This window comes from Ananas comosus, linkage group 23 (assembly GCF_001540865.1).
Source record: "Ananas comosus cultivar F153 linkage group 23, ASM154086v1, whole genome shotgun sequence".
Classification (NCBI taxonomy): domain Eukaryota; kingdom Viridiplantae; phylum Streptophyta; class Magnoliopsida; order Poales; family Bromeliaceae; genus Ananas; species Ananas comosus.
Window position 1 is genome coordinate 3,242,049 of NC_033643.1, and position 279,839 is coordinate 3,521,887.

At 35.9% G+C, this 279,839-nt stretch overlaps 32 protein-coding genes, 1 non-coding gene and 1 pseudogene across 62 annotated transcripts in view; 20 read left to right on the forward strand and 14 right to left on the reverse strand.

The window, feature by feature from the left end:
• On the forward strand, positions 6,884-11,038 carry LOC109727773 (peroxidase 3-like). Its single transcript, XM_020257949.1, has 4 exons — positions 6,884-7,253; positions 7,345-7,536; positions 7,671-7,836; positions 10,278-11,038. Exons 1-4 carry the CDS (start codon positions 7,038-7,040, stop codon positions 10,682-10,684), a joined length of 981 nt encoding a protein of 326 aa, XP_020113538.1. The 5' UTR covers positions 6,884-7,037; the 3' UTR covers positions 10,685-11,038.
• On the reverse strand, positions 13,607-18,029 carry LOC109728278 (NPL4-like protein). The gene is made up of 2 exons (XM_020258649.1): positions 16,700-18,029; positions 13,607-14,118 (listed from the first exon to the last, which is right to left on the reverse strand). The coding sequence occupies exons 1-2, from the start codon at positions 17,717-17,719 to the stop codon at positions 13,864-13,866; spliced, it is 1,275 nt and encodes a 424-aa protein (XP_020114238.1). The 5' UTR covers positions 17,720-18,029; the 3' UTR covers positions 13,607-13,863.
• Positions 20,475-27,619, forward strand: LOC109728136 (cyclin-L1-1). 4 transcript variants are annotated; one of them, XM_020258473.1, is made up of 9 exons: positions 20,475-20,727; positions 21,515-21,667; positions 21,754-21,869; positions 21,982-22,122; positions 22,367-22,536; positions 25,620-25,884; positions 26,462-26,846; positions 27,227-27,262; positions 27,364-27,619. In XM_020258473.1, exons 2-9 carry the CDS (start codon positions 21,586-21,588, stop codon positions 27,432-27,434), a joined length of 1,266 nt encoding a protein of 421 aa, XP_020114062.1. In that variant the 5' UTR covers positions 20,475-20,727; positions 21,515-21,585; the 3' UTR covers positions 27,435-27,619. The 4 variants fall into 4 exon arrangements, with proteins under 4 accessions (XP_020114062.1, XP_020114060.1, XP_020114061.1 ...); XM_020258471.1 differs by having other exon boundaries at positions 21,788-21,869; XM_020258472.1 differs by having other exon boundaries at positions 21,515-21,627.
• Positions 28,907-33,697, forward strand: LOC109728239 (probable sucrose-phosphatase 1). The gene is made up of 9 exons (XM_020258605.1): positions 28,907-29,114; positions 29,757-29,838; positions 30,473-30,772; positions 30,864-30,965; positions 31,074-31,268; positions 31,372-31,650; positions 31,902-32,088; positions 33,263-33,309; positions 33,391-33,697. Exons 2-9 carry the CDS (start codon positions 29,779-29,781, stop codon positions 33,481-33,483), a joined length of 1,263 nt encoding a protein of 420 aa, XP_020114194.1. The 5' UTR covers positions 28,907-29,114; positions 29,757-29,778; the 3' UTR covers positions 33,484-33,697.
• On the forward strand, positions 34,951-46,354 carry LOC109728078 (sister-chromatid cohesion protein 3). Its single transcript, XM_020258376.1, has 22 exons — positions 34,951-35,227; positions 35,335-35,518; positions 36,451-36,563; positions 36,654-36,746; positions 36,868-37,031; positions 37,152-37,388; positions 37,839-37,983; positions 38,064-38,242; positions 38,340-38,485; positions 38,575-38,702; positions 38,828-39,001; positions 40,456-40,617; positions 40,929-41,129; positions 41,197-41,334; positions 41,437-41,637; positions 41,854-41,998; positions 42,111-42,217; positions 43,430-43,570; positions 44,646-44,911; positions 44,998-45,122; positions 45,421-45,666; positions 46,069-46,354. Exons 1-22 carry the CDS (start codon positions 35,174-35,176, stop codon positions 46,080-46,082), a joined length of 3,363 nt encoding a protein of 1,120 aa, XP_020113965.1. The 5' UTR covers positions 34,951-35,173; the 3' UTR covers positions 46,083-46,354.
• Positions 50,998-55,189, forward strand: LOC109728236. Its single transcript, XM_020258600.1, has 7 exons — positions 50,998-51,271; positions 52,662-52,719; positions 52,798-53,106; positions 53,483-53,528; positions 53,663-53,757; positions 53,897-54,018; positions 54,748-55,189. Exons 1-7 carry the CDS (start codon positions 51,111-51,113, stop codon positions 54,803-54,805), a joined length of 849 nt encoding a protein of 282 aa, XP_020114189.1. The 5' UTR covers positions 50,998-51,110; the 3' UTR covers positions 54,806-55,189.
• On the forward strand, positions 55,908-63,406 carry LOC109728301 (DNA repair helicase XPD). Of its 4 annotated transcripts, none has more exons than XR_002220953.1 (11): positions 55,908-56,864; positions 57,172-57,254; positions 57,353-57,756; positions 57,846-58,039; positions 58,520-58,700; positions 59,296-59,420; positions 60,223-60,312; positions 60,757-60,835; positions 61,368-61,479; positions 61,790-61,955; positions 62,351-62,459. XR_002220953.1 is itself a non-coding variant. In XM_020258680.1 (11 exons), exons 1-11 carry the CDS (start codon positions 56,059-56,061, stop codon positions 62,932-62,934), a joined length of 2,262 nt encoding a protein of 753 aa, XP_020114269.1. In that variant the 5' UTR covers positions 55,916-56,058; the 3' UTR covers positions 62,935-63,406. The 4 variants fall into 4 exon arrangements, 2 of the variants coding, with proteins under 2 accessions (XP_020114270.1, XP_020114269.1); XR_002220952.1 differs by having other exon boundaries at positions 55,909-56,864; positions 61,403-61,479; XM_020258680.1 differs by lacking the exon at positions 61,790-61,955 and adding an exon at positions 62,821-63,406 and having other exon boundaries at positions 55,916-56,864; positions 61,403-61,479.
• TRNAN-GUU lies at positions 64,195-64,268 on the reverse strand. The gene has a single exon. It is a non-coding gene; the product is annotated as a tRNA-Asn (tRNA).
• LOC109727813 lies at positions 65,344-68,218 on the reverse strand. Its single transcript, XM_020257996.1, has 5 exons — positions 68,070-68,218; positions 67,206-67,319; positions 66,104-66,183; positions 65,884-66,008; positions 65,344-65,740 (listed from the first exon to the last, which is right to left on the reverse strand). The coding sequence occupies exons 1-5, from the start codon at positions 68,120-68,122 to the stop codon at positions 65,669-65,671; spliced, it is 444 nt and encodes a 147-aa protein (XP_020113585.1). The 5' UTR covers positions 68,123-68,218; the 3' UTR covers positions 65,344-65,668.
• Positions 68,667-80,734, forward strand: LOC109728058 (probable ATP-dependent DNA helicase CHR12). Its single transcript, XM_020258340.1, has 12 exons — positions 68,667-69,108; positions 70,196-70,349; positions 73,545-73,609; positions 74,047-74,241; positions 74,642-74,791; positions 75,296-75,691; positions 76,744-77,003; positions 77,092-77,310; positions 77,992-78,193; positions 78,299-78,452; positions 78,906-79,505; positions 79,786-80,734. The coding sequence occupies exons 1-12, from the start codon at positions 68,857-68,859 to the stop codon at positions 80,427-80,429; spliced, it is 3,291 nt and encodes a 1,096-aa protein (XP_020113929.1). The 5' UTR covers positions 68,667-68,856; the 3' UTR covers positions 80,430-80,734.
• Positions 81,791-82,962, forward strand: LOC109728068 (histone H2AX). The gene is made up of 2 exons (XM_020258352.1): positions 81,791-82,165; positions 82,537-82,962. The coding sequence occupies exons 1-2, from the start codon at positions 81,968-81,970 to the stop codon at positions 82,756-82,758; spliced, it is 420 nt and encodes a 139-aa protein (XP_020113941.1). The 5' UTR covers positions 81,791-81,967; the 3' UTR covers positions 82,759-82,962.
• Positions 83,148-87,124, forward strand: LOC109728067 (annotated as a pseudogene).
• On the forward strand, positions 87,970-89,291 carry LOC109728077 (histone H2AX). Its single transcript, XM_020258375.1, has 3 exons — positions 87,970-88,079; positions 88,170-88,404; positions 88,873-89,291. The coding sequence occupies exons 2-3, from the start codon at positions 88,207-88,209 to the stop codon at positions 89,092-89,094; spliced, it is 420 nt and encodes a 139-aa protein (XP_020113964.1). The 5' UTR covers positions 87,970-88,079; positions 88,170-88,206; the 3' UTR covers positions 89,095-89,291.
• LOC109728076 lies at positions 89,484-94,390 on the forward strand. Of its 3 annotated transcripts, XM_020258374.1 has the most exons (8): positions 89,880-89,951; positions 90,427-90,490; positions 90,642-90,860; positions 91,090-91,176; positions 91,582-91,728; positions 93,129-93,155; positions 93,262-93,357; positions 93,677-94,390. In XM_020258374.1, exons 2-8 carry the CDS (start codon positions 90,452-90,454, stop codon positions 93,896-93,898), a joined length of 837 nt encoding a protein of 278 aa, XP_020113963.1. In that variant the 5' UTR covers positions 89,880-89,951; positions 90,427-90,451; the 3' UTR covers positions 93,899-94,390. The 3 variants fall into 3 exon arrangements, with proteins under 3 accessions (XP_020113960.1, XP_020113961.1, XP_020113963.1); XM_020258371.1 differs by lacking the exon at positions 90,427-90,490 and having other exon boundaries at positions 89,484-89,951; positions 93,677-94,387; XM_020258372.1 differs by lacking the exon at positions 90,427-90,490 and having other exon boundaries at positions 89,484-89,951; positions 93,262-93,352; positions 93,677-93,870.
• On the reverse strand, positions 105,737-111,650 carry LOC109728415 (uncharacterized protein At2g40430). Its single transcript, XM_020258812.1, has 12 exons — positions 111,369-111,650; positions 110,411-110,583; positions 110,251-110,296; positions 110,126-110,151; positions 109,351-109,428; positions 108,750-108,860; positions 108,391-108,476; positions 107,885-108,004; positions 107,673-107,795; positions 106,369-106,435; positions 106,203-106,282; positions 105,737-106,096 (listed from the first exon to the last, which is right to left on the reverse strand). The coding sequence occupies exons 1-12, from the start codon at positions 111,535-111,537 to the stop codon at positions 106,087-106,089; spliced, it is 1,089 nt and encodes a 362-aa protein (XP_020114401.1). The 5' UTR covers positions 111,538-111,650; the 3' UTR covers positions 105,737-106,086.
• On the forward strand, positions 115,458-119,222 carry LOC109728194 (LEC14B homolog). The gene is made up of 9 exons (XM_020258549.1): positions 115,458-115,960; positions 116,052-116,171; positions 116,647-116,724; positions 116,816-116,992; positions 117,593-117,670; positions 117,784-117,956; positions 118,189-118,344; positions 118,473-118,533; positions 118,844-119,222. The coding sequence occupies exons 1-9, from the start codon at positions 115,583-115,585 to the stop codon at positions 118,991-118,993; spliced, it is 1,371 nt and encodes a 456-aa protein (XP_020114138.1). The 5' UTR covers positions 115,458-115,582; the 3' UTR covers positions 118,994-119,222.
• Positions 125,698-126,613, forward strand: LOC109727870. The gene has a single exon (XM_020258065.1). It carries the CDS (start codon positions 125,802-125,804, stop codon positions 126,189-126,191), a length of 390 nt encoding a protein of 129 aa, XP_020113654.1. The 5' UTR covers positions 125,698-125,801; the 3' UTR covers positions 126,192-126,613.
• Positions 128,942-132,910, forward strand: LOC109727804 (DNA replication complex GINS protein SLD5). 3 transcript variants are annotated; one of them, XR_002220834.1, is made up of 8 exons: positions 128,942-129,183; positions 130,350-130,472; positions 130,555-130,634; positions 130,922-131,031; positions 131,471-131,546; positions 131,627-131,777; positions 132,045-132,107; positions 132,322-132,910. XR_002220834.1 is itself a non-coding variant. In XM_020257987.1 (7 exons), exons 1-6 carry the CDS (start codon positions 129,016-129,018, stop codon positions 131,724-131,726), a joined length of 657 nt encoding a protein of 218 aa, XP_020113576.1. In that variant the 5' UTR covers positions 128,942-129,015; the 3' UTR covers positions 131,727-131,774; positions 132,322-132,910. The 3 variants fall into 3 exon arrangements, 1 of the variants encoding a protein (XP_020113576.1); XR_002220833.1 differs by lacking the exon at positions 132,045-132,107; XM_020257987.1 differs by lacking the exon at positions 132,045-132,107 and having other exon boundaries at positions 131,627-131,774.
• On the reverse strand, positions 134,921-136,309 carry LOC109728201. Its single transcript, XM_020258563.1, has 2 exons — positions 135,865-136,309; positions 134,921-135,781 (listed from the first exon to the last, which is right to left on the reverse strand). The coding sequence occupies exons 1-2, from the start codon at positions 136,303-136,305 to the stop codon at positions 135,284-135,286; spliced, it is 939 nt and encodes a 312-aa protein (XP_020114152.1). The 5' UTR covers positions 136,306-136,309; the 3' UTR covers positions 134,921-135,283.
• On the reverse strand, positions 148,479-149,220 carry LOC109728361. The gene has a single exon (XM_020258750.1). It carries the CDS (start codon positions 149,117-149,119, stop codon positions 148,610-148,612), a length of 510 nt encoding a protein of 169 aa, XP_020114339.1. The 5' UTR covers positions 149,120-149,220; the 3' UTR covers positions 148,479-148,609.
• LOC109728449 (putative TrmH family tRNA/rRNA methyltransferase) lies at positions 150,181-153,081 on the reverse strand. The gene is made up of 4 exons (XM_020258863.1): positions 152,734-153,081; positions 152,543-152,647; positions 151,826-151,952; positions 150,181-150,871 (listed from the first exon to the last, which is right to left on the reverse strand). The coding sequence occupies exons 1-4, from the start codon at positions 153,001-153,003 to the stop codon at positions 150,651-150,653; spliced, it is 723 nt and encodes a 240-aa protein (XP_020114452.1). The 5' UTR covers positions 153,004-153,081; the 3' UTR covers positions 150,181-150,650.
• Positions 154,368-159,399, reverse strand: LOC109727954 (putative E3 ubiquitin-protein ligase RF298). 2 transcript variants are annotated; one of them, XM_020258190.1, is made up of 4 exons: positions 159,291-159,399; positions 159,010-159,049; positions 156,863-158,891; positions 154,368-155,162 (listed from the first exon to the last, which is right to left on the reverse strand). In XM_020258190.1, exons 3-4 carry the CDS (start codon positions 158,843-158,845, stop codon positions 154,641-154,643), a joined length of 2,505 nt encoding a protein of 834 aa, XP_020113779.1. In that variant the 5' UTR covers positions 158,846-158,891; positions 159,010-159,049; positions 159,291-159,399; the 3' UTR covers positions 154,368-154,640. The 2 variants fall into 2 exon arrangements, with proteins under 2 accessions (XP_020113779.1, XP_020113780.1); XM_020258191.1 differs by having other exon boundaries at positions 156,863-159,049.
• LOC109728112 (phosphoglycerate mutase-like protein AT74H) lies at positions 167,599-177,918 on the forward strand. Of its 10 annotated transcripts, XR_002220919.1 has the most exons (5): positions 167,599-167,734; positions 170,339-170,412; positions 175,642-176,130; positions 176,226-176,737; positions 177,854-177,918. XR_002220919.1 is itself a non-coding variant. In XM_020258426.1 (4 exons), exons 1-4 carry the CDS (start codon positions 167,616-167,618, stop codon positions 176,636-176,638), a joined length of 1,095 nt encoding a protein of 364 aa, XP_020114015.1. In that variant the 5' UTR covers positions 167,599-167,615; the 3' UTR covers positions 176,639-176,772. The 10 variants fall into 10 exon arrangements, 9 of the variants coding, with proteins under 9 accessions (XP_020114015.1, XP_020114024.1, XP_020114023.1 ...); XM_020258426.1 differs by lacking the exon at positions 177,854-177,918 and having other exon boundaries at positions 176,226-176,772; XM_020258435.1 differs by lacking the exon at positions 177,854-177,918 and having other exon boundaries at positions 167,647-167,734; positions 170,373-170,412; positions 175,447-176,130; positions 176,226-176,772.
• On the forward strand, positions 180,861-194,856 carry LOC109727868 (mediator of RNA polymerase II transcription subunit 14; the record flags this gene model as incomplete). The annotated part of the gene is given in 8 exon segments (XM_020258063.1): positions 180,861-180,977; positions 183,963-185,024; positions 185,807-185,904; positions 187,176-187,350; positions 189,005-189,920; positions 190,043-191,040; positions 191,507-192,558; positions 192,943-194,856. Coding segments are annotated over 8 exon segments (5,232 nt in total), but the record flags the coding sequence as incomplete, so codon positions are not given.
• On the reverse strand, positions 200,645-228,012 carry LOC109727832 (F-box/LRR-repeat protein 4). The gene is made up of 9 exons (XM_020258027.1): positions 227,997-228,012; positions 211,805-212,150; positions 208,777-209,004; positions 206,364-206,770; positions 205,852-206,037; positions 204,519-204,711; positions 203,667-203,743; positions 201,380-201,530; positions 200,645-200,952 (listed from the first exon to the last, which is right to left on the reverse strand). Exons 2-9 carry the CDS (start codon positions 212,087-212,089, stop codon positions 200,656-200,658), a joined length of 1,824 nt encoding a protein of 607 aa, XP_020113616.1. The 5' UTR covers positions 212,090-212,150; positions 227,997-228,012; the 3' UTR covers positions 200,645-200,655.
• Positions 213,213-221,115, forward strand: LOC109727833 (putative uncharacterized protein DDB_G0277003). 5 transcript variants are annotated; one of them, XM_020258031.1, is made up of 12 exons: positions 213,263-213,368; positions 213,739-213,798; positions 214,160-214,250; positions 214,360-214,429; positions 214,987-215,124; positions 215,941-216,004; positions 216,093-216,174; positions 216,771-216,855; positions 217,129-217,185; positions 217,896-217,982; positions 218,513-218,586; positions 220,709-221,115. In XM_020258031.1, the coding sequence occupies exons 3-12, from the start codon at positions 214,195-214,197 to the stop codon at positions 221,028-221,030; spliced, it is 1,035 nt and encodes a 344-aa protein (XP_020113620.1). In that variant the 5' UTR covers positions 213,263-213,368; positions 213,739-213,798; positions 214,160-214,194; the 3' UTR covers positions 221,031-221,115. The 5 variants fall into 5 exon arrangements, with proteins under 5 accessions (XP_020113617.1, XP_020113620.1, XP_020113621.1 ...); XM_020258032.1 differs by lacking the exon at positions 214,160-214,250; XM_020258030.1 differs by lacking the exon at positions 213,739-213,798 and having other exon boundaries at positions 213,280-213,368.
• On the reverse strand, positions 222,359-226,967 carry LOC109727834 (ribonucleoside-diphosphate reductase small chain A). The gene is made up of 9 exons (XM_020258033.1): positions 226,604-226,967; positions 225,595-225,755; positions 225,054-225,102; positions 224,853-224,979; positions 224,056-224,121; positions 223,869-223,985; positions 223,084-223,246; positions 222,930-223,000; positions 222,359-222,774 (listed from the first exon to the last, which is right to left on the reverse strand). The coding sequence occupies exons 1-9, from the start codon at positions 226,767-226,769 to the stop codon at positions 222,660-222,662; spliced, it is 1,035 nt and encodes a 344-aa protein (XP_020113622.1). The 5' UTR covers positions 226,770-226,967; the 3' UTR covers positions 222,359-222,659.
• LOC109728185 lies at positions 235,050-241,699 on the forward strand. Of its 4 annotated transcripts, XM_020258535.1 has the most exons (8): positions 235,050-235,214; positions 235,923-235,998; positions 237,245-237,396; positions 237,616-237,749; positions 237,874-238,217; positions 238,311-238,517; positions 238,627-238,707; positions 241,224-241,699. In XM_020258535.1, the coding sequence occupies exons 2-8, from the start codon at positions 235,955-235,957 to the stop codon at positions 241,492-241,494; spliced, it is 1,233 nt and encodes a 410-aa protein (XP_020114124.1). In that variant the 5' UTR covers positions 235,050-235,214; positions 235,923-235,954; the 3' UTR covers positions 241,495-241,699. The 4 variants fall into 4 exon arrangements, with proteins under 4 accessions (XP_020114124.1, XP_020114125.1, XP_020114126.1 ...); XM_020258536.1 differs by lacking the exon at positions 235,923-235,998 and having other exon boundaries at positions 241,224-241,691; XM_020258537.1 differs by lacking the exon at positions 235,050-235,214 and having other exon boundaries at positions 235,269-235,998; positions 237,886-238,217; positions 241,224-241,603.
• LOC109728184 (pentatricopeptide repeat-containing protein At5g19020, mitochondrial) lies at positions 241,609-244,097 on the reverse strand. The gene has a single exon (XM_020258533.1). The coding sequence runs from the start codon at positions 243,911-243,913 to the stop codon at positions 242,213-242,215; it is 1,701 nt and encodes a 566-aa protein (XP_020114122.1). The 5' UTR covers positions 243,914-244,097; the 3' UTR covers positions 241,609-242,212.
• On the forward strand, positions 244,943-245,889 carry LOC109728369 (serine/threonine-protein kinase-like protein At3g51990). Its single transcript, XM_020258762.1, has 2 exons — positions 244,943-245,446; positions 245,488-245,889. The coding sequence occupies exons 1-2, from the start codon at positions 244,943-244,945 to the stop codon at positions 245,887-245,889; spliced, it is 906 nt and encodes a 301-aa protein (XP_020114351.1).
• On the reverse strand, positions 248,737-259,143 carry LOC109728004 (protein translocase subunit SECA1, chloroplastic). The gene is made up of 20 exons (XM_020258262.1): positions 258,566-259,143; positions 258,212-258,284; positions 257,207-257,413; positions 256,539-256,642; positions 256,204-256,383; positions 255,798-256,016; positions 255,309-255,422; positions 254,604-254,717; positions 253,956-254,123; positions 253,598-253,773; positions 252,915-252,981; positions 252,670-252,816; positions 251,377-251,472; positions 251,221-251,289; positions 250,838-250,939; positions 250,463-250,714; positions 250,267-250,334; positions 250,027-250,144; positions 249,258-249,497; positions 248,737-249,105 (listed from the first exon to the last, which is right to left on the reverse strand). Exons 1-20 carry the CDS (start codon positions 258,968-258,970, stop codon positions 248,989-248,991), a joined length of 3,036 nt encoding a protein of 1,011 aa, XP_020113851.1. The 5' UTR covers positions 258,971-259,143; the 3' UTR covers positions 248,737-248,988.
• On the reverse strand, positions 259,991-266,034 carry LOC109728214 (protein transport protein SEC23). Of its 3 annotated transcripts, XM_020258578.1 has the most exons (7): positions 265,876-266,027; positions 265,647-265,725; positions 264,342-264,844; positions 262,057-263,877; positions 261,207-261,323; positions 260,666-260,737; positions 259,991-260,515 (listed from the first exon to the last, which is right to left on the reverse strand). In XM_020258578.1, the coding sequence occupies exons 3-7, from the start codon at positions 264,804-264,806 to the stop codon at positions 260,378-260,380; spliced, it is 2,613 nt and encodes an 870-aa protein (XP_020114167.1). In that variant the 5' UTR covers positions 264,807-264,844; positions 265,647-265,725; positions 265,876-266,027; the 3' UTR covers positions 259,991-260,377. The 3 variants fall into 3 exon arrangements, 2 of the variants coding, with proteins under 2 accessions (XP_020114167.1, XP_020114166.1); XM_020258577.1 differs by lacking the exon at positions 265,647-265,725 and having other exon boundaries at positions 265,876-266,034; XR_002220935.1 differs by lacking the exons at positions 259,991-260,515; positions 265,647-265,725 and having other exon boundaries at positions 262,061-263,877; positions 265,876-266,034.
• On the forward strand, positions 268,255-272,601 carry LOC109728217 (protein FAM192A). Its single transcript, XM_020258580.1, has 7 exons — positions 268,255-268,339; positions 268,432-268,506; positions 269,207-269,264; positions 269,957-270,012; positions 270,663-270,725; positions 271,032-271,100; positions 272,040-272,601. Exons 1-7 carry the CDS (start codon positions 268,274-268,276, stop codon positions 272,361-272,363), a joined length of 711 nt encoding a protein of 236 aa, XP_020114169.1. The 5' UTR covers positions 268,255-268,273; the 3' UTR covers positions 272,364-272,601.
• LOC109728216 (suppressor of mec-8 and unc-52 protein homolog 1) overlaps positions 272,763-279,839 on the reverse strand; it is a 10,195-nt gene continuing 3,118 nt past the window's right edge. The window contains exons 4-16 of the mRNA XM_020258579.1: positions 279,645-279,693; positions 278,643-278,726; positions 278,433-278,536; positions 277,793-277,879; positions 277,645-277,698; positions 276,365-276,460; positions 276,016-276,143; positions 275,068-275,194; positions 274,909-274,968; positions 274,691-274,798; positions 274,190-274,290; positions 273,375-273,426; positions 272,763-273,126 (exon numbers count right to left, since the gene is read on the reverse strand). Coding sequence (XP_020114168.1) covers positions 273,028-273,126; positions 273,375-273,426; positions 274,190-274,290; positions 274,691-274,798; positions 274,909-274,968; positions 275,068-275,194; positions 276,016-276,143; positions 276,365-276,460; positions 277,645-277,698; positions 277,793-277,879; positions 278,433-278,536; positions 278,643-278,726; positions 279,645-279,693 — 1,149 coding nt within the window. The 3' untranslated portion in view covers positions 272,763-273,027. The remainder of the gene's footprint in view (positions 273,127-273,374; positions 273,427-274,189; positions 274,291-274,690; positions 274,799-274,908; positions 274,969-275,067; positions 275,195-276,015; positions 276,144-276,364; positions 276,461-277,644; positions 277,699-277,792; positions 277,880-278,432; positions 278,537-278,642; positions 278,727-279,644; positions 279,694-279,839) is intronic.

The following is a 279,839-nucleotide window of genomic DNA, read 5'->3' on the forward strand; positions in this document are numbered from 1 at the left end:
GGTAAATGTATAAAATGTTAACATAATTAAATGTTATGTATCTTAGTCTCAAAAAGTTTCATAAATTAATTAACATACAAAATTAAAGTAGTATGCTATTGATAGTTCTCACCCCTTCACATTATGAAGTTTATGCGTCAAAATTGGTCGACAATTACTGCACATTCATGCTACCTGTTTCGTATATTTCTTTTAGAAATAAACTTAGCTGGAAATATGAATCAACTAGGATTCAAACTTGGAACCTCGGATACCAACTATTAAACTCTTTGCCATTTGTACTAGGAACGATGGGTTATAGTACTATTTGTTAGCTTAAAGAGGCTAGTATCCTGCTGCCCTGTGGTGGGAGATCGGGTTGGACCAAATCATATTCGAAGTGGCAAGAGACTAGTTGGACCGAATCGCAACCGAGACCCGTGGGCTCTGTGCCTGTAAGTTTTAAATAAATTGGTTGTATCTTGCTAACAGCTAAAATTCGGTACGGGTATAATTTGGATAAAATTTGTCTTCTAATTTTTAAATTCGTTGAAGAATACGGCAAATAAATTGGTTTTGTCCAACCAATTTATTTGAGCGACCGCGCGAGCGCCCTTTTTTTGGGCAAATTATTCGCGAATCACAAATTATTCGCGAATAATTATTTAATTTTGACCAAAAAAACACGATTTTTTTCAAAATTTTCGGAATAATAGGAATTCGACTATACGTTTTTTCAAAAATTTACAAATAATTCACGAATTAATTAAAATAGGTACTGCCTAACATTTATACATTTTACATTTTACAAAGACCCAATCATTTCAAAACAAATATTTTTATATATTTATTTATTTATTTGGGTCTTGGGACATATGAATCATGACAAAAAAGTAGGGAATTAGTCATCTTACTCCTAAAGGAGACATTGAAAAGATTTTGAATAGATATCCAAATGGTACAAGCTACATACTTAATGGGGGACAGTTGGGCTTGGGCATATATTCTTTTAGCAATATTATTTAAAACTATTCTACATTTTGAGGTCATTTATGACACTTTTTGTAGATTGTTAGATAACAAGATAGCTTGATTTGGTTTGACATAGTAGAAGATTAAATTATATTTTTTTTATAGGCTAAATTATAAAAAAAAATTTGTAAATATTTATTTTTTTAAAATTTTTTTTTATTTTTAAAAATTTATATTTTATCTTCTTAAAATTTTAAAAATGTTTACAGAAAGGTATGACGTTAATGGAGAGGACAAAATAATCAAATTATCCTTACTTCTTCAATAAAAAATAATTTTTTATATATCTCTGTCGTTTTGAAAGAATTTTCAGTATAAATCTATTACTATATATAAAAGTAGAACCCTTAATGAACCCTATGTGAGAAGCTGACACGTGGCTTTCCCTATGTGAGAAGCTGACACGTGGCTTTCTATATGCTTGCCACGTGTCAAACTCAAATATGGATAACTGACACGTGGCTTTCTATATGCTTGCCACGTGTCAAACTCAAATATGGATATTTGGTTACATATTATTTGAAATTATTGGTTTAATTAATTATTTAAAACTATTGGTTGCGAAATACGTAATAATCTGTTACGAATTATTTTTTCGCAATGGAAATAATCTGTTGCAAACTCAAATTTCGTATTAGCAGATAATTAATTATTTAAAATTATTGATTGCGAAATAAGCAATAATCTGTTGTGAATTATTTGAAATGGTTAGTTGCGAAAAAAATGGTCAAACTCAAATTTCGTAATGGCACTTGGTTATGATTCAATATGTGACATCACTCCTCTTGGAGACAAATGGAAGATCAAAGTTAGAGTGATTTGTCTGTATACTATGCCTCAGCGGCTTCTACAGGACCACTAATCATCCTTACAAAATCAATTTTCAATATTCTACGATTGTACGTGAGAAAGAAAATGTTTTGATCGTGTCAAAGTATGGATTTATATTTACCCCTTTTGATGAAATACTTGGTAATGTCGCTGATGAAAATAATCTGTTGCAAATTCAAATTTCGTATTGGCAGATAATTAATTATTTAAAATTATTGGTTGCGAAATAAGCAATAATCTGTTGTGAATTATTTGAAATGGTTAGTTGCGAAAAAAATGGTCAAACTCAAATTTCGTATTGGCAGATAATTAATTATTTAGAAAATATGACTACTTTAGAAAAAATAAAATTAAAATTTTTAAGGAAATAGTATCTTTTACAATATTATTAAAAATCACCTATAATGAATGAAGGTGATTTTATTTCAAATCACATATAATTATGTTGAGATATTTGAGAAATTCATGCGAAAGAATTGGCAGGTGCGAATATTACTGTTTTAGGAAAAATAATCTACGTGTCAAGTTCAAATATAGATATTTTATTTTAAAAAAGATAGAAAATAGGATATAAATGCGAGGGTAATATTGTCACAAAAATTAACAGATATTTTTATTTTCAATCATTAGCTAAGATGAAGGAGAAATTATTTCAAAGTCACCTATAATTATGTTGAGATATTTAAAAAATTCACGGATATTATGTGACAAAAAAATTGACCGGTGCAGATATTATGCGTGAGAAGAAAAATATTTATCTTTATTTGGGAATAAATTACTACTTAGTTAATTATTTGAAATGATTGGTTGAAAATTTCTGGACATAAAAATATTAGTAAAAAAGGATAGAGACATTTTTGGAAAGAGAAAAAATTCAAAACTCACGTTTTTATAAAAAATTAATATCTTTTACTATATTATTAAAAATCACATATAATGAAGGAAATTTTATTTCAAAGTCACCTATAATTATGTTGAGATATTTGAGAAATTTATGGATATTATGTTGCGAAAGAATTGGCGGTGCGGATATTACGCGTGAGAAGAAAAATATTTATCTTTATTTGGGAATAAATTATTACTTAGTTAATTATTTAAAATGATTGGTTGAAAATTTCTGGACATAAAAATATTAGTAAAAAAGGATAGAGGCATTTTTGGAAAGAGAAAAAAATTTAAAACTCACATCACTCCTGTAATTTTCTTCGCTCTTAAATATTGATGCTTTAAAATAGAACATATTATTTCCCTACTGTCACTTCTGTAATTTTCATTTCGTAATTTTTTTCCCTTCTGTCACTCATGTAACTTTTCATCTTCATGCAACAAAATTTTTTTTCTTTATATTTTCTTGAAAACCAACATCTATATATTTTTGAATCTTAAAAGCGACAGTAGGAACATAATATATGTGTGCTTACTCTAATTTGTGTCAAATATGAAAGTTTAGTTGATCTCATTATATGCTTAAATATTAATGTCATTTGTAATTTTTCATATCAATTTTAGTTATCATTTTATTTCGCACATCAATATGTAAATGTAAATTATTTTGCATACCAATTCATAGATAATAGAGCAGGATTGAATTTTGCATTTTAGTTGAATATTTATTTTGGTCCAAATTTTTTTTTCTCTAGCTTGTGTATTTTAATATGTACTATAATTAAGATTGATAGTATATTTTTTTATTTGTTAAAAAATATAAAATTAATTAAAAAAATTTTTGTTATCATCACATAATAATTTTTATTATTCTATATTATTATATTAGCCGTGCATCGCACGGGTGAAAATCTAGTTATAAGAAATAGACAGAATAGTAATAGATTCTTGTCGGAAGGGGACTAATACAACAACTTGAAATGTTAAGAGAGTAAAATATATATTTTTAAAACTTATGAAAAAAAAATAAAAAAAAAATGAATATTTACGGGAGATTTTCTATAATTTAGTCTTTTCTATTTTATACACGGTTGGTTTTCGTAATTGATAGAAGTTGACTTATAGTTTTATTTAACCAAATGAGTTAAGATAAACTAGGTGATTAATAACTTAGCTAATATTTATATATTTCAAGAGTGGCCATGGCTCTCCTCAACTTTTGAAAATTTACTTTAAGATTCTTAAAGTTACAGTAAGGGTCAGTTTGAAACTCTTTGAATTTTTATATTTTTTATATTTAACACTGTTTCTTATGTCTGGATTCAAAATTTTTTCATAGGCTCATAACCTAGGCTAATAACAATGGAGAAAATAAATTATACTAAAAACCTGGCGTGACTTGAACTGAAGACCTCCCCCTCTGATATCATATGAAATTTTGTGAAATAACTGTTGTTTTCCAAAAGTGTATCCTTTAAATTTCCAAAATTTGTAGGTAAAGAGGGTTTCAAGTTCTTTCTTTCTTTCTTTCTTTCTTTTTAAGAATCGGAAGCTTCGCTCTTTATGCCTCTACTTCAAAGTATCCTTTACTAAGACTCCAATCTAAAATCTTTTAAAATTGGGTATATTACACTTTTGATCCTCAAATTGTGAGGTCTGCAACACTTTAGTTCTCGAACTTTAATTCATTACAATTTCTAACTCGGACTATAAGGTTCATGACATTTTAGTCCTCAAATTAAATTAGTTATAATTTCTAGCTCGAACTACGAGGTATATGATGTTTTAGTTCTCGAATTTTTCAAATTATTACAATTAAGTCCCGCAATCTTATTTTTTTAATAAATATTGATGAATTACTAACATCAAAGTAACGTTGTACTTTAATAATTTAATTAATTGATGAGTCATCAAGTAGAATATTGTTATAATTCAGAAATCAGAAAGTTCGAGAACTTAATTATCCATGAAAGAAACCAATATGTCATCTTGAGAAATGTTATATGTATACTTATAATATATATAATTTTCTAAAAATTCAAATTTATTTATTTATTTATTTATTTATTAAATACTGGTTTTTTAAAATATTAAAATTTTGAATCATGAGAAGTAAAATGTACATCATATAATAGAGTGTACCAATAGTATTTTTCTAACCTGGTCTCAATTCCGTACGTTGGATTTAATAGAGCCGGACGTCAATTTGAATATCCAATCACCGAAAATGGTATGGCATTGAATATTTTTGGTTCCTTTCGGAACTATTCTACTTTATCTCTAAAGTAAAATAGTGAATTTTCTTTGGAAAAAAAGGTTGAAAAAACGTTGAAATAGAGAAAATCTCTCATAAATATTTGCTTTTTCAATTTTCTTTTCTGACCTATAGAATCCTGTGTTTTGCCCCATAAAATTTAAAAAATATTTTCAGAGAGTTACGACATTCATGAAGATGGAAAATAACCAAATTGCTCTTATTTATTCTATAGAAAAGATATTTTTAATAAATTTATGTTATTTTTATGACTATTTTCAGTATAAATTATAAAAAATGGTTGAAATAGTGACGGAATATATCCTGACAGAGGAGGCTAAATACATCAACTTAAAATTTTGAAACTATAAAATATAGATATTTGAAAGTTAGGTGAAAAAAAAAATGTATTTACATAATAATGTTTTGCATTTTAGCAAAAAAAAAAAGAAAAAAAAGAAGAACAGTAGTGGATCATAGAGACCATGTCCAACCCCATCCACAGGTTCCATTTGTCTACTACTACATGCACCTTCTAGTTCTCTCTCTCTCTCTCATCGAATCTTATCTACTCTCATAACTCAATCGTCTTCTCTATCTCTCAGATCTCCTCTCTCTCTCTCAATCATACTTTTTTTTCGCTTTTTTTTTGTTATAATAACTCTCTTTCTTCTCACGGACCATCCCTAAAGCAAGTGGGCAAAGGCACTTGATGTTTGGTGTAACGCCACACCGGCACAAGTTCAGCAGATCGAGTAGTTGATTTCACGATTTCTATGCCAAATTTATTTCTAAATGAAATTAAAACGAAGTGGGTAGTCGTGCGCTATCCTTTTATTCTCTCTCCTCTCTCAAAAAAAAAAAAAAAAAAAAAAAAAAAAACTCTCCCTCTCTTTATACCTAACTACACAGTGCTCCAATTCCAATTTAACCCTTATATTTATATATCCTCCATATTTTATAATCTAGAGGACATTGGTCAATGCATGGGATCTCTCTCTCTCTCTCTCTCTCTCTCTCTCTCTCTCTCTGAGGGGGTTTAGCTTTGCAAAAAATATTCTAGAAAATAGTTTTTTTTTAATAAACAAAATATTTTTTATCTGTTAAATTCGTTAAAACAATGTTTTTTTTTTTCTTAAAAAAAAATTCTTAAAATTTTATGAAAATACAGTATTTATATTTTCTGAATTTTTCATGCTTTTCGAAGAAACCAAATACACCCTAAGGGACTCTCTAATCTTATGCAACTTCTCCTATTATAGTTAATTATCTCCATCATTTCGCTCTCTCTATATATTTATTCTATTGCTAAATATAAAACAAAAAATAATATTTCTCAGCAATTTAATTATACTTTAAAAGATTAATACTTATTTCACATACTATCAAAGCCAAGGCCACAATTTTGGATCTCTAATTAAGGAATTTTAAACGCAGTTAATGCGAGACAAAACATTAAACTTAAAATATTAAAGCGCTACTTTTGGTTAGTTTAAACTTTTAGAAATAAACAATATTTATTGTTGCAACGAAAAAATTAGAAATTAATTAGCCGGCCCCTCCATATATCTTAATTTTCTATTCATTAGTTTTAAATTTTAATTAATATGGTTTTACAGCTCAATAATTATATAATTAAATGCAAGTTGACCATGCAAATTAGGCCCGTAATTTACGCAAAAGGTTCCACGTACACATTTTAATTACACTACATGGGTACGTACGTAGTGTGACAAAAATATTAATATTAATTAATCAAAAACCACAAGCTTCATTACCATATACCATATTAATGATGCACAATTATATGTACATTGTACATATAGTAATCATGTGGGGCAGGGTACGTACTACTCCATTTTGTGCCTATAAAAAGGGGAGCATTTTGTGCTCATTGTGGCCACAAACCTCTCTCACTTACCTTAGTTACTTATTGTACGTAGGAATATATATATATACATATATATATTAACAACACAAACGCACAAATTAACACATAGTTTACACTACTTTGGGGTTTGGGTTTTGAGTTGGGTAATATTTGGGTTTAGTAGAGATGAGCTCTTCTTATGTATTGCTACTAATCTTGCTTTATACTTTCACTACGAGCTCCGTCGGCGCGCAGGCCGCCGGCGTCGAGAAGGGCTTCTACAAGAAGAGCTGCCCGCAGGCCGAGCAGACGGTCCAGAGCATCGTGTGGGATCGCGTCGCGAGCAACGGAGCGCTGCCCGCGAAGTTCCTGCGGATGTTCTTTCACGACTGCTTCGTCAGGGTACGTTGTATTTACATGTCAGGAATTGAACTCGTGACCTTTCAGAGATAGGGGGGATCATGCACGATTTTACATATGTTTGCAATTCTAGGGTTGCGACGGTTCCGTCCTGATCGACTCGACCGCGAACAACACCGCGGAGAAGGACGCGACCCCTAACAAGTCGCTCGCGGGGTTCGACGTGATCGACGACGTGAAAACGGCGCTGGAGAAAGCGTGCCCTCAAACTGTCTCCTGTGCAGATATTGTAGCACTAGCTGCAAGGGACTCAGTTTCCTTCCAGGTAACATATTCATGTATGTATATATATGTGCACAAACCAATTGAATTAAAACCACATTGATTAAACTTAAACACTAATTAATTAGTTACTGTTTAAGTGTAATATTATGAGAGAGCTTCTTGATTAATTTGTAGTTTAAGAAGCCAATTTGGGAGGTTCAGACAGGGAGGAGGGACGGCACGACATCGCAGGCGTCAGAGGCGAACGCGAACATCCCTTCGCCCTCCTCCGACTTCACGACTCTCGTCAACGATTTCGCGAACAAGGGCCTCGATGTCAAAGATCTAGTAGTATTATCAGGTACTTAATCTCGACCCTCCAAGCATTACAAGTCGAGTTAGCTATGATCATCTCTACTTAACAATATGGTATCAGAGTTAAGCTTCTAAACTGTCGTGCTCCTTGGTCTTATGAAAAAGAAACCGCATAATTGTTGATATATCAAAAAATTAATGTTGTCAAAATCTTAGCCAAATGTAATGTATTTAATTTGGTGATATCAATTTCTGATATGCCGAGACGCTGATGTGTCACATATAAATTAACCTATAAAATACAAACCAATACCCATAAAGGCAGTTAATTAAAGATATCATTAGTCATTTAACTATACATCAATACATCATTTAGATTGGAAACTAGCTAATTATGCTTAAAATTTATAAATAGCATATATAATAATTGTGATCTTGTAGTAATAAATACCAAACACGAGACCGTGCTCAGTTATGTGCATGAAAAGCATAGCTCAACTAACAAAAATAATTAATGTCGGTAACGAATAAGGTGACAAAAAAAAAATAAAAATAAAAACTAAAAAAAGGACAGAGTAAGGTGGGCTACAAACTCAGTATCACTTCTTCTTCTTCTTTTTTATACCAAAGTACAGACATTCAGAGCAGAGTTCAAAAAAAATTACATCTTTATCAGAAAATACATATGTGTCAGTGAGAAAGTAAAAAAAGGCCCTATATCCTTATCTAACATGCGAGAAATTTAGTATCACTTTTAGCTTACACTACTGTGCCTTTTATTTTTTTTGCACGTGGCCCCTGTAAATTTTTATTTATAAGAATGGTCCTTATTTTGCTGTGCGAGCACCAAGAGGGACAAGCAAGTCGAACATTATAATTCATTTATCATATTTGAACATGATAAATAATTACTTGTCATCTTTGTAAACATAAATTTATATGAGCTATTTGCGAAAACAAAAAATTTAAAAAGAGGCCAAATGAAAAAGAAAAAAAAAAAAAAAAAAAAACCCTACATTAGTAGCTAAGGTGAGAAGCATATTTATAGGGTACCTCAATTGAGGCAAAGGACAAAACTGTACCAGATAATGCTTTAAGAACAATGATTGATCCCAACCCAAACTTTATCCTGTATAGTTTAATAATAGAATAGAATAGTTCAATGATTGAAGCAATTGAAAACTTTCTACCAAGTTAGCAATCAAAGATCTGCTTTGTTTTACTTTACAGTGCAGTACTATTTGATAAAGTAATATCTAAATAATACTTTTAAGACTTTCAACAACAAATGTAGAAGTAGAGAATTAAAATTTCTACTTTTATAGCCTCAAAATCTTAAAAGCAATGCTAGAAACAACTGCAGTTGAAAATAAAAGCAAAAGTTTCTCAAAAAGTGGTGAAATTTTATATATAGTCCTACGAAACCAGCTCGATAGGAATGGAGCCAATTTTCAACAAAAAGAAAGGGGAGAGCAAGAAATGAGTTGTGTTTATAAAGAATGGATGTCAACTAATATTTGACATTATGAATTACATATAAGATTAAAACAAGCAAATTAAGATATTCACAACAGTGAATTGAAATAGATATGGTTGTGATCAGTTTTAAGAGCAAAGAGATAAGCACATATGTTTGCTTGAAGAACCTTCTTTGAGGTTCCTTCTTAGACTTCTCCGCTTGAAACAAGTTCTTTTTTTTGTTTTTTCCCCCCCTCTTTAACTTGATTATCTAGTTTGGTGGCTCAGGTTTGGGTCCACACAACATTTAAAAGATAAGCTCAACCTTCATATTTCTTACTCAATAAATGTCGTGATCGACCGACACAAGTCGATTCGACTCGATCGAATCGTGTTAAAACTAATGAGTGAATTAATGTACTCATAAGAGTTTTATAAGATATTACTAGTACTTCCATATATAGTTTTTTCTAGGGACATTACTTGTGGAGGAAAAGCAATAATAGGTGGGTGATATATATGATATTGATGGTTGCTTGTTCTACAAATTAAGATAATTTGATGCAAATTAAGGCACTTAGGATAGACAAAGAAAGGGAAAAAGATGTGCATGATGTTGCTATAGTAAAGAAGAGGCAACAAGAGAAAACATATGTAGATCATGTGATGTTGTTGCTAAGTTGGTGATGATGTCAATTGATAATGAAAGTGGTGGTTGTGATTTGATTGATTTGATCAATCCTTTTCTAGTGTGGTTGGGAAAAGCATATGTGCAAAAAAATGAGGAAAATGACACAAATCAATTACCTCAAATGAGGGGACCTCAAAAATTCACAGGCATGGATGGATACCTCTCAAAAAAAAAAAAAAAAAAAAAAAAAAAAAAAAAGCCTCAAACTAGTTCACCCATTTAATTTTAATATTAAAACATACTCAAAAAGAAGTGGGTGGGCCTATTTATATGTTGCATCTTTTAAATTTTATTTTATGTAATTTTAAATTTAGGATATATATTTGTATATACTACAGGTGCCCACACAATTGGAGTGGGGCACTGCAACGCATTCAGCAAAAGGCTCTACAACTTCACCGGAAAAGGGGACGCCGATCCGTCGCTGAACGCGACGTATGCGGCGTTCCTGAGGACCCAGTGCAAGAGCCTGTCGGACAACACGACGACCGTCCCGATGGACCCCGGGAGCAGCACCGACTTCGACAACCACTACTTCGCAAACCTCAAGCTCGGGCAGGGCCTCTTCCAGTCGGACGCTGCCCTCCTGACCGACGGGCGGTCGACGAAGGTCGTCAACAAGCTGCTCGACGCGGGCGACTTCCTCGACGCGTTCAAGAACTCGATCCGGAATATGGGGGAGGTCGGCGTGCTCACCGGATCGAGCGGCGAGATCCGAAAGAACTGCAGGGTGGTGAACTCATGAGAGTGTTTGATCATGCACCTCTTCTTTGTTACTGTGTTGTATTTGTTTGGTTCATTTGAGTTGGCTTGTGGAGGGAAATAATGCCATTGGTGGAAAAAGTAAAAAAGAAACAAAGTAAAAGTGTTTTTTTTTTTTTTTTTTTTTTTTTTTCAGTTTGCTAAATGGGCCAACTCCTTGCTAAGTAAAGAGGGCCCATTTGGGTCTGTGTTTGTTGTATTTCTATGATTCTGTGTCTTTGTTATTTTGTTATTGTTTGTTGTTTTGTTTAATTAATTGTGTTTACTTGTTTGTACTTGAAATGTAAACAAACAAGCATGATCTACACATAAAGCCTCTAAAAAGTTATTTATTTGAGTTTCTGTGGTTTGAAAAAATTTTGAATTATAAAGATGACATGATAAACGAATCAGCTGATAAAATCCACTATCCTGTCACATATTGGCCATGACATGATAACTGATGCTGATCATCTTTTGTGAGGAGTATTATGACTTGGAAATTAAAATTGAAGTTCAGTGCATCAGCATTAAAATTTGATGACCTAAATAAATATTTTTCTGACAACTCTTATTTATGACTTTACATGGCTATGGAGTCTCTCTGTTCCTTAACAAAGTGAATGATACACCCAAATTGACAATATATCACCCAACTGGGACCTAACAATGCTTGTAGCACATGATATCTAGTATTTTTTGAGACAAAGATAGTATGTTATCCGCTTCATTTATTTTTTTAGAAATAAATTTAGCTGAAAATGTGAATCATTATTATCTATAATTTAATAGGATAACATATTTTACCTACAAAGTAATTAACTTATTTAAAAAAAAACGACTTGAAGACCAAATATGATATTCATTTTATATATTTGATCACACTCCTAATCAACTATATTTCTCCAGTTAGCTAAAAAAAAAATATACCGAACAAAATATTCATACATTCAAACAGAACCTTAGTATAAACTTTGGTAAAAGTTGTGGAACTGATGCCACTAAACTTGTAATCTATTAAGCAAACTTAAATGTTTGTCGATGCAAATTTGTGATCATCAATATGTAAAACCCTTCATTCTCAAGAATATGAATTAACATTTTTCTTAACTTACAATTTCGAAGTAATTGAGCAGCAAAAACTATCCTCCTCAATTTAACCTCCTAAGATATTATGCCCAATTCATACTCTTACCTCAAAAGTGGGAAATAATACTAAATACTTTGGAACACTAAAACATAAATGTAATATGTTGTTCCACTATACTTTTTACTTCTCTGTATTCAAGTACATCAATGGAACATACTCACAGGAGTTCCTTTAAGGTGCTTCCTACGGAATTTTTTTTGGTAGTAGAGTCTCTCTATTACAAAGAATTAATTGATACAGGCCAATTCAGGAGATTACCAGCCATATAATTGTTCTCATTGATATGTTTAGGACATTGAGTCATTGTTTAGGACTAATCAATGGAATCTGTTGACTCTAAACATTCCACCAACCACTCCAAGAGCATATGCTTCACCTTCATATGTGGTCCAAGCAACAAAGATCAAGTGGGCAATAAAATAAAAGTAAGAAAGATAGAGAACTTATCTGAACTATAGACCATTTTGAATTTACTAACTTACCTTTCAAAAATTTGATTTTACTGGCCTAACATTTCAATTTGTTTGATTTGAGTCGGTCAATATTATTTTGACTTCAAAATTTTAGCTGATTTCTTACTTTAATAAATTTATAGTTTTGAGAATTACATAAAGTATACTAACTAAACCTACAAATTCAAATTTTAAAGTCAAACTGACATTGACTAACTCAAATTAAACAAATTAAAAGGTTGGGTACTAAAATTAAAATTTTAAAAGGTTAGACAATCGACTCAAAATTGTCCACAATTCAGATAAGTTCTTCACATTTTTACTAAAAATAAAAGACACGGAATTATGTAATTTTTTAATATTATTTACTTATTAATCAAGTGATCTCAAAATTAATAACTTTCGACAACAAATATATGGCATATTTGAGACCACTTGATCACTAGGTATGTCAAAGAATCACGAACTTTGGTTCTTAAGAATTTTAAATACCATAAATCATGTTTAACAACATCGATGATCGATTCAGGTGCGGCATGGAAATATCTAGGACTTGGTGCTTCAAGTATTCTCCCTCAGTTCCTATTTCCAGTATCACTTAAAACTCTGAAGCCTATTTCATGATTGGGTATGTTTTCATGCTTCGTAAACTGATCACATCATATTTTGTCCCAAGAAAATAAATATTAAATTTTCAAGCTGAAACCTCCGATATAGAAAGATGCAGTACTTGCAAGATGGTCAAGAAATTGTACGACTCCAAAACAAGTAATGTTATATGCACAACCATTGACATGCGTGCCAATTGCCAAATAAGAAACTGAGGTCTTGTTTAGATGTTAGAATACGTTATTCGATAATAACTTATTGGATATGAGGATATTCTTATGCGATCAAAAGGTAGGAGTTTCATTTTGGCTCCTTAAAAGACCTTGCTAGCCATGATTTGACAGAATAACACATTTCCCCTACGAGGCGATTTATCTTATTTTGAAAAAAATAACTTGAATACCAAATATACTCCATCTAGACATTTGACCACGCTCCTAACTTCCAATCACAATAGAAAATCCTCATAAAGAATAGGATATTACTAACTAACTTATTCTGGCATTCAAATGGGGCCTAATGCAATTCAAGGATAGTTTAGGCTCATGGACCATGGTGGAATCAACAAGTTTGACATTACTCTAATCAAAGTAATAAGTAAATATAAGCTACATATAAATGTATTGTACTGTCCGAGGAACTCCGACATCCAAGCTCATCACAAAAGAATAATAAGTGAAGATTCATCCCCAATTTGTTGCAAGTATATCCCAGATTCAGGAGGAAATAGAAAAAATCTTCATTTCATATGCCTACTCCTCAAGATTATGGGAAAGAGAAGCGGATCAAACCCTTTATGCCAAGATTGATAAATTAAATTTATTGAAATCTAAGCAAGATAACTATATCTTAAACAGTCGCATGCGAACAGCAAACTATAGTTTAATATTAATAAAGTTAACAGCATTAACAGGAACTTTGTACCGTCTTTTGCCGCATGGCATCATCATTATCATCATCAATGTTGCTTACTCATGAAGAAGCAGCCAAAGATTCGATCAGAAGTTGGTAGCCTTCAGATACAGGACCTTGCTTCTGTACACACTCCGCCAGTGCGGGGACGTCGGCATTCACGTCTAAGAACCTAGAAAGTAAGAGAAGCAAGTGAAAGTCGGATATCCGCTTCACAAATGGCAGGTGCTTTGTCCGGTCCAGGTGGGTCTTCAGCGCCCTCAGTGTTACCATTGTCATTCGATTCTCTATGGGAAAGCTTGATGATAATGGACCCTGCATACATGAACATGTCATTATTAAGCCCTTTTAATTGTTAAGCAAAAGTAAAGTTTTTTTTTGTCCTATTTGGCTAGAAGCTGCTAGAAATCTTGATAGCACTACCAGCATCAGTCTAAGAACTTTTAAGCAGTTTGGATGTTAGAACAAGTTGTGCAGTGATAAATTGTGCGCGGTATATAGATTTTCCTTTCGTGGTTGTAGGAGTTTGATTTTACTCCCTAACAGGGTATTCACAAATGCAATCCACCAACAAGGAGATTTATCATATCCTGGGAAATAAGGTCTGAAGGTCTTGTCTATTATGAGATTTTAGAAATCATTTTATACTCCCCACCAACCAGTCATCATAAGCTCCATAAGGAAATGAAAGTTCTAAGACTAAATATAACTTTCTTGTGTTACCATGATCATTACAAAGAGACTATGACACTTCATATAAGCTATAAATTAAGGGCTCGTTTGGCATCGTAGCCCTTTTTCTTTTTTCTTTTTTTAAAAGCTAATTCTACATAATTTAATATTATAGAGGAAAGACTTCCGTCTTGTTGCATCCTAGCCAAGTGATGGATGGCAATTTATTTAAAAAGGTTTTGGAACCAAAATATTCGAAGTTAATATTTTTTTGTCGCCAAATAAACACATTGAATGTAAGGATTGCAAACAATCCACCATTCCCTACTATATTATTTCATGTAGAAATCCTATTTAAAAAAGGGCAACAATATCAACAAGGCCCAACAATCCTGATACTAAATTCTGAAAACCTTCAAGAAAACAAGATTGGATATTTGATTCTATCGAGATTAAATAAGTTCTACCAAATCAAGAGTCTAAATCAGTTGACAACTTTTCCACCTATAACCACAAGTTCCATAAAGAGTACCCATTCTACAGTATCGGCACTATACTATTGATGCTATAGTGCCACATCAAAACTACACAGTATGAAATCATTGTCATACCGCATGGTGCCGGTACAGTTTTATAGAGGATTTCTTGCTTTGGAATCAACCAAATCCCTTGAAGATTAGTTAGAAGTTAGTTCTTATTGATATCTCAATGCAAGAGAAGAAGCTTAATTAAGCTATTTACATATCAACGATGAACAAGTTGCTATCGTCCACGGTATTGCAGAAGATAAAAATCGATTAGTTCATGGACACACTCAAGGACTAGGTGACGATGATGCACTATATTAGAGTACCAAACATAAGGACTGCAAAGAGGACAATGGCATAATCATTAATGATATAAAAATACAAGTATGAGGAGCTACGCAAATTCTTGCATATGCTCGAGAACAAACTGATAGCAATTAAATAATGAAAATTGACAAAAAAAAGTTTGGGAATTATAGAAGAAACTTCAAAAGACCATGAAATCTTTGCTCAACTAATAGTATATTTAGCAAAATTTGAAGAACTTTGTTCCAACCAAAAGTTTGTTTCTGAGTTTGCAAGAGTGATCAAGAAAAGAAAACATACAAGCAGCAAAATTCAAAACATTTGTCACATAGGTTTTTGTTGAATTATTCATCTCCCATGACAGCATAAATGTGACTCTCACTTGAATATTGGAAGATGTTTATCTGCATGCTTACTCTTCAAAGCACAACAAGTTCACAATTCTTCCAGATGATAAACAGAATCATTGTCCCAAGCACATTAAATGACCGGAAAAAAAAAAAAAAGATAAACCAAGCATAATTGCAATATTGATATATTACATTCCTCAATTTAGATTGAAATTGCTAGCTTCCAACAGTTGTTTCTACTTAAGGTCTCAGCAACAGTATTCACTCTTAAGTAATATAAACAAGTGTTTTCCATGTACAAAGCACTATCAAAGAAAGCATTTCTTTCAAATACGAGAAATTAATTGAGGCATATAAAATTAGGAGGTTTTCCTAAAATTTGTGAAAGGAAAACCCTAAATATATACCACAAGAACTGCTGTGAACATTTACTTTTACTATTAATAAAATTACACATGACAACAATGAAGTGTCTCAATGTAAACTAATCGAACTAATCTCATACTGTATTTTGATCCGCACCTCTTTATTTTTTAGACTTAAGCCAGATTAATGGCCTTCAACCAACATGTTAAGTTTTCTCACTCGAGATTTCTGAACTTCTATTAGGTGAAAATTGTTCATTTCTTTCTGGATAGAGAGAGAGGACAAAGAAAGTGAGGATAGTGATAAGCCACACGAAGAATTTGGGTTGGGATATTTTGATCGGAGCAGCAATCATCATGTACTAAGTCTTACGTCTCAAGAAACACTTTGTCTATCCTCTTCAACTTTTGATGAGCTCTTTTAGCTGAATTATCAAAATCTACGCATGTGCAGAGCCTCTTAATTCAACTCGATTCCTTATTCCTATTTCTTCCTCAGCATGAAAGTTCGAAATATAGGATAATGCAGAAGCAACCTCTAAAATAGAGTATTTTCAACCAAACCAAAACACCGTAATGTTGATTCATAACAATGGTGATCCAAAGGTAAGAAGCATCTCATAGTGCGAGCACTAAGCAAAAGATGAAATTCCAACATTAGAGAGCTGAAACTGACCTGGTGATCCGCGATCTTGACGGGCACCAAGAAGAAGTCGTTGTCGACCTCCCGCGTGTCCTTGCCCCCGACCACGACATCCTTCGTCATCCTCGACAGCCGCGGGTCGTCGTCCTCCCCGAACTCCGTAACAAAGAGACCGTCCTTGAACAGCTTCACGCAGTTGTCGCTCATCTGGAAGGCCTCGAAGTGCACGTCGGCGGAGGCCGCGGCGCCGCCGTCCTCCGCGACGACCTCGAGCTTGACGACGGCGGTGACCCACTCGGGGATCCCGCCCTCGGCCTGCAGCTCGGCGGCCTGCAGCACCTCGCGGCCGGAGAGGGTGTACTCGCCGGTGGGGCTGGCGCGGCGCCCGACGGCCTGCGTGAACACGAAGCCGACGCGGCGCATGCCGAGGCCCGCGGCGATGGCCTCGACGAGGGCCTCCTCGTCGGGGTCGCGCATGAGCAGGAGCGCGTCGGCGGCGCCCTGCTGGGGCGGCTCGTAGATGAAGTCGACGGCGACGGCGCCGGCGGGGCCGACGCGGCCGTAGAGGAAGCCGCCGCGCTTGGCGGCGAAGGCGAGCGCGTCGGCGACGTAGAGCTGGAACGCGTGCGCGGCGTCGCGGTCGAAGGACGCGGCGGAGCAGTGGGGCTGCTCCTGCCGCGCGACGCGGATCTGGCGCGCGACGAGGTCATCGATGGTCATCCTGCGGCGCCCGAAGGAGCCCGCGGGGGAGAAGGAGCGTGGGGGAGGCGGAGGGGCCGCGGCGCGCGGGGCGGAGTAGGAGAGGTAGAGGATGGAGCCATGGGCGAGGCCGAGGGAGGAGAGCGAGGCGGCGGGATCGGAGAGGACGAAGACGGGCTTAGGGTTAGGGTTAGGGTTAGGGTTAGGGTTAGGGTTTTGGAGGAGGAGGAGGTTGGGGTCGGGGGAGAGCGTCTGGGACGCGGCGGGGACGCCGAGCTGGGACTCGATGAGGGAGCGGAGCGTGGCGACGGTGACGCGCTCGAGCCCGTCGCGGGTGCGGATGCGGATGATCATCGTATGCTGCGCCGCTGCTCCTACGCGTACCCCGCAAAATGTACCCAAAAGATTGGCGCAGATCGTGAACTCGGGTTTGCGCTCCAGTTGCTTTTGGTTTCTGGAGGAGGAAGATGAATAAATAGATATAAATAAATAGATAGATAGTAAATTGGGTTGATCTGGGAGAAGAAGATGAGAAGGAAAAGAATAGATTCTTTGTAGTATGGTAGCAGTAAAAAGGAGAAAAGTAAAGAATGTGGTCGGTGGGTTTGGAATAGAATGTTTTTGCGAGTAGGATTTAAAGTTGGGACTTACAGATGAGGAGTTCTCCAGACCAAAACCTGAAAAATCTGATAAGAATCTATCTCCAAAACTTAAAGTCTTATCCAAAGCATCTGCTTTTAGAAAAAAAAATAAAAATAAAAATAAAAAAAATCTAGAATACAACAATTATTATATTGCTAATATATAGGGCGTGTTTGGTTCGCTTCTTTTTTACCATGGAATCGGAATGGGAATGAGTGAATCCATTTGTTGGTGTTTGGTACGTGAAAGTCCCATTCCAATTCCGATTCCTAAGTGGAATAGGAATCGCTCAATCACCCCTTTTTTCAATTCGGCCTAGAAAGCCGGATTGGAAGTTGAATCCGGACGGAATGGATATTTATTCGGATTAAATTTATTTTTTCAATTTTTTTAATTAAAATATGAGTTAAAATTTAAAAATTAAATATATAATTTTAAATTTTAATTTGAACTTAAATTAAAAATTAAAATTTAATCAAGTATTTCGAGTCTAACTTATGAATTTGGATTTAAATTAAATTTTAATTTATATAAAATTTACTCAAATTTTATTTCAAACTTAAATTAAATTTATGAATTCAAATTCAAATTTAAATTATAATTTTAAGTTTGAATTTGAATAAATCAAAATTTAGTTTCATATTTTGAATTATCCACTCAACTTCAAAGTTTAATTTTTTTAAAAAAAATAGATTTAAAATTTTGACATTATTTCAAAATTTTGATGTAAATTTTTAATATTTAATATTTAATTTGAATTAAATTAATATATTATAAAGATAATGTTAGTATATTATTTTAATTACGTTTTTGTATCCATCTGAACCAAACACCAACAATAGGAATGATTTATTCCGATTTCGATTCAGGTGATGAACCAAACAGAATTAGATAATGAGTCATTTCGATTCTGATTCCAGCTTATTTTGATTCCGATTCCGATTCCGACTCCGACTTCGAACCAAACACGCCCATAGTATTTTCAACCAATCAAATAACTTTTTAAATTTATTCATTCTATCATAATTTTTTTAAAAATATTTTTATTTATTCTATATTTTTCTCTCAAATGAAAAGAAAAAAAGGAGTGGTTTACTGGTTTAGAACAAAAGTGGGGATAATCTATCAATGAATCCTTTTTAAAAGGCATTTTTTAATGTGAGGATCATTTAAGCTTTTGCCTTTTATAAATAATTATTTAAAATTTAAATTTTTTTATTTTTTTATTCATGTTTAATATTTTGTAATTGTATAGCACATGCTATGCACATTATAATTATTTTGTCATTCTTTAGTAAGCAAAAGAATAAACATGAATTTTTTGTGGTAAGAAAAAGAGGGTATGATTTTTTTTCTTTTTACTATGACTTATTCAGTACAAAAAAAGGTGAAAGTATGAATATAATTTTGTGGTAGAAGAATAATTTTAAATTTTGTTGTGGATGTGGATTCTATTTATCCATCAACTAAAATTTAAAATATATGTTTTTATATATAAATATAGACAGATAAATAATTGTCTAAATTTTTAATCTGTCATCAATTTACAATAATAATTAATATTAGTCAGCTATTCCAAAAATAAAAAAAAAACCACACTTGTGAGAAAAGTGTTTTGTCTTCAAAATTCAATATTGCAGTAAAAAAAGATTAATTCTTAAGCACATGTGTTAATTACCTGAGTTTTTACTTGAATTTTTATTTTAGTCGAATTATAGTTTAATTTATGAAAATTTTATTTTTTAACATTTTTTTGTTATTTTAATAAATTCAGTATTCTAGTTAAATTAAAGCATTTAAAAAGTCAGCAAATTCATCAAATAAAATAATAAAAATTTGTTGAATATAATACCAAAGTCAAGCTCTGAAGAGTAAAGACATAGAAAAACAAAAAATGCTTATATAATCACTTTATCTTTTATCTTTTTTAAATAACAAAAAAATAAAAAATTAGAAACGAAAACGGGTAGAATATGAATCGGATAGTACCAATTCATATCCATATTCATATTTTTATGTCAAATTCGCATACGGATTTAGATATTGATATCAGATACTAAAATTTAAATTCATATCCGGTAAAAACAAATTCGGATATGAGTCAGATATTAAACGAATACATATATGAATTAAATATTTAACAAATATATATAGTTATAAACAAGAAAAATCAATATACATGTAAATTTTTTAATTTATAGAAAAGTTAGAAAACTGTAAAAAAAAAAAAAAAAAAACGTGTTTCAGATTCGGATTATTTTTGAATCTGATTTCGAATCGGAGGAACTTTAGCGAACCCGAATCCGAAAAATATTCTAGATCGAGACCCAAATCCGGATTCGAGTCCGACAGTAAAATCCCAACCCATATCCAAAAGATATCGGATTCGGAGTCGGATCGGATATTTGCCGACCCGTTTTCGGTTTGATTAATCCTGGCTCGGTCGAGTCGGGTATAATCGAAACGAAACCTTCTCCGTCTCCTTTCTTCGCGAAGCTACGGAAACCCTTTCTCCTCTTTTCTCCTTCTCGTTCCCCGCGCCGCCGCCACCGCCAACGCCGGCGACGGCGCCCGCGCCGGTGAAGTTGACCCCTCTATCACTCCTGCGTGTGCGCGATCGAAACCCTAACCCTGTTTCTTTGCTTCCGATCTCTTTCGCATTGGGAGGCGGCGGCTAGGGTTTCTGGGACCCTGGGTCACAAAAAGAGGAGATTCGCAAGGTGAGCTCTCGTTTCTCGCTACGACGGACCCTGTGTTGTCTTGCTTTGCTAGATGCTCGAACTAATTTGTCCGAAAATTGGTTTGTTGTTGATCTTTTGCATTAAAGATGCACGTTGGTTTAAGCATGAGCGTGTGTTTGTGTTGATGTTTCATTGAGAGGGAATGGATTAAAGAGATCTAACAGGATCTTTGTGAGAAGAAAAGGTGGACCGGTTTGTTTACTACCTTTAATTTCTTACGATTAATATGATTGTTTAAAGTAACTGGAATTAGTAGTAGACGATGTCTCTAAGCCAATATATAAAAAACCGGCGGTATTCGTGAGTCTAATATGCAGTGAAGGGCGAATTTGAAGTTTGCCTCATAAATTTGTAAGATTTCACTTGATTGGCCTTGTTAAACAGTTCATATCTGAATGGGAAGTGAAATTTCCAATTTTGTATGGACTCGTTTGTAGATACTCAGGAATACAGCATGAATTGTCAGCTTCTAACTCTCATTTGGTTGATTTTGGGATGAATCAGACAGCAAATCCTATCTTCCGCACCAAATGGGGCCTTAGAGTTTAATTTTGCTTCTCTTTTCGTGCTCGCACATTGTGATGGAAGATACCGATTCCGATGTCATTATGTGCTATTCGAGCAGCTCATAATCTTTTTGATGCAAAACTTATTTTTTGTATTCCCTGATCTTCCGCTTCTCTTCGTTTGTCAATATGATTGCCTCCCACAATTCTCCAGTCCACAAAAAGTTTTATCTTCACATATTCTCTTGTTTCGTGGACAGGATGATATACACTGCCATTGACACCTTCTACCTCACCGATGAGCAGCTAAAGAATTCCCCCTCAAGAAAGGATGGGATTGATGAAGAAACAGAGACCACGCTTAGGATCTACGGTTGTGACCTTATACAGGAGAGCGGCATTCTGCTTCGGCTGTATGCTCTTCTCTACATTTCAAACTTAATATTCTGAAGATATTCTGTTTGTTGATATTCTATTTCTTGGTGTTAGGTTCTTTCAGTTCTTTATTTGGTGCATTCTTTTAACTGCCACAGGCCTCAAGCTGTGATGGCCACAGGGCAGGTTCTTTTCCATCGGTTTTACTGCAAGAAGTCTTTTGCTCGATTTAGTGTGAAAGTAAGGATCCAAATATTCTTTGTGTTGCTACGTCGATTCTCCTTTTTGTTTTCTTTGTAATGGAAATTATGATGGTGGGAACTAAGATTTGTGTGTGGGTGTGTGACTTCAGAGGGTTGCTGCAAGCTGTGTTTGGCTGGCTTCGAAGCTGGAGGAGAGTCCAAGAAAAGCAAAGCATGTCATTATTGTCTTTCATCGAATGGAATGCAGACGGGAGAACCTGCCAATAGACCACTTGGATGTCTTTTCAAAGGTAGATTTCTTTTCTTCTATTTTCTATGTTATTCTGCAGAAATACTAAAGTTTGCAGCTCTTTTTATGTTTGGTAGTTTCCAATATAACATTTTGCTGATTCATAAATTTACATATAGACCTCCATAATCTAGCCTTTTGTTTAGTCGTTTTCTGTTTGTGCCGTTTTATATTGCCAAAGCAATGTGTGCTTCTTTCGTACTATGTCACATTCTGAATTTCTGGTTTTTTCATCCTTCTTGTAGAAATATTCAGACCTAAAGAACGATCTGATTAGGACCGAGAGACACTTGCTGAAAGAAATGGGTTTCATTTGCCATGTCGAGCATCCACATAAGTTTATATCAAACTACCTTGCAACACTTGGAACACCTCTGGAGTTGAGGCAGGAAGCTTGGAATCTAGCAAATGACAGGTATTTCTTCTCAGATACTTCACTAATGTGCCAGTTAGACTATTAGATGGTACCTTTAGATTATTCTGTCAGATGCTTATGTGGACAGACTTTCTTACATTTCTGATTCCGTTGTTTAGTGAAAAGGTCTATCTGATGTCAATTGTCCATACAAATATGTATTTCATCTCATCGCAAGTGCTAACGCTTTAAAACTGATTTATTGTAGAGACTCCATGACTATGTTGCTCAATATTGGAGGGCACAACATTTACCCTTAGACTTGAGTTGTCGGTCACGGGTATGAAACCCACTTTGATGTGCCTGTCACCATGGGTATCCTATGTGCCATGGTTGTAACTAGTAAAACCATATATTCTTAACTCTTATTCTTACATTCCCGATGCTATCGTGTACGTATGAAGTTTTGCATGGTTAGAGAAGTATGTATTTTCACTTTCCAGCATGTTAATCTGCTTGTCTACGTCTTAGAATTATCACGGTAATGATGGAGAAATACTTGCTCTTGCAAACAGTTTCATATCAAGCTTGTTAGAAATCTTCTTGTCTTATTAAATTTTATTTTTATGTTCTGTTCTATTTGTTTGAAGCATGATATGCATGTCAGTTTTGATATGTTTGAAGTGCATTTGTATTACAATAATGCATTACAATATAGATCAGCAAACCTGGATATTTCTTTGATATGGATAAATGTGTAAAGTTGGCTAGCATGGTCATTCAAATTTAAGTTGCAAGTCTTGTCAAGGAGCAGGTTACTGAAAAATCTTCCCAAATATAGTTCTTCATGTGATGCCCGGTTACTTGCCCTAGGGATAGTGTGAATTAGTTGCGTAAGGACCTATCCATTGGGATCATGCAATTCCACCATACCCTTGGGTTTATATTTCTGGGATACACTTGTTATTTCTTATCTACTTCATGGAATAATTGATCATGCATTGTGTTTTAGGTGATAGGGCCTAATACCTGACTGAACACTGCCTAAAGTAATTAAGATTCTGGATATATTATAGTGTATGTATATTTGCATGTCCTATATTTTTTAAGCTAAAGATTCAGCTAGATGTTTTTCAGTTTGGTGGTCTTCATTTTTGTATTACATTGGTTATTTATCACCACTAATTTGTCTAGGGCACACAATCTTGTTTGTTTGGCAAAACACAATACGAATTTGAAGCTTGACACAACCCATTAGGAATGGTAATTGGGGGGATCTGAAGAAACTACATCTGAACCTTTACATTATTGGAACTAATTTAACTAGCGGCTTGTGCTTAGATTCCAATTATGCCCAATTAGTTTCGTGTTGAGTATATGTAATGGTTCGACGTAACTTAGACTCAACTATGTCGCAACTTAAAGGGGGATTCAAAGAGAATATAGGTAGCTCTAGGGGTACATTCTTTGTAGTGGAGTGTGCAGGAATTTTCTGCTCACTGCTGACATGGCAGTGATTCAACGGTTGTATGAAAGGTAGAATATCATTGAAATCTCTGTTTTTACCCAAAAAAGAGTCTAATTAATTGTCTAGATTTTGTAGATGAACTCAACCCATTCAACTGTTGGATCGCTGCCACGTCAACGGTGAGCAGAGAATTTATGCACATTGGGCTACAAAGAATCTGCCCCAAAGTAGGTGGTTAGATGTTATTGGGTCCGACGAGGAATAGAAGTCCCAGATAATTAGGTCATGGTTGCAACATTGTTTGTTACATAATTTTGAATAGCTTAACATCGTACTTCGTGATAGTTTGATTTGTATGCATGATGAATAGTTTGATGAAGCACGTACTTCTGCAATGGAGTTGTGTTTCAAAACTAAGACATCATTATGGCGGCCGTGAGTTTCCAACTTTTATCTAATGGTCTGTAGCCACCATGAGGTCGAAAAGAAAGTGAGGATACAATATGGTTGAAGGAGTGGCAAATGCTTAGAAAAAAATGGTTATTCCTTATGGACTTTAAAGGCCATAGCTTGAATTTGGTGCTTGTTTCATATTGGATCAGAGCTGGTCTTGTCCATTTGCATATAATGATTGTGAAAAGAAAGCACATATGAATTGAATGAAATTGATCAATAGTAAGAACTTAATTTTTGCTGTCAACTTTTGCACGAGAAAGGCATAACCTACCTAATGTAGTGTCTAAATATTTGACAGGGAAAAGAAGAATTGGAAGAAAGGTAGACAAAGCATGTAATATAGTAGATTTTGGTGTTCAAAATCTGATCTATGTTGTAGTACAAGGAATGGTGATTGACAAATTCTAGCTGTGGAATGCACCTAGAAACTTCTGAATATGAAGGAAAATAGGGGGGGCAAAAAGGAGGTCAACATGGCCTCTTTTGAGTCATATGTAGGTGAATCTATTAGGTTGCACAACTTTGTTTAGATATAAGGCTTAATCTACCAAAGAACTCTTCTTTAGTGAGCCATATGTTGTCATCACATTATTATGTTAGCTTGAATGTTTTCTTCTAGATGTTCTAGATTTTGGCAGTTGATTGCAAAAAAGAGTTGAATGCTCAGAATAGTTAAAATATTGGACTCTTCTGTTATTCTGATCATTATTTTCTGGTTGCCTACAACAAAATCAGATAGTAGAGGAGACGAGTGCCTCTTTTAATCCCTTCCTACATTGGGTAATTTTAGTTGGCTTCCCATTGAGCAATAACCTTGTTTTAGATATCGACAAAATCTTGGCAATTACAATTTCTTCGCCCCAAAGCATATTATTTGAAAGAAGGGGGAAGACATTTTTTAATCTTAAAAACGCTGTAATCCTTTTATATATATTGTGAATGGATGACAGTATGAATTGAAGTTTCCAATTTGAAAATGATGCTAAGAACTTTTCGATAATCTTTTAGATAAGATTTATAAAGAGCTCTGTGGACTTGTTTGAAGAGCTTCCTGAAGCAGCACGTACTGCAGCTGTTTTAAGAACACAGAATGTTTCACATCTACTCAAAGAATTAATTCGGTCGATCCTTTCTCAATCCTATTCTGCTATCCTTTACAATTTGGTCGTTTGTTTGTTGGATGGTATAAATTTTATGTGAATTGCCTTTTGTTTTGTAGCTTGCGGACAACACTATGTGTGCGATTTAAGAGTGAAGTAGTAGCGTGTGGAGTCGTATATGCGGCAGCTCGGAGATTCCAGGTTCCCCTGCCTGAGGACCCACCTTGGTGGACCGTTTTTGATGCAGATGAGGTGGGAATTCAGGAAGTCTGTAGAGTTCTAGCTCAACTATACAGCCTCCCCAAGGCACAGTATATCCCAGTTTGTAAAGATAATGATTCGTTTACTATGTTGAACAAGACACCTGATACCCAGGCTCCGAAGGTAAAACTGGAAATACCTTGCTAACTATTTTATTTGTGCATTGCATGAGGGAAAGATATGGCAGGATCCTCATGTAGTCATTGGAGATGACTGCTCTACTTTTGGAGAGGCATAATTTTAAAAAAAAAAAAAAAAAAAGACCAGATGACCTATTTCTTTGTTTTAATCAACAAAACAGGTTTGTGGGGGCAAAAAAAGAAAAAAAGAAAAAAAAAACTTCAACCTGTGACTGTGAAATTCTGTAACTCCCATCGACACGTGATTGTTGTATGACCTTAAAACTATATGTTTTTCCCCCCTTTTGAAATGCCTAGATGAGTTTGGGGTTGTTCGAGTCATTTGGCTTTCATTTGAGACCTTAGCTAAGGGTAAACTAATGGAAATTGGGCTTGGTGGTTCATTGAAATAGGCATATTGTTCGGACATAAATTTTTGAACTTTTCAAGCTTTGGGTGGTTATCTGCAATTGCACAACTTGTTCAGGGGTGTCTGGCATAGTTTTTTCCCATCGCATTCTTTTCCAACTCTTTTGGCGTTTGGTTGCAGTGCTTACGGATTTTCTTTTGCCTCTACTTAGGAAAGTCCAAATAACGGGACCACTAATGATTCGAGCACTCCCAAGGATACTGGATCAACAAAGGATGCGTTGATTAAAGCAGCCTTGGACAAATTAAAGGAGTCAAAGAAAAGCGAAGATGATGGCAAAAATGTGCCTGCTGAGCTTGATGGCAAGGAAGATTTGACAGTGAAGTCTAAGAGTGACTACAAGTTAGATGCCAGCATTGAAAGGGGACGGGAGAGAGAAAAGGAGAGATCTAGGGGTAGAGATCGCGATAGCAGAGGTAGAGAATCTGACCGTGATAGTAGAGGTAGAGACTCTGATAGGGAAAGGGAGCGTGAGAGAGAGATAGATAGAGACAGAGAGAAAGAACGAAGGCACCGTTCAAAGGACAAAGGCTCAGGTATACCATTGTATTTTTCTCTTTAAATTTTCTACTCATCTTGTTAGTGTGGTACTCAATTTGCTAAAGTGCAGAAAAGCTCCTATGTATATCTTTATTTTCTCACTGCCATCATATGAAAATTTAAAACCTACATTTCACCTTATTGACTTGTGAGGAAATTAATAAATATCACCAAATAGTAAGTGACGGAGTAGGTGGCATAATGAAATTTTGTGGTTTTAGCGTATAATATATAGGTCTCAAAAAAGTCGTGATTTTTACGGGATTCTTTACAATTCGGCCTATGATTACAATATGAGGAAGATTTATTTCTTTTTAACTCAGACAAATTCAATGGTCAGTAGTTTCACATCTGAAAATTCTCTCATTTTTTGCAGGCCATTCAGATAAGCTGAGGCATCATTCATCACGAGGTATATTAATTTTAATAACGACTTTTGATTTTATTAGAATCAAGATCCTTGTTTCTCATGCTGCTGTTCTTTTCCGTGTTTCTTTTTTCTCTCTTTCTCAGATCGCAGCGAGTACCACAGCGCACACTCGTCCCGTGACAAAGATAGGCACAGACACCACCCATATTCATAACGACCATCTATATGCTCCAGATTTGATTGCAATGAGGCTCCCTTTGTATCATTGTACTACGTGAAGTTATCACTGATGCTCGTATGTCGATGAATTAGCTAAATCTTTGTGATGAAAATATATGTAACTTATATCGGATGGCATTGAAGGTCCAAGAGTAACATGCAAACTTGTGCTTTGGTTGATGTATGGTGTATTTAGACTAAAAATTAGCCGACGGCGTATTAAATTGTTCTTGTAGTTCTTATAGCTGAAGATTTTCTGATCAGTTTTTTTGTCTCGTACTGAAAATGTTAATTATTTTTTTTGATTGTATGATTATGCAATCTGTTTGTGCAGGCATTTTAGAGGCTCTTTGGTTATTAGTAGTTGTAATTTCATGGCAGTTGAAACTACATGCAAATTAAAATTTAATATTTATTTTGATACATTTGAATTTAATTGTTATAGTTGCAACAGCATAAGAAGTTTAGGGTTTAGGTTTTAGGGTTTACAGCAGCTAGAATTGGGTTCAAATTGATGGCAGTTTGAACTGCAGTATTTGGATAGAGTAACTTTATTTTAGTAATTTTAAATAAAGGTAAGTAAGTAATATAAACTTTTTATCTATTTATGAGGTGATCTCAACTAAATTAATCAAAATGAACTTCTCAACTGCATATAATAAAAAAAATTATTTATAACCCCAGCGTTTTCTATTAAAGGCAATGCTGTTGGTGGGACTTAACATTTTACACTTTTTATCCAAAGTTTATTATTTGTCATTTCAGAGAGTAACTTATGTTTACAATTTTTACCAAAACATTTATTTGGATTTTTCTAAAATTTAGTATGGAGGGTGTAATTTGTAAGATCTACGCACTCTTTTGTACTCCAAATATAGTCTATCCCAAAACAAAATGGGGAGTATGAATAGTATGAATTTTTTTTATAACTAATCTTATCGATTTTTATAATTATAAAAATAATTTTTTTAAAAGAATAATTATAAAAATAGACCTTTAAATGCGGTGAATGATTCACCGCATTCATAATTTCTGTTTAGAAGTAGAAAAATAATAAAAGCGGTAAACCATTCACCGCTTTTACCATCGTAGAATTATAAAAAATAAAGTAAGAAAAAAAAAAAAAACAGTGAATGGTTCACCGTTTTTAAAAATGGTGAACCATTTACCACTTTTATAGAACTATATCTACGAATAAAAATTTAACAGGTTTATTTTTAAAATAAAATTTTAGAAGAGGACTATTGCACTAAAAACCCCGAATGGTATTGCTCAGTGCCAACACGCTCCTCCCCCAAAACGCGATTTTCCCACCGCACGCGCGCCCGCGCTCGTCCCAAAAGCATCTTCCCCCGCGATGCGATTCCCAAATTCCCCCCGTCGCGATTCGCCGTCCAAAAGAGCGCGTTGCGTCGCGCACTTTTCGAGTCCAAAGCGGTAGTTAGATGCCCATCATACATCTCCAGCGGTGCCCTCTCCTCCCCCTCTCCCTCTCCCTCTCCCTCTCCCCATCATCGTCTCCCTCTCCTCCTCCTCCTCCTCCTCCTCCTCTTCTTCCTCCGCTAGCCCAAAAGCGCTTCCTGAGCCAGCCAAAAGCTATACGCGCCGCTGCTTCTGCGTCTGCTTCTGCTTCGCCCCGCCGATCTGAACCTCGAACCCTAACCCTAGCTGCTCTGTAAGCCCCCCTCTCTCCCTTTTCGCATTCCGATTTCCACTATCGATTGCACTCTCTGGTAAAAGTTTTTTTGTTATTAGTTGTTTCGGATTGTATCTGATTGGATCGGTTTTGATGAGTGTGTGTGAATTGTTGTTGTTTCGACCATCTTATGAGCGTGTAATAGAAAAAAGAATTTGATTTTTCAGGACGAGGTTCTTTTGTTTCTCCTGATATTTCACACCTATTTCATCATATCTTTTATAGGTGAAAGTGTATGGGGACCCCCTAATTCCAATCAATCGAATTGGGGGATTTTGATAATTACTCGGTGATTATGTTAAAAAAATGTCGTGTGTCTAAGTACTGTTCAGCTAGAAAAAGTGCGGATTTTGGTAATAATCAATGACCAGTAGCTTCATTAGTTACTGATTTAACAAAATTCCCAATTTAATTGATTGAAGAAACTTAAAACCAAAAAAAAAGGGAAAGTTGAGGGGTGTCAGTGAAAAGATGTATTCAGAATGGCTTATTATTCAGTGAGAGGGTATCAAAATTTATACGGCATTCTCGTCGAATGTAACAAGCGTCAGTTCATCAGAAATTGTTCTGTTTTTCCGTTGATGTACTGAAAATTCTAACTTCTGGATCTTCATTTTGCAGGAACTGCACCAGTTGCACCAAAATGAATCGGCTGGATGGCCCCGCTCGCCTCATGATCGTTTCGGATCTTGATCATACGATGGTGTGGTTTGAATTAAAGATATATTACAAACCAGCCCTGCGCTTACGCCTTGCATTTGTCTTGAATAAGTTCAACCTTTTTTGCAATATATATATATATATATATATATATATATATATATATATATANATATATATATATATATATATATATATATATATATATATATATATATATATATATATATTGTTTAATTCATGGAGAGCAACAAATATGTGGTTGGAAGATGGTGTAGTTTTTATACCAAAACCTATCTAAGTTGAAGTTTCAGTAATAGATGTATAGTTACAATGACACTTTGTTCTTATTCATGAGAGTCCTGCAAAACTATTGCTTTATCGGACACTTTGTTCTTAGTCTGCTTACGTGATTTTAATCTTACAAACAGAATCTTAATTTGATTTAAGTAATTATATAAGCTTGCTGTCTTCCTTATACTTGCTGCTCACTTTCCTGTGAATTCAAAATTATCTGAAAAAGTCCGTCTTATTGAGATGAAAGCGATAAAAATATATGGGGTAATTAGAGTGATAAAGTGCAATTGTGGATCTTGGTATTTAGTCTAGAATTTTTATTTTTATTTTTAAATAAGACAGTTCCTGCAGTGTTCACTTCGTTAGCTTTCACCTTGCAGGTCGATCACCATGATCCTGAGAACCTCTCCCTGCTTCGCTTTAACGCATTATGGGAGGCTCTTTACCGCCAAAATTCCCTGTTGGTTTTTTCGACTGGAAGATCGCCCACACTTTATAAACAACTGAGGAAAGAGAAACCCATGTTAACGCCAGATATCACCATCATGTCTGTCGGTACAGAGATAACCTATGGCGAAGCTATGGTGCCTGATGATGGCTGGGAAGAAGTTCTAAATCAGAAATGGGACAGGAACATTGTTCTTGAGGAAACTGCCAAATTTCCTCAGCTATCACCCCAGGTGAAATTTCCGGCCTTAGTGAATACTTTTCTTTTTTCCAGCAATTTAATGAAAAGGTTTAACGAGATGTCTTCGATGCGTATAAATACAGTCTGAGACAGAACAGAGACCGCACAAGATTAGCTTTTACATTGACAAGGCGAATGCTCAAGAAGTAGTAAAGTCTCTTTCAGAGCTCCTGGAAAAACGTGGGGTAAGATAACTGGAGTGTAAGAATATTAATCTTGGTTTAGCAGGAAATATTTATCCAACTTCGTGGCTATAGTTTGCTGACTATTTTCTGTTTATTATTTTTGACCAGTTAGATGTGAAAATAATTTATAGTGGTGGAATGGATCTTGATATATTACCACAAGGTGCTGGCAAAGGGCAAGCTCTTGCATATTTGCTGAAGAAGTTCGAGTCGTGTGGGAAACGTCCCAAAAATACTCTTGTTTGCGGGGACTCTGGCAATGACGCAGAATTATTCAGCATTCCTGGTGTCTACGGTGTCATGGTAAGTTGAAAAGAAGGCCATATAGGCATTTAGTGGGTGAAATTCTTCTGCATGATTATGATTACTTCTATATAAAGTTGGTTAAATTCAATTATATTTTCAGGTCAGCAATGCCCAAGAGGAATTACTGCAGTGGCATGCACAAAATGCAAAGGACAACCCTAAGATTATTCACGCAACTGAAAGGTGTGCTGCTGGGATTATTCAAGCTATTGGCCACTTCAGACTAGGTCCAAATATTTCCCCAAGAGATAGTGATTTAAAGGAAGACAACATCGGGCCTGCTTATGAATTTGTTAAGTTTTATATGCTTTGTGAAAAGTTTCGCCGAGCTGAAGTCGAGATGTCTGACTCGCCTATCTCGAATCTGAAAAGTCTTTGCGTGAGTATACTGATTTCTCTTCTCTTCTTTTTGTCTTATTATGAATTTGGCTTTTCCATGATTTATGTTAGCTAACAACCTATGGATTTGCCATCTTGAAATGAAGATTAAACTATTGCTATTTTCATTGTTGAAACATCGCGGCGTGCTTATGAACTTCATCAGAAGCATAGATCAAAGTTTCATTCTGAGTGCGCCCTGGGTTTTTCTGAATTTTGTAAAGCTGATTAGTTGTTATGCGGGTTTGGTAGGATCCAACTGCAATCATTATTCACCCGTCTGGTGTTGAGCACACACTTCATGAATCCATTGATGCATTTGGACCATGCTATGGTGATAAAAAGGGTCAGAAATTCCGCATTTGGCTGGATAGAATGCTTACTTCACAGATTGCTTCTGATGCCTGGTTGGTGAAGTTTGACAAATGGGAGTTGGATGGTAAGTTTTATTGGTTTTTACTGCAAACGAATTTCTTATCTTTATATTTCCTGTATGATTGCAGTCTTTTATATATTGTTGGCTATTTCTTGTTTGGTGTGCTTTTTCACTAATTTATTATCCGTTGGATTACTTTGTTTATAAGTCTTTGTCTGATTTTAAGTTTATACCCTGATCCTCGATCAAATTTCTGAGATTGTGGGTAATGAGAAAATGAAACACTTTATTATGCTTGGAAGGATCTCATGGGCTGCTAATATGTAGACTATATTTTTAATCTTCCACATCCTTTCTTTACTTCTCTATGTATACCATATTTTTAATCTTTCACATCATTCATTAACCTGTTCATTTTTAAGTTTCTGCTTCAAAGTTTGTTACCCGTGATTTATATGTATTAAATGGTCATCTTATTATTAATATGTGGTGAGAGAATATCAACCTGAAGACTAGTCAGTGTGATAAGAAATGATAGATGCCTTTTTCATGAAAGTTAAAAACACGCAATAATGAACTTGATACATGTAAAATACTCTATTAGATAGCGATTTATATAATAATGGTGAATTAAAGGATCAAAGTAGTTTAGAATTTGCGTAGGTACATTATGTTGTAATTGCCTCAATGATCAGCCATAGCTGAAAATTTGATCCATGCATTTGGTTTCCAACTTGTAATTATCTCAGTTATATCTATTTGGGTTTGTCAGCGGTACTAGAGGATATCGAATTCCGTTTAAACAAACCACTAATTCTCACTATATGAGCGTCTCATAAACTCTTAATAATGAGATGTAGTAATTAATGGTAAAATAGAGGTAATACGGTAGGCTTCTTTTGTTCTCAGTTCGTTGAAATGTTGTCAGTACTACTCAGTGGCCATAAAAGTGGAAATTGCTTCTGCTCGACCTAAGATTATTTCGTACGTAATTGGCCAAAATATTTTTATTGACTGTAATTCATGATCGTTTCTTACTTAATAGATAAAAATGGCCAACTAGAGTAGGTTGTCATATATAAACAATTTTATTTGCTTATCTTTAATGTCATCATCTCATTTTTACTGGCGCACCTTCAGTGTCGTTTCATCAACTTCTTGCCATGTTTTCGCTTAATTTTTGTTTCCTCTCAACTTGCAAAACAATCCTCTAACGTTGAACGGACTCTTATTGCAGGCGAAGAGCGGCATTGCTGTCTCACTAGTGTCATTCTGAAATCGAAGGTAAATCTTCGACAAGAATCCTATCTCTTTGTTCCGTTATATCACCTTAACCTAAAATTCCTATTCATGTCGTAATTTCAGCCTGAGAACCCAGGTTCCTTTTCATCGTTGCACGTCCATCAGACATGGCTCGAAGGATACGCCGCGAAGGATCAACATTCCTGGATATTGTAGGCCACCCATCTCCCGCCGAATAATTTTCACCTTTCCGAGCGGAATAAGTATTATCCCTAATAATTTTGATCCTGGAGATCATATTTTTCCAGTTTCTGTACCGGAAACACTGTCCGGAGCTAATTTTAAACTCTGACACTCTTGTTAACTTGGATGTAAACACTTGATGTCTTGTAATAAGAGAATTAAAGGCACAAATCTACATTTTTTTTTCTGATTTTCCTGAAAACATTTTGGATGCTGTGTTCAGTTAACAAGGTGCCAAATGTTTCAGCGAAAAGTGAAAATAAAAACATGTTACCAATTTCTCAGAAAAAAAAAAAGAAAAAAAGAAAAAGAAAAAAAAGAACTTGGTATCAAAAAGGTAACTGAAAACTTGGCATAAAAAAATGTACAGAGAGTGCCCACTACTGGTACTGTGGATAAAGTGAGATTTTTCAGAAAAAAAATGGCTTTTTCTGTTTCTCTACGTTTTTGTTTTTAGACTAAAATGTTATGATACTTACATATCGAGTGTATTTGGTTGAATTAGAAATAATTTTCTCTTTTAAGTGAGTGAGTTTTATTAACCAGGACCAGGGCATTATGCAAATGAAACATGGGAATCTCTTTTCATCTTCTCTTTTTCAGTATAAGGGGGTATTAGGTTCGGGCCAGTGTAAAACCAACTGAAAGATTGTTTTTGGTATAAAAAATATTTTTTCGTTTGTTTGGTTTGACGTAAAATATTTTTTTCGTAAAAGTATTTATGCAAATTTGAAAAAAAATTGAAGTTTTCATTTTTTTTGTTGGTTTCCGGCAGAAAACAAACATTCAAGCAAGCTGCGTAAAAGTTTTTAATTTATTTTTTCTACTAAACCAAACAAGTATGAATTTTTTTCAATCAATTTTTTTCCCTACAAATTAAATATTACAAAATATAAACTCTTTTTCTGTCGAAAATTATTTTTATGATTTTATGTTGAAACAAACGGACCCTAATAAGATCATAGAAATGGTATATTTGTTAACTTAAACCAATCTATATGCTGTGTAATCAACTACTGAATGAAAACTTCTTTTATTTTTCTTATTTTTCTTCACATTTTCTGGTTATAAGACAATCTGCTATGCTCATAACACTAAAACGCTCGAGATAAAATTTTATACAAAAAAAATTTCTACATCCGTTGTTGTACTATGTAAATTGTAACGCTCAAATTTGATGTATCCATTGTTACACTATGATATACAATAATTTCGCCCAATCTTCGATTTGAAGCTTCTTTCAAAATATAGAATCGTGCAGAATTTAAAAATTAAATTTCTAAAAGGCGCATTTAGAATTTAAATTCTCAATCTCCTAAATAGCATGTGAGATACAAAAAAAATAAGTATAAAATTAGAAATCCTACCTCGTATTTGGCTTCTCCTTCCTTGAGAAGATTCATAAATTTGACCAAAGTAAAAAAAATGAAAGAGCTGTTTAAACCCATTAAGAAATGTAAAACCTCACCTCTCTCACTCTCTCTTTTTCTCCATTTCTCCCTCTCTTTTAATTTCCCTCCAAAATCGCTAGGGTTTCATTTTACTTCACCCCCAATTCCCCAAATCTCGCTCCTCTACTCCTCGATCCAACCCCACCGAAACCCTAATTCCCCTCTTCTCATCCTCCTCCTCGTCGTCCTCCTTCTCCTCCCAATTCCCAACCATGGAGGTCGCGGTGGCCTCGGAGACCTCCGTTCGCCGTCGCCCCGGTCGCCCCGTGAGTATCCCCTACTCTCGCCCTCCCCCTTTTCCTTGTGGTGATTGATTCGAGACCCGTAACGCTAAAATTCTCTGAATTTTTTTGGAGCTGAATTCATGGCGCAGAGGAAGAGTAGGGTTTTGGAGTCGGCCGATGGCGGGCCGAGCAAATCGACCGACGCGGGGAGCCCCGGCGGCGCGGAGCAGGGGTCGGACGACGAGTCGTTCGACGAGCTCGCCCCGAGGGCGAAGAGGAAGCGCGGGGCCGCCGCACGGGCCGCCGGGTGGAAGGACGACCAGAGATTGATTGGTTCGTGGATTGGTTTCTCTTCTTCTTGCTATTAACATGTTATAATTACCACTTATCGTTCTGTATGGAAAATTTTAGAAACTGACCCTCTTTAAGGTGAATCATGATGCTACTACTTCTTCGAAATGCTCGGCAATGTAGGTTTGGTACATTTAGCTGCAAATTTAGGTGTTTTACTCTGTAAAGTGGACCATTTTTGGTTCAGGAAAGGTAAAAATGTATGGAATCTCCCTCATCCGTAGGCCATTTTGTAATAGGCCCCTTAACTTTGCTTTTTTCGATTGTCATTCCCTTAGCTTTTTTTTTATTTTTTTATTTGAGTTGTTTTGGCTAGTTAATTTATAAATTTTCTAAGTTCAATAGCTCCATTGGCTGTTAGCGGTTTATTGCTTTGGTTTTTATATGTTAAGCCATTACATGTAATGAAATCATCAATGAATTTGATAAAATCCTCAATTTATTTGACTAAAATAATTCATTCCATAGATAAAATGATGGAGGGATGTCAATCAAAAGAAGTAAAGATGAGGGGGCCGTTTCAAAATTACTTATAGTTGAGGGGGTCTCCATACATTTTTACCTTCGGGAAGTGCTCTTATTTGAATCTATTGTTAAATACTGTTACATGCTACTGCACGAGTAGCTTGGTTGTTGTTTATGTTCTGTGGATAGCGTAAAGATGGACGGTTGCTCGTTCTTGATAGTTATAACTGTCAAACTTTCGATTACTTAGTAATTACTTAGATAGTAGATCACACTTATGCTCTAAATTATACCTTTTTCGAACTAATTTTACCACGACATTAATTGCTGGAATGACTATTTATGGCCAGAACCTGCTAAACTTTTCTAAGTAATATTCAGAAATCAGTTTTGCTTCTTTGATAACATTTCGTCAATGCAAAGTTCGTTTTTCTCAACGCTCTTCACAGATGTTGTAAAGTTCAATGGGAAGGTTATTGACCATGCGGTAAAACGATGGGTGGAGCGGTACGAGGCAGATTCCAAATCAGCTATGGTTGATCTTCTAATGATGCTTTTTGAGGTAATCTTCTGCAGTTACTGCATTCAAACTAGCTTGTTGCTTCTCTTTAGTTTGTTCATCAACTGCCTACCATTTTGCTGCAAATTATAGGCCTGCGGTGCCAAATATCAACTTGATGCGGAATCTCTTGATGAGACAGATGTAGATGATGTAGTGGTCGCTCTTGTACAGCTAGCAAGAAATGTATGCTTGTTGCCCTGTTCTTTTTTCATTCTCTGTTTTTATTGCTCAAATGGATATTTTGTTTATCTTGTATAAATGTTCTTTCAATTCCACCTATCTTTTAACTTTCTATGAAATTTAGGGTGAGGTAGAAGACTATTACGGTGCAAAGCAGAAAGAGCTAAAAAACTTCAAGGAAAATCTCGCATCATTCTGGAACTCTCTGGTACTTGAGTGTCAAAATGGCCCATTATTTGATAAAGTCTTGTTTGAGAAATGTGCGGATTATGTCATAGCTTTGTCATGGTATGATGCTTTCAGTTACCACATTCCCGTTCGCTCTCTATCATGCATGTATTTATATATACCAGTCTTTTATTATCTTTAATGTATTATTCTTGTTATGCTAATGTTACCGTATTTCAGTACTCCTCCAAGGGTCTATCGTCTAGTTGCATCACTGGTGGGTCTCCAGCTTGTCACATCTTTTATTGCTGTTGCTAAAATACTTAGTGCACAACGTGAAACTACTCAAAGGCAGTTGAATGCTGAAAAAAAGAAAAAGAATGATGGACCTCGTGTGGAGTCTCTCAGCAAAAGGCTGTCACAGACTCATGAAAAGATAACTGCTATGGAGGAGTTAATGCGGAAGATATTTACAGGGTAAGATGTCCCCAAATGAAGAACTTGTATACAAGTATTTAAGTGCCCATCGGCACGGGCTGTATCTACCGTACCGTATCGTGCTAACAAGATATGGCACGATACAGCTCCTGTGCCGATGACACAGTTCAAAACCTTCTATTTTTTAAATTAGTAAGTAATTTTCTCAATATAATTCAAAAAATTTGATAAAAAAAATATAATAATCAGTTAGAACATTTTGTTGCTAAAGAAAATAAATATTTCATGCTATTATGTGTCAGCACATATGAATTTTTTGGTGACCGGCACGCATCGGCACGGCCGGGCACACACCGTGCCGTACCATGCCAGCAAGTTTTCGGCACGGCCCCGTGCCACGGCACTTAAATCCTTGCTTGTATATTTTCCTCTTTGTGCAGAATGAAGTTATTTCTATAGGTTTATTTAACCTCTCTTGGCATTTTGCAGGTTATTTATGCACAGGTATCGTGATGTTGATGCAGAAATTAGGATGTCGTGTATCAGATCACTTGGTACCTGGATTGCCTCTTATCCAGCACTTTTTTTGCAAGATTTGTATTTAAAGTATCTTGGCTGGACTCTGAATGACAAGGTAACATATGTGCTTATTCATATGACATCCTCAGTTGCTTCTAATCAAGCTAATTTGTTGGCTTGTAATTTCTTTTGAAGAGTTCTGCTGTGAGAAAAGCCTCTGTTCTTGCTTTACAAAACCTTTATGAGGTGGATGAAAATGTACCATCTCTTGGCCTTTTTACTGAGAGATTTTGCAACAGAATGATTGAGCTTGCTGATGACGTTGATATATCAGTGGCTGTATCAGCAATAGGACTGTTGAAACAACTGCTAAGGTGACAAATTTCTTGTGTCATCTCAAATAGATGAACTGGCGAGATCCTCTAAACAAAATATCCTCTAAAAAATATATCCATTTTTTTTTTTGTGCAGACATCAGCTTTTGACAGATGATGAATTGGGGCCATTGTATGATCTGCTTATCGATGAACCTCCTATGATTAGGCGTGCGATTGGAGAGTTGGTATATGACCACTTGATCGCGCAGAATGTTAAAAACTCTGAATCAGGATCGTCTGGTAAATTTGTCTGGTCATCAACGTTATTTTGTGCAGATACTTGTTTGCTTTATTCTTCTGAAGGTCACTCTTGGAGAATATTATGTTAGGTGGAGATGGTGAATCCTCGGAGGTTCATCTTGGACGACTGTTGCAAATCCTGAGAGAGTTTCCTGATGATCCAATCCTGGGTGCATATGTGATTGATGATATTTGGGATGACATGAAGGCCTTGAAAGTATGTTTGAGAATATAACATTTTTACCCTTTTTTAAGAAAGGATTAAATATCTTTTGCTTAAGCAATGAATGCTACTACTAATACCAATGTATGATGATCCCTTTTTGTTTATCGGTTGTGCAGGATTGGAAATGTATAATCTCTATGCTCCTTGACGAGAATCCTATGATTGAACTCACTGATGTGGATGCAACCAATCTGGTTCGGTTGTTTCATGCCTCCACCAAAAAGGCTGTGGGAGAAAGGATTGTTCCTGCTACTGACAATCGAAAGCAATATTATACTAAAGCTCAAAAGGTATGGGTGCCTAGCATTGTTAATAGTGACCATGTAAAAGCTTTATCTTTGTTTCCTGAAATTCTGGGCAGAAAATGTCACCTTTGAACTTTAGATCACACGGATGTAGGTGCCTGAACTTTTCTCTTTGTTTCATTGAGCCCCTTGAAGTAATCTCTAATCAGTTGTTTGATTTCATAAATTTGTCAGGTTTGGCAGATGTGTGTCCATATGATTTCCTTTAGTGCTTAGGATAATACAAATTCTTTTGCTGTTGTGTAATTAGAAGTACTATTTTCTATGAATTAGGCTACGAAATTATGGTTTGAATGTATTGTTCTTTTTCACACTTTCAATATGTGATGCTTTATTGTAATCAATTTGCTCATTTGAAGTTTTCACATATATTTGGTTTTTGTGTTTTCCGTACCTCTACTGAAGTGAAGTAGTGTATAAAAGACTGTGATCCTGATTGGATCTTGAAGCTTAAGATAAGTTTCATGGTGGTAACTTGTGCCATATAGGGATTTTCTTTAATGGTCACATTGTAGGTGTTTGATTTTTAGCTAGGGTGAGGCCTTAGTAATTCTGACTTTATGGGATAATAGGTTCCGCCTACGAGATGACTACGGGATTTTCACGCCTTTCTTTTAACCGAACTGCTTATTTGGAAGTGTCAAATGGAACATTATTAATTACGATTCTTGTTGAATAAAGTCAGATGTGCCGATCATTGTCTATGTCCTTGTTCATCTGGTTGTCTGGCTTGTCTAACTGCTGGAGTTAGCTGAATTTTTTAAAGTAAAAATTATTTGCTCTAACTAATCAGTTTCCATGCGATAGGAAATCTGCCTATGCTCTACCTAATTATATTCTCTTTAAGGTGGACAAAATTTCGTTCTCTTATTATAAGTGATATTCTTACCTGGATGTTCCACCTTGTTTCCATCTATGAGGAACCTTTTTCCTGACTATCTTAAATGAAGGGTTGTTGTTGTTCTGTGGCATGCTCTTTTCCAGTTTTGTTGTCCAGTTAGTATTGATTCTGCTTCTCCTTTCTTGGAGCTTGTCTTATTCATCTTGACCTCAGTTATTTTGTGTGTATATTTTTTTTTGGTGGGCACTTTATACATTTATTTATATTTTGCTTACTAAGCTGTCCTCCTCATTTTGCCGTTTTGGGCCATAATATTTTCTATGATGTGCCTGCCAGCATGCTATGCTGAAAGGTGTCTCTTATATGGCACTTAAGCTAAGTCAACAAGTGCCGCATGAAATTATGATTTATTTGAAAAAAAAAATATTTCAATGAATTTGACCTTTTTAAGTTCTATGTTTTTTCTACCTTATTTAACTAATCTTTTATAGTCTCTGTCACCACATATTCCTTTCTGGTTAAAAATATGAACTTTTCCATGCAAGCATTTTAGACTTTTTTTTTGTTGATGTTATGATTGAGGCAATGAATTTTGCAGGAAGCACTGGAAAATAGTAAGCGAGAAATAACAGCTGCCCTTATGAAGAGCTACCCACAACTTTTACGCAAATATATAGCTGACAAAGTGAAGATATCTCCTTTAGTCGAGATAGTTTTACTTTTAAAACTTGAGATGTACTCTTTGAAGAGGCAGGAGCAGGTAATGAACTTCTTTTGTGTTGTATATATCTTCACAATATTTACAAGCATATTAATATTAAATCAATTTGAGATCACCTCCCTGAACTTTTGAACGTGACCAAAAACCATCTGAACAAACTGATTTGTTTCACGTAACCCCCTCTGGAGGTGGTTTTTGGCTACTATAAATGGACGCGCACACACACACAGTCATTTTGAAGTTTGAGAGGTCATCTCAAATTGAACTAAAATTCAGGATGAGCTGGGGCTTTTCCCCCTATTTACAGTAATTGGCCTCAAAGGGTAATTGGTGCTAATTCATTCTTGCAGAATTTTAAGGTCATTCTTCAACTCATTGCTGATGCCTTCTTCAAACATGGAGAGAAGGATGCATTGAGGTCTTGCATCAAGTCTATCACCTTTTGTTCTACTGAGAGTCAAGCGGATCTTCAAGATTATTCACAGACTAAGCTAAAGGATCTGGAAAATGAGCTGATAGCAAAGCTAAAATCTGCCATTAAAGATGTAGTGGTATGTGTCATTTATCTTTGCTTTTAGTAAAATTGTCTCGGGAAATATAACATGAAGAACCTTTCAGGCAGGTGATGATGAATACTCTCTTCTTGTTAATTTGAAGAGGCTTTATGAGTTGCAGCTGATAAAATCAGTTCCCGGTGATGGCTTATTTGAAGATATGCTTAACATTCTCAGGGATCTAAAAGATCTTGATAATGAGGTATGTAATTCGTAGGATAGTCATATGGGTAACTGGATTTTGTACTTTATTAGGATGGTTCTGTTTATTCCTATTGATGTCTTCTTCTTCTTATTCCTCCAGGTAAAGAGCTTTCTTTTTCTCAACATGTACCTGCATGTGGCCTGGTGTCTGCAGTCGATTGATAGTGAAAATCCCGCTGAAACATCTATTCGTGAGTTATCATCCAAACAAAGTGTGCTGTTTGAGCAATTATATCACTTCCTTGATACCCTGCCTAAAGTTTCAAGTGAAGGAAGAAATAGGAGCGTACTTTCCTACAGAGTAAGTTTTATTTAAGCTTATTACTTGGCAAAGAGATACATGTAGTAATGAGTAAGTTTTATTTAAGCTTATTACTTGGCAAAGAGATAAAGTAATAATGTAGCGAAGTGATACATGCTTTTCAATGCAACAACTTGTGCTATAACAGATAACTTCCTTATCTGATTGCTTAAGGATTTATTGGTGAGTAATTGGATTGTTTTCTTGGGTTTATAGGTCTGCATCATAATTGCTGAAATGTGGTGCTTATTCAGAAAATCGAAGTATTCTTCTACGAAACTGGAAAGTTTAGGATACTCCCCAGATATATCTGTTCTCGAGAAATTTTGGAAGCTTTGTGAACAACTGCTCAATGTGTCAGGTTCTCGGTAGCGTTGATGTTTAATTGTCTCTGACAATTCCGTTGCTAATTTCGTATATCCGATCTTCTGTTTCTTTGTCAAGCATCTGACTTAGCAGTATATAATGCTCAGATGACACTGAAGATGAAGATGCAAATGAAGAATACATTGAAGACGCTAATCGAGATGCAGTTATGATTGCTGCTGCAAAGTTAATAGCTACTGATACTGTTTCTAAGGTACACAGAACACTAAAGTAAACTTTTTTTTGTTTTATTTATTTATTTATTTGTTTTTTTGTGATATGATATAAACCTATCCCAAAATAATAATTCTTGTCTTTCTCATCAGAATTTGTGGTTCATATTGATTTAGCATGCCCGTGTGTGGTATAAGTTTGTAGTAAAGTTCACCTTTAGTTCTGTTCCATGTGGGTGATACTAGTAATATTAATAATATAACTCTTACTTTTTTTTTCTTATTTGCGTTGATTATATAATTGCTGCTACATTTTTGTGCATTTGACTCTTTCATTTGGTAAGTAAACGATTGTAACAGTGCCTCAGTTTATCTTAATAATGCTGTTTACCTACCAAAAAAAAAAAATGAAAGAAAAATAAAAGAAGGGTCCGGTAATCTTTTGGTTTTATCATATTATTGAGTCTACCTACTAGCAAAATGTGGCCCATTTAAGCTCGACACATATACAACTAAATATGGGAAGGACTTGGCATATAATAAAGCCCTATTCTCTACGTCCAAAAGAGGTATCTGTATCCTCGGAGGAGGAAGACATACATGTGCAGACCACAGTTAACAATTAGCCCACGAGAAACCTCATCAAAATAGTCCAGGACCATTTGTACCAAGCCCAATCTACAAACAGTCCCAAATAACGACTAACTGAGACCACATGGGAAAACTTTACCTGAAAAACTTGGACCACTATGTGAAGTTGGTGCTCCTGTGAAGACATATTGCAGAGAAACCCATAGTATGACTCTGCATATCTGCATTTATTTGTGCTTATATGTGATAGTATATACACCTGCCTATGGCAAGTTGGTTATTAACTAGAATCCTTTAACTTCCTCTTATTGCTGAATTTAGTTTTACAATTTTTATGGATAGGCAGATAGCTAAAAATAACATCGAAATTGATTTTTCCCGCTTAAACAAATGCGTTGGGCAGAGTCACTGAAGATTTTCCCACTTAAACAAATGTGTTCGGCGGAGTCACCCAAAATTGTCATACTATGAAATTGGAACCCAACTCAATAGTAAATAACTGAACTATTCTCTCAAAATTTTCTCTTAAGATTGATTTATTCTCTTGATTAACTAAACAGCTAAATAATTCTCTGATATTCTTTTCACAATATCCACTCTATGTCCTGCAATGCTATTGTTAGATCATATATGTTTTGTCATGTAATCTGTTGTTATTGCAGGATTATCTTGCTCCAGAGATTATTTCGCATTTTGGTATTCATGGGGCCAGCACTTCAGAGATAATCAAACATTTAATTACAGCTTTAAAGAAAGATGCACTTCATGAACTGCCTACTATTTTTCTGGAGGCGCTAAAACGGGTATTATTTCCTTTTTGTTGCTTTCCGCAATGTACACACCAGAAGAAATTTGGAGAGTTGTTGTACTGACTGGATTCTAGTTAAAATGGAGAATTTGCAAATAGGCTTAGGCCTAGTTCAGTTTGTAGCCCGAAAACACCCCATTTGAATAAGAAGCCCAAAAAAAACTACAACAGCGGTTTGGAGCTTTGCTCCAATGTTATGAAATAGCGGTGTGTACAACGGGAGAAGCATCCTTAATTCTATATGCAAAAATTATAAATTTTCTAGGACATAGAGAAAAAACCCTCAAATTCTGTTCATAGTAGTATTTATCTTTTCGGAAAGTAGATTTGTTGACCATGGCTTCACAGATGGTCTTGAACAACTGATTCTTAAAGGTAGTTACTACTGTGAAATATGGTTTCATTTGTGCAATGAAATGAGAAAGGATATTTTCGGAGAAGCTATAACCAGATGGAAACCAGACAAGTTCTAATACGCAAGTTAACCAAAGTGATTATTTACAGAAGTACCACAAAAGATGCTTTAACTAGGGAAAAAAAATGTCCTATGTATGACTTTTAATACTGACACATGAGAATCGCTTAATATTACTTTTGAGAAAGAAGGGAAAAGATATATATGGATTGGATCACTGCTGGAAAAAAAAAAATATTGAGATAAAATCAATTGAGGAAACCTAGATCTTTATCAGTATTTCCATTTTAGCTATATTTTAATGAGACTATAAGAAGGGTTTCAGAGAGCTTGATCTTTAATCTATGAGGAAGGCAAGGGTGTTTGACTACCTTGTTAATCTGTTTGGAGAGACAGCAGTAAGCAATAGACAACACAGTAGGATCTTTTTTTTACATATTGGTTCTTTATGCCGATACTAGAACCTTCCTTATATAAGCATGCAAGGAAACTAAGAACTCTGCTGCCTCCTTAGAGAGTCATTGTAGGAAAGTAAATCAAAACCATAAAACCTCTGACCAAAAGAAATCGCAATATAACCAAGTTGACTCTGTTTAGTATGAGCAAGATTTATTATTTTAGGCATTAATTCTGGTTATAAATTCTCTCCAATTAGGCATATCAGCGGCACTTGGTTGATGCTTCCAAGGGCAATAATGATAACTCGATAAGCAAGTCCTATTCAGATTGCAAGGACTTGGCTACTCGGCTTTCTGGAACGTTCATAGGTGCTGCTCGAAATAAGCACAAGTCAGAGATCCTAAAAATCGTCCGTGCTGGTGTCTCATTTGCCTTTACAGATGCGCCGAAGCATTTGTACTTTCTGGAGGCAGCTGTTTTACCATTTGTATCCAAACTTCCAACCTCGGATATCTTAGACATGTAGGTCATTATTGGTTTTGTGCTTTTTTATTTCTCAAGGCACTTTTTTGAAGCTAAGTTGTGATATCTTGTTTGCTTGATCTCAGTTTGAAGGATGTTGAGAAGAGAGCAGAGAATGTTAACACTGATGAAGATCCTAGTGGCTGGCGTCCCTATTACACATTTGTTGAACACTTGCATGAGAAATATGCTAAGAATGATGGATTGCAAGGTACTTTCAGTTTCTGTGTGTGTGTGTGTGTGTTTCTTTGTTATTCCAGATAAGTAATGACAATAATGTGGAAGTCAAGCAAAGCCCATATAAAAATAACTATTTAGTCCAAAGAGTTTGTACACAGAAGCTTGAATAAAGAAAAACAAGGGAAGCACCTTAAGTTTGATCATATTTTGACTTTGTTGATATTCTCGTATTAGATTAGTTCTTTTCTTTCTTCTTGCTGTCTTTTTCATTTGAACTATATTTATTGTTTAGAATTCTTTGCGCCCCTGATGCTGTAACATTTATTCAGATGAAAAGGAGGGGAATCCTGTCAGGCGTAGAGGCCGTCCCCGAAAAGCAAGCAATCTACAGGGGAAGAAGCTTTTTGACCGGCATGATTCCAGTGAAGAAGAAGATTCTATTAGCGGATCGGAACAAAATGCCGAAGAGGAAGAAGAAGACGATGAAGATGAGGGACAGCCCTTGATACACACTTTCAGGTCTTCAATGTCCAAGCTGAGATCCATGAAACTTCCTCAGGAGGAAAGGAACAAAGGTATATAGATAGAATATAATCTGACCTTTCTTTATATATAACTTTTCTGTTTTTGACTTCAGTGCGCACAACATTAGATATTTATCAGTCTATGCATAACTTAAAATGTGCTACTTAAAAAGTAGAAGCCCTCAGCGGACATGAAAATGCAATATGGCCCACAAAACCCTTTTTTCAGTTAGATTGTATTTGTGGTAATCTTTTCGATAAAAAATCTGTACTTTACACAACCTGTTTCCCTTCATGGAAAGAATATAATGCTGCTTTCCTCTTTTTTAATCTGCCGGTTGAGATTAATCGGCCTGTTTGCATACATTGTTGAGTAACTTTGAATGTACGATCAACAATTTAAGTGAAAGTTCTATATGGAAAACCATGTCACATTATTTTTTCTTCTTTCAGGAAGGAATGCCTGATCAAAGATACTGCATTTGCGGCGCACGAGAATTACAATGTTGTCGTTCATAGTGCAGCCGCACTATGGTTTTTGCACCCTACATCTGTGTCGCGAGTTTTACGCTGTATTTTGGGTCTCATGGTGTTGTATATTTCCACTATTTGGGTTCTCTATTCGCTCTTATGTATGTATATATATTACTATGGTTGGTAGACTTAGTTCTCGTCTGTATTAAATCTGCGAGTTTCAGCGCAACACATAAGAAGCTTAGAAAAGCTATTTTTGCAGGAACTGGGTGGGCTACTTATTAGATTAGTGTATTAGTTGTGTGATAAGTGTTAAATATAAAAATATATAAATATCTTTCTCTAACAGCTTCTTTTGAATATAACGGTTGTTTCATATAGTATTAGAGCAGAAAGTTCTGAGTTCGAGTCCCGTCAGGCTCTTAGCATTATTAATTTTTCTTCCATTTAATTCGAGTTCACGTTATGAGTCTTGTAAAAAGTTTCGAGCTCAGGCGTGAGGGGGAGTGTTAAATATAAAAATATATAAATGTGAGTCTTGTAAAAAGTTTCGAGCTCAGGCGTGAGGGAGAGTGTTAAATATAAAAATATATAAATACTATTTTCTAACCGCTTAAGTTTTTAGAATATAGCAGTTGTTTTACATGGTATTAGAGAAGGAGTTTCTAAGTTCGAGCCATTTAATTTGAGTTAATTAAAGTCCAAACCCCTCCCCCCGCCCTTTTTTTTGTGCTGTTGCTTTTTTGGTTTCGAGTCGTCTTAGTACGCCTTTTTAAGCATTGTGAAGAGATATAGATCAAGCACTCATAAGATTGTCACAAATGACAATAAAAAAGAAAAGTCGTCTTAGTACACCTTTTTAAGCATTGTGAAGAGATAAAGATCAAGCACTCATTAGATTGTTACAAATGACCAAAAAAAAAAAAAAAGACGGCAGCAACAACAGCAGCAGTAACAAACACTAGCAGCAGCAGCAGCTGACACCAACAACAATAACAACAACAACAGCAGCAGCAGCAACAACGAGGCACAAGCAACTTATTACAGGCATGAACAGCAGAGGCACAAAAGCAACTTATTAGAAGTATGGTGCATGTGCATTCCAAATCAGGGAGGGAGCAGCATAGAGAACAGCAGGAAGCCACACCCCACCATCCACATCACATATGCCAGCAGCATCTTCGCCCTCGCGGCCGCCGCGACCGGCTCGCCCGCACTGCCGCCGTAAATTACTCCGGCAGCTCCGACCGTCATCAGCAGGTACCCTTGCCCGGCGAGGATGCGCCGGAGCCGCTCCGCGCCGTCGCCGCGGGGTGCGATCCTAGCCGTCCACGTACCACCCACCGGAGCATCCATGGGCTTCTTATGTTCTCGTGATGGTGTAATATTAAGGTGGTAACTTGGACGGGCTTTTTATATATACTGCTCGAAGGGATTTTAAGGGATTGAGTGGATACGTGGGGGTTCCACGAAATTTCGTCGCCTATACATAACAAAGTCAAGGAAGTGTGTTCGAGCGGGCTTTTTCCACTACTATGTTTTCAGGAAAACTTCAATTAACCCCTTGTGATTTGGTGTATTTTCAATTTACTATCCAGTAGCTTCAAATATTTCACCTAGTTAGCTTTGTGCGTAGGATAGTAAAATAATACGTTTTACAAACAACAAGGTGCATGGCTAGGTGAAAAATATAGCGCAATAATAAATGGTACAGTACTTTTGCAATATACGATTCGTAAAATGCGTAGCCTTATTATTTTAAATTGACGGCAAATCTCTATGCCGATAGAAGAAGAAAACCACGTGATAATAATGTAAAACTGTTTAAACTATATGGTATTGAATGAAAATGTCCTAAACCTTAGAGGGGCAAATTGAAAATTTTCCTTATTCCTTTTTTATATCATTATTATCTGCACAAACCATGGCACAATCGAACCTACCATGAAAGGAGAGTTCCTTTTTGTATGTTAATTCACCTTTTCTCTCTCCCCTTTTCAAACATAAGAAATTATTGCCTGCACCAGGTCTATTAATACATCACATGAACTGAACCAACTTTTCAATGATAAATATAGTAAATTCAAAACTAATCTTATTGATGCAGTTTACTTCATATAAAAAGTCTTATATATAAAAACAAACTTAGTTTGAATTGTAATAATGAGGATTAGAAATACAGTGTATACCATATAGTTATACACCCGGTACACGAAATAATCAACTTACGTGGAAGGAGAGTTCCTTTTTGTATGTGTGGACATGTCGCTCTCTTTTATTCACCTGTTCTCTCTCTGCCCTTTTCAAATATAAGAAATTATTCCCTGCACCAGGTCTATTAATGCATCACATGAACTGAACCAACTTTTTAATGCTAAATATAGTAAATTCAAAACTAATCGTATAGGTGCAGTTTACTTCATATAAAAGGTCTATATATAAAAATTTACTTAGTTTGAATTTTAATAATGAAGATTAGAAATACAGTGTATACCATATGGTTATACACCCGGTACACGAAATAATTACTTATTTACTATCCTACGGGCTCATTGAATTTTGGGAAAACTTCAAAACGCCCCCTGTGGTTTAGATTTTTCTCACTTTAGTACCATGTGGTTTAAAGTGTATCAATTTGCCCCCCTATTGTTTCGTTTTTCTCTTTTTTTTTTATCAATTTTATTTTTTTTTTTAAATCAGTGACAAAATTAAAATTAAAGGGTACTAAAGTAAATATGCGGTAAATTTAGATGGATATTTGATGTTTTTTTGTATATAATTTAACGAAATATTAAGAGAAAAGCTATAGAAAAGATAAAAACAAAACTACAGGGAGGCAAATTGATACACTTTAAACCACAGAGTACTAAAGTGAGAAACATGAAAACCACGGGGGGTTTTTGAAGTTTTTCCTTGAATTTTTATAACTTCTTTCTCTCATTAATCTTTTCCACAACTTCTTTCTCTCATTAATCTTTTCCACAATTGACTTCATAAAATAATTTTAGGTACTGATCATAGGAAATTAATTTTAACTACTAATAGTTCTTATATTTCTCTTATACCCTTGTCTTCTTTTATTTATTTAGCCAACTTTATTTATGTTTCTTTATATATATATATATATATATAGTAAGACTACTGTGCTATTAAGAGCACAGCAGTCCTTGTGCTCCTAACTTCCTAACCATTCATCAATTTTGACGGACGATTAGGATGAGAGGGAGAAGAGAAATTGTGGAAAAATTCAAAGAAAAAAAAAAATCGAGACACCCAATTTCTCTTCTCTTTCTCATCCTAACCATCTAGCAAAATTGATGAATGGTTAATTAGGAATTAAGTTGGGAGTATAAGGACTGCTGCTGTACTCCTAATAGCAGCGTAGTCATGCTCTCTTTCTTTCTCTTTCTATATATTAATTTCATAAAATTATCAAACTAATAATGAGTTCTTACAAATCTTTTCTTGGTACAAATATTGTGATAAAAATGCTTAATTAAATATATTATTAATATATTTCATATTGTATTTTAATAAATTTTAATAATTTAATACTCATATTACTAGCCATTTAATTATACATAAATCATTATTAATTAGTTACTCTTATAAAAATTTATTTCAGACGTGGACAAATATAAATTATTTTTAATTAAATTAAATTAAATTTATTTAATTTATTTTAATAAAAATTTGAGTAATTAATTATATAAAAATATATAAAAATGAGTAAAATATTTTTTTTTATAAAATTTTTTATATCTGCAGCATCGGGCGCGTTTTTAACTAGTGTACCGCAGAGAAAGAGTCCTCCCAAGCTCATGGAATCTGGGATAAAATTACAACTTTTGAAGTTCAATGTGATTATTAATTAAAAATCTTTACTTATCATGAGATTAATACTGTTTGGCAACGAAGATAAATAAACTTTAATAAAATTAGGATAAGAAAAATTCAATTGAATTTATTTAGAAATAAAATTTTTTATTTAAATTAAATCGGAGTTTAAGCAAATACTATTATATTTTGTTGTATTCCTAAGGATTAGAAATCATTTCAATATGATTATTACTTTTCCCTATTCTATCCTCATTTAAATAATAAAAATATATATTATAACTAATTCAATAAGTGGTATTTTGGTATTATTGATAAAATATAACTAGTAGTAAATGAAGCCTCACCAAATTTGATTTCAAAATTTCAAAATTGAATGAGAATCATTTATTTTATAAACATACCACTAAACTTTAATACATCTCTGGTCGACCAAAATGCTCTTATTGATTTTCAAAAATCTCTTCAAATGTCTCCAAAACTCTATAAGATTTATTAATGAGATTTGAGATTTAGAAGTGTATTTTGATAATTTGAGGATAAATTTGAAAATTTTGAATTGTATTCATATGTAAGTAAAATATTTTTTTTTTCCCTTTGGTAGAATTAGCGACGTTTTACTAAAAATACTAAAAATAAAAATAGAAAAAACTTCAAATACCAACCATATGGTTTCGCANTACTGATTAAACAAAAGAATTAGCGACGTTTTACTAAAAATACTAAAAATAAAAATAGAAAAAACTTCAAATACCAACCATATGGTTTCGCACTTTTTTATTTTAGTATTCTGTGATTTAAAGTATATCAATTTAGTACCCCGTGATTTTATTTTTCTCTTTTCGTTATCCCCTCCACTAATTCTTTTGTTTAATCAGTAACAAAGTTAAAATTAGAATATTCAATAAATCTAGGTGGGATATTTGAAGTTTTTTGTATATAATTTAACGAAATATTAACGAAGGAGCTCACGAAAATAGAAAAATAAAATCAAAGATACTAAATTGATACACTTTAAATAATAAAGTATTAAAGTGAAAAACTGTGAAACTACATGGGTGATATTCGAAGTTTACCCATGAAAATAAAAAGTTGGAAAGGCACGTGCGTAGCACGTGAGATCGTCGTCGAGAGGAGCGGTTTCCCTCGGCCCACTCCATTCAAATCACGAGCGCTTTGCAGCGATGGAATCGACCGACGAAGGCGGAGGCGGAGGTGAATTAGGGTTAGGGTTAGGGTTCGCGGAGATCGGTGCGGTCGCGGAGGGGCTGGGGAGGTCGGAGGTTTTCCACATCGTCAAGGAGGTTATCGGCTTCGTCCTCTACATGCACCATCAGATCCCCTCGTAAGATCCCTCTGCCCCCAAAACCCTAATCTGATCTCTTTTTTTTTTTACCTTTTTCTCATTTCTCGTAGTTTTGTGCTCGATTTGTGAGCCTAGAATGGTTTCAATTGATTCCAGGTGGAAGGAATGGAGAGGATCTACTTTTGTTTAGCTTAGATTTCTTGCCGCTTTTTTTTAGATTTAGTAGTGTAATTGTTTTGTGGTTTATTAGGCCTTGAGTTTATTTAGATTCACATGAAAAATGAATGGCCTTTGTGTTTTTAGAAAGAAATTTGAATAGATACTAGTACTAATTCAAAATATAGCACTCTGCGAATCTGCGGTTTCTGCTTAAACTTGTTGTAAGAATCCACCATTTAAAATAATGCGGCAAAGTACTATACTTTATTAAGTACAATGTGGTGAAGTGCTGTAATTTACTATAATATAGTTTACATTATGTAGCATTTGCTACTTTTCTTTTTTTTCGCGGCGCAGATTCTTACAGCAAAGTAAAACAGAAATCACAAGGTGGAACAGTGCTTGCTCGTTGGTCGCAATATCGGTATAGCGTAATATTACTACATTGATAAATCAAATATTTAAAGTAAATTTATCATGCGCTCAGCAAGGGGCATACATGGAGACATTCACATCTATACATGTGCACAAGAAAATATAATTATAGAAACATTGAGAATTGAGATAGAGCTGTACACAAAATGCTCGCTGTGCACATATACACTCTATGCATGCAGTGTCAGATCGTTGGCGCTAATCATTAATCCCAAAAGCTTGAGCTATTAGAAATACGCAATCAATTCACTTAAAGCGTACAGATACAACGCCCACGGGTGTGACTCGGCCCAACCAGTCTCACACCATTTCGAACATGACTCGGCCCACCCAGCCTCACGCCACTTCGAACATGACTGGACCTACCCAGCCTCACGTCATTTCGAACATAACTTGGCCAATATGGCCTCCCGCCACGGGGTAGGATGATGGCCCATTTAAGCCAACATGCAGCATATAAACAATATTTTCATCTACTTGTGTCAAACATAACCTATAATACTATTTACAAATTACAATAACGACATGCCTAGAGTATTCTCGCATATGTTCCTCATATACTAGGCCTTTATTGTTACATACAACGGTGACTTCTCTCCAAGTTATTTGGGGCCAGCTATATTGTTCAAATTCTACGACTCGCCCATGTTGTGTGCAAGATTCCTTGTCAAACCAAGTTTTGTTGTTCTCTTGCTAACTGCAAACATGAAGTTTCTGTTCTTCCTCGTAGCTCTTGACTTTTGACTTTTGAGAGTTTTCCGCTGCCTTTTACACAATAGAAGATGATTATTAAGTATGACTTGAAACTTTTTCCTTTTCTGATTTCACTATCCAGGGTTTTGCAGAGCCTTGAAAATGAATTTGTAGCTCTCAAGGAAGAGTTCAAAAATTTGGTACATCTTCATATTACAACTTTTGCATTGGTTTTTTTTTAGAAGAACCTTTTTTTCATTGGTAGTTTTTATATTTAGGTGGATTCTGGCACAATGCCTGCAGAAACAAAAGCTTCTGATCAGAGGAAGCACAATATGAGAAAAAGAGAAGTGAAGCAGGGGATTAAGAGGCAGGAAAAATTGATGAATGGAATTTCCAGTTTACTTTCTGCTCTTCAAGATGCACTTGATGAACTTCCTAGCATTCAAGGAGTCACATTAGTCTTAGGAGGAAGCCTCGCACGACCTTTACATGTTTGTGACATGTTATTTTCTAATGGAAGATTCGATTCTGGAAGCGCAAAAGAGTGCACCAAAAGTAAAGTTGCTCAAACTCTTTCCAGAAAGGTTTGCTTTCCTGGGATTCTTGAAGAAATTTCTGCGTTTGGAGCAGAATCTGCCTGTTTTCTCAGTTTTTCAATTTTGATCCACTACTCCTTTTTACAACTTTGGTTAAAATCCTATTCTCATGTAGTGGAATGCCCCGCGCAGACATTGCGATAAATTTATGCACTACATACCTCAGTTAGGGGCATTTGGGTCATTGAGAAGATAATTTGGTCCAAAGATGCAAAACTGAAAGTAAGTGGATAACAATCGCAAAATCAGAAAGCGGTGGACTATTTTGCAAAATGGTGGAAACATTTGCGTGTATTATAAATTGACAACTTACTCCCTTTCGTGTGGAAACCGCATATTCTTCTAAACTTGGCTATATTGTCAGGCTATTCGTGCTCTAATATCGAGTGGCGCAGGAAGCACTTCCACTGGTAGTGGCTGGTCATTCTTCTCTTTTCTTTTACTTTATGCACTTTTACTGTTAATGGCTGATTATTCTCTTTTCTTTTACTTTACTGAAGAGGACAATTAACTTAAACGGTTTTTGTTTTCCACGACTTTTCAGGCCCTTGCAAGTTGTTTCTTCTGATGAAATGTCCTTGCACTTTCAACTTACCTCTTCACTTCTCGCCAAAACGTGAGTTTCATTACACCAAGAAGGTATTGTTGACATCTGGACATCAATTTTCACCTCATATCTGTTACGCATGTCTACTTGTTTATATTTTTATTTTTAAATTTTAAATTTTTTCGACATAAATGTCAACAAAATTAAGACATCATCATTTTGATGCTGCAGGTAGTACCATTCAGGCTGCATATAAAATGTAAAGCCAAAGACAAAGCCATGAATGATCAGCACAGTAATACTATTTCCAGTTCGTGTTGCATGTCCGAATCCGCTCAAACTGAGGATATCTGGTATGTGACTTCTAATACATTTTTTTAGCACAATTGTTTTTTTTCCTAGCCATATAAAAGCTTATGTCTTATGGGTTATGTATCATTGAGGCAGAAAAGATTTAGGCTTCTACTAGTGGCAATCACTAATCACTGTGATTTTTTTTTTCCTTGTACAAGTGGTGAAAATGAATTTGTTTTAATCATCAGGAAGAGTTGCCTTGAACAAAAGGCTGAAGAACTGATATGCCCAAACATTGTGTAGAATTTCTTCTTAATATGTATGAAACTCTTTATTCCGAAGTCATGTGACTTTTCTATCTTATATTAAGGGGTCTGACTTTTAGCAAATATTACATGATAGCATTTTTACGCCAAAAGGTGTTTGTTATTACTTATTAGCCGTATCTGTTCCCATGTAAGGCAATTGGATTTATTGTGTTATTCACGAGTTAGAATTCAGGTACTTGACCCTTATACAAGACAACCTGAATTTTTTAGAAACTAATTAAAGAAGATATGTTGCTGGAAACACCTATGTGGAGTAAATGATCCTTCAGTTTTGATCAAGAATCAGAAATAATCCTGTAAACTCCCAAATCTCCAATCTGCAGCTCTTATTTTACTAGGTGTTCAAGTAATTTCCAACTGTAATGCATAATTACTCGCTGTAACTTGGATTAGTAACACCACTGCTTCGCAACAATATAGGCTTCTATCGCAGAAACATTTAATCCCTTCTTCTTCTAGGTTTCAATGCAGGCACACAGTTAAAGGTTTAGCTTGTAAGGCGCCAACAGAATGCTAAGAGGCTGGAATTGTTATGTGGAGCCAAGTTATGACACTATTGTTGTTTCTAACTGTAACCACTTATCTACGAGGAGAAACTAGAAATCCTCCTAAGTTTCTTGTATCAGCTCAGAATCGAAAGATAGGATTGCGCTTCCATTTATGTTCTTCTGGGTGGAGAGAAATGCTCGCTGACATATGTTCAATTCGATCCTCTGATCTTCAATACAAAGTTGTGCAAGATGTGAGCTTCCCTTTCTTTTTTTTTTTATTCCTTTGCTGTTGTATATAAAAGTGTTTGCGCGCATATGCGGCATTGATTGAAGCATCATTCGCAGTGATAGTGATCAGTTCAAGAGTTCATCCTGGATAACCGATACACGATATTGACCGCAATATTGCATGATGTCGTTTAGATTCCTACATTTGCTTACTTGGTGTTGATGAGAATGAGCTAAAAGGTTTTTCCCTCAGAAATTTTTTTTCCGCAAATAGTTCCGTAAAATTTATATTTACAAGATTGGATGTATTTTCACCACGCGAGCGCTATGTGAGCGCCACGTGGGTGTAGCGATAAGTTAAGTTGAACACGTTGAATCATTCATCGTATTTGGATATGGTGAATGATTTTATTGTGTGCTTTTTAAGCTCGAAACTCTAAATATTATGTAATACTATGATAGAAAAATAATAGAATACGGTGCAGCATTATGAGTGTCCAACTTAACCAATCAATCTTGCAAATATAAGTTTTGTAGTGCTATTTGTAGATTTTTATTTTATTTTTTTGAGGAGGCTAAATGTAAAAAAGGCTAAAAAAAAAAAAAAAGAAGAGAAGAGGGAGGCTTGCCTCTTTGCCAATGACCTAGAGATCTAATCAAAAGCAAAAAAAAAAATAAAAAAAATAAAAAACAACGATTTAGATGAAATCAATATCTAAACTAGGTCAAATTTGAGGGTCAAATTAACATTAAAATTTAGAATTTAACTGTAGGGGCAATGCATCCTGATTTTCAATACTGATCCGATAAGCACTAATCCGTTCCGGTTCGGATTCAGATTCGGATCTCCACTTCTGAAAATCTCGCATCATCGGACCCGATCTTCATTCGATCCGCTTCCCACTTCTCCTCGCCCTTTCTCCTCCCCTCCTCCCCAAACCCCCACCAATATATATTTATTATAAACCCTCTCTTCTCCATTTCATCAAACAAGTGGTGTGCGAACCACAACCCTAGAAGACGAGGACGAGGACGAAGACGAATCAGAGCCATGAAGTTCCAGATCGAGGAGGTGACGGTGTACTTCCCCTACGAGCACATCTACCCGGAGCAGTACGGCTACATGGTGGAGCTGAAGCGCGCCCTCGACGCCCGCGGCCACGCCCTGCTCGAGATGCCCACGGGCACCGGCAAAACCTCGGCCCTCCTCTCCCTCATCCTATCCTACTCCCTCCACCACCCGCCTCTCAAGCTCCTCTACTGCACCCGCACCGTCCACGAGATGGAGAAGACCCTCTCCGAGCTCCGCCTCCTCCTCCCCTACCTCCCCCCCAACCGCATCCTCGCCCTCGGCCTCTCCTCCCGCAAGAACCTCTGCGTCAACCCCCTCGCCCTCTCCGCCGCCTCCCGCGACTCCGTCGACTCCGCCTGCCGCCGCCTCACCGCCACCTGGGTCCGCTCCGCCACCGCCGCTGACCCCTCCGTCCCCACCTGCTCCTTCTTCGAGTCCTTCGACCGCGCCGCCGACGCCGGCCCCGACAACGTCCTCCTCCCCCCCGGCGTCTACACCCTCCAGGACCTCCGCGCCGTCGGCCGCGACCGCGGCTGGTGCCCCTACTTCCTCGCCCGCCGCTTGATCCCCTTCGCCAGCGTCGTCGTCTACAGCTACCAGTACCTCCTCGACCCCAAGGTCGCCACCATCATCTCCCGGGAGATGCAGCGCGAGTGCGTCGTCGTCTTCGACGAGGCCCACAACATCGACAACGTGTGCATCGAGGCGCTCAGCGTCAGCGTCCGCAAGCAGACGCTCGACGGGGCCACGCGCAACCTCAGCCGGATGGCGCAGGAGATCGACAGGTAGTCGCCCCTTTTGCTCATCGCTGGATCGCCGATTGTAGAAAGTTGTCGCCTTTATTAGGGTTTACCTTGTTTTCACTCTCTTTTAAGATCTTATCAAGCTATTAACTAGGAGATGGAGAAGAATGAGGTAAGAAAGCAGAAAAAGATTGGATATTGGGATGGAAGGAAACCATACTTTGGATGATTCTATCATATTTGGACTGTTTTAGTTACCTTCTTTATGCTTTATGATAGTGCACATCAAAGTGGTTGCTGTAACTTGCGAATGATCTCTTGCTTTGATGATGCTTAATTTGGTAGGAAGGTTGAAGGCCACCGATGCGAACAGACTTCGTGCTGAATACAACCGGCTTGTAGATGGCTTGGCCCAAAGAGGAAATCTTCCGAGTTAGCGCTCTCTCTTGTTATAAATTTAGATGTTCTTCTTGATTCTTCATGCGCTTTATACAGTCAGTTTCTGATACTATCTATTTCTTGTGGTAAAGTGACGGATGCGTGGTTCTCAAATCCCACCTTGCCTGATGATATTTTGAAGGAGGCAGTACCTGGAAATATCCGGCGAGCTGAGCACTTCCTTTCGGTATTGCGAAGATTGGTGCAGTATCTAAAAGGGCGTTTGGAAACGGAGAATGTTGAGACTGAAGGGCCTGTGGCATTTGTTTCTTCTGTGAATTCTCAGGCTGGAATTGATCAGAAAATGCTTAGATTCTGCTATGATCGCTTGCACTCTCTCATGCTTACGCTAGAGATAACCGATACAGACGAATTCTTACACATTCAAACTGTTTGTGACTTTGCAACACTTGTCGGAACATACACACGGGGTTTTTCTATTATAATTGAGCCGTTTGATGAGAGAATGCCTCATATTCCTGACCCTGTACTGCAGGTGTGATGTTAATTTCTTTATTGTTATATATCTGCCCATTTTCTGTTACACTGTTCTGAGTAATTTGTAAATTATGCCCTTAACTGCAGCTTAGCTGTCATGATGCTTCGCTTGCAATAAAGCCCGTCTTTGATCGCTTCCAGTCTGTTATCATAACCTCAGGAACTCTGAGCCCAATTGACCTCTATCCTCGTCTCCTGAATTTTAATCCTGTCATAAGTCGGAGTTTTACAATGTCCTTGACAAGGGATTGCATATGCCCCATGGTTCTGACTCGTGGAAGGTAAATATGAAAGCGATTTATATATACCAGCCATTGATTATTGGGCTTGAGCATTTTTAATTTTTTTTTCGTCTGCTAATTTCTAAGAATGCACCGAAACTAAGGGTCCTTCGCTAAAATTAGTCCTTTGCTGAAATTTATGTATTGCCTGTTTGAACTAACTTATGAAAAGAAAGATATCTATTCTATGGTGGTAACCTAAAATGAGTTTTTGAGCCACCAAAGTAGAAGTTGCAATAAGAAGCTGCTATTTTTGTTGCAGTGGAAAATTGTTTTGGAGATTTAAGTAAGTGATTTTTTAGTTCTTCTTCGAACAGTGCTATTACGATCGGCACTTTTGCAGAAGCTCTAGCTGGGCTTGGTGAACTGCAGTGGTTTCTCCTTAAATAGATTATTTAGCATGAGAACAGTTTTATATTGCTTGATTACCTTGTATTCTCCTACATTAGGTATTAAGCAAGCTCGTTGTTCTTGTATCAGTGATCAGCTGCCTGTGAGTACAAAGTTTGATATGCGTAGTGATCCTGGTGTTGTACGGAACTATGGAAGACTACTGCTCGAAATGGTTGCTGCTGTCCCAGATGGCATTGTTTGCTTCTTTGTTAGTTACTCTTATATGGATGGCATTGTTAACAGTTGGAATGAAATGGGAATTCTACAGGTGATTTTGCTGTTAAAATTTTGCATTTTATCACGTCATTACCATGAAGCTCTCAGCATCATTGCTCATGTTGTTGCCTTTCTTACACATTGACAAGCATAACGAAATGAAGAACTTCTATTTGCACTCTTCTCACTATTAATGGATATAGGCTGAAAACAGCAAGTCTCATCAATCATCATCCTACAGTTGTGAGTAGTAATAGACAATCCTACAATGATTAGGAGCATCAATTAGGTTTATCTTATGAAGTTTTTATTTGCATGCATTAGCATATTTTCAGAGACCTTTCTACACTTGCCTATCTAGAAAAGCAGGTATCCAATTTAAACCAATTAGGCAATTATTTTCAAGTTAATACTGTGTATGTTAAAGATACTATTCAATCTCTACTTCTGTATTTACCTTTAAGATCCTACTCCTTTATTTTCCCTATAATTCCTTTTTTGTCTTATTATCTATCTAAAGCTTGCCGGGCGCTGGTTTATTCTTTGAACTTATCTACCTAAATATATGTATGAAGCATTCTATTTATCTTCATTGGTTGTAATATACACTATCTTCTTAGTTTTTAAGCTTCTGGATCTCTTTGCAGGATGTGATGCAGCATAAGCTAGTTTTCATTGAAACTCAGGATGTAGTTGAAACTACATTGGCACTTGATAACTATCGTAAGGCATGTGACTGTGGGAGAGGTGCTGTCTTTTTCTCCGTTGCCAGGTTATTTCACCTCTAAACTTCTCTTTCCCTGGGTACTATTTTCAGAATCCTTACCTTAACAGTCTAATATACCGTACTATCTACTGTTCTGGATTGTAGTATTAAGAAAGATAAAATATCATAGACTTTTGGGAGTTGTGGATAGTGGTAGACAGGAAATCTGCCAACCAGTTCCATTGGTTAATGAGGAAAGAGAACTCACTAGTATAGAGGGTTGCTTTTAGAGAGAAAAGGAGATTTGTTTGCAAAATCATTAGACTAAGTAAAAGAAGAAGAAACAGGGTTAGGCACTTGGGCTTCCTATTTCTTGTTGCCATAACCATACCTGTATTTATAAAACTTATTTAGATGCGACACTAGGTTTAATTGCCTAGATGATCAGTTTTAAGTGATCTAAGACAGTATAATAGATTCCAGTATTTGTTCTCTGCATCAGCTTGTAGATAGAAGCCTCTGCAATATGCATAACTGGGTACTGTAGCCATGCTGTTGTAATTTCCTTCTGTAATATGTTTTTACACATTTAACACTAGTTGTTAAAATAAAAGTGAGTAATCGTCTTTACAGAAAATATTCATCCATTATATGTTAAATTCAGGGTTAAGAATAGCTTCTTTTTCCTTCTACATTTGTCTTTTTAGCAATAATTAGCAATAACTGTTTATTGCCTGTATGTCACTAAAAATTTTCCTGCTTCCGTCTATTGCAAGATTGTCACATAGCATAATTTGGTACGAAAATACACAGATGTGCATATTTAGTTTTGCAAGTAATCTAACTAATTTTATTTGCATCAATACAGGGGGAAGGTGGCTGAAGGTATAGATTTTGATCGACATTATGGCAGACTTGTTATAATGTTTGGTGTTCCTTTCCAATACACTCTTAGCAGGTCAGCTTTGATTCTTTCTTCTTCTTTTTTTCCTTAATCATTTGCTGACATTTAGGCTGTTTAATTTCAACTACATGACAAATCCCACCAATTTAGTATTCTATGGAAGTGCTTTCAGAGCCATACATACCTTTCTATAGAACTGGTTTTGTTACGCATGAAAAAAAGAGAGGATATTGGTGAAAGAATAAGGTTCAGTAGTATCTTGTACTTGCTTGTCTTCAATTTCCGAGTCAAGGGCACTTTGCTATGTTTATCTTCTCTTTTAATAAAATTTAACCATTTGTGTCATGGAGCACACTTATATGTGCTTTAGTTGCAAAGAATGCCAATTCTTGTTGATGTAAATTAGTTGAACTTGGAATTCTCCAGTCTTCCATATTTCTTCCATATTTAGTACTGTAATTTTATTTTTGATTTTCAATTATTGTTTCTTTTTTGCAGGATTTTGCTTGCTAGGTTAGAGTACCTGCGTGAGACTTTTCAAATAAAAGAGGGTGATTTCCTTACTTTTGACGCATTGGTATGTGTTCCATCATTGTTGCTTACTGAATGATAAAAGCCAAAGCACGAAAGAAAATAAAATAAAAGTGCGGAGACATCCCAATACTGCTTCACTATACCAATAAACTAGAGAGTGGCTTTCACGGTTAGAGCCAACGCCGCTTCACCGAATCTGAGTTGTCATGAGCTGAACCATGAAAATACCTTTACATTTTGGGGTGGATTGTTAGTATTTAGTCTCTTAATAGACCCTTTCCATGAGGGGCCTCCTTGGATAGATTAAGGTCTAAAAGTAGGAAACTGTGCTTTGACTCCTGAATGCCATTTAAATGAGATTGTTAAGGTCCATTTAGAGATGACGTCCCAGGAGACTTATCTTTCTATTACTGCTCATTTATTGAGAAAATAATATCATAGATTAGCTAAATTATATGCAAGTGGTCGACCAATGTCAACCTTGACAATGGTCCAAGTCTTCCGCGCTGGGTTGCCTTTTTATACAAGTATTAAACCTTAGTTATAGTCTCTTTATTTTAATTTGCGTTTGTCAGAATTGTGAAGTTGTTTACCGTGCATACAATGGCAGAGACAAGCTGCACAATGTGTTGGGCGAGTAATCCGTTCAAAGGCAGATTATGGGATGATGATATTTGCTGACAAGAGGTATACAATTAGCGGTTGCATCTCAAATACCAGTCTTTTCTTTTCTTTTCTTTCTCTCTTTCTTTTTTCTTTGTGCATATATTCGTACTTTTTCATCAAATGGAAGTTGTGGAACAGAATTAAGGCCTTGTTTGGCATTCCTGACTTTTCCATTTATGTTTTTTCTCAAATTCTACTGGTGCTAGGGATAGACTTCTCTATTGCTTATATTCTTGACAAGTTGCAGATTCATCATTTCTTTTAGTAAAAAAAAGGAAAAAGTAAAGCAGCAAAACTTGCTACTAATTTTTCTTCTTTTTTTTTTGACCAGAAAATGGCACATAGATGTAGAGTTCTGAAACAGCTGACATCATGAATGTCTTCAATCTCGTAGGGACTTTTGCAAGTATTAAAAATTAACCGAAATTGAAGATTGATTATTTTTGGATAGGGAGGTTTCATATATTATTTTTTGGATAGGGAGGCTTCTTTAAATGGTAAAGCTTCTTTACATCTTATCTTCTGTGTCATTTTCTATGCTTCACTGAAGTTTGAAATTCGGAGTCCCTGTTACAGTGACAACTCTTATAGCTTTTTGGTCCAATCTTCCTATTTCTTTCAACATTCAAGTAATAAATAAAGTTTTGCACATTCCTTGTGATTCTAAAAATTTTGTATTAGTGACTGTAGAACTTAATTTGGTTGCTTACTATTACGTTTTACAACTGGGAATATCCATCGCGTGTATCAAGAGCATACATATGCCCATAAATTTGTCTGCATGCCACATATAATTCTTGCTTTTGATCATACACTTTCCCCTTTTTGCCCAAATCTTTAAATGGACTCTTTCCATTATGACTCATGTTATGCTCATTTTTCTTACATGCAGATACAGCCGCCATGATAAACGCTCCAAATTACCTGGCTGGATACTATCGCATTTACGAGATGCACACCTAAATCTAAGCACAGACATGGCTTTGCACATTGCACGCGAGGTGTGTATCCGAACTAGGATTTTGACTTGAGTACCGAAGTATTATAGAATAAGAAAATATGCATACAAGTTTATTGGTATAACCTTACATGAGGTGTCTTATGATATTCAAATCACACCGAGTTTAAGCACTTTTATGGGGTCAGCATTGAACTTTCCATGAACTCCACCCCATGCTCGGAAGGAACTGCAAATTTTAAGCAACTGCAACTTTTTAACATTCATGTTTTTACATTTTGCTAAGAATTGAACTCTGCGCCTCCGCTCATTGTTAATACTTTGTGCTTGTACCATGATATCGGTTTTTTTTTTTGTTTTCTTTTTCCCCCTAACCATTTAAATTGATCTTTTTGCTGGCAAAGTTCCTTCGGAGGATGGCCCAACCGTACGATAAGACGGGAGGAGGTGTCAAGAAGACACTGTTATCTCAGGAAGACTTGGAGAGAATGGGGGAGGATGCCATGGAGATGTTTTAACTTAGAAAGCGCGTTAAAAAGTGCGCGGTGCTACATAGAAAGCTAGAAATGATTATTAGGTTGTACTATTTATTACCCTTTTCTCTTTTTCTTTGTTTTTTCTCCCTTTTGATTTGAGGGTTGTTTTTTGGGGTGATAAAGGGTAGCTTTATTTTGCTTGTTTTGTTTTAGAGGGCCTGGGGAAGTAGCATAAATTTATATTTATGTCTTTGTTTCAGCAGTTCTTATGTATGTGTTTTTTCTTCTTCTCGGCGAAAGTGGGGTACTTCTGATGATCTTTGGCTGTAATTTTACTGTGCTATGAAAGGTGGTTTATCATATAACACCTTTCTTTTCTTTTGTTTTTTTTTTTTTTCTTCTTGGATCTGCTTGTATAATACTGCTATGGGAGAGGCTTGGGAAGTGTTGTTCTTTTGAAACACAAGTTTGTAAGTAAAACTAGTTTATAGCACTGGGAGTTTCTTTTGAGATAGCACTGGGAGTTTCTTTTGAGATTTTAATGTGCTTTGAGTAGTTACAAAATAATAATCCCTTCTCTTCTTTGAAAACAAAAAAAATGTAAAAAAGGTTACTGTTTATGTTTTAATTTTCTGTTTGCCTAATAAAATCCAAGTAATATAGAATGCCAAACCTCTTGCCATAGGCAGGTTCATTCAATCTCATAGAATTTTGAGTTTATAAAACACAATTATAATAATGTAGATTGAAGGGGAAGATGGATGAAATACGCATTGGAGTAGTGATTTGCAAAAAGTGTAAAAAGTAAAGGTTCAGAAAATGATAGTCTAAATTTAGTTTGCTGATATAAACCATTCAAGCTGCTAACATTTTAAAAAAAAACGAAAAGAAAAGAAAAAAAGAAAAGATTTCTTATGGTAAAGATTTTTTTATTTAATAATCAACATTTTTTATCCTTCTGTTGGCTACATATAAATATATTATTGCATTTGTGATCTCAAATCAGTCTCTTTTAACCTTTTTGATGTGCCAGCAAACAAGATCGAATTTAGCAAAAAAAAAGTAGATTGAAGTGCTTGGTAGATTATATATACATATTACAGCAGTGATTTTTAGAAGCAGAAGAATAGTTTATATAAAATGTTAATTTAAATTTAATTCCCCTATTTCCAAAAGCTGAAAAACTAATAAGCAATTCAAATTAAGTTTCATTGCTGACACGGGAAAAGACCAATTTAAACATTTAAATTAGAAAGATTGGAAATTTTTTGTGAAAGATTCAAAAAATATTTAAATTTAAAACGCTAGAGGAAGGGCTTGAACCTTCGACCTTGTGGTTAACAGCCACACGCTCTAACCAACTGAGCTACTCCAGCTTTTTATTCTTTGTCAATATTTGTTTTATATAAAGTAATTATTTAATATACTATTTTACTATTTAAAGAAAAAAAAGAAACAGTTGAATTCAGAATTTTATTTGATTTTCCACCTAAACTGTACACTGAACACAAAAATACAAGTGTCAATTATAGTGGTTTAGTTCAGGCTAAGTGATTTCAAGTTTGAATTATTTCGTGTTTCAGTCACTTCCGACTTTAGGTCTCTATTACCAGAATTGTTTCAATTTCAGATTAGTTTTGGTTGTTGGAGATTTTTTGTTGCTCAGATTCAAGTCACATCATGTTACAGTTAATTCGGATTGTTCAGGTCTTATATGGTTTGGAGTTTAGATTACATAGAGTTTTCAAGCATGTTCGTATTTCGGTTTTCGGACTATTTAATTTGTCTTTTAGTTATCTAGTAGTCAGTTCATTTAATCTTTGGATGGCGACAATTTTGGGTCTTTCAAGTTTCGCGTCAAACCCTAGTTGGTCCAGTTGGGTCGGGTTACGTTTTCGAGAGATGGGTTGGGTTGGGTCAGGGTCTGGTTGGGTCAGTTTTCACCACCTTTGTTTACAATGGTTAGCTAAAAACTAGGTCAGAATAAGAGGAAGTTCTTAATTTTGATGAAAGGAAATTTTTGGTGCATTTGGAGCAGGAAGAGGTGATAGAGCACTAGCCTTTGCTGAATTGCATTTCACTATTTTTTATGTCATTTATCACCTTGTTTAAATTATTTAACAATGTCATTACTTCATGTAAACAAAGTCGAAAAATAAGGATAAATTACCCTTCTCTTTTTTAAAAAACATTAAATGAGAAAAAGCCCTTCTATATGCAGTTAAGATTCAAGTAGAGTTCTTAAGATTCAGAAAATTACAAAACAATAAAAACAAGAACTTGTTTTTCTAGTACTCAAAAGCAATTTTAACCAACTACATAACAAGATTTTACCAATTTACATTTAATTGTAGTGAATTTTTGCAGTTAAAGGTTTCTAACAAACCTACTTGAACATCCCCCCCAAATTGAGTCTGCATCTTCCAACATCTTCAATTGTCTCACAAGAACTTTGAGCCAATAAGCATAAATAAAACCCTTCAATCAAAGTAACAGCATACAAAAATTTGTTAAAAGTATACTTATTTTCACATAGAAATGCAAACAGGAAAGTATATTGCCTCCAACCCTCGAAATATTCCATTCCAGCGATTCTACTCACTACCGATGTCTATAAAAGGAACTTGATTTATATATCATTACAGGAGAGTAGAAATATCGATCACTAGTTACAAGATCTTTAAACAAACGCAAAAGGTAAGGAGAAATGCCGATGCCAGGAAACAAGAAATGGCCTAGAAATGCATGAAGACGTAAATTCCAAGGATCCTTGAGATCATGGCTCCACAGGAGGTTTCAACCTTATCAACCTTCGGATTCTGTCCTTCTCAGTGTTTTCCAGCATCCCCTTTATCAACAGGAAAATCATAAGTTAGAAATTCATTGCAGCAAGATGCACACGTCTGTCTTTAAGCAACAAATATTCATCGTTTATTAAGTTTCATAACGAGCTGAATATTGAAAAGAGAACAATTTGTTGCTAGAGAGTACCTTCCAAACAATTTCATCGAGGCATAAGCAAATTCTTCCATATTTGTCGAGGAAGAGGCGTTCGGTTGGAGGTTTCCCGCATACGTCCTTGACTGCTGATGTGATGACAAAAATCACCTCCGACACTAGGTGTAATAAAAAAGAGGAGAAAAAAAAACATGAGATTTTTTTCGGGAAAGAAAACCTACGAGAGCCAAAAGAAAACAAAGAAAACACTCACAAGCAAGCTCGTCATATTCATCCTTTCCAACAACATATATGCAGACATCCCCAAGCATGGTGTAGACAATATACACAGACCTGAAAAGAGTTTGGAGTTGAGTTAATGATGTAAAGAACATGAAGCCACTGGGAGAATGAAGTGCCTTTAAGAAAGTTAAACAAACTAAAACCACATTAACTAAGACTGTGTGGTACCTACTGAGCTTCCAAAATAAAATATAAAGCAGTTTGAGCTTTATATTGAAGAATTATTACCCTGAGAATGTCCAGGGAATTTTTGCCCATTTCCAAGATTTTCTACTATAAGATACTAACCCATTCTTTGCATGCGTTAAGCCCTTCAGTGTGAGAAGAAAACAATGTTCGACGAGCCAAAGTCAATTCTTTACTTTTCCCGGTTCTGTCAGGGCATAGGACTACCCTGATGCCAAGTTGACATGTCATCATTCAATCATGATGATGAGGAAACGTGCACATTTGAATTATCTAGACCTGAACAGCAATAGCTAGAATCTTATTATGGTTGTCAATCCAGCTTGTTCTCCGGCTCGCTCTGTTGTCTTTTTTTAAAAATACATCTACCACTATTATATAGTCTTATTTGCCAAAACAGATCTAGTCTTCTTAATTAAAGGTTAAACTAATTCATGTTTTTAGTTTGTTTCAAGCTAGCAGAATGCAGCGAATAAAATTCTTGTTGATGCTTCCCTTGCTAGATGCAAGCCCGCAGGCACTTCACCAGAAAAAGGAAAGAATTGATATAATAGTTTAGTGCAGAATAACAGTTCGACACATTAAGAACCAAAAAAAAAAAGAAAGAAAAAAGATAGACCTTTAATCCGGTTGTTATATTATGTGGATGATATGACTCCCAACAATTAAACCTAGTTCCTTATCTTTCAATGCAAATTTTCAGAAATTATTGCTGCTGTTCCATAACAACAGATACATCCCTTCAGAACAATATATCCAACAATCTCAGATATAAAATTTCCGACTAATTGATAAAAACGCTACCATGAACAGTAAGGAGACCAAAAGAAGAAATGCATGATATTATAACTCTAATTCACAAACTTGATAACATGAAATTAACATACTTGTGTGAAGCAACTAGAAGCTCCTCATTTCTCGCTCCTCTGAGATTCTCAGCTCCCAACTTCACCAAAAAAGAGCGCCAATGAAGCCGCTCCTCAGCAGGAACTCCATGAAAGCTGCAATAGGATAAATTCAATTTCATGGTCTATAACATCACAAAGGAAACATTCGTAACTGAACATTACAGTCGATTGTATAAATGAACTACCCAAATAATTAGTTCCTCTACCGCATATAAGAACTATAAAAACCTTATGAACTGAGTTACAGGATCATTCCAATAGATATCGACCAAGTATTGGTAATAATATCCAACACAAACTCATCATAGCATCCCAATGACACATAATATAACACCAGAAAACAAGTACAGTAAACAATTTCCTATCACATGAACTCAATTTCAACTGAAACGAATGAATAAATTCGTGAAACTTGTGTTTAGTTCTAGTGATTCCCAGACACATTTTTCATCTCTAATATTTACACTCTATCTCTCATATCATTCTATATGAACTCTAAATTCCAAATCCTTAAAAAGAGTTTTTAAAAAAACCATTTTTTTAAGAGCACAGCGATCATAAAAGTGAACAAATGGACAACATATATAAAATATCGAGCGATGCATTCAAAAATTAAGTCATTTGCAGAGCTAAACGTGATAATCCACTACTTTCTACAGGATACAACAAAGAATCAACTACGGATCGATAAATTAGATCCCCCCACCCCCTTAAAAAAAAAAAAAAGCAGAACGATTCCAACAGCTCCAGATCCCGATCCACCGCGTGACCGTGTTAGATACTAGGGTTCAATTGCGAGTTAGTAAGAGTACAAAATTAGGGTTTTGATTGAGAAACGCGCACCGTTCGACGAGGATGTTGCCATCGGTGTTGGCGAAGAGCACCGCGAGGATCATCTCGTTCGTCTCCTTCCCCCACTCCGCTCGAGATCCAAAAAAATGGCAAAAAAATAAAAGAAAAAGAAAAAGAAAAAACCGGCGCGTATAGGGAAAAATGTACAAAGCCCCCTGAGCTTTTTCTCTTTCGTAAAAAAGGCACTTAGGCCCTGTTTGGTACTTTTGTTTTTTTTCAAACACTAATTCTATATAATTTGATGTACTGGTAGAAATTTTAATTAAGAAATGTATTATAGGAAAAATAAATTTTTTCTGATATTTTAAAACTTTACAAGATTATATACACGGCATGCAAAATAGCTTTAGGCAACTACTTTGCAAAATAGCTAAAGTTAAGGGGCCTCAATACATTTTTCCCAACCAAAATTTATTTAAAAATTCGCGAAATTATATCGGCACCCGGCTCGGTCAAAGTTTGGATCCGAACCCGTTACCCAGCTAACGGGCTCGTCCGGATCCGACACCCGACACGCGGATATTTCCGCTTCTTTTTATTTATTTATTTTTAGGGCGAAAACAAAAGCGAAGGGGTGGGGGTGGCGAGTTCGATACTTCGTTCGCAAGCGCGAGAGAGAGAGAGAGAGAGAGAGAGAGAGAAGAGAGAAGGGGAAAGGAAAAAAAAAAAAAAGAATTAAATAAAAATTAGCAGGAAAAAAAAATTCGAATTAGGAGGAAAATAAAAATCGACCGTTGCCTCCTTTTTATTTGAATCAGGAGGGAATCGAGCGCCATCCATGGCTACTTCGCTCGAGAACCCTCCTCCTCCTCCTCCTCCTCCGACGCCTCTTCCTCCTCCTCCTCCGACTCTACCCGATCGCGTAGTGGATCAGGCGAAGACGCTCATCAGCGCCCTCAATCTCATCTCCCGCAACCTCCCCCTTCCCCCCGACGTACTACGCGCCGTCTCCTCCATCTACCATGGCGGCGACGACGACGCCGCCGCGGAAGAGGAAGGGGGAGGCGCCGCCCCTCTCGAAGAGGATCCGGTACGTGCGCTTCTTTCCTCCTTTTTTTGGCCTTATTCGTTATTTCTTTGAGCGTTTATGTCGGAATCTGTGCGGTTAATGCGTTAGGTTTTGGTCCTGTTGATGAAGATCGCGGCTAGGGTTTTGGGGAATTTGTTTCTCTTGAATTATCTGGTCGATTAATGTTGTCAGAGTAGCTCGGTTGAGTTACATTGAATAATTGCTCCGAAGACTGAAATCCATGGATTCAAATTGAAACTTGTTTATGACATGTTGCAGCAGTCGAAGTTATGTAGAAAGATGATGTTTTTGTGGCAAAGGAACTAACTTCCATGTTGCATGTACTGGCGAACATATTGAATTGGTCATCTGTTGGTCGATATTAGACCAATCAATTAAGAATTAATTAGGGTTTAACTCTTGGCAGAGAATTAAGGTGGCGAGAGTGTGGACATGCGTTCGTTGTTTGAACTTGTACGATATACGATATGGTGTTTAGAAAATTTTTCTTTGCTTTCGCGTGTTGCACGTTTGGAGAATATATGCTTTTAGTTTGTAGCTATGCTTTGCCTTTTGATACCAGATTTTGGGTCTCTATCTTGCTCTGTCAGACTGTTAAGGGAGTGAATTGTTTGGGACAATTATGCTGGTGTATTACACAACTGTCAAGAGTGAGTAACTGGACCATTGTACTTCAGACAATGCTAATAAGCTAGTTCATAACAAGAGTGGTTTTGTGAAACTAATTTGGCACCGAGCTATCATTTGTTAGAGAGTTGATTCAGTTTTTTGATGACACATATTAAATCCCATTCTCTACCCTTGTGGGAACATCCCTTGACTGTGGCAAGGCGGCCTTAGCACTTAAGGGTCGGTCGATGGTTAGGCTAGTTTGATCCATTGATTTTGTGCGAGGAATTTGTTCAAGCACAAGCATTCCTTTGTGGATTTCTTAATGTTGCTATATGTATTTGATGAATTAAAAATTGATTACAGATTCACTATCTTTTGAAACGCATATGTTTATGTTGTGGATATCTTGTGATCTAGATAGTTACGATGTCTCATTTTTCAATTTAGTTTGTTAACATTCATCAGGATTATGCAGATCTATGGGGTTTCAACTAGTGGTACTTTGATAAAAGAGCTTGAAGATGCAATATGTAGGCAACAAGAAAGTCGTATGTCCTGTTCGGCATTGAGAACATCAAAGGAAAGTCGTTTTAATAGCTCCATCCAACATCGCCTTTCCGAGCTTGAAGGTTATACTTTCAATATTCCTCGTATTGTTACATCAAGCATGTTTCGATATATATATATATATATATAGAGAGAGAGAGAGAGAGAGAGAGAGAGAGAGAGAGAGAGTCCGACTATGGTGCTTGTAAAAGCACCAAGCACTTGGTGCTTGCAAATTTTTTACCGTTAGATCTACCTCTTTGATCATTTCCATCTGTTAGATCATACTATTCAACCAACCAACCGCCCACTCAACCCTAGGGGTCGCACATCATCCTAACTACACGTCCCTTAATCCAATGGCCAAAAATTTACAAGTACCAATAACTTCGTACTTTTAAAAGCATAGGAATCTAGCGCTCTCTCTTTCTCTCTCTCTCTCTCTCTCTCTCTATATATATATATATATATATATATATAGAATTAGGCTACTATACTATCTATAGTACCGGAGTTTCGGTACTATAGTCTCGTTTTCGATCTTAGCTATGGTGCTTGTAAATTTTTTACCGTTAGATCTACCTCTTTGATCATTTCCACCTGTTAAATTATACTATTCAACTAACCACCCACCCACTCAACCCTAGGGATCCCACATCATCCTAACCACACATCCCTTAATCCAATGGCCAAAAATCTACAAGTACCAATAACTTGGTACTTTTAAAAGCATAAAAGCTTAGCTCTCTCTCTCTCTTTCTCTCTCTCTCTCTCTATATATATATATAGAGAGAGAGAGAGAGAGAATTAGGCTACTATACTATCTATAGTACCGGATCTTCAGTACTATAGTCTCGTTTTCGATCTTAGGATGTTCAAATCAACGATCCACACCGTTAAATATGATTTATGATATATGAAGTTTTTAGGAATAAATTTTTAAATTTTTTTGACATGGTTTACTTAGTAAGTAAATCATGTCAAAATGAACGATTGAAATTAAACAATCTTTAAAATTTGAGGATAGAACTTTTATATTCAAGATCAAGGATGTTGATCTTGATCTAGATAGTTTAAAGAATTTTTTATCAAAATTTGAATAAATTTAGATTCTTCTACACCGTTAAACTACAAACTCGCCATACTAGCCATTGAAAATTGACAAATTTGAAATGATTTGATCATAAAGTAAACTATGTCGAAAAATTATAAAATTTTATTTCTGAAAACTTCAAATACCCTAGATCAATTTTAACGGTATGGTTCGTTGATTTGAATGTTTTAAGGTTGAAAACAAGACTATAATACCGGAACCCCGGTACTATAGATAGGATAGGAGCCTGTCGCTCTCTCTCTCTCTCTCTCTCTCTCTATATATATATATATATATAGAGCTAGGCTCCTATGCTTTCGAAAGTACGGAGACCTCCGTGTTTGTAAGTTGTTTTCGATGATGGAAAATTCAATTTGGCGATTGGTTCCGTTAAACTTGATCTACGCTATTGGAACTATTTAGAAACCAAATTTCATAATTTTTTGACTTCGTTTGTCTAGTGAACGAGTAGCCTCAAAATGAACGGCTGAAAATAAAAATATCATAAAAAATAGCGATAAAGGACTCTAATTTTAAATCGGAAGTATTGATCTTGCTACTGATGTTAAGTAGAATTTTCTATTAAATTTTTATGTAATTTGGATACTTCTACACCGTTGAACTTAAAAACGTGCCACATCGGCCGTTAAAATGGTCATTTTTGAGACATTTTGATCGCTTGGTAAATGATGTCAAAAAATTATAAAATTTGGTTTCTAGATAGTTCCAATATGGTAGATTATACTTAACGGAGTTGATCGTTGAATCGGATGTCTTATCATCGAAAACAACTTACAAGCACGGATGTCTTCGTACTTTCGAAAGTACAGGAGACTTACTCTCTCTCTCTCTCTCTCTCTCTCTCTCTATATATATATATATATATATATATACTTATGATGCTTAATCTGATTTTGATGTTTCACATGTACTCCATACTGTTGATATCTTGAGCTAATGGAATTGTACTCACCTCCATAATTTACTTCGTGCTTTCAAACTGGGACATATTTCTACGCGATAGATGCATGGGTGTTTCTCAGTGCCGATCTTTGTTTTGTGAAGTGATTTCATGCTCCATCTATTTGAAGCATGTAATTGTAGTAAAATACACCACTGAATACGAGAATTTATCCGTTTTAGCTGCTGTTGAATGGTTAAGAACTTAAGAAATGAGATTAAATTAGATTGTGAACTTGTGATATATGTATGGCCATTAACCAACAGTGTAGGGTAATTCAATTAATGTTCTAAATTAAACGAGGTAAGTGACTGATCAACTATGGGATAAAGCAACAAAAGAGGGAGAAAAAAAAAATCAGCATGTGGTAAGAAATAAAGTAGGGTCCATCTCAAAAAAAACCTTGAAAGACTGAAGGAGACTAATGATTGAAAGTTTTAGCAGAACAATAAAAAGTTTGGGCATAAGTTTTTCTGTTGCTGTCCTTCTGATCACATATTTATGTTGGAGGTTTCAAAAGAGAGACTTCAGGGCTAAATAGAGTTTGAACAGAAATGGCAATATATGAGATAATGAGCTGGCATTGACAAATTTTCAATTTAGCTGTATTTTAAGATAGATTTGTGGGAAAATTTTACTCATATGATTCTGTTTGTAGACCAGTTTACATTTCTGTTAGTCTTACTCATAGCTACCTTTGACAACTCCAGCTACTTTGTCCAGATGTTCTTAGCATACTAATAATTTGTCATCAGTTCGTTAGAGATTTATATTGGGGATCTTTTTGTTTTCTCAAATTAAATCAATGAAATAATGCTTGTTTTGTCGTTTAGCATCTGTTTCATATGCTTTTATTGTTTCTGTGCTCTAATCCTAAGAAGGTAGGAAAATATAGTTTTGCCCAAAGTTTATGTTAAATATAAAAATATTTAAACACCGTTCTCTATTCAGTTTAAGCTTTTAGAGTACAAAGATTGTTTCACATGGTATCAGAGCTGGAGGTCCAGAGTTCGAGTCATGCCAGGCTCCTAATATTATTAATTTTCTCCCATTTAATTCAAATCCACGTCATGGGCTTACAAAAAGTCTCGAGCCCAGACGTGAGGGGGAGTGTTAAATATAGAAATATTTAAACACCATTCTCTATCAGCTTAAGCTTTTAGAGTATAACGGCTATTTCACAGTTTATATCATTTGCTAATATCTGTTTGTCTGGTGCACCAGCTTTACCATCAAATAGGGGCGAAGACTTGCAAATGAAGTGCTTGCTCGAATTATATGGTTTGAAGGTAATTGCTTTAGTGAATGATCTACATCTATGTATTCTCTTTAACAATTGCATAGCATAGATTCTGAAGAACTATTGTTCTTGATAATTTGTGCAAGTTTCAGACAGCTTTGTCTCATTCTTTGTCCACTAATGCTCTTTACAATATATGCAAGTACGTACCACGAATCAATAATTTGTTTCGTAAGTGCCCAAACAGACTATTGGAAATTATAAATCTTTTAATACCCATGCTGCATGGAAAGTTTCAAGGATTTGTCTTAAAGTTTGCTGGCAAACATAAAGGCCATTCTGTACTTTATATCTTGCGGAAATATGGCAAAGATTGATTTTTTTGTTTCTTTTGATTTAAATGAACCTTATTTGTTTTAGACATGTAGAGGATATAGTAGTGACTTATTCTTATACCTGCACTGAAATATTTCTACATGGCTCCAGTTATTAGAACTGCAGAGGAAGGTGCGATCTGATGTGAGTGCGGAGTATTGGTTACACAATATATGTGCATATCCTGATAGGCAATTATTTGACTGGGGGATGATGCGGGTGCAATATCCTTTTAGCATGTATGGGATTGGAGATTCTTTTGCTATTGATGTTGGTGAACGTCATCGAAGGAAGAGATACACAGAGGTTTTGTTTTATCATGATCGTCTGGCAGTATTGTTTATCTACATATACAGTCCTGCAAAATTATTTATTTTATCATGTATCAAGAAAAATCTCAGTTCTCATATTCCCTCCAAAAACTTTATTCGCTTTGTACTTAAAAAAAATACCCCTCTTTGGAAAACCTTTAATCAATGAATTGGATGACTCTTCCAACTCAAGCTATGGATATTTTTGTGATTCAAGATATAGATATTTTTGTAAAATCTGTGCAGTTTCAAGGGTTATATGTGAAAATTGAGGTTTTTCTTGGGGTATATATGTGTATAAATGGCTTTGCAGGGATATATATGTAAATTCCTATTAGTTATATTACTTGAAAGTGGGAACTCATTATATTTGTTATTGAATGGTCAAACTGCAGAGAATGTCAAGACTGGAAGAGGAAGAAAAGAACCAGATTGAGATGAAAAAGAGGAAATTTTTTGCAGAAATTCTCAATGCTGCTCGTGAGTTTCAGCTACAAACAGCAGCTGTGTTGAAACGACGGAAGCAGAGGAATGATGGAGTTCAGGTGTGACTACATGTTTTCAAGCTTGTTTACTTTCTGGTTCTACACGCTGCCATTCATAATTTTTCAATTCTAGCAATTGTTTCAATTCAAAAGAGAGGCTTCTGCCTTTCAATCGCCTTGTTTTCTCTAGAAAACAGACCAGCATCTAAAGTAGAGAAGCTGTTTTGCCCAAAAGCCTCGTTTCTGGAAGCTTCTGCTTTCTAGAGTGGAGAGCCTTTCCAAAGGTCAGGCTTAAGGACAATTAGACAGCTGTGTATAAAATCTCACAATCTACTGCCCAACTGTGCCTCGTGAATGCCCTAATGGTCTGAGATTCCTGCTTTAGTGCTATCTAGAAAATTTTCAAGAATTCGTGATCTTGATTGATATAACATTTAATATGATCTTTCCTTTACTTTGTATAACATTTAATATGATATAACATTCAATAAGATCGTTCCTTCTACTTTTCTAGTGGTTCTTTGGTTGCTTAAAACATTTCTAATGTTCTTGTTTGTAATCTAGGCATGGCATGCAAGGGCAAGACAACGCATTACTCGTGCTGAGAAGTTAAGGTTCCAAGCGCTAAAAGCAGATGACCAAGAAGCATACATGAAAATGGTAGAAGAGAGCAAGAATGAGCGGTTGAAAATGCTTCTTGGAAAAACAAATGATCTTCTTGTTCGCCTTGGAGCAGCTGTGCAGAGGCAAAAGGACGCAGAACATCTTGGTGGGGTCTCGTTAAAAGAATCTGAGTCTGATGATCCTTCGCAAGTCTCTGTCTCCAAGAGTGAAACCCCAGGGGAGCTAGATGATGAGATTGATGTTGTCAATACTGATTCTGCACAAAATGGAAAGGGTAACGATTTGCTTGAAGGCCAACGGCAGTACCATTCCACTGTTCATGCTATTCAGGAGAAGGTATAAAAAGATGTTTCCAAGAGGCTATTCTATATCTCTTCTTTTTTTATAACCAACAGACAAGGTAGATTGGAAATAGTTTTGATGGTATTTAACTATTGAGTTGTTGTAGAACTACCATTTTAACTAACAAAGCATATGTGAAATTCAGCTTTTTAAGTCAATTTTTCTTGCTGCTGAAAAATATTTCTTTTCCTGCAAGGTAGAGTATAAGAATGCACATAACAGATGGATGATCTTAGTTTTAATAGTTCCAGTTTGCGCACTTTTGTGGCACTAGCTGAGGGTTACAATAGGGAACTTTTACTCCTGGTCGTTTTCCAGAAGGCATTATCTATATAGCATTATATAGAAGGAAAACCTGCAACTATGAGAATCCTGTTTATTCAGTCCATTGGATACTCCACTTATCATGGGTATACTTTGTTAGTTTTTTTCAGTTTCCTTGTACGAATAATTTATGCCATACATATGTTGTTTTCCCCTACTTTTATTTAAGTGAAAGCCCCTAGCCTTGAATTGTGCGCAAACTTTCTTTGTATGCGTTTGCTCTATACCATATTGCTAATATTTGAACTTCATTTAAAACACAGAATTATACATTTCTCCCTCTTTTGTTCCCTTAAACTCTTAATAAGCTTTGGTCACTCAATTATTATTGATTGTGAAATTTGCATCAGATTCTACTGATGAAAAGTAGATTACTGTCCAGCTTTGGGTCACCTATTAAATGCCTTGCTATTCCGCACGGACATATCAAAGAAAAGAACGATTTCTTTTCTTTTAGTGGTTTTCTTTTTCCATTATTGGAATATTGTTGTGCTACGAATTATCTTCTAGAGATCCTTTGTCACAAACTGAGCCGCTGGTTCGAAATTTGAAGGATCTTCTTTAATCCTTTTATACCTTTAGTTTATTTGGCACTCATTTTCCCTCCCCTATCATTTTCCCTATCCTATCATACTGGCGTACAACCACTATGATCATAACTTAATCTACTGAATAGACAGTTTAATGCTTTTCTTTTTTTGTTTTTTTAACTATTTTTGCAGGTGACAGAGCAGCCTACTATGCTTCAGGGTGGAGAGTTAAGGCCTTACCAGTTAGAAGGACTTCAATGGATGCTTTCCCTGTTCAACAACAATCTAAATGGCATTCTTGCTGATGAAATGGGTCTCGGAAAGACAATTCAAACCATAGCTTTGATTGCTTACTTGATGGAACACAAGGGTGTCACTGGACCGCACCTGATAATTGCTCCAAAAGCAGTATTACCAAATTGGTTTAGTGAATTTTCAACTTGGGCACCAAGGTTTTTCTTTCAATCTATGAAGCATAATATGTTTACTATCTTTTCATCTTTTAAATAAGGAACGTCCTGATTTGCTTTCATTGTGCAGTATTACTACACTATTATATGATGGGCGCCCAGAAGAGAGGAAGGGAATAAGAGAAGAGTATTTCGGAGAAGGGAAATATAATGTTTTGCTCACACACTATGATCTGATAATGAAAGATAAAAAGTTCCTGAAGAAAATTCACTGGCATTATATGATTGTGGACGAAGGGCATCGGCTTAAAAACCATGAATGTGCTCTTTCACGCACGATAGTTACAGGGTATGTTATTGTTCGCTTATTCATTTTTTCTTGTGTAGATAAACTTTGGTTAAAAAATTCAGTTTTTCTTCTATTTTTTGCTAAATATTTCTTACTTCTGTTTTCCTTTGACTTCTATTTAAAACTCAAAACTCGAAAGTGGTATAAATTTAGAGTAGAAACCATATTAATCTGCCTGCTTGATGACAAAAACGAAGCTTTTGATTAGATATAAGAATGTATGTAGTAAGGCACCATACCCCTATTTTATGAATATAAGACGTAATTTGTCAGTTTATGTTTAGAATATGGTGCCCTCCACTGTCTTTTAGCAACTAAAATTTTGCTTGACCGTTGGTAGCTATTTGACACTTCAAACTATTTAATTGTGCTAATCCTCTTCGAAACGTCACTACTAGCCTTGTTTTTGTGTGTTCTTTCAGCTTGCATGCAGCATCTGTTTTGGCATTTCCTTTTATTTATTTTTTTCTTTTTAACCTATGAATATCTGTTCATATAATCTTAATCCATTCTTTTAATTGAATGGCTTGTAAGAACTCTCTCCATTATCGTTCTCAATAGTTTGGCTCCTAGTTTGGTTAATCTTGTTTTAATCATTGTTGATAATATTCAATTATTTAATAAATGTGTTTTATTTTTTATATTTTCTAAATATTAAATCGTAATTTTGTTTTCTTGCAGCTATCGTATTCGTCGTAGACTTCTGTTGACCGGCACCCCAATACAGAATAGCTTGCAGGAGCTTTGGTCATTGCTCAATTTTCTTCTTCCCCACATCTTCAATTCCGTACAAAATTTTGAGGAATGGTTTAATGCACCATTTGCATGCGATGTATCTCTCAATGATGAGGAAGAGCTACTGATTATTCGCCGTTTGCATCAAGTGAGATTACTAATACTTTCTTCTTTTTTTAACTTTTTCTTTTGGGTGCTTTTGCAAGCCTCTCTTTGTGTCCTTTTTGTGATAATTACAATCTGTTTAACTCAGGTTATACGGCCCTTTCTTCTGAGAAGGAAAAAGGATGAAGTTGAAAAGTATCTTCCTGGGAAAACACAAGTAATACTTAAATGCGACATGTCTGCTTGGCAAAAAGCATATTACCAGCAGGTCACTGACTTGGGGAGGGTTGGACTAGAATCTGGTAAGTTAGACCTGCTTAACTATTCTGCCCGATTTGGATGACTTTCTCAAAGATTAAGTTCAGTTTGTACATTATGCTGGCATTTATTTTGAATTTGTTTGTAGTCTAAATATTCAGTGGCATGTTTACTTATCGTAACACATGTACTCTTGTAAATTATCTATTTGCACTGTATCTCCATGAAATCTGAATTTTCACACATAGTTTGTTATATATACCTCTTTTACTTACAAAAATGCCCCTCTTAAAAAGATCTTTTGGATGTGAATGTATAATTCCCCAACTTACGGGTTGTTTTGTAAGAAACTGCACTTTGGGGGGCTATTTATGAAAATTCAGATTCTTCAGGGGTTTGTAATTTACCTAGAAGTTTTTGCTGCTATATATATATATATATATATGCAAAAATCTCATATTCGTTTCATGCTGAGGGCCACATTTGACTCTTCGCAGGCATAAAATCAAAATCTCTCCAGAATTTGTCAATGCAGCTCAGGAAGTGTTGCAATCATCCCTACCTATTTGTAGGAGAATATAACATGTGGCAGAAGGAACAAATTGTTAGAGCTTCAGGGAAGTTCGAATTGTTGGATCGTTTACTTCCAAAGCTCCAAAGAACCGGTCACAGAATTCTACTTTTCTCCCAAATGACACGTCTTATTGATATCTTAGAAATCTACTTACAACTATATGATTTTAAGTACCTTCGACTTGATGGGTCGACGAAGACCGAAGAGCGAGGGGCATTGCTTAGACAGTTCAATGCGCCAGACTCTCCCTATTTTATGTTTCTATTGAGCACACGAGCTGGTGGTCTCGGATTGAACTTGCAGACTGCAGATACTGTTATTATCTTTGATAGTGACTGGAACCCTCAAATGGACCAACAGGCGGAAGATCGAGCCCATCGAATTGGGCAGAAGAAGGAAGTTAGGGTTTTCGTGTTGGTTAGTGTTGGCTCGATCGAAGAGGAGATATTGGATCGTGCGAAACAGAAGATGGGTATTGATGCAAAGGTCATCCAGGCTGGGCTGTTTAACACTACCTCCACAGGTTGGTGTTCTTATTAAGGCAGACTGAATTGCATCTACAGGCTTTTTCATTATTTATATTGTTGATCGGTTTCAAATTCTCGGTGTAGAGAAACAAAGAAGTTGAGAAAAGCAAATAAAATCCATATTTTTAGAGTTTGCAAACAATCTGCCAACACTTCCAAAAGGAAAAGAGCAAATTCGCAAAATTTTAACCTTGAATTATCTTAATTAATGAAAAGGGGAGAAATAAATTATATAAATCAGTGATCTGAAGTGTTCGTTCTTGTTTCTCTTTGCAGCACAGGACAGGCGAGAGCTGTTGCAAGAGATCATGCGGAGAGGAACGAGCGCTCTGGGAGCTGACGTCCCGAGCGAACGTGAGATTAATCGTCTGGCGGCACGTAATGAAGAGGAGTTCTGGCTGTTTGAGAAGATGGATGAAGAGAGGCGGCAGAGGGAAAGATACAGATCGAGGCTAATGGAGGAAAACGAAGTGCCCGAATGGGTATTCCCAAAAAACACCGAAAATAAAGCAAAAGAAACCCTAAGCCCAGATGCCCAAAGCAATCAAATTAGCGGAAGGAGGCAGCGTAAGGAGGTGGTATATGCTGATTTATTGAGTGATATCCAGTGGATGAAGGCTGTGGAGGAAGGGGAGGACTTGTCGAAGCTGGCTGCTAAGGTGAAGAGGAAAGAGCACCCTTCCGACGCGCATGAATCTGTCGCTAGCGAGGAGAACAGTGAAAACATATCGAGTAAAACTTTGAAAAAGTTACAAGGTGGAGTCGCCGAGAAAGACGACAGTGAAGGCGAAGTAGTAGGCGAGGTTGTTAATAGTAGCTGGCAAAACAATATCGTGACGTGGAAGACTCACAAGAGAAAGCGCTCAAGCCACGGCTACTCCAGTTCATCGTCGGACGTAAAAGGACGGCAGGGTCTATAAAGATAGCCCGATCTCGCATTGAATTTTTTAAGTTAAAGAAAGTCTACTGAAAACTCCTTTTTCTGTATTGTTTGTTCATTATTTTTTCGCTCTGCTCTTACCTGCTTCCTTCTGGAAAGACCATGTTGTATTCCTCTTAAAGTGATAGCTTATGAGATGTAAAACCAATAATTCTTAGAAATATTAGGAAGGTAGGAAATTATTAGCAGTTTCACAGCTGGGGTTCATGCAAGAAGATTATGTAGCCTTTATTTAATTTTCAGTGTCATAAAATTAACAGCTTTAGCTGCTGATGGATTGCTTAATGCTTTTGATTATTGCATATTTAGTGATTAAGTTAGAAGAGAGTGATGATGGAAGAGGAGCAAAGGGTGCCTGTGAGAAAAGGTTTTGAGTAGTTTATTTTGCAATAGACAAATCCAAAATTCAAAATTGAATTGGGTTATAAATAGATTTGGTCATTCTCATTTTCAGAGTGGAATGAAAATTGCAATCTAATTTTTATAAAATAAACCATAATTATCAGAATCAATAAATCTTATTCTGATTTCGAAGTTCAAAACAGGTGAACCAAACAAGTCCTACCTGTTTGGAGAGTGAAATATGTTTCTGGCGTTACTGAAAATGATTCTTGAGCTTAATGTGGAGTTAAACTAGCTCTCTTAGTTTCAATTTGTTTCAATGTAAAATGTGCTAGGAACATTTGTGGCGCGAAAGTGATAACTTGTTATTAGTTTTATCAACTTTTTTTGTCCAAGAAAATGACATAGCATTCGCCCTTCATGCTTTATTTCAAGCTAATCACCAATAACCAAAATAGAAAAGTCTATCCGCCGAATCATTTATTACATCTAATTTGAGTTTGAAATGTAAAAAATTTGGGAGTGGTTCCTATCAAGGACTAGAATCAGTCGTTTGCATACTTGCACCATGGAATGAGAAGTATTTTAGTTTTTTTTATTTTTTTCAAATTTACATTTCTATTATTATTTTATTCATGAAGTATTTTTTAAAAAAGTTCATAGACATATTATTAAAAATCTTTATGGTAACAATTATATCACATAGAATATATTCCAAATAAATTTCATCGTGGCATGTAAGATACTATTTATAATGTTTTATAAATTTTTTTGTTGTTGAAATGTGAAACTTTTTGATTGAACGGTATAACTTCAATTTTAGTGGGCGGTGTATGAAATGTGGGAAGATGCCCGGTGCATCGACCAATTCGTTCTCCGAGTACAGCTGAACCAATAATCTCGCTCCACGTTGGCGATCCGCTACAGCCCATTCCGACCAATCAGAGCGAAGCACCCTTTCAAACTCCTCCCCTCATCACCTCCCTATAAATACTTCCGATCATCTCGTTCCCAAAAACAAAGCCTCTACCCCGCTCTCTCTCTCGTGTTAGGGTTTCCAATCCATTACCCCCTCCACCTCTCCTCTTCCTCTCTAGGGTTGGGGTATCGATCCACTCCCTTCTCCTCCTCCACTCTAGGGTTAGGGTTTCGATCCAAACTACGACCCCGACGACGATGAGCTCCTCGGGATCGACCAAGGGCGGGCGCGGCAAGGCCAAGGCGACGAAATCGGTCTCACGGTCGCAGAAGGCAGGTCTCCAGTTCCCCGTCGGCCGCATCGCCCGCTTCCTCAAGGCCGGGAAGTACGCCGACCGCGTCGGCGCCGGCGCTCCCGTATACCTCTCTGCAGTCCTCGAGTACCTCGCCGCCGAGGTCGGTGATCGATTCTTGCCTTGCCCTAGAAATCACTGTAGATGCATCTTATGTGCTGTGAAAGGATCCGCATTTCTAAAATTCGGGAAAAAAAGGGATAATTTTTGGGACAATTAGGGTGTCAGATCTTGGATAGTTCTTTAGCTGAATCCTTTGGAGGATTCGAAATCAGTATTTGGATTTTTATCTGCTTTCTTTTGAATCAATCAATTGTTTAGGAATATCTGATGCTTAGGTAATAGGTTTTTCATATTGTTTGGATATGTGAGAGGCAGGCAACAAATTTCTTGTCTTGTTCGTAGTGTTAGCTTTTATGTTCTTGCTGTGTTCTTGCTTTGGTTCAATCTGATTTGATGTGGATTTCATTTCAGGTTCTTGAGTTAGCTGGCAATGCTGCAAGGGATAACAAGAAGAATAGGATTGTGCCACGGCATATACAGCTTGCTGTGAGGAATGATGAGGAACTGAGTAAGCTTTTGGGGATGGTGACAATTGCGAATGGTGGGGTTTTGCCCAACATTCATCAGACTTTGTTGCCCAAGAAGGCGGGGAAGGATAAGGGGGAACTTGGATCGGCATCACAGGAGTTTTAGATTTGTTTTAGCTATAAATAATTTGAGGTCGGATGGAAAGGTTTTGTTGTTGGTGTGGTTTCCTTTTTCTGGGTTATGGTTTGTAATGTAAGGAGTGGGTTAGGAATATAGTGCTTTTTGATCTTAATTAACTACAGTTTTTAATGTCTTGAAAGCTAAAACTACTGGTGTGAAAGGATGTGCATCTTAGATGTGTATTTTTCATTTTTATTGCATTGTTGGTGTATATTTTCCTTATCTGCTTGCCTTTCTCATTAAGTGATTTGACTGAGTTTTTGGAATCAGTTGGGACATGGGAAGTTTGGACCTTGAATTCAATTTCATCTTTTAAGATCAACCTTGTTGTGTTTTAAGTTTTAACCTTTAGTTAGTGGAAATATACTTTTAACATCAAGCCTTCATTTTTCTTCTCCTATGCCCTCTTTACATGTGATTCAAATTGAGGGCAAAGTGAGAAATGTTGGTGTGTCAATAATAAACATCCTAAGGCTGATAAATAGCTACAATGTACTATAGTTGAATAGCATTCATTATGTTATTAAACTTATTTATGTGATAGGCCTAGTAGCGCGGCAACTGTATTCATTACAAGCATCATAAAATGTAATTAAGCTTCTGCCGGTCCTTTTCTGAGTGTGTTTTATTTTCAGAACTTTGTGGTAGTAGGATTTTGATGTACATCAGTGTGCAGCTGATCTGTATGCTAGTTGGCACATAAGTGTGATTGCTTGCTGACATGCCTCATTCCACTATGGTCTATCCTTGATTGGGATTTGTGATCCAATTGATTCATAAGCTATTTAATTTTGCTTGTGGTCTTGGAAGAATTGAAACATTTCTTGGCTTTGTTTTTTGTTAAGGAGAGACTATGAGAATTTATCAGTGTTCTTGCACCATATGTAGTGGCGGGCTTGCATTAGATCAGCTTAAGTGGTTGGTGTTGGAAATTGTTTTTCTGAAACCTTATGATCAAATGCTTGCTATTAGAAGATGTTTCTTTTTTTTTTTGTTTTAAATTAATGTTAAAGAACCTCAGTATTGTTTGGTAGCATCTTTAGATGCAAACAATTTTCTTACCCTACTTTTTGCTTATTTTAGATCTCTAATCTAACAACAATGTTATGTCCATTACAGACTGACACTGGAAAAGTATCTGCCAAGGTGAGAATTATCAGTTAAATGTTCTTCATGTTCAGTTATAATGTTTAATTTATCTTATACCTGTAACGCGCGTTTAAGCAGATGCTGAATAGGTTCTCATGTATAGCACTGGCTGGTGTAGCAACATTGTATCTTTTGTATTGGTGCTCTGAAGGAGGGCTCGCTGAACGTTAGTAAGGTAAGCTGAAATTATCAAACATTAAACACGCCTTAAATTGATTCTTGCATTTTTGATATTTACATTTGTCTAGTATTTTATAGATGTCCTCAAAAAAGCTTATCTTATTACAGAAACACACTATTAAAAGACTGTTTGTTGAGAAATGTGTACTCAACTGCTCTCGGCATTTAAGATACTCTCCCTTTAAGACAAGTGTGGTTATTATTACGAAAAACTGCAGCTTTCAACGATGTCTACACCATCTTTTGATTTGAGAGGCAAATGTTGAGTATAAAAGGTTGGTTCTTTTACAAAATTAAGATCCTGTAACTTGCTTTGTTTTGAAATGTGTGTACAGTTGGATGGGTTGCTGAAGAGCTTAGGGTTTACACAGAAAAAGAGCTGATTCACAGGTTAGATGGGCTGGGCTGAACACCATTCTATTACTGCGTCAACATGAAAGCGCTAGATTGCAGCTAGTGGAGGCAATGTCTTCAATTCCGTACAAAATTTTGAGGAACGGTTTAATGCACCATTTGCATGCGATGTATCTCTCAATGATGAGGAATAGCTACTGATTATTCGTCGTTTCCATCAAGTGAGATTACTAATTCTTTCTTTTTTTTTACTTTTTTTTTTGGGTGCTTTTGCAAGCCTTTCTTTGTGTCCTTTTTGTGATAATTGCAATCTGTTTAACTCAGGTTATACGTCCCTTTCTTCTGAGAAGGAAAAAGGATGAAGTTGAAAAGTATCTTCCTGGGAAAACACAAGTAATACTTAAATGCGACATGTCTGCTTGGCAAAAAGCATATTACCAGCAGGTCACTGACTTGGGGAGGGTCGGACTAGAATCTGGTAAGTTAGACCTGCTTAACTATTCTGCCCCATTTGGATGACTTTCTCAAATACTAAAGTTTGGTTTGTACATTATGTTGGCATTTATTTTGAATTTGTTTGTAGTCTAAATATTCTTTGGCATGTTTACTTATCGAAACACGTACTCTTGTAAATTATCTATTTGCACCGTATGTACTCTTGTAAATTATCTATTTGCACTGTATCTTCGTGAAATCTGAATTTCACACATAATTTGTTATATATAGCTCTTTACTTACAAAAATGCCCCTCTTAAAAAGATCTTTTGGATGTGAATGTATAATTCCCCAACTTACGGTTCTTTTGAAAGAAACTGCACTTTGGAGGGTTATTTATGAAAATTCAGATTCTTCAGGGGTTTGTAATTTAACTAGAAGGTTTTGCTGCTATATATATGCAAAAGCCTAATATTCGTTTCATGCAGAGGGCCACATTCGACTCTTCGCAGGCATAAAATCAAAATCTCTCCTGAATTTGTCAATGCAGCTCAGGAAGTGCTGCAATCATCCCTACCTATTCGTAGGAGAATATAACATGTGGCAGAAGGAACAAATTGTTAGAGCTTCAGGGAAGTTCGAATCGTTGGATCGTTTACTTTCAAAGCTTCAAAGAACCAGTCACAGAGTTCTACTTTTCTCCCAAATGACACATCTAATTAATATCTTAGAAATCTACTTGCAACTTTACAATTTTAAGTACCTTCGAATTGATGGGTCGATGAAGACCAAAGAGCGAGGGGCATTGCTTAGACAGTTCAATGCGCCAGATTCTCCCTATTTTTAGGTTTCTATTGAGCACACGACCTGGTGGTCTCGGAGTGAACTTACAGGCTGCAGATACTGTAATTATCTTTGATAGTGACCGGAACCCTCAAATGGACCAACAGGTGGAAGATCAAGCCCATCGAATTGGGCAGAAGGAAGTTTGGGTTTTTGTGTTGGTTAGTGTTGGCTCGATCGAAGAGGAGATATTGGATCGTGCAAAACAGAAGATGGGTATTGATGCAAAGGTCATCCGGGCAACACTACCTCCACAGGTTGGTGTTCTTATTAAGGCAGATTGCGTTGCATCTACATGCTTTTCAATTATTTATATTGTTGATCAGTTTCAAACTCGGTGTAGAGACACGGAAGTTGGAAAAAGCAAACAAAATCCATATTTGTAGAGTTTGCAAACAATCTGCCAACACTTCCAAAGGGAACAGAGCAAATTCTCAAAATTTTAACCTGGAATTATCTTAAGGAAAAGGGGAGAAATAAATTATATCAATCAGTGATCTAAAGTGTTCGTTCTTGTTTCTCTTTGCAGCACAGGTGAGAGCTGTTGCAAGAGATCATGCGGAGAGGAACGAGCACTCTGGGAGCTGACATCCCTGAGCGAACGTGAGATTAGTCGTCTGACGGCACGTAATGAAGAGGAGTTCTGTCTATTTGAGAAGATGGATGAAGAGAGGCGGCACAGGGAAAGATACAGATCGAGGCTAATGGAGGAAAACGAAGTGCTCGAATGGGTATTCCCCAAAAACACCAGAAGTAAAGCAAAGGGAACCCTAATCTCGGACACCCATAACAATCAAGTTAGCAGAAAGAGGCAGCGTAAGGAGGTGGTATGTGCTGATTTATTGAGTGATATCCCGTGGATGAAGGCTGTGGATGAAGGGGAGGACTTGTCGAAGCTGACCGCTAGGGTGAAGAGGAAAGAGCGCCCTTCCAACGTGCATGAATCTGTCGCTTTCAAGGAGAACAGTGAAAACATATCGAGTTAAACTTTGAAAAAGTTACAAGTTGGAGCGGCCAAGAAAGATGACGGTGAAGGTGTAGTAGGCGAGGTTGTTTATAGTAGGTGGCAAAACAATATTGTCACGCGGAAGACTCGCAAGAGAAAATGCTCTAGCCACGGCTACTCCAGTTCATCATCGGATGTGAAAGGACGGCAGGGTCTAGAAAGATAGCCTGAGATCCGTCGCATTGAATTTTATAAGTTAAAAAGAGACTATTGAAAACTGTCTTTTTCTGTATTGTTTGTTCATTATTTTTTCTTGTATTCCTCCTAAAGTGATAGCTTATGGGATTTAAAACTAATAATTCTTAGAAATATTACGAAGGTAGGCAATTATAAGCAGTTTCACAGCTGGGGTTCGTGCAAAAAGATTATGTAGCCTTTATTTAATTTTCAGTCTCGTAAAATTTACAGCTTTAGCTGCTGATGGATTGCTTAATGTTTTTGATGATTGCATATTTAGTGGTACTGTTAAGAAGATTCTAGGAGCATATTTGGTTCATCATTTATGATTAGAATAGAAATAGGAAATGAAAATCAATTGTATTAGAATAAAAAATAAAATGAGAAATTACTTAAAATTAATTGGCTCATTACTGAAATAGAAATTAGAATTGATATTTATAATTTTGAGAGAGAATTTTGATTAAGACGGAGAAAAGTGATGATGAAAGAGAAGTTCATCGTGTCTGTGAGAAAAGACTTTTTAAGTAGTTTATTTTGGAACAGACAGTGAAATTCAGAATTGGATTGGAATATAAATAGATTTGATCATTTTTATTTAAGGATGGAATGAAAGTTAAAATTCGATTTTTATAAAACAAATGATGATTATCGAAATTAATAAATTTTATTTATATTTCGAAGTTTAAAATAGGTGAACCAATTAGGCCGTCATTGTTTTGGAAGTGAAAACTGTACGTGGAGTTACTGAAAATGATTTTTGAGCTTAATGTGTAATTAAATTGGCTCTCTTAGTTTCAGTTTGTTCCAATCTTAAATGTCCGAGGGAAATTTGTAGCGCGAAAGTGAAAAACTTATTATTACTTTTATCAACATTTTTGTTCTAAGAAGATGGCATCGTATACAGTCCTGCTGTAACAGCTGGATGAATCAGCTCCCTCCACGCTGGCGATCTTCCACAAACCATTCCGACCAATCAGAGGGAAGCACCCTTTCAAACTCCTCCCCTCATCACCTCCCTATAAATACTTCCGATCATCTCGTTCCCACAAACAAAGCCTCTCTCTCTCTCTCTCTCCCTCTCTCTCTCTCTCTACCTCTCCCTCTCTCGAGTCTCGTGTTAGGGTTTCCATCCATTCCCCTTGATCTCCTCCGCACTAGGGTAAGGGTTTCGACTTTCGAGAGAATCACCTGTCCTCTTTCTCTTTAGGGTTAGGGTTTCGATCCATTCCGTTCTCCTTCTCCACTCTAGGGTTAGGGTTTCGATCCAAACTGCGACACCGACGACGATGAGCTCCTCGGGATCGACCAAGGGAGGGCGCGGCAAGGCTAAGGCGACGAAATCGGTCTCCCGGTCGCAGAAGGCCGGTCTCCAGTTCCCCGTCGGCCGCATCGCCCGCTTCCTCAAGGCCGGGAAGTACGCCGACCGCGTCGGCGCCGGCGCTCCCGTATACCTCTCTGCAGTCCTCGAGTACCTCGCCGCCGAGGTCGGTGATCGATTCTTGCCTTGCCCTAGATATCACTGTAGATGCATCTTATGTGCTGTGAAAGGATCCACATTTCTAAAATTCGGAAAAAGAAATTAGGATAATTTTTTGGGGACAATTAGGGTATCAGATCTTGGATAGTTCTTTAGCTGAATCGTTTAGTGGCTTTGAAATCAGTATTTGGTGTATTAACTGCGTTCTTTTGAATCAAACAATTGTTTAGGAATATCCGATGCTTAGGTAATTGGTTTTTCATATAGTTCTTTAGATGTTTTTGATATATTTGTTTGATCAGATTTTGGATTAAAGCATTGGTGATCATTAAATTTGTCTGAGTGTGATGTATGATTTGTTTGCATATGTGAGAGGCAGGCAACAATTTTCTTGTCTTGTTCGTAGTGTTAGCTTTTATGTTCTTGCTGTGTTCTTGCTTTGGTTCAGTCTGATTTGATGTGGATTTCATTTCAGGTTCTTGAGTTGGCTGGCAATGCTGCGAGGGATAACAAGAAGAATAGGATTGTGCCACGGCATATACAACTTGCGGTGAGGAATGATGAGGAACTGAGTAAGCTTTTGGGAATGGTGACAATTGCAAATGGTGGGGTTTTACCCAACATTCATCAGACTTTGTTGCCCAAGAAGGCGGGGAAGGATAAGGGGGAACTTGGATCAGCGTCACAGGAGTTTTAGATTTGTGTTAGCTATAAATAATTTGAGTAAGGATGGAAAGGTTTTGTTGTTGGTGTGGTTTCTTTTTTCTGGGTTATGATTTGTAATGTATGGAGTAGGTTAGGAATATAGTGCTTTTTGATCTTAATTAACTGCAGTTTTTAATGTCATAAAAGCTAAAACTACTGGGGTGAAATGATGTGCATCTTTGATGTGTATTTGTCTTTTTTATTGCACTGTTGGTTATATTTTCCTTATCTGCTTGTGTTTCTCATTAAGTTGACTTGACTGAGTTTTTGGAATCAGTTGGGACATGGGAAGTTTGGACCTTGAATTCAATTTCTTCTTTTATGATTTACTTTGTTGTGTTTTAAGTTTTAACCTTTAGTTAGCAGAAATGTACTTTTAATATTAACCCTTTACTTTTCTTCTCCCATATCCTCTTTACATGTGTGATTCAAATGGAGGGCAAAGTGAGAAATGTCACTTTCAGGGCAACTGTGACCTCTAGTTTATTTGGTGGATATGTGGCTGGACCACATTGATTTTTAACTTTTTGAGGGGCAACTGATAAGAAAGGGCTTCCTTTTTGAACAAGCTGCTGTCTTTGCTCTGTTTTTGGGGAAAGGAGGATGAATTTGGTGTTATGTTGTGGTGGCTATTTGCCTAATATAAAGATGAGAGTGCCTATTTGTAGAGCTCTGAAGCCCTCTGATTCAGCTTTGAGTTCTCTTCGTGAGACAGGTGGATCAAGGTTGCAGGTGCTGGAGCAAGTTGACGAGGAGCTGAGGAGGGGAGATGATAGGGCTGCTCTTTCTCTGGTGAAGGGCCTGCAAGGGAAGCCTGAGGGTCTTAGGTGCTTTGGAGCAGCAAGGCAGGTTGTTGTTTCTCGCCATGTTCATGAACAACTGTTCTCTTGAATATTCATTCTCTGGTTTAATTTAAGAGTAAAAAGGGTAACTCCTTGGTTTCCTTTTATGTGGCCTTTAAGGTACTGTTGATGTGTTGGCATTATCTTGGGCATTATTCTTGGATGCGTGCTTAAACCAATAAGTGTTTGTTATGTGTGATTGCCAACACATTAGCTGTATACATGTAGCAGGCTAGCAGCACTGTCATATAGAAAGTTCAAGAGTAATGGTTGTTCTGCTTCACAATTGTTAGATGGACATATTCGTTGGGTTGCTCGTGTTCATGCTGTGTAAATGCTGATTTTAAAACTGATGAGAGGACTGTACCTTCTTTTCTTTCTAATTAAAAAGCTTTCTTTTGTGTATGCCTTCCAAAGTTCATTTTTGAAACTTTAGCATGCAGAGCTTGCTGTAATATGTTATGTGGCATGTCTTGCTTCAGCCGACTATAGGCATGCTGTTGTGCCATGGGAAGGCAAGCCTTGGTTGCACCTATGAAACATGATGTAATGATTTGGTTTGTAATTTGTATTTTATTTATTTTATTGACATCTTTTATAACTTTGCTTATTGGTAGATTTTCTATTGTCTTTTTGTTTTTTTTTCCTGAAATTTGCTGTTGGTAACTATGTCGGCATGGTTAAATTTGTGTTTTAGGTGCCCCAAAGACTTTACAGCTTAGATGAGCTGAAGTTGAATGGAATCGATACATCCTCTTTTCTATCACCTGTTGATTTCACTCTGGGTTCAATCGAGAGAAATCTTCAGTTTGCCGCACTTCTAGGAGGCTTTTCAGCATGGGTTGCATTTGGTTTTTCGCCAGCACAGATTCTGTACATTTCATTAGGTCTACTGTTTCTGTGGTCTGTAGACTTGGTAAGTTATTGATTTCTTCATATTAAAGCTGCAGTATTCTTGGTTTTTGCATAGTAAAGAAAATGGCATTTGGTTTTAGTACTTTGCTATGTTTGTGTTTTTCATAATCATTTTGGTGCTGTTTTCTTTTCTACGCATTTCTAATTTCTTGTTTAGTAAATTCAGTAGCTCTCAACTGGTTTTTTTTATTTTTATTTGTTAAGCTGTCATATGATTATACATTTTTTAGGTCTCTTTTAATGGAGGTCTGAGGAATTTGTTGCTTGATACCATTGGTCATTCATTCAGTCAAAAGTATCACAACAGAGTTGTTCAGGTAAGCTTCAATATCTATCAATATCGTGAATTATTCATTTTCAAGTGTCTGAAAGTGGCCCGTACTACGAGATAGTAAATTTGCATTTTCCTTTATATTTGTGTTGACCCGAGAGACCCTCTTTTTTGAACATTAAATATATATATTCTGCATAAAATTAGCTTTTAATATTCACTCAAGCATCTGTGTCTTCTAAACTAGAATGTGCTCTTAAGGCTTTGAACTCAAGACCTTAAAATTCTGTTCGTTGTGTGTGTATCATTATTGACTTGAGCTCTCTAATAGATCAATTTATTAGCTTCCTTAAACAGATGAAAATGTACAGCTGCATTTTATGGTGTTGATTGTGTAACGGCATACTATACTTTCTCAGGAACTAATGTCCTGAGGATGGATATTGTGCAGCATGAAGCTGGTCACTTCTTAATAGCATACTTGCTTGGTGTACTCCCAAAGGGATATACATTGACTAGCTGGGAAGCTTTGATTAAGGAAGGATCACTTAATGTGCAAGCAGGGACTACTTTTGTGGATTTCGAGTTCCTTGAGGAAGTAAGTTCTATATATCGTGTCAATCTTCTTATTGTTTGTTTCCTTGCTTACTGTGATATGTTGTACTATTTGTTTCATGAATAATGACGCATTTAAAGTCTCTTGATGCCTTGATTGCCTTTTTTGTTCTCTTTCTCAACTTCTATGATATATACTTCTTTTGTTAGAAATTACTTGATATATTTAAATGTGGGAACCAAAAATGTTGGCGTGTCAAGTATAAACATCCTAAGGCTTGTTATGTTGATAAATAGCTACAATATACTATAGTTGAATAGCATTCATTATGTTATTTAACTTGTTTATACGTGATAGGCCTAGTAGCACGATAATTTTATTCATTACAAGCATTGTAAGATGTAATTAAGCTTCTGCTGGTCCTTTTCTGAGTGTGCAGCTATTTTCAGTATTTTCTGATAGTAGGATTTTGATATGCATCAGTGTGCAGCTGACCTATGTGCTAGTTGGCACATAAGTGTAATTGCTTGCTAACATGCCTCGTTCGACGGTGGTCTATCCTTGATTTTGATTTGTGATCCAATTTGTTCATAAGCTATTTAATTTTGCTCGTGGTCTTGGAATAATTGAAACAACTCTTGGCTTCCTTTTTGTGAAGGAGAGGCCTCGTAATCTCTATGAGAATTTATCAATGTTCTTGCACCATATATAGTGGTGGGCTTGCATGAGATTGGCTTATGTGCTTACTGTCAGAAATTGTTCCTGAAACCTTATGATCAAATGCTTGCTATTAGAAGACATCTCCTTTTTCTTCTTTTTTTAAAATAACATTAAATAGGGATGTCAATGGATACGGATACTCGAAATTTTATCCGAGCCTGAATTCGAACATAACGGATTTATCCAATGCTGAATGGATATGGTTTTGGATATGAATATCAAAAACAAAAATTTGATGGATATGAATTTTGTTATGGATTTTGACCGTACCCGATCCAAACCTGAACCTGATCCGAACCCGACTCGAATCTGAATTTATTTTACATTATATATAATATGTATATAAAAATTTGATGTTATATTTGAATTTGTATTTTAAAAATTTAGATTTAATATAATATATTTTGAAATATTGAAAAGAGATAATTGTTTCGGGTTCGAATTTTTGGGTTCAGGTTTGGATTTGGGTTTCCGATTTTTGGCCGTGTTCGGGTTTGGATATGGATTTATAAAATTTGTCGTGTTCGAGTTTGGGTTTCATGTTTGGAGTCGGGTTCGGGTTTGGGTTTTGAAAATCCACTCCAAATTTGACCCCTTTACATCCCTAATGTTAAAAAACCTTTATGTTGTTGGGTAGCATCTTTGGATGCAAACAATAATCTTATCCTACCTTTTACTTATTTTAGATCTCTAATCTAACAACAGTGTTATGTCCATTGCAGATTGACACCGGAAAAGTATCTGCGAAGGTGAGAATTATCAGTTAAAATGTTCTTCATGTACAGTTTTGCAGGTCATTATAAAGTTCTTTATTATGTTTTATATATCTTATCCCTGTGATGCATGTTTAAGCAGATGCTGAATAGGTTCTCATGCATAGCACTGGCTGGTGTAGCAACAGAGTATCTTTTATATGGGTACTCTGAAGGAGGGCTTGCCGACATTGGTAAGGTAAAGCTGAAATTATTAAACATTAAACACACCTTAAATTGATTCATGCATTTTGGATATTTACATTTGTATGCTATTTTATAGATGTCCTCAAAAAAGCTTATCTTATACAGAAACACCCTGTTAAATAACCGGTTGAGAATTTTGTAATCAACTGCTCTCGGCATATGAGATACTCTCCCTTTAAGACAAGTGTGGTTATTATTACCAAACACTGCAGTTTTCAACAATGTATACACCATCTAAGTGTTCTAGTATAGAAAGTTCTTTTACAAAACTAAGATCCTGTTACTTGCTCTGTTTTGAAATGTGTGCACAGTTGGATGGGTTGCTGAAGAGCTTAGGGTTTACACAAAAAAAAGCTGATTCACAGGTTAGATGGGCTGTGCTGAACACCATTCTATTACTGCGCCGACATGAAAGAGCTAGATTACAGCTAGCGGAGGCAATGTCTTCAGGAATGTCTGTTGGTTCTTGCATTGGAGTAATAGAAATGAACATTGACTCTGCCGATGTTGAGATGCAGGTTGGTGGAGAATAGCCACGACCTATCTCAACCAAAAAAAAAAAAAAAAAAAAACGAGATAATGGTGAGGAGCACACTTGCCCGTTACTTGTATTGCATTGGAATGATCTTTTTGATTGTGCTGTAGTGTAGTACAATCTACTTGCTGTGGGAAACCCTGCCAGATTAGTTTCATTTGATGCTTGTTCAACTATAACAAGCCCGAGTAAAAGGGAAGATATATTGCGAAAGAAGGATTGTCAACCCAGCGCTGGAAGTTCGCACACCTGTTTACGGAGAGCATCTTACTACCAGCATATGCTACTACAAGCATAAAGGCTTTTAGATTAGAATTCTGCGGAAATAATTCTTTTCTAAACTGTTGCTGGTTTATACTACACGAATTGTTCTGACCTCGAGTCTTCTTTCTTGATATTGTCCCAGATTTTACTGCGATTATTACGATGCTTCTATCATGCACGCTGGTACGCACTTCATTATAATTTTCTATTGTTTCTTTGTTTCTTCCTTTTTGGGTAGTTGTGTCTTTCTTGCTCCAAGATAAATATTTTGATGGGTTTAGTTCAAACCTCCGGTGGTGTCGGGCGTTATATTATTACGAATATGATTGTCTTTACAGTTATTTTTTTATTATAAAGTATTTAGAGTGATGGCTTACAGACAAAATCATTAAAATTAGATTTCATATATATATATTTTTTGACATTATATATCTTGTCTTGTCATAAAAACACATCTAAAAATGACAATTTTAATGATTGTTATAGGGTGTTTTTTTAATTTGCTATTTAGACTAAAAATTAATAACTTTGATCTTGAATTGGAAATTTTGATCTCTTATTTTAAAATGGCCATTTTATTTTTATTGCTTATTTTATGGGTTTTATTGTGATTTTAAAAAATTTTCAAATTCGGATTGTAGATGTTTTTAATATTAAATATTGGCCAATTTGAATAAAAAATTTATTACTTTTGAGTTTTTGCAAAAAGAGGCCGTTTTTTTGAATTTTGTAGTTTTTTTGAATTTTGTAGATTCAAACCGAATTTTTAGAAAGATGATAAAGCTATCCTTTTTTCGAAATGCATAAAAATTATATGCCATTAAGTGTAAAATTTTTTGAAAATGACAATTGTTAAACCATAATTATATGTATTTTTTTCGTGAGATGAGAATTTTCATTTAAGATAAAATAAAAAAAATAAAATATAATTAATAAGATGAAAAAGTATAATATTTTCTCAAATAGTACAATATGTTTTTCCAAATAGTTTAATATAAATAGTGCAATATATATATTGTTAATACACATTTTGTATGATTTTTATACTAAATTACGTACAGTTTAGTATATTACATAAAAATAATATAATGGATTATAATATATTATAAAAATTATATAATATATAAACAAATGGTGCATATTTTATATTGTTTGTGTATATATTTACATCATTTGTGTAAATGTTGTACTATTATGAAAGAATGTTGCATCATTTAGATGTGTGTTGCACTCTTTTTTTAAAAAAATTAAATTTTATTGTATATTAAATAAAATTTTTTGGAAATAAAAATTGCTAAGTTATAATTATATGTAACTTTTTAATGAAACGAGAAACCTCATTGAAGATAAAATAAAAAAATAAAAAATAAGTAATAAAATAAAAAGTGTAACATTTTCTCAAATAGTGCAATATTTATATAAGTAGTGTAATATATGTATTATTAATACACATTTTGTATGATTTTTATATTAAATTACATACAGTTTAGTATATTATGCATTGTTAATATATATTTTGTTTTATTATTTTCACGTAATATACTAAATTGTACGTAATTTAGTATAAAAATCATACAAAATGTGTGCTAACAAAACATATGTTGCACTACTTATATAGATATTGTACTATTTGAGAGGATGTTACACTCTTTCAGTTTACTAATTATTTTTTATTCTTTTTATTGTATTTTGAATGAGGATTCTCGTTTCACGAGAAAGTTACCTGTAATTATGGTTTAACCGTTGTTATTTTTAAGAAATTTTATTTAATATATAATAAAATTTAATTTTTTTTTAAAAAAGTGCAACACATATCAAAATAGTGCAACATTCTCTTATAATAGTGCAATATTTACACAAATAGTATAAATATTTGTATAAATAATATAAAATATGTATCGTTTGTACATATATTATATAATTTTCTTATATATTGTAATATATATTATATTATTTTTATGTAATATACTAAACTGTATGTAATTTAGTGTAAAAATTATGCAAAATGTGTTTTAATAATACAGATATTGCACTATTTAAGAGGATATTGCATTTTTCATCTTATTAATTATTTTTTATTCTTTTTAGTTTGTCTTGAATGAGTTTTCTCTGTTTTACGAGGAAGATATATGTAATTATAACTTAGTAATTGTTATTTTTCAAAAAATTTGACATATTATTTAATATACAATAAAATTTAATTTTCAAAAACAGAGAGTGCAACACACATCTAAATAGTGCAACATCCTTTTATAATAGTGAAACGTTTACACAAATAATGTAAATATCCGTACAAAGTATAATATATATACCGTTTGTATATATATTATATAATTTTTATAATATGTTGTAATATATTATATTATTTTTACCTAATATACTAAATTACATATAATTTAGTGTAAGAAATCATGCAAAATGTGTATTAACAATACATATGTTACACTATTTATATAGATTTGTACTATTTGGAAGAACATGTTGTACTATTTAAAAAAATGTTGCACTCTTTCATTTTATTAATTATTAATTATGTTTTTATTTTGTTTTGAATGAGATTTCTCGTTTCACAAAAAATAAACATGTAATTATAATTTAGTAATTTTTATTTTTAAGAAATTTGATACTTTATTTAATACGCAATGAAATTTAATTTTTTTTAAAAAAAGAGTGCCAACACATATTTAAATAGTGCAACATCTTTTTATAATAGTGTAATGTTTATATAAATAATTTAAATATCTAGACAAATAGTGTAAAATATATATCGTTTGTACATATATTATATAACTTTTATAATATGTTGTAATATTTTATATTATTTTCGCATAATATATTAAACTATACGTAATTTAGTGCAAAAATTATACAAAATGTGCATTAACAATGCATATGTTGCACTACTTATACAAATATTGTACTATTTGGAAGAACGTGTTGCACTATTTGAGAGAATATTGTACTCTTTTATTTTATTATATTTTATTCTTTTTATCTTGTTTGGTGTGAAGCTTCTTGTTTTATGAAAAATGTACATATAATTATGACTTAGGTTGTCATTTCTAAAAAATTTTACACTTGATAGTTTAGCAGTTGTATTTTTTTAGACATTTAAAAAATATAATTTTTATGCATTTTGAAAGAGGGGTAGTTTGGTTATCCTTTTAAAAATTTAGTCCGAATCTGCAAAATCTAAAAAGATAGTCTACTTTTGCAAAAGCTCAAAATAATAAATTTTTTATGCAAATTGGCCTTAAATATTTTAGAAGTTTCTCCTTTTTCTTTCTTGTAGCAACAGGATCCAATAATCATGTATGTTCTAATTAACTTTTTCCCTTTCTTTTTCCAGCAACTATATATATGTTAATCGTCATTATCTATCTTGTATGCTTACATTATCCTATTTGTTATACCTACTAGTAATGTTAAAAAGTGAAAAAAAATTATTTACATCTAATCTAATCTTGTAAATTCCTTTTTTTAATTAACAATAAATAATTACAATGTAAGTTAAGTTTTTATGTATTATTAAATCATTTGTANGCTTGGTACTATTGATAGTATAATAGCATAATTCTATATAGAGTCCGGCTACTATACTATTGCGCTGAATATGAGCGAGATGACTCGAGCTTATATTTTACTGTTTACAAACGAGCGATTGGATTTCGAACTTATTTTGTGTTGATTTGATTTCGAACTCATTTTGTGTTGAATATAAGGTGGCTCGCAAACATACGCAGCTAAAAAGTTTAGTGTTTCAACTGCTGCTTAAATTGATAGCAGCACTTTTTAAAGGTAAGAATTATCATGCATGTCTTAACAAATATCTGGAGTCATTAAAATTTTTTTATACTCTATGGTGTATACTCTATTTTTCTTCTCAGTAACTATGTGAAAACTTTTAGTTAATATTGTATTTACTCTTTTAGTTAATATTTTATTTACTTGTTATCAAATTTTGTAAATCTACATTTTTCAAACTAATAATAAATAGCCACCGTCAAATTTTAAGGCCAATTTACATTAAAAAATTGACAAATTTTGAGCTTTTATAAAAGTTGGTTGTCTTTTTCTATTTTGCAAATTCGATTCAAAATTTTAGCAAATTGATTAAAATATCCTTATCATTTTTTCCCTCTTCTCTTTTTTTTCTTCTCTTTTTTTTCGCTCGTTCATTTTTTTTCTCTCGCCGAAAAAAGCGCAAAGGAGGCAGAGGCGCCTCGCCTCTTACCCTCGTGCCCTCGCTCTCGCACCCTTCACCCTTCTCCCCTTCGACCTCGTTAAGGCCGTGCCACGACTCTTTTTTTTTATGACACCTCTCTTGATCTCTCGCATTTCCCTGCCTTTCTCGTCCTCTCTCTCCCTCCTCTGCCGCCCTCGACGACGATACATCTTCGCCGACGTCGATGCCACGGAGGTCGCTGCAGCGACGCAGCCTCGAAGCCGGGGGGCTTTAGCGACGGCGCCATGGCCGTTGGCAGAGATGGGTGATCAAAAAAAAATTATAGAAGAAGAAAGAATAAAAAAATAAAAATAAAAAAATTATAAAAAAAGAAAGATGAAGATAAAATTACACCGTTATAATAAAATTGTACCGTTTTAAAAAAATATTGCACTATTATGGACCCACTATTTAAGATATAAACTGTATCCTTTAAAACAAAAATTACACTCGTTAAACGAAAATTGCACTATTTGAGATATATTTATACTGTTTCTTCTCTTAGGGGCTGTTTGGTTGGATGTAGTTGCAGAAACAGTGTAGTTGGAAATACATGCAGTTGCAAATGCTGCAGTTGTAATTACACCTAGTCTGTTTGGTTTTACGCAGTTGCAACTGCCGCAGTTACATTTCTTCTGTTTGGTAATATGAAGCTGATAGTTGTATTTGTGAATTTTGTCACATTTTCAGATAGAATGGTGAGATTACTTTCACTAAACATAAAATAATTGTATAAATTTATTAATCATTTAAATTTACTATTTATAAATAAATAAGTAGATATATATAATATTCTTCAACTTATTAATCGACACATTTAAAATTTTTAATTTATTTAATTTTAATATGTAAATCAAACTTTAAAATTTAAACGATTCTCTCATTTTTTTTATCAAATTTAATAATTATAATTAATTAAAACTTATTAAATTAACATACACGATCACATTCTATAAAATTTTTTTAAAAAAATATATTCTATATTCTTAAATAAAATAAATTTAAAATTTAATTTTTGCCAAAGCTTGTATTGTCATAAAAATTTTAACATTATTATGCTAGTTTATTTACAAATATTTTTTATTTACTATATAGCATATATTTATTATTTATAGGCTATTTATATTATTTAATTATTGTTTAATCTTCTTAAAGTGATCCTATTCCCTCACTAAACATTAACGTTGCAGTTGATACTACCATACCAACTTTGATGTATTCCAACGCAGCTATTTAAACCTTCTTGTCGAATTGAAACCATAGTTAGTTAATTCGGATCGGCAAAAATTCGTACGGATATAATTCGGAATATAAATTCCGTACCCTATTTTTAAAATCGTGAAAAAATCGCTTAAAACGGATTCGCCAAATATATCGGAATACTGATTTATACGGATATTATACGTTACCCAATTAAAGAATTGGGATCAAAAAATTCCGTGATCTATTAAATTAATTTTTTTCCATCAAATTATCAATTGCATAAATATCTTCAATTTTTAAGAATAATAAAGAATAAAAAGCACAAAATAATAAAAAATAATAATAAACAGAGAATGAACACATTCATTAAATGATAGTATAATAAAGGAGATTCTGGTACCACTAAGTTAATCTAAGAATTATTTATTCTCTATGTTTGGTTGCTTTGTGCATAACAAACATAATGGACACATTCAATTTAAGTCAGCCAGGAGCCATTTGTGTATAAAAAACGTATTCATCAAATGGACTAAAAAGCTTCCAACTTTGGCTTTGTAAAAAAAACACCCGATTACTGATCTATCTTGTTGATAGCTGAAGCGGAAGCGGAAGAGGCGACGAGTAGGTTTCGACTTGTTGAATAGTGAAGTAACCCGATCTTCGATCTTCAACTTTCTGAAGACGAGCTTCCATGCCGTTGCGGCGAGCTGCCGGGAAGGGTAAAGAGGGGAGGGAAGGACCGCCGGACAGCCATAGGGTCGCCGTGGCAGGGGCTTCGACGGTTTTTGTGAAAAGTTGAGCGCCGCAAACCGCCGCAGGGTTGAGAAAGTTAGGCAAACCCTTTTTTTTAATAAGAGTGTGGTGGCCGTGAGAATGGTGTGTGGACTCGTTGCGTGAAGGAGGCGTTCGAGAAAGGTTTTTTTTTTTTTTTTTTTATTTTTTTTTTGGCACGACATGCCGATTCAGAAAATGCACTTGTTTTTTTTTTCCCGTTTGGGCCACCGCGAGCCCCGACGTGGCTCGCAGCAACGGGCCGACATTTTTGGCCTAATTATTCGCCGAATACCCGTTAATTCGGCAATAAATTCTTTTTGCCCAAAAACAACGCGAATTATTCCGAATTTTGGAAAAATGCTAACGGCAATTTACAACCAGCGCAATAAGATTGATATGCGTAAAATTTCGAATTTCAAACCAATGGCGCAGAAATAATTCGCCACAAATTTAACTAACATCGATTGAAACTGTCAACTAATAATACCCTCACTACACCTAAAGCTCAATACAAGGAAATTATTGTATGGCTGAAGTCATGCATTGTGAGCTAAAGACTGCAAAAGAAAAACTAGCAGTTTAGTCCAGATCGTCAAAATTGTGCATACCAAACAGCACCTTATTTGTATTTTTGAGATGTAAAGTCCAGCATCCATTAAAATAAAGTATAATCTTTAAACGAAAAATTAAATTATTTGAAAGATATTGATACTAATTTTTAAATTACACTCTTAAGGATATAAAACCGTACAGCGCGATCCTTAAAAAAAGAAAAAATATACCTTTTTTAAACGAAGACATTGTTTTAAAAGAATTATTTATATGTGCTTCCTTCTCTTGTTGCACTATTTGAAATATAAATTACCACACCTTTAAAAAAATATTTAATCTATTTGAAGAGGATAATGTGTAACACCTAAGTTCTCATTCGATCGTTTGGCTTGGCATCTGAATTTTTTGCGATTTGGTCTTTGTGAACATTTTGACACGTGCTGTGATTGAACCAATAAAATAATCATGAGCACCAAGTATTTAACTAGTTTTTTAGGTTTTCGACTTAAAAATGGTATAATTAGATGAAAATGATGCAAAAGGTGTAAATCAACGATGGTAAGAACAAACTCTATAACATCGAGCCTTGTGAGCTGATCTGTGCCAAATGATCAAATCCCAGTAAATGGTGCTATCCTACTGCCCACTCGATTAGCAACGGGAGTCGATAGCCACCAAGGGGCTCCGGTGCTATCGATTTTAAAGCTTCGCGTTAGATTTAAATGCCGGTGTTAGTATTATTTTTAACCTGTGAGAGGATCCATAAACTTAACATATCAACCAATTAGGCCATTTACCACCTCTTTAAAATTGGTTGAAGAAAAAGTTGACGCTCACACTAATTCCAGGGGCCGTTGCTAAGTTATAGTGTCAGTGCGCCAGGCTGACGTGGTCTATGTCGATTAGTCGGTTTTGGTTTTGGTACTTGACTAATGATACGGCCCCACATCATCCACGCTGCATATTTTCTCATCCAAAGCTAAAAGACCAACTAGCAGCACGATAGCTTTTGTGCAAACTGAATAGTATTCTGCACACCTAATTCTATATACAATATATATAATATATATATATATATATATACGAGAGAGAAGAGAAGAGAGAGACGAAGAGAGAGAGAATCCGGTTATAATACTATCGATAGCACTAAGGATTTTGTGCTATTGAGTTTTCTACCATTAAATTTAACCTTTGATTATTTTTACCCGTTAGATTATACTATTCAACCAACCACCCACTCAACCTTAGGACGTCCATATCATCCTAACCGCATATTTCTCAATTCAAGAACTAAAAAACTAATAGCATCAATAGCTTGGTATATACACACACATGCCTAAAAAAAAATACGTATCCATGTTATGGCACTCTGCACAAGAGCTTTTTGAATGTTAAAAAAGAGCTTTGTCAAGTCATGGCACATTTTAAAAATTTTAATTTAATAATATCATTCCCAAACTCATTCTATAATGAAGTCTCATGTAGCTAGTGCTAAAGATATACACGAAATAGTTAAAGATATATTAGACAAAAATAAAAGATAAATTTACCTCCCAAATCACCTTTTAAATAGAATTTTCTTACAAAAACATTGAAAATAATCTCACCAATATTTTTGAAAGATATGTTTCAATTCCATACAACCAAACAAATTATTTCTAGTTATAAGGCTTTTCACTATATTCAGAAAACACGTAAATATAACTCTTGCATTTTTCCAACAAAATAGCCCTTAACTACATCAATATGAGAGAGGTATATATATATGCAAAGAATTCAAAAATTTCTAGTTTCATGGCCCACATTTTTTTCAATGCTGGGCTACTAATTTCTGGACCCTGGCCCAGCAAGGCCCTGCCCGAGCAACTCGGAGCTGAACAGTTCCATGGGCCAACTTAATGTTTTTAAATATTATGATTCTTCGAAATTTTTTAAATGCTTCATGACTCCCGTGTCTTTAAATACTAATTTTATAAAACGATAAACTTCAAAAACTAAGCATATGGTTCCGCACTTTCTCACTTAGTATTTTATGGTTTAAAGTATATTAAGTTAATATTCTATAATTTCATTTTCATCTTTTCGTTAGCTTTTTCGTTAATATTTCGTTAAATTATATACAAAAAACTTCAGATAATTCATCTAAATTTATCGAATATTTATTTTAGTACCCTTTAATTTTAACTTTGTCACTTATTTAACGAAAAGAATTAATAAAATTAACAATAAGAAAATACAAATAAAATTTCAGAACATTAAATTAATATACTTTAAACCATAGGGTACAAAAATGAAAAAGTATGAAACTACTGGAGCGGTATTTAAACTTTTTCCTTTATAAAATGTATAAAATTTTTCATTCCATAAATAAAATTTTGAGAAGTGAAAACTTCAAAAGAAAGTTATTCTACTCGGAATAACTCAAAATATATTTGAAAGAAGGAAAAAAATCGAAACCTGTGCATAGAGGGAGAGCATTGTGAGAGTTTAGTTATTAGTTCGTAAGGATAGGCTTTTAGAAACATGTAAGCTTTAATTTCTTTCGATGGAAAGATAAAAGAGATAAAATAAAAAAAAAAAGAGAAAAAAAAAATACTCCTATGATCTCTTCATTTTTTTTATTTTAATCCAAAGAAAATTTAGATATTTTCTCTCTGAGCTTTTGTTTTTTTCCCCTTTTTTCTCTTCATCCAAAGGAGTGCTAAAGCATGTCAAAATATTATACTACGCTAGTTCTACAATTTCACCACCACAAGAGAGAGAGAGAGAGAGAGAGAGAGAGAGAGAGAGAGAGAGAGTTACCAGGCAAGGAAGAGAGGAAGAAACCCTAGAATTCCTGCAGGGCCAGATCCCACCTCGCCCCTTCCCTAGCCGCCGCCATGGCCGAGGAGGTGCTTCTTGGCGAGGAGGACATGGTGGATATTGGGGAAGAGGACGTGGTGGATGTTGGGGGAGGAGGAGGACGCCGCTGGAGAAGGCGATGGCACCGCACCTGAGATCATCACCAAAACCCTAATTAATAAATTGGAAACCCTAATTAAAGCTAGAAGCCGTAAAAATGAAATCCCATAGAAGGCCTAGAAACCTTAATTCTCGCAGGAGAGAGAGGTTCTCTGGAAATCGCGGAAACCCTAATGGAAACCCTTGAAAACACTAGGATAGGGGAGAGGGGCGGAGAGAGAGAGGGGGGTAGGGAAGGATACCGACCTCGGCGGGAAGGACCTCTAGAAACCCAAGGAACCCTTAATGAAACACTAATTCTTGGAACGCTATAAACCTTAGAAACCCCAAATTTTTGGTACCCTAAAAATATTAGAAACCCTAACTCTCGGAGGAAGAAGGGGGAGGAGCGAGCCCTAACCTCGGCGGCGAGGTACGCGAGGAGCTGAGGCAATCTGCGTCGCCTCCCGAGCTCAGCGTGCGAACGAAGCTCGAGGAAGAAGACGAAGGAGCGCTGAGAGTTTGGGGGAGAAAGGGAGAGGAGCTTTTAGAGAGAGAGAGAGAGAGAGAGAGACGTGGAAACGATGCGAGCGGGTTCTTCTACATATATATATAGGAAGGTCGAGGAATTATTTCGTGCACCCGGTTCATCCGTACACTTGGTGCACCACATTCAATATTTCATTTTTACAGTTTAGTGTTTTAAAATTAAATAAAATGTAATCCAACACAGTAAGTTACAACATCTAAATAACTTAAAAAACAGAAAATAAAATAATATATTTAGAATACATGATATATATAGAGAGAGAGAGAGAGGGAGAGAGAGAGAGTAGCTGCTACTTTTTAGAAGGATGGAGGTCTTCGTCTTTTTAAGTCGTTTTAGATTATAAAAATTTTGACTCGATAATCGAAATAGTTAAAGTTGATCTGTAGTATTGAAAATGTGTAGAAACTAAATTTTATAAATTTTAAAAACTATTCACGTAGTGTTCAAAGGATCATAAAATCGATAGCTTTTTATGATCTATGTGAGCTATTTGCTTATTTAACGATATAGAACAATTCAAGCAGCTTAAATTTTTAATAGAAAATTTTTTATATTATATTTAAATAATATTTTATAACTCTAATCATAAATTAAAAAAATCTAACATTTATTTTTATAAGGTTATTCATTTTTTACTATATATTTTTCGATTTCTTCAATAAACTTGATAACGAATTTTAAAATATATAAAATTTAATTTTTAGACATTATATATACTTTAGATCAATTTTAACAATTCCATCCATCGATTCAGAATCTCTATTATCTAAAAAGGTTCTGAAGGACGAAAGTCTTTATCCTTCTAAAACGATAGTAGCTAAATTCTATACAAAAAATAACCGGATTAAGTAAAAAGCACCATCTGATTAAGTAAATTTAGCATTTAGTACTAACTTATTAAAAATAAATAATATAAAAAATTATCACATGATTTGTAAGTGGCCCGTGGTGCCTTTACTTAATCCGGTGGACAGATAAATATTTTTACAGTAAATGGTTAAAACTCTGAAAAATGGTGATAGAAACCACACCAATATCACTATTTTTGCAAATTTTTGGGTACGTCACGTTCCGGTTCCATTGATTTTTTGCTTCCCAAATTTTATGCTCCCCTCTTTTATTTCATAATTGGGCTGGTTTATTATGCTAAAATTAACTTCTACATGCATCAAAGCACAACAAAAAAGTTGAAACACCACATCAACGACCAAACACAACTTCGTGTTCTCCCATTATTGCATGTCTCAGGATGGGTTTGATTTGTTTCCATAAACAACAAACTCGAGCTAAGCTTTTAATCTTAATGCATAAAAAATCCCCAGCTTCGGTTCATAAAACGTAGCCACGCAATTCGAATATAACCACAATTTGCATCAGTGATCAGTGAGTCCTAAATCAACAGGCTTTAATAGGTAATTGAAATAACCAATTATCGCAAAAACTTCCAAAATTCGCTCGTAATAAACTTACATTTGATGTATAAGGAAGACAAATTATGTCCTGCGTATTTTTAATACCACAGATGAAGAGAAAATAGAAGAAAAGGCAACCTTAATAAGAGAGAAAAAGGAACAGGTTTGTGCTCAACTTGAAGATGTTCCGCATGGCTTGAAGAGGTCCAAGGTATCGCGATAGGTCGGACAAAGTTGTAAGTTCATGGCAAAGTCGCAAGTCGCGTCTACCTCCTCCTGTTAATGTATGATCACATCAGATGTAAATGCCCAGCGGATAACCACTAGAGATGTGTCATTGAGAACCATGAGTCGAAGTGCAAAAGTAAGTGATCGGCCAAACCTGCTTCCTCTTGCTTTTGGCACAAGCAGTCCCCGCTTCTCGAGGCTTTTGAACCGGTCCCGTGCTAGAGTGCAGCAGCCCTTTACCGCGTGAAATAACAACGTTAGTTGCTGCATAATACTTATAGTAGTGAACACATTACAATTATTAAAAAAAAAAAAATCACCTTCAACTTTCGAAGAGACCCTGATATTTCTTCTGTCAAAAGAACCTGACGAGGAGCTGGCTCAAACCTGTTACAAAGCAGAAATGCCAAATTTAGCTCCGTTCTTGGACTGTTTTGTTAGTGAGATATCAAAATACTCAAGAGGACTTGTGATAAGAGAGAATCTCATTAATAGTAGCAAGGAATTTCGACAAATATTGTTTAAGCACACGACAAGCTTGAAAAAGATTTTTTTTTAAAAAAAAATGCAACTGATAACTTAAAATAAAAAAGGAAAGGGCCCTCGGTGCCATTTTCCCTCTGCTCATAATGATTTAGGCTTAATTCAGACGATATCCAACTTATTTGATTGTTAAGTGCAGAATTAACTCTATACGGACCATGGAAATAGAAGTAGGAGGGGGGAAGAAGGAACAAAAGTGCTTTAACTAAAGCAACTGCTGAACAAAAGTGCTTTTATTTCTGTGATATCTAGAAATCTCAAATCTCAGCTACGTTACATTTGGATTAGACAAGCAGAACCTGCACATATGCGTCTAACATGCTGTTTGGTCCAGCGTAGCTGCAGTACGGAGCTTCAGCTACAGCATGGACAACTATAAGTGCTTAGCTGTGCAGAATTGATTAAGCTGCAGCAAACCCCTCAAAATGCAGTGGCTTGCTGATCTTATATCCAACAATCAGATCTACGACTCTTGTACCCTTCAAGAAAGTTACTAGAAAGGAAGATTTACCACTCGCAAATCTATGGGCCTCCTTTGGTGAAGGACAACTCTGTGTGCGTGCGAGAGAGAGAGAGAGAGAGAGAGAGAGAGAGAGAGAGAGATTGCTCTAACTATAATTTCAACCAAGGATTTAAGTGCCGTGACACGGGGTCGTGCCGGAAACTTACCGGCACGGTGCGTGCCGAACCGTGCCAATGCGTACCGGTCAAAAAAATTCTTATGTGCCGACACATAATAGCATGAAATATTTATTTTCTTTAGCAGCAAAATATTCTAACTATTTATTATATCTTTTTATCACATCTTTTGAACTTTATTGAGAAAATTACTTACTAATTTAAAGAATAGAAAGTTTTGAGCTGTGCCATCGGCACAGGATCTGTATCGTGCCGGTATCTTGTTGGCACGGTACGGCACGGTGGATACGGCCCGTGCCGACGGGCACTTAAAACCTTGATTTCAACAGCATATTATCTGCAAAGCACTAGAGTACTAGACGTATAATTTTGACATGCATACTTTAATAAGCAATTAATGAATTTATGAACAGTAACTGTAATGCCAAGTTATGGAAATTACTTGTGTTTCCCCAAACGAGGTGGAACAGATTTTCGTCTTTCTTCCTTAGCTACAACACGTCTCATATGTCTTCTCTCCTTTTCCTCATCCTCTTTAGCTATCTCTTTCATTATATCCGGCAAACTACAACAATTAAGCATAAGATTGTAAGGATAAGCTCTAAAAATCACCATAATACCTCAATTGCATCAGGATGCAACACAAAAAAGTACCTGTCAATTTCCTTGAAAAGGTCCTCCCGCTTTTTTGCTTCTTTTTCTGCTTTCAGCAACTCCTTCCGCCTGGCTCTTCGATTTAATTCTACTCGTGTCACCTTCTTCGTTTTGGAAGTTCTGCACCCGAAAAATTGGAAAACATTGATTATCAAGGTTGGAGGACAAAACTTAAAAAGCATGTAAACAGTAATCACGTAATATCACATGCCGGGCTAGCCGAAAATCTTAGTTTATCGGCATCTTCTAAAAGAGATACAATAGATCCTAAAATATATGATCAGTCAGCTCCATAAGATATTTTTAACTGCACTTACCGGTTAATTGGAGCCAAGTAGAAACTCTAATTAAAAGACGCTTATTACCATACATAAAAAGACACTTCATGTTTTATGTACCAAAGAAGAAATTTCTGGCAGTCGAGTACAAAATATTGCAGTTAAAAAGTAGGAAGAGTGCAAAAATAGCAATAACGGCAACATCAACAAGCTTGCACCAACACTGACCTTTGTGTTGCTAAGTCATCACCAACATGACCTAAGTCGTTTTCTTTATCATCTTCACTTCCATCATCTGCATCTAGAAAATACTTCTGCAAGATAGGAGGTACAAACAAATGAGAATAATTACACAGAAAATAGCCAGTGACAAAGTGCAGTACCCATTGACATCATAGACATAGCACAAAAATCAAGTATTCCAACCGAGCTGATAGATTCCAGAATTCTACATGTGCTTGTTTAAACACTGAATTGACACATCCTCTCAAAAAAAAACTGCATGTACACATGTAATGAACTCTTACAATGGGTGTCCTTTATCACTGATGTCATCAGCATTATAAAAATGAACTGGTAAGACTTGCCTCTTCTTCAGTCACTAGTTCGCCAGTAACCTCAAGTGGCACAGGTTGAGGTCCCAATTCCTTCTTGTAGATTTTTTGCATCTCATCAGCCACAGCTTGAGCTAGTGAATCCTACAATCAAAGCAAGCATCCAAGTTTCCCATTCATTAAAACCAGCTAAATCAGTAAAAGCAGCTCAACTTTTAACCACCCTCAGGTCAGCAACACGCATGGACTGAAAACTGGAGGACTTGTGATCAAGGATTTAAGTGCCGTGGCACGGGGTCATGCTGGAAACTTGTCGGCACGGTACAGTACGGTGCGTGCCGAGCCATGCCGATGTGTGCCGGTCAAAAAAATTCTTGTGTGCCGACACATAATATCATGAAATATTTATCTTCTTTAGCAACAAAATATTCTAACTATTTATTATATCTTTTTATCACATCTTTTGAACTTTATTGAGAAAATTACTTATTAATTTAAAGAATAGAGGGTTTTGAGCTGTGCCATCAGCACGGGATCTGTATCGTGCTGATAACTTGTTGGCACGGTACGGCACGGTAGATACGGCCCGTGCCGACGGACACTTAAAACCTTGCTTGTGATATAAAAGATAAACCTGATGCGCTTCAAATGGAGGATTAAATGAACATCCTGGTGGCTCCACTTCAACAGCAGGAATAATAGTAGTCGTCCTCTGTAAGGTAATGCATTAACTCATGAGACCAATGATTATGGAAATAATTTGCCAAAATCAGTACTTTGACACCTATAGTAATTCTCAGGCCCAAGTTTATAACACATGAATGCCAATTGAACCTCAGACCAACATAGCCAGTGCTAAAATACGCAAAGAAACATGGTTTCTGCGGAAACCTTTCTTAAGCAGAATAGTGGAATGTAATGAGTATCGTCTTGACAAGAAAATGACCTGAATAGCAATATCTACGATCTACCTGTGTCTAGTTTTTCCTTAGTTCCATTTGTTTTGGATCAATAGCACCACCAGGACAGAAATAACTAGATCATGCTTTTCTGCTTCTTCTGAAATCAGAAGAACATGAAGCTGCTCTGAGCAGCAGGACTTTAGCTTAACACAGGTTCTGATATTATCATCGCAAAATATAGCCGCTTATCTTTTTTATCTTAATAATGCATAATTAATTTCACACAATAGGATTCTTATCTTTTTTATCTTGATAATGCATAATTAATTTCACACAATAGGATTCACAAAGACAAAATAGAAGCATACAAAATTCAACAGTCTTGATTGTGAGAAATTACAAGTCTGTTCTGTGGACAACATATATTACCTCATATATAACTTCAATTCAAAATCTCAAATCATATTCAAAATTCGAGTGAAAACTATAGTAGTGCATATGCATCACCTTTTTAGCCTTGGCCCTTGTTTCATCTGCAAGGTTTGGGGAAAGAAAAAAAAGGGGGGTGGATGTTAAATCTACATACAACTATTATTAAGAATTTTGAAAAAATAGCTAAGAGAGGGAAGAACCTTTCTCATCCCATATGTCAAGGGGCATAGAAGCGGAATCATCTAGCTGAAAGCATCACACCAGGTGGTAAAATTTCATAGTAAAGAGTAACTATTTAAAGGAAAGTTCTATCTTAAAATATGAAACTTAAATTTAAATATTTAACTGATGAGCAAATACCTTGGGAACATTTTCAACATCACATTTAGCTTTCAAAGCTTCTTTTCTTTTCTTCTTTGACTTTTTCAAAGTTGATGATGGGATTGGTTGCACATAAGGATTTCTCTGGAATATCCTCTCATAATTAAGAACTTTTTCCCTTTGCTTTTCGATCTTCCGTTTGATGGGAATATCTACATGAGTTACTATAAAGTTAGGAAATATTCAGAATAAATTCCATAAACTAAATTCCACAAACAAACATTTTAAATATCGACAGTACCAAAGGCTTAACCAACTATTTGGGATTTGATTATGTAAATCCTTTTCCATCATTTAGCTCTATCTCAAGCAATTCAATTTAAGGTCTATCAAGCTTTTCTTCACCTACAACTAAACTAGGATAGGCCTACTCTTTAGAGGTATGCAATATATGTCTTGACAAAAACAACAAAATAGCTCAAAGTATATTATGCAACTGCAAATGAGCAATTTCCATATCCATTGTCAGATGCATTCAAACAAAGTGAAGTTTTTGGTCATCTATGATTTTCTTCTACTTCCTCTTTATTTAAAAAGCTCATTTTGCGCATGTAAGTGATAACCTCTTTCTCGGTAACATCTAAGCGAAAAGTTTGCTGCATTGAACTAATTTTGTAGGTTATTACCCAGGTAGCGAGTATCGTGCAATAAACCGTACCACAAGTACTTGTTATGAAACCAGTAACTTCCTGTGTTCCCTCTTTAGCCACAATAGCTCTAAAGATTGCGTTTTTACTACGTTCTTTCCACAAGCATCATGCATGCACCAAGTCAAAGCCACGATTTCGGATCTCAACCACTAAAACAACATCAAAACCCCTCTTTTCACCGCGGTTTCGAACAGTTCGAATTAACACACGATTCGAAATCACGCGCATTAAACAACACCAAAGAAGCGATCCAACTGTGGAAAAAACGGGTTTCACGAGTCGCATACCTTTGGATTTGTCAACGTAGAAGAGGGAGTCGGAGGGGAGCGACGGGAGCGCCGCGGCGGCGCCGCTTAGGGCATCCTTGGTGGCCTTCTCGAAGTAGTCGTCGATGTCCTCCGTGCTTATCTTCGCCCTCCACGCCTTCTTTCCCCTCCGCCTCGACCCCTTCCCCATGCTCACCCCTCTCTCTCTCTCTCTCTCTCTCTCTCTCTCTCTACACGAAGAAGAAGAAGAAGAATAGGGCGATGGGGAGGGGAAGAGAGAGAAAGCGAGCACGCGGAGACGAGGGAGGGATTGACACCGCCCTAGGGTTTTTGGAGGACCGGACCGGGGTGGGACGGGAACTAATTTCGGATCGGTTTTTGTGGGTTCTGGATCCGGTCCAAAAATGGCGGGGGTTCAGTCCTATGAAAAAGAAAATCTCCCCTAAATTTTAAGAACCAGACCTACCTGACCTAGCTCACTTAGTACCCAAAAACCCTAAGTTCGAAAGCGGATTCATATTTTTAGTATTTTTAGTTGAGTTCATTTAACAAAAAATATGAAGGAAACAAGTAATTTGCTATTGTGACACTTCTAAAATTCCGAAATAGTCATATTTTAAAAATATAATAGGATTAAACCTCTTAATTCAACTGCATTTTAGGCGATGGTTAGGAGGGTTAAAAAAATTAAACGTGCTAGAGTTGAAGTAATTTTAGGGCAAACAGTTGGTATCAGAGTTAATTCCCGACTGATTATCATTGTGGGTGGTCATAAGATGGGTTAAGACTAGCGTGAGGCTAGTGAGACGAATCTTATATCATTTGATATTTGTGAATGTACTTGAGTCTGACGAGAATGTACAAACTTAGAGGAAGGAGGAACGTGACACCTCCAGTCCTAAAATGGTGACCTCCAGAAAGTAGTGCATCACAACTATCTTTTGTTGGACAGTGACTTTAACGTTGGTAGTTGTTATCCAAATTACCGTCTTACAGGTCTAATTTAGTTATGAAGATTGTGCAAACTTGATAATTATAAAATATAACGTACATTTTTGCTCTTCATGTAAAATTTATATCAAATCAATTATAACGACCCATGTTAAAATACTTGTACACAAATTTTCCTCTTATATTTTTGTGGAAGTTGGAAAATTCATTAAAAATTAGAGAATATAGTGAAGATAATTAAGCAGTTCATCACCACTGACTAAACTACTTGATCCATATCTTCACTCACCGGGCCTAAGATTTTTTTTTGACTTTTGTGTACCATTTGGTATTGAGTGCTATCTAACACAATTGGCCAATAAAGAGTCGGGGCAAATATTTATCTGTATTTTGTATAATTGAATCTCCATAATATATACTACAGCTTTGTTTTGACACATGAATATATTTAAAGAGAAAGCTTTATAGTATTTAGTAGATAAAGTGGTCAAATATTTAGAATTGAATATCATATTCGACTTTTAAATTATTATTTTATAAAAAAAAATACATAATATATTACATTTTTAGTCCTCAAACTATGAGGCGCATGACATTTTGGTTTTCAAATTTTAATTTATAGTAATTTTTTGCTAAAATTTTTTAAATTATTGCAATTAAGTCTCACAAATCAATTTAGTTGACTAAATATTGATGTATTGATAATGTATAAGTGATGTATCATTTTAATCATTGCTGTGTTATTAATTATAGCACTACCACATCACTTATATATTTGTTGCACGCGAGTATTTAATCAATTAAATTGGGTCACGGGGTTTGTTTATAATAATTTAGAAAGTTTGAGATAAAAATTAATATAAATTAAAATTTAAAGCCTAAAATGTCAAACAACCCAACCAAAAGTATAATTTATCCTAAAATATATCAACTAGGTGAGATATGCCATGTCACCACCAAATCATGCATGGCAAGATATTACAAATAGCAAAACTCAAATTGTACAAAATAATATATATATTTTTGGTCCTTATAGTGCCTATATAATATGTTTAACAAAAGCAAATAAAATAAAGTTTGTAATACATTTTCTTATTAGGATGTTTGACACATTTTGTGGGCCTCCTCAAACTTGACCTGGTGCATTGTTAAAAAGTAATGCTACCCATACTTCTTACACTAATTTCAGTTTTTTGTCCAGTAGCCAACATTTTTTAATCGTCACGTAATATGTTTATTAAAATCTATTTAAATTTTATAAACTCTAGAATGGTAAGATATAAATTGTACATCCCTATAAAAGAAAAATATTAAGAATATGATAGTTGCATTGCTGATGTGGTGTTTCTTACCAAAACATTAGATATTTTTTAAGCTAATTTTTTTTATTTAAGCAAATAAAATAGTTGCAGAAGATATATTGTCCAGTTTAGACAGCTTTTCAGTCTTTAAAAAGAAAGAAAATGTAAAATTTTATTCGCATCTAAGAAAAAAAAGTTAGCATTAGCATCTGCACCCGAAGAAGGGATTATAAGGCGTTCCCTCGTGTATCCTCAAATTGCTCTCATGTGGCTCACCCATTCCATCATGTCTTTTAGAAAAATATTTTTATTATACTTTTCTCTCAGAAAAGGACATGTGGTTGATTAGATATAGGTAATGTGGTGTACCAGTTACTATGAGGAAAAATTCTAGAATGCACCGGGTGCATTGGTGACGTGGCGTCACAAACCAATCAAATATCTTCTTTTAGAGATATATGTCCCATCATGATGGTAAAAAAATAATTTTATTATACTTTTGTTTGAAAAGAAAAGATATGATTGGCTTGTTATTGATGACGTGGTGTAAGTATGACAGTGTAGAATTCCTCTACTATGAGAGATGTACGCATAGCATTTTCCATGGTTAAAAGTGGTCTGCAGCTGACGTGGTGAACTCGGTCCACGCACTCTCTCTCTCTTCATGTCGTAAGATATGATGCACAGGCGTCCACCCATTAGCAGTATCCGACCGAACATACGCACCTCCTAGACACTCCACTATAACTCGACACGTGTCCTACTAACCACCACACGGACACGTGGCTTCTTTCGACGACACCGTCGTAGTATAGAATAATGCGTCTTAGAAATGTCGCCTTGATAAGGTGAAAATGTATGGAGATCCTCTCAACTGCTGCGTATTCTCAATTACAGTCACAAATTTTCATATTTTTTTTAAAATTAAGCAATTTCAGTCAAATAAATTGAAAAAATTATCAAATGTATTATTAAAATAATCAAATTTACTAATTCTTTAGTACAAAAATTAATAAAACAAACTCAAATAAAAAAACTTAAAAAAGTTAAACTTGAGGACCCATTTTAAATAATGCGTAAAGTGGCAGGGCCTCTATGCATTTTTTTACCTTGTTATTATAAACCACTTAGATGACCTTTCCATTTCTCCTTCCCCTCTCTCTCGTCACCGTTTTTCCCAATTCACACACCTCTCCCTCTCTCTATTTGAGGAGCTCATAAATTCAACTAAAAAGCTGTAATTTGAGGCAAGAAATTTGGATTTTTCTATTTTTTTCGCATTTTTCTTACTCCCTTTTGAGGAAAAAATTGTTTTTTTTTCAGAAAAAACTCCTGTTTTTTTGGTGATTTGAAGTAGTAGTTTTGCGTAGAAACCTTGAAAATTTGTGTTATTTCTTGTAAAATTGGCTCTTTTTTTTTTATTTGTGAAGTGAACTCAATCAAATTTTTAGTGTAAATTTTTGACTTGAGATTTATTGTTTAGATTACTTATGTATTTTGCTATGATGTTTGTTCTTATTGCTGTGTTAGATCTGGTAATTTGTATATTTTAGATGATATAGGGATGTTTCGAATTAGGTACTTGAACTTTTCAAAATTTTGATTTTGATTTTATTCAGGTAAAACTGTATGGAGATTAAGTAAAAAAAATTTCTCAAATTTAATGGCTTTATTATTTATTACCTGTTAATTGGTCCAGTTTTATTTGCTAAAAAGTGAGTAAAGTAATTTGATTTGGTAAATTCACCAATGAATTTGAGAAAAATCCCCAAATTGTTTTTGAGTAAAAGCACTCAATTGAAATGAATTAGAACTTTGGTGTACATGTTGTTCATTTTTATCTATTAATTGTTACCAGGTATAATTCACAAATTGGGTATTTTGGAATTTGCGAGTAATTGAAGTTGTGAATCTCGGTGAGCATAGTTGCTGCTGATTTTTCGAACAAGGATGCTGGATAAGTAGTTTTAAGTAAGCAAAATCATGTTTTTCAACCTGCGCCCGCGGCGGGAGACGAGCCGCGGAGGCCCGTCCCGGCGGGAGAATCAGAGATTTGCTCGCGAGGAAGCATTTGTTATCGACGATGAAGTATCTCACCTCACTAGGCTCAGATCAGAACCGAGTGAGAATTACCGGAGAGCCATGCGCGCCGGTCGCAAGATGCCGATCTCAACCTTTAAGATGCTGTCGGGGAGGGAAGATAATTGCTCCCGGACCGGGAGATTCTCTTTAGCTGATCGCGCATATATTCTCGGCCAATACTTGCCCGTCAACGGCCCGCGTTGCGTGGACGATATGGATAGTGAAGCTTATGTTTCACAGTTCTCTGCCGATGGCTCACTATTCGTCGCAGGTTTTCGGGTACGTCGTAGATTGGTTTTGGATGGAAAATTATTTGTCATCATCTTATTCAATGGTGCTAATTTACTCATCTCTTCAATCGATGCTTTAGGGCAGCCGCATCAAAATATACGATGTGGAGAGCGGATGGGAAGTGCTGAAAGATGTTAGCGCCCGGAGTTTGCGATGGACGATCACTGACACTTCTCTCTCGCCCGATCAGCGATTCCTTGTGAGTCTCAAGTGCAGTTCAGCGGCCATAGTTTGAATATGGATGGGAGTTTGCTTTCACATTTAAATATTAGTTGTGAACAATCTATTCGTCTCAATCAACTAACCGGCCCCAACTTTCTTCGATTTCCGTGATTGCCATTAGCATGCGACTTGTCTCGGTTTACACCTAATGCTTAGATGATTTTAGGGGTGGGAGTATTTTATTTTATTTTATTTTCTTTAACTTTTTAGATTTTGGTAAATGACTTGCAATTATGGTGATCTTCGGCGGCTTCTGACTTGTTTTTCAGAAAGAAACAATATTTTAGGCTTTCGTAGGTCCGCATGTCGGCCAAAATGGACTAATTTGGGAAAGACTTTATTTGGGAACTGCTATGTAATGCCAGTTTCATCTAGAGACAGGATTTTCATTTTTGGCGCGTTATTGCTTTCATAATTGTGCACTTAACTAAGTTTGACTGATTCTGTCGCAGGTTTACAGCAGTTTGTCGCCTATTGTTCACATAGTGAATGTGCGGGGTGGTGCGACAGATTCTCGCGCTAATGTTACCGTACGTACAGCTGGCCTTATGGTTTGATGAGGCGCAATTACAACATGCTCTTTGTTTGTCGTCGAGTCATTAATTTTGTTCCATGATGCAGGAGATTCACGAGGCTTTGGACTTCTCCGACCCAGCTGACGATGAAAGCTCCATTGGAATATTTTCTGTACAGTTTTCGACCGATGGACGAGAGCTTGTTGCTGGGAGCAACAATGATTCCATATATGTCTACGATCTCGTAGCAAATAAACTGGCGCTGTGCTTTCCAGCTCACACTGTATGGATACAGCATCCGAATTTATTAAACAGCCGCACTTGTTAGTTTATAGTTGTTCTTGTGATGTTCTTTCTTTATCGTCTACGCGAGTTTCTTTGATTCATTTACGCAGTCCCATTTTTATTTTAGCAACATTGCAATGGAATAATAGATTCTCGGTTTCACCTATCTTGTATTGCATAGCATGCTATTCTCGTCGTTGTTATTCGAAGCCGCCTTAAAGTTACAAAATAACCTTAAATCCTCTCTCTCTCTCTCTCTCTCTCTCTCTCTCTCTCTTGTTTTTTTGTTTTTTTTTGGGGGGGGAAACAACCAATATTCTCTTGACAGGAAATGAATTGAATTGCTGCGGACATCAAAATTACATGGCTTTCCGAAATATTGAGAAACTAAATATAAGTGATAAAGATATTATAGACAAAAAAAAACTTCTCTGCATGTATTGGTATCGAATTCCCCTAATAAATACTTGGATTTTTTAGTTTCTTTCTGAGTGTCATTTGTAAGAAATTTTTGTGCATCCCGCAACATTTTTGCGTTATAATATGAAAATACAATTTTTTTTTTTCTGTATAAAATAATTTTTGTTGCTTCTCCAAGGCCGACATCAATGTAGTCACCTTCGCTGATGAAACTGGACATGTCTTATATTCTGGAAGCGATGATACGCTCTGTAAGGTGAGTTACCCCTCGTTTATCAGTTTAATCAAAAGTGCGTTATGCGGCTAAATTCGAAGGCGTGCGTTTAGAGATAGCGTGCGCTTTTACTTTATTGTTCATGGATCGTTTAGGTTTGGGACAGACGATGCTTTAGAGGAGAAAAACCAGCTGGGGTATTGACAGGTCATACAGACGGGATCACATTCATCGACAGTCGCGGAGATGGTCGCTATTTCATCTCCAACTGCAAGGATCAGACCATCAAACTTTGGGACAACAGGAAAATGTCCTCCACCTGTAAATAGTGAGTGATGCTGTTTTTGTTTTATTCTTGATTTTATTATGCTCGTCGCATGGACTTTTTCTATATGTTCTCAAAAAGATTTATGGTCTTTATGTAACATGTATCCAATTCTAAGAACTGTAATCGCTCTATCGAGAATTCGACTGTATTTTTCATATAGTAGTTAATTACTATGTTGACGTCCTGTGAAACCTACTTTTTGTTGATCCGTATTTGTTGCGATCGAATGCAGTGCAATGCCGAAAAAATACGAGTGGGATTACAGATGGATGTCGTACCCGCCGGAAGCCAGATACTATAAACATCCCCATGATCAGTCTCTGGCGACATTTAGAGGCCACTCCGTCTTGAGCACGCTTGTTCGCTGCTATTTCTCGCCCGCACATTCGTGAGTGCCGTTACTATTATTATCATTATTTTCTTTGAGTTGTAACTTGTAACATAGCTAAAGTTTCTTTATATTGTAAGCATACAATCTCCATCTGATTATATCGTCGTCTCGATCATTCGTGACAGCACGGGTCAGAAGTACATCTACACAGGATCCAGCGACAAGTGCGTCTACATTTATGAAGTGGTATAAATCTCTCCGCATGTAGTATGCTAAAATAGATATAATTCCTAAATCTTTTTCAATTCGAATCTCCATCAAAATTTGTCATGTTTTTATTTTTTTATGATCCTTAATTGATTCTGCGGGGCCTTTGAATCCGTTCGGCTCATTGAAGCTTTCAACACAAGTGTTTTTTGATTTGAGTTGAGTTGGTCGAACTAGCAGAAGCTCCAAACTCTTTATTTGTTAAAAACCTGACTTCTGCTTCTCGAATACAGAAGCCGTTTCGTCTTCTATTCGATAATTTATCTTAATTCGCAACGATTTTTGCTAGGTAACTGGAAAAGTAGTCGCGAAGCTATTGTGGCACGAATCGATCATAAGGGACTGCAGCTGGCATCCGTACCATCCGTCGCTCGTCAGCTCGTCGTGGGACGGCTGCGTCGCTCGATGGGAAGCTTCGCGGACCGATTCGGACCGGTAGACGTGGATTCGTCGCAGCCGCACCCCCTCTGCTTCGACGAATTCGGGGTTCTAATTTACAATTCTTAGTGTGACATGCTGAAACAACTGTAATGTTTAATAAAAAGTTCTGTACATAGATTTTGAAAGGCAGATAATGGTGAATTGTTGGTGGATTGCAATAATGTTGTCCTCTTAGAGAAATATGTATCGTAACAACTTTGGTATATGGTAATTTATATATTTATATATAGATCATGATTTTTACAAATAATTTGGAAAATTTCCCGACTTTTTTTTAATCTTTTTTAAACGAATCTTCAATTTTTCAGCAAAAATTCTTGCCAAGCATCTTTCAGAAGTATCTAAAGAGTGTTCTGTGGCTATAAATATGTGCAAAAATATGGGAAGTGTGAATAAAATTCTGATAACATTGTTAGAGGGGTTCGGATCCAACTTAATAACTTAACATCTCAATAGTCTCACATTGTATTCTCAAAAAAATAATCTCACATTGAGTGGAAAAGGAAAAGAACTTTCGTGTTGGAATATAAGGATCAAGTACTTTATGGTATTGTTACGATTGTTACGACAAAGGCACAAAGAGAAATGAGAAATGTGAAGGTGAAATAGATAAATCACAAAACAGTAAAAAAAACACAAAAATTTACGTGAAAAATTCTTTACAGAAAAAAAAAATCACGGGCGTATGAGAAAAAAACTTCACTATAAAAAAGGGAGTACAAAGTTTACGTATCGCGTCTAAGGCAAAAAGAAGGAAATTTCATAATGGATTTCTTCATCATCGGATCCGATGCCTACCGCGGGGATATCCCGACCTCTCTGCTATTCACTACAGATATCTATTTTTTCTTCATAATTATTTTTTTTAAATTTTATCGCACTGTGAACAAAATCAAAATCGATAACTATATTTCGAGACACATCTATCAACTTGTCAGAAGTGTAGGAATTATGTATTATGCAGGACCCAAAAAAGAGATTAAACTCTTTAATCCTATTAATTTGGATTTAAGTATTTTGTTACTGGACCGAGTCGTTACACTACGGTGACATCTATTGTAGATTTATGATGTTGAAATGTGAACATGAAAAGTAAGTAATATCTAAAGTTTAGACATGGGACAAGAGGTCTTTTCAATTATCTACCTACTTGACAATTTTTTAATTATTATTACCCTAAACCCTTTTTTATAAAAAAAAATTCTCCACAAAATCAAGTTTCATGTGATCTAAGCAACCAGTGATAATTTTTAAATGGCTGTGTTTTCGCAATTTTGTTGGACCGAAAAAGGGATTTTTGAATAATTTTTTCTTCTGCAGGTGAAGCAACAATTATCCAAGATTCTTAATTGACAAGTTATCAATACCTACTACAAATACAATGACTCTTTTAGCTCAATCACAGGGTTTCCCTCAGGAGACCTCGGAACTATTTTGATAGCATTTATTCAGAGTTTGGACTCCATTTAGGAACAATTTTGTGGCGCGTGTGCACGTCGCGAGAGAGCACTTAAAGTGTGATTGGATAAGCACATGTTTGAAAAGATTATTTTAGTACGCACGCCACTTGCGCATCAATGCTGAATGGAGCTTTGGTCGTTTCTCGTCGTTCTATTCAAACATTATTTCTTACAAGAATAATATTTTAAGTTCCGATAACTGCACTCGGTGCACTTTTAGTGTTAAAAAGCGAGAAGTTAACTTTTTTTACTTATTGAAAATCACTACATAAATGAGAAACCTAAACTAGTAATTCCCCAATTTGATTTAGGTCTCTGTATCAGGATTTGTTTTGGGGTCTCTCCTAACTGCTATATCATTTTGAAGATACAAATCATGCTTTAAGCATGTTCTTTTTCGAGTTCTTTATTGTTTTCGCCTGGTACATGGATTTGATTACAAATGTGGAAATATGAAAACAGGATCTTGAAATTCAAGTGAGTTGGAGCCCTTTACTTACTCTTATCGGAATACTGGTAAGTAAATAATCTTAAAAAAATGCACATAGTATCATTTGATTAATGTGGATAATATTTAAGATGATTTGGACCATTTTCTCAGTTAAATGTGATTATACTAATAAGATATATAATGCAAACCAAGAAAAATAAAAAGGATGGCATGTTGGTTAGTTAGTTTATGAATTTGACTTAGCACCATTTTCCTTTTTTTTGCACAAGTCTATTCCAAAATTGCCCTTAATTATATTTTATAAACTTTTTTTTAATGTTTATAATAAGAGAAATGATTCGGTACTTTTTTTTAAAAAAAATAAAAAAGATCTTAACCGTTGATTAATAGAGGGTAAAAATGTAACTTTAATACTTAGGTAGTAAAACGATTATTTTATTCAAAGTTAGTTTGGTAATTAAATAATACAATATTTAAAGAAACTTTTAATTGATCCTAAATTTATGCATTAATTAGTACTAATTATTTAAAATTAATTAATTAATTAACCAAATTTATGAATTATTAGCATTAATTTAGGAATCTACTTTAAATGTTTTAGGTGTCTCAAATTATGCATTAATTTAAATTATAAAATTTTAGAAATAGTTTTATTTCTAAATACGATGAATTAAATTTAAAATTAAATACTTAAAATTTAAAAGTGAAAATTAAATTAGAGGAATTCAATTACATTTAAAAACTAAATTCTACCAGATTTAAATACAGTTTTCGCATCAGTTTAAAACGTAATGCATAAAAAATCTTAGAGAGTAAGATTTCTACAGTAGATTTTCTCTAAAGGAATTTATATTACTATATTAAATTTAATCAATGATTTAAAAACTAGATTGAACTGATTGATTTGACTGATCAGACTTGACTATTCTATCAAGAATCTGATTTTAATTATTAAACTGAATAACATAAGAACAATTTGAAACCGGTAAAGATAATAAATATTTTAATACAGCATAATAATTTAACTGTTAGAGCTAATAAATTTTTAAATATAATTTTAAACATATAAATTAAAAAAGATATAGATTAGTGGTGAGAAAAAAATAGTTAGGAATTTGAATTTGATCTGACATAACAAATCACAAAAACTTATTTCCGAATCGACAGATTTCAAAATCTATATCCAAATTCAAACGAACCGAATTTTTCAAAACCCAAATCAAAACCTAAACAGAAAACTAGATTCAAACAATTATTTGTTTTCCATATTCAAAATATTTATATGAAACTTAAATTTTTAAAATATAAATTTGAATATAATATTAAATTTAAATTAAAAGTGAAATTTAAATTAGAGAAATTTTATATTACTATTTAAATTTAAATTCAATGATTCATATGTCAAATCATTTGAAATTTCCTTATATGACATAGCCAAATTATGAAAGGAAAGATAGAGAGAGCAAAAGGAAACAAAAGAAAAAATAAAAATTTGTGAAAATATAGTAGATATAAAATGACTAAATTGTCCATGTATTAAAAGACAAAAAATTCCTTTTTGAGGTACCTGGTAATCCGGACTCTTCCAAATGACTCGCTATGCAGGTCACAATTTAAAAAAAACTAAATCTGAGTTCGTTGAATACGCTGAAGAATGGTAACCGAAAAAAAAAGTATAAAGCATTACTCATAAAATAATATTTTTGTACTAATTTTATTTTAATAATTTAATTTTTTAAAATTTAAATTTGAAAAAAATATAAATTTAATATTTAAAATTTAAAAATATAGATTGAAATTTATAAATTAAATCTAAAAATAAATAAAATATAAATATAAATATAAAATTAAAATTAAAAATCTAAATTTAAAATTCAGAAATTAAAAATAAAAATTTGGAATTGAAAATTGAAAATTGAAAATTGAAAATTGAATTTCAATTTGAAATTCAATTTAAAATTTGAAAATTGAAATTTAAATTCAAATTTAAAATATAAAATTTAAAATTTAAAATTGAAGTTTAAAAATTTAAAATTTAAAATTTTAAAAATTTAAAATTTAAAATTTTAAAAATTTAAAATTTAAAATTTAAAATTTAAAAAATTAAAAATTAAAATTTTAAATTTTAAATTTTAAAAATTAAAAATTTAAAATTTAAATTAGACAATTCAAAATTTTAAATTAAATTTTTTAAAATGACGTATTAAAAGGGTTTCGAGTATTACTGGCTTTCAGTAATCCAAGATACACTCCTCCCATCTCGTTAATATTTTTGGTGTAGTCCTGCACTTTTTATAATGTTACATTACCGATCCGATTATATACCAGATAAATCAAACACAGTAATCCTGTCAGGATAACCTGAACCAAATGCACTCTTAGAGGTAAGAAAAATAAGCTACTCAGTATTTCTCAAAATGTCGTAATTGAAATTAACAAGATTTTTGGAACATAATATTCAATCGGATTAATGCAGATATTGCCTCTCAACTTTTTTATTTTTACTAAAACCCATTTGGATTTTTATCAATCCTAGAATGAGAGTGTAAAATCTACGCCTCTCTTTTTGGTGTATAAAACTTTGCAACTTCTGGCCATTTTGAAATGCCCCCTTAATTAACTTTCATTTTTTTCAATTAATACTTTGTTAAATTTTTTTTTAAAAAAAAATACTTGAAATATTCTAATATGTTAATTTTGTCAAATTTGATAGAATTTAGTAGCTATTGTTTGTTAACTATTATAGTCAAGTATTGTCTTTGCCGATAGCACTATCCTATACTATTCATGTCGTATCGTGTCGGTGGCTTACCGACATGTGACTAGCCACCGACACGATACGACATGAGTCTATATCACTGGGCACTCAAAACTATAGATGTGCTATATTATATCATTATATACTGCCCTATATACTCGGTATATCATCTCTATATCACCTCTTGCTCATTCGTGCCGAACAAGCACAACTTGGTATAGATCTATTTACTTTTTTTTTCAATTTGAAGGGGTCAAAAGAGATTTTTTTTTTTGATAAATTCACCTTAATGACTATGTTCGCAATTATAACAAAATATACAAGCACCAAAAGAGCTTTTACTAGAATCAGCAATATTTATATAGTCAAGGATCAATCTAATAACCGATTATGATAATTATCAGTATGATTCGCCTAAACACTCACTGTACCATTAACAATAAAAGATAAAACTTTAGACTCCAGTGGAGACAGTTTTTCAAAAACATTTTTGGCTTATAGGCCCCTAACTTTAAGAAATTATTTAGAATTAGTATCTAAACACTATAAAAAATAATAATAATAATAATAAGTTGAGAGCACAAACTCTTATTTTTTTGAGACGCACTCAGCAAAAGTTCAAACTTTCGACCATTTGGATAACCTCCCCAAATAACAACCAACTTTAATGCTTGTTTTGAGAATATACCTTGAATAGTGGGGGGAAACTCAAAAGCATTTTAAAATTTTCCTCCTTTAATGGTAAAAAAATAGTAGTGCTTGCTATTCTATGTGCATCCACTCTACCATTTTATTTTATTATATTATTAAAATAAGAAAACTTTAAAATGCTCTTAGGCTTCGTTTGGCATTACGGGAAGATTGTGTTACGTGCGGTGAAAAAGTATGTTGGAAAAATATCCTGTTTGTTTTCGTACGTAATATTGCGTTCTGCATATTGCGATGAGTCGGTTACGATATACTTTTTGCGGTCCCATCAAAGAACGCAGAAGTATATCCCCATATACTTTTTTTTCAACTCTATTTTATTTTATCTAATAGCGTTTGATAAGTCTCAATACCAAACTAAGTCTTAATTTTTTTTTTTTTAAAAAAGGATATTCTTTTTTGGTTAATAATGCAAAGCGAACGAGGCCTCAGCAGTGGGTGGTCGAGTTGAGGGGTCAATTTCAAAATTGCTTATAGATTAAGGACTCCGTACATTTTTATCTATTTAATAATTTAGCATTGCTAAGCGTACCTCATATGGTCCCCACAATATTGTAGAGTATATTGTATCGTCCTCGTTACATTTTAAATGTGATTACTAAATTCCAAATACCATCAACAATATCATATATAGATTATAGAGTAGACATTCTGAATACAAAAATCATTTCTCGTAGGGTCTGTTTGGTTCAACATAAAACTGTGAAAAATAGGTTTTATAGAAAAAAATTTCCTATGCAAAAAAAGCTTTACATTTTATAGTGTTTAATTTGTAGGAAATTTTTTTTTTTCACCAATATTTGTATAGTTGAAATGAAAAAAAAAAATCACATTCGTTTAGTTCGGCGGGAAAAAAAAGTTTTTACATAGCTCGAATTTTCGTTTTTTGCTAAAAAAATAGTGAAAAACGAAAACTTCAATTTTCTTCTTTCAAATTCGTAAAAATATTTTATATTAAATCAAGCAAACGAAAAAATATTTTTTATACCAAAAATAATTTTTCGATTTGTGTTACGCCCATCCAAACACCTCTTTAATAATTTAAGGGGAACAGATCGTCCTTACCGTAAAGTAGTAAAGAATTTAATAGTTGGAATTCAAAATTTCAAGTTCAAAATTTAATTACTTTATAATTTCAAACTCTAAATTAATTTTTTTTAAAAAAATAAATAAAACGGATAGCATATTATTTTTCTCTTAAAAAAAAAAAAAATCTGGCGGAAGCCGGTAGGAAAAAGATAACAACACGTTTGGAAGGTGGCTGGCCGACGACTTTTACGCGGTCTCCAGTCTAACTCCCCAATTTCTTCCCTATAAAATCCCCCAAACCTCTCAACCCAGAAGAACACACCACACTAACAAATTAATACGTCCCTACGTAGATAGCGTAGATAGTAGATAATAGATACATAAGATATAGATCACGGCCATGGCCACGGAGATCCTCCGTCCTCGAGCCGTCCTCGCCTCCGTTCCTGCTCGCATTCGACATAATTATCGGAGACCGCAGTCGAATTCCGATCCCAAATCCAAACCACCCTTCCGAAAATCGTCTCCGAAGCCGCCTGCGGCCGACGCAGCAGCTGCAGCTGCGACGGCGGCGAAAATCATAAAGTATAGGAAGACAAAGATGGAGGAGATGTATGCCGGGTCGGCTTTCTCCGCCTCTCCGGCCCCCAGCTCCGTCCCGCTCCCCAGCTTCCGCGTAAGTCGGAGAGAACCGTCTTCGTCGTCGTCGTCGTCGTCGCCGCCGCCGCCGGAGAAGCAAGCGGTGGATTACGCCGCCACGCGGGATCTGAGACGGATCCTGCGGTTGTAGAGATTGATCTTCGAGTCATCGAGATCGAAAAAGAGAGACGATCGTAATGATGATTCGGTTCGAATTTTTAGCAGACGGCGGGGCATCCCAAGAAGAGAATCCAAGAAGTGGGAAATAATTATTAGCACAAAAAAAAAAAAAAAAGCACGAATTTCAAAGCGCCGCGTGATTGGTCACAGCCCTTAATTGAAATGTACCGTGTTAGAAATAAATAGGGAAAGATTAGGAGGAGTTTGTTGCAATTTGCGGCCCCTAATTAAACTCCCTAATCATTAATAATTGGATGCTTAGTATTTGTAGCTGGGTTTTAGCTGGAGGAGGAGTTTATTATTGGTGTAAATTAATGTTTCTCTTTTTACACTTATTAGTTTGTGTAGTAAACGTAAATAATTCTAGTTTAAAATAATTTCAACATTTCTTGAGGTTGTTATCTTAAAATGTTATCTTAAAAGTGTGAAAATGCACCAGTAATGGCAAAAACCAATTTGCTTAAATAAAAATTTAAAATTAAATTTGAACAATATGTGTAATGAAATTAATTAATTTGTTGAGTACGCGACTACCACTAACTTGTGAGTATCAAATTGGGTTTTGTGTAATTTATTTGATTAAAAATTAATTAGCATTCTAAACGCGAAAATAAAAAAAAATGATCTTAATTAAAATTCGAACCAATTGTTGGACTCAGCATTAGGTATTTTGATTCAGTCTCCTCTCTCTATCATCACTCTTAAAAAAATTATTTTATTTATCAGAACCACTAAAATAATTAATTTTGAAATTTTGATTCAATACCTAAGTCAGATTAACTTTACTATATTGGAGTTTTATATAAATTCTACATAAAAATGTACAGAGACAACCCTCATCTATAGACCATCGCGAAACGGTCCGCTCAACTATAATTTTTTTTAATTAGCTATTAGTTATTAATTATTTATTTTAATTTTATTTGCCAAAAATGATCAAAATTATTAAATTTATTAAAGTTACTCATAAGTTTGATAATATTTCTAGCTGATAGAAATCACTTAAATGTAAAAAAAATAAAAATTAAGGGAGTGATTTCATAATGGCCAATAGTTGAGGGGGGTCTCCATTAATTTTAAAATTAAATTCTATCATTGTCTTAGTTGTTGGGTTTAGCCCATAAAACAAGCCATGAGCCAGATGCTCCCCAACTAACGCAACTACCCCCAAGTAAAAAATAAAACAAAATAAAATAAAAATTTTATTGTCCAATGACCCATCACGTAAATTATTGTGGCTTTCTTTGATATTGAGGCACATCTGACGCTGCTAAATGAAATAGAATTGAAATAAAAGCATATAGAGATATACTTTTGCGTTCTCTGATGGGACCGTAGAAAACAAACAAAATATTTTTTTATCGTACTTTCTTACTGCACGTAACACAATCTTTTCGTGATCCCAAATGAAGCTTATGTAACTCTAGTTTTAAGATGAATGCTGCTCGTACATCTTTCATAAAGGTATATATCTTATATCCCGAATTATAGTTAAAATAAAAAAACGAAGTTGATTAGACAAATGGAGTAATTTGATTTACAAAAGATTTATGGATGTAAGTTTACATCTATTTATTGGTTGTATGGATCCCTCATTTGCTTTTATTAAAGAAAAAACTTTAAATACCGCCCTATATATAGTTTTGCGTCTTTTCTTTTTAGTATCTTATAATTTAAAATGTATCATTTTAGTATCAAATGATTTTATTTTTTTTTTTTTGTCATTCTTTATATTATTTTTTTCATTCAATCGGTGACGAAGTTAAAATTATAGGGTATCAAAGTAAAAGTTTGATAAACCATAGAATATTAAAGTAAATATTTGATAAATCATAGGCCAAATATATGGAGTTTTTGTATATGACTTAATGGAGAGTAAATAGAGATACTAATAAAAAGAGAAAAATAAAATTACGGAATATTAAAATAATATTTTTTAAATTATAAAGTACTAAAATGAGAAAGCATGAAATCAAAAAAATAGTATTTGAAATTTATCATTTATTAAATGATTTATTTGAGCTTCTGGCTTTTCTAATTGTCTTTAAATAGTTTATTCGTGTTTTCTTTTGATCTTTCCAAGTACAACAGGTCAAGCACTTTTGACTTGGGTGATACTCAAAATTAAAAATTATTTATGAATCATTTTGTGTCAGATTAGTCTATTGTATAATATGATATGAGAGCCATATTAAACTCTCTCGAAAATTATAATACCATTTAATTATCGTTTATTTGATAAATAAATCAGGTCAATAAGCTATGCACCTAGCGGTGCCCGTATTTTTTGTGCTTATTCGAGCTAGGGGTCAGTCCGGTCCGGTTTCAAATTTAGGTCGAACCGTGCTTGACCAGAGCTACCAACTCTCTCGCCCAGCACGGCCCTTTGGCCTTGAAGTCGTGCTCTGGGCTAGCCCATACAAAATTTTATATATTTATTTTTAAAAAATATATATATAATATAAAAATAAACAAATAATTTTTTTTATTTAAAAATTTAAAATTTACAAAAATAATTATAATATAACAAATATTTAAGTTTTTTTTAAAATATACATATAATTTTTTATTTTTTTTTGGAAAAAAAAATTGAAGAGTGTTCTTGGTTCAATGAACCAAAATTGTTTGGTAAAATATATTTTAATGCGAAGACAAACGACGACGTATTCCGTTCTTACTTTATTTATTTATTTATTTATTTTATTTACCGCCTCACTTCACTGAAAAAATTGCGCGCTAATAATTAAACGAAAACAAAAGCGAGCGCGTAGAGAGAGAGAGAGAGAGAGCGGGCCATGGCGTCGTCGTCTTCGTGGGAGGAGGGGGACGCGGCGGCGGCGGCGGCGGCGGCGACGGACGTGGAGCTGCTGAAGAGGGCGTGGCGGAACGAGAAAGCCGCGCCGGAGATCCTCCGATTCGAAGCCGCACTCGTCGCCCGCGCCCGCGAGCAGATCCAGCTACTCGTACTCCCCCCTAAGCCCTAAACCCTAACCCCAATCCCCCGGGTTTCCGCTGATCCCTTATTTGGTTGTGTTTTCCTCTGCAATTTTAATGGTTTTGTTGTTGATTCTGAGCGGCGCATGCCTTTTTTTGACCTAAAGTTGACACTTCTAGGGTTTTCTTTCACCGATTAGAGCAAAATTCCTGTGTAATTAGTTGACAATGGTTTGTGGACTGTGGAATCAGGCGATGCAAATTTTGTTTGCCATAAAGTTGGAATTTTTATCCCTTTCTTTCACCATTCAAAGCAAATTACTAGATAGTTTGGTTATAATAGGTAATGGACTGCGGAATCAGGAAGATTTTGTTATGGATGCCCTGTGAGCTGCAGTTTTTTTTTTTTTTTTTTTTGCCCTAAAATTGAAAATTTTAGCCTTTTCTTTCGCTAATGAAAGCGAATTACTTGATTGCTCGGTTAAATCATGTAATAAAATGTAGAAACAGGAAGAATTTGTTGATGTAAACCTCTTTTTTGCCCTAAAGTTGAGATTTTCAGACTCTTCTTTCACTAATTAAAGCGAATTACTGGATAAATCGGTTAAATTGGGTAATGGGCTGTGGAATAAGGAAGAATTTGATGTAGATTACTTGTGATGCATACCTGTGTTTTCCCTAAATTTAAGATTTTTTAGGAAAAAATATGCTGCATCCCCCTTGAACTTTGGCCTTATTGTGCGTAGTTGCCCGAACTTTATAAAGTGCTTTTTTTTCCTTTTTAAGAAAGGTAACTTTTACTTTGTGTTAGTTACCATGCCCAATTTATGTGAAATTGTTGCTTATTGTAGCTCGTTCAGTCATTTGAACTGTAAAAGTTCATGTTTTTCTCCTTTTACTTTTAAATGCTTAGATGAATTTGGAGGTTTTGAGTTATCTGATCTCTAAATAACTGTCAATTGTTAAGAGAAATTAACGGAAAATTTGCCGTCAGGTGGCTTATTGCAACGAATTGAAATTTCACAAATAATTCCCTTTTTTTCTCTTGAAGTTTGGGTGGCTAAGTGTAATTGTGCCCAAATTAGGGAAGTCGGAGCGGGGGCATATTTTTCCCGCAATTTTTGCATTTTCTTGCACCAATGAATATGAATTCCTGAATAGTTTAATTAAACTGGGTGATGCACTGTGGAATCAGGAAGAGACAGTGGAAGAGTTTATGGAGAATGGGGTTGATGATCTCGTCGTCTCCCTATACCAAATGGATCTGGATCGCACGCTCTTCCTATTGAGATCATACCTTCGAATCCGTTTGCAAAAGGTGATGTACGACCTTTGAGATCATTTGTGGATGTTGTGTTTGGATGTATTCGAGTTTATGGATTCGGCTTATGTTATTGCAGATTGAGAAATACATGATCCACATCTCAAAATCCAATCTTTGGAATCGGCTCTCTGAACAAGAGCAGAGGTTTGCTAAAAGGTAGGATCTTTGGTTGTCCCTTTCCATTGATGTAAAATCTTTAGTTTAAAAATGTAATATAGGTCATCTTGCAAAGATCTTTCAAGTATTTTTCTTTTGATTTATGGCCTCTCGATTTCTGATTTTTTTTTAATTAATCTTATTTTCATCGATTAGATTAGTTGATGAGTGCCATTTCAAAACTACAAAGTTGGAGGAATACTAGCAGGCCTTTCCATACATTTTTAGCTTTTTGTAAAATTGATTTTGTTTATTTCAACTCTTCTGAAGATGATTTGCGTTGCCAGGTGCACTGAGATCATGGAGAAACATCTCGAACAGTCGGTGCTGTCAAAGTTGCCTTATGGTTACCAATCCATGCTAAAGCAGTCAATTTCAAGTGAAGAAGATGACATGGGTATTCTCTTGAGCCTCCTAATTTCATAGTCATCTACCTTTTTCTCTATTAAGGTCTCTTTTTTCTTGATTTACTAGTCCGACATTCTATTTGATAAAATTAGGAGTTTTTTATGCGCCTTAGTTATGTAATAATTGAGTTTGATTAATCTCACGAGATAAGTTTTTTGAGAAAATGCATGGCAGTTGGTTCAGTTTTCTTGCTGCTGTATCATTCTTCTACATATTGACAAATAGGAATTGTACAAGCTATGCTTCACACTTAATATTTGGCAAAGAAATTCACACTGAAAAATTTCTACTTTGGCTTGTGCCAAGTCGGCTCATAACAGCAAACAATAGCAGATTATGTTGATGATCTAGTTTGAATGATCTGTTCTTCGCCACAAATATTAGTTTGATCCGTCTGATTAGCTCTTCCTTTCATTTGGTTTATCCAGTTCCAGAGCCCCAGCTTGACACGTTCGTCTTCTGCAAGACAAAGGGTGCTGTTGGAGCATTCCAGCTTGATGACATGTAAGTGCCTTTAAGTTTGCATTTTCTTAGCACCATTCGCTCTATTCCGATTTTATTAACTTCACTTTAATACCTTGAAGAGGGGATGAGATTGTGGACTTGGTTGCTGATGACTTGTATGTCCTTCGCTACAAATCTATAAAGGGTCTTGTTGAGAGCGGCCAAATCGACCTTGTATAACTTATTCAGGAAATGCGAAGTGGTAGTATCTGAGCTTGGAAAGCCGAGGTGGTGCGTTTTTCTTCTCCTTGTTTGCCCTGATGATTTCATAACTACTCTAAATCTTCTTAAATTTAAACTGTTAGAGGGGCGATACATTATGAAACTTATCCTGATTACAGAGAAACTTGGAAAACTGCAATATATGACATCACATTGTGAAAACTGGGGAGATGTTATCTTGAAATTTCTTTTCTGTTGCAAATGGATCTCCCTCCATGTATTGTTGCTTTATAATTTAATAGTGTACTCAGTTTGAATCAAATTTTCCGTTTTCAGGATCTTGAGAAGTGAACTGAACCAAACTACAATATGCAAGTTGTGAACTGCCCAAACCAACATGTATCTATTGCTGTTTGCTTTGGTTTAACCCTTTGTTTTAGAGCTGAAGAGTGAAAGCACGTGCTTTACATTTGAGCTGGCTCTTTAGTAACTGCTCCGAATTCATAAATTTCTTTTGAGAGAAACTCCGAATTCATAAATTACCGCAAGTCTTCGCTTATTTCGGTTTTGTTATTCTGAAAGCTAAAGATACTTTTTACGTTACAAATGGCAGAGAACCTGAAATTCGGACATGCAACCTTCACCTTCACGGATGCTCAGCGTTGCAATCGTTGCAGATACTCTTTTGTCTTGCTTATATGTGGTGGATCAGGAAACAGGATGCTTCGCGTTGATTCGGTTTATCTTTTGGGGGCCGTTCGTTTTCACCAGTTTGTACTTTGTACTTTCTATTCGGAATGATGAGATTGTCATTGTGCAACTTGTACGAGAGTGCGTTAAGGTGCTTGTTGAAAAGTAACTATATGTCGCGATGCTTCTTGTTCCTTCCAGCCCGAGTTGCACTATAACTATTGTCGTCATTTGGAATATTAGAAAATTTCGAACATTTCTGGAATGTTACAAAATTGGTTGATCGAGCGGCCCAGAAAAGTGTTGTCTATGCCTCTTTCCGATATGAAAAATGTTGCGGATACTCTTTTAAATCAACTTCAATCAACTGTTCATCTTACAGTGTTGTAAATTGAATTGAGGGTGTGTGTGTGTGTGTACCTTTGTTATCCTTTTGATGGTTGTTTAAAAAGAGAAACTTGTAAGTTGTAACTGGGATAATTCATAGGTGTTTTTGTTGGACCCATTTTTAATTCCTAATTTATATGGGTGGTTCAAAACGCAATCTCAAGGTTGCATGTGTAATTCCAAATTTCTATAGTAAGTGTGAATAAATAGGTGAAAATGTACTAAAATCTTTAAAAATTTTGATTTTTGTGCGATATGTTCCTATTTGTTTTTTTTTTCTTTTTTCTTTTTTTCTTGTTAGCTATATCAGTCATGTGAGAGACTCTAATTGAGCTCACTGAAATAATTATTGGTTTTAACTTCTGAATTAAAAATATGTTAAATGGTTCGAATTAGATGCATTTAACATAAGACTTTTAAGCAAGAATTTAAGTGCCTATTGGCGCAGACTGTATTCACTGTGCACAATAAAGTTCTTGTACCGATGGCATAGTTCAATACTTTCTTTTTCTTTTAAAAAATTATTAAATAAGTTTTTCACTAAAATTTAAAATATTTGATAAAGATATATAATAAGCAATAATTATAATATTTTGTTGTTAAAGAAAATAAATATTCATGCCATCATGTGTTGGCAACTTGACATACATATAGTTTTTTTGTGACCAGTAAGCATCAGCATAATCTGACACATTGTTAGGCCCCAAATTCCTAAGGGCCACCCATTCTAAGACTACTCCCGTCCTAGCATGTGTAACTCTTTTAACCTTTTGGGCTTAACCACCACCCAAAATGCTTAAATCAGGTTAAGAGTTTTAGTCCTATTATATCTTATATATGGGACTATTCGGGATCTCACACACGCCCTGTACTGTAACATACTAGCAAATTTTTGATACGATTCTGTACTACGGCACTTAAATCCTTATTTTTAAAGAGTAAATAATTGGATCAAATGCGTCATAGTTTATATAAGGGAAAACTTCAAAAACCCTCATGTTGTTCCGCACTTTTTTATTTTAGTACCCTGTGGTTTAAAGTGTATCAAGTTAGTACCCTGTGGTTTCGCACTTTCCCACTGTAGTATCCTGTGGTTTAAAGCGTATCAAGTTAGTACTCTGTGGTTTTACTTTTGTATCAAGTTAGTACCATGTGGTTTTATTTTTGTATCAAGTTAGTACCCTATGATTTTATTTTTTTCTTAATAAAATATTAAACCACGGGGTACTAAAGTGAGAAAGTGCGAAGCCAAAGGGTACCAAAGTGAGAAAATACGAAACTATATGGTACCAACTACTAACCTGATACACTTTAAATCACAAGATACTAAAATGAGAAAGAGTGAAACTACAAGGAAGGTATTTGAAGTTTTCCCTTTATATAAATATCATGCATTCTTACTAAATAATTATGTATATTTTAGGTACATATATGTGAACATGCGAACATATGCGTAAAATTCCCCTAGCCGTTATACTTTAGTGGACACGAAAGAGTTTCAAACGTGCATCCCCCAATTCCCCTACGTCGACATTCTTAGCTGTACGAAAGCAAAAGTTTTTGCTTAAAATGCACAAAAAAAAAAAAAAAAATCATTGACTAGAATTTTCAAAGTCCCCTACCCCACCATCATTTATCATTTTCTTCAAAACGTATATAATACAATTGTGGAAGTCAAACTCCCAAGCTTAAACCATATAAAATTCTCTGACTCAATGGCACAATAAGGTTGTGAAAAGAAGTGGAAATAAAGTTATATAGTTTGAAGTATGCTTAATGAATGTTTTAAGGGTAAATTTTTTATAACACTAGTATTTAAATTATTTTATGTAGTTTCACTTTAATTTCCACACTTCTAATTAAGTTTGAAATTAGAGATTCTAAATTGCTGAAAGTGTTTTAATAAGTTAATTAATTCTACTTATCCTTGTTTTCAGTTAGCTAAATTATTAGTATTTGTTCATCTAATTTTTGCCGGCACCCGTTCATCTCATTTTTCACTTATTAAGTACGAATACTTTAAATTTTATATCGTTTCTGTATTGATATTCAATACGCGTCCGATAAATATAAAATATGACAATGAAGTCAAAATAAAAAAAATATCAGATATAGCTCACACATGGAGGAATAGAAGGGAGCATGGCCGATTTTTTTTTTGGCCTAATATTTTATTCAAATTTTTTAGATTTTAGATATTACTGTATCACTGCATCCGTATCATATCATATCCGTATCTCAGTTTCACGTCTGACCTTTTTAATCCTATATTTCAATCCAATCATTTACCGAATCACTTGCTATATCAATTATAAGAAACTAGAATAAAACAATATTTTTGAATGTCGAATTTGAAAAATTCAAAATCAACCTCCTCCTCCTCCTAAATTAAATGAAATGAATCATGGCTAGCTATCATTTTCTATATATGCTAGCCGATATATAATCACTACTATACATGAATTCATCTTCAATAAGCTGGATGCATGTGTGTGTAGTCACTGCGAATGCGCGGCCGCGGGCGCCGTCGAATCGGTGTAGCCGATGCTCTTCCGGGTGGTGGGGAAGACCATGAAGATGACGCTGGAGAGGAATCCGGCGCCGAGCGGCAGGTTCACGAGCAGCTCCCGCGCGTCGGGCCCGGCCTTCGGGAAGAAGCAGTTCTGCACGTCGGCGTCGCTGAACGCCACCGTGAGGAACACGACCGCGGAGAAGAAGGCGTGGACGTAGTCGATGAGCCGGATGCGCAGCCGCCGCAGATCCTTGAAGACGAACTCGCGGTCGTCGTCGTCGTCGTCGTCGCCGCCGGAGTAGTTGAACACGTAGAAGCCGCGGAAGGTGGCCATGCCGTAGTAGAGCTTGCCGTCGCGGCCGCGGAGGCTGTCGGTGAAGGAGAAGAAGATGCAGGAGGCGGCGCAGAAGTAGAGGAGGAGGGAGGTGAGGAACTTGTTCGAGGGGTAGCAGGCGCCGTGGTTGGCGAAGGAGGGGGAGAGCGCCTGACAGACAATCAATCAATCGTTATTCTTCAATAACTTAAGCTAATAGAGAATGATGTTTTTATTATTTATATATTTAATACCTGGAAGGCGAGGACGGTGCCGGTCGGGAGGAGCTTTGCGAGGTTGGCCACGCTCGCCAGCGTACGGTCGATCACGAGAGGGGCGGGATTGGTAGTAGTTGACGATACGTGCATGCCGGCAGCGGCGGCGGCGGCGGCGGCGGCAGGGGGCTTCTGTTGGCGCTGCGGCGTGCCCGGGAGGGGGCTGCGGATGTCGGAGAGCTCCTTCAGCTCGGATTCGGCGGATGCGGCGGGCGGCGGGGAAGGGGGGATTTGGATGACAGTTGAGGAGGATTGAGCTGCCATACTTTTATGTGGAAGAAGGAAAAAAAAAAAAAGGAAGGGAAGGAGAAGACTGCTGCAAGTCGATCGAGGAGGGTGGGGCGCCGGCTGGGCTGGGCTGGGCCTGGTTGTGCAAGATTTATAGTTGTGTGTGGGTGGGTGTTTGGGAGCTGACGGCATGGGGGGTCAGTGGGATATGCTAATACGTTAAAGCGACGTATAGAATTAGCGCCATAACCAAAAAATGGAAAAAAAGAAAAATGCTGATTTCGTGCCCTTATTTGAAGGGGGCAGAAGTGAGATTCTAGTTCCTAAAAATGGGAGAATGCGCCTGCATACAAGAAAAAAAGAAAAAAGAAAAAGAAAAAAAAAGGAACAGAGTAACGCTATAGGCTATATCTTCATACATATCTTATAATAATATGCTAAATTATAAAAAAAAAAATTCTGTAAATATCTAATTTTTTTTATCTTATCTTTTTGATTTTCAAAAAGCTATATTTTGCACTCTTAAAATTTCGAAGTTATTTTCAGAGAGATGCGGCGTTAATGAAGACGGCAAAATGACCAGATTATTCATACTTTTTTTACAAAAAAAAATATTTTTTTAATATATTTTTGTTATTTTGAAAGATATTTTTTGTATAAATTATAAGAAATGAACGGAATTGTGCTTGACGGGAGGCTAAATGCAACAACTAGAAATGTTGAGAGAATAAAATATAAATTTTTAAAAGTTAGAAAGAAAAAGTGAAAAAAAAATTTTTATAAATTTTTTTTTTTAATCTAACCTTTATAATATTTTACTAATATGTCCATTTAGAAAACTTCAATTGAATAGCTGCTACAATTCAGGAAAAAAAATTATTTAAAAACTGGTAATGATCATAATACTTTTCTTTTTAGCTCGATAGTCTTAGATAACTTATGGTACCAACCGGGTTCTTTATTATAGTTTGGATTGTGCTATGTATTATTGTTTTATTTTTATTGATAAAAATAATTAACATATTATATGGGATGTCAAAAAAAAAAGAAAGGAAAAGAAAAGTGCCAAACTAATTCATTTATCCATTGCATCCAAACCTGTTGAAGTTTTCAATTTCATATAGCCAAATAAGGCTTTTATATTAGAGTAAAAAGCATTTTAATATAGATAGGGCATGTTTGATTCGCTTTTTTTTTTACTCTGAAATCAGAATCGGAATGGATGAATCTGTTTGTGGGTGTTCGGTACGCGGGAGTCCAATTCCGATTCCGATTCTCGAGTGGAATGGAAATCTCCCATTCACCCTTTTTTTCAATCCGGCCTAGGAGGCTGGATTGAAAGTTGAATCCGGACGGAATGAATATTTATTCGGATTAAATTTATTTTTTCAACTTTTTTAATTAAAATATGAGTTAAAATTTAAAAATTAAATATATGTTTTTAAATTTTAATTTGAACCTTAAATTAAAAAATTAAAATTTAATCAAGTATTTCGAATATAATTTACGAATTTGAATTTAAATTAAATTTTAATTTATATAAAGTTTTATTTAAATTTTATTTCAAACTTAAATTAAATTTATGGATTCAAATTAAAATTTAAATTATAATTTTAAATTTGAATTTGAATAGATCAAAATTTAATTTCATATTTTGAATTATCCATTCAACTTCAAAATTTAATTTTTTAAAAAAAAATAGATTTAAAATCTTGACATTATTTCCTAATTTTGATGTAAATTTTTAATATTTAATTTTTAATTTGAATTTAAATTAATATATTATAAAGATAATGCTAGTATATTAATTTGATTACGTTTTTTATATCCATTTGAACCAAACACCGACAATGGGAATGATTTATTCCGATTCCGATTCAGGTGATGAACCAAACAGAATTAGGTAATGAGCCATTCTGATTTCAATTCCAGCTTATTTTGATTCCGATTCCGATTCCGACTCCGACTTCGAACCAAACACGCCCATAGAGTAAAAAGCTACAAATGTTTTATAGAAGTGAATGGTGGAACTTAATTACTTCCACGTTGTTCTCGGACATAGTACATTCAAATCGTGATTAACACCATTGTATGTGGTTTATACTAACTGAATTTTTAGACACTATATTTAGTAATTTTTTGTTATCATTTTTCGTTAACATACGAAAAAAATTTCTTATAAATATTTGTTTTTTTTTATATTTTTTTCTGACTTTCAAAAGGCTATATTATTTCTCTTAAAATTTTAAATTGATACACTTATAGTCCGCCCATCCGTTAGGATTTTATCACTGTTTTGCTTATTTCTTATAATTTACACCGAAAATATTTTTAAAAATAATAGAAATATATTAACAAACTATTTTTTCTAAGAATATGTAAGAATAATTTTCTCATTTAGGTCTCTACATAAAAGTAGTATTTTTAAAAAAAATATTTCTGCACATTTTGATAGGGTAAAATATAGATTTTTAAAAGTTAGAAAATGGAAGTAAAAAAAGGGCATTTACAAAAGAATTTTCTGTATTTTAGCTAATTTTTAATGACTAATATAAAAAAATTTTGGAGCCACATGATCGCTAGATAAATGATGTTATAAAATCATAAAACTCAATTTTTATAAAGTTTAATTTATATAAATTATATTTAATAAATTCAATAGTCGATTCAGATGTTCCACTATCAAGAACGTTGCAAAAGTGAATGAAAAGTAGTTTTAGGCTTACTCTAATATTTGTATACGTTTCTATTAATTCTACTTTTAGACAATTGTAAAGCCAAATAGGCCGTTAATTAGTTGCATGTAAGTTGAGCAAATGGTGGGAGGTGGTTGGTTTGATTGCTATAAATAAACAAATAAATAAATTGGTAGCACAAGAGATATGCATTAAAGAGCCAAACTTGGTAAATATACAATCCTTTTGGGGCAAAGGACCAAAAAAGCTTAGCTTAAAAATTGAAGTTGCTTATATAACTTCACACTTTTGGGATTTTCTCTTGTTCAATTCCCAACCTTGCAATTAATTAGGTAGCCCACTTTTTTTAGAAATTCCAGGAGTTTTGCTTATTTACTTATTTTTGAAGTTGTTTTTATACTAATAAAAATGTATAAAATTTGTCTAAATTAAAGGTTATTTTGAAACAGCTATCGAACTTTTCGAAATTTTAATTTTTTTGCTTAACCTTTCAATTCGTTTGATTTAAGTCAGTCAATAATATTCTGACTCTAAAATTTAAATGTTTATAGTAAAGATTAGGTAAACTATATGTACTGATCAGAGAGATGTTTCTATACGATTAAACTTGGCCCGATGAAATCCAGATTTTTAAATCTAAAAATACCACGACAACGATGTACGAATTAAAAACTAGTGAAAATAAAAACAATTTGACTCAAATTTTGTTTTGGATTGGAAGTTCATAGTCAATTGCAAAGTGCCTCAACAAGCCAAGAATCTTAGAAAAAGAAAAACAAAAAAAAGGACAAAAGAAGCTTCAAGATTTGGTCTAGAGTTATATCATTTCTCCTTTACAATGGGGGTAGTATTACATCATTAGTCCACAAACTTATAATAGTCTCACTTCACCTTTGTCCTTGAATTCTAAAGTTGAATATTCACAATTTTAAACTTTTAAAATTATTTTACTTTAGTTCTCTTTCTTATTTGTTGTAAAGAAAATTTTGTTGCCTATATACACACCGACTGTACGGCCACATATCCTGTAATCTAAGTTTTATTTCCTTATCTTTGGATTCTAGTATTAGATTGAAAGTAAATAAACAAATGTATGAATACACAAATGCACCTATAATACATGTATTTTTTATTTTTTTTCCTAAGGAGGAAAATGAAGTACTGTATTTTTGCAAGCTTAGAGCATTGAATCTCCAATTTAACAATTTAAAGCCTAATAGAGTAATACCTTGACTAGACTTAGCTGGGAAACTTTACCTTTCAAAGTACATCTACCCCTTTATAAGTACGTATCCCCTGGAATTTAGAAAGCTTTTTCTTTGTCTCATGTGAGGAGAAAATGGGAAAAAGTTACAGGGACCCCAGATGGGAATGTTCCTAAATGATTCCTCTTTAACCTTAACAAATGAGGGGCCTACATGGTTGTGACAATTAATCTACATGATGATGATAGTGTCTTCAAAATCAGTATAAGGAATAAAAAAAATAGGGTTAATTGCATACAGGTCTCTGCAAATATAGTAAATTATAAATATATCCTCGTAAAGTTTAATTTTTATAAATTATCCCTGTAAAAGTTTTGATACTTTCAGATATGTCCCTACCGTTAGAATCCGTTAGAAAAGTTTAGTTAACAATACGTTAAATACTTTATCCGGATTACTTTTTGACATTTTTACATCTCTTATATTATACTGTTATAACTTTTGGAGGGATATATTTGTGATGGCAAAATTGAAAATATAAATAGGTTTCTAACGGTTCTCTAACGGTAATAAACCAGAGGGACATATTTGAAAATCTTAGAATTTTTGCAGGGATAACTAATGAAAGTTGAACATTACAGGAATATATTTGTAATTCACTATGTTTGATGGAACCTGTATGCAATTAACCCAAAAAAATATGTATATGGTGACAACCAAGTCGAAGCGTATTATCCTGCCAATTTTTAGGCATTGTTTGATTATATATAGTTACAATTGTAATCCTGTTGTAATTACATATAAATTCAAATCTGGCATTTGGTTCGAAGTGTCTGAATCCAACTGCTGCAGTTGGAACTGCATGCGGAAGACCAAGCAGCAGTTAAAAAGAGTAATTTTTTTACAAGAGATAAGTTTATCTCCTTAATTATATTTTAAATCAAAATTAATTTTCTTTTTATACTGCAGATAATCTCACAACTATATATATATATAGAGTTGGGCTAGAATACAATTGATAGCAAAAGGCTCTTTTTGCTATCAANATTTAGGCGCAATGATGTAAAAAGAAAAATGGAAAGATGGACATTGCTTTCTAAACTTCACCACCACTGCCCCAGCGCAGGTGGCTGGTACCACTCTCTCTCTCTCTCTCTCTCTCTCTCTCTATATATATATATATATTAATAAAATTTTACAAAGGTACTACTCAACTATATGCAACCAAACATATTATTTATATTTGCAACATTTTTTACCACATCATCCAAACACGATATATATATATATATATATTATAATTGTTGTATCTTCAACTATACTATATTTCTAATTACATCAAAGTATCAAACCGCAGCCTCTTATTGTTACAGAATAATTTTGAGGACCAAATCTTACAGTCCAATGATTTGGGGATTAAAAAAAAAAATGCCTACAGACTTAATAGAGAGAGAAGGAGATAATCTCCAAGTCTCCTTTCTCAATGATTGAATAAAAAATCATATCAACTTTTCAAACACAATAAATTATTATAGGTCCAATTGAAAAGAACTTAAATATTCCCTTTCAAGCATAGTGTATTTTTTTGGTTTTTTTAAGTTTACTATTCTTGCTTGAAGGAGTTTTCTTGCTTACATTTTACTTACATTGACTGGGTAATTAATGTCATGCTTTTATTTTTTTTCTTTTGAAAAGCAAATGTCACATGTTTGAGAAATTAAACATGATTGATTAATTAACTTCTTAGACTCATGAACATTAGCAATAGAGATTAACAAATATAGGCTTTGAACATTGAATTTGTCAAAATATAAAGCATTTGTGTTACTTGTGTATTATTCTATAAATTCTTTCTTTATTTTTATTGTTTTATAAGATCCATGTTTATTTTTCACTAGGACCTCTACTCAATAAAGTAACACCATACTACATTTTACATACACAGAACAATAAAATCTAGCATTTTTTTCAGGCCTATAATTTGAAAAATATAAAAATTTATTCTTTATTCTTTTATTTAACAATAGATTTTTCTAGCCTATACTACATTTTTCTGGCCTATAATTTATTCTTTATTCAATAAAGCAACACCATACTACATTTTTCTGGCCTATAGTTTGAAAAATATAAAACTTTATTCTTTTATTTAACGATATAATATTCTTCTGGGTAATGAAACAAAATTCATTCGGTATTATATGTAAATCATAAGGTAGTTAAAAGTTTTTTTTTTTGTAGAAGATAAGTACAAAATATTTGTCCTTTAATTTGAATATGTGTATATATATATATATAGAGAGAGAGAGAGAGAGAGAGAGAGAGAGAGAGAGAGTTGGACTGGGTTACTATTAGTAACAAAATCCCATTATTGCTACCAGTTTTTTAGCCTTTAGATCAACTCTTTTCATTATTTTTAACCATTGGATTAAATACTATAACCCAGTGGGAACCACTCAACCCTAGGGGGACCACTCAACTCTAACCGACTAATATCATTTTGACCCTATAATTTTTCATCCAAGAGTTAAAAACTTGATAGCAAAAAGAGCGTTTTACTATTAATAGTATTCCAGTCTAATTATATATATATATATATTTGAATAGTTCTAATATTAAACTTGGTCAAATAAAGCACCCTGTGGTTTTTCATTCCAAGAAGCTATAACAAGGGCTTAATATTCTTGCTCATAACAGTCTAGGGCTTATTTTGAAGTCAAATTCACACTGTTGGAACATTTCCATGATCTCAATGACCTTTATTTTCTAAGTAGAACTTCTTATGACTTTGTGCGGTGGTCTCATGCACCTGCACAGCTAGCAAGGGATCAATTACCAATGTGGGGTTATGTATCTTTCAAGCCTTGGCCACCTCATAATACAAAATATTAGAGCTAAAAATATAAAATGCATGTGTTAGGGAGTTATGGGTCCAACCCAGACCCACTTGAGCCCAAAAAATATAATATGTTTAATGGAATTCATTTAACTTAAATATATTAGATTTGTGCCAACTAATATATATATATATATATATATATATAGAATTAGGCTGGAATACTATTAATAGTAAAACGCTCTTTTTGCTATCAAGTTTTTAATCCTTGGATGAAAAATTATAGGGTCGGGATGATATTAGTCGGTTAGAGTTGAGTGGTTCCCCTAGGATTGAGTGGTCCCCACTGGGTTATAGTATTTAATCCAATGATTAGAAATAATGAAAAGAGTTGATCCAAAGGCTAAAAAACTGGTAGCAATAATGAGATTTTGCTACTAATAGTAGCCCAGTCCAACTCTATATTATATATATATATATAATGAGATTAGTCTTTGGATCAACTCTTTTCATTATTTCTAACCATTGGATTACATACTATAACCTAGTGGAGACCACTCAATCCTAGGGGGACCACTCAACTCTAACCGACTAATATCATCCTGACCCTACAATTTTTCATCAAAGGGTTAAAAACTTGATAGCAAAAAGAGCGTTTTACTATTAATAGTATTCCAGCCTAATTCTATATATATATATATATATATATATATTAGTTGGCACAAATCTAATATATTTAAGTTAAATGAATTCCATTAAACATATTATATTTTTTGGGCTCAAGTGGGTCTGGGTTGGACCCATAACTCCCTAACACATGCATTTTATATTTTTAGCTCTAATATTTTGTATTATGAGGTGGCCAAGGCTTGAAAGATACATAACCCCACATTGGTAATTGATCCCTTGCTAGCTGTGCAGGTGCATGAGACCACCGCACAAAGTCATAAGAAGTTCTACTTAGAAAATAAAGGTCATTGAGATCATGGAAATGTTCCAACAGTGTGAATTTGACTTCAAAATAAGCCCTAGACTGTTATGAGCAAGAATATTAAGCCCTTGTTATAGCTTCTTGGAATGAAAAACCACAGGGTGCTTTATTTGACCAAGTTTAATATTAGAACTATTCAAATATATATATATATATAATTAGACTGGAATACTATTAATAGTAAAACGCTCTTTTTGCTATCAAGTTTTTAACTCTTGGATGAAAAATTATAGGGTCAAAATGATATTAGTCGGTTAGAGTTGAGTGGTCCCCCTAGGGTTGAGTGGTTCCCACTGGGTTATAGTATTTAATCCAATGGTTAAAAATAATGAAAAGAGTTGATCTAAAGGCTAAAAAACTGGTAGCAATAATGGGATTTTGTTACTAATAGTAACCCAGTCCAACTCTCTCTCTCTCTCTCTCTCTCTCTCTCTCTATATATATATATATATATATATGAGTTCGGCTGGGATACTATGGATAGCACGGAAGTCACTGTGGTACCAAGTTATTTTCGATGATGCGGCTTCTAAATCGACGATCGACTCCGTTAGACTTGATCTACACTATTGAAAGTATTTGAAAACTAAATTTCATAATTTTTCGACATCATTTACCGATCAAACGAGTAGTCTAAAAATAAACGGCTGAGAATAAAAATTTCATAAAAAGTGATGATAAAAGATTTGAATTTAAGATCAGAAGTACTGATCTTACTCTAAGTAGTGAAAATAATTTTCTATAAAAATTCCATCAAATTTGGATTGTTTTACACCGTTAAATTCACAAACGCATCAAATCTACCATTAAAATTGTCAATTTTGAGACATTTTGATCACTAGCCAAATGATGTCGAAAAATTATGAAATTTAGTTTCCAAATACTTTCAATAATGTAGATCAAGTCTAATGGAGCCGATCGTCGATTTGGAAGTCACATCATTGAAAACAACTTGGTAGCACGGATGCCTCCGTGCTACCGAGAGTATACCAGCCTAACTCTCTCTCTCTCTCTCTCTCTCTCTCTCTCTCTCTCTCTCTCTCTCTCTCTCTATATATATATATATATATATATATATATATATATATAGAGTCCGGCTGCTATGCTATCGATAGCATGCACCAAGCACTTGGTGCTATCAAGTTTTCTGTCGTTAGATTAATTTATTTGATTATTTTTATCCGTTAGATTATACTATTCAACCAACCATCCACTCAGCCCTAGCCACATCATCCTAATCATATATTTCTCAATCCTCTTTCCATTTTCACATGGGAACCAATTAACTCCTTTCAAGTTGCACCGCATTGTATTTTTCGGTTTTTCACTAAGACATGTCCTTCAAGTTCATTTATGAGTTATAACCCACTCTTTCAACTCCATGCGCTTCAACCCGCACCACTCACGAATTTGTCCGAGCACATGCATCTCACTTGCATCAATCGACTCGATTGCTCTTTGAATGCACCGACCATTTGAGCTCAAGCATCTAACATGCGCCTCTCAGGCTCAATTCTTTTGAATGCACCAAATTATCATATCGCATTTTATGACATTTCTTCGCGAACATGCCATGTTCGTAAAAGCTACTAACTCGATCACACCATACTATTTCGACAAATAGGCTAGAATTGTCGGATCATCAGCTACTAACTCGATCACACCATACTTTAATCTCCGACTAGTCGACGAAGTCATATTTTATTATAAAACCATTTTTGTACATTTATGTACCATTAACTTGTCGACTACTTTACACTGCTTATTTCAACCCGATCAACCATTGATTTATGTGAAAATTGAATCTTTGTATTGAAAATATGAGATAAATGAAGAGTCGATAAATTCATAAATAGTGTATAAAGAAACCGATGAACTAGTTGCAAGTAATAATTTTTAAAGTAAATTGCATATTTGGTCCTCAAACTATGAGGTAGGTGATATTTTGGTATTCAAATTTTAATTTATTGTAATTTTTTTTCCTAACTTTCAGAATTATTATAATTAAATCCTATAACTTGATTTGATTTACTAAATATTGATGTATAGTTAATATGGAAGTGATGTAGTAATATTGTAAGTTATAGGCTATTCTGAAATAGGTCCCTGAGTTATATATATTTTTTAGATTGATATTTTTGAACTTTCAATTATTTTTGTATAAGTATTTTGAATTAGGAACTGTGTCAAAATTAATAACTTTATAAAAAAACCAATAAAACCACTAAATTTAACGAAATTGTCACTAAATTAGTAAAACTTTCCACTAAATTGATGTAATTTCATAATTTAAAATATGTCAAAGATGGCTCAAGGGGTTTTTTACGAATGGCTGAGACATGAGGGGGCTTCCGTAGATATGAAACAACAGGATACTCTAACATATGATATGCAAATACTTTTTCTAAATACTTTTTCTCATGTCTAAATTCGAGACTTTTTTTTTATACTGAGGCCAGAGACTTGGTACTTTTTCAAGTAATCCAGGCGTACCGGGTTCCAATTGAGTTACTCCGAACCCGACGCGGTCCATAAAATTATATAAGATTTGAGGCCGAGCCCGGTCCAAAAGGGCTGGATTTGGGCAACTACTCCATTGTTGGACCTGGCTGGGTCAATTCATCAAAAAAAAAGAAATACTCAGCCCACCCCAGTTTAAATCGCGATACTCAACTCGACCCGATGAACTAGGTCGGGTTGAGCCCGACCCGGCGAAAACCAAGTCGGGTGGGCGGAATTGGAAATAGTTCCAAATGCAGCAGTTGGAGCAATAACCATTTCTCCAAAGCATGTAGTGTTAACATCTTGTTTTGTCTATTCCTTCTATTTACATAAAAAGTATGTAGTATTCAGCAGATGAGGAGTGTAATCAGATGTTAATAATTAATACTATATTCAGCATTTAAGTCAAATTATTTTTTTCAAAATAAGATAAATTATCTCATAGATAAAATATACTACCATATCAAATCATAAATGTTAAGATTTTTCAAGAAGTCAAAATCAATCTCTTAATTTCCAATCACAAATTTTTTTAAAAATACCTAATAAGTTATTATCGGATATTTTATTTTTTTTGGATGCTGAGGATTTTAAGAGCCACAAGTGTTCTGGGCCTTCTTTGTTTGTTTGGTTCTTCCTTAACCTATGGGGTTAGTTTAATAAAATTATTATGGGTTAATTGGTCCTCAACCATTTCACCATTTTTCATTTTGATACCTAATCTCTTTTTAAAATTTTTTAATTTGAATCTAAATTTGATTTTTAAATTTGAATTCAAATTTTAAATTGGAATTTGAAATTTGAGTTCAAATCTAAATTTGAATTGAAATTTTGACTTCAAATTCACATTTGAAATTTAAAATCTATGTTTTAAATTAAATTTGAAAATCAAATCCAAAATTTTGAATTTGAACTTAGAATTAAGTACAAAATCTTAATTTGAATTCAAAATCAAATTTTAAATTTAAATTCAAAGTTATAATTTAAATTTGAAATTCAAATTCAAGATTGAAAGAAAAGATGAAGTTTGAAATTCATTTAAAAATATAAAGTAAATTTAAAATTTAAATTTAAAATATAAATTTGAATTTAAACTTAAGTTAAAATAATGTAATTAATCGGCACTGCAGGTGCTTAGTTGGCACTGACACGGCGCCGAAACTTAATTACAATAAAAATGGAGAGGTTGAAAATTTGATTGCAAAAAATAAAAAAAAAAAAAGTTGGGAACCAAAGTTAAAAATGATGAAAAAGGTTGGAGATTAACAATGTAATTAAATCTAAAATGATCGTATAAAGGCATGTTTGGGAAGTACATTGGAATTTTCATTCTACAGTTGATGTGTTAAATACTACATTTTTTGGATTACTTGGTTTTTCTTTCTTTTTTTTTTTTTTTTACTTAAGCTAAAAAAAGAATAAACTCTTTTTTTAGCCCAAAAACAACAGATTTTAAAAAATAATACTGATAATTTTTGTAAAAAATTATTCATTGTATTAAAGAAAAACACTTCTTTTTTTTTTTCTCCTGAACAGACTTGTCACCTGAATGTAGGCTCCTTCAGTTTGGCTCTTTTGGTCTTTTCCTGCAAAATTTGATCTTATTCCCACCAGAGATAACAATTTGGATAAACTATTTCCCATTGTTGTTCAATTATCAAATTAGCAAAATTATGCCTAAATATTCATGCCTTAATTTTTTTTTATTAGTAAAAACAGTTTTTATTCCTTATTAATTTCAGTTTTTTTAAAATAGCTTTGTGTTGTGTTGAAATCATGTTATAGTTTGGTATCTCAAACTAATCATACTTTATTTATGAAAGAGATATATGCAGTGTTTGGATTGGGGATAAGGGGAGCGATAACCCTTACCCACCTTTATATCCAAATACAAATTTTTTATTCGAAAATAATAATTCTCAGTTATCTAAAATAATCTGGTATAACTATCTCCACCAACACCTCTATTTTCTATCTATAACTATTCACTATTTTTCTTATTTTATATTATCTATCGAAATGTTATTTTTCTTATTCTCGGGAACAATTCAATTTTCATCCTAATGCTATTTTTTTTTTTATCCATATACATATATTTATTCCTGTAATAGCTAGTTCTTGCTTATACCGGAATCAAATGCTAGAATAAATTAGAACTAGGCTCTTATTTTTCGAGCTAAATGTCTATTTGATGCTACTTCTGCTTTTACAAAAAAATATTTTTGGGCTCCGCCGCAAAATGCATGCGACCGGTTTTTCGGTCCCGGCCTCACGCCATGGTGACGCAGCGGCGGCTGCTCCACCACGGCGGTAAACCGTCGCCGCCGCTACCGCCGCCGCCGCCGCCGCCCACCGCCTCCGTGCACCTCCGAAAGCGCTCCCCTCCTCCGCTCACACTCCTCACTACACAACACTCCTCAGCATCATCATCATCATCATGGTCATCGTCATCGGAGCCGTACGATCCGATCAGGCGCAATCTCAGCCGCCCGTCCTCGCGCGACGCGTGGAAGACCTCCGGCCGCTCGATCCGCACCTCCCTCAGTATCAGCCGTCCGTCCCTCCTCTCCGCCCTCATATACGCGCCGCTCCCCTCCCCCATCCACCGCAGCGGCGGCGATCTCGTCGAGCTCCGCCTCGTCGGCGCCGACGCGCCCGTCGCCGCTCTCGAACCCGAGGCCCTCCGTGCACAAATCCAGCGGCGCTCCGCCGCCGCCGCCGCCGCCGCGGTAGCACCCCGCGTGGCCGCCGCGCTCGGCGGCCTCCGCCGCCGCCGCATGCGGGAACCCTAGAAAGGTACGCTCGCTCCTACACGAGCTCATGATTCCGAATTTTTCCTCAAAACCCTACCTCTCCGATCTTTTTTTTATTTGTTTTACACTGTTGTTGGAACACGAGTGAGGAGGTATGTATATATATATATATATATACACACACACACTAAAAAGGCATAGATGTAAATAAGGGGAGGAATGGGGGTATTTTGGGAAATAGAGCTTTCTATTTTGGGGAACGGGCTGTGGGGCGAGGTTTATCCTCCCCATATAATAATAACATAACATCGAGGATAGGAACGGAACGGGACGGGGGTTTGTTTGTTGTTTCGTTTGTCCGAACGGAAACGGGGTGGCGTGGGGGGTGGGTCAAACCCCGTTGAACGTGACGGAACGTGGCCACTGGGTTGGGGAATCTGTGGCGGGGCCCACGCTGTGCCACCTCACGCGACACGTAGGATAAGGTTTTTGGGCTCAACGCTGCATAGACCGGGATCAACGGGTTCGGTTAGTGGATAATTATGAGTCGCATAGGCCAGCTTGACGGTAACGGGTTCAACTGATTGCGTTGACCGGCTCCGTTGCGGTTGACCTTATCTTCCCGTTCGAGGGCGAAACGCCATTTTCACTCTACCACCTCGTAATTCAACAAATTATACTCCGCTATTTTATTATTTTATTCTTATTTTATAATAAATATGCAATGACTTCTACATAATACTTCATATATCACCTTATAATCTACTACTATGGTTTATAAAAAATATCACTTTCCTATCGGCTTAACCCTGTTTAATGATAAATATTTACAATGAAATAAAAATAAAATCATAAGATTGTTAAATAAAACCTTTTGGACCAAAAAGTAGTACAACAAAAACACCGTAAACTACACGGGGTAAACTAAAATTTTACCCTATTTCTTTTCATGCAAAATGTTTTGGGCTCTTATAATAGAGATTTTTCCAATTAACAAGATATGATGAACTATATAAGTTTATATAAGTCTCAAAGTGATTTTTGTTTGAAATATGATAAATCATCGCATAAGTGAAAAGAATCATCATAAAAAATGAATTAGACACCTGAGATTGAGTATTACATATGTTTTATACACAAACAGTAGGAAACAGGATCATTAAAATACTACAGAAGAAGATTATGTTATCAAATTATCATTACCTTTATAAAGAGAACTGCTCTTATGTGACTGATCAACTCAGAAAATAGCTCTCACACAACGAAGTGGTTCATTATACATGAATTTCAAACATTCCGAGAATGTTATATGCTTTCCACATAAAATTTCGAGATTTCCCATGCAAGATTAACCTCGATTTACGACTCGTGGGGATCTTAATTTATCACGGACCAGTGATTTTATCCTTTGCATAGCCGGTGGAGATGAGATTACCACAGCTACATAGTTTTCACTCATCATTAACCATAAACCGATTATGCCTTCCCGACCTGAGTTGCACGAAAACCACCTCGGCATTTCAGAAGCTTTTCCCCTGCAATCAATCTCATCCGTAGTTAACCAACAAACATTGCTTCTAGGGTGCTTGTTACTTGAGATTCGTTGCTTCCGTTCTCTTCGAAAATGTCCACGCGAGCATTCTCTTTTCTATGCTTCCGTTCCTCGACAATAGCTTCGATTGATTCCGCGCAGTAGTTCCTCCTCGCTTGCTTGCTCGGTTTCTCAGCAACGACAAATTTGTTGCCCTCTCTGACTCTCTCAGGAAAACCAGCCCAAACTGTAGAAACCCATGCAAATGAAAGCTATTAAAAGAAGCACGATTGAGCATCAGAGTATGAATGGTATGAAGCATAAGTTGCTAAAAGCAAAATGGAACAACAAATGATTCTTAGATAACTATTAAATTTCAAGCGCATGAGGGTCGACACTAAATTAATTCAAACAGGCAACAAGGGTTAAAGAGAGCCGTAATGAGATAACTTGATCAAACATGATTGTCAAGTGATATAGCAATAAAAGAGTTGGCTTTATAGGAGCTCCGGCACAAGCACAACACCAAGGGTTTTCGCGGTACAAATAGCTCTTGTTTTTATACACTGACATGATATGCAGCACAGTGTATACTGAGTTGCGTTAGCACCTAAGATATAGTGTAACTTGGACCTAAATTATTTAGGAAATGCCCTACTCTGGTAGCATGTGTTATATCCTATGCATCTAGTGGTGCCAATGATTAAGCAAGTTGCCATCAACTCAAATTACATTGATTGATTGCTGACGCTCACCTGGCATCTGTCATGCTCTTTATTATCTAATTGTAATTTTTTTATAGAAAAATAAAAGGCAAGTCATAGACATGTTTTGCAATGCTTCTTGATCATTTCTGGGATTTTAACGCCAAACATTCACCTAGCTACATAACTTAAGAGATCTCGTTTTCCCCATTAGCTATCTTTCTTAAAAGTTAAAACAAGTGAAATAGGTAATGCAAAACATGTCCACTGAAGTTTTCCTTTTTTCACCCAAGGGGAACAAAAGTAAAACGTTAAGGCAACTTATAAACACAAAAAATCAATCATACACACGACATTAAAGATAGGAAACAATCAACTCGGCATACAAGAAACCCAGCCCCTGAATGTTCTATTGCAAACCTATGTACTCGTGTAGAAATCCACATTGCAAACATTGTACCTCACACGCATAAAAGGAAAGCGATTTATCAAATTACCTCCGAAATGGTGCAACACAATGGATGCAGCAACCGTAACATTGAGCGAGGCAGTCCCACCACCGTACTGTGGTATGTAGACGAAGAAGTCGCAGATCTCACACTCTCTCTCTGAGAGACCGGTGCCCTACATTTGGAATACAATGAAAATCTTGTTCATAGAGAAAAAAGAAAAGCCCGCATTTGGCACCATTGTAGTCTTTTTCCCTTAATTTTCTAACACAAATTTTATGCGATGGAGTGTCCAGTGGATGGTGAATTACTCGCAATTCATAAATTTAGGGGTTTGTTTTGCATTGAAAAACTCGAAAATGAACTGTAAGCTAACTAACAATGATAGAGAAGTCCACCCGCAGGCACATATTCATGTTTGAGAAAACAAAAGAGAAAGTTGCAACGATACCAAATAAGTCCAAACAATGTGAATAAACAAAAGGTAAGAATATATGAAGACGCCCTCAGCTATTCTTTTTTTCAACTTTTAATTCTTAGATTTGAGTTATTCTCCTAAAGTGAACTGGGGTTCATTAGAGTTTGACAACTTTGTTTCGAGAATAGTTGAACTAAACAAAATCACCATCAAATTTAACATAATTACCCAATTCAAAAGCTTAGTGTCAATGAGAACAACTATATATATATATATATATATATATAGGTGATGAGATCAACAATACATTTTTAGGTTCAAAAGGAGACGGGAGATTAGAGCCGAACCTCATTGCCGAGGAGGAAAGCGGTGCTCTTCCGGAACGGGTGGTCGGTGACGGGCATGGCGCCATCGACGATCTCCACCCCGCAAATGTCGTAGTCCCTCTCCTCCTACACACAAGCAAGGACCAAATTTAGGGTTTTAGGAACTAGGGTTTTAGGAATTAGGGTTTTAGGAATTAGGGTTTTTGGGGTGCCTTGAGGTAGCGGCGAGCGAGGGGGAGGGAGGAGAGGTGGCGGAAGCGGAGGTGGGCGGTGGATCCGTGGCTGCCGAAGGAGTTGAAGTCGCGGCGGCCGACGACGACCACCTCGGAGACGCCGAACGCGGCGGCGCTCCGCGCGAGCGTCCCCACGTTGTGCCGCTTCGCCACGTTGTGCACCACCACCACGCTCTCCACCGCCCCCTCCGCCGCCACCCCCCTCGCCGGAGACGAAGACGACGGCGACGGCGACGGCGGCGGAGACATGGCAAGCTCGGTCTCGACGATGGGGGGCGCACCTCAGATCGCAGGGGAATGTGTATGCGCGGAGTAGGAACTAGGGAGTGGAATTGTAAAATAAAAAGGGAAAATTGCAGCGTTAGTCCCTGAACTTTTCGGACGGTTCAATTTAGTCCTCAAACTTTTAGGCCTTGTTTCGGCGTGAGAACAAGGGTTAGCTTGGTATTGAAATCCATCTTATGCTATTAGATAAAAGGGAGTCGGAATAAAAATATATAGAAATATATTTATGTGTTTTTAAATTGGACCGTAGAAAATATATCGTAATCGACTCATTGCAGTACGTGTAATGCAATATTACGTACGGAAACAAACCGAGTATTTTTTTTATCGTACTTTCTCACTGCACGTAACGCAATCTCCCCGCAATCCCTTTGTATTTCTCCTACAAAGTAATTTATCTTATTCTGAAAAAAAAAAAAAAAACTTGGAGACTTGTAAATATTTGACTATATTTTTTATCTACCAAATATACGAATTTCTGAGGCGCTATTTGGAAGCTGGAATAAGTTATCTGGATAAACATCCCATGAGAAAGAAGTTTGATTTTTGCTACTTATTATAAGGTCTAAATATTCATAATTTAGTAGAATATTCATAATTTAGCAAGATAGCATATTTCATCTACAAAAATAATTTATTTTATTCAAAAAATGACAGGAAAAGTCGCATATGATATCCAATTCTATATATTACATTCTTCAACTACCAAACTTGTAGGATTCTGAAGTTAATCATGGAGATATACAAATTAAAATACTTATGCATCTAAACAGAATCTTACGTAAATCAAAGAGATATGATGAATAAAATATTCATATTTTCGAACATGGTCTTAACTCTTTAAATTCAGGTGTGCAAACAAACAAAGCCTAGAGATATAATTTATTTCTAATCTAGAAATATAATAATTTCTAACCTTCTTCTTAAAACACTCATAAACATCACACCAAGTATGCTTTGGCCATTAAAATTCTTTACACTAAATTATTTTTTGTGCTAAGTGAGCTCGGTAGCATGTAAATCTTTCACTCTCTTCACCTAAACATTCATACTCCTATTACTGATGATTGTATAGATGCATAGATGTAATATTCATTTTATTTTATAAATGAAAAGTAAGAAACAAACTTAATTATTACCCTTTAAAGATTAGAACTCAAACTATTAAGATTTAAAGTATAGAAACTACGTTAATACTAACTTCCAATCTTTAGAAACAATATATAAATCAAATATGATATATCCTTTATAATAATATACAATATTGGTAGCTACCAACAACACCCTTTTTTTTTTCTAAGTTAAGATCCTGCAAATATCCACTCTCATTTGCAACTAATCCAGCAAATGCCACAACATTTCATTCAACTGTAAATTTGAAAAAGGAGTCACCTTTAGGACAAATTTCACCTCAAAATTCGAAAATCATGACCTTCTCGGATAAAAAGAAAAAAAAACATGCAATTCATCGAGCAATCGATGGTTTTTTTTAATGCCCAATAAATAATGTTTACGGGATGCATTATTCATTTTCCGAGTTGCACAAGACATTATTCTCGATCTTTTAACTCAACCGGAGTTTGGAAAGTATATATGCCGACCTAAGAGTCAGAGAAGCGGACGCAAATCCTTCGCTGAATCGGGGTCCTGCAAGAAGGGCAATCCTTCATACCCTGCTTCTCATGGAGCTCATTGCAGCTTCTGCAGACAACTTGGTGTGCGCAGGGAAGGAAGACCACCGACATCTCCTCCGTTAAGCACATAACGCACTCGCGCTCACGCTGTACATCATCGGATTCCAGTTCCTGCGAATTCACATTCTTGGATACGAGGTGAGGATTACTATTTTTATTCCCTGCGGTGAGGCGGGAGGCATAGGATTTATCCGCACCCCATCTCAGTGCAGCGATTTTCGAAGAGTCTGCTGTTAACCTCAGCTGCGAAATCTTCTGTTCGAGCCCTCGAATGGTTACTTTGTACCTCTGCAACTCATTTTCTGCTTCTAGCACTAGTGCATTTTCCTGCGATTTTGTGGAAGTCTCGATTTGTTCTCGCTCTTCTTTCGCAGAATTGGCGAGAGCAAGCGCTTCGTTCTTCGTCTTCTCTTCTTGCTTCCACCTGATCTGCATGTTTTATGAAGAAGAACCAGAAGAAAAGGAGCAAAATTATGCTGGTCCAAAAGCTAAAAACTCAAAATTGTGACAGTTATTTTAATGTTAATCTTTCATATGAAATGTATACAAAAAAGAAAGCATTTTAATATCCCAGATTTTGCTCTGCCACCACTATAATCTCCATAGTTTCCTTGCAAAGTTTAAAGATTGAAAGCTCAGTGTCCCTCCATCAGAGAGAAACTGTTCGACTAACATCATCAAGCAAGAGACTTCACCACCATTCAACAGCAGAAGAACATTGTGACACTACTCCAAAACCCACAATTATTCGAGCTAAACTCATTCGGGTCCATGTATAATATTTCATTATAGAAGGTCATGGGGATGTTGTCGAGGTTCAAGTAGCAAGAAGTTTATGAAGGGGAAATTATTAACATTTCCAAAATTAGAGTCACAATTTAACGCATTCTCATATTTAAAGTCAAAAGGCTTTTACATTGGAGCTAAAAGGAAGTAGGCAAGAATAAAAAAAAAGGAAGCTAGTTTGGAATTTTCTAGAGTGATCAAGTAATTTTACACCGACAGATCAACTAGTCTAGTTTATAAGCTAGAGAGCAAAAGCACTAGCATCCTGATTATGGTCCATCAATTTTCCAGCTTACTCCTCTTGATAATCTCCTATTATGAGTTCCAAATTCCACTTTCGCAATATTAGGAAATCACCTCTTATCATCTCTTCCACGTCTCTTCCACTTCCAAACCATCTATATCTATTCTATCTATTTTGATTTGCTGATACCGAAAATTCAATATTGCTCAACTAATCCGTAAATGTTCTAACCAACTTCTCCCTACTCACCATTCGAAAGTCAGCTTTTATCATCAAGTTGTGTACATGTACTATATGATATTCATGTATCATTATATATACATATATTCGAGGATTTAAGTACCGTGGTACTGGGTCGTGCCGAAAACTTACCGACATGGTATGGCAGTATGGCATGATGCATGCCGGGTCATGCCGATGAGTGCCGGTTACAAAATATACGTGTGCCGACACATAATAGCATGAAATATTTATTTTCTTTAGCAACAAAATTTTCTACTTGCTTATTATGTATCTTGATCAAATCTTTTGCATTTTATTGAGAAAATTACTTACTAATTTAAAGAAAAGAGAGTTTTGAACTGTGTCATCGGCACGGAGGCTGTATCATGCCGGTATTTTGTTGGCACGATATGGCACGGTGGATTCGGCTCGTGCCGATGGGCATTTAAATCCTTGCATATATTATACCTGCAGTAAGGAAAATAGGTAGAGCATAGCACTAGGCCACATTATATATGCTGTCTTCTTCTTGGCTACATAATGAGATTGAAGCTTCTGATTTGGGACCACAAAAATCCATTTCGGCTTTCCACGGGCTTCCCCCGAAAACCAGAAGCTTTGGACTTATGATCTACCAAATGTTTGGTTTCTGCTTCTTGAGTATAGAAGCCGCTATAGGAGGCTAAACAAACAAACATCAGATTACTGCTAGTCATTATTTTCAATTTCTACTTATCCATTCTCTCATATAGTACGAAATCCCAAAGTCGAAATATAAAGCTTACAAATGCCGACTCAAATTTACTTGATAGCACCTTATTTTGATTTCAATCAAAAGGCTTTAACATTCGAGAGAGAGATGTGAAGTGAGAATTACCTGCAGTTGATCTCTATGCTCTTTCCCCTGCTCGAGTTGCTGCTGTAGCTGAGATAGCTTATGCTTTTCATTGACAAGCTCCTCTTGCAACAAAGTCCTCTGTGTCTCCCATGACTGGGCCTTCTTAACAGTCTTCACCTCCTTCCTCGAGAGCTCCTCACAATTAGCAGCGGATTCTGCAGCCTGTAATTTCGCGGCTTCCATCTCGAGCCGAAGCTGCGCGTTCTCAACTTCAAGACGCCGTGCAGTAGCATTAGCCCTCTCGACCTGGCCGCTAGCCTTTGCAATCGCAGTTTCCATCTCCGCGAGCTTTTTCCGAGTGCTTTCTTCCAAACTCTGCCTCTCTTCTTGCATGCGCCCCGCTTCTTCCTTCTCTTGCCTGAGGGATTGGAGCTCATCCTTTTCTTTTGCCAGCCTACGTGCCGCTTGCATTACCTTCTGCTGAGCCCAGTCTGTCCAGCTCTGCATCTGTGTCTGCAATTCCCTCACATAAGGAACTAAGCTTATGGCAATCTCATCCTTCTTGTGTTCCGCAACCCAATCCTTACAAATCTTATCATAAGGGTAAGCATCAAAATTGCAACATTTAGAAGCTTCAACACCGCAATCCTGTTTGGTGCTAGCGACAGAGCTACTTGAAGATGGCAACGACAAGGAAAGCTCAGTATCGGCAGTCGCCGTCTGAGGGTGACTATTCGCCGCCTTTGTGTTGAATGACGAAGTAGAAGAAAGCCCCGCGCTAAAAGAAAGGTTGAGAGTTGCATTTGCTTCTGTTATGTTCATGCCCATCACTTTGCCGACCTTCAATGAGCTCTTCAAGCTCATACCCGAATTACCCGAAATAGACTTGCATCTCCTATCCAAAATCGTAGTCCCCACCCCGCTGTGTTTACATGCTTTCAAAGCCGCTTTTGATCCCAACGCTCGGTAGCTCTTCTCGAGGTGGATCGACTTCTGTTGAAGGATTGACGATTCCTTCTTAGAGCTGCCTATTTGTACCATCTTACTACTAACCGCTTTCTCTTCTTGCAGAGTCTGAGTAAGAGATAGAGATGAGGATTCTTCCACATGATCAGAAGAGGCAACTGGATTTCTGCTAATCTTAAGATTGGGAATAATGCTCTGGGCATTGCCCGGGGCTGAAAACTTCCCGTATGCTAAATTTGGCATAGATGGCAGAGTCGGCGTTTCAGGCTGCGGAACATTTTGAGAAACACCGGATTCAGGAAGAGCTAGAGAAGCCGTATTGTCCGAGTTAGAGCACGCATCCAATTTCTCCTCATTTCCAATACATTTTGAAGGATTGCCATCCATCGAGCAGGCATGGGAAACATTCAAGTCGCAGATTAGCAAACACCACATCGCGTCGCCAATACTAAAGAACGGGTGGGCCTCCCGGAGCACACTCACCATTCGCGAAAGCACGCTATTCTCCAACTTCTGCAAATCTTCGGAAAGATTCTCTCTTTTAGATGTATCTATCTCTTGCCCACCCCTAAACCATTCAAATGCAGTATCCACAACGGCCGAGAGAGCATCTCTACAGTCATAACGAAGCCCGGCACTCAACACGGCATTCACAGCGGCCTCCTCGGTGTACCCATAAGCGGAGACGATCGCGATGGCGTTCTTGAAGAACGCGTCCAAGTTGCTCAACAAGATCTCCTTCAGCTGGGTCTCCGTGAGGTCGCTCCAATCCGCGTCGTGGGGATCCTCCGGCTCGACTCCGTCCCCCTTGGGGCCGCACATGAGAGTCTTGCACATATCACACACGCTCGCGAGGTGCTCGAGATTGAAGCTCTCCGGGGTTCTATCGGCCGGGAATAGATCGTAATTCGGGCATTCCGATTGGAATGGATGCGCCAAATCGGCCGGATCGGCGGCCGGCGGATCGGCCCGGAACTTCCGCTTGTTCCTGCTCCCCTTTTCGGGAATCGACATCGACGGCAAAGGGCTGCTACCTCTAGCAACCATGGTGGCCATCCTAATTATATGTATATATATATATTTCTCCTTTGTAACTCTTTATCTATGAATCAATCAAAAGAACAACCAAGGACCAATTCCAAACAAATTAAACATCATCAGAATGAACAAAAGCCAATGAAAAAAAACCAAAAAAACGAAAGTTCTTGCAATAACTTCACCTTATGAATGTCGAAATCAAGATTTGAATGAGCTGAATCCCTGCATCAACAAATCGATTTCATCAGAAAAATCAATGGGACAATTATACGACCTGCAATCGACGGATTCAGCAACTAGATCGGATTTATTAAAATAGCTCAGTTGGATAGAGCGAAGAGCCACGATCCGATCAGTGAGAACAGATCGATCGGGCGGGCAATCCAACATGCATTAAATAGAATCAAATTGGAAGAGATCGGAATAGCCGATTGGGGGAGAAGGGGATTGATCGGAAACCCACCGAATTCGAGCTCAAATTTTGGGAATCGATCGAAGGAGAGAGAGAAGAGAGAGAGAGGGGGATTGAAGAGGGAGGCGATGAGAGAGAGAGAGAGAGAGAGAGGCTTTTGCAGGAGCGGCTGAAGAAGAAGATCACCTCTGCCCCTTTATATTCTTTTTTTCCTTTTATTTTTTTTCTTTTTCCTTTTCTTTTTCATTTTTTGGTCTCTCCCCTCCTCAGGTTGTGTGTACCTCATTTTTTGGGAAGTGGAATGGTAAATAATGGTAAAAAAATAAAATAAAGAAAAAACTTTAAATAACACCTATATGGTTTCGTATTTTCTTACTTAAATATTTTATGATTTAAAGTGTATCACTTTCGTATTCTATAATTTTTTTTTTTGTTATTTTCTTTTATTAATCTTTTTTGTTAAATAAGTGACAAACTTAAAACTAAAAGTTACTAAAGAGAATATTCGATAAACTATCGGTGGGGTATCTGAAGTTTTTTTGTATATGATTTAACGAAAAGTTAACAGAGGGACTGACGAAAAGAGAAAAATAAAACTACATAATACTAAATTAATACACTTTAAATCACATGATACTAAAGTAAAAAAGTGCGAAATTACAGGGATAGTATTTGAAGTTTATCCTAAAATAAAACTATAAGCGTAATGCCATCTCTATGTTCAAAAATATATGTGTAAATTTTAGAAATATTAAGTTTTTTTTTGAGTTAAGTTGAAATGCTTTTAGATGCAGAGAGCCCTCCGTGCTTCTAAGTCATTTTTGATGTTGAGACTTTTGAATCGATGATCGATTTTGTTAGATTTGATTTAGAGTAATTGAAGTACCTAAAAAATAAATTTTACAATTTTTCGATATCATCTATCTAGTGATCGAAATGGCTCAAAATCAACGACTGAAAATAAAAATCTCACAAAATATGATGATATGATATTAAAATTTTAAATTAAAGGTATTGATTTTGTTTTATATAATATAAAGAGTTTTCTATTAAAATTTCACGTGATTTGAATATTTCTATACCGCTAAACTTACAAACGGCTCACTACGATCATTAAAATTATTGATTTTGATCTCCTTCAATCATTAGGCAAATGATATCGAAAAATCACAAAATTTATATTCCGGATATTTCAAATACTTTAGATCAAATCGAACCGAACCGATCGTTGATTCGGAAGTCCCAACATCAAAAACAACTTGAAAACACAAAGGGCTTCATGCTTCTAAAAGCATACCAGTCTAACTCACTTTTCCCTCTATAATATAGTTAAACGTAGCATAGTTAAACTATAATATAGTTAAACGTAGCATAGTTAAACGTAGCATAGTTAAACACAAAGGCCTTTAATGTTTTATGTGTGATTTCATGGTTTAAAAAATTATACTTAACTATACTATGGTATGATGTATTTTCACTTAATCACCTTATAATTCAAAAATTGCACATAATTATTTTGTGATTTTATTTTTGTTTTGCTACAAGAATTTATGGCCAAACAGGATATCGCTATGTGATTTTTATAAAATTTTACAATCCTATTTGATAATTAATTTTTTCGTAGAAATAAAGATAAAACTATATAATTGTTGAGTGCAATTTTTGAACCACGAGGTAGCAAAGTGAAAACGCGCTATCTTATAAGCAGCATATGGAAGTTCACCATGAATTTTTTTTTTTGCCCATCAAGAACTAATATTTTGTATATTGTCTTATTATTTTTTTAGTATAAAAAACTTAAAAAATGTCTATTTGGATAGATTGGTGCGAGACTTACACTTCACTTTGGATGTAAAATAATATTTTTATAGTAAATATAGGTAAAATTGAAAATATCCTTCCATTTAGGAGCTGTTTAATTGAATATAATTATAAATATAGTATACTCCAATATGCATGCAGTTGAAAATACAATAATTATAACTATATATGGTTTGTTTAATTGAATATGATAGAAAGCATAGTAAATATAAATTATTTGTCAGGTTATATGCAATTGAAAAACATATTTATAAAATTTTATATATTTATATATGGGATGATGAGATTACTCCAATATAAAAAAAAAATAAGAAAATTATTTGGAGAGTAACCTTTTCTTTTATTTGAAGTTATTTTGAAGTTAGAATTGCAACTCATTTGAATGTAGTTCTAACTATTATAATTGAGCCTTTTCATGCAATTCCAACTACATTAGTGCAATTAAAAAACATATTTATAAAATTCTATATATTTATATACGGGATGGTGAGATTACTCCAATATAAAAAAAAAATTTAAAAAATTATTTGGAGAGTAACCTTTTCTTTTATTTAAAGTTATTTTGAAGTTAGAATTGCGACTCATTTGAATGTAATTCTAACTATTATAATTGAGCCTCCTCATACAATTCCAACTACATTAGTTAGTTACGAATGCATCAAACTAAACGTCATATTTGAATCTATATGTAATTACAATTGCAATGTGGTCGCAATTGCATGCAACCAAATAGTCTATTGGTCGTATTGTAATAATAATAATAATACTTGTATCGATATAAAATAAAGGGTTAATTTCATACAGGTCCCTACAAACATAGTGAATAGCAGATATATCCCTACAAAGTTCAACTTTTATAAGTTATTCCTGCAAAAGTCCTCATGTATTCAGATATGTCCCTACTGTTAATATCCGTTAGAGAAATCTAGTTAACCACAGTTAAAATACTTAACTATGGTCAGTTAATAAGGTAAAATGATATTTTTACCCTTCTTTCTCTTTCTCTCCTGCTTCATCTTCCTTCTCTTCTTCTTCTTCCTCTTTCTCTTCCTCTTCTGCTTCTTCTTCTTCCTCTTCTTCTTTGTATCCTCATTTTCCTCCTTTTTTCCTCCTTCTTCTTCTTCGTCGTCGCCGTCGTCGATGATCCGATCGTCGTTGCCGTCGTGGTGCCCGCGTGGGCCGTCGTCACGGGCGTCTCCGACGGCATCAGCCGTGCCTTCGCCTTCCGCCTCTTCCTCGTCCTCGTTGGCCGCAACCCCGACAATCTCCACAAGGTCGCCGTCGCCGTCGCCGCCGCCGCCGCCGCCGTCGCCGTCCGCTCCCACAGCTTGAAGGGCAAATTTGTCATTTCACAACTTTACTGTTAAAAAATTAACAATTCTCTAACAGATTCTAACCAGAGGGACATATTTAAATACATTAGGAGCATTGCAGGGATAACTTATGAAAGTTGAACTTTGCAGGGATATATCTGATATTCACTATGTTTGCGAGGACCTATATGAAATTAACCCTAAAATAAATGGATCGTCGGATCTTGATTGATAGAATCACACAATACAATCCGATTATTACCCCGCGATCTAGCAGTTTGTGAGGACCGCAGCTCAAGATCTCTATACAGCAGCTTGGATAAAGATTTTATGGGCAGTGAATGAATTCCATTCAAAAAGTTTGCACCTTGTTAGCTGGACCACTTTTGGTGGATCATTTTGGCCTCCAAAACTTCCCACTCTGTAAGGTCTCTGGTTACCTCTTCATTGGCTACTCAGTTAGGGAAGATTTGTCTCTCAACAAAGGCTAACGCTTCGCCAAGAGGCGGTGTCGCGTTCAATTGGTTTGATCTTTCCGGCCTCCACTAGGAGCCTCTTTTCCTTCTGCCCAGCTCCCCGAAAACAACGTTCGACTTGCATGTGTTAAGCATACAGCTAGCGTTCCTTCTGAGTCAGGATCAAACTCTTCTTTCAATATAAGAAGAAGTGAGGGAGAAGCCCGTAGCTCAGTTCAGTACTGCTTTACTAAACCCGTGGCGAAATTGACTATTGTTGTTACAGTATATAACTAGTGAAGGCCCGTGCTATGCGGCGGGGAATTTATGTAAATTCTAAAACATTTTAAATTATATAGTAAATAGAAGACATAAGTAGTATAAAGAAATAAAAGTTATTATGAGAGGTTATCAAATACCAAATTTTAATTATAATTTTTATTTTTTGTATGTGATCCACAACACTAAAAAATAAAAAAAGTTAGAAAAGGAAAAACAGAAGAAAAAAAAAGATTGCGGGTCCGCACCCGTGCCCGCGCCCGCGCCCGCTCCTTCCCGGTTGCAATCCAGCGAAATAAGGAGATATTCGATTCGAAATTTAAATTTTAGTTTAAAATCAAAATTTAAATTTTAAATTTAATTTTTATTTTTTGTATGTCATCCTCAATCATACAAAATAAAAAAGAAGGGAAGAAAAGAGAAACAAAAAGGGAAAAACAAATTAGAAAAGAGTGGGAAAAAAAAAGGAAAAAGGAAAAAGCGAGAGCAGACCGACCGCCGCCCAAGCCAAGCAAAAAGCCCAAGCAAAAAGAACAAACCGGCCAGCGCCCAAGCTAGCAACGACGCGCAAAAACCGGTCTACCGCGCTGCGCCCAGCGAACAAATGGAACCAGCCTAAAAAAATGCTCAGCCGCAAACTGTAACGGCGCCGCCTTCGGCACTGCGCAAACATCTTCGCGAAAAAAAAATCGCGCTGTACAAGAAGAATGAAAAAAAGAGGAAGAGGGGAGAAGAGAGAAGAAGAGCGCCAGGAGGGGAGAGGAGACAAAGCAGGGGGGAGAGAGAGGAAGAGGGAGAGAGGTGAGAAGAGCGGGGGGGAGGCGAGCAGAGTAAAAAAAGGAGGGGGGGGGGGGGAGGGGGTGGGAGGGGAAAGAGAGTGGGAAGGAGGGAAAGGAGAGGAGCAGCAAGAAGAGCAAATGGGGCCGTGAAACCCAAAAAGAATAAACCCCAGAACCCAACACCACCCAACCCCGGTACTCTATCTCACTCTCACTCTCTCTATTTCCTCACCCCAGGCCCCCTTCCCCGCTCTCTCTCTTTTCTCTCTTTCTCGCTTGCGCGGCGCGTGTGCGCACACATGGCGGGCGCCCTCCCCCCCCCCCCCCCCCCCCGCTTTCTCTCTCTTCTCTCATTTTCTCTCTCCCCCCCGGCTCTCTCTCTCTTTCGCGTCGTGCGCGCGGGGGCTGCGAGGTCGCGCAGATGGCTTAGGCCCCCCGCCGCTCTCTCTCTCCCCCCCTGAGAGAGAGAGCCGGGGGGGTGCGCGCGACCCGCGCCCCGCGCAAGCACGAGAGAGAGAGAGAGAGAGAGAGAGAAAGAGAGAGAGAGAGAGAGAGAGAGAGAGAGAGAGGGAGCCGGAGAGAAAGAGAGGGGGGGAGAGAGAGAGAGCCGGAGAGAGAGAGAGGGAGCTGGAGAGAGAGAGAAAGGAGGGTCCCACCGAAGCCCCGCCAAACGCGGGGAGGCTTCGGCCGAACTCACGATTCAATATATGTATAGATAGATACTTAACATGAATGCGTTTTATAAAAATAAATAAGTGTTAGAATAAATATTATTGTTTTGTGTTGTAATAATGCTCGTGTTCAACGGACGAATGCAGACGGTTGGATTTTAAGTGACATAATACTATAATACGGTTAGAATGCTTTATCACGTTTGGTGTACTAATACTTGTACATAGCAAAAAAAACGTGATCATTAAATTTTGGTTGATAGAATGTTGTAATAGGGTCAGAATAACATATCGTTTTAATATAAACACTTCCCGTAAAAACAAATAGGGATAAAAATAAAATTGGTATCCTTATGTATTGTGCTAATGCTTGTGTCCAACAGGAGAAAAAAAAAAAAAAGATAGTTGAATTTTGATAGTGAAGAGTACACGCTATATCACTTTCAATAAAAATAAAAATGAAACATAGGGGTAAAAAAAAATGTAACAACCTAATGTCATATTAATGCTTGTGTCCAACAAGGGGAAAAGAAAAAAATGGGCACTAAAATTTCATTTGTAGAATCCACTAATGGTGTTAGATTAACATATGACACTTAGTAGAAGTATTTTCTATAAAGATATAAGGTGAAAGAAAAAGGGTTAATGGATTACATGTCCCTGCAAACATAGTGAATTACAGATATATTCCTGTAAAGTTCAACTTTCGTAAGTTATTCCTACAAAAGTCCTAATGCATTCAGATACGTCCTTCTGGTTAGGATCCGTTAGAGAACTGTTAATATTTTAACAATAGAGTTGTAAAATGATAATTTTGCTCTTGCCCTCTTCCTCTTCCTTCTCTTTCTCTTCAGGCTACAGGGGCAGACGACGGCGGCGGCGGCGACGGCGACCTTGCGGAGCTTGTTGGGGTTGCGGCCAATGAGGACGAGGAAGAAGCGGAAGGCGAAAACGCAGCCGATGCCATCGGAGGCGCTTGTGACGACGGCCCATGCGGGCACCACGACGGCGACGACGATCAGATCATCGACGATGACGACAACGAAGAAGAAGAAGAAGGAGGAGGAGGAGGAAAGGAGGAAAATGAGGATATGGAGAAGAAGAGAGAGAAGGAGTAGAAGAGGAAGAGGAAGAAGAAGGAGGGTAAAATTATCAATTCACATTATTAATTAACCATGGTTAAGTATTTTAATTGTGGTTAACGAAATTTCTCTAACGGATCCTAACGGTAGAGACATATCTGAATACATTAGAACTTTTGCAGAAATGACTTATGAAAGTTGAGTTTTGTAGGGATATATATGCAATTCACTATGTTTACAGGGAAGCGTATGCAATTAACCCAAAAAAAAAATATTACTGTTTGGTATTGTATTAATACTTGTATTCAATGTAAAAAAAAAAGGGATATTAGACTTGTAATCAATAGAAAAAATAGGTCATTAAACTTATTATCGGATCATTAGCGCTAACCATTAATTCTAAAAGTTTGAGCGGTTAGAAATATGTAATTAATTTACTTAAAGTGTACAGATGTAGTGTTCACGGGTCTTGATTGTGACTGAGCCCATCCAGCCTTATTCAAATATGGCTCGGCCCACTTGGCCTCCTGCCGCAGGGCAGAATGCTGGTTCATTTAAGCCAACAATTTTTTCTTCAGCACCTACACAAATTCGCAACATGTGGAAAACCCGTGACCTCTATCTTTAATACTATTTGTCGGATTGTTGGCGCTAACTATTAATACTAAAAGCTAAACTTGTTAAAAATACGCAACCAATTCACTTAAAACGTACGAATACAACGCCTGCGGATATCGATTGTCACTCGGTCCATCCAACTTTACGTCACTTTGAACATGACTCAGCCCAAACTAATGTCATGCCATTTCAAATGTGACTCGGCCTATTCGGCCTCTCGCTACATGATAGAATATTGACTCATTTAAGCCAACACTTATATTCAGTAGAAAAAAAAAAGCTATTGAATCTCGCCCAATAAAATCCTATAATGTGGCCAAATTACTATATGACACTGGGCACCTCCCACAATGGAAAATAGGGGTGAAAAAAATATTATTTGATATTTTATTAATGCTCATCATGTTCAACAACTTAAAAATGGGTTATTGTATTTGGATCGATATAATTCTTTAATATGTGTGGTCAGAATACTATATGACACTTATATTAGCCTTTCCATTNAAGCGCTTATATTATAAATAGCATTTCGTTTATTTTTATTACAAATGAACTCAGCTGAAAATAAAAAGCGCTTATATTAAGCATCATATATTAATATGTGTGGTCAGAATACTATATGACACTTATATTAGCCTTTCCATTAGTTTTTAAGGCAAAAAAAATTTACTATCATAGTATTACAATCATATTAATATATGATGCTTAATATAAGCGCTTTTTATTTTCAGCTGAGTTCATTTGTAATAAAAATAAACGAAATGCTATTTATAATATAAGCGCTTTTTATTTTCAGATGTACCTCTAACATTTCTAAAAATAGATAAATGCTATTTGTACACTCCATCTACCCTAGGATAAAATTGCTTTAAAAAATAATATATAAAAATATACAGAGCATACTGAATTATAAATCATTTTGTGTCGGCTATCTAATATTTTAAAATTTTAATTTTACTATCCATTCTTTAAATTTGTTTGGTTTGAGTCAGTCAATAGCACTTTGACTCAAAATTTAAGTTAATTGTTTATTTTAATAAATTTATAGTTACAAGAATTATATAAAGTATACTAATTAAATATGTGAAGATAAATAATATATTTAAAATTTGAGGTCAAATTGCCCTTGACAGATTAAAATCAAATAAATAAAAAGATTGGATAGTAAAATCAAACTTTTGAAAAATTGAAAAGTCAACTCAAAATTGTTCACAATTCAGATAAATTCGGAACATTTTTTACCCAAAAGAAAAAAGAATCAGAAGTTGTAGGGGCAATTCAAAATAGCTTATAGTTGAGCGGGTATCCGTACATTTTCACCTTAATATAATAAAATAAAAGGAAAATCATACAAGGCAATGGATCCAAGAGCCCTTCGAAAAATCTCGATCGTGTTCGTCAGAGCCGTGGGGAAAAAGCCGATCCTGAAGGAGACTCTTTTTTTTTTTTTTTTTTTTTTAAATCCTTCTTTTTCAAGGTAAGAATCACTCTTCTCTCTCCTTCCCATCTCCCTCCTCCCAAATTTCATTTCAAGAATCATGGATTTTCCTTTTTCCCTTTTCTTTCTTTTGGGAATTGATCGATTTTGGCTTCTTGAGACATCTTTTATCAACAATTTGACACCACTTGGGTATAAATTTGTGATCTTGGTAGGTTTACTTAATTGAGTAGGGAAATTAAAGTAAGGAGAGAGTGTTCTTGACCAAGCAAAATCTAAATAATATAGCCTTAGGATTCCATTGGCAGGTTTGTACTCACAAAATGATGGGAAATTTGCATATCCCTGCCTAGGTCTTTGATTTATTGGCGCGTTTCGTGCTCAGGATTGGATTGCTGGTAGGATAAGACTCGATAGCGATACTGTACGGAGGAGGAGGGTTTAGCAACTTGGAGGCGTTGTGGATCAATCAATCATGCTTGGGATGGGATTAGTAAGTCCTAGAGATAACATAAGATTTAAAAAAGATTGGATTTGGATTACATCCACCCTACATTTTGCAACTCTCGACGTCCCCGAATAGTTAAGCCCTTACTTTGCCCTGGCATTGCTCTCTTGTCTTATCTTGGTCAATCTAATCGTGGGTGCCGAATGGATCCTACATGCATGGAGAGGGCGGATCATAAAATTGGCCTCTTTGGACTGATTTTGTCATCTAGGTTGAATCCTCTTTTGGGGAAACATTGTGCACTCAGTTAGTGTAGAAAATACTGCAGAGTTCCTATTAGCAACTTTCTAGTTGCAATTGCTTTAAGGACAAATGCCAACTGGATTATCATTCGCTTCGCAGTTTATTCTTTTTAGTGCCACAGTGATTGTTTTCTGAAGTTTGTTTGCTAACTTTGTTTTTTTTTTTTCGGTTGTGACCAAAAGTTTTCTCTTTGGCATTTTTATTTGTCGGTCTGACATTATAATTTGGTTTGTTTACTGTTGGGAATCAGAGGATAGAATTTAATTTCGAGAGAGACATTTTTATCTCAGTTATTGATTTGGTGAGATGAAAACAACCTGGTTGTTTGCGATTTTGATAGGTTATAAGGTGGGAGTAAACTTAAAAGGAAAATAGAAACAAAGGCTATCGTGTGAGCAATGAGAATAGCCTTAGAACATTATTGTACAGTTCTCCACTCACAAGATGATAGAAAAATAAGCACGCTCCTTTCAGAATTTGGAAATAGGAACTGTGGCAAGTGGCTGGATATATCTTTGCTTTAAAGGTCCCTTTGTTGTTCGGGATTGGATTGGATAGGATAAGATGAGAGACAGATAGAGCGATGTTGGGGGAGAAGTTGGATTTATTAGCTTGAAGGCGTTAGAGTCGTGAGAGTGTGCTTTTTCAAATTTGGTTGGGTGAAACTATCCCATTGTAATCAACCGGCCCCATCCCTATCGGTTGCGATTCCCGACGCCTCCAAATTGCTTATCTGTCTCTCTTTTCTAACATAGTTCTATCATCTTATCATGTCCAATCCAATTCAGGTGTCAACAGGGCCCTTTAAGAAATTAAGAATAATTATAAAAGGGAAGGAAAAGCAAGGAAAATAGAGTTTCAGGACTTGTATGGAGTTCAGATCATAAGATTGACCTTCTTTGGAGTAATTATGTTGTCTGTACCGAAGCTTCTTTTGGTGGAAATTGAGATAATCAATCACCAGGGAAAATACTGCAGAGCTCCTATCTACAATATTGTAGCTGCAATTGCAGCTAGGATAATGCTAAGTCAATGTCATTCACTGCTCAATTGTTCCTTTTGGTAGTACAATGATTGCTTTCTGAAGTTTCAGGAACTTTAAGGTTCCACTAAGGATGCTTTTAAGATTGATAAACTGAGAAAAAGCAAATAGCCCTTCCTTTATTCTTTTTGCACTATTGCTGTTTGTTCAAGTACATGTTAGTAATGCTTGTTTGTTTTACCATTGGGTATGTCTTATGTGATTACTTGAAAATAGATTCTTTATATGGTCATGGAATAACCTTTTATTCGCTTGTGTCACAATTTCATGCCAGACTATTCTAGAACTGATTTTGGCTTTTCTACAGAAGTATCTGTTAGCAGTAACAAAGGGTTTTAGTGCTTATTTTGTCAAGTAGGGAGCTGAGAAGAGTTAACTCTGATTTTGATTGCTATTATCGTGGAAGTGGTATAAGAAGGAACAGATGTAAACGCATTCACTAGTACTTGAATTTGAGAGGCTAGCTGAAATAAGATCCTCAGTGATGTAGTCGAAGCTTAATTTGATTTGTATTTCTAGTACTTTATTTATTTACTTACAGTGTGGAGGTTGTCTCTTTACAACCTAATTAAGGTTGCTTTGTGTCTTACTTGGTTTACTGAACTGTTTAGGTCTTGATTATTTCTTCGTCTGGATTGGTCGAGTCGTATGTTGGTTTTGGTGATTATAGTGGTTCTGAATCTTTGGTCGGATTTTCATATTAGCTTATTTCGTGAATGGAAGCTGATCGAATTAGATTTATGTGTTAATCTTCTGTTGATTCAAATCTCTATTTTTATTTTGTTGGTGCTGAATTCTATGTCTTAATGGTTTAATTAACTAATTTGAATTTCTGCTAATTCTGTGTTAGTGGTCCCTGCTTATGTGGTTATTTGGTGTTGCAGCTGCTGTACCTCTCCTCAAGTTCTAACTTCAAGCCTCTAGGTACTTTTACTGCTATACTTTAAAGCTGTTGTGTAGATCTTTTTAGGATTTTATAACTAGGTTTTCAATCGTTTGTTTCTTCTTCGTTTTCTCATCTTTCCCTAATTTTTTACCCATGTTTTCATCACTTTTTACTTTACTAACCAAAGTTCCTCTTTGGTGGTTTTCTTTTCTTGATTCAAGTGGGAAGTTTGTATGTTTTATCCAATATTTGGATAGCTTCACTTCATTGAGATGATACTAAGCAATGAAATGATACTAAGCAACAGCTGCTAGTCTGCTACAGTCACCTGTTAGGGTGCGTTTGGTTCTCGCTATCTTTTAAAAATTCCTAGTAATCCAATGGGAATAAAAAAATATGACGGTGTTTGGCTAAACGCACTAAGTAATCTAGTTGGTAATATTGGATTCACTTGGGAATAAGATTCACCCCAAAGTACTAATCTCATTCCCTTGAGGGAGGATGGGTATCTTCATATTAATGGATTGAGATAATCATAATATGTCTAATCTCTTTCTTTCTTCCTACCCGCCGGCTAATTGATATTATTTTTCTTTACACTCTAACCTTATATCTCTCTCTAAACTTATTTTCCTCTCTAAAATTCAACTTTTTTTTCTCTCTCTAAACTAAGCTTTCTCTCTCTCTTTTTCTAAAATTTCAACTCTCTCACTCCCTCTAATTTCGACTATATTTTTCTTTCTATTTTTTTAATTATGCTCTCTCTCTCTAACTTATACTCTCTCTCCCTTTTTTCTAAAAAGATGTTGAAACTTTTGGTAACATTATCTAAAATTAATTAAATAAATAAATTAATTAATTGTATATTTTTTGCAATATTAAATAACATGGCTAATTAATATTACCGTGCGAACCAAACACAGGAATTCCACATTCTTAGTAATAGGATGAATAGGAATAAGATTCTCGGATATCTTTTATTCCTAGTAATCTTTCATAATGCGAACCAAATGCACCCTTAAAGTATCTTGTCGGTATTGAGTATCATTTCATTGGAAGCAAAAGTAGGAGAGAGTGAGGAATGATTATCTTTATGCTTTGTTTTATATTTTACACATTGAGGGATTAAAAGAGCTGCTACACTTACTGTGTGATTTGGTTGCCGCTGACCTGCGTATGGTCTTGCAGAACATAGTTTAGGCTTTTCTTTTTCCCCTATTTTGTTTTGCCTAGTGTCTTGAAACCAGTCATGATCCTTGATTGAGAAGTAATCGTAGAGCTTTCTATCCATTTTATGTTGTTATAACTACTTGCACTCATGTTGTTCCTTGCTTTGATTTTCTTATTTTAATCAGAGTTTACTCTTCCTTTCTTCTTCTGGCTTTTATGATATGATGTGAAATCTCTGTAAAAATGTAGAAAAAGGCTAGTTCGCCACTTTGAATGAAACGAACATGCATACGGTTTATTGTTTCGTTTCACATGATCATGGATTTCTTAAAATGATAGCTCAGTTCGAATATAACTTCCGCTTGGGTATTATTCATGTTAGTAAGGATATGTATTCTTAATTCGCCGCATTTGCTGACTTACATATAGCCAAGGGCGTGTTTGGTTCGGACTATCCTGCCAAGATTATAGGCAATCATGTCAGGCTACGTTTGGTTCATTCGGTCTGTAATCTGGTCGGTAATGTAGCATTACAAATGGTGTAGCATTATTCTGAAAATATTACCAAGCAGGAGGTGGGTATCTCGTATTACTGAGGTCAGGTTATCTTGCATGTTATATAAAATTACAAGTTTACCATTTCAATACGTCATTTTAAAACTTTACTTTAAAATTTTGAATTGTCAACTTTTAAATTTTAAATTTCAAATTTTAAATTTTAAAATTTTATATTTTAAACTAAATTTTAAATTCCAAAATTTAAATTTAAATTTAAATTTTGAAATTTGAAATTATATTCTGTATTTTAAATTTTAACTTTTAATTTTTAAATTTTAAAATTTCACATTTATATTTTAAATTAAAATATTAAATTTTATATTTTTATTATGATTTTAAATTTTAAATTTAAATTCAAATTTTGAATTATTTTAAAATAAAATTTAGTAAAGAAATTATTATTTGTAAATAGTAAATTTTTTTTGCCAAATATGACCGTAATAAAGGTAATTTTGGAATCGATTACACTTTATAGTAAGGATTATTGAATTTTATAAAATGAACCAAACATACTAATTCTATATACATTGAAAGTCTGTAATTCAGTATTACATTACTGCATTAAACCAAACGTAGTAATACAGCATCAATAGTAATATGATTCAAAAATCTTATATACCTAGTTATGTCGAAGTAACCTATAATCCTACATAACGTGAACCAAATGCGCCCCAAGAGCTAAATGGTCTTCCTTTTAACTTATCAATCAATCATCATCCTAGAGTCTTATAATTAGAATCTTTGTTTTCATTCAAAGGAAATGCTAAGCCGAACACCTAGGATGATATAATGGAGGACCTTCATTGTTGTCATAGAAAATTTAATGTATACAGGTAATGGATTAGCGGACTGTCTAATGTTGTCATGGGATCTTTTCTACTCATGAGTGAGAGTTCTATTGATTAAGTAATCCCAATTTTGAGACTATTAACTTGAAGAATTAAGATTATTAGAACTTAACAACTCCCTTCATGTCAAAACTGTTGGGTTAGTGATATCAAATTCACTTATTAGCCTAATTGGTTTTATTTTGGGTTTGGTTCAACAACTCATGTAATGGGCTAGTTAGTAATTAGTTTGGGCTTTAGTTGACCTATTTGGTATATTAGGCCAAGTGATGTTAAGAGAGATTCTCTTTGGGTTTAGAAAGAGAGAGTTCTCATTTGTTTTGCTCTCTAGGTTTTCCTTTTCTTGAGATAGAGAAGAAAGGTGTAGAGAGGGTTGGAGAAAGAGCTCTCTTGTTCTTTTTGCTTGATTCAAAAGCTTCCAAGCTTGATTGGAGGAATTCTAAGAGGCATTTCGAAGTGGGTTTCGTGGATTTGGAAGATGCTTAGATGAAGGTGTAGTAAGAAGGATTTTTTTCCCAATTAGAAGGTTGCAAGCCCATTGTAATAGAGTGGTAATCTCTAACCAAATCTTGTAATCTCCTCATTTGATAGTGGATTTGATTTCTCCGTGCCCGTGGATGTAGCCCGGTTTGGGTGAACCACGTAAATCTTGTGTTGTTGTTGTGGTTGTGCTTGGATTTTTCTCTTTCAACTTCATTTATTCCAATCTTGCATATCTTGGTTGTGGATAATTTAGATACATCACATTTGTCTACTAGTGTGATTAGTATCTTGATAGTGAGGGATCCGTCATTAGCTCACTACAAAAACAACCTACGTTGTCATCACGGTAGGAAAGATCCATCTCTCACTCTGTAATTTGCTCCACATCCAAGCATGTATGGTACAATATCTTATTTAGCACACATTTTCTTGTTTTGTGAAGTGACTTTCGGGTGTTAGTTGTTGAGGTCCAATAAATGATATCAAAAAGTGAGTAGGAAGGACATAAGCAATCCCAGGTTTTCAAGATGTGATAAATCATCTTATTGGTTGAATTTTTGCTGCCTAAAGAATTGATGCTATTAGATTTTGCTGTCAACCAATATTCACACCCTTATGCTACAATCACTGCAGAGAAGAACCTCCATTCAACTTAAGCTATCACCTGAACTCATTTAGGCCTTGAAAGTTCCTTTTCTTTAGCTTGCTTGACTGCATGAAGTGAAATGAGCATAAGTAAATGCATGTAGTCTTATACTAGTAAGGCAAATGGGAAATTATTTTTTATTATAATACCTCTCGTGAAGTTTCTATATTTCATGATATTTTTTTTCTTGTAGTACAAACTATTTTTTGGGGCTTGACATTACTCTTTGAGTTATGATGTCTGCTTGGTCAAATAATATTTAGGAGAAAGAAGATGAAGTTATAAAAATTAAAAACAAATTAAGGTGATGTGAGGGTGTAAGTGTTTGCGCAATATACATAAGAAAATCTCACTACAGAAGATTATGGTATTGTCGTGCGGCCTCACAATTTTTTATTGTTACATCAATTAGATGTGCAGATAAGTCACAATGCCGAATATTATTGAACCTGTTGGCTTTTTTTTATTCCCAGCTCTTTCATTGGATTCTTAGTACGTTTTTTTTTTCTTTTTTGGGCTGTCGATTACAGCTTTTCCGTGGCTTGCAGTTTGGTCTCTAAATGTTAACACAATTTTTAGGGATGTTTTATTTCATAAGGGCAGTCTTTTGTTTATAATTCCCCCAGCAGTACTTGACAACTTTGAATTCCCCATTCAGAGAAAAGATTGATACATTTAGGATAAATTGAACTTTTTGAGTTTTGGATGTTCGATACCTGAAGTTTTGGAGGTGTTTCACTTTAGTCCTTTATCCGCATCTACTATAAGAGGAAAAATTATCGCCCACCAGTTCATCATAAATCCATCCGGCCCCATAATATCTCAGACTTTCAGTCCAACCATCTAATTTCTAAGTTAAAAAAAAGAGAAAAGATTGCAACTCAAAGGATAGTAGGAATTGAGATACAAGATGGGATCGGGAGCCGATGGATGCATGTTGCATGGCTGTGTGTAACTAACCAGTTGCAGGGTGGGAGTAAAGTGAAACACTTTCAAAATTTTGGGGCATTCAACTTAAAAGTTGCAAGGACCAAAGTGAAACTCAGCTAGAAATCAGGGACGATAGTGCAAAAATGACCATTTAATATTTATATGTTATCCCTCATGGGAAAGTCCAAGTTGGTTAGCAAAGCTTTGAAACATTCCAAGCTTAGAAAGTATATGCCATGCTGCATCTTCTTGTTGTGAAAGAAATCCTATTCCTGGAATGGTCATCATGTGCACATGCATATGTCATCACACTAGTTTGGCATGTTAGTTTCCTCTCAATCTAAAATGTTAAATTTCTAGATGGATAAAGTATGTTACTATTCCTTTTCTTATGGGTTTGAATCCTTCTCTAGATCTTAATTTTCTTGTTCTAAAAGACAGGTAGGTAAAAAGGCTTCGATTCAGCGAAGCTTGCACTGGTGTTTGTGGTTTCCTCTAATTTTTTGATGTGAGAGGGTTCCCGATTCGTTCTTCGGTCAACGTCGAGGATTCCATTCACAAACACCTACATTTATAGGAGGATTCAAACTCGTACTTATATAATCTTCTGAGCTTTTGGGTGATGAGAACAGAAGAAGAGAACTTCGACATTGTGGAGGAGATGAGCAGACGGCATCCGAAGTTCGAGAGGCGGCTTCCGAAGCGGATCATCCTCATGAGGCACGGCGAGAGCCAGGGGAACTTGGACATGTCGGCCTACACCACCACGCCGGACTACCGGATCCCCCTCACGCCGCTCGGGGCCGAGCAGGCCCGCGCGGCGGGGCGGGGCATCCGCGAGGCCGTGTCGGAGGGCGGCCGCGCCCCCGGCTGGAAGGTGTACTTCTACGTGTCGCCGTACGAGCGGACGCGGTCGACGCTGCGGGAGATTGGGCGGGCGTTCCCCAAGGAGCGGATCCTCGGGGTGCGGGAGGAGTGCCGGATCCGGGAGCAGGATTTCGGCAACTTCCAGGTGGAGGAGCGGATGAAGGTGATCAAGGAGACGCGGCAGCGGTTCGGCCGGTTCTTCTTCCGGTTCCCCGAGGGCGAGTCCGCCGCCGACGTGTTCGACCGCGTCGCAAGTGAGCCCCCTCCCCCTATTCGCCCTCCTCCTCCACTATCATCACTGCTTTCACTGTTTCATTCATTCGACAACGTAAAGCATCGGTACCTCCAGGTTTTATGGAGTCGCTGTGGCGGGATATCGATATGAAGAGGATTGATCAGGACGAGAACTCGGAGACGAACCTCGTGATCGTGTCGCACGGGCTGACGACGCGGGTGTTCCTGATGAAGTGGTTCAAGTGGACGGTGGACCAGTTCGAGCGGCTGAACAACCTGGAGAACTGCGAGTTCCGGGTGATGCAGCTGGGCCCCGGCGGCGAGTACAGCCTCCTGATCCACCACACGCAGGAGGAGCTCGAGAGGTGGGGGATGTCGCCCGAGATGATCGCCGACCAGCAGTGGCGCGCCACCGCCAACCGCGGCACCTGGAACGAAGACTGCTCGTGGTACCTCACCTCGTTCTTCGACGGCCTCGAGGATTCGGAGGATCCGGACGGCGAACGAAACGGCGAAAACGAGTTGTGAAACACGCCAGGGACGTCGATCCGCAGTTTTTTAGGTTTCCAGAAGAGAATTTTGATGTCTTAGATTCATTTTGTACAATATAATTCATAATAATAATGGGATAAAAAGAGCAAAAATAAGTTTGACTTTGACCATTGATCTTAACTGTAGTTTTGGCACAGCTGCCTCTTATCTCTTCATAATATATATCCAAACAAAAAAAAGGAAATATATGTTTAAATGATTATACAAAATATGTCACAGTGTAGTGCTAATTTTATCAGTAATTGGTTACTCAGAAAAGCGTGAAAATTTATTTTCTGAGAAAATTTTTTTCATAGAAAATATCTGTTTTTCATAGTTTTCGTTTTTCGGATAAAAAACTTAAAAAAACGAAAACACTTTTTTTTTCATAAAATTTGGTAAAAAAAAGAAAACATCAGGAAAACTACTTTGTCTTGATAGTAAAAGGAAATTATTTTTTAAAATATTTTTTTTTNATTACCTATCTCAAACTCTCTCTCTCTCTCTCTCTCTCTCTCTCTCTCTATATATATATATATATATATATATATATATATTTAGTGTGATTTGACCTGTATAACCGACATGGCATTATGGGATTACTAGCGTGGAAGTTGTTTATATGGTTCTAATCTTTTATTTTGAAAAAAAATAATATTTTGTTTATAAATAAATTTTACAATATTTTATAAACGGTATGGCATAATTTAATAGCTGAATTTCAACCTTAAAAATATAAGTCATATTTACCTTCTCGTGATTTACACTTTTTCACCAGCTAAATACTGCATATATACTAGTTTGTAAAATATTATAAAAATTTGTATTTAAGTATAGCATTACTCATTTTGAAAGTCCCACACAAAAATTTGGGTAAACTTTAAATACCACTCATGTGGTTTCGCAGTTTCTCACTTTAGTACCCTGTGTTTTAAAGTGTATCAAGTTAGTATCTTGTAGTTTTATTTTTCTCTTTTCGTCAGCTTCTTCGTTAATATTTCGTTAAATTATATACAAAAAATTTTAGACTTTGTCACTTTAGTACTCTTTAGTTTTGACTTTGTCACTGATTTAACGAAAAAAATTAGTCCCATCGATAATAAAAAGATAAAAATGAAATCATAGGTTACTAAAATGAGATAGTGTGAAACCACATGGGAGGTATTTGAAGTTTTTCCTAAAAATTTGAAACTCCTAACTCTTAATAGCACTGATAATCACAACCAACTATTCCAAGTTGTTAATTCATCCTCTTACCAAAACTATATATCAGAACATAAATTAGATATTTTTTGTGAATCACTTTCATAACGCATGCACATGACGATTCATACCAAGTTGTTTTTTAAAATTAAATTACAACTTAAATACCAAATTTATACTACTTTTATAGCATCTGATTTAGCCACTACATTATCTCGAAAATATGATATGTTAATGATTTTGATCCAATGTTATATTTTAGAGATTGTCAAGTAGGCTACTGTCTAATTAATTACCGCATCATTCTTCTATTATAAATGTAACCTTTAAAATATTAAAGTTTGGTGACTCGATCGTAGAAAACTGAAACCTGTAATTTACGTGACAAAGCATTATAACAAAACTTAGTACTCCAGGATTTATTTAACTGAACCTAAAATGCATGCGATCTTTGTATATGAGTGGATCTAAAGTTGAGAGTCAACTAAATCATTTTGAAATCAATTTTGTTTCAAGATCAAATTTGCTCAACTTATTTAATTTGCACCACCTAAACAGTCATTTTATTTGGTCTGATCAGTATGTACAAAAGTTAACATTGATAGTATTTTTTTTTTTTTAATATTGTCAGAATAGGTACAAATGAATACAAGAAATGAATTAGATAAAACAATATGCAGAGTATAGAAAAACTGGACCCAAAAATATATTATATATCATTTGTATATTTTATCTAATAAGCATTTATACCTTTTGCTTTGGCAATAAAAAAAAAAAAAAAGAGTAACTCTCAAGTTTCAGTGAGCATAGACCCACAAAAAAAAAGAAAAAAGAAAAAAAAAAGGATTAGTACACACTTGAGTCAAACATGCTTGGTAATGGATTGAGCTACAGTCAAACCTAAGCTACATGTGGATATAAGGTTAAACAAATAGACTTCTTTTTCTTTTTTTTTTCAAATTTATCCTTAAAAAAATTATATTTAGCTAAACCATTTTGTTAAAAATTTACTTGACCAAATAATTCTATTTTCTCTAACTCAGCGTCAGAATGAACAATAATTGAAAGATGATGAATAGTTCACCGTCTCTAATAAAACTTAAAAAATGATGAATTATTTATCATCTTTCTTTTCAGAAAAACAATTAATGAATGATTCATCTATTTTTTAAAAAAAATTTAACAATTAAATAAAAATTATAACAAATCATCACATGCAAAACAGTGAATAATTCAACGTCTTTCAAATTTTTCCTCACCTAAGCGAAGTTTATATAAGTCTTGTGTGTTTTTATGCAGAAAGAAAAAAAAAAAACTAGATTATGAAAAGCTCCCTTGCACTTTAGCGCTCGTCTTAATTACCCTTGATGTAAAAAATTACATAAATTATCTTCTACGCTTTGTCATTTATCTCAAATTGGCCCAACTATTTGAAATAATTGTTGAATTCAGCTATTAAATTTTGTAAAAATAAATTTGCAGATAAAGTTATCTATGAGTAATGTTATAGGATCATATAACTTGAATAAGTTGCTAAATAAATGATTAATTTTGATATTATTAGCAAAATTAGAGATATCATTTATCTAAACTTTTTGTATATTTTTTTATTTGCAAATTAAATGTATTTTGAGATGTGCAATAATATGATATGCCAACTCATTTTAATTAAGTTTTACAGCCTTATTTATTAATTTTTTTAAAATTTTTGAATTTGTTTAAGATGATGCTAAAGGAGTTTTCGGGCTACTAATTTTATAGAATTTTTTAATTGTAAGAGTAAATAGCCAAAATTTTATTTATAAAACTAAACTTAAGGATGAATGATTTATCGGTTTTACCAAATTTATATATTTTTTATATTAAAACTCTGAAAGATGTATAACATTAAACATTAAAAATAATTTTATTCCTTTGAAAAGCGGTAAATAATTTACAATTTTTAAAAAGTAGTGAATTATTCACCTTATAACTCTAATTTTATAGATGAAATTTTTAAAAGACTATTTATATAATTGTAATATTTTAAATCTATTAATAAAACAAATGGTTAAATTGTGTAATAATAATTAATGGAATTTTAAATGTACATTGGGACTCAAAGTGCTACAGAGCCTTTTATAATTTAGCCAAAGTAAAAAAAAACCGAAAGCTAAAATATAGAAAATCTTATTATAAATATTCGCCTTTTCACTTTTCTCACCTACATGTTGTCCTTTTAAAATTTAAAAAATATTTTTAGGAGGTACAGCGTTAATTGAGAGAGTAAAATGACTAAATTATCCTTACTCATTTTATAGATAAAATAATTTTTAATATATTTTTGTCATTTTAAAGAATATTTTCGGTATAAATTATAAGAAATAGACGGAACAGTGATGAAACTTAATGGAGGGGGGCTAAATGCAATAATTCGAAATGTTGAGAGGTTAAAATATAATTTTTTAAAATTAGAAAGAAAATGTAAAAAAAAAAAAGAGTATTTATAATTTTTTTTGTTTTGAAATTTATCTTAGAAAAAAAAAAAAGAAAAAAAAAGAAAAGAAAAGAAAAGAAAAGAAAAAAAAGAAAAACAAAAAAGAACTTGTGAAAACGAACCCAGTGCCCCGACCCAGATTTGGAGTCATATTAATACCTCTTAACCTCGTAATCATTTGGCCACTGACTCCATTCTCGGGCCACCTCCTCCCCTTCTCTCTCTCTCCCTCTCTCTCTCTCTCTCTCTCCTTTCTCTTCTCTCTCTCTCTCTCCTCTCACCCCCCAATTCCCTCTCCCTCTCTCTCTCTCTCTCTCCTCTTTCTCTCTGCGTCTCCGTTCCCAAATCCCCGGACTTACCTGAGGAGTGATCGGATCGGAACCCTAGAAGGAGAAGTCGACGGAGGAGGGGGTTTGGGAGGGGGGAGAGGAATGGCGGCGGGGGGGGGGGCGGGGGCGGAGATGCTCGGGCAGCAGACGGTGGAGCTGTCGGGGGTGCGGCGGGCGGCGGAGGAGTCGTACTGGCGCTGAAGGAGCTGGTTCCAAGGCCGACGAGCAGCGCTCCGACGCCGAGAAGAAGGTCGACCTCCTCAAGTTCGTCGTCCGCACCCGCCAGCGCATGCTCCGCCTCCACGTCCTCGCCAAGTGGTGCCAGCAGGTCCGAACTCACTGCTCGCTCATCTTATTAGGGTTTCTCTTTCGCTCTTCTTCTCAATTGCATGCCCACCTTGATGTCTATGGCTAGGGCTAGGGCTACGATAGGTTGGTTGTGGTTGTTGTTGTTGTTGATTCCTAGCCAACCCAAAAAAAAAAAAGTTTTGACGCTTCTACTCGACATGTTTCTCAGTTGCATAATTAGTTCGTTCGGGTTCTTGATACGGAAAAAAAGAAGAATTTTTGTTTGTTTGGGTGTGGGGTGGTGAAATTGTATGGAACTGGCGTGAAGTATGGACCATTTTGGGAAGACTCGATAACTTTTTGGAAAGATTTGATCTTTATGGTTTATTTGGTTTCTCAGTTGCATAACTAGATGATTAGGGTTCGTGATCCCCAACAAAAAAGTGTTCTTTCTCTTTTTGGGGTGTGGGTTACTGAAATTGCATGAAACTGCTGACTGTTTTGGGAGAACTGGATAATTTTTTAAAAGATTTGATCTTAGGGTTTAGTTGGTTTCTCAGTTGCATGCCTAGATAATTAGGGTTCACAATTCCCAACAAAAATGTATCTTTTTTTTTTTTTTCTTTTTTTTGACTGTTGGGGTTGTGAAAATGTATGGAACTGGCATTAACTATGGACGGTTTCGGGATGGCTTGCTAATATTTGAAAAGATTTGATCTTTAGGGTTTATTTGGTTTCTCAGTTGCATACCGAGATGATTACGGTTGAGTCCCATCAAAAAAATGTTCTTTTTTCTTTTTTGGGCATGGGATGCTGAAAATGCATGGAATTGCTGTGAATTATGGACCGTTTTGGGACAACTAGCTAGTTTTTTAAAAGATTGGATTTTTAGAGTTTGTTTGCTTTCTCAGTTGCATAACTAGATGCTTAGGCTTCTTGATTCCCAAAAAAATTTTGACTGGCGAGTTGTGAATGAAAATGCATGGAACTGGCGTGAACTATGGAACATTTTGGGGCAACTAGCTAATTTTCAAAAAGATTTGATCTTAGGGTTTATTTGGTTTTGCAGTTGCGTAACTAGATTATTAGGGTTATTGACTCCATAAAAATAAGATTCTTTTTTCTTTTTTCTTTTTTCTTTTTTCTTTTTTCTTTTTAGAGGGTGAAAAATATTGAACTGATCTGAAATATTAGACCGTTTTGGAATGACTACGACTTGCATAACAATTGGCTAATCCTTTTTTGTCACCTGACCTTTGAACTCAGTTGATATGAGTGATTTGTTAGATGGCTTTTTTCTCTGATAGAGTTTGGGGTATCTTGGATTCAGCTTTGACGTCTTGTTATTTCCTGTTAGTTCTTCTAGAGAATAATTGGGAAGTTAAGAGGAACAAAAATTATCACCGCTTACGAGTTATGATAGTGTGGTATTCGAAACACTGGTGTATCTTGAAGCACAGAAAAAGCATGGTTTCTGGTTTCTTCATTTTTCTGTGATCTTTTGTATTAGGCCTACAAATTCTACATTCTTTTGGTGCTACTGGGATCACAAACATTTGATTGTTAGAAAAATCAAAATTTGCGAGTGTAATTAAGAATGGATCTTAGAAGAGAAGAATGATTATCACTAGCTTTAGAGCTTCAAACAGAGGAGAAGTTCTACAATATGACCATCTTTCCAGTCAATAATGCAAGATTTTTCTTGCTGGTTAAGTTTGTTTGATGATCTATGGAGGAATAAGGAAATTGACTAATACTGAGAACTCAAGCATATAAAAGATAGCAAAACACGAGTTAGCCAAATCATGGTACTTCAATAAAGGCCACCAAGTCCCTTCTTGAGAAGTTTATTAAATGCCCTTAATCAAATTATAGTGCATAAGCTTGGTAAGGATATTTTAAATAAATGGTACACAATTTCACATATTGTACGTTTGTTGATAGGAGGTTGCTATTAATTCACTAGTTTTTGAATTTTTTGCCTAATCATAGGACCTGAAGGGCAGTAGGATATAGTGCAATTTAAGATTAGGGCAAGGCACTTTTATTGAGAGGACTTCATGGAAGCAAATAATAAAGGTTAGGAACCCAATTATAACAATTGAAAGGTTAGGGCCCAAATTGAAGTCTCATATAAGTTAGGGATCCTGGATGCAATTTATTCTGTCAAGAATCATAGATTTTCTGTAGCAAATCGAAAAACATAGACATGATTTATCAGCCGGTTTGGGACATGTATAATATTTTGATTTCAATAGATAGGCAAATATGGGTTCTTTCTTACTTCCTATAGTTGTTACTACATAGAATGGTATAAATGTTACTCCAACTTGTTGAGGAATATTTTGATTGTTATTATATTTATTATGTTTCCAAAGTCTTTGACTTCTTCCAGTTACTTTTTTTGTAATGTTCCCTAAAGTATCACTTGGAACTTGTGAATAATGTCCTGACTACATAACTTATGGACATAGATAAGCGAAAGTGTATGATTGATGTAGGAAACTTGATTTAAGCTGCCGTGTCCGTGTTGGATACATTTTAGATACTGATATACACCTGATATATGTTGTTACCTAATACTCAAGGAATCAAGGAATGTGAACAGGTTACAGGGTAGCATTTTGGGTCTAATTGGGTTGGAGTCATTACCAAGTAGCCTTGATCCTAAAATGTATTATATATAAGTTATCTCACTTATCCATTTGGATGACCATTGAATCATGGATTCATGGCTAGTAAAACTCAAAATATAATTTGGTCTAATTAGCTGTCTCCCTTGATGAACATATGTAGATTAATTTGTATTTTTGTAAGAATGAGTTTAATTTGTTATGCTATGTATGTATTGTTTGTTGTGCAGCATAAAAAAAAAAAGTCTATTTATGTATTTGTGCACAACCTGTATATATAACTTTGTATTGTGTTACGCCTTTCACATGCAAGCTTATTGCTTGTTCTGTTTTTTCTGACTAAATCTTTTGTTTCATAACTTATATTCCATTACCCCCCCTGACATCTACAGGTTCCTTTGGTTCATTACTGCCAACAACTTGCAGCAACATTATCCAGCCATGATACTTGTTTCACCCAAACAGCCGATTCTCTGTTCTACATGCATGAGGGGCTGCAGCAAGCTCGTGCTCCATTATTTGATGTTCCATCTGCTGTTGAAGTCCTCCTTACAAATGGTTATCAACGGTTACCAAAATGCATTGAAGATTTAGGAATGCAGAGTACCCTTTCTGCGGATGAGCAAAAGCCTGCTTTGAAAAAGTTGGACACACTTGTTCGGTCAAAACTTCTTGAAGCCGTGATTCCTAAAGAAGTATCTGAAGTTACAATTTCTGATGGTATAGCTACTCTTCGTGTAGATGGGGAGTTTAAAGTTCTTCTTACATTGGGTTATAGAGGACATTTGACATTGTGGAGGATACTGCACTTGGAGTTGCTTGTTGGTGAGAAGCGTGGGCCTGTTAAACTTGAAGAAACACAGAGATATCCTCTTGGTGATGACCTAGAGCGTAGAATGGCTTCAGCTGAGAATCCCTTCACAATTTTATATACAATTCTTCATGAACTATGCGTTGCGATTGTGATGGATACTGTAATTAGGCAAGTCCAGGTTCTACGTCAAGGCAGGTGGAAAGATGCAATACGTTTTGAGCTTATATCTGATGGCCATGCTGGTGGGAACACTGCTATTTTGCAGCTTGGCCAAGATGGAGAACTGGAATCAACTGGTCTTAGGACGCCTGGTCTGAAAATCACTTATTGGCTAGATCTAGACAAAAACAATTCTGATTCTTCCCCATTTATCAAGATTGAGCCAGGGCAAGATATGCAGATAAAGTGTCTACATAGTTCATTTGTCTTAGATCCTCTTACAGACAAGGAAGCTAACTTCTCCCTTGATCAGAGTTGCATTGATGTTGAGAAGCTTCTTTTAAAAGCTATTGCCTGTAACAGACATACTCGTCTGCTTGAAATCCAGAGGGAGTTGAACAAAAATGTTCAAATTTGTCGAGCCCCAAGTGATGTCATCCTTAAGCATGAAGCGACAGAATTTGAGATTGACTCAAGAAAGGTACTACAAGGAGATGATTCTGTGTATCTAATTACCACCTAATATACACTTTCCTTTGTGCAGGCTATGGAAATTCTTCTTTTGTAGGAAATTCCTACTACATGCCAATAATTCTATTTAATGAGTTATTTTAACATCGCACTGAAACCAGTAAACTATCCAATGGCATCAGAGGCCCTTAATACTTCCTCTCAAATTCTGCTACGACATTCAAATTGACGATCTCTACGGTTAGACATGTTGTAGAGTATTTGAAATTTTTCGAATCCAAAACCACCATTTTACACATCAAATATTAAAATTCGAAATTGTGTCGGAATTGACAATTTTAATTGCTATTGTGCTGAATTTTTGTTATTTTTTGCTGTGTATATCAATACCGAATTACTGATAAGTCTGAGAGTCAAATGTGGACTGCTATTATCTGTTTTAATCAGGTCAGTCAACTGCATGGTCCATTTGTTGTGCATTTGATGCACTAAAAAATTATTTTGAGAACCATAACTTTTGTTTTTAGGAACTTCAGATATCCTAGATCATGTCTAAATGTGTGGAATATTGATTCTAGTGCTATAGCTTTGTATTTGTGGTGGGAAAAAAGAAATCAAGGCCTTGGTCTTTCTCATTCTATCGAGGCCCATATCGTTGAGTCAATTTTCAGTAATGTTAAATATTCAACTATCTGCTTCTTTCAATTTGCTTCTCTTTTTCTCTTGTGCAAAATTCACTACTGTTTGGTGCAGATCTTGAGTGACATTTATACGTTTATAATTGCCATGCAGAAAGAAGATAAACAGAACATTGATGAGTATTTTAGGGATGAGATACTTCAAGTACGGGCATATGGGAGATCCTATATTACCCTCGGAATAAATATCAGGTTCGCATGTCTGATTTTTTTTTTTTCCTTTTTGTTTTTACTTTTTCTCAATTAAAATGGACAAAAGAAAACCACTCTTAATTTATATGCTGTGGTTTTTGGAGGCAGTGTTGAATTGGCAACTTTTGTGAACTTTGGCATATTTTTACCACTTTGGCAGCTGTTTCGAATAAACTTCATGTTGAACAATCTTCAACTGTGTTATTGCGACATTCAACCTAGTCTTGCAGAAACTTTAGAATGTAGTTCTCTTTTTTTCTTGATCATTTAATGCCAATTGATTCTTCATAGTTGATTATCTGGGATGTGTTGATAGATACCGGTTGTTATATTCTTCCTACTGTCAATAAATAAAACCTATGCTTTCTCTGTCAACTGCTATTGAAGTGCTAAACGAGAGTTTTACTGAGTTACACGTGAATCTGTTTAAAACTTGTGATATATGAATATATCCTTTGCTAGTTAACGAGGTACATGCTGTCACCTGAAAAGAACTATCATGTTTATGTAATTCTTTAGTAAGTTGCATCCTCGAAGTTTGTGATAAGAAATTTTGCTGTGTAATAATTAATTTTAATTTTGTATAGTAGCCGCTATATTGGTACTGATTACAATCCCTTGATGATCCTCCTTACCAAGTTGTTCCCGATAGACCTCTATAGATATGTTTCGTTACTGCTCTTATTTCTAATTTATGTAGCATTTTCAATCATGTATTTGTTCTAGTTTGACAAGACACTATTTATTTTCCATATTTATTCCTGCTAATTGCATGTACATACAACGAATAGTAACAATAACATTTCCGTGTTTCACATTCATATAATTGGTGACGTTTTTTTTGCTAGTGCATTGTCATATACTAATTTATGTGACAATTTGTGAAGTTTTATTTTTTTATGTTTATATAATTACCATCTCTTTCTTCCTTTCTCTTTAGATTGTGTAGCGGCTTCACGTAGATAAGTGCAATGGCTATGTTTTAACTGAAATTTGTGCTTAAGCAGCAGTTTTAAGTTCTTTACTTTGTGAACATACTTTGTTTTAACTGAAAGTTGTGCTTAAGCAGCTAATTCTTTACTTCTGTACTGACTTTGTATGTATTAAGCAGACGTCTATGTGGTAACGGAATTTATGTTAATCTAACTGTGTGTATATTGTGAAATGCATGGACTCGTTGTTGCCTAAAATGTTGTCATTTTCTCTCATCTATGGTTTTGTAACAAATTTTATGTCATTGCTCAGTCTTGTTTCTTGTCTCTCTGATACAGGAATGGCCATTTCCTTCTTCAATCTTCTAAGAATATTCTATCACCATCTGCACTGTCAGAATGTGAAGAAGCTTTGAACCAGGGGACAACTACTGCTACAGAAGTTTTTATGAGCTTGAGGACCAAGAGCATTCTCCACCAATTTGCTTCCATTGGACGGTTTTTGGGACTAAAGGTTTAATTCATTCTCTGCATTTATTTATATTTTATGATCTTGAATGTGCCTGTAACATCTAGTCTTGAATTACTTACTTTTATTTGTAATGTTCTGTTATATGCACTATAATGCTTATAATGCATATAGGCATTATAAGCATATGGACGAACCTTGCAGAGGAACCCTTGATAAAGTCTAGGTCAAAGGAACATAAAATAATATAGAGGCAATTATGATTATAGCCCTGCGAAGTTGCTAGATTGCGGATTATCCTTAAGAAGAGGAACTCTAGGCCAATTAAATTTCCTGTTGAATTGAATAACCCAAATAAGCCAAAAAGAAGATGCCAGTTTTAATACTTACAGCCCAATTTTTATAGTTTAGACTACTATAATATTGTATCTTGTCTCTTTCACAAATTAGATTAGACTGCCATCTTTGTCATATAGATTAGTAGTAATGATTGGTTCACCGGCGCTAATTTTTTTTTGTAGTTAAATGCTACATGATTGAAACTGACCTTCTGTTTAATGTATAACAGCACTGATTTTAAGAAATAAAGTTAACATTTTCTTGTCCTGCTTATGATAGGAAGTGTCCTGGAAATTGAACTTTCAGATTTTCTTTGAGTAAGGCTATGCGGTATGTTGATTGTTAGAGCTTCAAGAAAGTGAAGCTGAAACTTATTATCAACCATATAATACTAACAAAATATTTTATTCTGCTATTCATCTGAGGTGCTTTGAGGAAACTTCATATAACCCCTTGTGGTAAAGCCTGTCTTTGACTTTGCAAACTTCAGTTTAGACTGTAACACAGTTTAGACTGTAACACTATAACTTCCTGTGGTTATTGTTTCACTTACCTGTTAGAATTTTCCATTAAAACTTATTAAATAAATGAGGAGAATTGATCGAAGGAATAGAGATAATGAATTAATGATAGAGATCATACTGAGAAAGCAGACAATTCTGTATTGTACAATGCCAAAACTGTGTGGCTAATTCCATCACAAAATAACGAAAATTAAGAAGATTAACATAAATACTTATTTATAGCATTTTTTTTTAATGAGCTACATTACTAGGACTTGGGCATTTAACTAACAGGAAAGTGGAAATGTAACCTCAGGGCTGTTTTAGTGTTACTGTCCAAGCAGCGGTGTGTGGTAAAACGGAATCGAATTGTTATAGGAGGGAGTATATGAAATTTCCCTACTAATTAAAATTAAATGACCATTAATAACAAAATAATAGTACCAAACTTTGAAGGAAGTGATAGAGCTGGGATTTGCTTTTATCAACTCATCTTTCAGTGTTTCAGTTTCTGCTTACCATCGAATTCTATGAAGGGCCAATCTGCAGTTCTGTAATATGAAGTTACTAGAATTAAAAGGGCTTTGTTAATGTCGATCTATATAATGCAGAATCATTTAGAAGTTTGCTTTTAAAAAACTGACACATGATTAGTGATCAGATTGAACTTTCTATCTTCCACAGGCCTAAAAGCAAAGTGGCTTTGGTGTTTACAGTGTTCATCATGTTATATCTATTTTGGGAAGCTTTGGTGTATATTTATAGTCATAAATATAAATTTTTCCGTTTGCAGATGCATGCAGATAATTCGTTTGAGTGATGAATGTACTAAGTAATACTGTTTTATTGCTCTCCAGGTTTATGATCAATCTTTGAATACCTTGAAAATTCCGAAGTCCATATTGTATGGTTCAGACTTGTTGCTGATGGCATTTCCACAGTGTGGGAATTCTTATTATTTGTTGATGCAGCTTGATAAAGATTTCAAACCAGTTTTTCATTTGCTGGAGACGCAGCCTGATCCAGGTGGGAAATCTCAATCTGCTTCTGATATCAATCAAGCTATTCGGTTTAGCAAGATTGACGTTGGGCAGATGCAGATAAGTAGAAATGAATTGAGTATGAGTCTTTTTGACTGGGAGAAATTGCAACGATTGAGGAACGTAGAGTCATCTAATCAGATCTTGGAAAATGGTCTTCTTCCTGAGCGTGGAATGGAATCTCGTTTGCAGCTTCCTGGTTATTCAAAATCGACATTTTCATCTGTTGTTGATGAAGTTTTTGAGTATGAGAAAGGTGCATCAAGACCTAATAATCATCTCTCAACATCTTATAGTATGCCTTCTTTTCCCCAAGTAGGCTCTCTTTCTTATAGTCCTCAGGGAGTAGCACCTGCAATTGGTTCATCAAGATCTGAGGGAGGATTACAGCATTCTCCAGTTAATAACGCGGCAAAAACTTCTCCAGGCCTTCTCAGCTCGGGTGGTTACTTGTCAACTAATATGAGGGGCTCTCTTCAGAATGGTGCTATAAATGCCCTCTCCGCTTCAAGCTCTATGAGGAACTCATCTATTCAGAAATTGGCTAGTTCAAAATCTGGCCAGGACTTGAGCTCTCTCAGGTCTCCGAAAGAGCTCAGTAATATCGATGGGAGTCGATCACATCAGTTGATGCCTCCACAAAGGAGCACTGGTGCTCAGATCTCTGTTAAAAGTTCATATCCAAACATCTCCAAAAGCACATTAGCTAGTTCTCTAGTTGAATCTACAGCAGGTACACATGCTAACTTTTTAACTATCCTACAACCATGTAAGACCTGATTTTAAAAATTTTATGTGGAAATTTTGTTTTATTCAAATTCATATATTAACAAAAAAAAATTGCTCTTCTTTTAGGGCAAATAGCAGAGTTTGGCAATTCTTCTACCCCATCCTTTGGTAGTGTTGGTAAACTTGAAAAATCATCTACGAAGCGCTCTCTCTCGCAATTGCTCCTGCATATTTCTTCACTGCCAGTACAGTCCAAACGAAGAAAAGTTTCAGAATCGGTGAAAAGTCTTTCTCCTGCTTTACAGTTATTTTCATCTGTACCAACACCAACAACAAATGGTTTCACCTATGGAAATCTTCTTGCTGAAGGAAATCATAGCATGACACCTAATATTTTTGTCTCACTCCTCCTCCATGTTGTAAGGCACTGTTCCCTCTGTATCAAGCATGCTCAACTGACCAGCCAGATGGAGGCTCTGGACATTCCATATGTTGAAGAAGTGGGGCTGCGGACCCCATCCTCTAGCCTGTGGTTGCGGTTGCCGTTTGCAAGAGATGATTCGTGGAAACACATATGCTTGCGCCTTGGTAAAGCTGGAACCATGTCTTGGGATGTGAAAATAAATGACCCACATTTTAAGGAACTTTGGGAACTCCACAGAGGAAGTAAATCAACAGCTTGGGGTTCTGGAGTTCGCATTGCAAATACATCCGAGATGGATTCACATATCCATTATGATTCAGATGGTGTTGTCTTGACTTACAAGACTGTTGAGGCTGACAGTATACAAAGACTGGTGTCTGATTTGAAGAGGCTTTCAAATGCACGATTATTTGCTTGTGGGATGCGGAGATTAATTGGTGTGAGAGGTGAAGACAAGATTGAGGATAGCCAGACAAGTTCTGAGGCAAAAATTAGCTCTGTAACCAAAGGTGCCAGTGATGCTGTTGATAGGTTATCTGAACAGATGAGGAAGACTTTTAAGATTGAAGCTGTCGGTCTCATGAGTTTATGGTTTAGTTATGGGTCCATGCCGATGGTGCACTTTGTTGTTGAATGGGAAGCTGGTAGGGAAGGTTGTACAATGCACGTCTCTCCTGATCAGCTCTGGCCACATACAAAGGTTTGCACTTGTTATTGTCGGGAAGTTCTTTTAATTATCTATACTAATCCATAAAAAAGAATGTGATTTAACTGCATGTTATTTGTGTTCTTAAAATATAAGCTATCGGTTGAATCTTCATCTAGTTTGTTATTTAGTTTAACATCTAATTGATTTATGTATATTTGGCCTTCTTGAAGTCTATAAACATATATCTAGCTTTTATTGTGGGAATTGTTTATGACTTGTGAGGCCGCGCTAGTTTCATATAAGCATTTAGATTTGCAATTCTGGTTTTTAATCTATCCCATTAAAATGTGACCTTACTTAAAATTTTGTATAGAAGTTCATTTTTTCTGGCTAAGAGTAATAGTTATAACGAACTGCTAATTATTGTCATCTCTGTGATATTATCTTACAGAACGAATGTGATTTATTCATTCTGATTTATTTAAATGCTTGTTTCTAATCAAACGACATCTTGCAGTTTTTGGAGGACTTTGTGAATGGAGGTGAAGTTGCATCTTTCTTGGACTGCATACGGCTTACTGCTGGACCTTTACTTGCTCTTGGCGGTGCAATTCGTCCTGCAAGGATGACTGTCACCGTCTCTGCTGGTTATAATCCTTTCAATAAGCAGAATACTGTCATGCCATCTCAGGGACTCTTAACAAGCTGTTCATCATCGAACAATGCCCAGCCGGCATCTTCTAACCCCACAACCACCGCTGGTATGATGGCTCAGCTGAGCAATCACAGTCTTCATGCTGCTGCAATGCTATCTGCCGCAGGACGAGGTGGACCCGGGCTTGTTCCTAGCTCCTTGTTGCCTTTTGATGTCTCTGTTGTGCTTCGGGGCCCCTATTGGATACGCATTATATACCGTAAAAAATTCTCTGTTGATATGCGCTGCTTTGCTGGAGATCAGGTTTGGCTGCAGCCGGCTACGCCACCCAAAGAAGGACCTTCGGCTGGGGGATCGTTACCGTGCCCGCAATTTCGGCCTTTCATTATGGAGCATGTTGCTCAGGGTTTAAATGCTCTTGAACCTGGCTTTGTAGGCGCAAGCAATACAAACCCTAGCTCAGGTGCTCAACTGTCAGCACCAAATCCCAACCGTATGAATGTCCCTACCACTGTTGGTATGACTCGACCAACTTCATCTGTAGTTGCGAACCAGGTGCCTGGCGGCTTGAACCGAGTAACCAATGCTGTGTTGGCCTCCTCGGGTTTGGCTTCAGGGATCTCTGCAGTCCCTGTGCGTTTATCTCCAGGCACTGGTCTGCCCGTGCACATGAAAGGGGAGCTCAATACAGCCTTCATTGGCCTTGGGGATGATGGCGGTTACGGTGGTGGTTGGGTTCCTCTCGCGGCTCTTAAAAAGGTTTTACGTGGCATCCTCAAGTACCTTGGAGTGCTGTGGTTGTTTGCACAGTTACCTGGTCTGCTCAAAGAGATACTAGGTTCAATCTTAAAGGATAATGAAGGGGCTCTTCTAAATTTGGATCAGGAGCAGCCGGCTTTGCGCTTCTTTGTCGGGTAAGCCTCAATCTTCGATTTAAGAACTGCAATATAATTTGGAATGCCACACATTGCTGTCAATATATATTATATGTTTTGGTTGGTATTCAGTTCCAATATTCTATGGACTACTAGTTCTTTACAAGTCAAGTCATTAATTTATCATCACAAGGTTGCTACAGGTTATTGACTACTGTTCATGATATATAATGTATGGTTGCCCATGCATTGGTCTCTGTTGGCTAAAATCACATTACATTTTCTTGTTCTCTGCGTGGTATCTGTTGATAATCTTTTATAATATCTTCATTACTTAAAACTGTAGGTTCCTTAAAGCTGCTATAGAGTTTCACTTGTTATTTTCTTTGTTAACCAAATACGCTTCCTCCCTCTGTTCTCCAGGGGATATGTTTTTGCAGTAAGTGTTCATCGAGTCCAACTTCTTCTGCAAGTTTTGAGCGTTAAACGGTTCCACCATCAGCAGCCACAGCAACAGCAGCAAGCACAGAACAACACTCAGGAAGAACTGGCTGCAGGAGAAATCAATGAGATATGCGATTACTTCAGCAGGCGGGTCGCCTCCGAGCCCTACGATGCTTCTAGAGTTGCTTCTTTCATAACTCTTCTCACCCTACCCATTTCAGCGCTCCGAGAATTCTTAAAGCTGATTGCTTGGGAGAAAGGCCTGTCTCAGGCACAGGGCGGAGACATAGCCACCGCACAGAGGGCCCGTGTCGAGCTCTGCTTGGAAAATCACTCGGGCTCAACTTCTGCCGACAACTCAGAAAGCAGCTCTTCGTCCACTAAGAGTAACATCCATCACGATCGAGCACATAACTCTGTAGATTTCGCTCTGACCTTTGTTCTCGACCCCGCTCACATACCGTACATGAATGTGGCCGGTGGAGCGGCCTGGCTTCCGTACTGCATGTCAGTTAGGTTGAGATATTCGTTTGGTGAGAGCCAAAACTCCCACGTTTCTTTTCTTGCAATGGAGGGAAGTCATGGTGGAAGATCTTGTTGGTTGCGGTACGAAGATTGGGAGAAGTGCAAGCAGAGGGTCGCGAGGACGGTGGAAGGTGCAAACGGGACTTCGCTGGGGGATGCGAGTCAGGGAAAGCTGAGGTTGGTTGCTGAGACGATGCAGAGGACAATTCAAGGATACCTGCAGCAGATGAGAGATAGTCCTCTCTCCGGAGGCTCCGCAGCAACATAGCATGTCCGATCAACTTCTATCTTTAGACCGCAACCGACAATTTTACGGTATTGGATAGTCTATTAGATTTGTACAGCATAAGGGGAATGTTGGCATGCATTTTGTGAAGAAGCTTGAGAATTACTTCCTCGCCAAGCTGCTATGTACACTGCCCACTAATTTGTTGGAGAGGGGAAGAGAAATAGAAGGAATGTGTGGTAACAATTTTGTACAGTCAATAGATGATGATGTAGCATCTCTAAGAAAAAACTTTCTCCTTGACATGATTTGGGATATATATTAATATCCCAGTTGTGAAGTATGACATGATACTTATTAGATGCTTGACTAAGTCTAATTTCTTGATGGATTAGAGACAGTATAGATTCAGGTGCAGAGTTGGCCGATGCTGCTTTAGCTGTGGATAGATCCCGAGACTGGCAGAAAATTATATCAAAAGACAAACATGTTGTTGCATCTCTTTGAGGGGGTTGAGGGGATTGGGCAAATTTAGCATTAGATTGTATCGGTGCGACCACTTAGGTAATTCAGGTAATCAAACTATTGAATTTTGTTATGATATGTTTGGTGATTCTGTATTTTTCGTGTTCCGAAGAAAGTTCATGTGCTGTTGAGGATTAATGAAGTAAAACTGAACTTGGGAAATGCACATGCAGGCCTCTGACTTCCAGCACAATGTAAGAATACCCCCTCAATTTTTTATATATTTCCTACTGAGCATCTCTCAGTGAAATCTAAGGATATTTTATTAACAATTTTAACTTTCTTTTCTCCTTGTAAACTTCTGAATATTATTATATTTTGCTGAAAGATGCCTAGTAGGAATTTTTGTGAAGAAAATTCCAAGCCAGGAGATGAAAAGTGGGGACTTCTATGAAATTGTCTGAGAAGCCAGGGACTTGCACAAACATTTCCCTTCTTATGATTTGTAAGGGTGTATGGTATCTCATTTTCAATTTTATGGTCTTAAGAGGGGATTGGTTTTACAGACCACTGCAGCAGCAAATTATTGACCTCTCTTATTGCAATCTTCTTTCTGTTTAGTTATTTGCTCCTCAGGTGTGTATAAATAAATCTATGTGAGTTCAGGAGATTCCCTACTTTCTCCTCATGTAGTTTTTAGATGCAGGACACTAGTCACTGCATATGTATCTTCTTTTCTGTCTTGTTGTGCTGTTCCCTTCCCTCCAAGGTGCCCTACTCAAGGAGGAAGTCTACTATGTAGCAGCTACACTACATCATCTATAATCAGCTAAATATATTTCTTTTTTTTTTTAGAAAGAAGTACAATAAAATATTTTTCTAAAAAATTATGATAGGATGAGTGAGTTTCAATGAAATAATTTGATTGGTTGAGGACACCACATCAGTAATATGACTGTTGTATTTTAGACTTTTTCTTACTCAAGGAGAGAGAGAGGGAGGGAGAGTGTATGAGCACTCTGCTCCATGATCTTTTTTTCTCAATTCCTTGAGACATGAGTAGTACACTGCCTCTCCCTACTCTCTTTGTGAGTTACTCACCTCCACTACAGCTGCCGTTTACTCTCTGAGGTTTCGTTTGGTTCGGATATAAGTAAGAACTAGCATGTATCAGAGATAGGTATAAGTTTAGGCATAAGTGAGAACTAGAGCAATTTTGTGTTTGGATGAAAATTTGGTTGTTCTCGGGAATAAGAAAAATAGTGTTTAGATGGATAAGATAGAATAAGAAGAATAGTTTATAGTTATAAATAGAAGATAATGGTGTTACTTCTCTCATTATATTTGAATTTAAATTTTTAAATTTTAAATTTAAATTTTTAACTTTTAAATTTTTAAATTTGAAATTAAAATTTAAAATTTTAATTTTAAATTTGAAATTTTAAATTTAAAACTAAATTTAAATTTGAAAGATATAAAATATCATGTTTAAAATTTTAAATTTTAAAATATCAAATTTAAAATTTAAACTTTAAAATTTAGAATTTAAATTATAAATTCCAATTTTGAAATTACAAATTTTAAATTTTAAAAATTTAAATTCTAATTTAAAACAAAAATCTCTCTCTATCGGGGATGTTATTCCAAGCTATATAAACCATTGCACCCTTTCGTAAAGACAACAACAGTATGTGAAACATCCGTACCAAACACATACTCCGACCGACCAATTGTAGTTCTAAATCGACCAACTGTTTTGCTGTAGTTCTAAATTCACCCTATTTGTTCCCAATCGGCCAAGCCTACCCGTGGGAAGGCCCATACCGGGTTATCCCAAAATAACCAAGTATGGGTGGGAATATGAACAAGTAGTTCCCACCCACCCAACTTTGTGTTTGGGTACAAAATGGGGATAAAGATCTTATCTTCCTTTTGTATTCGATCCAAATGGTACCTGAAGGTTTTGCCTCTCAAGCACTTTGTCTTCTCAAGAATGTTCTCTCTTTTTTGTAAATTAGTCCTGTCGCGCGACACACGGATTAGATTCGATTGGTATTTGTGAAATTTTTACATAAGAAAAGGCTTGTCTCTTATGTATGAACAGGTTTAAAGAGACAACTACGACTTCAGAACAGGGGACCGAATCGGATTCGGAATCAGTTAGATCATCAGAAAAGACATAAAGAGAGAGAATACTCGAACAAATAAAATCCAAATTTGCTGATTTGTGGTTTCAGGAGATTTCTGGCTTGCGAATCTGCTTCAATATTATGCCAATATATAACTCCAAATTCTATAAATTACTAGCAAAATATACGTGCATGTAAGATATTTGAAAAAATATATATATATATATATATATATATATAGAGTAGGGCTGCTGTGCTCTCAGGAGCACGGAGGCCTCCGTGCTCCTGAGCCATTTTCGATGATGGAGTTTTCGAATTGACGATCGGCTCCGTTAAACTTGATCTAGCATATTTAAAGTTTCTAGAAAATAATTTTTGCGATTTTTCGATATCATTTACCTAGTGATCGAAAGGATTCAAAATCCATAATTTTTAATGGTTGATATCTGCCGTTTTCAAGTTTAACGGTGTAGAAGTATTCAAATCAGATGAAATTTTGATAGAAAATTCTTTATACTATCTACAACAAGATCTATATTTCTGATCGAAAATTTTAGTGCTATATCACCACTTTTTATAGGATTTTTATTTTCAGCCGTTAAAAATTATTGATTTTGAATCCTTTCGATTGCTAGGTAAATGATATCGAAAAATCGCAAAAATTATTTTCTAGAAACTTTAAATACGCTAGATCAAGTTTAACGGAGCCGATCGTCGATTCGAAAACTCCATCATCGAAAATGGCTCAGGAGCACGGAGGCCTCCGTGCTCCTGAGAGCACAGCAGCCCTGCTCTCTCTATATATATATATATATATATATATATATATATATGAACTAGACTGGAATACTATCAATAGCACTAAGTTATTAGTGCTATTAGTTTTTTAGTCCTTGGATTGAGAAATGTGCGGTTATGATGATGTCGGCGCCCTAGGGTTGAATGGATGATTGGTTGAATAGTATAATCTAACGGATAAAAATAATCAAAGGGGTTAATCTAATGGCAGAAAATTTGATAGCACCAAATGCTTGGTGCTATCGATAGCATAGCAGCAGGACTTATATATATACTAGGGCTACTATACTCTTATAAGTATAAACCCCTTTATAATTTAATTTAACTGGTGAAAATGATCTATAGTTCTACACTCATAAAAGAGTATAGTAATTGAAATAATTCATATCGGACGTGATGTTTATATAATCAACAATTTCTAAAAAGATCGTTACCGGATGTTCCTAATTTTTAAAACACTATTATAGTTGTATAAAAATAGTTAAAAAGTTTTTGTTCTAAGCTGGGTGAAGGGAGAAGATTTTTATTTTTTTTTAAAAAAATGTTGCAAGGAGATAATGTTATTTTCTATTTAAAAATAGAACAAATGGAGGTTCTCAAAAAACAGAAAAGAATTTTCATCCATTACTGAAAAGATGGACAGCATATTTAATTTTTTATTTAGTTTAAAAAATTAAATAAATTGGAGGGATATATTTATTTAATACATATTTTTAATAGATTGATTAAAATGATTGGATATAATCTAATATATGACAGGTGAAATATATATCAATTTACATACTAAAATTGATCCAAGCAATATTTAGTATTTAATATCAAACAATATCCAAGAAATTATTAATCAATAAAATCTTCTTTATGAATTAACCCCCTAAATTTTCCTCCTCTTTTTTTTTTTGATTGAGACACGCCAACTATTAATTTTAGCCAAATAAATAAAAGCTAAACCAAAATTTTTAAATCCTAAATACAAAATTCCAAAAAATAGATTAACAAATTACTCTATTGTGGATAAAAATGTATTAAATAACTAACTAAAAAAATGTTGGAAAGATATTGATTAAAAAATAAATTAATAAAAGTTGGGGAATCAATTTGAAAATTGTCTACAATTGACAAGATTTCTTCATATCTTTCCCTTCCCAGTTCTCTCTCTGCACCATCATATCATGCAACTAATTATGAAAAGCGTGAGGCGTAATTAGGGGTGTAAACGAGCTGAACACGAGCGAGCTGCGAGCCAAACACGAGCAAGCTACGAGCCGAACATGAGCTGGCTCATTAAAGTATCGAGCCGAAAAATTCAGCTCGTGTTCACCTCGTTAATAAACGAGCCGAACACAAACTGGCTCATGAGCTGGCCAACGAACAATAAATTTAAAAAAAATTAGATTGAATATACAAAAAAAATAAATTTATAAAATTTTATCCATTAGACTTTGATCTAATACTTGAAACTTTACATATAAATGAATTTTCTTATAATTAAGCTAGCATTTATATTTTTATTTTGCTAAAAATTAAATAATAAAAATATATATTATATATAATTATTTATTTATATATAAAAATATAAATTAAATAAATTATATAAATATAAAATATATGTATTCGAGCTGTTATCGAGCCGAACACGAGCGAGCTAACGCCCACTCGTGTTCGGCTCGTTTATTAAACGAGCCGAAAAATTCAGCTCGTATTCGGCTGTTCACATAAACGAGCAATCCGATCTCGAGCTCAGTTCGAGCCGAACACGAGCTGGCTCGCGAACAGCGAGCTGGATTGCCACCCCTAGGCGTAATAGTTATAAAATTATATTTGCTTTATAAAAAAATATAATAAAAGATAAAAAGAGTAATTTAATCTAGAAAATGACAGATAATTTATTTCATTCGTTGGATAAGATCAGACGATTTAAAATTATTATAAGATACTACTATCTAAAACTAATGATAATATCTAATAAGATATTTACTAGAAAACGAAAAGTTGGATATCGTTAGTAGGTAATTAAAAATTTTTGAAAAAAAATTAAGACCAAACTCCCGCTTTTACAAGTACTATAGATAAGCTTTGAAACATGACAGAGCGTTACATAGGGATTATGCTGCTGCTAACATCAGATATCTAGAACAAGAAAATAAACAGGAACATTAATAACGGCGCGACCATATTCGTAGATTCTAATTAAAAAGACAACAGTAATTTGGACACCCCCAATAACCTCATGCAAGATTCCATTCTGCAGGTAGTTATGGACCATGGTTCACTTGTTGAAAGACTTCTTCTCCTCCTCTTCGTTGAAAGACTTCTTCTTGTTATTTATGTAGCGAATTATCGTATCGTTCGATAGCTGCTTCTCTAATTTCTTATCATTCTGATCTTGTTTCGTACCAGGAGAGACGCTCACTATCACAGGTCCATGTCGTTGGACCGGAACGTAGACTCCGTTCTTCTCGTCCTCCTCCCACGCTCGACCGTCAGTTGTGCCTGCAATGGCGGTACGTGGAATCTCTCGACTAGTGTGTTCGTCATGGCGCGCCATCAAAAGTTTGATCACGAAGGTGACAATTCTCGAACATATGCCGTGAGACCCCCTCTTCGAAGTGTCGTGGCTTCGCTGCATGCCTTGCGCCGCGGAGGAGGGAATGCCTGCTTGGTTGATGAGAGAGTTGAAGATTTATATAGCAGGATTTGTAACAGGAGGAGACTTCTTAAGTCTTTGGTAGATTCTTGGCGTGAAGATGCAGCAGAAAAGATTTAACAAAAGGAAAAGAGAGAGGTAGGAAGAGAGGTCCTCCTAGATGAAGGTATCCATTCCTTTCTTGCTTATATGAAAACAATCACATGAGATTCCACCTACCTATAGAATTCATATTACAAGTGATTAATCAATTAACTAACTTAGTGGAAACACAAGCTAACAAAAAGCAGTTTGCAATTATAGACCAGAGCTTAATGACCCCAGAAAGAGTGTACCTAAATTCCACTCGCATTATTTGCAAGCACTGCAGTCATCTGATTGATGTGATTGGACACTTTCTTCCCCTCGTGAATCGCGCTCGGATATCACTGAGAAAAGCCACCACCTTAAACACACTTTCACATGTTATGCCCTGGAAAGAATAATGCAAAGTGACCTACCAATGATATAGCCTCATTTTTAATAATCTTTCACCATAGAGAGAGAGAGAGAGAGAGAGAGATAAAAGCCTTTGATACCCTCACCAACCCTATATCTCAAACAGTTACACTTTTACAGAGATGGGGAACCTGGGGTAAGTAAATATATAGTATTTAAACTCCTATTTTACAGTGGCAAAAGTTATAGTTACACTGCAACTACATTCACAACATCACAAAGTTTCCCTTATTATATATATATATATAATTAACATATCAATGCGTGGCACAACATTATTCGCTAAAAAGCACAAGAAGATAAATACAACCACAGCTTGAGAAATGAAGTGCTTTCAATAGAAACTGAAAGATAAGCTGCTACATCCTGTAACTGCGGATTTGGTAAGGTTTATTTTAATAAGGCTAGAGATCGATGCAGAGGTAGGATAGTATTACGCCGGCTCTGCGCCTCGTTCTCTCACTCACTTTCCACTGCTCGATTAGGACTTTCTTCAGTTTGGGACAGCTTGAGATGAGAGTGGCCACCCCGGCCGCTGTTATGCGCGGGCAATAAACCATATCGCAGTGCTCCAGCTGCGAGCACCCCTTGACGAGGTGTGCTAAACCGACGTCGGATATCTTCTGACTGTGGTTGAGCACGATGGACCTCAGGCGGGGGCACCCGCCGCTTAACTCGGCCAGCGCCATGTCCCCCATCCACTGCAGAAAACAACGCAGAGCAGATGATTCCAACAAATGGGTCTATTATTTTGTTGTCCATGAAGTTCGATTTTGCTTAACAACTAAGTTCTTCCTGTAGTCTACTACCTTAAAAATGCAAGATCAACACCGTCTTCAAACTTTCATTTATTAAAAAACGAAAACTTAGAAGACAAAAGTGCAAATAACGGCCAAAAGTTAGGGACGGATTGAAATCAGGGTCAAACATTCAGGGGCTGAATTGTTACAATTGAAGACCTGAGGATAAAACCAATATTCAATTCAAAATTTAAGGACTAAATTTGCAATTAACGCTGCAAAAAAAAACAACTGGGTTTATTATTCAGCTTAATTTTGATTTCTTCAAAGTATGTATGTGTGTGTCTGCACGTGAGAGAGAGAGAGAGGGAAAGAGAGAGAGAGAGACCTGAAGGAAGCTAATATCCAATGAGATAAGTTCAGGGCAGCCTCTAGCAACAGCTGTCAGTCCTTTCCCAGTAATTACATTGCATCCGCTTACATTCAGACGTTGAAGGGAACACCCTTTAGCTATGGCAACAAGTGCCTCATCACCAACCCTACAAATCCAAGCAAAATTGAGACCTAATTGAAAATAAATATGAATCAAATAGATGGATATTACCGAGTCTAAGAAATCATAACATATGTTCACTCTCCGGATACCACCAAAAGAAAGCAGTGAGAATTGCAATGATTTTTCATATTGAAAAAACAATAAGAAAACTTCAAGGTTTTAGGTGTGAATGAAATATATTAAGCAATGCAGAAGGTATTTTGCCAGCGATTGATACAAATAATGGTGGCTGCATTATCGTCAAATTGCGGCAACAAAGAGGCAGTGCTAGGAGTGCAAGGTAGATAATAAGATCTGGAAGATTTTGGTAAAACAGCTGTTGTGTTTTTTGAAAGGTAACTGTCAAGTGGGAGGGAGGCATATTCAAGAAAATCATGATGCGACTAATGCTTGTTGAGGTAACTCATCTTTTCTTGAAAAATGTTACCAAACATGGGGATATATATATATATATATATATATATATATATATATATATATATATATATATATATATAAAATTACAAATCCACTTTTTGACCTTTTCATTTCCATAAATAAATAATCTTTAGTAAATTATTTCTGGTAGAATATGATTGCCCAGAGAGTAACCTAAATGAGTTCCAATCTATGAAGTAAAACAAAGGTATACAAGTTCAAGAGAGAAGGTGATTACATAAAACTGTTTCGCACATATCATAAACTATTTCACACATTTCCTCGGAAGTGTAGCCCTTGTTGCTTGTCAACGGAAATAAAACAAGGTACACTAGTACAGATAAGAGTGGCAATACATATTAATGACCTTTCAATCTAGCATTACCCTTAATTCTTAGCATATGGTACCATTTGGCGTTAGTTGGCAAGCGCATTGTAGATGAAGTACTGACATGTAAACACTGGTATTGCACATATCCACACATCACTTAGCCCAAAGTAGGGCCAAGTGCCTAAAGAAATCTATGTTTCCTATCCTTGTATGAGCTTCATTAAACATCACATGAATACGTGATGCACATTATACATTCGCGTTCAAACTAAATACCACTTTCCCAATATGGTACCTAATGGATAGTAATGCCAGCAGGGTTATATTCATCACAAGGATCTAAGCACCGCGGCATAGAGTTGTGCTGAGAACTTGCAGCCTGATTTGTGCCGGTCACAAAAATGCTTGTGTGCCAACATACTATGACACGAAATATTTATTCTCTTAGCATCAATATATTTTAATTGTTTATTATATATCCTATTCAAATCTTGTGCACTTTATTGGGATAACTAATTGTAAAGAAAAGAGTGTCATTGGCATGAGAGTCATATTATGCTGATATCTTTAACATGATGCAGCATGGCAGACAAGGTCCCTACCAATGGGCACTTAAAACCTTGATTTAAAACTATAAAATGTTTCAGAAGATTAAGCATCATATTTTACATATGATGTAAAAGTTGCAATTATTACTTTCTTTCTAGCTAATTTGTATTTCTAGGTGAGTTCTAGAGGATCAAATTTTTACATGATCAATTGATCACATATTACGGATGATAAGAAGTTACTAGACCATAGCAAAGGTAACTTTCCACTACATTAGCATTACAGTCGACAGAAGGATCAGATGATAATCATTACACTTTAGTGCAGCTCAAAGATGCAAACAGAGTCTGCTTCAAGATAGTAACACAAATTACAAAAAAATTAACACATCATTATACCTAAAAGCCAAAATAAAAAACGATCCGACTAAGATAACTGTGTTTGCTTATAAGATTTTTATTATTTAGAATGAGAGATTAAGCTACTCGACTAAATTTAGTGAAGTGGTTTCTTCTATTCATGCCAACGGTATTAGCAATCAGTCTGGATGGTTGAGCATGTTTATCACAAATTTTCAGAGGAATGTTCGAAAACTAATTATGCGCCAAAGCGTGAAGGTAAATTCTTATTACCTACAAGTTAGTACTTACTATGCAAAGAAAATCACATCAGTACATCAGTCAATAAGAATATTAATTTAAAGGGAGAGAAAACATATGTGCGTCGACAGAGTAAGTGAAGAAAGTCCGAGAGATAGTATGGGAGTGACATTCAATATAAGAGAAATGTAAACTCCTTAAGAAACAAAGAATAGATCCTCACCTTTCGCAAAATTGAACACTCAAGTCTGCGAGGAACTTGCAACTCTCACCCAAAGAAATAAAACCTTTATCTCCAAGCTGCAAGCACGGACAAAATTTATATTATTAGAATACGGTTGGTAACTAACAAAGTATGTCTCACACTAAAGACGGGTTTTTTGCAAGCATGTCTCACACCAAAATCTAGGGTTTTTTGCATGATAAGAAAAACGTGCCAATCTATGTCACTAATATGGACGGCCAAGCCTACATTGGTGCTGGACGTGCCACGATGCCATGCCGTGCCAATGGCACACTGGCATGCCCCATGCCACTAGCACAACAGTCCTTACTTGGACCTGATCCACCTTGTCAGTTGTAAACCAGTGAGGCAACTTCGCGCCGACATCCCTCCCTTCTATACTTTCAAGCCCCACCACCAAGTTGTAGCCTTTTCAAGGTATAAAAATTATATTCTTGAGAAGAAGTTGGCAATCCAAGGTGATAGAACACTTAACTGACTACACTTCTTACTAAAACTGCTCCTAGGTTCAAGTAAACATAACACAAATTTATATCCAAAATTGTTGCCCATTAGGCCAAGTCCAACAAAAATGCTTGTTTCATTTTTCCTGTTACCAAAATTCAACTGACCATAAAGTAGACATGCCATATGTTGAGAACAGTTACTTTTCAAGTAACATAAACGAAACTATGCAACACCAATATAGAATGGACAAACTTAATATCAATAACCAACAAATGATGCATTATGATACCTTCACTTAATAATTACTCGGTCGCACTACACATCAACTACCTTTCTGCAAGTTTGACCAGTCACAAGAGGGATATAAAAAACCATGATAAATACCTTATTACAACGCCGAATGTGAAGTTTCCTCAGATTCTTGCAACCTTGAGCTATATGGCATAATGCATCGTCATCAATACCTGAACAATCCACTAAATGAAGAGATTGCAACCGCGGGCAACCTCTGCCAACTTCCAGAAAAGCTTTGTTATGGATTCTTGGGCAGTAGAACAAGTCTAGTTCCAGAAGGTCTCTGTTTCATAAAGCACAAGTTCAGTGGAAACCAAAAAGAATCAATAAGTAAAGGAGTGTCTAACATCCAATCAGTGAAAGTTGAGATGTTGACAAAGAAGATGATTTAAAACATTGATGCACATTCATATTTGAAACTACAAGTACCAATCATCTACAGGTGTGCCAAATTTGACATCTCACAGGTGTGCCAGATTTGCCTATGACCAAGTAACTTAAGGACGATTTCCATTCAAGTTTTGCATCTATTTATATCTTCAATACGTGCATATAACAAATACTAATCTCTATTTTGTCTAGCAAAAGAAACAAGAATTGTTAGACAAGCACCGTAATAATTAATATATGATTGCAGCAGCCAGACAGCCTAGACTTCATATCATCTCTATCATGCAGTAGTTTGGCCACTTTCAGTGTAAGGCCTATCTTAGGCCTTCTTTTTCATTGTTTTAATTACATGATCAACTCGTGTTTCTTCTAACCAAGTCTAATAAACAGCTAGTACGTAACTGACCAAGTTTTTGACTATAAATCTTATACGTATCAACGATAAGTCTTCTTTCAAACTTGTGATTCATTTGAGGAACTTCTTCCAAGTGGAATAAACATAATTTATTGGGGTGATCCGAGATGGGCAAAATAAGTTGATGACAACCTCTAGAAGTTACTGGCTAGCAATTCACTTTTCCCTTTAGTCCTTTGTTTTTTTGCAAATTAAAATTTTACTTGAGACGTTGAAAATCGTCTCCTAATGATTTTTCAATCTGATCACTCCTGTGTATCTTAGCTAAGATTGAGCTATTTATTAAATGTAATTGGCATCACAAACAGATTTATTTGGCAAAAAATATTCTAATATTATGAAATTACGCAGTTTTCTCTTCCTATTACATGATTGCATGTTATAAGGTAATGTCCAAAATGCTAAAAACATCGTTGAATTTAGATACAGTGTGCTAGAGATGCTTTAGATCCAGGATATGTTACTACACACGCACACGCACATGCGTGAACGCGCACGCGCACGCGCACGCGCACACATAGACACGCGCATGTGCTCGCACGCACATACACACGTGCACACACGCACACACACGCGTGAAAAATAAGATTTCTAAGAAAAAGGAACAGAAAGGCATACCGGCAAAATCGTCCAATATATTCTAGTCCAGATGTTCCAATATTTTGGCATCCATTAACCTCAAATCTTGTCAATTTAGTGCAGCCACGTGCAAGAAGTTCAAGACTCCGGTCAGTTAGTAAATGGCAATCATTTAGGGAAAGATCCCTAAGGTTCTTGCACCCTTTGGCAATGGCAGAAAGACATCTAACATATGCAAAATGAAGAAAACCATCAGTATACAACAAAGTGGATAAGTCACAACCAGAAAAGGATAAAATAAGTTTTTTTAAAAAAAAGAATAAAGAAGAACAAGAAATACAGTGACAATAAAAGAATTAGTACGTATGTATGTATATGTGTGTGCGCGTGTACATACAAAAGTATATATTTATCCACGTATGTATGTTCATACAAGTACTACTGTACTAGTATATAATGTTAGGAAGTCCTCGATAGCATCTCTTAGCCAGAAATAGAAAGAAGTAATCTCTATACTAATAAAGTTTAGTTGGAGAGATGCAACATAATGCCTGTCAGTAAAACCATCAAAACTGTGAAGAGCCAAAAGCTCCAATGAAGAACAAAATGAACCAACAGCCTCCAAAGCTTTATCAGAGACATCTAAACACCGCAGTTTCAGAGCTTTCAAAGAACGGCATCCTTGAGCTATTGATATAATGCCTTCCGTTTTTACGACTTCTGAGTCTAGTGATAAGGCCTCTAGATAACGGCAGTGCGATGCAACAGCTTGCAAAGATGCCTCTCTGATCCCGTCACAAGCTGCGATGCCAATAGATATTAACGAACTTCCACAGCCTTCTGCTAATCCAACCAAACCTGAGTCAGTCAAGCCCTCGCAAAAACGTAAACTCATTGCTTTGAGTTGCTTACAATTCTGCCCGATAGCAATAAGGCCTTGGTCTCCAACGTAACAACCCTGCACATGAATTACCAGTAACTAGATTGCTCTAAGTCAAAAGGCTTTCAAAATAAACAATATGACGAATTCATCACCACAATAACCACCAAAACAAAGAAATAACTTGCAAGAATTACAAACAGTACAGCAATATTTATTTCGAAATCAAGTAATAAAACATTATTGAGAAAACTTGTGCATATCTTGGTGATCCAACTAATATGTTATTTGCCCTGCACTCAATGCTAACTCTGCTAAAAGATGACGGTTAAAACTGCAAAGATACATCATAGCCATAAGATCCTCAAAACTTGTACCCATATGATCCTCACTCAAGGGTGTTTCAAATGGTTCATTTGAATGTGTTCCACTATGATCATGCTATCCTGGATACCATGTGTAAACTGCAATTGCATCCTCTAACAATAATCATGTGGCAAAGCAGTGTATCATGGTGTTCTATATATCCTATTAAGTTCTAATAAAAAAGATAACAGGTCTACTGGGTTTTGGTCCAGCAGATTAATGCAAGGCCTCAGAGTTTGGCCACCACAATCAAGAATTTATGATCTTCTAACAGTTGAATGATAGCGAAGCTTCCTACGCTATGAAGTCAATAAGGGGGAACGATGGGACCTGATTGCATTAAACTCTGAGATATCAGTATTAAAATTCCCCTACTTTCTCCACTGTTCAAAAATGCAAGCGATCTATATGGTCAAAGAAATAGGGTCTGCAAAATTCAACAGTTTCAACAAACGATGTAAGTCAAAAATAGAACCTAAATGTTCAACCGTAAGTGCAGGAGGTTACTAGGCTAAAGACTCAATAAGTAGATTGAATAATGTGGCCTACTCATTTGTAAGTAATTAGGTGAAAGGATTCTACAATTTGATGGAGCTTCAGAATTGACTACGGTGTGAAAATGGAGGCTTCATGCAATTTAAACACAAACAATTTGTCGATTGGGTCATAAATTGTTTATTTGGTAATTGAGTTGATTAAGCTTTGGTTTGAGTCAATTAATTGAGACAAGTGTTGGACTGCCTCAAGAATTTTGGTCTTCGTGTTTTGTTTAATCTCAGTCCATTTTACATGACTCAGAGGTCGATGTTAGTAGATTGATATTTTTGATTGGTACCGGAATTGGTACTGGAAGAAGTATCTTTTCTTGCATGTCTTCTCCTCTTTCCCACTCTTCTCTTCTTATAGGCGTAGAGGCCACTCTCCCTTCTTTTTCTATTCTTTTCCTTATATTTCTTCTTCTCCCTATCTCACACCTGTCAAAGGCTATAAAATAGTATGCAGTTGCCCTACAGTTGCAGCATGGTACTAAACAATAAAAGCCAGGGTGGAAAATGCTATATTGACCTACATACCTCTAACAATGTGTCACTATGCAGCATAAGGAACTGAACTGGCAAAACTCAATAACCATGAAAATACCATGACAACTATTGAGATTCCTTGGGCCCAATCTACAAACAGAAGGCCTTGTGCAATATGGTGCTCTAACATTCTTCTCGAGGTTCTCTTCTCACTGAAAAGACGAGGTGTCCTTTCAACCTGTGGTCCTGATTGGACAGCCACAGTGATAAGTTGTGTTAGATGGGGTTTCTTTATGATTATGTGGAATTTGACATTAGTCCATGTCACGATCCTAATAATCATGATTCTTCAAGATATTTTACTCTATCAAAAAGGTGATTAGTCATATACTCGTATCCTTTAAAATTGCCATTACTTCTTCCTTCTTGCTCACTTTTAGAGATCTTTCTGTATTCCAAACACCAAATACTAAAAGTTTCTTGGGTAAGCAAGAGAAGATGTATGAACTAAGTTATCTTAGCATCCAAACAAGCTCTACTAGTGGAGAGGCGTTCCTTAGGGGAGCGATCATACTAGCATACGTATTATACTTCCTGCTCATGCGGATCCAAATATCTAATCTACAAAGGAAACATAGGTAGCTTATGAAGAAGTTGGGGATCAACAATAAAATCATGTGAGAACAAAGAGAATACCTGAAGGTCCAAGCATTTCAAGTTCCTGCAGTTTTCTGCTATGGTTACTAACCCCGAAGATGTTATGGCAGAACACCATATTAAGCTTAGCCTCTCTAGTCCTTTGCAGGCCCTCGCAAGAGTAGCCAGACCGGCATCTGAAAAACAGAATTGGCTCGGTTCGTTTTCTTCCGCCTTACTGTTTTTAGACATATTACGCTCTCTTGCAATGTTTGCAATGCTGTTTCTCTGCATATTTCAGATATAGTAGTTAGTGGCGACTATCTGACAGAATGGAATTCCATGTACATGAAGGATGATTACAGAACAGGCATATGTACAAGAAAATCGAAAACTATTATCATTCCATGGCATATATGCGAAACATAGGATAATGACACAACACTAATCCAGAAAGAGACTGAGGTAAACCGCAAAAGCACCAAATTTATATATTCACCATGAAAGTAAGTCAGGATAAATAGTTTATAAAGAATGGACAAGGCATTTACATTAACAGTCCCGAAGTGATAAAGGAAGAAACAGTTAAGCAGAATTTGCTAGCATATGCTGAACAAAAGAGGACATGATACAGGGCATAAACAGGATAAAAATATGTATAAATATTTTTGAAACTAGCTAGAAACCACATACACTGCGGTCAAGAATTCCCTGTCAGCATGTCATAATGTAGACAACTAATCAATTGAATATATATTTGCGCATTTTTAAATTCTTTAAACTGCTATAGTTAGATTAAAAAGAACCATAGAGCATATTTTGATACAACTTAGAATGCAGTGTATAAAATTTTTCTTGGCATCAAGCTACCTTTTAGAAGGTCGGTGTAACACATTTTACACATCCCATATATTAAGAAGAACCCAACTACAAACATAAGTAGATGAAAGGGCGAAAATTAACTGTAATGAGCACAACGATGATAAAGTATCAACTACAGATACAAGCACATTGTAAAATCCTGTACAAACACACATAGCATTCTATAAAAATTTTGAGGACAAGATACTGCCAAACACAACATGTGTGCAAGTCTGAATAGAGTAGTGTAAATCTTCTAAAGCAAACCATAAGTATTAGAACTTATAATGATTTATTATAGAACATGATAACAAGAAAACAGAAGGGATACACTAAAGAAACTATATCATTGACGAGTCTGATAAGTTTTTTTGCTGAGTCAAGCAAATGAAACGTGCAAGCTTCCTTGTACAAACTTCCTATCCAAATTCTATTGATTATGCTCCTTAAAGTAACAAAGATAGCCAACAAGAGGAAGTTAGATTCTCCAATATTTCTAAAAATTCTCCTAATTCAAAGATCAAAGCTTTCACAATTGCAAAATAATCAAGTAGATATAATTTTTTCCCAGTTGCAAAAATAATCAATTATAGCTAGAACATAAAAAGGGATAGCAGAAACAATTCGCGCATGAGAAGTGACATACAAGCACTCGTCAACGAACAAGGCTACAAGACCCATGAGGAGGTTGAAGACAACATCTGGCAGCTGATACATACAACCAAGCGTTGTGATCGTGATCATAAGGCAAGACTGGAGAATCTCTTGTCACTTCACCTTTTAGAGCACACAAGCAAGCATGCATCGCAATTGTGGAGAGGTGGACAAACATTGATCACCTCATCAAGGAGGATGACAAGTTCGGCACCATTGATAGCAGAGAAAGAACAGGGATCACAAATAGAGATGACTATAAGAAGCAATAAAACGAGGGGCCTTAGCGAAAGAAGGTCATGACATTACAGGGAAGAGAGAAAGAAGACAATAAGTGTGGTCAAATTCTTCAAGATAGGAGCTTAAACAGAAGAAGACACTGCTTCTCAACAGCAAGAAAGAGATTTACCTTTTGTTTCCTCTCATTTCTTCCTTTTCATCTCCTATCCATCGTTCTCTCTCTCTCAAATTTATTTAATTTCTATCCACTTAACAGATCAGGAAAACGCTAAATATAGCTCCACTATTGCACCATCTTGAACTTGCGATGATGTGGTGGGTCAAAGTGTCTACGGGGTCATCAAATCTCACTAGGGTCAGGAAGAAAGTAGCTTCACAAGGGAGCGGAGGTGTTTTTAGGATAGCAAAACATGCTTCTATCGCAAGGCAATTCGTTACACCCAGCTCCAGTTAATTGGAACTTAGTATGCTTATTCTACACATTCTGATGTTCTACATTTTTATAGTTCTGCTAAAACGACCATATTTCCAACAAGAATTGGGCTAAGCTTATGCCAAACAGAAGGCGTATCCCAAGCAAAGATGAAAAAAAAAAGAAGAAATACTGCCAATCCCAAATTATCAATAAAATAAAGTTATTCTTCTAAAGTGGCATCTTGCCAAAGCCCCAAGATAGCCACAAGGCATAGCTTCTTTCCTTCCCGCCACAGCAAGTTTATGAGCCTAACATATGCTAGATCATGATAGCTATGTTCACATCAATTAACAATGATTTTCTCATTAACTCTTAAAAGAATAATTTTTCTCCAAACAGAAACAAGATGCATGGCAAATTCTCGAAATGACTAAACTTAAGTAACTGATTCAGATGGAAGACACTCACAATTACACAACAAACCGATGTATTTTATTCCTTCAGTCAATTATTAATCCAAACACAATTCAAACTACAAAAGATCAAATCTTTCTGAATCCTGTCAGTCATTTATGAATGCCAACACAATTCAAACTACAAAACATCAAATCTTTCTAAATTTCTTAAATAATTCATTAATGTTAAGTTGCTTACACAATTCAAACTACAAAAGATCAAATCTTTCGAAATTTCTCAAGTCATTTATTAATGCTAAGTTGCTAACACAATTCAAACTACAAAAGATTCAAGTCTTTCCAAATTCCCTTTGTCATTTATTAATTCTAACACAATTGAAACTACAAAAGATCGAATCTTCCCAAATCCGTTAAGCCATTTATCAATTCTAACACGATTCAGACCACGAGATATCAAATCATTCCGCATTTGCGGCAACAACCGAGAAGCAAGGATCGATACCCGGGCGCGGCGGGCGACGGCGGCGCCGGGGCAGGTGGAGGGGAGGCGCTCGTCGATGGCGACGTCGGCGAGCGCCGTGAAGCGGCCGACGACGAGCTCCAGGACGCGGTCGGCGGCCCCGGAGGCTGCGATCTTGACCGCGCGGCGCGACGCGCGCTCTCCGCGGCGCCAGCGCCGGCACACGAGGGCGCACGCGTCGCGCTCGGGCTTGGCCTCCACGCGGCGGAGTATCTCGATAAGGAGCTCGTCGGGGAGCACCGTGTTGATGAGATCCGCTCCCCTCATGGCGGAGATGGTGATGGCGATAGGGTTGCAAATGGGGCGGGGCCGAGAGAGAGAGAGAGAGGAGGTGACCGAATTGTGAAGGAAAGGAGAGAGAGTAGCGAGGGGATTTGTGTATTATATCTAAAAGTATATATAAATATACATAGAGAGAGAGGAGGAGAGGGTTTAGGGGGAGATGTGTAAATGTTCGTAGCGAAGCGACAATTGCGAAAAATTAAGGAAAGAGCAAAGATATTTGAAGGGAAAAAGGTGTTCGTAAGCTTCTTTTTTGATTTAGAAAAGCTTGCTTATTTCTCAGCTTTATATTTCTGATGTAATTTCTTAAATACTATAAAATAAATTAATAAATATTTTAATATTTTATATGTATTTATTGCAATAATTAGGAGATTATGAGCTGTTTTCTCCGAATTTCTGTAGTCCGGAGATTACGAATTCTGAGCGTATTTTCGACCTCGACTTTATTTTGATAAAGAATAAATCGTAGTCTTATATCAAATTATATGTTTCTAACTTTTCGTTTGTGTTTGATTTCTAATTTTATTGGTTATATTCGAATGCCTGTGCTCAAGAATTGATGAGATGGATAATTTTAATGTCGAGATCAGCGAAACAAATACGCTGTAGGCTAACTTGAAAAAAAAACTAATTAACTAATTAAAGTAATAAAATTTTAGAAACCTAATTTAAAATTGGTGAAAAGATAGACGACTCTTGAGTAATTTACTTATTTATTATTTTTTTGGGCCAAAATGTCCAACGGTCCCCTAAAAATTATGCAGTTTTGGTATGACCCTACAACTTCAATTTTTTTTAAATGAAGTGATTTAAGTCAAAAAAAATTAGGAATTCTATCATATTCATCAATAATTTTATCAAATCTAATAATTTCAAATATTTTTTAACAAATAAGCTAAAATAACTAATGACTAATGGCTAATAAAACCTACAAATTTCAATACAAATTTCAACTAAAAGGGACTGGAATAATTCAATCCAAACAAAATAAAAGATGAGGGGTCCATTTCAGATCAATCTGTAGTTAAGGTGCCTCCATGCATTTTTACCCTTTCTTTTTCGCCCTTTTTTTTTTCCTGTAAAATTCCTCTCCCAGTTCATAGTCCCACAAAAGTTTGCCACAAATACACAGAAAAAAAAAAAAAAAAAAAAGAGCAAAAAGAATGGATATAGCAGCAGGCACTTCTGAACCCATGTTGATGTATTTGAAGCTGGCTTTCCTGGCCATGGAGCCCCCAAACTTTCTGATCTCTTTAGCCAGGTTTTCTTCCATCTTAACTCCCCAACTCCCCCAACTTTTTCTTTTTCTTTTTTTTTTAAAAAAAATAAAATTTTATCAAACTGTCTAATCTTTAAAACTTTTGATTTTGATACCTGATTTTTCGTATCATTTGATTTGACTTGAGTTATTTGATGGCTCTTGCTTTCACAAAAACGTAGAAATAAAATTTTTAACTAAATTAAATTAAAAGATTAGTCAAAAAAATGGATACATTTTTAATTTTATTTTATTTTTTCCTTCATTCTTATTCTCTTCCCCTTTCTCTGACTTTTATTTTATTTTACCCACCCCTCTCAAGCTCAATAGCATTTTGAGCTCTTCCAAATTGCCTTGGTTAATAATTGTGCAGGTTTTCTCTTTTTGCTTAACTTAAAGCAACAATGGAAAATCTAAACTTTGAAATATGAAAGTAAGTAATATACTTTTTATTTAATTTTCTAAAGTTTCTTCAAATGTTCATTTCTTTTTCCCTGTTTAAGAAATGTACAAAGCTAGAAATATGAAACCGCGCGTTAGGATTTGAATTTGAAACTTCGGATACTAACCATCAGGCTCTTAGTCAACTGTGCGAGGTACAGTCGGTATTAAAGAACAATTTTTTATTTTTATGACTAGCAAATTAGTACTTAACCATTGGCCCGAAATGCCGAAGCCGTCCAAGTGCATAAGCACAAAAGTTACTAGTACTTATGTGTGCTACTCACATATATGACCATTCAAACTCTCTGAGATTCTGATATGGGACTATTGAGATGTCACATTTATGTCAGCCTTCCTGATATGAGACTATCGAGGTGTCACATTTATGTCAGTCTTGCTGCTGCATCACGGACTACTATCAATCTGCCAATTGCTCGAATTGTATGATTTCTTTTAATAATCTTTAATTGTAGATTTACAAAACTACTAGTTGTCTTCTTAACAAACATTGATTATTCTGGTTTGTTTTGCTTGTATGTTTGTTTGACAGACAATGTGGAGGAGGCTCTATTACACCAAGAGTCCAAAGCTTTATTTTGGAGCACTGCATGGGCAACATTGTGAGTACTTCCTCAGAAGCTCTAAACCATCATCGATATTTAGAAATTAGAATTCTAGTTTCACTTTATTTGGTAGATGCTCCTGTTTACATTATCTTTATTGCTTTTCCGAGTATGATGTACTTGATTTTAGATAAATGGCACCTTGTTGCCTTTGCCAGGTTATGCTCCTTCTATGTGTAGTTTTAATTATATTAATGAAACAACTTAATGTTTTTTTCAACTGCTTTTACAACCATTCGGCAAGAATTTTGGCGATAACTTTACGATTGTTTTTTGCGTTACAATTCAGAAAGAATTCAGGCCCGTATTTTGATTTCCATATTTCTAGTGTGATTTTTTTTTTTCTGTTACAATTTATCAACTGAGTTGGACTCATCGGTTTCAACTTATCGAAACACTTAAGCTGTAGTATTTCACTAATTTACCAATTTAATGCTTAAGTTGATACCAGACTATAAATTTTGTTGACCCCCTTGCTGTCTGTGTTGTATTTATGCTTGTTAACAGTTGCTCATATAATTACTTCATATCATTATCTAACATCTCTTGTGTAGGTGGATCAAGGAACTTCTTATAGCCACACATATATTAGGAATATTCTCAAGAAGATCATAGTTGATGCTGAATCGTCATCTGATGTTGTGGTGGATGGTCTTTATGAGGAATTTGGACAGTATTTGACTCTGAATCTGGTAAATGGATAGGCTTCTCTCTCTCTCTCTCTCTCTCTCTCTCTCTCGACTGCTTTTTATTTGTATTAAATTGATTGAAATTTGCATGAGCCTGTCTATCGATAAGTATGCAGATGAAAATAATAAACTTTAATTTTACAATCACTAGCTTATCTCTTTTGGCGGATTTCACTCTGCTTACAGATGATTAATGTTTTGTAATGCTTTCTGACAACAAAGGGACACTTGGTTGTTAATGATATTATGTAAATAAATAATAGACTCAGGTTGATCTAGGAAATATTGCCGAGATGGATTCTGGCAAGATTGATTATTTTCTTGTCTGCTGTCCTGAATCCATCTCGGATCATAAAATTGCCCGAATTTAGCATCTGAAACTGTTTACTACTTTTCACCTACTGCTTTGTTAGCAGTGGATTTGGGTGGGAACTCCACCAACCAGGATCCATCTGTTTCCCTGCTAATGGGGTAGGGGATCATAGACCTAATTATGTGAGCCTTAGGATGCATATGCACATACCCAACATTCACACCCATATAGACCGACAATCCTTGGTTGTGGGATAGCATTTTTGTAACATGAATTTACTATCATTTAAAATTCGATAGTATTAATTTTCTAAAACTTCCCAAGGATATCATCTATAAGTTTCTGCTGCTATGCTCTATATAATTCTTCTGCAATCAAATTAAGGATTGATTTCTTAGCTCCTGATATTAAAAAAAAGAAATTTGTAGCTAGTAACATGTATGGATTATGACTTCTCTCAAAAAGAAGGCCTTTACTGAGATGACTTTATTTTCCTATCTAATTAGGAGGAAGGCTCGCAAAAAGAGAATGATAGAATCTATAGACAAGTCTCTTTTCTTTCTTCTACTAGTAAGTCATGTCATTGGCGGCTTTGATTCTTAGAAATAAATTACAATATACTTCTTTATGGATTGTAACTGGAGCTATGCTTTTGTAGTTGATGATGATGTTTGCTCAAAGCCGGTGAACTTGGTTGTTCGGCTGGTATGTTCTCTCAACATGCTTGAAGGAGATACCGGGTATGGTGTTGCTTTTCTCTTCACAGCTGGTCTCTTGTGCATTTGGCGTATTTTTTGGTTAACTCATTATTGCATTTATTTCACATTTAATAGGCCTTTTGACATGTATATACGTATTCTTGATATCTATCTTATCTTTGTATCTGTATAATTAATTTTGTACTCGGGCTTGTTTGAGTAGCTTCTTTTACACAGATCGCAGAGAATCATGGTAGGCGAAGAGAGGAGGAAAAGAAAATAGGAATATTCCTGGCTCAAAACTCTTAACTATATTACAATAATCAAAACCTGACTACAAAAGGAGGCCTAAAGGCCTATTTTTAGATCCTTCAACTAGTATATGTTAGATAGTAAGCTCCACCAGATCTAATGCTGTGCTGAATGAATTTGTGATATTGTATAGCCTGATAGTAAGAAAACTCTTTCGATCTTCTTTACTTGGTTTTCTGCTTTATTTAGTGTATTCAGTTAATTGCTTCTTTCTTGAGATATTCCGTGTTTGTTGGCATTGATAGTATTCCCATATACAGTACATTTCTGTGACGTACAGGAGATGCATTATCATCATCCTTTTTGATGAAACATTACATTGACAGGTGCTCTCTTTGGCCCTCAAGTCTTTTCTTGTCTGAGTTCATTCTTTCTTATCCAGAGATCTTCTCAAACAAATTCAACTTCGAGGTACACAAAATTGTATCCTTTGCCTCTTGATTTAGTTTACACTCTACACTTCCTTTTGAAATTAGAAGCCTATCCTGATGAAGTACTCGATATCTGTATGATGTCATTATGAGAGACAATCATGTCCTTCAATTTCCTAATTTGATTCTTGAAATTGGTGGTTTTCTAGTTTGTGCTTGAAGCTCTTATGCCATAAGAAGGCTTTTATTTTCTGTCTTCTTGCTTGATAATTGACTGAGTTGTGAATGTTATGGTTTTCTTGTGAACTGGTAGGTTGGCTCTGGTGTTGGTTTGGTTGGTATTGCTCTCAATTACGTTGGAGCTTCTAAGGTATGAAGTGACCATGTTGATGATTATGTTCTTCCTTTTTGTATCTCACGTCCCATCTTTTATAGCCTCCATTCACATTATGTGCTTCTTTTTGTGTTTCAAAATTCTGACTTGTTCTTTCTTGTTTAGATTGCTCTAGTTGTTATTTTCGTGTTGAGTTTCGAAGCATTAATGATTTTTCCGATAGTTGGAAGTTCAATTTTCAGTGAAATTGTACCAAACATACCTGCACTATAGCCTATCCAGAAATGGGTACCATAAACTTACATTTTTTGTTTCCTTAGTACCCATCCTTTCATCAATTTTGATTTAAGTACTTCACGCTCGGAAAAATAGTGGTGATATCTCGGGTTTAGCTCTTCTTCCGTCCTCTCCAACCAACAAAACAATTTGACCTAAATGGTGGTACAAAAACTCGAGGATGTGAAGTAAAAGTGAGTTTGAAATTTAATTTGGAAACAAAGTTATTTTCATGCTAGAGTATCATGGATCTTTAGCAGTCAATTTTGGCTGTTTATGAGCCTTTTTCCGGAGCATACTGGCCGTCCTTCTTTTATAATGTTCTCTCTCTATCTTAGTTTAGGCAAAGGAAATTCCTCATAAACCAGCGCAAGTTTTCTGTATATGTCACTTCTTGTGATCCTATTATTGTCATGCTTCATGGTTATCTCTCAGGTTGTGTGGTTATAACTTAAGAAACTTGTATGCAGGTGATTCTTTCTGATGGCGACATGTCTACTTTAACAAACATGAAGGCTAATGTGGAACTAAATTGTACGAATGGAAGCTCAAACAGGGTTGGTTGTTTTACTAATTGTTTACTTTCAATTCACAAATCGTCGTACTGTCGATTCATCTTGGTTCGCGTATCTTTATAAATTGTGTCAGGCATTACGACTTCTGGAAGTTTTACACCTTGCATAAAATATATTAGTATTCGCTTTTTCTACTTCTTTCAGAGAAGTTTTATTATAATTTTGGACTCGCCTTTTGAAATCAGCATGTGCAAAGATATACTAATATTTGGGCATTGGAGACGGCAAATTATCTGCATTATCCACAATGATATTGAATTCGACTATGAAAACTGCAAGATCCTTTTAGATTCCCTCAAACATTTTCTTCTTTCCTTTTCTCATTTTGTTTCACCGACTCATAGGCGTAACAACAAGTTTTCCTTGCAGAGCAGATTTAGAATTCTGCTATTTATGCTTTTTAGCTTTGTGGATTGAGTTTTGTTTTCTGTAAAGCATGGCATGAATTGCATCATAATCATCAAAAAAAAAAAAAAAAACTTTGTGTGAATCGCCTTTGTTTTGATGATTAGGTTGCTGAGTGCAAATACCTGCCATGGGAATCAGCATCTGAAGCCGAACTACAGCAATATCGGCCTGACATAGTGTAAGTTGTATATTTTACTTCTATGTTCTGAATGGTGCTTTTCTTTTGGCTTCCGTTCTACCACTGTTCTTTATTTTATATATATACTTCCACACGGTGGTCATTAGCATTTGCGTGTTTTGTTATTATTCCTAATTCTTTTTGTTAAATTATACAAAACAATCGTTGTTCAACAAAAGCTTAAATTGTCAACTGTCAGAGAACTATGTATTTAATATTTATATTCAACATTCCCCCTACTATCTGGGCTCAAGATGTGAATTTAATTTAAATGGGAAGAAATTAAACAAGACTAAGGGTCTGGTGGGATTCGAAATTAGGACCTTCTACTTTGATATAATGTTAATAGTTACCCAAAAAATCAATCTAGTAGGAAACGGACCCATAAATATATATTAATACCTCCACTCACGTGCATGATGAATATAAAAAGCACGTTGAATTAATAGGTTAGTTAGGAAATGAGAATTTAACTTATTATATTACGCAGAAATTTAACCCATTAAATATTGAAGGTATGGATTGAACCCACGAACTTACAGAATGAAAGGGTATAAAATTGCCTCTTATAGCAAGTTAAATTATACGAAATACCCGTTGTTCTACAAAATCTTAGGTTGCTAGAAAACGGTGTTTTAAATAATTTATATTCAACATTTCTTCTAGATCTTATACACTTTTCCAGTAGATTAATAGCAATCATACATGCAATAACTGAAAAAAAAAAAATTAGGCCAGAAAAGCAAAAGCCCTTCCCAAGATATTGTGAGTTGCACAATACCCCCCTTGATAATTAAAAGCTACAAAAAAATCCCTCAATATTTTTGAAATTATCACTCAACCCCATTCCAACAGTCTGGCAATGAGGTGTTGTTAGAAAATATGGTAAAATATTTAGTTATTAAAACGTTTCAAATGTCGAGATTGCTCTTCTTCTTCTCCTCGTTCTTTATACCCTCTCCCTGAACACAGTAGGCCCTTCGGGAGATTTTTGATAAAATCAAGGTTAAAATTGTAGCTTTTAATTACTATGGGGGTATTGTGCAACTCGTGATATTACCGAAGGGGGTTTTCCGCATTGTACCCTAAAAAATGAAAATTTAAGTGTCGTGGTATAAAGTGGTGCCAAAAACTTGCTCGCATGGTACTGCACGGTATGCACCGTGCTGTGTCGATATGTATCGGTCACAAAAATATCTGTGTGCCGGCAAACTATGACGTAAGATATTTATTCTTTGACATCAGTATATTCTAACTAATTATTATATATTTTTGCACTTTATTGAGATAACTACTAATTATTTTTTTTTAGGAAAGATTAGCTTGCTTCCGCTTCATTCATTAAGATGATGAACTAAAGTACAAAGTGAAGCAGCCAAGGCCTCGATCGAACGAAAAAGAAAATAAAAATAAAAATAAAAAAACTGCACTACACACTAAAACAGTCCCAGAGGGCACGGAGCAAGCTAGCGTTCGCTAGGAGCTGTCTCGGAGTGGTCTTTTCATTTTCAAAGATTCTAGTGTTACGCTCTAGCCAGGTAGTCCACCACGAAGAGGCAATTGTCGATAATTCCCTCCGCCCTAAGCCACCGCCTTTGGAGCTGCTTACAGCCCAAAGGCTATTCACCGAAGAGCTAATGTGTAAAAACCTCTTATTCGGTTGCTGACCCTCTAGTAGAAGTTTGACTGCGTCGCACGCCACAAAAATGTGGTCTACCATCTCAAGCTCCACCCTACAGAAAATGCAGACCTCTTTCCCCTTGCCAACCCCTTTTCAGCCCTTCCTTTCAGCACATTCCAAACGAAAATTTTAACTTTTAAAGGAGCTTTGATAGACCACAGCCGAGCATAATGTGTCTTGAACTCCACCGTCGAGATAACTACTTGTTAATTGCAAAGAAAAGAGAATGTTGAGTCGCGGCATCGGTACGGAGATCGTATCATGCTGATATCTTGTCTGCTTGGTACCAAACAGTGGGTACAACCCATGCCAATTGGGTACTTAAAACTTTGCTAAAATGTAACAGTGGAAGCTTGATTTATTGGTAACAGGTACTTGAACTGCTCCCTGCATTTGCTGTAAAGATCAGTTGCAGAAACTTACTGATCTTTCTCTCTGCAGCTTGGGCGCAGACGTGATTTACAACCCGCAGTGCTTGCCACATCTTATCCGAGTTCTTTCGATCCTTTTGAAACCTCAGAATCGGGAAGAGGTCGACAATCGCATTTCGTTGCATGAGGCTGAAGGATCTCCGGTTTCATACATCGCAACGGTCGTTCGGAACTTGGATACCTTCAATTACTTCCTCAGACTAGCCAGTGAAGCAAATTTGTTAGTTCTCAACATCTCGGAAACGGCAAAGCCGTTAAACCTGCTGCCGTATATGCTCTCCTACGACCAATCGAATGTTCGTCTGCTAAAAATTTCTTTGATATGTGATTGAACTTTGTATTCACTCCAGACAAGTTTTAATGTAACTTGTTGCCTTAAAGATGAAAAAGAGTGCAGAGATTTTGTGGTGTTCATAAGGCTGTGTTTGGTTGCATGTGAAATGACAATATTTATTTTTAAAACGGTTAATTTCATATAGGTCCCTGCAAACATAGTAAATTGCAAATATATTCCTACAAAGCTCAACTTTCATATGTTGTCCCTGTAAAAATCTTAATATTTTCAAATATGTCCCTGTTGTTAGAATTCGTTAGAAAACTTGAATTAATCATAGGTTAAATATTAACTCTAGTTAATTTATGAGATAACTTGATATTTTTGCTCCTCTTATATTATACTGTTGTGTCTTTTGGAGAGACATATACAACATGGCAAAATTGACATTCCATTTAAAATATAAACAGTTCTATAGCGGTAATAAACCAAAAGAATATATTTGAAAAGATTAGTACTTTTACAGAAACAATATATGAAAGTTGCACTTTGTAGGGATATATTTGCAATTCACTGTGTATTCAGGAATATGAATATATTTAACCCTTCTAAAAATTAGGTCTACCAGCAATCCAAAAATGTTACTGAATCAAGAATCACTGGTTGAATTAATAACGTTAGCATGATATCATAAATATTTAATAATATTTTAAATTTTATTTTTTATATATATATATATATATATATTCATATTATATTAATTTTTAGACTAAATTAAGTAGATACAAGTTTTTAAGTTTTACTTTTCATAATAGAAAATAAAATCAGTAAAAATTAAACATAAATAAAATGAAAAATTACACTTAGTGAAGAAAAATAAAAAATGAAAAAGATCTAACCGTTTTCCTTTGGAATCAGATTGGTTCACTGGTTGAACTGTACTAATTCAAACAGTTTAAAACAAATTTTGTGATGTTTAAAGGATTGAACCGAACTATTTTATTAACTGGATTATGATCCAATTGGCCAATTCGACCAAGATTTTAAAATATTGCAAAATAGATGTTAGGGCCTCAGAAAAAGTAAGAAAAAATTGTTTGCCACAAATAACAAAATAAATAAAAAATATCATAAAAAACCACTTTTTTTAATGTTCTTGTTTCCTGATAAAAAATTTTAATAACAAAAAACACGATTTTTTTCATACAATGTAGAAAAAAAAAATTAGAAGCATACTATACTTTTTCAGCCAGAAAACTATATTTTAAAATATTTTTTGGAAAACCAAACTAGCTTTCATAGAAAATGCTTTTCAGTAAAAACACTTGTTTTTCACTTACCAGGTTTTTTATCCGCAGAAAACATAAAGCTGAAAATCACAAACACTTTTCCCTCTGAATCTGTTTTCTTCTTTTCCGACAAATCAAACACGCATATTATACAAAACTATCTCATTATACATATCAAAAAAAAAAAAAAAAATTTTTCTCCAGCCTAAAAGTTCCATCTCAGGTGCATTTCGCGATAGAGCTTTTTACAATGGCCAAAATTGAGAGATGAAACAAAAGCTGAATTTAATGGAGTTACTGATTATGTTATCCAGTAACTTGAAATGAGGGTAGATCATTGCCGTATGCATCGAAAAACTCTGGGTAACAAGACAATTACAACATATATATATTTGTATCTAGAAATCTTCGTCCAGTCGAAAAACATAGTTAGAAGCTCCGCCTTCAATGCTTGTCATTACTGAGGCCTTCTGATAGTCTCCGACTCGCTTCTCGAAGAAATTTGCCTTCCCCCTGATCGATACAACGCAAAAAACTAATAAAACAGCTAAACGAGTGAAAAAAATGGAAGTATATACCTAAAAGGCCACGAATAATATGCAATGCAAGTTTTATTCGCATTTGATAAAGCAACAAAGGATAACAAAATGTAGGAAAGCTCTACTCACTGCAGGGATATGAACTCCATCCAATCAAACGGATTTTCTACATTGTACTTTCTCAGGCACCCCAATGAAACCTGGAGGAGCGCCAAATAATAAACTTGAACCAGAAAAGGAAAGATTTGAAACTCAAGAAACCGTATAAGGGAATCAAATTTACCAATAACCGGTCAGCGACGAACTTTATATATTGGCTCATGAGGTCCGCATTCATCCCAATCAACGCACAAGGAAGAGCTTCGCAGACAAACTCGATTTCGATCTCGACGGCATCATCGACAATTTGATGAACCTTTTGCCAATTCAAGGGTCTAAGCAAAAAGCTGCAAAGTTAACTATTATTAACTTCAGGAATTCAGACCACAATGAGTATCCTCAAAGGGCGTGCTACTCACAGGAAGTGCTCTGAGAATTCGTATGTCAGTTCGAATCCACATCAAACAGTTAAATCGATTTTTTATCAAAGACTAATAAATATTTTTCCAGAAATTTTGGAATCAAAGAGAGAGGGTGTGCCTAACAATCCTTTAATTTTTGCTCGAGTTATTGGGAACAAAAGGCACCTATAGATGGAGCTCTTTATTTTTGTTATTGACTGTTTATTTGCAAACTGTTACAATTCAAAATTCTTTTTATCTGAAAAAACTCGAGGAAAAGAACAAAAAATGCAAAAAGGTAGAAGTCAACGTGAAATACCAGCTAAATTCCCCATCATTTAGCTGAATTTGTATGGATCTGAGGTACAAAAACATATCGATGAAACCAAATATTAGAGGAAACTCTTTGCCTTTCCTAATCAAAAATACTCTTTTGCTGCTTCTTGCTTTTACACAGCATACAAAAACATACTGAGCCCACCTTTTACTTGACGTTGCTTCTCCATTATGCAACTAATATATTTTGAATACAGTAGAGATTTACTCGAGTTACAAATAAAACACTCACCTATACAAAAGGCATGCAAAATCACAATGGAGGCCCTCATCTCTTGATATAAGTTCATTTGAGAATGTCAATCCAGGCATCAAACCTCTCTTCTTTAGCCAAAAAATGGCACAGAAACTGACAGAAGGGAAGAAGTTCATTAACTCTGGTCTCACAAATTGAAACGAGTAATATTAGTGAAACAAACCTTCCAGAGAAAAATATTCCTTCGACACACGCAAAGGCTACAAGCCTCTCAGCAAAAGAAGTGGAACTGCAAAAGAATACAGGGCAATAGAACTATACTCATGGTCAGGTTATTCCAAAGTATACAAAACAAAAACTGGAATACACATATTATTGCCAGTACTTGTCTGAATGTATAACAGGCTATTGAACTGCCAGTAGACAACTCTAACCTAAGGTCAATTAATGCTAGCCAGTCAAATGGGAGTCGTTTATGGTAGGTCTATTCAAGAATCAGTCAATTACAGCTTTAGAACCAGTCGACTCGAGATTTCAGAAGATAGATAGTGACACTTTTTAGACTTGCTGATTTCTAGGTTCAATTATAGATTCTAATATTAAAGCAACCTGAGTTTGATCTGGATATACTCTTCAAGAATCACTTTCAGTTTGGTTTATGATAGTTTTTAGACAGATAGTCTTCTCTTCTCCAATTAGGTGATTCTTATTTGCATTCTCGTCTGATTGTTTAACTAAGATTATCTCTCGAAATACATTTAAAAACTAGAGGAAAATGCCTTCATACATGAGAAACAGAATAAGATCCATTAGTATAGTAGATCGATAATCGATCAAAGAAGATCTTGATACGTCAGACTATGAAAGAGTACCAAAAAATGGCATTCATTCTCTACCAACTTTAGAAAGCTATAGCTATATAAAAAATCAAAATAACAGAAACTGGAAAGCAAATGAAATCTCCTCAATCGAAATGACTTAATTAGTTAGAAATTATTTAACAGTATCAAGATTGAGTACCTTTCTATCCAAGTTAATGCCCACCTTGCCTTCTTAGCGACACAAGGGATGTTTTCTAAGGCATTGAACAACTTGTGCTTCATCTTTGTATCTTTAATATATGTCTCAATAAGCAAGCTATACATCTCTGCAGTACAAAGAAAGGTTTTTCGATTATGTAACAGAAAGTCTCTTGCAACAATCACTAAAAGAAAAGTTTACCGGAATGGATGTTCTCCATAGCTATCTGGAAACTGTAAAATGCTCGAGCCTGCAAAACAGAGGAGCTTCAGTTTAAACATAAAGTAAATAGTAGATCCATAATTAAAATAAAGAAGTAAATAAATGTGTTCCAAACCGAAAAAAACTAAGATAGCTTTGAGAGACTGCTAGAACAAACAATCACTGGTGTGAACATATGATGATTATAACATTAGTATCCTATACGACAACAATCTAAAGAATGACAAACAAAGTGCAAAAGAAAAACAAAAGAACAAATGTAAGGAGAAAAGCAAAACTTTCTACTTGCTAGTGGAGATCTACATAATTACACGATGCATTTTTAACGTCTACCATGTACCTAAGAAGAACTGGCTAGAGAACTACATAATGTTTAAAAGAGACGAGAATAAGCTTTAGCAAATTGAGGATGCAAAATATTCTACTTCTCTGTAATGCTTGAAAGTAAAAAGTGCAATCGATTTTAAGCCGTAAAGCCAAAATCAAAGACAAATAGATACATAAATCTTAAACATACAACCTCTGGAATCTGTACATCCTTTAAGAATCTAGCTGCCAGATTTTCCAAAACAATGCCATCGGATGCTGCAAAAAAGGCTAACACGTGGCTTATAAAGTGCTTTTCCGAATCCGACAGTCTCTCCCACTGATGGACATCGTGTGAAAGGTCAACTTCCTCAGCTGCAATCCCACAATTTCGTTGTCAGACACAACATTTTTTATGAAGAGTTCGTAATTGACATATTCAAATGGGTGGTTAAAACCAGAACGGCTTGTCACTGGTTGGCATAACATTTTTTATGAAGAGTTCGTAATTCCTCTTTGTGTTTAATATCTTATCTACGACCCTCTACGCGGAATTGGAATCATATAATATTTGCCTAACTAACTATGCAAAATAGCTAATTTTAAGTTGTCTTCAAGTGCTCATGTAATTGACCCTCTTTTGCACTAAGTGGGTGTTTAGTTCCTCGGAAATTCATGGAAAACTGTTTTCCAGGGAAAAAAAAAAAAATCTATGAAAAATACCTTCCACATTTTCCATTTTCCAAATAAAAAATTCGGAAACTGTAAACACTACTTTTCAAATATTTTCCAGGAAACCAAAAATTCGCTAAGGGCCTCATTGATAACAATGAACATCTTGTTCGGTACATCTTTTCATCCACTAAAAAAGCTTCTAATATTTGGTGGATGAAGAGAACGATCAAATATCTAAAAACACATACCATATTCGGCCTTCAAATCATTTTCTTGAAATAAGATAAATCATCTCGCAAGTAAAATAGCAAAATTTACTATCCTCGTCAAATCATAATTGCAGGGACCTTTATGAGCAGCTCAAATCAAATTCCTATTGCTGAATAACTTATTCTGACATTTTCTGCACAGAGAATTCTTACTATTACAAAATTAGTGAACAATCCGAAACATATTGAACTATTCGGAGAACGACGAATCAAACACACTGCATAAATAAAAGATTACAGCGACAAAAAACAGGAAAAAAAAAAAGAGAGAAAAATTACCAGTCCAAAAGCTTGCTTCGGCTTTCTTGTACATCTCCCACAACTGCTTATATTTGATCGGAAACATACAAAACCGCTGCGATTTCTCCACCAAAATTGGCTCCTCCTCCGCTACTTCCCCTTCCACTCCTCCTCCTCCTCGTATCACCTTCCTCTCCGAACCCATTACGCCCTCTTACGCTCTCTCTCTCTCTCTCTCTCTATGCAAAACCCTAATCCAACACCCTCGATCTCAATGCGAGAGGGGTTTGGTGGAGAATTTTGAAAAGGAATTAGGGGAAATGGATTTTGTGGTGGGGAGATTTTATGCATCGCGCGCGCGCACAGGGGAAGAAACCAAGAACACAAAACCCAACCCCATCGAAGTACCGAACGTCAAATTATAACCGACACAAGGCGACAATAGGAACAAAACTTAGTGGGTTCCTCCTCAACCAAGCCTCTGATTCGCCAGAAAGTCGACTGTATAACACTTATTGGTTCAGGATTAAGTAAGAATTAGTTGTTTCAGAGATATGTCTAAGTTCAGAGTTAAGTCTGAAATTGATCAATTTTATATTTGAATGAAAATTGGATCGTTCCCGAAAATAAAGAAAATAGCGTTTGAATAGGTAACATAGAATAAGAAGAATAATAAGTAATTATAAATAAATTATATTTGAATTTAAATTTTTAAATTTTATAATTAAAATTTTAAATTTAAATATATAACTTTAAAAATTGAAAAGTTCAAAATAAAAATTAAACTTTTAAATCTCAAATTCAAAAATTTAAGATTAAATTTAAAATTAAAAATATCAATTATCAAATTTTAAATTTTAAAAATTAAAAATAATAATTTAAAATTTAAAATTATAAATATCAAATTTTAAGCTTACAAATTTTTAAATTTAAAAATTTAAAATTTAAATTTAAAATTTAAATTGGGACGGAATTAGTTAATCCCACTCTAATTCCAAAGTTTTAATATAGAAAAATACTTGAGGAACACTTAGATGAAATTAAAATTAACATGTGGCAGTGAATTAGAGGAACCAAGCTCTTTGCCACTTGCGCTAGGAACGGTCGGTTTTCCCACTAAAATTTTATTTCAACAAAAGGCGTGTTTCTGTTGGCCGAGTGTGGAGTGGTGAAGTTGTCATCGACCATAAATATTGTACTTATGTTGCTTAGTTCCTCACGAATTATACAGTATTTATATCAATAATAGGTAAAATATTATAATATTTATCTTGACGATCACTTATTCGAATTTGACTATCTAATTTGAAAAATTTTAATTTTACTATCTAACTTTTTAATTTATTTCATTTGAGCTAATTTTATCCAATTAGTATGCATTGTATGTCTTTATAGATTTAGTTAGTATATTTTATTCTATATATATATATATAGAGAGAGAGAGAGAGAGTAGGGCTACTATACTATTATGAGTATTGGATCCTTTGTACTCATAAGTTATTTTCGATGATGGAGCTTCGGAATTGACGATCCACTCCGTTAAATATGATCTAGAGTATTTGAAATTTCTAGAAAATAAATTTTGTAATTTTTCGAAATCATAATAAAGTCCATCAAGCGGGCATAAAATGAACAGTCAAAATCGAACGACGTCCTAAAAATGGATGATCGGATCATTCAATTTAAGATCGGAGTTATTGATCTTTATCTAGGTAGTGAATAGAATTTTCTAGCAAAAATTCAACATATTCCGATTCTTTTGCACAGTTAAACTAGCCAGTATCCCATACCGGCCATTAAAAATTGTGAATTTTTGACCTTTTGATCGTAAGGTAAATAATATCGAAAAATTATGAAATTTGATTTCTAGAAGTTTTAGATGCTCTAGAAAATATTTAACGGTATGAATCATCGATTCGGAAGCTCTATCATCAAAAATGACTTATGAGTACGAAAGCGATCGTACTCATAAGAATATAGTAGCCAGACTCATATAGAGTAGGGTTACTATACTCTTATGAGTATTGGACCCTTCGTACTCATAAGTTGTTTTCGATGATGGAGCTTCCGAATCGACGATCCACTCCGTTAAATATCATCTAGAGTATTTGAAACTTTTAGAAAATAAATTTTGTAATTTTTCGAAATCATAATAAAGTCCATCAAGCGGGCATAAAATGAACAGTCAAAATCGAACGACGTCCTAAAAATGGATAATCGGATCCTTCAATTTAAGATCGGAGTTATTGATCTTTATCTAGGTAGTGAATAGAATTTTCTATCAAAAATTCAACCTAGTCCGATTCTTTTGCACCATTAAACAAGCAAGTATTTCATACCGGCCATTACAAATTGTCAATTTTGTGACCTTTTAATCGTAAGGTAAATGATATCAAAAAATTATGAAATTTGATTTCTAGAAGTTTAAATGCCCTAGAAAATATTTAACGGTATGGATCGTCGATTCAGAAGCTCTATCATTAAAAACGACTTATGAGTACGAAGGCGATTGTACTCATAAAAGAATAGTTGTGACGCACTGGACCTTTGCAAATTGCAAGATTCGAGTGTTTGTTTTGTGTTCTGAGCTTTTCCACACTTCGTGGAGGGTCGTTGACAGTGTTCCGACCCATGGTTCGAACCCCGAGATTGGAGGTTTAAAACCTAACACCAAAGTCCGAAAAGTCGGATTTTTGGTCAGCTCTCGGGGTAGCCTCAGCAGGGCTGTGTACCGGTACAGGGTTGATGGCTGTACCGGTACACGCTGATGGCTGTACTGGTACGGGGCTTGTGTACCGATACGCAGGCAGATCTCGTGCCAACCCGAGGCTCGGATTGGGCTGGTGCGTGGAATGTGTACCGGTACACAAACCCGTGTACCGGTACGCAGTGCAGAATGGGGTGTTTCGGGGAGGGGTGTATTTGCAATTGTTGCAACCTCTTTAAATACCACCCCAGCCCCCTTAGCTACTCTTTTAAGCCCTAGACTAGTGGAGAACAAGGTGAGACTCTCCCCCTTTGATTTCTTCACCATTTTTTGTGGATTTTGGTTGGTTTTGATCTCTTCTCTCTTCTCCACCTTGCTTTTTGTTGGGTTTCCTCCATTGTTGAAGACTTGGAACTGTGAGAGGAGCTTGTTTGAAGGGAGACCTTCAACCCTAGCTGATTTTGGACTTGGTTTGAGGCTACTTAAGAGGTTAGTAACATGTATTTTTCATTTAATACATGATTTGATAGATTTCACATGATGAAACCCTAGATTTTGAATTTTAGGGTTAGAAATGGAGATTTTGGATTTGTAGCTTCTAGAACCAAATTGATTGGTTTAGAACTTTGATTTAGGTTGGATTTGAAGGACTCTAGCTCTATTTTGGAGAGCGAGAGAGATTCCTTCGCGTACGGGTGCTAGAAAACTAGTGGACACTTTCGTCGGAGCAAACGAAGAAGTTGCGAGACTTTGGTGGGTTTGGTTTCTTTGATATAGGAAAAAACGCCTCCTATGTGGTTAAATATTTTCGTATACTATAAATGCATACATATTCATAAAGAGTAGAATTTATATGAATTTTGGAATGCTTAAAACACATGCATTATGTATCATGAAAACTTCACTCTATGTAGTAGAGCCTTATGAGTAGTATGCATGCATGTACTACGTATTCTCTATTTCAACTTGAAAATATGTCTCTTATGTGGAAAATGACTAGAATTATATACTCTTGAATATAATTGCCATGCTATGACTTAGTGAGCAAAAGTGTCATAAAGGGGCACTTGAACTAGAAAATTGTTGAACTGTAACTTGGAGACATAGTGGTAGGCCACCTAGACATCTGCTATATTCCATGTTTTAGACATGATGACATAGAGATAGGCGATTGAGACAGTTATTATATTCCGTGTTTTAGACACGATGACATAGAGGCAGGTCTTTGGGACATGGGCTGTATTCCGGGTTTTAGATCCGATGAAACAGTGATGAACCACTGAGACCTGAGACGGACTTATTCGCTTGCATGCCATTGTACTCATTCGCACATACTTGTGATGATCGCTCCCTACAAGTCGGCACTCCGGAGATAGCCATCGTGACATATGCTCGCCGATGCGGGATTGGGTGCTAAAATGGGATGCCGTGGGGGAGGCTTATTCCTAGAGTGGGGATGTTGACTGCCACGGGACCATTGTTAGTATGGCGCAGACCGGACGACCTACGGGTAGCTTCCACAGGATTGGATTACTAGTGACATATCGTACCTTTTGAACATTGACTAGAATAGTAAACAATGACATCTTTACTATTTACATTATGGACATTAGATTAGTTGCATGCTGATGCATTTACATGTTGGATACTCTTGTACACATGCTTATAGTAGTTGCTTTCTTACTTATGCAACTTCATACTAAGTAGAGATCATATGATAGTTTATTACTTATGCAACTCTATGCTAAGTAGAGATCATGCGGTAGATTATTACTGATGAAAATAGTGACTTCATGTTATATTGAGCTTCCATTTCAGCAAGTTAATTGTTCATATTATTCTTACCTACCTTATTTACCTTACTTGCTTAGTTTTGGGCCTAGTGGTGCATTTCACTGAAATCAGTAATTGCCCACTGGGAACTATTATTTAATAGTTCTCACGTCTGCTATTTTATGTTTTTCTTTCAGAGCTCTCTGCACCGGCGGAGGCACGGGACCGCAGCAAGGGGATCGCTAGCTAAATAGCGAGGATTCACTTTCACTCTTAGGTGGTTTTTCCTCTTTTTATGTTTTGGGAGAGCAAGGGATTTTGTTTACCATGTATAGAGACCACCTATGTACTCTTTTAGCACTTGTATTTGGATCTTAGGTTGTACTACTTTATGATTTATTAGTGATTTTAGCTCTCTACTCTTCTCATTGCTTTAGTATCTAGATAATGTATATTGCTCTGATACTTCTAGACGTTTTTCTTCTATTGTCTCTTTTATCGTTTTACTTTAGACGCCTTATATGTTTTAGACGTATGGCGGGTCTGTGCACGTGCCGGGCGGGCTTCCGCTGTGTCCCGGGGCGTGACAATAGTAGCCGGACTATATATATATATATATATATATATATATATATATATATATATATATATATATATATATATATATATATATATATATATATATATATATATATATATATATATATATATATAGCTGGGTTGGAATACTATTGATAGTATTTAGCCCTTTTTGCTATCAAATTTTTAATTCTTGGATGAGAAATTTTGTGATGGTGGAGTCGGAATTTTGAAGAGTTCAAGTTATGAAGAACAACTCGAAGATTCGAAGTACTAATTCACGATTCGAAGTAGTCTTTTTAGTGTTTGTAGTGATCTAATGCATATAATAGTGTAGGGCCCGCGCTTCGCAGCGGATATGTAGTATTTCAATTGATTAAAATGTATATTTATTAAAATTTTAAGATTGAGAAAATTATAGCTTAAGACATGTTTTTTTTAAAAAAAATCTACAAAATAGCCTTATGTATATTATTAAAAATATTTTTTATTAATATTTTCTTAACTTTTAATATTTGTAGAGTAAAATTATTCTAAAAATTTTATTTAAAAATTCAATTAAACTTAATATTTTTTATAACTATTCTATAAATAAATAAGTTTTTTAACTTCAAAGTTAAAGTTGAGGACATATGCAAATTGAAGAATAGGAGAAGAGGTTTCTTTATCTTGTTAAAATTGATTTCGCGAGAAAAAGAAATTAATTACGCCTGTATTTGTGTATATTAATATTTTAGTACATCATAATTTATATTAGATGACTAATTTTTAATATCAAAACTTGAATTAATACATCTGATATACAAAGTCTAATAATGTTAGATATTAGTCTTTAACATAATTTTGAATCTCGTATTAAAGAGTTTGAGCATGTGGTCTAGAATTACACACATACAATTATGCAGAGAAGTATTTGGGAAGTTTCCACCAATCACCACTAACCGCCTTATATTAATAGTATATAAATATTAGGCTATAATAGTATATATATATATATATAATGAAATAATGAGAGAGAGGTAGCCCTATATATATATATTAGCTGTAAGAAAATTTTGTTACTCTTATTAATAATAATATTATAGAATATAAATATAACAAATAATAAATAAGAAAGAATTTGTTAAAAAATTAAGGCAAAGTTGGCTAAAAAAAATTATATATATAGTAAAGAAAAAAAAATGCTCTAAGTAAAATCAAGAGCCGTTAGTTAATAAAATTAAAGAGCCACAATTAAAAAAATAAAAAAGATTGGGAATGAATTATCCTACTAATTTAAAAAATTATGCCAATTCAGCACCACATCAGCACCAACATATCAACTTCCATCAATTATAACATAAGATAAATAGTGGAGACCCCAATTAAAAATAATTTTATAGATTAAAAACTCAATTTGAAAAAAATAGATAAGGGATTGAATTTTAAAATTAGAAAAAATTTAGTGGCCCCCCAAAACCCAAATGAATGTGGAGGCTCCACATCAACTCACCTCCAACTGAGTATTCATTATATTTAATTTAATAGATTAATAGATATTTTTGGGAGAAATATATACATGTGTTGATCTTATTGAGTTGGATTCGGAACAATTTTTTTTTTTTTTTGGCTCTGGACGGAGTGTACGTCGCGAATTCGAAGGGTTGGCGTTGTTCCGTGGATTCAGAACGTAGCGTTTATGAATTTGAGTCCGTGGATTCGCTAATTATCATGTACTTTTTTTATTTCATAATGTATTATTTTTGTGTGACTGATTCTATCAATTTTTACTCCAATTTAGAGATTTTTTTTTTCATATTAAATTTTGGTGTGCTATTTACTTATCCGCATTTAATTTTTCTTTGTGGAGATTTGTGATTTATGAGTAGCTAAGTGTGTTTTGTTGCACTGAAAATGAAGACAGGCAAATTAATTTTTAACTGTAAATGTCTACTTCTATTGTTTGATTTATTATAATTTTATCTTCAATTAAAACTTAAATTCTCCAAAAGAGCGTAAATTATTTTAGCCTACCCGAGACCTATGGCAATTACGAAAAAGAAGTGAGAAAAAAGAATAACTATTAATTTTTTTCTTACACCTCCAGTATTTACTTCACTCACTTCTTACCAAATAAATAATAGAATTAGAAAAACTCGGGTTCTACAGTTATACAAACAAAAAGCCGAGAAAAAAGAAAAAGTTATTTGAACTTTAATTCATCCGAAAGTCTATTTTGATCTAAACTTCAAACCGGTTCAACCGAGCCGATCCTTCAAACTGGAATTTTTTTAATTTCATTTTGGATTTTTTTTTTCTATATTTAGCCCCCTTAAAACTTTTTTTTTATAAATAGCCCTAGTAAATTTATATTTGTATAAATAGCCTTTTTTTTTTTACCACGTGAGCACTTAGGTGGCGTTTTTAAATGAATTACCGTGTTTAAACACGATAATTGAATCACTTATTCCTTTTTGTATTTTTTTTATTACCCCTAAGTTAAAAAAAAAAGATGAAAATGTGAATATGAATACGAAAATTTAATCACCATATTCAACTTAAAATTACCAACATGATACTCATGTGGTAAGGAGAATGCCGTATATGCAAATATCAATTTGCTTGGGCCACTTAAAAAAAAAAAAATATGAGGGGGCTAAGTGTAAAAAAAACCTTTAATTTTTTAGGCTTAAATGCATACAGGTCTCTGCAAACATAGTGAATCCCTACAAAAGTTCTAATATTTTTGAATATATCCATACCGTTAGAATCCGTTAAAAAGATTTAATTAACCAATAGATTAAACACTTAACCCTGATTAATTTATGAGATAACTTAACATTTTTACCTTTCTTATATTATTCTCTTGTGGCTTTTGCAGGGACATTTATGATGGTAAAATTGATATTTTATTTATTTACTGTTAAAATATAAACCGTTTCCGAACAGTAATAAATCATATATATATATATATAGGAAAACTTTAAAAACACCCCCTGGGGTTTCATAGTTTTTCACTTTGCCCCCTGTGGTTTAAAATGTATCAATTTGCCCCCCTGTGGTTTCTTTTTTCTCTTTTTCTTATCAAATTTTATTAATTTTTTTTTTAAATCAGTGATAAAGTTAAAATTAAAGGGTACTAAGGTGAATATTTGATAAATCTAGATGGGTATTTGAATTTTTTTATATATAATTTAATAAAATATTAACAAAAAAACTACCGAAAAGATAAAAACGAAACCACAGGGATGCAATTTGATACATTTTAAACCACAGGGAGGCAAAGTGAGAAACGACGAAACCACCGGGAGTATTTTTGAAGCTTTTTCTATATATATTTGAAAATATTAGAAGTGTTGATAGATATACAATTCACTCTATTTGTAGGGACTTATATGCATTTAACCCTATATTTTATTATTTATTATTAAAGCACGGGCGATGAGAGCGGAGTACATCGCCCCACTCCATTTCTCTCTCGTCCCCGTTCCTCCTCAACTCCTCACTCACGCGCCCCTCGCCGGTGAGTTCGAGTCGCCGCATACCCACCCGCTTACCCCCCGTGCTCCCAATGGAGAGCGAGCCACGGGAGGATCCTCCCAAGATCCAACGGTCACCTCTCCCCCTCCCTTTCCTTTCCTTTTTTTCTTTTTTTTTTTTTTTGATTTGGTTATTAGGGGAATGAGAACGATTGCTTGATTCTACTCTTTCATTTTTTTTTTATTTTTTTTTTAGTATTGCCAATATTTTTTTTATTTGGTGAAAATGTGTGGAGAACCCGTAACGCCCTAATAATCCTACATTGTCGGATGAAAAAATAATTTTGATTAAAATATGTGGAACTTACACGTTAGTAATAATAACCAGACTTAAGCATTTTGGGTTAGTAATTTTGGCCCAACGAGTTATTGTTACTAGCGAGTCAGGTCGTTACATAACCCCTTGTCGATAGGCTACTTTGAAATAGACCCTCCAACATTTTTTTTTTTAATTGATTCACAAATTCTCAATTTTCAATTATTTTGTGGATTTGGTGCTGTTAATGGCTCCATTAGCTATAAGTTAAACTATAGTGGTCAAAAGTTGATGAAGAATTTAAGTGTCATGGCACGAAATCGTGTCGAGAACTTACTGGTACGGTATAACACGGTGCGTGGCGTGTTATGCTGATGTGTGCACGCACAGAAATAGCCTATTTATTTTCTTTGGCGCCTATATATTCTAACTGCTTATTATATCTCTTTATCAAATCTTTTGTATGTTCTTGAAATAAAATATTCGTGCTGATATTTTGTTGGCACGGTATGATATGGTGGACAGGCTTGTGTTGATCGGCACTTAAAACTTTGCATATGATGTTCCATATTGATTTAAAGTTACTTACACACCTTAATCGGTAATGATTTGATGCTATGCTCTCTATCTTGTGATTCTACTATTTTCCTGCCAATGTGTAGTTGTTGAAGGGTTTTTGTCAATCTTCAAATAGAGAACATTCTCTAATACCGCTTTCGATCAGCATCTTTGTCAGGTTTCGCACTTTTTCTTCGCCTTGAAATTTTGGACTGATGAGATCCGAAGTTGAGTAAAAACAACTTGATTATATTCTTATGACCTATAGTTTGTTTTGTCGGCGAATATGTGATTTGTGCATGCAGTAATATATGCTTCTAACGGATAGAAAAACAAGCTTTATGCTAATTATACATGCTTTTGCAAACTAGGAAACACGGACAATTTAAAAATGTTGCCTTGTTCAGTTGTATCTCGTCGCCAGGCACTTCAGGGACACGTGTTTGTCACGTGTTGACTGTGTGTCCACGGTCCTCCTGCTCACTCTTCGCGTATCTATCACATGTCCATTGTATCTCCCTTGTGATAATGCATGTCCATGTTTTTTGTCCGAAATGTGTCGATTGTATATAGGAAAATATAAGAAAATGTAAGTAGTCAATCTTTTATTTCATTGGATGTAGTATTGGAAGTGATTGTTGACATAAATATTCTAGTTCCTTAAAATGCGTGGCTGATTATACTGTTATTCTTGATAGAACTTAATATGAGAATTTTCTTGTTTTAATATCTCCCAATTAAGATAGATTAATTGCTTTCTATAAGTGAGAAAATTATTATGGAAATGTAACAAATGTTATTGCTTTCAAAATCATAATGAGTGTTTTTCTTCGATAAGTTTTCATATTTATCACATATGTCCCTGTTGGCTTATCATCCTAATATTATTTAAGCTTACAACTCGCAATGTCCAGATCGTATCGTGCGCCATGTCAATGTCCATGTAAACTAGTTCGCAAATGAATTATTTTTATGTTGATTAGGATAAAAGATTTTTTATTAGAAACGAAATCCCTGAAGCCCAAATCATGATCACTAAACCAGAAAAGGTATGGTGAAAAAGTTTGGAATGGTAAAATACTAGGGTGACCACTTTTGCCTCAGCTTGCTTTGGAAATATCTACACTGCTTAGACTTTGTTTGGATGTCGGAATAAGTTATCCAATGATAACTTATACTCAGTACGAGGAGTTTCTTGTGGGATTGGAAAGATAGTGTACGTGATGAAACAAGATAATATTTGTTTGATCACACAATAAATCCCTTAGTAATTCCGAACTGTTTAACAGGCACAAATGTTCTGCATGCTACAAACAATACAAGAAATGGGAACATCTTATTGAACATATGAGGGTGTCGTACCACTCTTTTCATGAACCGAAGTGTGGGGTCTGCAAAAAGCATTGCAAGTCATGGGAATCTGTGAGGGAACATCTTACAGGTACCAATTCGACTCCTCTACAGAACTAGAAATTGATATGCACAGCCTAGTTTATAATATCTATCTATATGATCTTTTAACAAACAATCAGATTCTAAACTTTAAACTGATGCTTAACATATCTGATAGTTTGAATTGCCAACAGCTGGAGAGTTGTTTGCATTTTTTTAGTTGAAATAGTTTGTCCTGTCGCTCATTATTCTATGCTATTATTGGTAGGTCCACTGCCGAAGGGACAATGTGCAAACATATTTAGCACAAATGGTTGCGAACTTTGCTTGAACATTTTTGATAGTTCCAATGCTCTTGAGATGCACAAGGACTCGTGTCGCATGACCCCTGCCTTGTCACCTGTGAGTGAAGGCAATAAGCAAACCTGGGATTGAATGTTATACTGCTCGTGATTACACAGTACAGTTCTTTCCGATTTCATATTACTCTCCCTCTCTTCTTAATGTGAGTGAATTTCTTCTGAAGAAATGTGTGCAGCCTGGGATGGAGGACAGCGATGACCGAGTACCTGGAGTGGTTGCTACAGATTCAAGCATGGAAAATGATGAGGACCAAGTAGCTGGAGTGGTTGATATGGATTCAAGCATGGAAAATGATGATGATCATGTAGATGAAATGGTTGTTATGGATTCAAGCACGGGGAATGACGATGACCGAGGACCTGAAGTGGTTGCGATGGACTGCGAGATGGTGGGTGGTGGAAGTGATGGATCGCTTGATCTTTGTGCACGGGTGTGCATAATTGATGAAGATGAAAATGTAATCTTCCATTCTTATGTCAAGCCTGTCATCCCCGTCACTAATTTCAGGTAACCTTCTTTCATAATGAAGAATAAAAAACGAAAAAAACATTTGGTTCATTTCATATTGATTGTGAGATAAATCTTGCCTATAACTTCCAGGTATGAATTAACTGGTTTAAAAGAAGATTATTTGGAAAATGCCGTGCCTCTCATGGAAATTAAGGAGAAAGTTGAGGAGATACTATACAATGGGGAATCACTATGGAAAGCTCGCCTAAAAGGTGGGAAAGCAAGGCTTCTTGTAGGCCATGATTTAGATCATGATCTATATTGCCTGAAAATGACCTATCCTGAGCACTTGATCAGGTAAACTGCTAACTCCCTCATAAAGTAGTACCTAATTTAATATATCTGTTGGCCAAAATTGAAGTATTGTTGTCGGAGCTCTCACTTCAATTTTTTGTTGTATGAAAAGGGATACAGCAAAGTATCGTCCGTTAATGAGAACAAATCTGATCAGCCATTCACTGAAGTACCTCACTCGGATGCACTTAGGGTAAGTAATATCTAAATCAGCTTTATCTCTCTCCAACAGGAAGTTTCATCGCACTTATGATTCAGAATTGCCCGACACTAATTACGTCCGTGAAAATTGCTAATAATGAACAATGATTTCTTCCTTCTCATGATATACACGCGATGGTTAAATAGATTGTAACAGGAAATGATTCGCCGAGTTGTTTACCCCCCTTCAATATTTGTATCTTGTTTTCTTGTGATGAAATTGCTATTTCCTTTTCTTCTTTTGTCATTCTTTCAATATCTCATGTTGTTTTCAACTTGCACTTAGAGCCACGGTGTCATAGAGGCCACACGTGGGTGACGAGTGTGAGAATTTGTTATCATCAACTTGCTTTTGCTAGGAGCATGTTACACATTGAATTTATTGATGTCATGACATCGATAATGAAGTACATTCCTAATTAGTTGTTGATGCACGATACTGAAATTTCAGTACTCGAAGAAAGTTTTTCAAGATATATATATATATATATATATATATATATAGAGAGAGAGAGAGAGAGAGAGAGAGAGAGAGAGNGCATTTTTATTGTAGGGGCAATTGCTTATATATTCCTAAAAAGTTTTCGACTTTTCAATTTACTCCTCTTAGAAGGCTAATATTGGAAATACTCTTTTTACACTCCAACCTATTTCTAATATAACCCTAGAGTTAAAATCTGTTAATGAACTCTGTTATCTCTATAAAATTACTATTTTGTCCTTTCAAATATGCCCTTTCACCATCACCGACTTTCTTATTTGCCCTTAAAGTCAGGAGCACAAAAAATATTTTGACTTTTGATCTTTTTCAATATACTCTTCTACCGTCATCAACATTTCTTATTTGCCCTTAAATTAAGGGTAAAATTGGTATTTTAATTTTTTTTAGCTGTGGTAGATGTTTAACTCATATTTAACTCAAGTTAATTTAACAAGAGATAACTGTGGGGGTATTTTGCAATAACGGTGGAACATATGAAGGATATTTTAGAAAGAAAAAAAAAAAAGAATAAATCGGATATTTTCAAACGTATGAGAGGTATATAGGTAATTATCCCTTTATTGTAATAGCTAGTTCATTTTCATGCTCACGTGGTATCCTACCATTGTGCAATTAATGTATTTATTTGTTCCATAATAGGGGATAAACTGTACAAATTTTGTTGACACTAGCTTCGTGTAGTCGGGAAAACTCTATTTATGGCGCAAGTGTGGGCACATCCCCAAGGGCTTCCATTGTGAAGCCCATATATGACAGATTAAGATGATATCAAAGAATGGCAATTGCTTAGATGGATCTAGAAAATCTTAAGATGGATAACAAGAAGAACCTAGATGAGAGAACGATGATCTATGTATTGTGGCAAAAGTTAAATTAATTCCGTCAAGTTAGTCTTAAGTGTCTCCAGTAGATCGTTTGAGACCGATCTAAGGTGTTGCTTATTCTTACCTTGGGATGATTATATTGGCTGCTGACAATATAATGTCCACATATCAGAATAAGTGCTTTTGCATAATTTTTGTCTAATTAAGTTGATTAAATTATGCAAAACACATAATACAATTAGAACAGGGTGGAGAAGTAATCACAATTATTACCACAACCTACTAATCCATCCACAACAGGTAAAGAGTGATATAACAAGTTTGAACCACTACAACATCGTGAAAAAGCAAATGCAAAATTCATTTGCTTCCGAAAAGCTAAAACCGATCAAATTCCAAACCTTCAAGATTATAGTTCACATTATGAAACCTTAAAACTGCATTATCAGATCGAAAAGTGACAAATAAAGATTTATGAACTTACAAACTTCAACTTGAGCGCTATCGTCCTCTGCGGGTAGGTCCATCCTACGACTTACATTTTCCACGACCTCCTGCTCAGCGAGAATATATTTGAATTTTATGGTGCCAAATATCATAACTGTTACTGTCCAATTTTTTTTCTTTGATCAGATTAGCAACAACTTAGTTTTGAGGCCATATTATCTCACTAAGTTCACACAGCGCATAGAAAAAAATTCAAAAATTAGCATATATATATATATATATATATATATATATATATATATTGTTACTCTGAATCCTAGCACATCAGATGTTCTTGACTACATTTAAGACTAAATTGCACAAAAAAGCAAAAATCTCGACTTATCGTGATTACAATTTTGCTCCCTGGACTTCAAAACTCTGCATATTATCCCCTTGATTTAGAAGCCGCCATCACTTTACCCCATTCGGTCAGCCCTCCTGTCCTTCTTCATTTCCAATCCTTTTTCTATTCTTAGGCAGTTTTTATATTTTCAGAAAATATTCTATTATTATTTGCAACAGATTGGAAAACCTTGTAGTGGCTTAAAAGCCGATATAAGATATAGTATATAGAGTCTCTGCATTTTAGCCTAAAAATAAAATTTCTAATACTATGTTTTCTTTTTCCAAGTAAAGATTCCTAAAGTCGTGAACTTTGATGTGAAATAAAATGCGATCCATTATTTCCTGCAGGTACGACATCCAAAGCGGTGCGCACGACCCGTATGAAGATTGTGTTGCCGCATTGAGGCTTTACAAAAGAATGCGATCTCAGCCACACCTGAATGGGGGATTTCCTGGTTCAAGCAGCAGCGGCGGCGATGTCGAGACAACAAGCAAAAGGAACCCATTTGACCCCTCAGGATGGCGGGATCTGGAGAAAATGTCTCCGGACGATCTTCTTAACATGTCGGTTCCCGATTACAAGTGTTGGTGTTTGGATTCCAGAACCGTAAACTCTTGACCATAATTGGCCAGTTTTCGTTCGGCGTATAGTTTTCATTTTGTTTAGTATAGAAGAGAAGGGTTACATGCAAGAGGCAAAGAGTTTACCAAATATAGTCTCTGTAGACAAAAAAAAAAGAAGGGGGACTTAAATGCACATTCGTGTTCATTTTGTATATTCTTGTTAACATTAAATAACCTGAAACATTGTTGTCATTTGCTCATTTTGGAGTATGATGGTGTACAGTTTTATTGATCATAAACAACTAGAATTTGCTTATTTGAATGAAATGTTGGATTACTCTGAGATTTTAGTTGCGATAATCGCCGTTTTCTCGTTCTGAAGCTCTTCTCCACTGGTTTCAAAACCCTACATGAACTTCCTAATGGCGGATGCTGGCACTTTTCTTCTCCGCCCTCGTCTGCTGCGATGCCGCATCCGGGTTCAGTTTGGTCCAAAATCTGTGACAGGGCAGTCGCTCGCTAAATCGCGATGGTAAAACTGGTGATTTTAAGATCACATTTTCCATCTTAAGCTCAACCAAGGATTATTGCATTGCTTTGGAGCTTCTTCATTCAAATGATGCAGAAACATCAAAGAATCAATCACTGTCTCATAAATGCAGAGGTTCAGACACTGAAAGAGCAGAGCCATCTGGAGCTTTGTTCAATCCGAATCCGCGACGAAATCCGACAGGCCGTGTTGAGCCAAGCCGCAAGGTGGGTACGGTGGGTCGTCACAGAATGCCGCTGCGTCCCGGCATTTTCTCAAACTCGCCCTCCTGCATTGCTCTTCTTACCGTCGCGACGTCGCTCCACCGACCAGCATCCGCGTAGATGTTCGATAGGAGTATTCTCGCCGCGCCGTGACTCGGCTCCAGCCTTGCCAAGCTCGCCGCAGCCCTCTCCCCGATCTCCACGTTGCCGTGAGTCCTCGCGGCGGCCAACATCGTCCCCCAGATCACCACGTCCGCCTCCATCGGCATCGCCTCGATCAGCCTCTCCGCCTCTTCGAGGCACCCGGCCCGACCTAGCAGGTCGACCATGCAACCGTAGTGCTTGATCGTCGGCTCTATCCCGTACTCCCTCTTCATCGACTCAAAATAGCTTCTTCCTGCGCCCACCAACCCGGCATGGCAACACGCGTTCAGCACTCCGATGAATGTGATCGAATTCGGCCTGATGTCGGTCCTCCGCAGCTGCGAGAATAAGCTCAGAGACGTCTCCGCATGCCCGTGGATGGCCAGCCCGCATATGATCGCGTTCCACGGCGAAATTGAAGACGAGGAGCGCCTCGCATGATCGAACACTTGCATTGCGCTCGCGATGCTCCCGCGCTTTGCGTACATATCGATGAGCCCCGCGATCAAGTTATCAGTGAGAGGGACGGAGTTGGCGACGACGTAGTCATGGATCCACTTCCCTTGCTCCAACGTCCCGGAACCAGCGACGGCGGAGAGTGCGCTCGTCAGCGTGATCTCGTTAGGCTCGACCCCGGCGGCACGCATCCGCCGAAAGAGCTCCAGCGCGAGGCCGGAGCGGCCGCATTGCGCGTGCCCGGCAATGACGGTGCTCCAAGAGACGACGTCTCTCTCGGGCATTGCGTCGAACAACCGCAGCGCCTCGTCGGCATTGCCGCTCCGGACGAGCCCCGCCATCAGGGCGTTCCACGACGAGACGTGATCCTTGCTACCCGACACGAATTGCAGGCGCGCCGAGTTTAAAAAACCGCAGGCCCCGTAGAAGTGGATCAGCGTCGACTGCACGAACGCGTGGCGGTCCAGCCCGGCCTTGGCGATGGCCGCGTGGAGCTGCCGGCCCTCCTCGACGGCCGAGCGCCGCGCGCAGGCGGACAGCAGGTCGACGAGCAGCACCTCGTTCGGCCGCGCGCCGGCGGGGCTCCGCAGCATGGCGTTGTACGTCGAGAGCGCCGCCGACAGCCGGCCGGCGCGCAAGCACCCGTCAACCATCGTCGACCAGGATACCAGGTCGGGCTCCGGGATGGCGGCGAACAGCTCGGCCGCGCGGTCGGTCAGGCCGGCCTTGGCGTAGCCGTTCAGGAGGGCGTTCCACGTGACGGTGTTCCGCGTGCGGCCCATTTCGTCGAACACCTTGCGCGCGTCCGCGAGGCGGGAGGAGGCGCAGTAGGAGTGGACCAAACTGGTGCCGACGACGACCGAGGCGCCGAGCCCGGACCTCGCAGCCGCCGCGTGGACCATCGTGGCGACGGCGGCGGTGGCGGCCGCTCCGGGGGCGGATCGGTGGCGGGCGAAGGCGGAGAGGACGGCGGCGAGGGCGACCGCGGCGAAGGGGACGCCGTCGCGGGCCATGGAGCGGAGCAGGCGGAGGGATTCATCGGGGCGATCGGCGGGGGAGATGGCGGTGATGAGGGCGGTGTAGGAGACGCGGTCGCGATCACGGCGGCGGCCCCGGGGCATGCGGGAGAGGTGGGAGAGTGTGTCGCTACCGCATTAGTACTTAAAACTTTGGCCAATTTTTATAAAAAATTCACATGTTTTTGAGCTTTTACGAACGATTTTTTCGATTTTACAAATTTGATTCAAATTTTCAGCAAACGGCCCCCTTGCCCCTGCCCCTCATGGCCTCGCCCTCGCCCGGGTGCTCCCATCCTCCTCCCCTTCGACCCCGCCGAGGCCGCACCGCGACCCCTTTTTATTTTTTTTGCCCCTCTTCGACCCTCCTCCGCCACCTTCCTGGCCCTCGGCGACGATAGTGAGGACAGTATCGTGTCCTCTTTCTCCACTTTCGCCCTCCATCTTTACTACAACAGATTTTCTATCCGCCAAACAAACCCGCCGTTTCCACTGCCGCCACCGATGATGAAGAGGAAGTGCTTTTGGGACCGAGAAGCACGCCTGTGAGGGAGGGGAGAAAAATAGTTACATTCCGGTAAGAGTGGTGGCTATGATAGAGGGCAAGAAAGATATCATGACCAAAAAAATTATGAAAAAAAAAAAAGAATAATAAAAAATAAAAATAATATAATATTTTTTCTACATGAAAAATTAAAAATCACAGAAGAAGAAAAAAATATGAAATTACACTGTTAAAATAAAATTACACTATTTTTTAAAAAAATTTATACTATTTTAAATAAAAGTTGCACTCTTTGAGACATAAATTACATTCTTTTGGATGAGAGTTACATTCTTTAGAAAAAATTGCACTCTTTGAGTAAAATTTACATTATTTCTTTCTCTTCTTCTTCCTTTTACTCCTTCCACTCCGCTTTCACGTCCTTCTCCTACTTCTTTCTCCACCTTCTCCGCCACCGCCGTCGTCAAGCGCCCCTCGCATCGCTGCCCCCCTTCTCCGCCGGCGCCCGCGCGCGACGAGGTCGAGAACGGATCGACATCCTCTCATTCCTCCGCGGCCTCCGCCTCGTCAACCTCCTCGGCTTCTCCGCCACCGACGAGGGCAGGTGCAAGCGGGAGTTGGTGCTGGTGATGGAGTACATGCCAAACAGGACCTTGTACGACCTGCCGCACTCCAACCCCCGCCCGCCCAGCTGGGCCCACTGGATGCGGCTGGCGCTGCTGACACTCCATTCCACCCGCCCACGCGTCATCCGCCACGATGTCAAGTCCACCAACATCCTCCTCGACCGCAACCTTGATGCCCGCCTCGGCGACTTCGGCCTCGCCCTCTGCTACTCCTCCATACCCTCCTCTGCTGCCGCCGCCTCCGTTGCCGGCTCTACTCCTCTAGCCGGCACTCTTGGCTACCTCGACCCTTCCTACGTCACCCCAGACGCCTTCAGCTTCAAAATCCTGCTCCTCGAGATCATGAGCGGCCGCAAGGCCATCGACGTCGCCCACTCCCCGCCCTCCGTCGTCGAGTGGTCGTCCCGCTCCTCCACAAGGGGAAGGTCGGGGCGTTTGTCGATCTCCGCATCCCCCCACCCCGAGACCCCGCCGCGCGGCACCGCCTCGCGAGGTTCGCGGCGAGCTGTGTGCGCTTCTGCAGGGAGTGCCAGCCCTCCATGGACTAGGTGGTCGACCAGCTCAAGGCGCTAAGCTCCTTGAGCTGGAACAGCTCAAGGACCCTGTCGTCTAGCGTGTGGAACGGCCTCATCATCGGTAACCCCTCCTCCTTCGTCGACACCCAGGGCGGCGCCATTTCGAAGCTAAGGCTCCATGGCGGCCTCAATTCTGAATTGCAATTTATCAATGAAGACGAAATTGAAGAGCCTGAGCCCTCTGCTAGTGCCGCCGCTGTCAACGAGGAGAAGGAGAATGAGGAGAAAACCCTGATTTTCGCCAAGAAGCCGCCTTCTGCGGCGGCGAAGGGATCCCACCCGTCAAGGAATGCGAAGGTGTTCTCTGAAGCCGGCACGAGGAAAAGTAGGAATCTGATGGAACTCATGGCAGGCGGCTGTTTTCTCAGCAGCTAGAGATCTATCATCAGCAGGCGAGAACGGTCCATCTTGCGCCAGAGATCTATCATCAGCAAGGGAAGGATGAGGTGGAGGAGGAGGAGGAAGAAGAAAAGAAAGAAAATTGGTGTAAATTTCATTCAAAGAGCGTAACTTTCGCCTATATAGTGTAACTTTCATCCAAAAAAGTATAATTTTTGTCTCAAAGAGTACAACTTTTATTTAAAACAGTGCAAATTTTTTTGAAAATAGTGTAGCTTTATTTTAATAGTCAATTTCATCTTCTTCTTCCTTCGTCTAAAATATTGTCTTTCCTATAGAAAAAATATTTTTTTATTTTTATTTTTTATTATTCTTATTTTTTTCTCTCTATAATTTTTTTTTTATCTCTTTTTTGCTCTCTATCGCAGTCACCGCTCTCGCCGGAGTGTAACTATTTTTCTCCCCCTCTCTCGCCGACGTGCTTCTTGGCCCTGAGAAGCACTTTCTCTACGTCATCGGCGGCGGCGGTGGGACGGCGGGTTGGTTTGGCGGGTAGAAAATTTGTTGCAGTGGAAATGAAGGGCGAAGGCGGAGGAAGAGGACGTAGTACCGTCCTCGCTATTGTCGCAGAGGGCCCCGAAGGCGATGAAAGAGGGTTGGAGAGAGAAAAAAAAAAAAAAAAGTATAAAGGTATTTTTATCCATTTACTGAAAATTTAAACCAAATCTGCAAAATTGAAAATGACGGTCTAGTTTTGCAAAAGCTCAAAACTTGTGAATTTTTATGCAAATTGGCCTAAAACTTTAGAAATTATTTTGAGGGCCGAGCAATAAATTATTAGTGCTTGTAGGCTCGGCCGTCCGACAGAATCAAAAATTGGATGAATGAGATAGTAGTGTATTGATTTTATAGAAATATATACATAGAGAAGCTAGAATACGATTGATTACATATTGAGAATAGTATTTATTATTAATATTTTGACTATTGATACAATAATAATAATTCAAAAATAAAAAAAAATATTAAATACTATTTATATACTATAAATATTGGATACTCATGATGAGTCGGCATACATACATGGAGGAAGTAGGGCTTGCACTTCAGGGTTTATAAATTGTATTTGGATTTAGTATTAATAATTAGAATGTAATAATAATATTGTTACATCTCAATATTATTGTAGGGTGCACTTGGGGATAGGGGTGCTAATGAGCTAAACATGAGCTTACTTATTAAAATATCTAGCCGAAAAATGTACGGCATAAACCGGCTCATTACAATATCGAGTTAAAAATTTCAACTCATGTTGGGCTCGTTAATAAATAAGCCGAATACGAACTAGCTTACGAACAATAAGCTAAAAATTGAAGGCACCAACTCTCTTATACTTTCAAAAATATAGTAATTTGATAGGTGACAACCGCTTCGTGCCGTCTGTATTGTATTATGCTGAGATTGTGCTGGCACTGCACAATATTGTATTGACACTTTATCGACAAATTTTTTTGTACATTTTTATTTTTTTTAATGAATTTTTAAGGTTAAAAGTTTTATAAAAATTATTTCATAGTTAAAATATATAGATCCTATAAATCTGTTTAGATTTGAAGCAATTAGTAAAGTCCATTACATAATAAAACCAACTTTAAATAATATATATATATATAAAATATAATTTTGGTTTTGGTTTTGATTTTGTACATATACTTCTTACCAAATAATAGATATTTTTAAAACAAATCTAATCTTTTATAATAATTTTTTTTTTTTTAGAAATAGGTAGCACGCTACCCGCCTTGTTTATTTCATTTAGAAATAAACTTAGCTGGAAATGTGAATCAACTAGGATTCGAACTTGGAACCTCGGGTATCAACCACCAAACCCTGTCACTTGCTCTAGAAACGGTCGGTATTTTTTATGATAATTTAATTAAAAAAATTCATGCCAATACATGACAAAAGAGCCAACAGAGTGACAGCACAGTGACACGGCGTATTGACCATGCTAATATCACGACAATCCTTGGTTTAAATTCTGCACTCCCAAAATCCAAACTCTCAAACTCTCAAATATACAATGACGTGTGCCACAACGGCCAAAAGCCGTGCCAACGGCACGACAAACCATAATTTCTAAATCCTAAACAATCATTGACAGGTAAAAAGTAGAATTTGAGTCAAAAAAGAGCGCGCCAGTGGTACGGCAATCCTATGGTCGGCGATTGGTGAACATGGGGTTGGGGTCAAAACGAAAACGAGAATACTAATGCTTTGACCGATTGACCCGAGGGAAGCCGGCACGAAGCAACGCGGCTGCAGACCTCAGTCAACATCCGCCGGCGCTCTTCTATAAATTTCAAGAACTCCCTCACCTCACCCTACCCACTCCCGACTCCAGTCAGTTGTCACTTTGCACCTTAACTCTCTTCCTCTTCTTCCCCGCATCGGAATTCACGCTCCCCGTAGAAGCAGGGGGGTAGACAGGCGGCTCGGGGAGATGTCGGCCGCAGCAGCGACGGTGGCCGAGAGGCAGGCATCGGCGGAGGTAGAGGAGGGTGAGTGCACGACGCCGACGGCGGCACCGCCGGCCTCGGACAAGGCATTCTTCATCCCCCCGAATCTTGAAGCGGTCTTCGCCGTCCGTCAGGCGTACTGATAGCTGATAGCCATNCGGTGCAGACTGCGGCACCGCCGGCCTCGGACAAGGCATTCTTCATCCCCCCGAATCTTGAAGCGGTCTTCGCCGTCCGTCAGGCGTACTGATAGCTGATAGCCATAACCGTTGTGCCTAGGCCTCTTTCTGCCTTTTCTTCTGTTTTTTTTTTTTCTTTTTAATTAGTGTCGCGTTACGATTAATGCTGTATACTAGATTAGATGTGAAAATTGTAGAAACGAAAAGGAAAAAGACTCTTTGTTCTGTGTCTAAAACATTTACATCTGATGATACAACAAACAATCTCTCTCTCTCTCTCTCTCTCTCTCTCTCTCTCTCTCTCTCTCTCTCCCCTCAGAGTAACTGTGAAAGATTCAACTCACCAGATGAATGGCTCAAAATTTGTCCAACAGCTGCTCGAAAGATCGAAAACAACCACGACGGTGTGATTCTCTGCATTTTCTGATCGACAAAAACTACGCGGTTTGCGCGGCGCCGATTGGATTAGCATCGCTGTCGGCCGCTTCGCCTTTCGGCTCTTTCTTTTGGGAGTCATCGCCCTCCTCTTGCTTCTTCACCATCATCGGTTGGAACTGCAAAAAACAACGAAAAAAAGTTTTAAAAAAAAGGTATATAAATTAAGTCCATGTTAGTGATATAAATATGTAAGAAAAGCGAGGTATATTGTGAGTGTCAATAAATTCTAATGGTGAGTGAATTTACTGCGTACGTAAGAAAGACGAACCTGGTACACAGAATAAATAACGTTTCTTCGGATTTGAGCCATCATATCTAAGAAGAGATTATATCCCTCGAGCTTATACTCGATCAGGGGATCTCGCTGAGCGTATCCTCGTAATCCCACGGCTTGCTGGACGAACTTGAGGGCTTGCAAGTGCTCTTTCCATAGCCGGTCGATGTTGCTCAAGATTAGGAACCTCTCGGCTTCTTTCATCAGTCCCGGCGCTTGTTTCTCGACGATCTCCTGAAAATAGATAGAGAAGTTACAAATGAAAAGAATTAGTATGTGGCTGTGGGAAACATGTAGTTTAAGTTGCACAAAGAATTGAAACCATGGCTTCTACGAGTTGTCATGGAATAAAGATCAGTTCAAGAAGTTCAAAACTTTCCGAGTTCAAAGACGAATATTCTTTTTACAGATCCACTATCATTCTGATTGATGCAGGCCGCGTGGTTCTTCTTTGAAGTATACATATCCTTCTTGAAATTTTTAAGCACAACAACCAGAAGCGTCTCAAGAATTGAAATTTTTAAGCCCAGTTCCTTCCAAGTTATTCATGAATAACGATTGGGCCGAGAAGAATGAGACATAACTTTCTTTATTCAAACAAAATTCTTTATTGCCGATCGTATGCCCTTTTAACTAATGCAGGCATTAAACTATTTTATTTTTATTTTTATTTTTTACTACCAGCATGACATACAGTTCATACATTAAACATGTAAGTTCTTCAATGAAACAAAAAATAACAGATCATTACTGAGAGACTTACGGATTTCTGAAAGTATGCTTCACGACCTCGCAAGCGCAAATAATCCCTCAAGTCCTCATAGCTTGAGCATTTACTTTGCAGCAATTCCGGTGTTAAGTCATTCAATAAATAGCAATACCTGCCAATATAATATTAACAGTGAGGTAATGTATTCTCATATTAAAAGCTGAATACGCAAAACCCATTCAATTATAATTTATACACTTCTCAAAACACGGCAAATTTGAAATTGCATCTTACTGTTGAAGTTTTGCAATCAGTTTGTCTAGTTCCCAATTTTCCCGGGGAGTATCCGGACCAATGTTTGCCTAATCATTTTGAAAACAAGAAAAAGAACAAAAAAATGGGGAATAAGATAGCAAGTACTTCAGATGTCATATTAAGCAATGCAATAGTGAAAATTATACACTCTGTAATTGTAATCGTCTTTTAATACCTCTAGAATATCGTCCATAGTAAGCTCAGCATACTCTACCATAAGAGACCGAAGGCTGTCAGATACAAGGGCCCGCCTTCTTTCGGCATACACACGGTCTCGTTGGCTGTTTAATACCTCATCATATTCAAATAACTGCTTTCTTATGTCGAAGAAGTAATTCTCAACCTTCCTTTGAGCTTCATCTAGTGCCTTTGTTAGCATCTTTGATTCGATTGGAAGGTCTTCGACTCTGAAAGCTCGCATGAGGCCCTATGATATTGCATGTTGGATTATTACTCTTAGCAAAGTGTTAAGGTAGATGCTCAACACCATTTATGATAACTGGTAAGTTAAAGAACAATCAGGTTTATGGGTGCAACATAGGTAGAAAACCTGTATTCTGTCTCCACCGAATATCCGGAATATGTTATCCTCCAGACTAAGGAAAAAACGAGAGCCTCCTGGATCACCTTGTCTGCCACTTCGACCACGAAGCTGTGAAGATGAAATATAATAAGCTGGGGAAATCAAAACGACAAGATGAAGAATTTTATTAAATTTCCTAATACCAAACTGGCATGTGCAGGGAATTTTTACCCCTTCAGATCAAACGAAATGCATCTATGACATCCTAATAAGAGTTAATGAATTTACATCTTCAAATCGAACAAATTTCAATTACATAATACTGAAAGATAGCACATGTGAAATTTATGTGCAAATTGGATTTCGCTCACAGCATATTGTTTCCATTTGATGTGCTGTATTTTCTTTACCTGATTATCAATTCTGCGAGATTCATGACGTTCTGTCCCAACAACATGAAGTCCACCTGCTGCAACAACCTGAATAAATGAATTTAAAAAAAACTTGAGCCCTCTTATTGTTTGCAGTTAATGCAACCTTAAATATTTATTGTACACGAAACGAACCTTCTTTTTTTCCTCCTCAGTATATACTTTATATTCTTCGACAATTCTTTTAAATGCATCCCTCAGCTTTGCAATGACTTCATCTCGTGTTGGTCCCTACACAAAGGAAAGATTTATGAAGTAAAAAAGGACGAAGAAACAATTACTATAGGCCAAAGTTCCAAATAAATTGCCAAGAGAAAGCAGTTTATCTCTCACGACAGAACCATTAAGAATACCTAAACATATATAATCAAAATAACAAGTTTTCTCAATCCAGAAGTGAGAAGGAATAATTGGACTCCAAAAAATAGTTGTTACCCGCCACCTCCCATGCTATAAGAAAGAAAAAACAGAGCCTAGGATTTTCAAAAACATTCTGCAGCTCAAATTTCAACCTAATTAACAATATAGAGCAGATTATAATCAGTAGACATACTCAGATAAAACGTTGGAATTAGTTAGATTACCATTCAATCAGGCTGAGGAATTCTTTTCTAACGCCTTCAACCAAATTCAATCTTCAAGCAAAATTATTATAACCTATTACTTGGATTCAACCTATTCCAAGAAAAAGCTCGACGAATTTGAAAAGAAAACCGAAATGAAAATTTTCTGAGGTCTATGGTGCTAGCGGCACAGAACCATCCAATATTCACAAGAATTTCCACACCAATTCAGACTGATATTTATGATTGTTGATAGTTTATACCCCCTTTACATGAGCATTCTTCCATCATGAGAGCATTAGGTGAGTAGGGGTTAGGTTTTGAGAGATTCCCATCTTTGCACACCACTTCATTTATGGTAATATCTTTACTATGACTTCGCACATGGCAGTAAACTTCAAAGCTGAATCACGTGTATTGGCTGTCTTTTTCTAAGATGCAGAATGGGTTCTCTACAGGTTAATTAACAAGTAAATTTTTCTTTTCATTTTTATTTGAGTCCATTGTGGGTACTTGGATTTAATTTAGGTTAATTCTACTTAGTGTAAGTTAGTTTTAGGTATTCATGGATTGATGAATGAAATTGGTTTTCTACTGAAAAGTATCATAGTACCTCTACCACGGTCCGTCCTCTCTAATTTCTATTTCATTCTTTCTACATAAGGCTCTCTCTTTTATAATCCTGTTCAATATCTTGGTCCACCAAAACTTTTGTGTAAGATGATATGGGAAAATCCCTAATTTTATCCTGCATCGCATCCATTTCTTGATTTTCTTTTGGCCCTTGGACCTCATGGACTTTGTATTTTCGCTGTACAGTGCTAACAAGTACATGAAAGCTTATCAGTTTACATGCAAATCCTACCTTTTCACATGAGTAAGAGAGCCGCTCTTCTGCTTCTAGCTCGGTCAATGTTCTTTGTCCCCATGTCTTAACAGCCATTTCTACTGCATCTTTGGCCAATGATACAGTCTCTTTAGAAAGCTCACAAGGGAATAAGCTTTCACTCACCTAAAAGCATCACAAATAAGGTCATAAAGCATGTACAGTACTATGAGAGCCTTTTACATCTAATACCAATTGCTAATTACTGAATTCAATAACTCTACCTTCCATGTCTTCCTTGGAGGTAGTTTCTTCACAGACACAAACACACCCTCTATTGGCTTGACAACCCTGCAGCATTTACTTCATCTTAGAATAGAGCAAACAGCAATGAGATTTGCATGCATAGTGATTGCAGTTGAGTTAGGACCACTTGCCTATGCTCTATACATGACAAGGGGAGAACAAGGGGATAACTTGAGTTATCCCTTATACTGCTAAATGCAGTCTTTGTTTTGAATAAAAAAAGAAATGTGTAGGAATAGTGTTGTGATCAAATCAGGTTATTTGACGATAAAAGAGAAACTGCTATTCTAGCCAACCACTCGAATTGTGCTATCCCTCACTTTGCACCTAGATATCCCTATAATTAGTGCAGTAATTTTATCATTACTTTAATGATAACACAAAGGAGAATCGCCAATGGTAAACAACAATGAGAATGATTTAACTAAAGCATTCTCATTGTTGAAGTATTAGTCTGATTATTCTAGAATAAAATGGTTTGACTAAAACAGGAAGAATAAGAGGAACATATTATCCCCCTGTTGTCCCCGAAACAAATGATGTCCAGAAAAACAGCAGAACACTTTCACCAAAGAATAATAGACCACTCAGATGGAAAATTTAGAACATGTAGAATGGCTAAAAATCAGACCTGAAAAAGAAGTTAAATATAAAAGAATACCTTGGCATAAGCATTTCACGTAGCTTCAGCCTCGCCATAAATTCAGCATTGCCACCAAGAATGATATCCGTACCACGCCCAGCCATATTGGTCGCAATTGTCACTGCACCAAGACGTCCACTTTGTGCTACAATTTCTGCTTCCCTCTCAACGTTTTCTGGTTTCGCATTTAGGACCTTCAAAAGAACAACTTCAGAAAAAGACTTCTAAAAATTCTTTTTTATTCTAAGTCTTCTTGTGATACTGACATGTCAAATTTAATGCCAGGATCAGTATTGGATACTACATTTCTTTGGCCATGTTAATCAAATCAGAATGCAAGTGGTGCGAGTAGAGAGAGATGCAATTTAAACCTCACCTCATGAGGGATTCCAGCTTCACGCAACTGTTCAGATAAAGCATCGCTTTGCTCGACACTTGTAGTACCAACAAGCACAGGTCGGCCAGTTTTGTTCATTCTCGCTATCTCCACAAGCACGGCACGCCATTTCCCGTTTGTTGCCCTAAAAACTACATCTGACTCATCCTGCAAAAGGAAGAATGTAAACATATAAAATAGTGTCCAAGATGTTATAGAGGCAGTGATATGTAAAACCACTTATTATGATCTCAGATATGTATATAAGCTTCAGAAAACTGCAACAGAGAATAAGATTGGCATAGTTCAGTGAAACAAAGAAGTTGCTATTGAGATATTAGTAATAGAGCAAGAAAACCAGTTAGCAAGGAGCTAAGAAGTCATTTCATAGCAGAAATAAGAGATGAAAATTGTTGGATGATCGTATATTTTGAATAGCTACAAAGCAGCGCATTGCAGATGCCAGCTCATTGTCAGACTCTGCTATAAATAGACCACAACTAATGATCAGTATTTGATTAAACCAGATTCAGAGTAACTTCGCAACATGAGGTCATTTTAGTGAAAACTCATAAGAAGAGTATGGCATGTTTGCAGATGCTAACTGCTAAGCTTTCATAAGAAGTAAAGCCTTGAAAAAAATTATACCTTTCTTATCATCGGTTTGTTTGTTGGAACAATTGTGACTTTTAATTTGTATATGCTCTCAAATTCTGTGCTCTCAGTAGCCGCAGTTCCCGTCATGCCGCAAAGTTTGGGAAACTGTCAGTTGACATGGGCTCAAGTTAGACATCTGAAGTAACTAACAAATTAAAGTAAATAGTTCATCAAAAGAAAGAAATAAGATCTCAAGATATATATAGAAGCTAGTTGGGTTATTTTGAGCACATCCAACTGGTTCGGTATAAAATGCACTAGATGAAAGAAAACTATCCATGTTTCTGTCCAGTTGTAACAAACCTAGCAAGTTTGGCCTTTCTGTCAGCTTCAAGTTCCAATTGGAATTTGATCTGCATTAACAGATTTGAATTGTTTTGAACACAGGTTTTGATCTAACTCGATCCAAAATCTGTTAGTCTGGGATTGAATTCAGGTTTCGGGTGGTCTAACTTTGATCAAACCCAAACATAATAAATTCTAATCCAAAGTTGAATTTAATGGGCTAATGCAACAGTCCTAACGGAAAACTAGAATTGCAACTTCAGGGCAAAGTGAGACAAACAAAACCACGAAGAACTAATTTGAGAATGCATTATACCACGGGACATTTTTTGAAGTTTACCCTTTATGTTTCTATATCAGAATTCAGTTCCAGGAAGGGAGAAAAAACTGAAGCATAGTCACCAGTCTCACCTGAAGAAAGAAATTCTGATAGCTTATTGATGCAAGTGTTACTGTTTCATTCTGAATGGGCACACCTTCTTTTGCTTCAACCGCCTGGTGAAGGCCATCACTCCATCGTCTGCCCTGCCAGAATTGTAGAAACATGAATTGATTTCGAAGAACATGGAAACACTATCTTTGACCAATTTGGAATTCAATATTTAATATGAGAAAATATATAAAACTCTAAGAAAAGAAAGAGTAAGAGACAGAATAAAATGAAAAGGCAAAACTCTATTATAAACAACAAAAAGAATTGGTGTTCAAAAACTTCAAATTAAAAAAAAAAAAGAAGGAAAAAGAAGGAAGCTAGGTACACATCCTATTTGCATAGTTTTTTAGCTACACAATGTCCTAATAAGAAGATCCCTTAGTGACATAACTGAATCATTTTAGCCTTGAAACAGATGGCAAATATGCTGGAGAACATTAAATTGGCAACACAAGAGGTGCACTCACTTGCATGACTCGACCTGTGAACTCATCCACAATGAGAACTTCCTTGCCACGAACAATGTAATTCACATCTCTAAGAAAGAGCTCCTTTGCTTTGATTGCATTTAGAACATATGAAGCCCACTGTTCCCGAGGATCATACAGATCTTTTATCTCCAATATTTCTTCAGCATCTTCGTAACCTTGTTCTGTAAGTAAAACATTTTTCTGCTTTTCATCAACCTGAAAATAACCTCATTAATGAGAACATAATTCTTATTATTGTAGTTACCTAAACAAAGGACGGAAATGAGGAAGACTTCATGTTCTAGCGAAATTCTAGCAAAATTAAAATCAAACTCCTAAGCAATAAGAACTGTAAATTGATTCTATAGAAGGCAAAAGAGTCACGTAATGCTCTGTTTCTTACAGTGTAGTGGATATCTCGCTCAAATGCTGCTGCAATCTTTGCTGCTTTATAGTAACGATCACTTGGCTTCTCAGCAAGGCCTGATATGATTAGAGGCGTTCTCGCTTCATCAATAAGAATAGAATCAACTTCATCAATTACACAGTAATTGAAGTCCCTCAAGACAAGCTCATCGACAGTCTGTGAATAATGAAGATGCAAACCTGTGTCAGGGAAAGCCTTGACATGTAAAATAAATTCAAAAAAAGAATTTACAACTAAACAGAAATGACCTGATAAAAAAGTCCATAAAAAATAAGAAGCTTAACAAGCACAGTAATAGATTGAAAACTTACCATGGCAAGATTATCCCTTAGAAAATCAAAGCCAAGCTCACTATTCGTGACATATGTTATGTCGCATGAATAATTCTCTCTCCTCTGCTCACTAGTCATATTTTCTGTAAACAATAGACATGACACAGAAGAATTGAACAATGTCAGCTAGTATACAAACAACCAAATTCAATAAAAGAACCAAAAAGTGCACTAAGAATAATGTTTCTTGTACAAAAGAATATATATATATATATATATATATACATATATATATATATATATATATGTAAATAGTGAATCAACAAAAAAGACACAATAAACTAGGCTTATAGCCATAATTGTAATGGACATAAGTTTTATCAAAAGTTGGCAATAAAATGAGATTAAACTATATCAAATCTTAAAATTGTGGCTAGATACTTTCCACCATCAAACAAGCTGTCTACAAGGATCGGCTATCTTTTCTATTTAATTTCTATTATATTGTTTGAGTTGCGCATGACTGGATTGAAGAACATTGAAACAATTATGAAATTATGATTGTTTAGGATAATTTCCCAAACCAGGCATCTTCTTCTAAATCTTTTCAGGTCATTTAGAATGTATAAACAAAAGATTAATTCCAAGTAAGATGTTAAATAAACATATCGTATAATTTGAGCATAAACTGAAATGAAGTGACATACGTTGGATTAGGCCAACCTGCAGTCCCAGAAATCTTGGAACTTGACCAACCCATTCACAGTCACGCCGTGCCAGGTAATCATTCACAGTGACAATATGAACTCCTTTCCCACTTAGTGCATTCAAATAAGCCGGCAGAATGGCAACAAGTGTTTTTCCTTCTCCAGTCCTCATCTCTGCTATTTCCCCTTTGTGAAGAACCATACCACCTAAACATCTCACAAATACACAAACATGAGCACTATAAATGTAAATGATTTAAAAAGTATTTAGACTGCTAATTAAGCTTAATCCAGCATGCCTCAACAAGGGCTATATATGCAAAATACCACTCAACATAATGTAAAATAGAAGTTGATTTCACTCACCACCTACTAGGATTATTAATCAGTACCTACTAGCCAGGTTCTCAAATCAGATCAAATGTTGTCATCCAATGTTTCAGGATAAGTTTTTCTACTTTCCTCAATAATGTTAATGAAAGTATGGATCAAACTAATAATTTTCTCACACTCCGAAGAAATTCATGATTACATTGGCTATTCTCTAAATTGATCCTTTTTTTTAATGACTCAAACCCTCAGTGCAAACTGCGCTACCCAGGAATATGGGAAAGCCTTAATCCTCATATAGGAATCTTCCACATATCAAAAAGTTTTCCACAACATTCCATCTTTCCCTCCCCTTTTTCTTTTTTTTTTTTCAATTTCTTTTAATGTATTCAGATTACAAACTTTTCCTTGGAAAGAAAAATATCCTGAGATGCAGCAAATTCTAATGATAACTTCTCCAATTTAACAAGCTAATCAATCCTAAGAGACTTGAATAAACAGGAACAAACTCAGGAGATAAAGTCTATTTATGAACAATATAACATTTTTAAGATGAAACTATGCGCATGGCATGGTAAGAAAATACATTCCATGTCACATTCAATACTGGATTGAGCATATATACTTTAACAAGAGCTGGACATAAGATAACCACCAACAATGAAAAGAAAATACCTATTAGCTGTACATCGAAAGGACGAAGACCCAATACTCTCTTAGAAGCTTCTCTCACCACAGCAAATGCTTCCTGCAATCAAAGCAACATATACCGAAGGTTTTAGAATTTCTGATTTTACTACCCAGCCTTAAATATCTCGAAGTATGTACATGAACTTTCGAAGATTCTAATCCTAACATTACAGTAATTTGGAACATTTTTGGCCAAATAAACTCTTAAGCAACTGAATAATCTATGAAATTACTAAAGTTATCAAAAATGTTACAACTACAAAAAAAGTATAAGATTACTGCTAAAATTAGAAGCTATTTCAAAATGAGCTATGTAATCCAGGTATTATGTATTCTCACAGGTAGAAGAGAATCCAGAGACTCATCATTCCGAGCCCTCTCCTTCAACACCGCCGTTCTCTCCCTCAGATCGGAATCCGACAACCGCAACATCTCCGGCTCCATCGCGTTGATCGCCGCGACTGTCTCAGCATACCTTTGCCTCGTCGCCTCCCCCGTATCGGCTCCTCCGAAGAGCCCCCCCAATAGCCCACCCAGCGACGCCCTCGCCGCCCCCGCAAAACGCCGTTCTGAGCCCCGCGGCGCGGTACGCGCCGCGAAAACCCTAGATTTGAGTCTCCGGCCATAAAAACCGGTTCCAAGCTCGGATTTGGGGGCGAATTGGGGGTGGGAGAAGAGGATGCGGCGGGGGATCCGGGGGGGCGTCGCCGTTGTTGTGGGGGTGGAGAGTGGTGACGCGGCCATTTTTGGGCGGGGATTTGGCTAGGGTTTGGGTTTTATGGAGGGATTTACGGATCAAAATTGGATTTTTTACGCCATTTTTAGGGGAATTTGGTTTCTCCGTGAGCTTGTGTGCTTTATGTGGAGGGAAAACGAGGAGAGAGAACGAAGGATAAGGTGCGTAGTGTTGCCTCTGGATTTTTCATGATAAATTTATATACATAACCCCTACAAGTAAGTAAAATTACATAACTACCCCTGCAAACTGCAAAGTGGATATTTGCATATACCCTCCTGTAATGCTGTTTATTTGTGGAAACGCCCTTTTCAGGGGTCTTTATGCATAGATATCCCTCGGTTTTGCATCTACATCCAATGAACAGGATCAAATATTTAAAATTGTGAGGGGGGCAAGCGTAAACACCAATTCTCCTAGCCGTTTGGTTAGGGAATAGGGATAGGAATAGGCCCTTATCCCCCCCTTTATATCCAAACACTAATTTTTTAGCCGAGAATAGTAGTTCTCGGTTATCCCCACCAACATCTCCATTTTTTATACAAAACTTCTTAATATTTTTCTTATCCCCGGGAACAACTCAATTTTCATCCAAATGCTATTTTTCTTATCCCCATATTTATATTTATCCCTGTAATAGCTAGTTCTTGCTTATTCCCGAACCAAACGGTAGGGTAATTGCATAATTTGTAGGGACATGTATAGACGTGACATGGAGTGTTACCGAAAATTTATTAATAAAAAATATTGCCCACACTTGATGACACGAAATATTTATTTTTTTAACAATAAAATGTTTTAATTACTTATTTGTATCTTTATAATTTTTTTTGAATTTTATTGGAAAAACTGCTTACTAGTTCAAAAAAAAATTTAAACTGTGCCACAAGAACGAAACCAAATCGTGCCAAATCGTGCCAATATTTTATTAATACGATACGATACGATAGATACGATCTGTAGTCCGTGTTGATGCACGCTTAAATTTTTATCTTAATACTCTAAATTATAAGGCTTGACGATGTCAATTATCAAATGGAATGCTCAATCTCTAAAACATCATAGCATCCCTGTACATCACCTTTTTTGCTCCCTGTTGCAGTATAAATTCTTTGATTATTGATGAATCAATTCTTATTCTTTCATTCCAGGTGACCTCCTTGATGTTGACCCCAGCAATTAAATTGGCTACAGAGCACAATCAGAAACCAAAATTCTAAAATGACTCTTTTACAGTCCCTAATCTGTATTCATCCACCATTTCAACCACCATTGAACAACTCAAGTTCTCCCAAATTTGTCACCACAAATCTGAATACAAGTATCTTGCTGTTGGTGATTCTGCGAAGTATAATCGCGGCGACCCAGCGTGCGAAGAAAGAATTCTGCAAAATGGCGTCTCCGATGGTTTCTCCTTAGCTCGGTTCGGGCGGCACCAATTTCAGGCTACGCATCCACTCGCAGAAGCTGTAGTCGTCGAAGTGAATGAAGCTGCTCTTTAGCCGCGCCCTCTGATCCAGAGTTAGCGTCCGCAATTGAGGAAACCTCGCCTCCTGAGACCAATGGGGGCAAAAAAGCACGAGAGCGAATAATTTTACTTTCTTTTGATATTCGTATTACCCTTCTCTTTTTTATTACAAGATCGAAAGGAACCTCTAAAAGAGGCTATGAACACAAAATAATCGAGAAGAACATTAGTATACCTGCTCATATGTAGGATCCTTGTGCGCCGGTATCAATCGAGACACAAAGTAGCGAGCCTGAGAGCTCCCCTCCTGTAGCAACATTCGAGCAAATCAAGAGACATCAATGAATTTCTTTACAAATGTTGGATAAACATTTCATTTGGTAATAAATCAATTTATTAATGAAACATCAATAAATAGTCAACTTTGAGACAATTTGATGATTAAATAGATGATGTAGAAAAGAGGGGAAAAAAAAAAAAGTTCTATGAGTACTTCAAATACCTTGTATCTAGATCTTGTTTGATGGTGTCAAAAAAATGAGACTTTTTAAGTACCAACCCCCATGCACTATCAGGTAGTGGACAGTACCTCACTTCTTTATGTAAATATACTAAAATATAGCATTACATATATAAGGGAAGCAAGTAGTAATAATAACAGAAACAGATGAGAATATTCCGCATCTTAATGCAAATCATTTATCAATTATCATACTTTCCTAGAAAAGTGTTCCAGAAGAAGGAGAAAAAGCAAGAGCAAGTGTATTAGAACTGACTTTGAATGCAAGAATCCGCGGAGCTGGAAACCGGTGCTCACTAAGCTCTTCGGCCAGCGTTCTACATGCAGCTAAAGCTGCTGCGCTCTTTCCTTCTTGAGCTGCTAACTCAGCACCCTGAATATAATCAACAGCAAATAACATAATTACAGATATGCCTATGGATCAGCAATAAATACCATCAATATCTGCCTTTGGCCCTGCCTAATTAAGAACTCCTAGAGTTTGTAATAAATCTAATCTACCTACCCCATCACCCACTTCAAGAATAAATAAAAAGTTCAGACACGAAGGGAACAAAGAAGATGAAGAAGCCGATAAACTGAATGTGGAAATCAAGATTACAAGCAATAGCATTTCATACGAATTTCAAAACTGGGAATTACAATAATCCGAATCTACAGACAGTAGTGCTCTAAAAGGCATCTGATTGGTCAAAAATATTGAACCAATAACAATACACAACTCACCGAGAGTCGATCACTTTAGTTTCTCATGCACGCAAAAGCAGAAAAACCAAAGCACGGAAAAAAGAGGATGGTCGACATGCTTCTCAATATTATCAAAAAATTGACTTCACGAGTGGGAAAAGGAGATAACGAATGAAGGATTGGAGTTGCCTACTTGAACATTCAGGAAAATGCTAGAAGGATTACAAATTAAATTAAGGTACCAATCTGATCAGAAAACCAATTCTGAGAAACGTTGGTAATCACCAATAGAAAATCAAAAACAGCTTCAAATATTCTACAACAAACACTGATATGCAGCTGCAATTATCAATGAGAAGTTTGAAAGAATAAGCGTACTGGCCAGCAACGAAACAAAGAAGAGGTCATGGATAACATACCAACCATATGAAAATATCCGTTCCATGGTCAAGCACTACTGCAGCATTAGATTGCATGGCAAGATCGTATGCCGGCAGCTCCTCAAAAGTGCCGCCTTCGCGATGCATCAGACAACGCGGTGCCGCCATGCGGAGAGATAAATCAAATGATGCATTCAAGAATAAATTCCTCAATACAGACCTTTCATCTTCATGCCCAACTATGTTTCCTAAAAGCGGGCCCCTCCTCAGATGAAACAAGTACTCAGGTAGAGACGATAACTCTTTTGGGAAACGATAAACCTTTGATTTCGGCATTTGAGACCCAAATTTAAGAGCAATATCCTTAACCCTTTCATCCACTGTAAGCCTCATATCAACAGCATCAGAAGAAGTTTTAGCATGCAAGAGGGTTCTCTTACCAGTAAGGACAGCAGCCACATCATCTTGTACACTCCCAAGATAACTTGACACACTATCAACTGTAGGGAGCCTCACAGTGATCGCTCTAGAAATGTCTGCTCGATATGCATTAGAATAACGAACAGCAAACTGGAAGTAGACGAAATCATTCTTAATGTCGCTTTTTGTTTCCATGGAGATCGCAAAACTCTGAGTTTCTTCAACGCTATGCATCTGAATGCAACAAGAAGCATCATTCTTGAATGTTTCATGAGAATCAGCAGGTGCTTCTTCTCCAGGCCCTATAACTTGGGTCACAAGAATATCATCGGAACACCGTATCTCGAATAAACCGTGTGACCCAGCAGCCCTAGTAGAAGCTCTTTGCAAATTAACCCCAAAAGCCTCACCAAAATCGTCGTGAAGTATTAGCACGCCACCCGAACTCTTCGCCAGTGGCTGGAGAATTGGAACCCGAACAGGACAAGTCCCCGCACAGAGTATATCGACTACAGTGTCATGTCGGTGTGCTTCATGGCCTAAATGCTCCATCCACTTCATTGCAGTCTTTTCCATGTATGCATAATTAGGATGGTTAAAAGAATGGGGCACAGATCCGGGTCCATAAGTATTTGGGCCCCCTGCACAAACCAGTATCCTACAACTGCCTCCAGACCGTTTAATGATTCCACGTGACATCTCAATCGATGGCCCTTGAATTATTGCTAGGGCAACCTCCACCGCTGTGCCAAGGCATCGATCCCTCGAAGCTTCAGGCAAGCTGAGTTTGTACGGTCGCAGTGCAGAAAAGATGGTGTGGGCAACAGGCAGTGAAGCATGTATAGGCGACAAGTAAATACCAGCACCGTAAATAAGCGCCTTTATAGAATCTTGGGTTGGAGATTTGCTTCCTGGAAGCACATCAGCGGACACCATTGACCCCTCAGAAAAATCATAGACTGATACAGTTCGTCCATATGAAATTATACCAATTCTTGTAGTGGGGGGGAGTGAGTCGACAAAAGCATGTAAAGAACCTTGTAGATGTTGTAAATGTGCTTCATCTAAGCATTCATCTATGACAAGAAAAATTGGACCCAACATTCTTGAGTCGGAGACAGGAATCAATCCTGGCCTTCTATCGCCAGCTTGAACATAATCAATGGCTGAAGATGAAAGCTCTGCTATATGAAGAAGGTCCTCCTTACTGGGGACTATGTATTCCCCATCGCTGCTGTTTAGTTTCTTACAAATTACACATTGCCATTGGCCTGAACCAATCAAAATTTCACAGTACAGGTTGGCATAAGCTCCACAGTTTTGGCAACGATGAGGTTCACGTTGCACTACCTCAGGTCCAGGGGCGACTTCCCTCCCAGGAGAAACCAATGCTCCAAATCCCAAGCTTGAGACGTTTGCTTGTTTTCTACGTTTCAAGACCTAAAGGAAGAGAAAATAGCATGCACAACAAAAGTAATATGAGACAATCAAGGACAGTTAAAACACTTGCAATGTGAAGTTATTTCTAGCAAATCTGTTCGCTGATAAAAGGCAAAGCAATTTGAAGCTATGCAAGCCATGTGAAGCAAAACTTTCAATATGCCCTTGTGGAGCAGCCTGATTTCACCAATACACAGTGCTTCAGCCATCATAAAATGTCATAGGAATCGAGCACATGATATTCATGTGGCTTATTAAAGTATTTCTAAAACAGAAAATAAATAATTGAAGTAGTTAAATCTTTGTTTACAGCAACTCTATCAAGTCGCATTAATGTCACATGCTCAAACTTTAACGGAATTTAACAAAGAGCCCAACCGACAACCTTGTGTGGCAACATATTATTGCACAATCATCAGGCTACCACATTATGATGAAAGGAGCAGAGAAGAACATATTCTTACCTTGTGTGCAGAAAAGAGCACATAGGGCGACTCGAAAGTCGACTCATCAACACTGGCAGGATGGTGCAAAGGCAATTCATGCGATCCATTAGAATAGTGTGGCGAAGAAGATGTCGGTAAAGATGAGCCCCCCGAGAAAGCCACAGGCTGAGGAGAAACTGGTGAAGTACGGAATGGCACAGCAGCAGGCCGCAATGGGGAAGAGAAAACAGGTGGACCAGGAGGTGTACTGAATTGGGTTAGAGGGCTGCCTGTTTGAAGCCCCTCGCCCGGTAATGAGCTTGGCGTTCTTGATGAAGACAGTAGGATTTGGTCTTGATAAGGTCTCTGAGGAGAGAAAGTTGTTGACGACGGAGAGGAGAATGTGGGAGGGGTTGGTCGCCTCTCAGGGTGCGGGGTGGTTGTGGTTTGGGAAGGGACTGGGGGAGTATACCCAGGAGGAACAGGCGGTGGCTTACTATCCATCTCTTATTAAATCCTATATAAAGATACACTTCTAAACTCTGTATACAGGAAAATAGCAATAACAATTGGGTTAATGAAGAAAACTAATCCACTCAAGAATCGCAGGAAATAAGAAAATTGCATCATCATTTTCACAAGGACTAAAAGAATGGAAGTTATCATCATAGATCCATGATTCTAAATAGAATAAAAGATAGGGAATTGGCAGATCTATCCATATCTATCAATCTGTATCTATATCTATATCTATCGTCTATTCTGTTCTTACAAGCAAGTATATTTGGTCATTTCCTAAATGATACATTTAACTCTCATAAGATCTTTCACATGCTCTTTTTCAATAACATTAGCATTTACAGTTCAAGTGGCAAGAGTAACAAGGTCAAATATATATGGACCTTCACTATATGATCCTGATATTTCAACTTGGGGCCTGTTTGGCCCTGTTGTAGGGTGCAAAGTTGTTCGATGAAATGTTGATCGAGTGGTGCTATAATTAAGTACACAATACTAATATATCCTCGGACCCAAGCTTCTTCCTGCAACAGACTCTGAAGCACCAAATTGGGGTTTATACTCTTGATGCTCAGAACCTATTTCTGCTTCTGATGCAGCAAAAGCTCCAGATTTTTCGCTGCTGTTGCTAAAAGCAGAAGCAGGGCCAAGCAGGATCTTAGTTCCAGAACTTGTCATACAAACACTTTAATTCCTAAATTCTCCTATATTGCGATGTTTCCTCGGTTTTTACCTATGAAATGATCTTTTCAACCCTGTTCCGACTACACTGATACAACACACTCATCCTACAACAGATCACCAAAAAATAACCAAAAATGCAACCTTTTCCTCCGGATTGAACGGGAAAACACCACGTGATAAACACCAAATCAGATCAGATCCACCCCATTCCCAAAAAGATCTATCAAAAAGAGAAAAATAAGCTAAAAATGGATCAACCCTAGCACCTCAAAAAGAGAAAAAAAAAAAAAACGAATTAGATCTACAAATTACCCAAAAAAGAGCAGAGATCGGGTTAGCGATTGTGAATCCAACGAAGGATCTACCTCACCTGCTTTGGAGAACCGATTTAGGATAAGAGCGCGCGGGGCCGAGCAATCGAATCGGGAAGCGCGAGGAGATGAAACAACGCCGAAGAGAGAGAGAGAGAGAGAGGGGCTCGGAATCGGCTCCGCGAGCGATGGCGTTTCTCTCTCCTTATTTTTTTTATTTTTACTACTTTTTTAATCGGCATTTACACTATGGTAAAAATGTAGTGGAATCCCTCCACTATGGCCTTTTCTGAAATTGCTCCCTCAACTTTATCTAAACCTTGGATCACCATGGTTAGTGATAATTCGAATTCGGCAAAAAGTCGATACGGGTATAATACGTATAAAATTTATTTTTTAATTTTAAAATTTGTTAAAAAAATAAGATAATATATATATTTAAACATAAAATTTATTTTTTATTCAGATTTTCAATAATTTGTGAATAATTCACAAATTATTTGACTAGTCAAAAAATTCGCGAATAATTTTCTTTCTTCGGAAAAAAATTCGTAAATGGACCGTTTAATTCGGATTTTTAATAATTCGCGAATTAACTAACAAAGGTTAGTGAACCTAAAATTTTGTAAAACTTTAGTAGTTCTAATGACTAGTTTAATTTATTATTTTCTTACCCTTTTATTTATAAATTTTAGTTAAAATTTTATGCCAGTTCTCGAGCTTTCAGTCAAGTTTTATGTGCTTTAAATTTCTAAAGTATAACATTCCAACTTCTTTTATTTTGAGAGAACAAAATTTTGAACTTCTGTTCGCTTTATTTTTTATTTTGTAAAAAAAATTATATGCACTTAATTTATTTGTATTTCTGTGCACCACAAATTTTCCGCTATTCTATTTATATTCATCTCATATTTTTATCGAATAGTTTAATTTTTATAGAAAAAATAATATAATTCAACAAATAATACCATTAAAATATGAGATAAATTAAGGTTCAATAGATGCACGATGTTTATTTGTAAGTATATAAGGATTACTTAAAATTCTTTTAAAGTTCTAAGCGTGGAATGTGGAATATTTTAGAAAAAGAAAAAAACTTTGCTAGAAGTTTAGGGACTAGGGCGTAAATTATACTTGTTAGAGGTGTTAGTTGCACCTATCCAGCTTAACTCCAACCTTTACATTTCCATTCTGATTTTTTCTTTTTTTCACAACAAGATTTCTAAATTTTACAATTTATTTTTCTTAAATCTTTATCATTTAAAATATTATTGGCTTTAATAAATTTTGGCATGTGAAAAGATTTGATATTGATATGGTACTAATGTCACAAATTTTGTTGGAATTAATAATATATTTAGCGATAGGACTAAATTAAAATAAATTATAAAAATACAGGCACTTTTTGGGAAAAGAAAAAAAAATGTACTAAAATAGAATAAGAGAAACGTTAGGGACCAATGGTGCAATTAACTACAAAAACTAGTTGCACGGCATGTAAAATAGAGATTTCGCATTAATGATCAAAATTGTTAAAGTTGATATGAAGTATTTAAAATATTCAAAAATTAAATTTTATAAATTTTAAAAATTATTTATGCAGTGATCAAAAGATAAAAAAAAAATTAATAATTTTTGACGGTCCATATGAGTCGTTTGCTTGTTATAGAATAATCCAAATAATTTAAATTTTTGATAAATTTATATTATTTAAAAAACATTTGGTACCTCCAATCATGAATTGTAAAAGTCTAACATTTATTTTTATAAGATTATTCGTTTTTTACTATTCATTTTTAAATACTTCAATAAATTTGATAATGATTTTTAAAATTTATAAAATTTAGTTTCTATACATTATAAATATTTAAATCAACTTTAACGGATCATCGATTCAAAATTTCTGTATCTAAAATAACTTAAGAGAAGGAGTTCTAAAAAGAATAGTAGCCGGACTTAACACACACTTGTATATATATAAAGCTAAATTACAGATAATTTCTTTGTAAATGCCTTTTTTACTTTTTTTTTTTTCTTGGACTTTCAAATTTTATTTTTTATATCCTAAAATTTTAGAAATATTTTTAAAAAGTACGACGTTAATAGAGATTAAAAAAACCAAATTATACTTATTTTTTTATAAAAAAATAATTGTTTACTATATTTAAGTTATTTTGAAGAATATTTTTTATATAAATTATTATAAAAAATGAATGGAATAGTGAAATGGGGGTTAAATGCAACAACTTGAAATATTAAAGAGATAAAATATAAATTTTTAAAAGTAACATACAAAAAGTAAAAAAGAGAGTTTTATAAGGCGTTTTCTGTAATTTAGCCTTGCTCCTATACACATAAGTATATAAGAGCAATTAGCGCGAAGCGACCAAGCCACGGAGGAGCCGGAGGAGGAGGAGGAGGAGGAGAACGGCGGCGGCGGCGGCGGCGGCGGAGGAGATGGCGGAGGAGGAGGCAGCGGAGGCTCCGCGGCTCAGGCTTGTCAACTTCATCTCCGAGGAGCAGGTCCTTCAATCCCTAAACCCTAACCCTAATCCTAATCCTAAACCTTAAGCTTTGTGACCGCGATCTGAGATCTCGGAGTCCCCCGATTGTAGATCGATCAAGCGAAGAGGACGAGAGGAGAGCGCGCCGACGATGGAACCGCGCAGAGAGACAAGCCCCTGTACGAGGTAAACACCACCGCTGATCTGTTACTCCGTGTTGTGATTTCTCGGGTTTTCGTATGGTGTAGGGTTCATGTTGCCAAATAGCAAGGATCCGAAGGATTCGAAGCGCCTTTTGCCCAGTCATGATTCGTAGGGTTTAGGGCATGTTTGATATGAACATCATTTTCGGCATATTTTTTTTTGTGTTTACTCTAGGGGGCATGTAGTAATCGATGGATGGGGAGTACAAAATGATCCTGACAATGGCGTAGTATATCCTGGTTTTGTGTCATTTTTACTGGAATATGTTAAATTGCCTAGTAAAGAATTATGATTTTGAGGACCCTGTAATGGACTAGAAACAAATTCCACAGTTGCGATCAAGGGGAAAAAAAAAATCTTACATTGCACGAATTACCAGCAGATCTTTTAAATATGAAAGGTAGAAACCATTATGTATGATCTGATTTTATCTATACAGCTTGTGAGAATAAAAACGAAGTGATATGCAGTACTGTTTTTGAGGAGGAATGTTTGCTTGGATATTGCATGTGGACTGCTAGTGTCGTTAGATGATTGCTTGAGAAACATTATCTTGTTATTCTTTGTTTCTAATTTCTTACATACCTGCATGTTTGTGTGATGAATTGTAGAGCTATCTCTTGCCTTTATCTTGGTATTTGTGTGATTACTTTTGTGCTTATGTGAATTTGGTTTCTCGCAGATCCTAAAGGAGAATAAAGACCGGAAGGATGCAGAATTCAACGAAAGATTCAAGCATAGTGAGTCTTGTGTAGTATTTTGTTTTTTAACCTATAATTGACTAATGAAACTCATGTTTTACTGTTCTTGAAATATGATGAGGTAACATGCCATTTGTGCCTTTAGCACAAAGCGTAGAACATTCAAGTTCTTGGCAGATTAATTATTTCTGATCATTATAATTAGAATACAATTATTTTAGGGAGTTGGCATTTGATAGCAGAGGTATATTTATGGTTATCATATATTAAATCACCTAGCATTTATTCGATTTTGACATTGAGCTATTCCTTTTTAACTTGGTGAAATCATATTGCTTTTTGCGCATCAGTCTAATCTTCAAGTTTCTTGGTTTAGCAGGAGTGGTTGTAAATAAATGAGCTTAAAAATTTTGATGTCGCACCATAACCCGCAATTTTTTCATGGCCTTGAGGAATAGATTAGACTGTGGTTCCAACCGGATAGCGAGCTCTCAAACTTGAGAGTTTTCTAGGAAGGCAATGACTAACTAATCTCATCTTTATTGGTGTAGAGCCTCAATTTGTGTGAAGGAATATGATTTTTTTTTTTTTTTTAGTTTATTCTATGGGGTCCAATTGATTTGGGAACTATTATCGTCTATTTGTGATTGGCATAAGTCTTTTTAATTTCTAAGAACTCTGAAGCTGCCTGCTATTTATGGAAAGAAATATATGATATCTTGATATTACAGGACCACCCAAAGCGCTGGATGAGGATGAGACCGAGTTTTTGGACAATTTGGAGTCGGTGAGCTTTTTAAAATCCTTTTGTTCATTGACTCTGGTAGCAGTATCAGTGTATGGGAGAGCAATTGCTAACTATTGCGTATTATTTGCTAGGTAAAGCCGAACTATCTTCTTCTAAGTGTTGTTACTAGGATATCTTTTATCGTCAGGTTGATCCATTTGAAACATTTTAGTCTGGTTTATCTGGCTTTTGCGTCTTTTTCTTGGTCTATTAGAATGATATAGACTCTAGTTTTCCGTCGTGCTTGAGAAGGTAACAAACTATTTTCCAGTTTTCTAACATTTTGGTTATGCCATGTTGCATAGAGTGAAGGGGATAAAAAAGAAAAAGAAAAAGAAGCTTCTATGGTCAGCTATGTCATATTAATACATATTAATACTTAACATGCAGATAAATTTCTTGGAAAACATTTTTTCATGGTTGATGTTCATTTAGCACTCTTGCACTATGGTTAACTTAGTCTAAGTCTGCTTGGACTGTAAGAAACTAGTCAGTGATCTCCGTTAATTGAGTTTAACACAGCATTGACGTATAGCATGAATGACATATGTAGACTTTCTTAGCGGCACTTATTTTCAATGTGTCGATTACATTGTTTTGCCTTTCCCCATTTTTTTTATTTCCTTAACTTAATTGTTACACCCATGCAGTCGAGGAGGGAATATGAGCAGCAGTTGGCGAATGAGGAAGCAGAAGAACTTCGTATTTTCCAGGTGTGTTTATACCTTTCCAGTGCTCAGTTGGAGCAACTCTTTTTGGACTTATACTTGGATTTTTATACTTTCTGGGCCGTGTATTACTTTGTTTGCTTCCTGCCAATACTAGTTACATGCTATTCACGACTCTATCAGTCTATCAGACTGACAAGTGAATAGTCCAGCTGATACCAATTTAAAGTACATTGGCAGCCTGAATTAACAAACATAGCTGCTTAGTGATTGTTGATGTTATTGTCAGCCTACTGATTGCATTAGTTGTTTTTATTCTTTACAATGCCTAGACCTGTGTTATCTTTGCAGGAAGCGGTAGCTGCACGAGCCTCTATTGTCCGCGAACTAAAAGATACTCCTACCGTCCCCACGGCCGAGGTTAGTGTCTACTAAAACCACAGGAATGCGATATTATTTAGTATATATGTACATTTTTTGTAGGGGCTTTTACTTATATACCCCTTACTACTATCACAATTTTTTAAATTTACTTCTCGTTTACCAAAATACCCTTCTAGAACCCCAATCCCATTAGTGAACCCTAGAGGGCAGGATATATTTGAAGGAATTTTGTGAAATGAACGATCGTATTCTGGTCAATCAGGGATAAATTAATATTTTTTAAGTTTTGAAGGGCATACACATATTATTCCTTTATTATAACACAACTCACAACTAGTCAAAGTATATTGGGGTGACTATCTTCATGTGTTGTATTATTACGAGGAATGGATTTGGCAATAAATTTCTCTCTTACAATTTCTTTTCTTTTTTTTTTTTATGGGTAAAAATGTATTGCTCTGGTATTTGATCCTGAACCTTTACATAGATTGAACTACAGTCCCTGACCTTTAAAAGACAATTGATTTCTGTTCACTTTTCTTGCAAATTGACCTGTCTTAGCCATGTTTATAATCACTTTGTAAAAGTCATTAAATGGTTAGTTAAACTTCAATTTGCCCTGTGGTTTATATCATTTTCATTTTGCTACCATGGGGTTTGAAAAATTACAATTAATTATCTTGTGGTTTCATCTCTATTTTATCAAAAAAATTTAATTTCAAATAGGATTAGTAACATAAAATTTCTTAGCAACCACAGGATAGTTAAGCGTAACTTTTTATACCGCAAGATGGAAAATGGAGCATGAACTAAACCACAGTGTAGTTTACTGCAACTGTTTGAACCACGGAGTAGCAGAGTGAAAATAAGCTAAACTATAGGGGGGTTAATTGAAGTTTACCTTAAAAAAAAAAAGTTGTCCAAATACAAGGGCTATATCCAAACATTCTTTTCCTAAACTTCCTGCTTATGCAGGAAAAGAAACCAGCTGCGAAGAGGAGTCAGCCTGCGGGTCCAAGAAACATATTTATATCTGTGAAACCACAGGAGAAGAAGGCGAAGACCGGCCCCGAGTCAAAGAAGTCCACTCAAGTTCCGCAAAAGCCATTTTTGCCGTCAAACAAGTCCACTCAAGTTCCGCAAAAGCCATTTTTGCCGTCAAACGGACATGTGAATGATAAGCCGCCCAACGACGATGATGATGGTAGTACAAAGGTTGACGATGATGATGGTAGTACCAAGGTTGGCGCATTGGGAGCTTTGGCCTCATACGGCAGCGAAGGTGAAGAAGATGAGTGAGCACTAACTGCGCTTATTTGAAGCTTTTGCCTTCAGCCGAAGCGCGCGCTTATTTTAAGCTTTTGTCTTACGCGGAAGCCACCGCAAAGAAGCAAAGCTCAAGCGATGATTGCTGCGGTCCTGAGCTTTTATTTAAGTTTTCGTTTTTATTAAGCAGCTCCGAGCACGACACAGTTGCTTGTTTGTAATCTATGGATGATTCATTTGTGCATATCCACTGAATCAGTGTATTTCTTTATTGGCTTTGTCTTTTTGCTTGTTAGAGAGGGAGAGAGAGAGATTGCCCGTTAAGAATGTTCGGATAAAAATGACGAAAAGTTAAATAGTTAGCTTCTGATCAGATAAATGTTTTTATAGTAATATATTTTTTTCCACTCGAATCTACATGGCAATAATACCGGTAGAATCGCGGCGGTTCTTTCTCAATATAAAATGATCTACCAATCACCCTTTTCCAACCCAAGTGCTACTCTAATCATATGGACTGTTCCTTCATCATCCTCTTTCCCGTCAACTACATAAATTCATTCCGATAAACCATCATCTTTCCCCTACATACTACACTTGAAACTACGAAAAATAAAGATATGAAAAATACAAAAAAAAAGTGTACAAACTAGGCCAACACTCCGGAACTGGAAAGCGCGAATCCGTGCCGACCAAATCAAGGCTTCCATATTTTCATGGTACAATCTTCGCCGTAGGTGACCACCAAGTTCCTGTGAGGGTGATGGGTGACTCCGATTACGTCTTTCTCGTGGACCTGCGTAAACGAAATAAGATTATATGAGTGAAAATGAAAGATCTCAAAGAGGAAAACAAGCAAAGCGCGATAACACATTAGCTACATATTTGCTCTCTCTAACCGCCGCGTTAAATAAGAGACACCGAAGAGAGAACAAAAAAGGTATGCCGCGAAAGGAAATAGAACCAATGGCCGTGAAAGAAATTTGAAAAACTGCAAGAAACACATAATGGGGCGTAATGAGACCGACTAATGGATCTGCTAACCTTCATTAGATGTTCCAGCTTGCCAGTTTGATGACTGAAACAATAAATGTTCCTGCAGGGATTTAAAAGAAAAGAGAGAAAAAAATGTAATATTAAATATAGTCACCTAGTTAAAGAAGATTATGTACTGATGAAAGATAGAGAGAGAAAACGTAAAAGAGAAAAGAGATCACCAAGAATGAACATACATTATTTTTTTGGAAAGGAGAACTAAAATAACAAATCTACACAGGGAGTATAACAGAGATGTAAAAAAAAAAAAAAAAAAAAAAAAAAAAAAAAAAAAAAAAAAAAAAAAAAAAAAAAAACAAAACAATTTCACTTCAGTATCATAGCATGAGTGCTTTGTCCCAGTACATGAGGAGAAAAAAAAATCACTCATAATACTTCCAGAAAAAAAAAAAGGAAAAAGAAAAGAACAAATAGCAGTAATAATTTTTCCAGAAACTTCCTATATGTCAATTACCTCGAAACACCACCTATTAATCTTCATTTTATGGGGCATGAATCAAAGATTTGATGCATAACTTATCCAAATTTCCAATCTTTAGTCAAATAATTGACAAAGTAGAGTGGCAACACTGGACAAATTTTGCTTTCCACAATGGGAACGCAAGAAAGGTACGTGGTTACCAGCAACAAGAAGATCGAAACTAAATAGGACCATCACATCTTCGCTAGCTTTTTCATGCCGAAAAAACAGTTGATATTATCATTCCTTTTGGATGAAGATGTGGAGATAGACACATATACATGGGTTGAGCAGAATTAAAAGGGCTTGATAAACAAAGATTCGCCAAGATAAAATTACTTACATATCTTCACCAACACAGTATATCCATTCTCCTTTCGGGGAGACGCAGGCCGCAACAAAATCTCCCCCTTCCCGCTTACCAGATGAGAAACTTTTTACAACCTGCAATATAATCAAATTGTTAGATTTACTAAAGTAATAAGATGCGTTTAATCCCTCATCGGATAATGCCATCAGCAGCATTCCAAACAAAACAATCACCTCAACTTTCCGTTGAATGTTTAGTCAGTCCAAAAAATAATAATATTAACAACACAAAAGAAAAGCATAATATTGATTTTCAACAGCATGAAACTAATTATGCGCATTGTGTACAGTAATTAGCAACAAATAAGGTTGACAGATAGATTGGGGGAATATTGTAAAGAGCAGGCCATAGGTTGTGTAACTACATACGACAACAAAACTAAAATGTAATAATACTTCTAACAGAGGTAATAAAACGCATAAGCACTTCGAAAAATTTTAGCGTGAACACATTCGTCAGCTATCATTGATGTACCTGGCCTTGAAGAGTCATGATATATATCGACGATGTTTTATTACACACAACAATGTGCTCAGTATTTTTGGGAAACAAATGAACGGAGTTCACCGAAGCATCTCCTCCCTAGCAAGTATTTTGAAGGAATTGCATATTAACATCCACTATAATAGTAACAAAAGAAATTAAGTTCGATCATATAAGGAAACAAAAAAATTGTACAACGTTCATAATACCCTTAAAGGAGGTGGTGGCTTGAATGTGTGTAGACAATCTGTACTTTTCATATCCCACACCTACAACAGCCATTATAACATGAATTTGTAAATATAGTCTAATAAAAATTGAAGAATATATATTAGCTGATTAATAGGATAGAAAGAAACGCTCTGCACCTTGACAGTACAATCACTTGAAGCAGTGATAACACGGCTACCATCATTTGTGTAAATTGCATTATTCACATAAGAGGTGTGACCTCGGAATTCCTTCAACATCTTCCCTGACTTGAGACCGTGAATTCTGACATTAATAAAACAAATTTAGGTTCAGAAGGCTCCATTATTTTAATGGACCAATTTAAGCAACATACTACCACAAAAGGCAACATACTACCACAAAATCCACGAAAAAAAGATGGCTAAGGTGGTGGCCCAAGAAACTAGAATTTATGCAAGAAGTCTAAAAAGCTGCATATTGTAGTCCACTTTAGTTAATTCAAAGTGCATACCGATTTCAATTCATACAGTTGTAGAAATATAATCAGATCTTGTAAAAAGTGTTAATTAAACAAGACGAGTACGCAAAGTATGCCCACATGAATAACAAGACAATGAGAGAGAGACAATGTGGTCCTGCTTTGAGCAAGAGAGAGCACGCCAAAATGAGAGAGCAAACAGTAGTTATACGATGTGCACAGCAGATGAGAATGCAAAGAGAGAGAAGCATGATGACTCTTCATGTAGCTGCGTGACATTACTAGGGATGTAAAGGCCTAACAATCTAACTGCATGTTTTAGTGCTGGTTTTTAGTGCTGGTTTTGTTCAGTTTTAAATTATTACTCCCCACTAGGAGAGCACCGAGGCAAATAAACACCAACTAGAGGCTCAAACAAGCACCCAGATGGTGCATTGACCTAGCCCATCTACGCAGCACTCATCTAGGCAGTCCGGCTTGCTTGGGACACCTACATGACAGCCGCCTTCAACAACAATTTCTCATATACAACTTGTAATTTCTTAAGTTTGATAATAAAAAGTTAACCATGTAAGGATTGCAGAAAAGGTTGAAATGCAATGCAGACGATAAGAATAGGAAGAGTGGGATTCTAATTTTATGGAACCTTGCAGTGCTGTCAAAGGATGCACTTAGTAGCTGTGTTCCGTCACGTGAGAATGAAAGACTAGTAACACCACGAGAATGTGCTCTCTCAAGACGCCGCAAGCACTGACCGGTTCTGATACGCCAAACCTAGAAAAAGAAAAAGATTAACACTGATTAGTTTAATATTTACAGAAAAAATATACTTAGAATAGCAGCAGCAAATAAAAGATACAATATATTGACTCTAGTTCTGAATTAAAAGCAGTAAGATCCTTCAGCTGACAATATAAGTAGAAAAGTGAAAAGACAAACTCAGGTCTCAAATTAACTATGGTGCAATATATTAGCCTAGCTAAGCAGATGCTTACCTTAATCTTTCCATCTTGTGATCCAGATGCTAGCATTTCCGAATCTCTGCTAAAATCAAGGCAGAGCACAGCTTCATCATGTACCATGTAACTTTCCTGAAACAAATTCAGAAAGAAGCTAATTAGTCACATGTTGGCCAGTACTGTAATTTTAGTATCACGCGCATAGTTAATGCATAAAATTCCATATATATATATATATATATATANATTATATATATATATATATATATATATATTTATAGTAGTGCATGTCATAAAAATGAGAAGAATATAAATTCAGAAGAAATATACAAGCTTCTAACATTGATTTGAGACAAGGTTCACTTTTCTTAGAAGTTGAAACTTCTGATATCTTTTCATCCAAGTGATAGCCTCAGCATGAGAAGCACCCCGTTGCTACAGGGGGGAAACCCATGCATTATAAATCAAAGAATGAATACAACTCAATAAGTCCTCCAAAAGAAGATAGAAATCTGGAATTCATTGCTCAGATCATTGTTGAAACTGAAAAAGACTTTGCACCAATCTTAAAACTAGCCTGGTAAGTAACAAGATGTTAAATACTGTTTTGAACCATGTGAAGGCCAGTGTGTAACCGTAGAGAGAGAGAGAGAGAGAGAGAGAGTTCAACTTGGCTACTCTTTAAGGTTAGCTACTATCAAGTTTTGGGCCCTTAGACCATATTATTCCAACCACAAATTAGCAAACTCCAGGGATCCAAGGGCCTAAGCACTTGACAGTAGGTACTCTTAAGAGTATTCCAGCCTAGCTCTCTCTCTCTCTCTCTCTCTCCCTCTCTCTCTCTCTCTCTCTCTCTCTCTCTCTATATATATATATATATATATTTATATTTATATTTCCTGCAGCAAATGTTGAAAGCCCACCATTTTCCTAGGGTGAGGGAGAAGCACAGATCACTCACATTAAAGGGCCAAGGGAAAGAGAAAAATTAAAAATATAACCTTGACTACCTTGCTCTGCATGAGAATTAGATCACTATCAGACCTCAAACAAGAAAAGCTACATAAGCTAATGCATGCTTACAGTGCAGCATGCAGCGGCAGAATGCAATTATATGAACATTATTAATTTTAAATGACGAGCAGCTCCAAGAAGCACAACCAAGGAAACAACCAACTGATAAATGAAATTATTATATTAAGAAAAACAATGCAGCAAGCATGAAAAAATGTTAACTCGAAACTCATGAGGTAGATGTTTAAGAATCAACAATTTACTCTGTTTTACAAGTAAAGTTGGCGGCGCTAAAAACTTACATCAGCTTGATACTGAAGATCTTTTTTAAGCTTCCCACTTATGTAATCCCAAACCTGAAAATGTGTAGATAAGAAGCATCACAACACTATGTCATCAGAAGAAAACCCAAGAAAACCAAAACAAAAGGAAGGGGAGGGGGCAGCTTACTTCGATAAGTCCATCCACTGAGCATGATACAAGGTACTGACCATCTGGTGAGAATCGCGCACATTCAGGATTACTTTTCTTCCCAAACTGTAGTCTCAGATTATTATGTAAAACACATTACATTAAAATACAGTTACTGAATCAAACTAACATAAAAATTCAGTCCCTAAGTTGTCCAGTTCATAACAGCTAGATCATGTAAGAGTGGGCATAAACTGGAGAGCCTTGATCAATTTTAAAGATCATTTTATGTATTTGAAATGACTAAACTTAAACATGTACATAAACAAACATAACCAAATATCACTCTGTATATTATGAAGTTTCTGTGAAGATTATATATGTACTTACTCATTTCCTGGTATGGATTGAATTAACAGATGGGATGAGCATAAAGAACAAAGCTTTGGTAGTACATGTAAGTATGTAACATTATAACAGCAGTGGATTCAGCAACACCACTATGTTAGTGGTTAAATTTCCTAGTTTTTTCACATAAGAATGAAAACTGTTCATGTAACATGGGCAGAAATTTCTCTAGTTTACCTTCTCAGCTATTTTACATCAGTATGATAAGTGTTCATGTAACATGGTCAGGAATTTCATTAAAAGAAGAAATTTTTAAATAGAATAACATTACCTTTATTTGGTGTACTAAAGTTGTTGGGTACGTTTCTTCTTCATCTTGCTTCATTGCTGCAGTTCCTCGAAATAGATCAAATTGTGTGCCTGGGGGTAGCAGTCCTGAAACAAAGAGAAAAATATGTTCTCACAATGATTTTTCATGACACTCACTGTTGGGAGACCTTAATAATGTTCAATTAAGAGATTTTTCAAGGTGAAAATAGACCTTGATGTTGCTGCCACTTTAAAGCCTGACCAATTAATGCCATTAACCGAGATGGTGGGACCACAGAAACCTCAGTAGCAATAGCTAGAATGCAAAATGAATATCAATTAACTGATATGGATAAAGAACCACATGATGTAGACTATAACAAGTCAAGCCAGTAAATATGATTACAAGCAAAAACAAGCTTGTAGCTACACTAAGTTTCAGCAACACATATACAAGCTATTAGAATGGCTATACCAATCACCTCGACTAGTAAGGACAAATATTTAGCTCCTTGAAAGTTACTATATCATCTTAAATTATATAACATTACAAAACTAGCAGTCAAGACTAACTTAAATATGAAAAATTATATAAATTACAAAACTAGCAGTCAAGACTACATAGCTCAACTGCTCCACAAACCAGCCTATTAGACTGACAATAGACAAGCACATAAAATCAAGATAACCGTCAAAGGACCAAGAGTATTAATGTTAGGATATTAATTTGCATGAAGAAGAGTCTCATGATTAGCAATGAAGCCTGCAGAGTCTACACAAGGATAGTTTATATGTTTCCTCATAAAAGTTTTGTTTTCAATTGTAGTCTAGAAGCCAAACCTATATATACACATTTGACATTTGATTATTGTTGAAATTTGTGGTAGTTACTCCATAAAGAGTCTAAACTTCATACTGTGAGGCTAAAGCAGCTACAGTGAAGATTGAACCTATCAAGGTGGGTGTAAGGCATATAGAAGAGTTTCTCCAAGGAGTTCGGTAAAATATGTGTTCAACAGGAGCAAATCTTATTACTTAGATCATCTCTACATAACAACTAAGACAACATCTGAGGACAAGCTGCACAATCTAATCAACAAGTGAAAGTTGGTCAACAAAGTACTAGATCTAGTATACATCCGAAAAAGAAATTAGAAGTATTAGCAACTGCAAGTATCTTGTGAGACAAAAATAACAAAACTAGGCAGCTATATACTGATTCTTGAAATCAAACCTTGTGCAATTTGAGCACGCCTCTTCTCCTTAGTTGATTCTTGGTAAGCCTGTCATGCAGCATTGAACAAAAAATAAACAGGCTGGTCAAGATAAATTTATTATCCTTAAAAGCAAGACGATTCAACATAGTTACACAGATAAACTGCTAAAACCTAAGCATTCTCTACTAAATATGCACCAAAATTTAACAACG

Excerpts from the sequence above, each read along its gene's own strand:
- LOC109727773 (XM_020257949.1), top strand. The coding sequence starts at position 7,038 with ATGAGCTCTTCTTATGTATTGCTACTAATCTTGCTTTATACTTTCACT. Across the intron at positions 7,254-7,344 it reads TTCACGACTGCTTCGTCAGG|GGTTGCGACGGTTCCGTCCT; the intron begins GTACGTTGTATT and ends TTGCAATTCTAG. Across the intron at positions 7,537-7,670 it reads GGGACTCAGTTTCCTTCCAG|TTTAAGAAGCCAATTTGGGA; the intron begins GTAACATATTCA and ends ATTAATTTGTAG.
- LOC109728278 (XM_020258649.1), bottom strand. The coding sequence starts at position 17,719 with ATGATCATCCGCATCCGCACCCGCGACGGGCTCGAGCGCGTCACCGTC. Across the intron at positions 14,119-16,699 it reads TCAAGATCGCGGATCACCAG|GGTCCATTATCATCAAGCTT; the intron begins GTCAGTTTCAGC and ends TCATGTATGCAG.
- LOC109728136 (XM_020258471.1), top strand. The coding sequence starts at position 21,516 with ATGATATACACTGCCATTGACACCTTCTACCTCACCGATGAGCAGCTA. Across the intron at positions 21,870-21,981 it reads TTGCTCGATTTAGTGTGAAA|AGGGTTGCTGCAAGCTGTGT; the intron begins GTAAGGATCCAA and ends GTGTGACTTCAG. Across the intron at positions 26,847-27,226 it reads TTCAAAGGACAAAGGCTCAG|GCCATTCAGATAAGCTGAGG; the intron begins GTATACCATTGT and ends CATTTTTTGCAG.
- LOC109728239 (XM_020258605.1), top strand. The coding sequence starts at position 29,779 with ATGAATCGGCTGGATGGCCCCGCTCGCCTCATGATCGTTTCGGATCTT. Across the intron at positions 29,839-30,472 it reads CGGATCTTGATCATACGATG|GTCGATCACCATGATCCTGA; the intron begins GTGTGGTTTGAA and ends TTCACCTTGCAG. Across the intron at positions 31,269-31,371 it reads CTGGTGTCTACGGTGTCATG|GTCAGCAATGCCCAAGAGGA; the intron begins GTAAGTTGAAAA and ends TTATATTTTCAG.
- LOC109728078 (XM_020258376.1), top strand. The coding sequence starts at position 35,174 with ATGGAGGTCGCGGTGGCCTCGGAGACCTCCGTTCGCCGTCGCCCCGGT. Across the intron at positions 41,638-41,853 it reads GGAGCGTACTTTCCTACAGA|GTCTGCATCATAATTGCTGA; the intron begins GTAAGTTTTATT and ends TTGGGTTTATAG. Across the intron at positions 41,999-42,110 it reads ACAACTGCTCAATGTGTCAG|ATGACACTGAAGATGAAGAT; the intron begins GTTCTCGGTAGC and ends TATAATGCTCAG.
- LOC109728236 (XM_020258600.1), top strand. The coding sequence starts at position 51,111 with ATGGAATCGACCGACGAAGGCGGAGGCGGAGGTGAATTAGGGTTAGGG. Across the intron at positions 51,272-52,661 it reads ATGCACCATCAGATCCCCTC|GGTTTTGCAGAGCCTTGAAA; the intron begins GTAAGATCCCTC and ends TTCACTATCCAG. Across the intron at positions 53,529-53,662 it reads CGCAGGAAGCACTTCCACTG|GCCCTTGCAAGTTGTTTCTT; the intron begins GTAGTGGCTGGT and ends ACGACTTTTCAG.
- LOC109728301 (XM_020258680.1), top strand. The coding sequence starts at position 56,059 with ATGAAGTTCCAGATCGAGGAGGTGACGGTGTACTTCCCCTACGAGCAC. Across the intron at positions 56,865-57,171 it reads ATGGCGCAGGAGATCGACAG|GTTGAAGGCCACCGATGCGA; the intron begins GTAGTCGCCCCT and ends TTTGGTAGGAAG. Across the intron at positions 57,255-57,352 it reads CCAAAGAGGAAATCTTCCGA|TGACGGATGCGTGGTTCTCA; the intron begins GTTAGCGCTCTC and ends CTTGTGGTAAAG.
- LOC109727813 (XM_020257996.1), bottom strand. The coding sequence starts at position 68,122 with ATGATCCTCGCGGTGCTCTTCGCCAACACCGATGGCAACATCCTCGTC. Across the intron at positions 67,320-68,069 it reads GGCAACATCCTCGTCGAACG|CTTTCATGGAGTTCCTGCTG; the intron begins GTGCGCGTTTCT and ends ATCCTATTGCAG. Across the intron at positions 66,009-66,103 it reads TGAATATGACGAGCTTGCTT|TGTCGGAGGTGATTTTTGTC; the intron begins GTGAGTGTTTTC and ends TATTACACCTAG.
- LOC109728058 (XM_020258340.1), top strand. The coding sequence starts at position 68,857 with ATGGCTACTTCGCTCGAGAACCCTCCTCCTCCTCCTCCTCCTCCGACG. Across the intron at positions 74,242-74,641 it reads GAAGGAAGAGATACACAGAG|AGAATGTCAAGACTGGAAGA; the intron begins GTTTTGTTTTAT and ends GTCAAACTGCAG. Across the intron at positions 77,311-77,991 it reads TCACGCACGATAGTTACAGG|CTATCGTATTCGTCGTAGAC; the intron begins GTATGTTATTGT and ends GTTTTCTTGCAG.
- LOC109728068 (XM_020258352.1), top strand. The coding sequence starts at position 81,968 with ATGAGCTCCTCGGGATCGACCAAGGGCGGGCGCGGCAAGGCCAAGGCG. Across the intron at positions 82,166-82,536 it reads TCGAGTACCTCGCCGCCGAG|GTTCTTGAGTTAGCTGGCAA; the intron begins GTCGGTGATCGA and ends ATTTCATTTCAG.
- LOC109728077 (XM_020258375.1), top strand. The coding sequence starts at position 88,207 with ATGAGCTCCTCGGGATCGACCAAGGGAGGGCGCGGCAAGGCTAAGGCG. Across the intron at positions 88,405-88,872 it reads TCGAGTACCTCGCCGCCGAG|GTTCTTGAGTTGGCTGGCAA; the intron begins GTCGGTGATCGA and ends ATTTCATTTCAG.
- LOC109728076 (XM_020258371.1), top strand. The coding sequence starts at position 89,706 with ATGAATTTGGTGTTATGTTGTGGTGGCTATTTGCCTAATATAAAGATG. Across the intron at positions 91,729-93,128 it reads ATTTCGAGTTCCTTGAGGAA|ATTGACACCGGAAAAGTATC; the intron begins GTAAGTTCTATA and ends TGTCCATTGCAG. Across the intron at positions 93,156-93,261 it reads CCGGAAAAGTATCTGCGAAG|ATGCTGAATAGGTTCTCATG; the intron begins GTGAGAATTATC and ends ATGTTTAAGCAG.
- LOC109728415 (XM_020258812.1), bottom strand. The coding sequence starts at position 111,537 with ATGGGGAAGGGGTCGAGGCGGAGGGGAAAGAAGGCGTGGAGGGCGAAG. Across the intron at positions 110,152-110,250 it reads TGACATATGGGATGAGAAAG|ATGAAACAAGGGCCAAGGCT; the intron begins GTTCTTCCCTCT and ends CAAACCTTGCAG. Across the intron at positions 106,436-107,672 it reads CCTCGTTTGGGGAAACACAA|GTTTGAGCCAGCTCCTCGTC; the intron begins GTAATTTCCATA and ends GCTTTGTAACAG.
- LOC109728194 (XM_020258549.1), top strand. The coding sequence starts at position 115,583 with ATGTTTTTCAACCTGCGCCCGCGGCGGGAGACGAGCCGCGGAGGCCCG. Across the intron at positions 115,961-116,051 it reads TATTCGTCGCAGGTTTTCGG|GGCAGCCGCATCAAAATATA; the intron begins GTACGTCGTAGA and ends TCGATGCTTTAG. Across the intron at positions 118,345-118,472 it reads TATTTCTCGCCCGCACATTC|CACGGGTCAGAAGTACATCT; the intron begins GTGAGTGCCGTT and ends CATTCGTGACAG.
- LOC109727870 (XM_020258065.1), top strand. The coding sequence starts at position 125,802 with ATGGCCACGGAGATCCTCCGTCCTCGAGCCGTCCTCGCCTCCGTTCCT.
- LOC109727804 (XM_020257987.1), top strand. The coding sequence starts at position 129,016 with ATGGCGTCGTCGTCTTCGTGGGAGGAGGGGGACGCGGCGGCGGCGGCG. Across the intron at positions 130,635-130,921 it reads GAGCAGAGGTTTGCTAAAAG|GTGCACTGAGATCATGGAGA; the intron begins GTAGGATCTTTG and ends TTGCGTTGCCAG. Across the intron at positions 131,547-131,626 it reads GCATTCCAGCTTGATGACAT|AGGGGATGAGATTGTGGACT; the intron begins GTAAGTGCCTTT and ends AATACCTTGAAG.
- LOC109728201 (XM_020258563.1), bottom strand. The coding sequence starts at position 136,305 with ATGCCGTCAGCTCCCAAACACCCACCCACACACAACTATAAATCTTGC. Across the intron at positions 135,782-135,864 it reads GCACCGTCCTCGCCTTCCAG|GCGCTCTCCCCCTCCTTCGC; the intron begins GTATTAAATATA and ends ATTGTCTGTCAG.
- LOC109728361 (XM_020258750.1), bottom strand. The coding sequence starts at position 149,119 with ATGCGGCGGCGGCGGAGGCCGCCGAGCGCGGCGGCCACGCGGGGTGCT.
- LOC109728449 (XM_020258863.1), bottom strand. The coding sequence starts at position 153,003 with ATGTCTCCGCCGCCGTCGCCGTCGCCGTCGTCTTCGTCTCCGGCGAGG. Across the intron at positions 151,953-152,542 it reads CTTTCCTCCTCGGCAATGAG|GGCACCGGTCTCTCAGAGAG; the intron begins GTTCGGCTCTAA and ends TTCCAAATGTAG. Across the intron at positions 150,872-151,825 it reads TGTGTTGCACCATTTCGGAG|TTTGGGCTGGTTTTCCTGAG; the intron begins GTAATTTGATAA and ends GGGTTTCTACAG.
- LOC109727954 (XM_020258190.1), bottom strand. The coding sequence starts at position 158,845 with ATGGCCACCATGGTTGCTAGAGGTAGCAGCCCTTTGCCGTCGATGTCG. Across the intron at positions 155,163-156,862 it reads AGCATAGAGATCAACTGCAG|ATCAGGTGGAAGCAAGAAGA; the intron begins GTAATTCTCACT and ends TAAAACATGCAG.
- LOC109728112 (XM_020258426.1), top strand. The coding sequence starts at position 167,616 with ATGGATCCAAGAGCCCTTCGAAAAATCTCGATCGTGTTCGTCAGAGCC. Across the intron at positions 170,413-175,641 it reads TTCTAACTTCAAGCCTCTAG|AAGAAGAGAACTTCGACATT; the intron begins GTACTTTTACTG and ends TGATGAGAACAG. Across the intron at positions 176,131-176,225 it reads CGTGTTCGACCGCGTCGCAA|GTTTTATGGAGTCGCTGTGG; the intron begins GTGAGCCCCCTC and ends CGGTACCTCCAG.
- LOC109727832 (XM_020258027.1), bottom strand. The coding sequence starts at position 212,089 with ATGAGGGGAGCGGATCTCATCAACACGGTGCTCCCCGACGAGCTCCTT. Across the intron at positions 204,712-205,851 it reads TATATTGGACGATTTTGCCG|AGACCTTCTGGAACTAGACT; the intron begins GTATGCCTTTCT and ends TTTATGAAACAG. Across the intron at positions 203,744-204,518 it reads ACATTCGGCGTTGTAATAAG|CTTGGAGATAAAGGTTTTAT; the intron begins GTATTTATCATG and ends CCGTGCTTGCAG.
- LOC109727833 (XM_020258028.1), top strand. The coding sequence starts at position 213,271 with ATGGATATAGCAGCAGGCACTTCTGAACCCATGTTGATGTATTTGAAG. Across the intron at positions 216,005-216,092 it reads CTCTTTTCTTTCTTCTACTA|TTGATGATGATGTTTGCTCA; the intron begins GTAAGTCATGTC and ends ATGCTTTTGTAG. Across the intron at positions 217,983-218,512 it reads CGAATGGAAGCTCAAACAGG|GTTGCTGAGTGCAAATACCT; the intron begins GTTGGTTGTTTT and ends TTTGATGATTAG.
- LOC109727834 (XM_020258033.1), bottom strand. The coding sequence starts at position 226,769 with ATGGGTTCGGAGAGGAAGGTGATACGAGGAGGAGGAGGAGTGGAAGGG. Across the intron at positions 225,756-226,603 it reads CGAAGCAAGCTTTTGGACTG|CTGAGGAAGTTGACCTTTCA; the intron begins GTAATTTTTCTC and ends GTGGGATTGCAG. Across the intron at positions 223,001-223,083 it reads TCGTCGCTGACCGGTTATTG|GTTTCATTGGGGTGCCTGAG; the intron begins GTAAATTTGATT and ends GCGCTCCTCCAG.
- LOC109728185 (XM_020258535.1), top strand. The coding sequence starts at position 235,955 with ATGATGTTCCATATTGATTTAAAGTTACTTACACACCTTAATCG. Across the intron at positions 238,218-238,310 it reads ATCCCCGTCACTAATTTCAG|GTATGAATTAACTGGTTTAA; the intron begins GTAACCTTCTTT and ends TATAACTTCCAG. Across the intron at positions 238,708-241,223 it reads CTCACTCGGATGCACTTAGG|GTACGACATCCAAAGCGGTG; the intron begins GTAAGTAATATC and ends TATTTCCTGCAG.
- LOC109728184 (XM_020258533.1), bottom strand. The coding sequence starts at position 243,913 with ATGCCCCGGGGCCGCCGCCGTGATCGCGACCGCGTCTCCTACACCGCC.
- LOC109728369 (XM_020258762.1), top strand. The coding sequence starts at position 244,943 with ATGGAGTACATGCCAAACAGGACCTTGTACGACCTGCCGCACTCCAAC. Across the intron at positions 245,447-245,487 it reads CGCGAGGTTCGCGGCGAGCT|GTGGTCGACCAGCTCAAGGC; the intron begins GTGTGCGCTTCT and ends TCCATGGACTAG.
- LOC109728004 (XM_020258262.1), bottom strand. The coding sequence starts at position 258,970 with ATGGCCGCGTCACCACTCTCCACCCCCACAACAACGGCGACGCCCCCC. Across the intron at positions 256,384-256,538 it reads TAAGGGATAATCTTGCCATG|ACTGTCGATGAGCTTGTCTT; the intron begins GTAAGTTTTCAA and ends CATTATTCACAG. Across the intron at positions 252,817-252,914 it reads CTCCAAGGAAGACATGGAAG|GTGAGTGAAAGCTTATTCCC; the intron begins GTAGAGTTATTG and ends TGATGCTTTTAG.
- LOC109728214 (XM_020258577.1), bottom strand. The coding sequence starts at position 264,806 with ATGGATAGTAAGCCACCGCCTGTTCCTCCTGGGTATACTCCCCCAGTC. Across the intron at positions 263,878-264,341 it reads TGCTCTTTTCTGCACACAAG|GTCTTGAAACGTAGAAAACA; the intron begins GTAAGAATATGT and ends CTCTTCCTTTAG. Across the intron at positions 260,738-261,206 it reads CGCGGATTCTTGCATTCAAA|GAGGGGAGCTCTCAGGCTCG; the intron begins GTCAGTTCTAAT and ends ATGTTGCTACAG.
- LOC109728217 (XM_020258580.1), top strand. The coding sequence starts at position 268,274 with ATGGCGGAGGAGGAGGCAGCGGAGGCTCCGCGGCTCAGGCTTGTCAAC. Across the intron at positions 268,507-269,206 it reads GAGACAAGCCCCTGTACGAG|ATCCTAAAGGAGAATAAAGA; the intron begins GTAAACACCACC and ends GGTTTCTCGCAG. Across the intron at positions 271,101-272,039 it reads CTACCGTCCCCACGGCCGAG|GAAAAGAAACCAGCTGCGAA; the intron begins GTTAGTGTCTAC and ends CTGCTTATGCAG.